Genomic DNA, 243,793 nt, shown 5'->3' with positions numbered 1-243,793 from the left:
AATAATAGGGTGCCTGGACTTTGCCTATCTCACCCCTTTGCCAATTCGAGGCAAATCTATTGACCCAAAGACCTGCAACAAAAGTATTCAAAATTCTCAAAAGCCAAGGAAGGGAAGATGGAGACGCTGCAGGAAAAGCTTTGTTTGCTGGCAGACAGCACCACCATGTGGTTGCCAATTGTATTCATGTAACAAGAGATGTTGGTACAAAAAAGTTCAAAGCCTATTTGCTAAAGGTGTATTTGGAATGCTGGTGCCTCATCATGTACAGGTTATTTAAAATTCAATTAACGAAAGTTTAGCTATAGCACTTATTAAATCGCCTTCCTGCCCCATCGCTCTGCAAACAACTCGCAGGTAAGTGGTCTGTCTTCCTCACTTTGCATTCCTGGATCCTGAGTCCTCCATGCCTGACACGACACAGGTCAGGAATAAATGACCATAGAACAAGTGAGTAAATACATGAGTCCACAGCTCCGGACACAAGGCAGGCCTGGAATAAATGACCATAGGATAAATAGACGAGACCACAGCTGTGTCTTCAAGGAGATCATGGTTACACTTCCATTTCACAGATGGATAAACTAAGTCCCCTAAAGCGAGTGTGATCTCATTACCGCCACACTGTTAATTAATGGCACAGCGAAGACAGAAACCCTTCTGGAATTTTCTTTTTACCACACGTCCTGTGGGACCAAGGAGGGACAAAGTGTGTGCGAGTCCTTTAATAGGGTTTGTGAAAGCGCGCTCACCACGTTCTGTGCTGGATTCTCTCCCAGGAGTCGGGTCCAGTTGCTGCCTGAGGCCCGTCCCTTGCTCTGCGGCCATGATCGTGCTGCTCTTGAGCGTGCTGGTGGTGCCCTCTGCTGGTGAGTAATGGTACTTTACACCGTATTTCAGCCTGGGATAGAGTTACATCACATGAGCACTGATAGCTATTGTCAAATTTCATCTGATTTGCTTATTAGTGCTTTTATCCCCCTCCCTAATGGGTGATGGAAATTAAACACCAGCAAGAAGCTGCAGGTTGGACTCAATGGATGCCTTTGAGCACCCTGCACCTGCACCATACATGTGAGTGTGGGTGAGAGGTGGTGTAAGAGAGTGGAGTGGGACAAAAAGCGAGGCAGCAGGGAGCAAGGGGGCCGCTCTTCACATGGGAGCAGGTCTCCGCTCCCCTTTCTCATGGGTGCTTCCTGCATTTTGCTGGTCTCCTTGGAGCACCTTGGCCCTCTTGGTACGCAGCAGCATCCAATGAAAAGGGCAGAGACCTCCATCCCCACATTCTAAAATGAGTCCTGCCCCACCCCCAAAACTAAACCCATGTACGTGAGCTCCTTGGCAGCAGCCAGAGGGAGTAATTTCAAGTTCACCTGGAGTCTTAGCTAGGAATCGGAGCCTTCTGCCCTGGCCCTATTTACTGTCTTCTGTGCATATTTATACAGCTGTCAGCTTCTGAACTTGAGCCTGTCCTACCTCTCACTGATTGGGCACCCAGTAACGACATACTCCTTGGTCAGGCAATTTGTCCTTCCTTTCTCATATTTAGGTAAACTCTGGACCAACACACTCACCCTCCCCTCTCTGATGTCCCCTTGCAAACAGCAATGATGAAAGTGAGGTAATGTGAACCCACAGATATTTGTTGATAATCTATCCTGCCTATGACCCAAGTTAATGGACAATTTAGAGGGCATGCATGTGACCCAGAGGCTTGCAAGTTAAAAATCACAGTGTAACATTTGACATGAGAGAGATTTCAATAGACTCCAAACCCCATCTCAGTCCTTCCCTCTAACACAGAGTGGCCCAGCCAGTGCTGCCACTGGGCCTATTGGCACTTTACTTCCTGCACACGTGTGTGTGTGTGTGTGTGTGTGCGTGTGTGTGTTTATTTTCTGATTAAAACATTCTTGTTGTGACTTGGGGCCCCATTTCCAGAGCAACTGGGGCTAGCATGTCAGAAACTCAGCCTCCACCAAGACTTCAAGTCATCCTGATAAGATTCCACTGCGATCTTGAAGTGCCTCACTTTGGGTGACCAAAGCATGAAATATTCTATAGACATTAGACTCCCATTTTTTCTTTTAAATGAGATTTTCCTTACTAAAACCCATTTTCCTAATTTTTTTAGCTTATGTTTTTCTGGACCTAAGATTTTCCTCTTTCAAAACAACAAATTTCTCTTTGATAAAACTGTTCCTTTGACACACAGACACACACACCCCACCAACTTTTACATGTGTCTTTTAACATTTTTTATTTTTCTAGAAAATTGAGACCACTAAACATTTTCTCCCTGTTTCTCTTGCTTTATTTCTTTTTCCTCTTTTAATATTTGGCTATCACATTGTGATAATAAAAATGATAACAATATATTCTATAATTATAAATCATTACAAACATTTTTGGTATGCCCAGAGAGATTTTATTTTCAAACATATACAACTGACATTTAAAAAATTATAGTCATAGAAATTGTAGGTGGAAGCATGTGGTGGATTGAACATCCTATACCTATAGCTCCAATTTGCAGGGGTGAGTGTGTGATCACCACAACGATAAGACTGTCTGCCCAACAGGTTCACCAATTCTGGGTCTAGACACTATTGGGAGGAAGGTTCATTTTTGAGGTTTCTGCCTCAAAGAAATAGGAGTGGTGAGGGAGTTTTGGTTTTGCAAGAAACAGATGCCAAGACCAGATTAAGTGTGCTAGGATTTCACAAAAGGAAACATCTCTGTGATGAGCTAGCAGCTAGGAAAGGCTGGAAGACCCCCCAGTAGTTCTGCAGATGGGCAGAGGGAAACTGGATATGTCCTAGACTACAGGTGGGTCCAAAGGAAGGTAGACAAGGCCCCATCCAGGAGGAGTTCGTCAGAGGACCCTGTGTCCCCTATGAACCCTGCCCTCTGTAGGGTACCCACCTGTACTGGCTCAGTGGTAGGGACCGCCATGGGGCTGGACAGGGGTGTGGCCCTGTGCAAACACTGCTGTGAACTTGAGGGCCTAGGCTGGGCCCTCCCTCAGTTACACCCCCTGCTCTGCAGCCCAGCTGCCTTTGCACGGCTGTCTCTGAGTCGGATTTCAGGACAATGCTCTGTACGTGTTGATAACAGGGAGGGTCTTTGTGCACGACAAGGTCTCTCCAGATGTTTCTCCACCTCTGAAGCAGGATGAGGAGCGGCCTCACATTTGCTCCCTCACAGCTGGGGTGGGGCTGCCGCGTTTCTTCTGCCCCTGTCTCAGAGCTGGCGAGTGGCGGGAGTCAGCGGGGCATGGTGGTCAAATTTGTCAGGAGAGAGGGATCCCTTGGACCTTTCACCTAAAGCCTGTGGTCCCCTTGGCCAGGAGCTCTGCAATGGAGCTTGTTCCACATCACACAGCCACGTGCTGGCCCACTGATGACTCCCCCTGTCCTCTGCATGTTCATTCCCCTCTGTGACTTCAAGAAAGGAGGTGGGCATTCCTGGTTTGTCTTGTGGGTGGAGTACATAATACTGTGAAATCTCATCCTAAATCACTAATAGAACTTATCATTCTACTATCTAAAGATGCTATGCTTTAAGTTTGCTTTAAGTTTCCTAGACCAGGATTCTGAGATTCTAGCAGGCCATCCATCCCTCACTGGCCCCCGGATGGTATGTTCAACTGCAGCATGTCCAGCCCTTCACTAAACAGACATTGGTTGAACTTGTGTTCTCTCGTATACACATAAAGTAAACATATATGTGTAATATTTATGATATACCTCATGGTACTTACCTTCAGTGAATCCCTGGTTTAGTGGGAGAAACAGGGATGTAAATATGTCATGCAACATGGGGTGACAAGTGCAGTGGAAGAAGGGTGTTGGTGACATTATACAAGCACAGGGTAGCCACCCTACCCAGCCCAAGTTAGGGGTCACTTAGGGGTTCTTGAACTTCACGTGGAAACATAGAATGTTGATAAGAGTCAGTAACGCAAGGGGAACAGGCACAGGGAGGGTACTCCATGCCCAGGACAGAGCACAAACAAAATGGGATGGATGGTGTAAAGTATTTTTTCAGCATCACAGGAGCATGAAGTTCAAGGTAGGGGATGATGTCGGCAGAGGCAGCAGGAGCCAGATCAAGGAGAGCTGTATGTGCCTTATGCGCCGGCTCAAAGAAGCTAGAGCTTCATGTGTGAACCTCAGTCTCATCATCTACAAAATGGCAGGGACAACAGGTGCTGCACAGGCCTGGGGGAGGGTTTGGCGGAGCCCTGGGGGAGGGTCAGCGGAGGCGATGTATGCAGCCCCAGCTCTGCTCCTGGAGCCCAACGGCTGCTGCTGCTTGTCCCCTTCCCATAGGAACGACAAATTTCCTGAGTCAGGAGCTCTGTTATTCTGGTAAATTTTATCTTTGCATTGACTTTCCAGCTCGCTCTCCCCACCACACCGCCAGACTTTGTGAGTGAACTAATTCAGGCCTTTGGGATTAATGTTTTAAAACCCAGGGTGAATCTCCTACTCGCTAATGAAAATGTGTGGGCGGTGCTATCCTGGAAGTAAGTGGGAGTGCCCTGGAGCAAGCAGGCCTGATTAGCACCTATCAGTAGTAAGATCCTCTCCCACTCTCCAGAGTAGGAAGTTAATTACCTTCCCTGCACAAAGACATTCAAGTGCAGTGATTCTCAAGAGCAGGCAGTGGTTTACATCACTGCTCAAGTGGGCAGCAGGTGCTCTTAGTGGCCGTGGTGCTGATGAGTTTCCCAGGCAATTATGCCGAATGTAAAATGTGCCAAGGCAATTACATGGGCTCTGTGACAGGGCGCAAATGGAACAGAATCCGCCCGTCAGGTCTGCGCCTTGCAGGCCCCACTCCCCTCAGACCTGCAGTTCTCAGGCAGAAGGAAATTCCCTCTCCATGGAAACCGTGGGCAAGAGAACCTGGCAGAGAAGACCCCTGGCTGGCGCTGAGCCCAGAGAACTGTGCTGCCACGACCCTGCACAGCCCTGCTGCTCTGACCGAGACAGAGCACTGCCCCTCAACCCTACTGTGTACACCCCAGGCACTGTCCTTTCCTTTCACCCCAAACCAAAGACAGCCTGTTTTGTTTAGTCTACATACTATTTCATTTAAAATATGGGAAGATTTTCCCCAAAATTTATATTTTGGTCAAATTCTGAAAAGTTTAAATTATGGGACACTTTCTCCAACTTTTGGGGCTGAGTTCTTCCCCTCACTGGGACCTGGGTCTCTCTAGTTTTACACTGTCCCCACCATTCTTCTTCTTCCCCAACCTGGGCTCAGCCTCTCATTTACATTTTCTATGTGTTTCTTGCAGAGATGTGGGTTTGGAGTCCTGAGTCTTAAGTCTGACCCCTATTTTCTCTGGACATGTAAAGTCAGCCCAGGCACTCTGGGCTCTGGGCGTCCTGTCTCAGCCATCGCAAGTCAGTCTTCATAGTTTCCTTGAATCCACTCAACAAGCATTGGTTGAGTTTCTAGATTTGCCAAGTGAGGGGCCAGGCCTTGGAACTACAATAATTCTTGTCCTCAAGAAGCTTAGTGTCTTATGAGAATCAGTGTGGAAGTGCTGCAGTAGAGGCGACCAGCCCAGGTTCCCCCCAAAGTCAGAGGAGGGAATGGGGAAAGATTCCACACGATGTTGTTCAAAGGAAGCCTTCGAAGGTGTTGGTAGGGCTCAGCCCGGCTGAGTCATGGTCTCAGTGTTCAGCAGAGGTCACAGCCTGTGCAAAGGCCCAGGACTCAAGGCACATGGAGAGACTGAGCGCCATGCAGGATGGTTGGAGTGCAGAGGGGACGTGGTTCCAGCTGTGCCAACCCACTGTGCCCCCCCCAAATACACTGCACAACCTCACACCACTATGTCTTTGCTCTCGCCTCTTCCCTCCTTTTCTGCCTGAAGAACTCTTGTTCCCCCGGGGACTCCAAAGCTCCTCTCAATACCCCCTTAGCCATGCTCTGCGCCTTATATATCGGCATCTGTAGTTATCACCAAAGGAATGGACGAGAATCCTCATCCTTTGATCTAGAAATGCCCAGTGCAACTTTTTAGTCCGCTCTCCATCCTGTTTGATAGTTGAGAACTCAGAGGTCTAGAGAGGCTGTACCTTCCCAAGGCCACAAAGCAGAGCAAGCTAGAAATGAGGACCAGGGCTTGGGCTGGGCAACTTCATCACCAGGAGGGCTGGGACACAGTGCACAGGAGGGACACCACCACTCCCCACAAACCACCTCCCCACACAGTCTGACCGTAAAGGCCTGGCTCTGCAGTTCTTAGGCACCCACAGGGTGTGTAGGTGGGAGCCTGCCCTTCCACCTGCTAAAGATACCTGTGTCCCCCTAGATAATTCCATGATGATAATGATAAGTTTGATGATGACAGTAAGATCCAAGCAATGCTATCCTTGTGTGAGTACAGAGGGGAAAGGGGCAGTGAGTAGATGGTGTTAATAATGATAACAGTAACAAACGACTTCTGTAGCATTGGAGCAACTACAGCATGCTGGCTGAGGTAATTTCTTTCTACCCTGTTTTCCCCAAAATAAGACATCCTCCGAAAATAAGACCTATTTACAGGAAAGATAAGACGTCCCCTGAAAATAAGACCTAGCACATCTTTGGGAGCACACCTTAAAATAAGACACTGTCTTATTTTCAGGGAAACAGGGTATCTTCACAACACTTCCCCTTGTGGATGCTATCAGGTCTTTCAGGCCTAAGTTTCTCTGATACGACTCCATTGTGCCAAATCTTTGTGACTCACTACAGACCTCCTGCTCCTTATTGAACATCAAGGCCACTGGGGAGGCAGCCAGCCAGGTGACCCAGTGACTGAGGCTGGAAACTGACACAGTATACCCACCTATCTGCTTGAAGATCTCCCAAATTCAAAACCTGCATGCTTTATGTTTCACTGTGGATAAGTGCAGATCAGAGAGCTACGTCTGAGATGCATGACCCACAATAGTTGTTGTCTAGAAGCAGCTGAGTGGGGAAGGGATGTCAGTCTCACAGCCGTGACATTGAATTTTTGCTCTTCTCACCCCTTCCCCATTTATTCTCTGTAGATGTAACATTTGCCTGGTTTAAACTGTCTTTTTGTGCTCTCAGTGCATTGATAGTATTTTGTAAAATACTTTCCTCAATTAATAGCCTGGCCTCTGTGGGGGCTGATGACCTTTTCCATAGACCTATTTAGCTATTATAACCTTTTTCACAACTTCCATCCCCAAGTTATCAATTGGAGGTTTCATTTGCAGCCTGAGCTCACACCTAACCAGTTCATGAGTATTTATCAGCAGGTGCAGCCTGTGACATGCTGGCGACATATCAGAGTTCACCACTTCTGCTGCTGCCATCTTTGGAAGGCTGCGATATCTTGATTTGCATTATTTTCATCAGTGTGCATATACTGATGTGTCATTAGCATTTTATGTCACTCTATCTCACCTCCACATGATTCAAATTCACATAAAACAAGACTGCATTGTCTCTTTAGTGACAATGATCAGAGGTGAGCACCTGCGGCATCCCTTGTGACTCTGCCTTGATTATGTGGATGACTTGAAGCCTCTGAGGTTGGCAGAGCCACAAGAAAGAGAGCCTGGATGAAAGAGGGCTGCCCACTGACCTGAAACACCCAATTATGTTTCTTCTTCCAGACCCTTCTGATACATTTTCAGCTATGGATTCATGAGAAGCAAGACTAAGCAACCTGGATTGCAACAAGAACAGTATTACCAGGCAGTGATTTAGTTCCCATAACAGCTGTTTGTGTACTGGCCATATGCCCAGACTAAGTGGATACTGAGATGCTAAAGACTGTTGTATAACAATCTAGATATTTCTCGGGTTTTACTTCAAAATGGAGACAAGGTCTTACTACATTGCCTAGGCTGGACTCAAGCTCCTGGGCTCAAATAGTCCTCCTGCCTCAGCTCAAGTGGGACTCAAGAAGACCACACCACCATGCTTAGCCACTAGTTCTCTGAACTATCCAAATACATGTTATTTTGGAGATCCAAATCTCTGGGTGCCAAGTCCATTCAAAAAGGAAACAATAGTCTCTTCAACAGATGGCACGGGGACAACTGGAATTCCACCTGCAAAAGAATAAAGGTGGACTCCTACTTCAGACTACATACAAAAACTGAACCCAAGTGGATTTATGACCTAAATATAAAAGAAAAGACCAGTGTCAGACGCCTGTAGTCCCAGCTACTGGGAAGGCTGAGGCAAGAGAATCCCTTAAGCCCAAGAGTTTGAGGTTGCTGTGAGCTCAAGTGTGATGCCACAACACTCTACTGAGGGTGACATAATGAGACTCTGTCTCAAAAAAAAAGAAAAGAAAGGAAAGAAAGATCCGTAAAACTCTTAGTAGAAAACCTAGAGACAAATCTTCATGACTTTGGATTTGGCAATGGATTCTTAGATGTGATACCAAAGGTACAAGCATAAAAGAAAAAAAATAAATAAATTGGATTTCATCAAAATTAAAAACTTTTGTGTATCAGAGGATATTATCAAAGTTTAAAGAAACCTATAGAATGGTGGGGGGGGGGAATTGTAAAGCATTTAATGTCCATAATACATAAAGAATTCCTACAATTCAACAACAAAAGACAAACCATCAAATTAAAATGTGGACAAAGAACTTGAATAAACATTTCTCTGAAGAAGATATAAAATGTAATCTGTAAGCATACAATAAAAGATGCTCAACATCATTAGTTATTAGGGAAATGCAAATCAAAGCCATAATGAGATACCACTTCACACCTAATTGTGTGGTTATAATAAAAAAAGAAAGAACATAACGAGGTGAAGATGTGGAGAAATTAGAACATTTGTACATTGCTGGTGGGAATGCAAAATGGTGCTGCCACTGTGGAAAATGGTGGTTCCTCAGAAAGGTACATAATGCAGAAATCCCTCTCCTAGGTATATGCCCAAAGGAACTGAAAGCAGGGACTTGAATAGTATATCATCACGGCATTATTCATTATTCATTATTTCCAGCCAAATGGTGGAAACAACCCAAATGTTAACTGATGGATGAATGGATAAATAAATTGTGGCACATTTATATAATAGAAAATCATTTGTCAGTGTCAGGGAATGAAGTTCCGATATGTGCTACAACATGTAGGAACACTGAAAACATTATGCCAAGAGAAATAAGCCAGACACCGAAAGACAAATATATGATTCTACTTACATGAAGCATCTAGAATGAGAAAATCCATAGAGATGGAAAGTAGATTTAGAGATTACCAGGGACAGGGGGGTTAGAAGAATGTGGAGGTACTGTTTTATGGTTTGAGTTTCTGTTTGGGGTGATTAAAGGTTTTGAAAATACATAGGGGTGAAGATTGCACAATATTGTGAATGTAATTAATGCCATTGAATTATACACTCAAAAGTGGCTAAAATTTTATAATATATATATATATTTACCACAACTTACAGAAACTAATGATGTAATATACCAAACCCATTGAATTATATACTTTAAATGGATGAATTGTACAGTTTACAAAATATATCTCACTAAAGCTGTTTTTTAAAAAATGAGTAACTTAAATGTTCCTTAATTTCCCTTCTCTTGCTAAATTCTATGATTTTTTTTAAGTCTGAAAATAGGTTATATCCAGTGCTAAAAATCTAGGAAATCTGGGGAATATTAATAATGGAAGCGAGAGAGAGAATAGTGGAGTCAACCTGCCAGGGATGGGAGCTTGAGGAATCTTGCAGGGATGGTGTATTAACAGTGCCAGTCCTGGTCCTAGTCCTGGCAAGAACAAGCAGCATTCTTGCTTCCCCCAACACCATTCCTCTCCACTAGGAAGGACTATCAGCCAGATTCACTGACCCCCTCAGGAAGCCTTTCTGGAAAGGCCAAGGGGTGTGAACTGTACCAGAAGAAAGGACAAGAGGCAGCTCTGAATGTCATAAGATAACAAGAGATAAGGCTCAGACGGACAGTCATTGCAGCAATCAGGACATCTCACCTCACCCCAGATTCTTTCTTTCCAAGCTGGTGGTTCTTACCTGGGGTGCCTTAGCACATGCATATACACACAGATCCTCACCAGCACTGCTGGGTGTGTGTATATGGGGGAGTTAGTTGTTGCTACTGGCATCTAGTGGGCAGAGGCCAGGGCTGCTGCAAATCCTACAGTGCACAGGACAATCCCCCACAAAAGAAAATTTCAAGCCCCATATATCAATAATGGGAGGTTGAGAGACCTGCCCTAAGCCAAGGCAGGCCAAGCCAGGCACCATCTGGGGCAAGCACTCTGAACATATTTAGTCTACCTCTTCTGTGAAGGCTGACCCATTGTGACCGTCAGATTGATGGGGTTCCAAATAGTGTCAAACTGACAAGCCTGACTACATAACTGTCACTTGATGAAGAAAGACAAAACTCTTCTGACAGTTTCCAACTCCCTATAAGCTTTATATCATTGGGAAAAGGGAAATGTGAGCACAGACAAGTCTATAAGCTCTCTGAGCATTTAGGGAGCACATCTGTGGCCAAACTGGAATTACAATTCCATCTAGTTGTCCCCACTGCCCCAGACCGCATCTGCAGGCCCCCCACCATGATGAAGTGCTGGTTGAAGGTAATGGCAGTATTGGGGTACTAGTAGAGTTCCACCCTCTGTCATCATTTCACCTCCAAGCAGTATTTCTCAAGGGGAGTTTTCTAGACCACCAGCTTCAACTTGAGCGAGAGCACAGGAATCAGAATGGTTTGCGGAGCCCACATCCCAGGTTATTTTGATATTGATAGTCTGGGGAAACCCTCATTCCAGATTACAAACACCTTGAGAGTTGGCATCCTTTCCATGTCTTTGCCCTTTCACTGGTGCTTCACCTCAAAAAACTATAAAACAAACGTGCAACCTAAATAATGCTTCAGATGCAAAGATAGCTCAAAGATAAGACCTCAAATCTCTCCATCCCCAGAAAGAATGCCATTGTTAAGGCCACCAATGTAAAACACCAGGGCTACTCCAGCCACCTTTTTCTTTCCTTCGGGAGGTGCCACATAGATCTGGCCCATAGCAGGTTCTAGAAAGATACTCATGGCATTGAATTGACCTGCATCCCCTCCTGGCTTTCATCCTGCAAGTGGGTAGTAGCAGTTTTTGTGCTGACCCTGCTCTTTCTTCCTTCCTTTTAGGGGGCCACGCTCTGGACACCCCACACTTTCCACAGGAGCTGCCTCCAGAACTCTCAAAAAATATCAGTAAGAATTCTTTGAACTTTTCTTAGGAGCTGGGAAGAAAGTTATGTAGGATATTGGCAGAGAAAACAATCCCATTCTGAGTATTCCCTAGAGCCACTCATTTCTGTGGCATTTGTAAGCAAAGAGATTCAAGTAGAACTCAAAAGTGTCTTCCCAAGTCTCCCCTGGTCTTACCCAGGTCAACTTAAAGAGGAAACCAGTAGAAGGCAGAAAATAGGCCGATCATGAGGGTTATGCCGTAACTGTATCTTAGCTTCAAATTGAGCTCTGAACTTCCCAGAAGGCAAGACAGAGAGGGAGACACGATGTGTTGCTTGCTCTGGTTGTAAGAAAGGAGGATCTATATTTGTGTTTTGGAGAAGAGAAAGTTTTCCTGGTAATGGATTGTTAAGATTGCTCAGGTGGGTCCTGGGCATGGCTGAAGAACGCAATGCACGGGGACTTAGTGATGTCAGCCCTACATCAGTGGTTCATTTCCAACCACTCAGAGAAGTGAGTTAAGTCAACCACATCATTAATACACAAACCCATATAAGCAGCAAAGTGACTCATCCCACACAGATCCAGATGACGGGTGCCTCTCTCCAAATGGCAGAACTCCCATAAAATGTGTAGTGCCCACCCGGAGGCCGCCTTAAAGTAGCCATTTGGACTTACAGGCCACCCTTGGCACTTAGAAGGATCTAAGGAAGGAAACACGGTGTGCCAGCAGCCCACGGCAGCCATTCCTCTTCAGCTGGAGTAGCTGTCAGAGCAGCCTACACAGCAGCCCCTGGTGACCCGAGTTACAGTTAAAGGGAGTGGCATTCATACAGGCAAGGCACAGCCTTGGCCCTGGCTTGGACGCTTCATTCTCCATAGGAAACAGCATCTCCAATAATGACTTCATAGATTCTATTTCTAGGACCCAGTAAGGACGCAAACATTTACAAAACTCATCTACTGAGCAAGGCCCAAAAGGATGACGTCCCACCAGGCATTTATAGTTCATCCATCATTCCCAGTCCAGAGACACATCACCATTCTAGGTGTAATTTTTATTAGCAAGCAATGTTGCCCAGTAACACAATTCACATTTCATCTTTAACAAGTTTCTATGGTAACCTGTGTTACTGGAAAGTTAGCCCAAGGTCAAGTTTGCCCTTAGAGAAGGAAGAAAGGTTTATGAACGCCTTACCTAGAGGGTGAGCAGGGAGGGAGGAAAGGGGAGAAACCAAGATTCTCTCATTCATTTTATCTTTCTTTTACTTAGATATCACATTCTTCAATGGGATATTTAAAAATGGGGAAAATGTAGCCGAAATTTTTGGTAAGTTAAATCTGAAATTGCTTTTATCCATCAAGTGTCATGGCATAGAGTATGTGTGAGAAAGCTCAGAGAATTACCCGGGCCTTGGTCTCCACCCTCACCAGCCAACTCCCAACTTTGACCCAGGTTCTGAGGGAACAAAGACACCTTCACTGCAGGGTGAGTCACTGAGTTGCCGGGTGCCTTCCGATTCCTTCCTTCACTAATCCTTATGATAAACTTGCTAGGAAGAGAATAGCACCCTCACTTTACAGGTAGGGAAACTCAGCCTAAGGGTACGGGTATCCTGAAAATTTTTTAATAAAAATACATCTTTATATAAACACACACAAAAACCCCTTAGAGTGGCTTTTTCAATCAGTAAAGAATCATGTTTTCATTTCTCTGATTAGGACTTGTGGGAAGGAAACATGGAAACAAACTTTCTTGCCAATTTTGTTTGCTGTAGACTTTGGGGAAAATTATTATCCCTGGTTGATACCTTGAACACGTCTCTGACCTTCAGTTTCTCTACTGTGAAATATAAAGTTTTTTTGTTTCCTATGAAATGGTGATGACAATATAGCCTCTGCCCTGCAGGGTTACTACGAGCTCTGTGGGATAAGGGACAAAGTGAATGCTTTGCAACACAATACACACTCTGTCAACCTTAACTCTTGTGCCATTAAAAGCACCTAGTTCAGCTTCTGGTTGCTCAACAGTTGTGGCCATCTGTACTCCTTTCCTTCCTTCCGACAATGGCTTATAGTTCTACAGTTCCAGCACTGTGTCATCTGAGATCCATTCAGAAAACTCATAGTGACTCAGATAATAGTGGTCTGATGTCATCAGCAGTGGTCCAGTAGCTCAATCTGGGTACCAGAGACCCAGAGGTTGACCTTGCTCCCCTGCTACTCCAGGCATAGTGCCTTTTCAACTTCAGGCTTGGAACCTCATAATTGCATGCGGCTGCTGCAGCTTCAGCCAGCTTATCCTTATCCACATTCAAGGAAGGAGAAAGGTGAAGCTCAAAGAGAGCTTACATGCCTTTATTCTTTATTAGAAAAGAAATGTTTCCCATAAGTCTCTGAAAGACTTACTCTGAAGATTTTTCAGCCAGATCTGGGTTACATGCTCAGCTGTAGACCAATCCCTATTTTGGAAGCATGGGATTACCATGAACAGCTGAGAATGGTCATGAAACAACCTCGGGGACTTAGGGAAAAGGTCCAACTTTTCAGTGTTGTTAATAAGAAAGAAGGGTTCAATGGCTATTAGTTGGACAAGCAACAGAAATAATGGTTTAGAACCTGCTTCCTTTCAATTGTCTAGAACAGTCCTGAGCACACAGCAAGTGCTTGCTGGGCCGATGAGGTGCCATCAGCCTGGAGCTCCCTTCTGGACTCCAGTTCCCAGTGCCCATAGTCCCCCTCCCCCGCAGACTGTCTGGGCGCCCACTTCACCTGGCTGCAGGCCGTCTTCACCAACTTCCCCGTGCTGCTCCACTTTGTGAGTGGTATGAAGTGCGTGGCTGGTATCTGCCCCCGGGACTTTGAAGACTATGGCTGTGCCTGCAGGTTTGAGATGGAAGGACTGCCTGTGGATGAACCTGACAGGTGAGTGAGAGCCAAAGTGAGCAAGACCAGAAGGGGAGCTCGGGGGAGGCCTGGTTTGCTACCTTGGGCTGAGCACAAGCACGGGAAGAGCCTGGACTTGGGACTAGGAGAGGTATTAGTTCCACTGTCTACCGCCTGGACTGGTCTCCTCATCTCTATGTGGCAATGTAATCTCTGGTCAGCTCTCTTTCTGGGGAGTTAAGATCTTGTGTTATGTCCAATACACAAATCTTCATTTGTGAAGGTTTAAAGGAGCTCTCCAGGTAACTCTTTTGGAGAATAAAATTTGAGAATTACTTTTTCAGTTGGCTCAGTCCTGGCTGCAAGGAGTAAAGCAGCTATAAAGGTTTATGTTTCATTTTCAACAAACATGCACCAAATACCAATAATATATTAACTGGTTAATATAAACAGAGTCCTATTCTTTCTTTAAAGAGGTAAATGTCTAGCAGGAAATGCAGAAAAACTGTAAGAGGCTATTACAGTCTGCTCCTTCCCTATGAATGGGAGAAGTGCAAATTAAGTAAGTGACCAACTTTGACCCATCGGAAGCATTAAGCAGAGCAAGGATATGACAAGCAAGAACTGGGCAACAGGAGGGACGTTTGGGACACTTACCAATTAGCGTTATCTCGTGCTGCCAAAGTGTCAAGGAATATTACGTATGACTCTGAAATCCTAATTCTCTGCCCCTTTTTCACTCTGTGATCTTCAGCAAGTCGCTTAACTTCTTTGTACTTCAGTTCCTTCCCTGTAGGATGGATGGAATGATAATCCCCTCATAGAATTATTATCTAGGATTAAAAGACTGAATTTGGATTCAAGTGATTGGGGCTCTGCCTGGCCTAGTAAGTACTTAAGAGCAATAGTGATTGGTAGGGAAAGTAACAGTAGTAATAGCAGCAGCCACACAGTAACAGCAGGGCTGTAACAGTAGTAGTAATAGTAACAATAGTAACTATTTTACTAGGAAAATAGCAGTAGTAATAATAGTACCTGTAGCCATAGTAACTTGTCGCAGCATTGGCAAGAGTAATCGTATGGAAGTGGGAGTTTGAACCCAGGTCTCCACCATACTGGTATTGCACCTGTTCCCAAGTCCATTGTGGTGGAGTGTGTGCTGCCATCTCCACGACTCACAGGAGGCAGGGAAGGAGCCCCTTTGTGATACTGGTGGACAGCTTCTATTTGCCCTGGCATTTCTCTCTAGGACGGATGTCTTGACTCACAGCCCCCAGGATGACGTCTGGGCCTCCCCCCAAGAACCTGTGCACATCTTTCTTGATGTGTCCACAGGGTCTGTCTATTGATCCACTCAACACCCTCTCAGGAGGGTCTTTCCTCTGTTACTCTCAGTGTGGACTACAGTACCTGGCACAGAGTCGGCACTAAACAAATTTAAAAATGATATATCTCTGATCGACAAGGAATAATGACTTTGGAATTAAACACATCTGTACCACCTCCCAACCTGCAAAGAAGGGTGTAAATGCTTCTGAACCAAGAGAACAGTTTTCTGTCCCAGGGGCCATGAGCAAACTGACTCTAGAGCTCGCTGAGGTTCAGAAAAGGAGAGGTGCTTTTGTATGGCACCTGGGGCTAGGGCATTTCTGAAACACATTTTCCTTTCAGGTCTTCCCTTTGTACTTCCTTTCATTGTTGAAATACCTTGTACATCGAGAAACCAAGGAAATGAAGCAGCAATTTATCACTGTCATCAACCCAAAAGGGGTAATCAGAGCACCAATTGGCAGAATGGGGGATCACACCGAATTTCAATTACTTTAAGTGTTCCAGTTGATGAGGTGATTTCCAAACTTCTGGAGGAAAGGTTACTTCTATCTTGAACTTGCACACCAGATCCCCAAAATAATTGCTACCATATGCTGAAAGTCTATGATGTTATAGGGTCTTTATTGATATTTACGTAAATCAAAAAAAATCTTATGAATGAGGTAGTGTGAAAAATTCAGTAGCTTGTCCCAGGTCATCAGCTGCCTCCACACTGTTTCTTCTTTTCATTGGTCTGTACTGACCTCCTGTGTACAAGAGCTACCTGACCTCCCAGGTTCAGTGTCAGCTTGCTCTGTGACCTACCTCGACCCAGGGCAAGTTACAGGGCCTGTGGGCCTCCAGGTGCAGGTACGTAAACACTCATAGTAACAACCACACTTGCTGCGTGGGTCCACGTGACACTAAACGGGTTAATACTCAAAAAGCACTTAGAACAGAGGCTGGGACATAGTAAGCACTCAGCAAATGCTAGCTGCTGTGACAAAAGTAATACTAATATTTATCTGTTTTTTTGTTGTTGTTGTTGAGACAATCTCACTCTGCTGCCCTTGGGAGAGTGCTGTGGTGTCATAGCTCACAGCAACCTCCGATTCTTGGGCTCAAGTTATTTTCTTGCCTCAGCCTCCCAAGTAGCTGGTGCTATAGGCACCTGCTACAATGCCTGGCTATTTTTAGAGACAAGGTGTTGCTCTTGCTCAGGATGGTCTCGAACCTCGGAGCTAAGGCAATCCACCCGCCTCGGCCTCCCAGAGTGCTGGGATTACAGGTATGAGCCACCGTGCCCAGCCTGCTAGTATTTGTCTTTATTTCTCCCAAGGAAGGGGAAATTGAGTTGTCCGATTTCTGCAGCTCCTTTGCTGGCCCATTTCAGGTTCCACTGTGCCCTGCAGTCCCCATTTTAGTATCCTGGGCTCCTGCTTTGTCCCCAGAGCATAGACTATGCAGACAGGTACCCCTAGCTTCTAGCCCAAATTACCTTGGGAAAGGCAGTATTTAAATCAAGTCTTGGGAGCCTGACTGCCAGACCTCGTACCCCAGCTCTGCCCCTGGGTAACTGCGAAGGCCTCAGACAAGCTGCTTGACTCTCTGGGCTTTAGCTTCCTGATCTCTAAAATTAGGATAACACCTCCTCACTCACAGGATTTTTGATGTGCATTAAGTGTGAATCCTTAGAACATTCCCTGGAGTGAAGCTCAAAAGTCTAAACTATTATAAGTGAACATCTTTAAGACTCAGTTTCCTTAATTGGAAATGGGGTCGAATCTCTCATAAGGTTGTTTTGAAAAGAAGTGAGTAACTTGTCCAAGACATATCGCTGGCAGTCGGTGGAGCCAGGGTTCTGATCCAGAGCAGGACATGCCCAGTCTTCACCGTCTCTTGCACACTGAATCCTAAGGCTGGGCTCCAGGGGACTTTCAGAGGTGACGCAGACCTGCCATCTGAAGCTTGTGAGGATGATGGGGGGGAGGGGGTCCCAACCCTTCCCTCTATCATTCCAGAGAGAGAGGCTTCCAGCTTGGAGTGTCATCTGAATGTAACCCACGTGCCTCCTCTCCAGGCCAGAGCCATATTTAATCTGCCACTCCCTTCCCTGGGTTGGTCATGAGATGTTTTGAATTCCCCATGAATCCAGCCAGAACCTTGGGGCCTCAGCACTCTCCTCAAGCTAGCAGAGCTCTCCATTTACAATGAAGGTTGGATAAAATATGTCCGTGACCCCTCTTCTCACCTTTGTCTAGCCCTGACTTCATCTGTGTGTGGGCAGCTGAGCACCCTATATTGCCCAACCGTTATGCTTTGTCTAGGCCTTGCCTGGGGCCTGGGGCAGAGTCGGTGTTCCACTGTGAATGGAGTTAGCCCTTCACTCCCACTAACTTGCTGTGTGACCTTGCAGCAGTCACTTCCCCTCTCTGGGCCCTGAAGTCCTTGTTTCCACAGTGGGGTGAGAAGCTGCATTTTCACCCCAAAGTGCTTCCCTTTGTGTTCTTCTTAATAATGTCTGGGGTAAACCAAGCAGCTCCCCGTGCAAAATTCTGGCCAGACTATTAAGGGACTGGGTCCAACCCATGTCGTTATATTTGATTAATTTCTTCTCCTGCAGAATATGTGGGTTTGTTGTTCCCCTTTGCCCATAAAGAGCAATCATGAACACCTGCCATGGATTCGAGAAGAGGTAGATTATTCTGTAACACAGAAGCCATCTGTCCCATCAGCTGCCTTATGAACCACGTGCAGGGGTTCACAGGCAGGATGGGGACAGGATGACGTTCACCACTCTCTTCTTAATGATCCGTATCTTCTTCCCACTGGCTGTATCATTGCTGGGGTCTGTGACCGTGGTCCTGATGACTCAGGGGTCAATTTCTTTATGAAGTATCGGCCATGAACATGTGCTTGGCCTTGTTGTCACTGGCCCGTCCAAGCAAGTGATACACTTGCTCTTCCAAGCATAAGCACATGGGGTGGGGTAGGGAAGTCGGCCATTGCATGAGGCCAGGAAGGGGCACAAGAGAGGATAATAAGAGAGGACCACAGCTGGTTAGGACAGTGGTGAGTCCCACAAAGGACAGTGACAGGGAGCAGAGACCAAGGAGAACCCAAAGATTTAGTGTCCCAAGCAGACCAGGACATGCCTAGTCCTCACTTTCTGCTGAGGCTTCTTCACACTGAATCCTAAGACTGAGCCCCATGGGGCTGAGTAGGGACAATGTAGACCTGTCATCTGAAGCTTGCAAGATAGCGGATGGCAAGGTGTGTGCGTGTGTGTGTGTGCGCGCGTGTGTGTGTGCATGGAGTATTTGAGACAGAACACCGCCAGGAACCATCCAGAGACACAGAGTGACCCTGGGCTGCCTGCCCTCCCCTCACCCTCCCCTCACCCTCCCACCTTGTCTCTGCCATAGCTGCTGCTTCCAGCACCGCAGGTGCTATGAGGAGGCCGCTGACAGGGACTGTCTGCAGGACCCTGCCAAGCTCAGCACAGGCGTCGACTGCGTCAACAAGAAGATCACATGCGGTGAGCATCTCCAGGCTTTCACTGGGTCTAGGTCAAGGCATGACAGGGCAGGAACCCAGACCTGGTCCATCCACATCCTCATTGCCATCAGCAACATCACTGTCCACACTTAGAGCCCTATGAGGGCTGGATCCAGGGTTCTGAACCTTGCATGGAGTATAGGTACCATAAATGTTTTTGAATTGAAATGATGGTTGATCAGCAGGTTATTTGACTTATAATTTTATATTCGTTACAACCCCAAGAGCTTAAGAAGACTCAGTAGTTTGCTGCTTATACCCTGTGTGATATTGGGGCAATTACTTAATATTTCTGAATCTTAAGATGGGGAGGAGAAACTACTTCAGAGATGTGCTGTGAAAATTGAATGAAATGATGCCTGTGGCATGGTTAGTGCAGTGGCCGACACATGTTAGGAACTCAGAAATAGAGGGCCATGGAGCTGGAAGCTGCAGAGGGGGGTTAAGCTTGTGGTGGTTGTCATCTACAGGAATTAGAGACACGTAGGTTCAAATCTCATTTCTGATCTAATTCCATGTGTGACTCCATGAGTTTTATTTCATGTCCTGGCAGATGTGGAATAAAGGCCTGGAGGGCAGAGGGAACACAGCATGTTGGGTATTATATTAGAACCGTCCTCTCCGTATGCCCACATGTGCCACAGTGACTCTGATCTTCCTAATAGCCCTAATAGATGGAGGCCATTTCTTGTCAAAATGTTCAGGCAATAAAAGGAGAGCACAGAGAAATTAAATAGCTCACCCGAAGTCATAGATTTGTGAAAGGGAGAGTCAGGATTTGAACCCAGGTCCAAGTGACTCTCGGTCCAGCTAACATGGACTAGCTAGAGGATAGAGCATAGAGAAGGACGGAGGGAAGACCTGATGGGAACCACTCGGAGAGTTACACGGTGAACATGGAAGACGCGATCCATTCATTTTTTCAGCAGATAAGGTTTGAGCACTTATACCAGTGCACAGCAGTGGTCTCAGTGCTGGGGAACCAGACCTTCTGGAATGACCTCACAATAGCAGACACTGAAATATCCAAAGCAAATTACATAGTATGTTAGACAGAGAAAGAGCTCTGGAAAAAAATAAATGAAGGAAAAGACACAGGGAGGGTTGGGGTGGGGGTTCCCGTTTAAACAGGATGTTCACAAAAAGCTTCCCTGAGACAATGAGAGTTGCACAAGGACTTAAAGAAGAGGCTTGAAGTGATCCTATGGATGGCTGGGAGAGGAGCCACATGGGGAGAGGAGCCGCATGGGGGCAGGAGCCGCACACGGGGAGAAGCCGCACGGGGGCAAGAGCCACACAGGGGCAGGAGCCGCACGGGGGCAAGAGACGCACAGGGAGAGGAGCCGCGGGGGGAGAGGAGCCGCACGGGGGCAAGAGCCACACAGGGGCAGGAGCTGCACGGGGGCAAGAGATGCATGGGGAGAGAAGCCGCACGGTGGCAGGAGACACACAGCGAGAGGAGCCGCAGGGGGCAAGAGATGCACAGGGAGAGGAGCCACACGGGGAGAGGAGCCGCATGGGGGCAGGAGACGCACAGAGAGAGGAGCCGCATGGAGAGAGGAGCTGCACGGGGGCAGGAGCCGCCAGGGGAGAGGGGAGAGGAGCCGCATGGGGCAGGAGCCGCACGGGGCCAGGAGCCACACAGGGAAGGGAGCCGCATGGGTGCAGGAGCTGCACAGGGGCAGGAGCCACATGGGGAAAGGAGCCGCATGGGGGCAGGAGCTGCACGGGGAGAGGAGCTGCATGGTGGCCGGAGCCACCTGGGGAGAGGAGCCGCACCGGGGGCAGGAACCACACGGGGAAGGGAGCCACACAAGGAGAGGAGCCACACGGGGGCAGGAGCCTCATGGGGAGAGGAGCCACACGGGGGCAGGAGCCTCATGGGGGGAGGAGCCACTTGCAGACAGAAGCTTAGACACAATAGGCCCTTTGGCACCTAGTGTGTTTGAGAAACAGTGGGGCAGTGAGAAAGGGGTGGGGAGGGTGTGGAAGAGGATGGGACCTGGGAAGGACAGAGGACCCGCCACATAATGTATCCTGGGCTGCAGTGAGACTTGTACTTTGAGATGGGAAGATAGCGGAGTGTTCTCAACAGAATAAACACACGATCTGACTTTGAAAAGTTGTTCTGCCTCCCCGAGGGACTGGGCAGCAGGGAGGAGCAGGGAGACTGGCTGGGAGACCGTAACCCAGCAGGAGACAAGGGGCTCGGCCCAGGATGGGGGGGTGGAGATGAGGACATGTGGGCAGGCTCTGTGTCACAAGTAGAGCCAACTGGATCACTTGGGGAACTGGGCGTGAGTGTGAGGGAAGAAGAGCAGACACAGCCCCAGTTTGGGTCTACACAACTGAAGAGATGGAGCTGGGCTGAATGAGGCCGAGAGGTTGCACTCGGAGCGTGCTTTTGACGGGCTCTCTGGCTTAGGACTTGTCTTACCTGTCGGGATTCCAAGTGAGATCTTTCCAGCCTCTCTGCTCTTGCTCTGTGCAGAGTCTAAGGACCCTTGTGAGCACCTGCTGTGCACCTGCGATAAGGCTGCCATCGAGTGCTTGGCTCAGGCCAGCATCAACTCTTCCCTGAACCTTCTGGACAGCTCCTTTTGCCTGACTCAGGCTCCAGGTAGGAAGACCCGGGCCAGTGTCAGCAGAAGGGTGAGACTTAGTGCTCGGGGTGATCTGGGCAGGAGCTGGTTTGGAATTTCTCCAGATGACAAATGCAGCATCTTCAAACATCCCCCCATCCCACTGCCCTAAACAGACTTCCCAATGCATTTTCTTTCAGAGGCAACCAGCAGGGAATTGCTGACGACACTTCTGCCGAGAGGTAAGGCCTCCTGGGAAAGCCGGTTCCTACTTGGACCACAGGGTTCAGATGGTGACAGGGGATGGAGGGTGCACCTCCTCCACCTGGCCTGCCTCACAGAAGCTGAAAGGACACATTCCTACCTCTCCTGGCTGAGAGTTGCAATTACTTCTGATCAACCCAATTCAAACACCCAACAGCAATTGGCCTCCCTGCAAACTCAGCCCCTTTCTACATGAGCAGGTGTCCATTTAACTAGTTAGAGTGCAGACTCCAAGTTTGTTCTCTCCTTTTTCACTCCACGGTCAGCCCTTGTATGCAGTGTGACAGGAGCAGGACCTTGTGCTCAGATGGACCAAGGCCCCTCCCTGCTGACTGAACCCCTGGCTGGCTCTTTCCCTCCCCCTGCCTTTCCTGCCCCTGTCCTCCAGAGCCTGCACCTAGCAGAGCAGCCTGAATCCATGTGGACACTCGGAAGGGAAGGCTGTTTTCCATGTGTCTCTTTTCAGGACAGGGTAGGCACTTAGTAACTGTTCACTTAACTAAGCGAGTGATGCTTCTTACTCTAAAACGTAGATCTTACAAAAAAAAAAAAAAAAAAGGGAGGCTTATGCCTGCCATTCCTTGTTCCCCAAAGTTTCCACGATCTCTCAGTCCCAAGACCTTTGGGCATCTGGGAATGAGGAAGCCAAGGTGAGCCTCAGCAGAGCATCTCTCTTGGGCTAGGGTCTCTCCCCCAGGAGTGATTGTTAAAGAGGAAGCTGGTGTGTTTGTACATGCATGTGTGTGTGCATAGGAGTGTGTGCATAATAGTGTGCATGGGTGTGTGTACACATGGTGTACCCCAAGTATCTTGTCAGTGTACTGCTCTTTTTTTGTTTGCCACCCAGCCTCCCTTTTTTTTTTTTGCAGTTTTTGGCTGGGGCTGGGTTAGAACCCACCCCTCTGGTATATGGGTCCGGCGCCCTACTCCTTTGAGCCACAGGCGCCACCCCACAGCCTCCCTTTTGAACAGAGGTCTTCTTAAATTGGGACATCTTTGGAGTGTACAACTCTTTCATTGGCATCCACCTGTGTCCAGTAGAGTCACTACCTCCCCAGAACCCAGCAGTGGCTGTGCTCTCCTCTGAGCTGGGAACTTGCAGGGAAGCCCATGTTCTTGGAGGCATAAGAGTGGTAAGGAGACCCTAAGAAAGGATGGACAGCTCTTGCTGGCAACTCTTTCCCAGTCTGCTTCTTCCCTTGGTCCAGCAGTCCCCAGCCTGTTTGTGTTTGAGACCCTGTACTGGTCTTGACACCGTGTGGCATCAGCCGTTGCCAGTGACGGCTCTGCTCTCTTTTTCCAGTGGTTCCTGGAGAGCCCACAGAAACCAGCCTGACAGCCTTCTCAGGAGAAGGTGAGCTGAAGAGAGCTGCTGTGCGATCCAAATGCCCACATCCTGACTGTGGCATTTGCCAACAAGCTGGCACGCAGCTTCCCTAAAGTGTGCCCTGCTGGCTCTGTTATAGAACTGCTTCAAGTATATTCCAGAGCCATCCTTAGTTCTTCACGACCCCCAAGTCTCTTCTCTAATTCCTCAGCTTTCTCTCCTACTCCTGTTCCCACCCTCTGGAATTTCCAGATAAAAAGCAGGATGCCTATCCATAAAAGTTGAATTTCAGATGAACAACAAATATTTTTTGGTACAAGTACATCCTAAATATTGCATGCAGGACCCTTAGATCACTCTGCAAACCACCTCCCCAGAAGTTTGATGCTTCCTTGCCTTGCTGCTGCTGCTGTTAGAAGCAGAGGCCCGAGGTACTGCTTGCTTCTGGCTGTCCTCCATGTGGCCAAGGGCATCTTATTCCCAACAGTTCCAGATGCCCAGGCCTTGGGTACCAGATCCAGAGAGAAGAGAAAAGGTCAACTTCTCCCAGCGAAAGCTCCACCATATTGCCTGCCCAAGCAGTGACCATTCCCAGCATGATTGAAAGTACCAACTTACATTCTATTTTGGGCAAATTGTTGGCTTGGGAATATACATTGGGCTTTGTGACCCCATTAGACAGTCACAAAATGAACCCAAATTGGTAAAGTCTCCAAAATTTGAGTTCTTAAGCTTTACCTGCCATCACTTGGCAGCATGAAGAAAGAATAATATTTATCCCTGGGAACAAGGCAAAGGGAATCAGGGTCCTCGAGGAGTCTAGAGTCTAACTGGAGAAAGAGGGGATGACCCCCCCACCCCCACAATGCACCAGTGCACATCCATGACTTGGGCAGTGCAAAGAAGTGAAAAAACCCATGAAAAGAGATGATTACATCTATCTTTTAGGGTGGCATAGGGATTAAATGAGAGAGAGATTGGGGAGATTCTGACCAGCATCTTCTCCCAAAACTTCTGATGTGACTATAAAAACAGCACACATCATCAAATCCTACGCTGGAAAATGGACAACTTGCTTAAAATATACAATCTCGTCTCATGCTTATACAAGCTTATGGAATAATAGCTATAACATTCATTTTAAGATAGTTGATTGAGACTTAGAGATAAGTTGTTCAAGACTCAGAGCTGAGCAGCAGGGCTGGGGCTGGAAGCCTCTGACACTTCCATTTTCACGTCTACTTTTTTTTTTTTTTGTGACAGAGTCTTACTCTGTCACCCTGGGTAGAATGCCATGGCATGAGAGCTTACAGCAACTTCAAGCTCTGGGGCTCAAGTGATCTTCCTGACTCAGCCTCTTGAGTAGCTAGGACTACAGAGCTGCACCACCATGCCCAGCTAGTTTTCCTATATTGATTGATTGATTGATTGTAGTTGAGACAGGTATTGCTCTTGCTCAGGCTGGCCTTGAACTCTTGAGCTCACGCAGTCCACCTGCTTCAGCCTCCCAGAGTGCTACCAAACTACCTCTTATGTTGCCTTCCCATAAGGACGTGATCCAACCGGGGAAAATAATGACCCTGCACTCCCAAAGATGGCATTTGCTGGTCTTTCTACCTAAATGCAAACCTGGCCCTAGTCTGGCCTCTTTTCAGCTGGGTTGGGACCTAGCCGAGCAGCCACATTCCTTGTTCAGGTTCCCTGGGTCTTCTCCCCTTCAAACCTATTTCCTCTGAGGGGCTTAGGCACCCAGCTGGAGGGATAATTGACGCTGAGTGGTGTCTTTTCACAGTGGCTGCAGAGACCAAAGCTGATGGACGGACCACTCCCTCCAGGACAAGTAAGCACAGGGACCTTCGAAAGAGGACAGCATGGATTCTAGTGGAGAAATGTCACCTAAATATTTGTGCTCAGTGCTGGTGACCACTTCTTGACAGGGCCTGGAGGAAATATACCCATTTAGGAAATAGGTCCGTGAAGAATAAATGTCCTAAGTGGTTTGCTGGACTGGTTGCTAGGTCTAGACTGCAGGCTGAGAGACCCCCTCCACTCCATTAGACAGCAGTGACTCATGGGGAGTTCCATCTCCCTAAAAATATCTAGGCCAGAATTTCAGCATGGGAATTAGCCTAACCCATTACTCTGCTTGTGGTGATTAATAGCCATGGATTCCTTATTAATAAGTATAAATAACTGACAATTTTTTACTAATTATTAAGAATTCATAAGTAAGTAAATGGATTATTTGGTTAAAGGGCAGCGACACCGCTGAGGGCCTCTGCTGTGTCACTTACTCCTGTGCGTTCTACGTATGTTCTCTGAGTTGTCTTTCCTGGTCCTAGGAGGCCTCTTATTGTCCCTATTTTACAAACAAAAAAGATGTTCCAAGACATACAGTTCTAAGTCTATAGGTCTTACTTTTGAAGAGAGCAATCTGTCTCGGTTAGAAAGGTCCAGATTCTCTTTTTGACAGAGGAGATGTAAAGTTCAAAGCCCAGTTTGGTGTCATATGACACCATCCTAGTCCTGACTCTTGAACACATTAAACTTAAAAGAGTTCCTTTCTTTTCAAGAATTTTTTTAGTTACCACCCCTAGCTCTTTGTGGTGTAGCCAAGAAATGAGACAACCACCCAGCCTGGTAGCTAAGAGTGGCACCTTCAGTCTGGCTGCCAGGGTTTGCCCCCTGCCACTTCCTAGCTCTGTGACCTTGAACCAGTGGCCTAACTTTTCCATGTGTCTCTTTTCTCATCTCTGAATGAGGATGAACTTAATGCTAACCGTGGGCCCTCGCTGCTGTATCTGGCGTGGAGAGGCACTTAATACCTGCTAAGCAACAACAGCAAGATTGTTTTACAGAAAAACCGAGGTGCAACACTTCTCCTGGAGTCACAGAGCAAACCAACCACATAACTCTGCTGCCTCTGCACTGCACACGCCTCTGTTCAAAATGTGATTTTAGCTTAGTTTTTTTTTTCCCTCTAGATTCTAGAGAGGCTGGCATTCCAAAAGTACAGGTGTTCCAACAAACTCACCTACTTCTAGCCTGACAAACTATTTCTGCAATTGCCAGCAAGCCTGTATTGGGGTTCCCCTCTGGCTCAGCAGTGACCCTAATCTCACCAGGGAGGACATCTCCCAGGGGCAGGCGGGCCAGGGCAGCAGGAAGAGTGTGTGCCCAGTGGGACATGAGGTGCTTCAGGAAACCAAGGTGGGACCTCTTGAGGTTGAAGCTCACCCTGCCTCTCTTCTTTTGGGGCAGAACTAGGCCAAGATCAGGAAGGGGTGGAAGCTGCCGAGACCACGTCCCCTCCAGGTAAGCACGCTTGGCTCCTCCTGCCTGCCTATGTCCATATTATCACTGTCCCCAGTATGTTTATGAAATCTCGAGGCTTTCTCGTGAGGCTTGGGACCAAACCCAAAGTAGAAGAAATCACTGATGCCAATTTAGCTTCACAACCCCCGTCAACAACAAAGTACATGAATGAAGTTAAAGACCACTTTCAGGAAGAAATGGAAACTTATCTGGTAAAGAGATGAGTTTAGAAAAATACAGAAAACTGTATTTAGTTTTCCTTTTTTGTTGAGACAGAGTCTCACTATGTTGCCCTCGGTAGAGTGCACTGGCATCACAGCTCACAGCAACCTCCGACTCCTGGCTTAGGTAATTCTCAGCCTGCCAAGTAGCTGGGACTACAGGCGTCCACCACAACACCTGGCTATTTTTTGGGTTGTAGTTGTCACTGTTATTTGGCAGGCCCGGACTGGATTCGAACCCTCCAGCTTCAGTGTATGTGGCTGGCGCCCTAGCCGCTTGAACCACAGGCGCCGAGCCTAGTTTTCCATTTAAATTACTTGTAATTCCACAATATATGAAATGGACATGCTGTCTGCTGGGCTAAGAAGGGACTACTTAATCCTGCAATATAAAGGAGAACAACTTTTAATATTTGAAGATATGTCTTCTAGCCTCACCAAGCACATTCATGAGCATAAATAAAACGAATGCGAGAACACCTGCTAGCCGTGATTTTGTAGCCGGAGCTATGTTGTTAGTACAAACTGCCACTATTCCCCCAACATTAAATACTTCTCTGGAGCGTAATGTTCAATGGTTATATAGTAATTCCTTAAATGGAAACGTAATTTATGGAAACAATTATTTCTAACACTTTGTCATTATAAATTATAGATATGTATTTCTTTATGCCCATCCACTTCTGATTAATTCCTCGGGATAAAAGCTTAGAAGGTGAATTACTAGATAAAGGGCATAATCCTTCTAGAGCTTTTGGTATGTTGCGAAATTGGCCTTGAGAAAAATAGAACCAATTTATATTCATACGTGGATTTTGGGCACTGTTATTAAAGAGCAAGTAAGCAAGCAAACAAAAAAAAAAACCTCTATCAATTTTAATAGGAAAATAGTATCTTTTTTTCCTCCCCTCTGATGAAAATTGAAAGTGGTGTTTTTAATACCTAAACAAGCCCAACTTCTCATTCTGGGACTTTTGTTTTTGTTTTTTTTTTATTAAATCATAACTGTATACATTGATATGATCATAGGGCATCATACACTCGCTTCATAGACCATTTGACACATTTTCATCACAATGGTTAACATAGCCTTCCTGGCATTATCTCAGTTACTGTGCCAAAACATTTACATTCTACATTTACCAAGTTTCGCAAATACCCCTGTAAGATGCACCACAGGTATGATCCCACGGATCCCAGTCCCTCTACCGACCATCCCCCTCCCTCCCCTCCCTTTCCCACTTCCCCCTATTGTTAGGTTGTAACTGGGTTATAGCTTTCATGTGAGAGCCCCAAATTAGTTTCATAGTAGGGCTGAGTACATTGGGTACTTTTTCTTCCATTCTTGAGATACTTTACTAAGAAGAATATGTTCCAGCTCCATCCATGTAAACATGAAAGAGGTAAAGTTTCCATCTGTCTTTAAGGCTGCATAGTATTCCATGGTATACATATACCGCAATTTATTAATCCATTCGTGGATCGATGGGCACTTGGGCTTTTTCCATGACTTAGCAATTATGAATTGGGCTGCAATAAACATTCTGGTATAAATATCTTTATTATGTTGTGATTTTTGGTCTTCTGGGTATATGCCCAGCAGAGGAATTATAGGATTGAATGGCAGATCTATTTTTAGATCTCTGAGTGTTCTCCATATATCTTTCCAAAAGGAATGTATTAATTTGCATTCCCACCAGCAGTGCAGAAGTGTTCCCTTTTCTCCACATCCACGCCAACAACTCTGGTCTTGAGATTTTGTGATATAGGCTAGTCTCACTGGAGTTAGATGATATCTCAAAGTAGTTTTGATTTGCATTTCTCTGATGATTAAAGATGATGAGCATTTTTTCATATGTCTGAAGGCCGTGCACCTGTCTTCTTCAGAGAAGTTTCTCTTCAAATCCCTTGCCCAGCCTGCGATGGGATCCCTTGTTTTTTTCTTGCTGATGCGTTTGAGTTCTCTGTGGATTCTGGTTATTAAGCCTTTGTCAGAGATATACCCTGCAAATATCTTCTCCCATTCTGAGGGCTGTTTGCTTGCTTTACTTACTGTGTTCTTGGCTGTGCAGAAACTTTTTAGTTTGATCAAGTCCCAGTAGTGTATTTTTGAAGCTGCTTCAATTGCCCGGGGATTCTCCTCATAAAATACTCGCCCAGACCAATTTCTTCAAGGGTTTTCCCTGCACTCTCCTCTAGTATTTTTATAGTTTCATGTCTTAAGTTTAAATCTTTAATCCAATGAGATTCTATCTTAGTTAATGGTGAAAGGTGTGGGTCCACTTTCAGTCTTCTACAGGTTGCCACCCAGTTCACCCAGCACCATTTGTTAAATAGGGAATCTTTTCCCCACTGAATGTTTTTAATTGGCTTGTCAAAAATCAAATAGCGGTAAGTAGCTGGATTCATCTCTTGGTTCTCTATTCTGTTCCAGATATCTACTTCTCTGTTTTTGTGCCAATACCATGCTGTTTTGATCACTATTGATTTGTAGTGAAGTCTGAGGTCTGGTAGTGTGATTCCTCCTGTTTTGTTTTTATTTCTGAGTAATGTCTTGGCTATTTGAGGTTTTTTCTGATTCCATATAAAACGAAGTATTGTTTTTTCAAGACCTTTAAAATATGACAGTGGAGCTTTAATAGGGAGTGCGTTGAAATTATATATTGCTTTAGGTAGTATGGACATTTTAATAATGTTGATTCTTCCCAGCCATGAGCATGGTATGTTTTTCCATTTGTTAACATTTTCAGCTATTTCTTTTCTTAGAGTTTCATAGTTCTCTTTATAGAGATCTTTCACGTCTTTTGTTAGGTAAATTCCCAAATATTTCATCTTCTTTGGCACTACTGTGAATGGGATAGAGTCCTTAACTGCTTTTTCAACTTGACTGTTGTTGGTGTATATAAAGGCTACTGATTTATGGATGTTGATTTTGTAACCTGAGATGCTGCTGTATTCTTTGATCACTTCTAGGAGTTTTGTAGTAGAGTCCCTAGTGTTTTCCAGATACACAATCATATCATCTGCGAAGAGCGAGAGTTTTATCTCTTCTGACCCTATATGGATACCCTTGATCGCCTTTTCTTCCCTAATTGCGGTGGCTAAAACTTCCATTACAATGTTGAAAAGCAATGGAGACAATGGGCAGCCTTGTCTGGTTCCTGATCTGAGTGGAAATGATTCCAATTTAACTCCATTCAATATGATATTGGCTGTGGGTTTGCTGTAGATGGCCTCTATCAGTTTAAGAAAAGTCCCTTCTAGACCAATTTTCTTGAGTGTTCTGATCATGAAGGGATGCTGGATATTATCAAAAGCTTTTTCTGCATCAATTGAGAGAATCATATGGTCTTTGTTTTTTAATTTGTTTATGTGCTGAATTACATTTATAGATTTACATATATTGAACCAGCCTTGAGACCCTGGGATAAAACCAACCTGGTCATGATGTATAATTTGTTTGATGTGTTGCTGGATTCTGTTTGTTAGGATCTTGTTGAATATTTTTGCATCTATATTCATTAGTGATATCGGTCTATAATTTTCTTTTCTTGTTGGAATGTCTTTTCCTGGTTTAGGGATCAGGGTGATGTTTGCTTCATAGAACGTGTTGGGTAGTCTTCCTTCTTTTTCTACCTTTTGGACTAGGTTGAGTAATATAGGTACTAATTCCTCTTTAAAGGTTTGGTAGAATTCTGACGTGAAACCATCTGGTCCCGGGCTTTTCTTTTTAGGGAGGTTTTGTATAGTTGATGCTATTTCTGAACTTGATATGGGTCTGTTCAACATTTCCACTTGATTCTGGCTAAGTCTTGGAAGGTGGCGTGCTTCCAAGTATCGGTCAATTTCCTTCAGATTTTCATATTTCTGAGAATAAAGTTTCTTGTAATATTCATTAAGGATTTTTTGGATTTCTGACGAGTCTGTTGTTATTTCATCTTTGTTGTTTCTGATTGATGATATTAGAGATTTTACTCTTTTTTTTCTGTTTAGGTTAGCCAGAGGTTTATCTATTTTATTGACCTTTTCTTTTTTTTTTTTTTTTGTGGTTTTTGGCTGAGGCTGGGTTTGAACCCACCACCTCCAGCATATGGGACTGGCACCCTATCCCTTTGAGCCACAGGCGCCACCCCATTTTATTGACCTTTTCAAAAAAACAGCTTTTTGATTTATTGATCTGCTGTATTATTCTTTTGTTTTCAATTTCATTTAATTCTGCTCTGATTTTGGTTATTTCTTTTCTTCTACTGGGTTTGGGGTTGGAATGTTCTTCCTTTTCCAGTTTCTTGAGATGTCCCATTAAGTTGTTAACTTCCTCTCTTTCTGTTCTCTTGAGGAAGGCTTGTAGTGCTATAAATTTCTCTCTTAGAACTGCCTTTGTGGTGTCCCAGAGGTTCTGATAGTTTGTGCCTTCATTGTCGTTTTGTTCCAAAAAATTGGCGATTTCTTTCTTAATCTCATCTCTGACCCAGCTATCATTCAGCATAAGGTTATTTAACTTCCATGTTTTTGTATGAGTATGCAGATTCCTATTGTTACTCAATTCAAGTTTTATTCCATGATGGTCCAAGAAGATGCAAGGAATAATTTCTATTCCTTTAAATTTATTGAGGTTAGACTTGTGACCTAAAATATGGTCAATTTTGGAGTAAGTTCCGTGGGCTGATGAGAAGTATGTGTATTCAGTTTTGTTGGGATGAAATGTTCTGTAGATGTCTGCTAAATCTAAATATTGGATGGTTAGGTTTAAATCTAAGATTTCTTTGCTCAGCTTCTTGCTGGAGGATCGATCCAACACTGCCAAAGGAGTGATGAAATCTCTGACAATTATGGAGCTGGAGGAAATCAAGTTGCTCACATCTGTTAGAGTTTCTCTTATAAATTGAGGTGCATTCTGGTTGGGTGCATAGATATTAATAATTGAGATCTCATCATATTGAGTATTACCCTTAACCAATATGAAGTGACCATTCTTGTCCTTCCTTACTTTTGATGGTTTAAAGCCTACTGTATCTGCAAATAAAATTGCAACACCTGCTTTTTTTCTGATTACCATTTCCCTGAAATATGGATGACCATCCTTTCACCCTGAGTCTGTATTTGTCTTTTAAGTTAAGATGTGACTCTTGTATGCAACAAATATCTGGCTTGAGTTTTTGTATCCAGTCAGCTAACCTATGCCTCTTTAGAGGACAGTTTAAGCCATTCACATTAATGGAGAGTATTGATAAGTCTGGTGGAATTTTGGGTATCGAGTTTTTCAAAGGTCCAGTGGACATTTTTAATCCTTTCACCAGTGTGGAAGTTGGAGTTTGATCCAAAGTTTCTGAGTGAGTTTACTTTTGTGGTATAGGATTGGGTTGGTCATTGTGGAGGATAGGTCTGAGAATATTCTGAAGAGCTGGTTTACTTATGGCAAATTTTTTTAACATATGAATGTCATTGAAGTATTTAATTTCTCCATCATAAATGAAACTCAATTTAGCTGGATACAAGATCCTGGGTTGAAAGTTTTTTTGCTTTAGGAGACTAAAAGTCGATGACCACCCTCTTCCTGCTTGAAAAGTTTCAGCAGAGAGATCTGCAGTTATTCTAATATTCTTTCCTTTGTATGTAATGGTTTTCTTTCACCGGGCTGCTTTGAGAATCTTCTCTTTCATGTTAACTTTAGTGAAGCTAATTATGATGTGCCTGGGGGATGACTTATTGGGGTTTAATCGTGCTGGGGTTCTGAAGCTGTCTGCTATCTGAATTTCAGATTTCTCTAGGCATGTCTGGAAAATTCTCTTTCATAATTTCATGCAGAAGGGCCTCTGTGCCCTTCAAGGTCACTTCGTCATTCTCCGAAATCCCAATTATTCGTATATTGCTTTTCTTCGAATTATCTGAGAGTTCTCTGAGTGAGTGATCCGTCTTTGCTCTCCATTTCTCTTCCTCTTTGAGAGATTGGGACCGTTCGAAGACTTTATCTTCAATGTCAGAAATCCTTTCTTCTGTTTGCTCCATTCTGTTGCTGAGGGAGTCTACTGTATTTTTCATATCTTTGAGGGCTGTAAATTCTTGCTTCAGTGTGTCTAAGTCTTTGGTGGTTTTGTCTTTAAATTCATTAAATTCTTGAGACAACTTTTGAATTTTTCCTCGAATTCCTAATTCCATTTTATTAATCTTGTCTGCAATGCAAATTCTGAATTCAATTTCTGACATCTCAGCCAGTTGTTGGGATCTTCAATCACATCTGCCGTATCTTTTCTTGGGGGGGTTGATCTATTCTGGTTATTCATGTTACCAGAGTTTTTCCACTGATTCTGCCCCATGGTTATTTTACTCCCTTTGATTTTTCCCCTGGGGCTTTATCAAGGGCCCGTACAGTGTTGTGGCCTGAGAAACTGGGGCCCTGTCTTGTGTGGTAGGGCTAAGTGGTTCTGTCTTGTTTTCAGCTGGTTTCTGTTCAGTCCTATTGTAACATTTACTCTGGCTTGAAGTCTCAGCTGTGTGGAAAAACCAGCAATTAAGTCACCCCACCCGCCCACCTCTGGCACCAGTTGGAAAAGCAAAATCAAACCTTCCTACAACCACATACCCAGGGCACCGCCTGAAAAGTCCTCAGTCTATTAGTTCAGTTCAAAAGGTCGAAATCGATTGTCTCTATCGGCACCTGTCTCAGGTGGGATAGTTCAAGAGGTCTCTGGGAACTGGATCACAGGGGTCTGGTGACTCCTCTGATATGGCTTACTCCAGTGCTGCACGGAGTCAGGAGGAGCCACCTAGCAAATAGGTCAGTCTGGGAAGGTTGACGTCTCCTTCCCCACTTTGCCCCTCGGTCGGACCCAGTCACTGGTATCTCTGCAGATGGCTAACCCAGTTGCCTGTAGTGAACAGATACTCCAGGGGTTTACATCTGCCTGAATTGCAAGGAAGTCTGCCAGGCCCCTGCAGTCTGCCACTATCTAGCAGGAGGAGATGGGGCCTGACATCTTTGAGTGTTTGATGCAGGTGGTGGGAGGGAGGTGTTCACTCAGGCTTAGCCCCGTCCCTGATTGATGTTGCTAACAGAACAGAACAGAACAGACAACTTTGCGGGGTTCTGTCTCTGTTTCTGCTAAAATTACCTACAGAAGATGGGCTGTTCTGAGTTCAAACGTCTTTACTGCTGGAGGTTTGTGTCCGATTACCTCTCTGAGTTGGCCCTGCCCTGGAAGCTTCCTGGGTTTTTGAGCAGTGTCAGGCAAATCCTTTGCTCACTGGTGGCCTCCTCTGGTTGCCCAGGGAGACAGGGGGTGTGGCTTCAGAATATCCAGAAGTGAGCTGTTTTGCTGTTAAAGAAAAAACAGCTGTTAATTTGCCTCCAGGAACTGCCGCTCTGGTGTGGGCACCCAGCCGACCCTTTTCTCCTCTGTCTCACGCCCCATAAACTGGCCGCAGTTTATGGTCTGTCCACACCCCTCGAGAGATCTCCCAAGAATCCGGACTCCTGGGGGGCAGGCCCCCAGACCCCCGAGTGAGAGTGGGGGGAAGCTAGAGTTTCATTCAGTTTTATGCCTGGCTGTATTGTTGCCCAGGGAGGGCTGCTGCACCGCACCACAGGGAAGTGCCGCCAAGACATGACTCTCCCTCAGCCGAGTGCCCTCTCCTCACTTGCGTGTCTCAGAGTCAGCACTGACCAGTTGCTGCTTGGGCACTGTTCACTCCCCTCAAGAAATCACCCAAGGATCCGAACTCCTGAGGGACAGTCCCCCAGACCCCGAGTGAGAGTGGGGGGAAGCTAGAGTTTCATTCAGTTTTATGCCTGGCCATATTGATGCACGGGGAGGGCTGCTGCACCGCACGTCAGGGAAGTGCCACCAAGGCATGACTCCCCCTTAGCCGGGTGCCCTCTTCACACTCGTGTGCCTCAGAGTCAGCGCTGACCAGTTGCAGCTCGGGGACTGTCCACTCCCCTTGAGAAATCACCCAAGAATCCGAACTCCTGGGGGATAGGCCTCCAGACCTCAGTGAGCGGGAGGGGAGTGTTGGGGATTCAGGGTTGCCGGCAAAGGATTTTTAAAGTTTTATTCAGTTTTATGCCTGGCAGGAGAACGCCACGGCACCCCAGTAGGGGAGGGAGGTAGGTCCAGTTTTTAGAAGGTCTCTCCCGTGGAGTGTAGTGGGAGGGCCTTTAATTTCTGCCCGTTTGTTTAATTGTGGGGCTCTTGAGCCGGTCTCATGGGGGAGGGAGGACTCCTGTCCACTTGGTGGTGGATTTTGTACCTTTTGTTTGCGTCCTTTTGATCACAGCTTGCCTCAGCAGTGTTGATGTGCATTCTTCAACCTTCTCTCTTGGTGCGTCTCAAATCCACCAGGATACTTACTAAATTCCTGTCCCTTAACACTCCTTCTGGACGGGAGCCTCTGTTGAAAGCTGGCTTCAGTCCGCCATCTTGTCTCTCCCCCCTCATTCTGGGACTTTTGGATCCAATCTAAATAGAATTCCCACATCTTGACTGAATTCACAGAGGTGTGTAATCAATGTCAGAGCTAAGGGTATGGTAACTCGGGCTGACTTGGTTCTGGGAGGCACCGTGACTTTCTCAGTGTGGGAGACAGGAAAGCCAAGCATCAGAGGAATTTATTCCCCCAATTAGGCAGCTGGTGCAGGAAGGGTGATTAACACCAATGTCCTCCTCTAAAGGGAGTGAGATTGGGGGGTGCACGGGGGTGTCTCAGATTTGATCAGCATCATGGTAACAGAAAGTTCTTCCTCAGAGACTCAGCAGGGTGGGGGGGTGGACACATGCGCTTTGGGAGTTGCTTCTGCTTGTATGGTTCTCCATCTGAGAGTCCCAACCCTAGAGCAGATGTATGAGAATTTCCCCATCACTGAGCAGTTCTAATGGCTACTACTGATTATTTCCTAACTGCTAGACATGTAGCAAGAAGGATTATTCATTTACCTAAAGAAGTATTATCAATATAATTTTATAAAGGGAGAAATTAAGATTGACGGAAGCTAAGAGATTTGCCCAAGGCATGTATCAGGTATGAGACTGAGCTAAAATGCCAGTTCACATCTTAATGCATTTCCAGCCATCAGGAACAGGATAGAAAGAAGCTGGTTAACTGGCTTCTGTTCATGGCATTGAAGAACTGGGCAGGATGCTAAATCTAGGAGACTGAGGCTACCAGAGGGTTTTAGTCCCAGAGGAACGGAAGCGTTGAAAAAGAGGAGGCAGAAGACCTGGGGCTCAAAGCAAAGGGATACTCAGCAGGTACCTGGATGCCAGGCCTTCCCCAGCACTCAGGATGGAGCCTGGCTCAGCAGGTGGCTGGGCTGAGCCTGCTGGTGTCCCCTCCCTGGACCAGACTGGGCTGGAAACTTGGCATGTGGGTTGGAAATTTCCCTGCCTCATGCTAAGAAGGCAGATGGGACGACACACCAGAGCAAAGGGAAATCCAGAGAGACGAGACAGGAAGACAGTAGAGGGAGGCAGGGCCAGGGCACAAGCAAGCCTCGCGGGCTGCAGGAAGGACCTCGCTCTGACCTCTGAACACAAGAAACTGTCAGCATTTGAGCAAGGAAACCGAGGGGTGTGAGGGGGAGTTTCGCTTGCCTCCGTGACCATCTGCTGCGAGTTAGCGTGACTTCTCCACCGTACTCTTTACCTCTGCGCTTGCCGTGAGCACCCTGATGGATCTTCCCTGGGCAGCTGCGGGATGGTAAGCATAGCACAAGCACAGGGGTGGCAGGCCGGGACAGTTCGCAGCCATGAGATGCCACCCAGTGGTCTAGCTCAGGCTCCTGCCCATGTTAGGATTATCATAGAAAATTTGGAAATTCTCACGTGGACTTCATGGGTCCCTGAGAATCTGCCTCGGTGTCTGCAAACCCAGTTGGAGGAGACTCTGGGGTGCTGTGGTGTTTTGAGGTATCTGTCTGCACACGGCCTTGACCATCTGCACATCTCTCCTTGAGCCACTTTTTCAATCTGAACCATGAAGTTTTGCATTTTCAGGATCTGCAGAGATTGTTGCCACAGCTAAAGGTGTAACCCTTGTCCCTGTTGGTGTTAAATCTTTGGGGCTGGTGGTGTCATCTGCTCAAAGTGGCCCTGAGGACACAGCTGGAAAAGGTAAGCGATGCAAGCAGCCAGAGAAGCGCCTGTCCCTCCTGCCCTGGGATCCTTTGGGTAGGTTGTTCACAAAGCATCTGAGGTCTTTCTTGTGACCTGCTCATGTGGTGTGACTGGAAGGTGTCAACCCCTTTACTGGCTGAGCACAGGGACCTGCCCAGAGCCAGAGAGCTGCTCTGATGCTAAGCCTGGGAGGGAAGCCAGGTCTTCCAGCGCTGGCCTTGGGCTCTCACCACTCATACCAGCCCAGAAGGAAGGAGTTGGGCATCACCACACCAGGGTCTATTGAAAAGACTGAAGCACTTGGGTTTTAATAATCCTCCCCTTTGTCCATCTCCGCTATGATGCGACCAGTGGCTCTGCACCTGTAGGAGCCACAGCCAGCTGGACGCAGAGGAGGACTTTGCTCATATCTGGGCATGTCCTCTATGGCACCCAATACAGAGCTATGAAGACAGCAATTTGAAAGCTGTAGGCAGAGGAGGAAGGCTAGAAGGTGGGAGAATGGAGAGGGACAGAGAGAGAGGGAGAGAGACAGGAAGGAGACAGAGAGCCAGAGGAGAGAGTGGGACCCAAGGGCTGGCCTGATGTGCAGAAAGTGGAGGAGGACCAGGACGCCCTGCCCCAGGATGGCAGGCTCTATTCAGGGGTGAGATGTGGCCCAAAGAGCATCTTTGATCCTAACAAGGGCTCATCCCTTAGGGAGATTTAGTAAGTCATCTGGTAGAGCATCAGAAGCCTGCTCTCTGAAAGACAATGCACCCCAGGCAGAGGGGTGAGCCAGAGCACAGCTTTTCCAGAATGGCCACCTAAGGTATAGAACGTGGGTTTCCCTGTATGACCTGGGTCCTCATGCAACTGGGAAGCTCGTGTGGCCTTCCCCTTGTGAAAGTCTCCTGACGGTCCTTGCTCTTAATCTTCCTAATCAGCCTGTGACAGATTCACCTTCCTGCGCCTGGGAAGTGGTGACAACATGCAGGTGATGCCTCAGCTTGGAGAGATGCTCTTTTGTCTGACATCCCGGTGCCCAGAGGAGTTTGAATCTTACGGCTGTTACTGTGGACAGGAAGGAAGAGGCCAGCCAAGGGATGCCCTGGACAGGTAGGTATGGGTGAGCAGAGGTGGTGGCCGGCGGTGGTGCTGATGCCGCCTGTACCAGCAAGGAATAGTGACCCTCCTCTCTGTCAGTAGCTGGGCAGGCGCATTACGTCATTCGCAGGGGAATCTTTGGCATTTACAGGCAGCTGAGGCTCAGGGGCTGACATGCCTGAGGTCATCCATCCAGGAATGACAGAGCCAGAAGGATGCAGAGCTTTTGATTTGGGGATCTAAAGCCCTTTCAGCATTTCCACAAGTACCACCTAGGAGGGCTGATCTGTAGTGACACTTCAGAGGACCCCAAGTCTGCCTATTTTACAATGACCAACATGCCTAATTGGAGTCTCTGCTTGGTTTGTCCTGCAGAAGGTCACTTTGAAATTAGCTGCTCAGCAACACTCGATGGCTAAATTTTATTTTTTTTTTTTTTTTTTTTTTTTTTCAATTGTGACTGTTAATTTTATTTTTTTTTTTTTTATTTTATTTTTTTTTTTTTTAATTTTTTTATTAAATCATAAGTGTATACAATGATATGATTATGGGGCATCATACACTCACTTCATAAACCATTTGACACATTTTTATCCCAGTGGTTAACATAGCCTTTCCGGCGTTGTCTCAGTTACTGTGCCAAAACATTTATATTCTACATTTACCAAGTTTCGCAAATACCCCTGTAATATGCACCACAGGTGTGATCCCACCGATTCCCCTCCCTCTACCCACCCCCCCCTTTCCCACTTCCCCCTATTGTTAAGTTGTAGTTGGGTTATAGCTTTCATGTGAGAGTCCCAAATTAGTTTCATAGTAGGGCTGTGTACATTGGATATTTTTTCTTCCATTCTTGGGATACTTTACTAAGAAGAATATGTTCCAGCTCCATCCATGTAAACATGAAAGAGGTAAAGTCTCCATCTTTCTTTAAGGCTGCATAGTATTCCATGGTATACATATACCACAATTTATTAATCCATTCGTGGATCGATGGGCACTTCGGCTTTTTCCATGACTTAGCAATTATGAATTGGGCTGCAATAAACATTCTGGTACAAATATCTTTGTTATGTTGTGATTTTTGGTCTTCTGGGTATATGCCCAGCAGAGGAATTACAGGATTGAATGGCAGATCTATTTTTAGATCTCTGAGTGTTCTCCATATATCTTTCCAAAAGGAATGTATTAATTTGCATTCCCACCAGCAGTGCAGAAGTGTTCCCTTTTCTCCGCATCCACGCCAACATCTCTGGTCTTGAGATTTTGTGATATAGGCTAGTCTCATTGGAGTTAGATGATATCTCAAAGTAGTTTTGATTTGCATTTCTCTGATGATTAAAGATGATGAGCATTTTTTCATATGTCTGAAGGCCGTGCGCCTGTCTTCTTCAGAGAAGTTTCTCTTCAAATCCCTTGCCCAGCCTGCGATGGGATCCCTTGTTTTTTTCTTGCTGATGCGTTTGAGTTCTCTGTGGATTCTGGTTATTAAACCTTTGTCAGAGTTATACCCTGCAAATATTTTCTCCCATTCTGAGGGCTGTCTGCTTGCTCTGCTTACTGTGTTCTTAGCTGTGCAGAAGCTTTTTAGTTTGATCAAGTCCCAGTAGTGTATTTTTGAAGCTGCTTCAATTGCCCGGGGGGTTCTCCTCATGAAATACTCACCCAGACCAATTTCTTCAAGGGTTTTCCCTGCATTCTCCTCTAGTATTTTTATAGTTTCATGTCTTAAGTTTAAATCTTTAATCCAATGAGAGTCTATCTTAGTTAATGGTGAAAGGTGTGGGTCCAATTTCAGTCTTCTGCAGGTTGCCAGCCAGTTCACCCAGCACCATTTGTTAAATAGGGAATCTTTTCCCCACTGAATGTTTTTAATTGGCTTGTCAAAAATCAAATAGCGGTAAGTAGCTGGATTCATCTCTTGGTTCTCTATTCTATTCCAGATATCTACTTCTCTGTTTTTGTGCCAATACCATGCTGTTTTGATCACTATCGATTTGTAGTAAAGTCTGAGGTCTGGTAGTGTGATTCCTCCTGTTTTGTTTTTATTTCTGAGTAATGTCTTGGCTATTCGAGGTTTTTTCTGATTCCATATAAAACGAAGTAATGTTTTTTCAAGATCTTTAAAATATGACAGTGGAGCTTTAATAGGGAGTGCATTGAAAGTATATATTGCTTTGGGTAGTATGGACATTTTGATAATGTTGATTCTTCCTAGCCATGAGCATGGTATGTTTTTCCATTTGTTAACATTTTCAGCTATTTCTTTTCTTAGAGTTTCATAGTTCTCTTTATAGAGATCTTTCACGTCTTTTGTTAGGTAAATTCCCAAATATTTCATCTTCTTTGGCACTACTGTGAATGGGATAGAGTCCTTAACTGCTTTTTCAATTTGACTGTTGTTGGTGTATATAAAGGCTACCGATTTATGAATGTTGATTTTGTAACCTGAGACGCTGCTGTATTCCTTGATCACTTCTAGGAGTTTTGTAGTAGAGTCCCTAGTGTTTTCCAGATACACAATCATATCATCTGCGAAGAGCGAGAGTTTGATCTCTTCTGACCCTATATGGATACCCTTGATCGCCTTTTCTTCCCTAATTGCGGTGGCTAAAACTTCCATTACAATGTTGAAAAGCAATGGAGACAATGGGCAGCCTTGTCTGGTTCCTGATCTGAGTGGAAATGATTCCAATTTAACTCCATTCAATATGATATTGGCTGTGGGTTTGCTGTAGATAGCCTCTATCAGTTTAAGAAAAGTCCCTTCTAGACCAATTTTCTTGAGTGTTCTGATCATGAAGGGATGCTGGATATTATCAAAAGCTTTTTCTGCATCAATTGAGAGAATCATATGGTCTTTGTTTTTTAATTTGTTTATGTGCTGAATTACATTTATAGATTTACGTATATTGAACCAGCCTTGAGACCCTGGGATAAAACCAACTTGGTCATGATGTATAATTTGTTTGATGTGTTGCTGGATTCTGTTTGTTAGGATCTTGTTGAATATTTTTGCATCTATATTCATTAGTGATATTGGTCTATAATTTTCTTTTCTTGTTGGGTCTTTTCCTGGTTTGGGGATCAGGGTGATATTTGCTTCATAGAACGTGTTGGGTAGTCTTCCTTCTTTTTCTACATTTTGGAACAGGTTGAGTAATATAGGTACTAATTCCTCTTTAAAGGTTTGGTAGAATTCTGACGTGAAACCATCTGGTCCCGGGCTTTTCTTTTTAGGGAGGTTTTGTATAGTTGATGCTATTTCTGAACTTGTTATGGGTCTGTTCAACATTTCCACTTGATTCTGGTTAAGTCTTGGAAGGTGGCGTGCTTCCAAGTATCGGTCTATTTCCTTCAGATTTTCATATTTCTGAGAATAAAGTTTCTTGTAATATTCATTAAGGATTTTTTGGATTTCTGATGAGTCTGTGGTTATTTTGTCTTTGTTGTTTCTGATTGATGATATTAGAGATTTTACTCTTTTTTTCCTGATTAGGTTGGCCAGAGGTTTATCTATTTTATTGACCTTTTCAAAAAACCAGCTTTTTGATTTATTGATCTGTTGTATTATTCTTTTGTTTTCAATTTCATTTAATTCTGCTCTAATTTTGGTTATTTCTTTTCTTCTACTGGGTTTGGGGTTGGAATGTTCTTCCTTTTCCAGTTGCGTGAGATGTCCCATTAAGTTGTTAACTTCCTCTCTTTCCGTTCTCTTGAGGAAGGCTTGCAGTGCTATAAATTTCCCTCTTAGAACTGCCTTTGCAGTGTCCCAGAGGTTCTGATAGCTTGTGTCTTCATTGTCATTTTGTTCCAAAAAATTGGTGATTTCTTTCTTAATCTCATCTCTGACCCAGCTATCATTCAGCATAAGGTTATTTAACTTCCATGTTTTTGTATGGGTATGCAGATTCCTGTTGTTACTCAATTCAAGTTTTATTCCATGATGGTCCGAGAAGATGCATGGAATAATTTCTATTCCTTTAAATTTACTGAGGTTAGACTTGTGACCTAAAATGTGATCAATTTTGGAGTAAGTTCCGTGGGCTGATGAGAAGTATGTGTATTCAGTTTTGTTGGGATGAAATGTTCTGTAGATGTCTGCTAAATCTAAATACTGGATGGTTAGGTTTAAATCTAAGATTTCTTTGCTCAGCTTCTTTCTGGAGGATCGATCCAACACTGCCAAGGGAGTGTTGAAATCTCCAACGATTATGGAGCTGGAGGAAATCAAGTTACTCATGTCTGTTAGAGTTTCTCTTATAAATTGAGGTGCATTTTGGTTGGGTGCATAGATATTAATAATTGAGATCTCGTCATATTGAGTATTACCCTTAACAAATATGAAGTGACCATTCTTGTCCTTCCTTACTTTTGATGGTTTAAAGCCTACTGTATCTGCAAATAAAATTGCAACACCTGCTTTTTTCTGATTACCATTTGCCTGAAATATGGATGACCATCCTTTCACCCTGAGTCTGTATTTGTCTTTTAAGTTGAGATGTGACTCTTGTATGCAACAAATATCTGGCTTAAGTTTTTGTATCCAGTCAGCTAACCTATGCCTCTTTAGAGGACAGTTTAAGCCATTCACATTGATGGAGAGTAAGGATAAGTCTGGTGGAATTTTGGGTATCGAGTTTTTCAAAGGTCCAGTGGACATTTTTAATCCTTTCGCCAGTGTGGAAGTTGGAGTTTGATCCGAAGTTTCTGAGTGAGTTTACTTTTGTGGTATAGGATTGGGTTGGTCATTGTGGAGGATAGGTCTGAGAACATCCTGAAGAGCTGGTTTACTTATGGCAAATTTTTTCAACATATGAATGTCATTGAAGTATTTAATTTCTCCATCATAGATGAAACTCAGTTTAGCTGGATACAAGATCCTGGGTTGAAAGTTTTTTTGCTTTAGGAGATTAAAAGTTGATGACCAGCCTCTTCTTGCTTGAAAAGTTTCAGCAGAGAGATCTGCAGTTATTCTAATATTCTTACCTTTGTACGTTATAGTTTTCTTTCGCCGGGCTGCTTTGAGAATCTTCTCTTTCATGTTAACTTTAGTGAAGCTAATTATGATATGTCTGGGAGATGGCTTTTTGGGGTTGAATCGTGCTGGGGTTCTGAAGCTGTCTGCTATCTGAATTTCAGATTCTCTAGGCATGTCTGGAAAATTTTCTTTCATAATTTCATGTAGAAGGGCCTCTGTGCCCTTGGCTGCCACATCATCAGCCTCCGAAATTCCTATAACCCTTATGTTATGTTTTTTCGAATTATCTGAGAGCTCTCTGAGTGAGTGATCCGTTTTTGCTCTCCATTTCTCTTCCTCTTTGAGAGATTGGGAGCGTTCGAAGACTTTATCTTCAATGTCAGAAATCCTTTCTTCTGCTTGCTCCATTCTGTTACTGAGGGATTCTACTGTATTTTTCATATCTTTGAGGGCTGTAAGTTCTTGTTTCAGTGTGTCTAAGTCTTTGGTGGTTTTGTCTTTAAATTCGTTAAATTCTTGAGACAACTTTTGAATTTCTCCTCGAATTCCTAATTCCATTTTATTAATCTTGTCTGCAAACCAAATTCTGAATTCGACTTCTGACATCTCAGCCAGTTGTTTATGAATGGGATCTTCAATCACATCTGCCGTATCTTTTCTTGGGGGGGTTGATCTATTCTGGTTATTCATGTTACCAGAGTTTTTCCGCTGATTCCGCCCCATGGTTTACTCCCTTTGGTTTTTCCCCTGGGGTTTTATCGAGGGCCCGTACAGTGTTGTGGCCTGAGAAACTGGGGCCCTGTCTGGTGTGGTGGAGCAAAGTGGTTCTGTCTTGTTTTCAGCTGGTTTCTGTTCGATCCTATTGCAACTTCTACTCTGGCTTGAAGTCTCAGCTGTGTGAAAAAATCAGCAATTAAGTCACCCCGCCTGCCCACCTCTGGCCCCAGTTGGAAAAGGAGAATCAAACCTTCCTACAATCGCACACCCAGGGCACCACCTGAAAAGTCCTCAGTCTATTAGCCCAGTTCAAAAGGTCCGAATCAACTGTCTCAATCGGCACTTGTCTCGGGTGGAAGGGTTCAAGAGGTCTCTGGGAACTGGATCACAGGGGCCTGGTGACTCCTCTGAGACAGCTCACCCCAGTGCAGCGTGGAGTCAGGAGGAGCCACCCCGCAAACAGAGCAGTCTGGGAAGGTTGACGTCTCCTTCCCCACTTTGCCCCTCCGTCGGACCCAGTCACTGGTATCTCTGCAGATGGCTAACCCAGTTGCCTGCAGTGAACAGACACTCCAGGGGTTTGCACCTGCCTGAATCGCGAGGAAGTCTGCCAGGCCCCCGCAGACTGCCGCTATCTAGCAGGAGGAGATGGGGCCTGACATCTTTGAGTGTTTGATGCAGGTGTTGGGAAGGAGGTGTTCACTCAGGCTTAGCCCCGTCCCTGATGGATGCTGCTAACAGAACAGAACAGAACAGACAACTTTGTGAGGTTCTGTCTCTGTTCCTGTCATCGCCTACAGGAGACGGGCTGTTTTGAGTTCAAACGTCTTTGCTGCTGGAGAATTGCGTCTGAACACCTCTCTGGGTCGGCCCCGCCCTGGAGGCTTCTGGGTTTGTGAGCCGTGACACCGGTGGCCTCCTCTGGTTGCCCAGGGAGACAGGGGGTGTGGCCTCAGAATATCCAGAAGTGAGCGTTCTGCCGTTAAAGAAAAAACGGCTGTTGATCTACCTCCAGGGAACTGCTGCTCTGGTGTGGGCACTCAGGCGACCCTTTTCTCCTCTGTCCCGCGCACCAGAGTCAGCACTGAGCGGCTGCAGTTTGTGCTGGGTCCACACCCCTTAAGAGATCCCCCAAGAATCAGAACTCTTGGGGGATGGGCCCCCAGACCCGGATTGGGAGTGGGGCGGGGGGAAGCTAGAGTTTCATTCAGTTTCACGCAATACTACGGTGAGGGCTCCTGCACTGCACCGCAGGGAAGTGCCGCCAAGGCTTGATTTCCCCTCAGCGGAGTGCCCTCTCCTTGCTCACGTGTCCCAGAGTCAGCGCTGACCTGACGCAGCTCAGGCACTGTGCACTCCCCTCGAGAAATCACCCAAGGAGCCGAACTCCGGAGGGATAGGCCCTCAGACCCCGAGTGAGAGTAGGGGCTCTCAGCTCTCAGCGGGGAGGCCAGAGTCTTATTCAGTCTTGTGCCCGGGGAGGGCTCCTGCACTGCACCGCAGGGAAGTGCCGCCAAGGCTTGATTTCCCCTCAGCGGAGTGCCCTCTCCTCGCTCACGTATCCCAGAGTCAGCGCTGACCTGACGCAGCTCAGGCACTGTGCACTCCCCTCGAGAAATCACCCAAGGAGCCGAACTCCTGGGGGATAGGCCCTCAGACCCCGAGTGAGAGTAGGGGTTCTCAGCTCTCAGCGGGGAGGCCAGAGTCTTATTCAGTCTTGGGCCCCGTATGCCCGGGGAGAGTTGGTGCACTGCACCGCAGGGAAGTGCCGCGAGGCGTGACTCCCCCTCAGCCCGGTGCCCTCTCCTTACTTGCGGGCCTCAGAGTCAATGCTACCAGTCGCAACTCGGGGACTGTCCACTCCCCTTGAGAAATCACCCAAGGATCCGAAGTCCTGGGGGACAGGCCTCCAGACCTCAGTGGGCGGGAGGGGAGCGCCGGGGATTCAGGGTTGCCGGCAAAGGATTCCCAAAGTTTTATTCAGCCCTATGTCCGGCAGGAGAACGCCACGGCACCCCAGTAGGGGAGGTAGGTCCAGTTTTTAGAAGGTCTTTCCCGTGGAGTGTAGTGGGAGGGCCTTTAATTTCTGCCCGCTTGTTAAATTGTGGGGCTCCAGAGCCGGTCTCATGGGGGAGGGGGACTCCCATCCGCTTGGTGGTGGATTTTGTACCTTTTGTTTGCGTCCTTGTGATCACAACTTGCCTCAGCGGTGTTGATGTGCGTTCTTCAGCCTTCTCTCTTGGTGAGGCTCAAGTCCACCAGGACACCTACTAAATTCCTGTCCCTTAACTCTCCTTCTGGACGGGAGCCTTTGTTGAAAGCTGGCTTCAGTCCGCCATCTTGTCTCCCTCCTGTGACTTCAAAACCCGCGTCCTCCTCTTCCTCCCTCCGGAGGCGACTGGATGGCTAAATTTTAGATCTACCACTCTTGAAAGAATTTTCCCCAACCTCATGCATTCATCCAGGTGTTCACTCATTTTCTATGTGCACTCAAACCACACTGCTTGAACTTTTGTTCTCTGCCAGTCACTAAACTGTATGCTGGAAAATACAGGAATGATTAAACTGAGCAAAGTAGAATAAAACAAACTGTTTATGCCCAATAGGAGCTCAAATAGTGAAAGAGATGGATTATTAAACACAATGCTACCCAAGGTAACAGAGGCAGGAGAGGGAACAGAATAAATGATGGGGCACTTCATCTGAGCTGATGAGGTTTACAGGGTGACCACACATGGGATGCAGTGGTCCAGGGCCAGTGGGGAGGTCTGCATGCAAAAGGCATTTGTCCTTGTTGGATAGTGTGATCACCAAAGCAAAACCAACAGTTTTAGATGAATTTAAAAAGAAAAAGACGAAGCTTATTGTAGCTCCGAGAAAGGCTGCCATCGGGTCAGGCACACAGAGCATGTCAGGTGCAGGGCAGATGATGCCTGGGGGAGGGGGCAAAATGCATTCCTCACCCACCTGCTTCTCCCTTCTGTCTCTGCCTCCCCGTCATTCTGGTCCCCTTAACTTGCCTCCGTGGGCTTTCCAGGAAGGTGACCTTCATTTTAACTCTCACCAGTTGACCCTTAAGAAGTTTTTACTCCAGCAAAGGTTATGTCACATTGTGACTCAGAAGCATGCTTGCATCTGAGGTTCAACCATATGCTCTCCACACTCTGAGACAGAGAACGATTTCCATAGCGTCAAGATTTCTGAGTCCATAACCCTCGATGAGACACAGCCAAAGATAAGAATCCAGCCAGCAGCTGTCTCTGTGTTCTGTTGAACTGTGCAGAAGGAAAGTAGAGATGATTTTCCAGGAGTTTCCTAGGAACCACCATATTTTACAAAAATACAAAAATGTTACCCGTCAGGAAAGTAAGGGACCACACAGCTTGCTTACTTGATATCCATGGGAAGAAACAGAACAATGAAAAGCCGTGGGAAAAAATCCTCGACTAAGGAAGAGTCAGTCAAACTGACATCATTTTCTACAAGGATGTATTTTTAAAACCGTGTGTATCATACAGTATGGAAAATTATTTTTAAGAGTATTTTGGCCCTTTGTTATTTCATTTCACTCATTGGCTTTAGATTTTAACCAGTATGTCAAGGATCCAGCTCTCCACGCCCCCCGCCCCCGCCACGCTGATGTGAGCACAGGAGGTGCTGTGTTTCTCAGGCTGCTGGGAAGTGTAAGGCCGGTTAGGAGATACTTGGCTGTGAACAAGTGCTATCAAAAAGCCGCAAATGTCTGTGACTGATCCCTACTTGGGCTGTGGTTCCAACGTGAAGTAAGAGCTACTAATGGGCAGGGAAGAGTTGAAAAGGGAGGACGTAGGGGGCAATTGATGCTCCCTATTCAAGTTGCCTAAGGATGTCCATCTGGCCGAGGGGACACTGATCCATCCTCACGTGTTCACTGAGATCCTGCTCTGTGCCGGACGCTTTTCTCGATGTGGTTCTTTAGCTCAGGATAGTCCCTTCACTTTCTTTTAAGGCTCAGGACAAAAGAGAGTTCCCTGTGGATGTGGGAATCACTGTTCCGTGTGAGAGCTTGGAAGGAGTGGGGTCATTGCCCATGTGGTACTTTGGTATAAATTTTTAAAAGGTACCCCTTATTAAGACTCTTCCTCTCCACCTGTTAGGAAATAATTGTAATAAATTTGTAAATCATCCATCTTTGCCATCAAGTCACAATAAAAATACAAAAACACTTTTTAATAATAGTAAGACGCATACAGTGTGTTTGGTGCAGCCTTAGATGTGGCGTCTTTGTGCAGCACACAACGCAAACAACCATAGCTGACAGCCCTCGACGTGTGAATGTGTCAGCCCTGTGTGCACTGGGCTTCTCTCACTACAGCAGGGAATGTGGAAGAAACCAGCCTTCAGGGAGTTCCTGGGCAGCTGGGAGCTCTGCACAGTCAAGGGTTCTCCTTGGTTCTAGGTGCTGTGTGTCTCATCATTGCTGCCTGGAGCAAATGCGAAGGCTGGGCTGCCTGCTGGAGCGGCTTCCTCACTCACCGGTGGTGTGTGTGGACCGCACACCCAAATGTGAGTGCTGTCGGTCAGGCCAGCATCCTTGCGGTGGCTCAGGCTTATCGATACTTTCCGGGCTCTTCGTCATCTATGATGTGATTTAATACTCTCCTTAATATGGAGGCATATGTAATTAAGCATCTTGAACAGCTGAGGAGATTCAAGTTCTAGAGGCTAGTTGCCTGCAGTTACAAAGCTAGTTAAGAGCAGGCTGGGAATAATGTAAGTAGCGTCCACTACATACTGTTCTCACCTCTCGGCGTGTGTGGACAGAGTTCATCCTCACAACTGTCCCATCAGGTAACACCATCAGTCTTCCCACCTTACAGAGGAGACAGCCCAGGCCCCAGATCACACAGCTAGAAATGAGTGGTAGAATGGAGGTTTGGAAGTAAAACCACATCGCCTCAGACTTTTTGCCATGCCAGTGGGTTTCAAAGCACTCTGATCTTTTTTTAAGAAGCAGAAGCCTTTTCCCAAGTGAGATCCCTTAACAAAGGGGAGTGGCTCTGGCTGAAGGGCAAGGTGGCCTGTAGCCACGGCTTCCCCCAACACCCACACCATGCCTAGTATCCCCCAGGGTGGAAGCCAGAGGCTCCTCTGTGGCCACTCAGGTCCTCAGGCCGCACCCGCCTGAAGACTGCCAGCCCTGACACGCGCCCTGACAGCCCCTGGAGCCCTGCTTTAGATACGGCTTTCCTCCGATTCTCTGGCGCCACTTCCTCCTTCACATCAGTGGGTGCATTGTCCTTTAAGCTCTGCAGTTTAAAAGGAAATGTTCTCTAGGGTTTCACAAGAGCTCTGCAAAGCTTTGTTCTCATCCTCATTTTTGCCCTGGGAAGCCCCCTGGCTGGGCCTCATCCTCCTCCTCCATATTATCTGGCCTTGTATGATCACGTGTGGCTGTCACACTCCAGAGGCCGTGTGCTCAAAGGTCACTCGCTTCCTTACATGTTCATTCATGTGGTCAGTTATCCCCTTGTCTAACCAACCTTCATCGGGACCCAGGGAAACAAGGAGCCTGCGTGAGTCTTGCCTCGCACTGCTCACAGCCTGGAGACAGGTGGGCGCTGACCATTCTAATCTCATGTAACACGTGCTTCAGGGAGCGTGGATTCCCCGGGAGGTGGGTAAAGGGTCTAGAGTCTGCAGTATGACAGTACGGACAGGAGGATTTCAGAGACATCAGAAGTATGAAGGGAGATTTGGCAAGTGGTTGACAGGTTCCCAGATGACCACATTGGGCGTGGATGTGCCAAGCAAAGAAACTAGAGAAAACGACGGGGTTTTGGAAATGTCTGGCAGCTTATTTTTATTTATTTATTTATTTTTATTATTAAATCATAGCTGTGTACATTAATGCGATCATGGAGCACCATACACTGGTTTTATAGACTGTTTGACACATTTTAATCACACTGGTTAACATAGCCTTCCTGGCATTTTCTTAGTTATTGTGTTAAGACATTTACATGTCTGGCAGTTTAGAGACAACACGTGGCTCTGTATTGCTAGAAGAAAAAGTAAACAGAAAGTGAAAGTGGGGGCCTGGTTGTGGTGCAGGGTGAGGTTGGGAGATGGACAGGTGCCAGAACATGACCCCAAGGGCCCTGTGCGCAAAGCTGAAGCACTTACATTTTGTCCTCCAGAGAATAAGGATCCGGGGAGGGTGTTAGAGCCCATGAGCGACAGGATCAGAGTCGAGGTCTCACCTGCTCAGCTGAAGGCTGGTTCTCCATGCCTCCAATGTCACTGAGCCTGGGAACACTGCATCTGTAGCTTGAACCCCATCATGAACAGGTTCCGATGCTCCGTGAGCTGTGAGCGCAGGGTCCTGTACCAGAGGCCGGTGTTGGTTAGTGAGACCTGAGGGCATCTCAGACGCTGGTCTGTGCTGTTCTGACCCCCAGCACAGGTGGAAGGAGAGAGCCGCCCCGGGGCTCAGGGGCTGCGGACGTCTCCTCGGGGCTCTCGCAGCTCTGTGTATTTCTCCCACCACTCCTCCTGCCTCCAACTGCTGAAATGCAGCCAACATGCCGGGGCTGACGGGAAGGCCAGTTTAGGAAGTTTGGAGGGGGGGTCTGTGTGGTGCCCCAATAGAAAAATCTGGCTGATGAACACTTCAAAGTAGGATGAAAAAAAAAAAAAACCCAAACAAAACAATAGACTTTGAGCATCATTGAAAACTACAGATAACAAGGGTAATATTTGCAGAAAGCTAATCTGTGTCTAGCACCTTCTGACACGTCATGCTATCTGAATCACACCAACCCACTGCATATAACTCATACACGTGCATTAAAAAAATAGGGTGTGTTTGCCAGACTTGGCAAATGAAAACACGTGATGCCCAGTTAAATCTGAATTTCAGATAAACAATGAATACTGTTTTTTTTTGAGACAGAGTCTCACTATGTGGCCCTCACTAGAGTGCTGTAGCATCACAGCTCACAGCAACCTCAAACTCCTGGGCTTAAGCAATTCTCAGCCTCCCAAGTAGCTGGGACTACAGGCACCCACCACAATGCCTGGCTATTTTTTTGTTGCAGTTGTCGTTGTTTGGCAGGCCCTGGTCAGGTTTGAACCCGGCAACCTCGGCGTATGTGGCTGGCACCCTCACCACTGTGCTATGGGTGCTGAGCCGACAATGAATACTTTAAAAGTATAAGTCTGCAGGCGGCACCTGTAGCTCAGTTGGTAGGGCGCCAGCCACGTGCACCGAGGCTTGAGCCCAAGAGTTGGAGGTTGCTGCAAGCTATGACACCATGACACTCTACCCAGGGCGACAGCTTGACACTCTGTCTCAAAAATAAATTAAAAAAAAAAAAGTATAAGTATGCCCTTAATGAGCACACTGTCAGCCATAGTATCAGAAATTCAAATTTAAGTGGCCATCCTGTATTTTATTCTGACAATCTTAAAAAGGAGTGCACAAGAATTTCTACTTGAAAAATGGGGAAATATTGGCCCAGAGAAGTGAGAAGTAACAGATCCAACACGTATTCTCTGAGCACCAACTTGGGAAATAGCTGTGTAGGACTGAGTGACGTGCTTGGCCCTGTGGGCTCTGCCATTAAGGTTTTCTGTGCAGAAAGGGGAAAAATAGAAACAGATGATGACAATATGATGTCAGTAACACGTAACCTGAGGTGACAGAAAGAGCTCTAAGGCGGGATTCGATAGGAGCCCCCAGGAAAGACACTTGCTTAGTCTGGGGGCTGGGGAAAGCTTTCTGGACTCCAAGCTGGTCTTGACAGACAAGTTGGCAGTAATCAGAGGGAGAAAGGTGACAACAGAAAATTGGTGACATTCCCTGCAGACGAATCATTACCGGCAGGGGGAGAGAGCTGGGGTGTTAGCAGCAATCAGAGTGTGTGGCAGATGCCAAGTGGGGGTGCGGGAGATGGGCTGGACGGGGCAGGTCTGAAGGGGTAGCCAGGGCTGTGGGGGCCATCCTATGCCTTCCTGTGAGGCCTGATGTCTGCTACCCTGCTCTTGCCCTTGAAGGTGGGGGGCAGAGCCTGTGCCAGAAGCTTCTCTGTGCCTGTGACCAGACAGCGGCCGAGTGCATGGCCTCTGCCTCCTTCAATCAAAGCCTCAAGTCCCCAGGTGGACAGGAGTGCCCTGGGGGGCCAGTGGCCTGTGAGGAGAGCCTGCATCTGGGGTCCTCGGCCCCTTCCCTGGGCTCCAGCTCGGAGGAGAACAGTGAGGAGGCCCCGCCCCCTGCAGAGGGCCACAGAAGAGCCAGGAGGTTCCTACGGAAGTCATTCGGTCCCCTGGGGATCAGACCCCTCCGTGGAAGACAGACTCACAAGGCCAATGGCAAGCACACCTAGCAGCCAGCCCCCGCTCCACCTTCGCCTCCTTGGCCGTCGGCCTCCTGTGCCGGCTGGAGCCCAGCAGAGGTGTGGAGGGAATCGAGGCAGTGAGGCCCTGGTCTACACACCTGTCACCTGTGGGTCAGCTCACCTGCCACCGTGCCTTGGGAGAAGGCACTCCATGGGCACGGCTGTACTTCCTGTAGCGCATCACGGAAGCTCAATAAATATCCCAATCAATGTGATTTCTTTTCTTTTTAGAAACTGATTAGTTTTAGATATTGCCACATGAGTAGATTATAAAGGCGAGATGACAGAGACAATGAACACAAAAAAAACTCACAAAAACTCAACTCCCTAATCAATAAAAGCTACTTTTGCTTTTATTGAAAAAAAAAAAAATAGAAGGGTATATGTTCAATCAGTCTTATTAGAAGAGGTCACCAATGACCCACCGATTATTTATGCCAATGAGTGACGGAGGTGAAAGCTCTGGTTTGTGCCCTAAAAATACTCATGGCATCCCAGTTGTTAAGAGGGCCGGTGGCCATATGCCACAGCCTCCACCACCAGGTGTCACCGATCACCCTGTCCTGGGTCCATGCCTGGATTTTTAAAAAATAGAGTTTTTCACAGTGGCTGGGAGGTCAGGCAAATGCACATGCGCACTCTGACTCAGGAAGTTCAATGTTTTGGTGACTGTAAAAATCTGAAATTCCATCTATCCACCCACCCACCTCTGTGATATACCAGGAAAAAAGCAACATGCTACCAGAACCCACCTAAGTATTTGGTTTTTTTCTTTTTTTTTTTTATTGTCATATATACATAGATCATGAATACATTTATGCCTTTGTGGGATTCAAGGTGTTGATTATTTATACAAATTGCATCCTACCAATTAAATAGCCTTCACCTCATTTACTTCATCACAGTGTTAAGACACTTGTGCCTAAATATTTGATAGGGATACAAACCCTTCGGTCCACATGAGGATTTTGGGTCTCAAGCCCCACATGTCCTGTGTCCTGTGGTGAGATTACGTCGAGTCTTACTGCTCCTCAGAGAGGGCGGAAAGCAGAGCGTCTAAAGAGTTTCGTGTTTGCTGATTTCCTCAGAGGAACGGAAAGATTCTGAAGTTGACAACACCTTAAGAAACCAAGAAGTCGGGGTACCAAGCAATAGCTGATATCCCCCCCCCCGCTTCTGGGGCAGTGTTCGTCAACCTTTTTATCTCATGGCACGCTTGTACGCAGAGTTAAATTTCCATGGCACACTGAAATTATGTTCATCATAAAAAAAGAGTGAAAAAAAGAATATACTTACTGTGCTTTGAGCTTCTTTTGAAAATAATTTAATTAGTGATCTTTACAGATTTTTCACAGCACACCTAAGATCCTCTCACATTGTGTCAGCGTGCCCCGGCGCACTGGTGAAATCAGTGTTCTCGGGAAACCATGCGGTGGTGAATACAGCACACTGCAATCTTTCCAACCGTGACCCAAACTAACAGCCTGAGCTCAGGTTCTCCCAGAAGTAAGCCGTTAGACAAGGAGGGCAAGGAGTTTATATAGGAGGAGAAGAAAATATCATCAGGAGAGTGAATTAATGAAACAGGGAAGGAAAGCAGCTAATGAATAATGCATCATCAAGCCAGTTACCACTGTGGGGGATGGAGAGAGAGACCCCCAATTTGCTGCAACTAATAAACTCCTTTCTGGATGACTTTTTCTTCCCTTCTTGTAATGCGGGGTAATTTACAGGAATGGAAGAGTTCGTGCCCCAAGCAGCCAGTGTGCTAGGCCAGCTACACTGTGGTGACCATCTGCCTTCTCCACATCTTCACCTGAGGCAGCTGAATGTGGCTGGATGAAAAATGCAACTGAGCTGACCCATTTCACTTTAAGTTCATGACCACGAATCCTCAAAGGGATACTCAACCTTTTCCTAATAAGTTGACTCCTCTGCTCTCCAGGACAATTGTTTGGTGCCTTCTCTGCTCTCCACAAACCTCCCACGCCTTTCCCTTTCACTTGATGACTGTCAAGAACTTGGAAGGGCTGGAGATTTTACTTTACAACCTAACAAGTTATTCTATATTGCACAGATGCTGGCGAAAGACATAAGTTACTTTGTCAGAGACATGGGACTGTATTACACACAGCCATGTCAGTAACCGGATGCCAGGGTAACCTGAGGCTATGCAGAAAGGGCTGGGGACACTTACACACATAGTGGCTTTTTCTTTCAGGGACACTCAATCTTCTGTATTCACCTGTAAGCCTGCCTGGACTTTATTCCAGAAGGAGACATTATCTTTCTTATACAGGGCAGTAGGTATGTCTATACTTGGTTCCCAAGGGAGACACTGTATCTTCCACATCCTTGAAAAGTTAGTCCAGAATAAAGGCAGGGAGCATCTCTGCTCGTAACACCTGCAGAAATGCAAAAGGCACCTGGAGAGCTGTGTAGTACAATGACCTCATCTGAGACTCTGCTGAGAAAATTAAAGCTTTCCAGTGGGAACGTTCTTTCTCATCTTCCTGCCATCAAAGCCACAAACTTGCCTTTGTGTTTCTTTTCCTTCTTGTTATGATAAAATAAGTGTTGCTTCTCCTCACAAGGCCAACTCCTCCACCTGTGCTCTGGCGAAATGCCCTCTTGCTTCTCCAGGGTTCGATTCTTGCAAGCATCTCCTCTTTGTTCTCTAGCAACTTCTCCCTCTTCTTCTGTGTGATTCTAATCATCATGGACACGTCTCCCCTCTCTTGACTCTATAATCTGTTCCAGATATGACCCCATTTCTTTATTCATTCTACCAAGACAACTTCAGAACTGGTTACACCCACTGCCATCCCGTCTGTCGAGGAAGCTGCTCCTGTCAAGGTTCCAAATGCCTTCCACGTTACTTGAACCATTGACCACATCTCTGCCCCATCTTCATCTTCCAGCACTTTCCACAGCTGCCCACTCCTTCCTTCAAGGACCTTCCCTCTCATCGGCAATGACGACACCATCGACTAGTCTCCTTTCCACCTTTTTGTTCATTCACCCTCACTCTTCTTGCTTATTCATTCGCACTCCTTTAGCCACCCTCTAACCGTTGGTGTATGTCAAGGCTCAGCACCAGGCATGGTGAAAGAAAAATTTTGCCCCAGACAGTTGTTAAAATAGACATTCAGTACTACTGCAGAAGGGCAGAGACCTCCATGCAACTTGAGCTCAGCTCTGCCAAAACATACGTGTACAATAGAGTATTTTTAAAATTATCATCCTGGTGGTGTATATCAGATCTCCAGAACTTATTTACCTTGCATAATTAAGACTTTGTATGCTTTAACCAACATCGCCTCATTCCTCCATCTCCTAAGCCTCTGGCAACTATCATCCTACTATCTGCTTCTGTGAGTCTGACTCTAGATTTCACTTATAAGCGAGATCATGCAGTATTTTTATGTGTCTGGTTTAATTCGCTCAGCATAAATATCATTAATATCTTCCAACTCCGTCTATGTCGTCTCAAATGGCGGGATTTTCTTCTTTTTATAGGTTGAATAATATTCCTGGGTGGCGTGTGTGCGTCCTGCTTTGTTTTTCCTTCCGAAGTCACCACTTTCTATCTGCCTTCTCCTCCCTAGGCCCGTCTGGCAGCTGCAGAGCAAAGGAAAGAGACAGTCCCATCCTGGTCCAGACGGGCCAGAGTGAGTTGAGTGGGGTTACACTTCTAAAGATTCTTCCAGTTCTCCATGTTATAACTCAGTAAAATACTCTTTATAGCACAACGAAATTGTAGACTGAACCTCAAAAGCTAGAGCTGGAAAGGAATTTAAAAACAATGCTTTCCCAGAGGCTACGGGTTCTGAGGGCAATTCCTCCCTCCATAGTATCCAGAGGTCCTCAAACTTTTTAAACAGGGGGCCAGTTCACTGTCCCTCAGACCGTTGGAGGGCCGGATTATAGTTTAAAAAAAAAATGAACAAATTCCTATGCACACTGCACATATCTTATTTTGAAGTAAAAAACCAAAACGGGAACAAATACAATCACACCACCTCGTGGAGTTTGAGGACCCCTGGATACTATAAACCAATCAGGGGTGGAGAGAGATAAAGATTTTCTTCCATTTTTAGTTTACATGTTGTCTAGTACATTTTCAGATAGCAAATCCTTTTCTAAGAAAAGTTTGAGGAGACTTTTAAGTAACTCTCCCTATTTCTTGGCATCTTTTTCTTGCTCGTCTCACAGCCCTCCTTCTTAAGTTCTACATTCCTAGGTGTCTGTCTGGGGCAAGTAGCCCTTTGCGAGTGACACGCTCATTCATTTCTAGTTTCTGTTATTGTCACTATGGTTTTGACTTCCAAGTGAATATCAGGTCTCTGGATTTGGGGGCTTAGACTTGTTAATCGTACATGGATGCCTCACAGGCACCTTAAGTTTAACACACCCAAAGTGGGACTCATGTTAGAGTCACTTCCTCAGGAAGCAGAAAGGCAGGCATTAGACGGTGCTGAGCTAAGAAGTCTTTTACTTTGTATGGTAAAGTCAAAGGCTCGTTGTAAGCAGTACTTCTTATTCTTCAGAAAGATCAATCTGGCAGCAAAATAAAAAATAAATTAGAGCACAGACTAGACGCAAGAGGCCAATGCAGCCTATTTCAATTAAGAGGTAACAGCAAAGCAATAAAAGGGCAAATAATCCCATTTGATTTAAAATGTACAAAAGCAAATTCTGTAACTAAAACATGTATCTCTGTAATATTCTGAAATTAAAAAATATATAAGAAAATACAACTTTTAAATAAAAAAATGCTAGAAGATATAGCTTTTAAATAAAAAAGCTAGAAAATAATATATATTAAATAAAAATGCTAGAAGATATAAATATAGCTTTTAAATAAAAAAATGCTAGAAAATATAGCTTTTAAATAAAAAATGCTATAAGATCAGAAGAGATATTTCTCTCAGGAAGATATGCAAATGGCCAGTAAGCCATGGAAAGATGTTCAACATCATTAGTTATTAGGGAAATGCAAATCAAAACAATCTTCACATGGCCTAGGACAGCTGCGGTGGGAACAGCAGACAGTGCTGGCGATGGCACAGGGCCTGGCTCCCTCACACACTGCTGGGAAATGGTGCAGTCACTTTGGGAAAGAGTTCAGCAGTTCCTTAAAAAGGGAAACCCATTTGGAAGGCTGTCTGCTGTCCTCGTTTTACGGATGAGGACTTTGTGGCTCACAGTTCAATCACTTGCCTGCAGCTGCTTTGCCAGGAAGTGGTGGGGCTGGATTTGACCAGAGCCCAAGCACCTTACGCTTCAGTAATAGAGGTGGTTCCCGAACCCCCAGGCTATGATGCCCAGCTCTGTAAGTGGCAGAATAAGCAAACCAGGGTGGCATAGGGTACTGGGAGCAGATTTTTTTTTTTTTTAAAGAGATACTTTGTGTAATTTATGGAGCCAAGAAGAAACATTAAAAATACTAAGACTGAGGTAGAGATGGCAACTGCACCTTCACAAGCACAGACCACGAGTTCACGTAACTATACCTTGCCATGGCTACGTCCAATACACATGGGAATGAATCCACTTGGCAACGTGGTTTTTACTAAAGCTCTTCATTTTTAACTTAAGCAAGTATCGAATAAATTAAATAAATATAATAACTATTACAGAATTGTACTTAGACACAAGTAATTCAATTTTTGTTTTATTGCTTACGTATGAATTGCACAGTGAATTTTTACATTTGAGGAAACTTAACTTCATTACATTTAATACATATTATCAGCATGAAGAAGACAAATAAGTTCCATTTTCAGACAGGAAGAAGAGAAACATCTTGGGTAGAGGGAAGTTAACTGCTGGTAAAGTGTAATGTTATTCTACAAGATAATGAGTTCAGAAGTATTAAGGAAGTAGAGGTGTGTGTGTGTGTGCACGCGCACATGTGTATTCAGGTAAACTTCATAATAATAAAACTCTATATACCAGTCACAGACAACACAAGCACAGAAGGGACATTTAAATGTTAACTCTTCAATGTCAAGAAAAGAATATGAGCAACTGTATACAGCAAAAAGAGAAATTTTAACAATTAAGAGTTTTCTATATCTACAAAAATATAGCAATACAGCAAACTTCAATAAATCCTAAACTTCCAGTATTTAAATTGGCTACAACACAATATGCATACGTAATTCCTAAAGAATCCCCGTTAGAAATGGACAGGTCAGCCAGAGAAGAGATCCAATTCTTGGGAATCCTTGTCAATAAGACCAGTTCAATAATCCAGGATATATAGAAGTCTACTGTGATTTAAAAATCAGAAGAAGAAAACCCCAAAACCCAAATCAATAATTTACAAAGACCATGAGAAAGTTGTGATTAACATTAATTGCAACGGTTTTCCTTTACATGCAATACATGCATTTTTAAATTACTAAGAAACATGAACTTTTGCAGAGCAAAGTTTGTTTCACATGAGTGCAAATGAATATATATCTTCTTTGCTTATACTATTAAATTATATATATTTCCATACAAAAGCACACAGTGTTAATCTATAAAATGACATCCAAGTGGATGATGATTGGTTTTGCATGTCCCCCTGCTTAGATTTTTAAAAACGCACAGTCAGAAATTAATAGCCTTCTTTAAAAATACATAAGAAAAAAAGGGAAATAAAAAAAACAAAAAACCCACCAAACTTGGCTTATTAACTAGTAAAGCATTTTACCCGATCAAAAGGCAAAGTTGTAGTGGCAGCTGCAATGTGGCCATTGAGATCTCCAGTGGTGACTCCACTGTCACTTGGAAAACAAGGTCTTGTCTATCTACATTTAATAAATAGCCTAGGATGTTTTATATCATTTTATAGGTTTAAATGACTAGATTCTGTTTCAAGAAGTAGCACTTTGGTTAAAATATTCAAAAATTTTCGAGTATACTTGTTCTGCTATCATTTATTTACTTGTTCTGTTATCATTTATTTACTTTCCTGTTTTTACTCAAGGTGCCCAAATAAACACAAATACTAAGTTAAAACATCCCATTCTTCATTGCAACTTTTCCAACAAAAACATAAGCCAAAAACTAGAGCTGCAGTTTCTAATATGTATATAGTTTTATGCAAAAAGAAAAACAAAAAAAACCCTGAATCTGAAAAGGTAGAACTACTTGTACAAACAGGTGATTTTATAAAAACGTCCTAAGAGAATTTTATGAGAGTTATAAAGAAAGTTATTCATCTTACCATGGAATGTAATTCACTAAAATGTACGCAAATTTATGGGCCTGTCAGTGTGTGCACAGAATGAACCTGTGAGTTTGGGAGGTGAAATCAAAAGCAGCTTAAATTATCAAACCTTAGCACACTTGACTGTGAAAACACAGATACTCTTTTCCAATGTAATATAACCAATTCAAAACACAGATGCATCAAAGTTATGGTTTAAATTCTATAATAAAAATCCGTTTGGAGAATTTGTTGATTAGGAGGATCTAAAACAATGCATAAAAGCGCAAATTAATGTGTTCTTAATGAAAATCAAAATGTACAGTTTCCTCACAGGTGAACTAGTAGCTGTTTTAAACATCTTTTTCTCCCCTATACTAAATATATATCTCATTTAATTACTGGAGCCACAGTAAAATACTATAATTTCAAAGCACAGCCTGTAAACTAACACATCTTATGATGTAAAAAATATTGCACAGTTCGGTACTCCAAGAGTAAGCTCTACGCCCCTTAAGCAGAATGATCAAACTCTTGGCAGGAAACACAGTATTACAAGAACTAGGTGTTTTAAAGTACGGCAATTTTTAGGGTCATATTGTAGGAATGCTGTTCAATAGATTTCTTATCACTGTGAACAATGAGGAATGCCTATGACATACGATTACGGTGAGTGAATAGAGGGATGCCCGTCAACAGTGACCTACAGCATGGAGACAAAGCCCTAGGGCTGCTTTGCAGGCCCAGGATTAGGAATATATTTGAAGGTATCAGCTTTTGTAGAAAACCAAAACCAAAAGCAATTCTATCTCTAAGCAATTGTGTACATGTTAAGAAATACGATAGACATTTCAAATATTTTTAATCCTCTGAAGGCTTCCTTTTTTAAAAAAAAATTACATGTTTGTGAAAAGTTTAAAATATACTGTTTAACAAGGGAATAATATGAGATCAATGTATGTTCAACTTTAAAAGCCAACAGGAACCTCAAGGCAAATTAACATGGCATAAATCTATCTTCAAAAGTACTCTCAATCATATATAGCTCCAAAACTTCTAATACGGTACGCCAAGAATTTGGTTCAGGTTCCATCATTATTGGCAAGAAGTATGTACCCTGAAAACTCAGCTTGGCCTTAATTTTAAGAGTTTAAAATCCGATGCCAAGGTCTTCATGAGCCACTCAATACACGCACAGATCTGGAAACTTCATCTCATAGACTGGGACAGACTGGTATTGGGCGTGCCCAGAAGTAATGGTCAGTGTTCCTGATGGACTAGGAGGAGGACTGTGAAAGAAGAACAAGGCATTGTCAACAGAACACTTAGAGATCTAAAAATAGATCTGCCATTCAATCCTATAATGCCTCTACTAGGTATATACCCAGAAGACCAAAAATCACGTGATAACAAAGATATTTGTACCAGAATGTTTACTGCAGCCCAATTCACAATTGTTAAGTCATGGAAAAAGCCCAAGTGCCCATCGATCCACGAATGGATTAATAAATTGTGGTATATGTACACCATGGAATATTATGCAGCCTTAAAGAAAGATGGAGACTTTACCTCTTTCATGTTTACATGGATGGAGCTGAAACATATTCTTCTTAGTAAAGTATCCCAAGAATGGAAGAAAAAGTATCCAATGTACTCAGCCCTACTATGAAACTAATTTATGACTTTCATATGAAAGCTATAACCCAGTTATAACCTAAGAATAGGGGGAAGGAGGAGAGGGAGGGGAGGGAGGGGGGAGGATAGGCAGAGGGAGGATGATTGGTGGGATTACACCTGCAGTGCATCTTACAAGGGTACATGTGAAACTTAGTAAATGTAGAATATAAATGTCTTAACACAATAACTAAGAAAATGCCAGGAAGGCTATATTAACCAGTGTGATGAAAATGTGTCAAAATGTTTATAAAACCAGTGTATGGTGCCCCATGATCGCATTAATGTACACAGCTATGATGTAATATTAATTAAAAAAAATAAAAAAAATTAAAGCTGTTTATTTGAAAGAAAATTATATCTACTGTCTTCAAACATCAATTGCAAAGATCAATGCTATGTAGTTTGTAGCCAGCTGCAAAGTTGAATGGGAAAACAGATCACAGTGGTATCAAGCTGTTTTTAATTCTAAACCAGACATTTTCTTTTTAAAAATATATATATGTGTGTGTGTATATATATATATTTATGATGGCATTACACTCTACACACTCTTAGAAGCCACTTTGTTTCATTACTAAAAAAATTATTTCATACATGTAGACATTATCTTTTTTATAACACACGGTATTCATTATGTAGATATATCGCACCTGGCATAACTCGGGGGACAAATGCAGGTTTATTTCCATTTTGTCTTATTACCAATAATGCTCATAGTCTACTCGCACACACCCATGATTTACCCTGACTGACTTGGTTCTGCTGTATAGTGTTACAAGTCAAATTTCTGGATCAAACTGTATTTAAAATTTTGACCTTCTTAGCACACAATGTCAGAATACCAACAATTTATATTTTTAACATTTCATTATACCTATTCTCTTCTACTGTTTATAAATACAAGATGTAGTTAATCTTTTTGTTTTTAATCTTTGACAATCTGAAAGTCCAAAGGGAATTCATTTTTAATTTTCATTTTGGGTTACTATTAATGAAAAATATCTTTGTAGTATCCATGTAATGTTTCTTTGAAAATTTAAATTGCCTTAATTGCCTCTAATCCTACTCAGAAGTTCTCTTATCAATTTGGGAAACTAATTTTTTTGTCATGTGATACAAATGCTTTTCTTCAATACATATTTAATTCTCAACTTTTTTTTTGTTTCCTTTTTTTCTCCCCCAAATGCTTAAAAACGTTACAAAAACTCAATTGTTTCCATATGAATTCTAGCTTTTGAGTTATAGTGAGAAAAACTTTCCCCCAAACCAATATTATAAAAAATACTCCTGGATGGCGCCTGTGACTCAAAGGAGTAGGGTGCCGGCTCCATATACCGGAGGTGGCAGGTTCAAACCCAGCCCCAGCCAAAAACTGTAAAAAAAAAAAAAAACAACAACAACAAAAAACCCTCCTGTATAACTTCCAGAGTTTCTATGTCTTTTTGTAAACAAAGAGTTAATTTATCCACCTCGGTAAAAGAAGTAAAGTAGGAATTCTTGCCCCACCCCCACCCCCAACTGATAACAGTTTTTAACATTTGCCCAAATAAGATAAACAGAATATTTGCTTTTTTCCTTAAAAATCTGAAATCTTATCTTTACTACAGACACTTTCTATACGTGAATTTCCCTCTGTTCTTTTTAGTCATAAGTTCACACAGATCTATCTATCAAGTGTTTCCTGCCAGCAGAGGCGCACGCCCCGTGCCTCTTGCACGGGGATTCCTCCACCACTGCCCTTCACTTCCCTTGTTCAAATATAAAAACAAATTCTTTGACTAAAATGATAGATTAATCTGCAGAGGACTAATGCCTTTATGATATTAACTCCTTATTCAAAAATATGTTTTATTTAGTTAATTTATGTTTAAACAAAATACACTTAAGAATATCCGATATTCTTAAGTATATTAAGAGGAGATTATAGTTACACATACTTCATGTAAGTCTTACAAAGTTCTCTGAGTTTATTAGTATTGTGTCATGGTTAAGTGTACTTTCTTTTTGATTAATTAATAAATGCATAAATGTTCACATCATATGCATATAACTATCTTCAATTATTAATCTATTCAGTTGGTTCCCTTATATTTTCCTGACATAACCATGAAGTTATGTTAGTGTGACCAAATGTAGCACTGTGATCCCTACCAAAAATCCTTTTAAAAAAGTTGTTTATGGATTCAAATTCTGACTTTGCCACTCACCAACTGTATGACCTTCAACAAGTTACTTTAGGTCTTTCTCTAAGCCTTGGCACCTTCACTTGGAAAATGAAAAAAAGTGGCATCTACCTACCTTTCAGGGCTCTCGGGAAGCTTAGCAAAAATTACAGCTATAAACCGTACAGCATAAGACCAAGTACACAGCAGACATTTAGTGTTACAACTAATAGACATCAAAGAGATAAATGCCCACACCCAGCAATTTTCTCTCAATCCTAGATCAGACACATACTGCATATTTTAGTCTGATTCTGTTCGGAAATTTTGTGAACGAGTGATTCTCAACTTAGAGAGGGTGTTAAGAATGGAAGGAAGCACCTCTAAAAAGGGGTGACACTGACATACATGTGCCTTGCATATAAAAAAAAAGGCTGAAATAAAACAGCAAGCAGACTAGAACATTTCCCTGTCTCCTCCGTTTATAAGATAAAGGGGTTGAGGCAAAACAGAATTAAGCAAGTTAAAAATATAAAGATACAGCTGTTGTAGAAAAAAATCCCAGAAATATAGTACATTTATGAATCCTCTACAGACTACCTCTCACTGGAGCCCATTTCTATAATGAAATCAACATAAGACCACATGGCTCTTTCTTTAAATAGAACCTAGAATTTGCCTATCCATCCTTGATGTGCTGCATTACCTAAAAACAGACACAGAATAATCAATACCGACAGCTGTTGGACACCTTGTTTTAAAGAGTAATAATTCATAATAGGACTGAAATGGATATGATGTAGGAAAGCTAAAGGAATCTTCAATAACTCAACTGAGCCATCGCATAGGTAGACTCGTTACTGTCCTGAAAAGAACTATGAGGCTGAACCATATTAAAATACAATTTTTATAAGGTCAAAACAGCTAAATCAATTTCCTGGTTATGAAGCATAACATTGTAATGTTATCCAGATGTCCTTATAGGATCATTAGAAAGAAATAAATGATCTAAAAAAGGAACGCAGAAAATAGCTAGAAGACCACTATATAAGACATACTGAGATACAGCATCGCACACACCATCTCGCACTTATTCTGGAAGAAAAGCACAATGACTTAAACCTGATTAGCCACAAATTTCCAGGAGTCTAATAGCTTCAATTTTGTTTCCGGTGCATTACTGCTGTTGTAGTAACAAAACAACTTACCGTATGGTCAGTTCCAATATTTGAGCAAGTCTATCGTGAAGCAAATTTGCCTGCAAAAAAGAAAAAATGTTAAGAAAGGATTATGTTCTAAATAGCTATATGAACTAATGCAAATGTAATTTAGAGGACAAAATGTAAGTGTAACTATTAAGCTGATGAACTATTAAGCACAGAATGCTTAATGACATTTTGGTTTAATCTGTCTCACCTATGGGAATTTAATGTAAGCCTTCTGTAATTTTCCTGTTCTAGATTCACTGCTAAAACCAAAGTGACAAACACATAAAATATCCACAGCAAAATCAACAAAAAACACTGCAAAAAAAAAAAAATTATCAATGCAAAATTAATGTTTACTTTGGAATCTGCCATTTCCATCAGCTTAGATCACATAAAGAAATTATTTAGGCTTCAAAGCTATCCCTTCAGAGTTTTTAGTCTCTAATAATTTCCTTCTGTTCTGTAGAGCTGTCTAGAACCAGGAAGTTACTAATCAATTACCAAGAAAGTGTTTACAAAACCACATTCCTCCTCATCCACCTTCACCACTAGTTGACTCACTTTTGATTCACACTGTGCTGCTATTTCTTCAAAAGGTGCTTTCTGAAATTTCTCTATAACAAGACGCCTCTTTTCCTTTTCTTGCTCTTCCATTCCACTCGTGTCTGTATAAATGTTTGAAAAGATTTATTAGCAGGAATACAGAATTTCATAGAACCCTGTTAATAACCATAACAGTTAATCATGTGTCAATGAAAACTAAGGGCAATTTATAAGGCTACGTTTAAAAGGAAAAAAAAAATCAAACGGCATAATGTCCTTGAAATGTCTCAAGGTTAAAAATCACACATACAAAAGATTAAAAATATAAGGCTTTAAAACTACACAGCACAAGACCCTTTTTAAGAGTACTTTTCTCTCTCTTACCAAAAAAAGACAGGAGAATGGTAACTTCCTATAGGTTGAACTACATGTAGGTCCTTCCTGAAGGATTCTTTCATGAATAACTATGCCCTTGCACATATGTGGTACTAAATAAAATATTTGCTAAACTGCATCTTGAGAATGAGTAGAATAATTAAAATACAGATGGGGTCATTTGGAACCATATTATCCTTTCCTATTTATTTATCATAATCTGAAAAGGGATTCTTTTTTTCTGTTTGTTTTAAGATGATGTTTCTTCCAGGCAAAGTTTGTGAGATAGTAAATTAATATATGTCTATCTTTCTGATACCACTGATATAACTATCTGTTTAAGAATATGGCTATAAAAAAAAAAAAAAAAAGAATATGGCTATTATGAAACAATACAATTTTAAAAGCCTAAGCAATGGAGGTAACTAAATGATATATTTATATAGAAACTAACAGGAGTTTGTTTTATTTTGTTTGTGTTTTTTTTAATTCTTTTATTAAATCACAACTATGTACATTAGTGCATTTATGGGATACAATATGCTGATTTGATATACAATGTGAAATGCTTACAGCTAATTGATTAACATAACCGTCTCCTTTCTTACTTGGGGCAAAAACATTCATACTCTGGGAGGAGGGAGGGTTTTGAGGGGATCCAACCTAGTGTGCATAACGCAACGATACATTTCTATACTTTTGTATAGAGGTGGCCATGCCACCTCTACTTACTCTGGTATCTAAAATAAAATACCAATAAAAATGAGTCATGGTAGGATTACACCTGCAGTGCATCTTACAAGGGTATATATGAAACTTAGTAAATGTAGAATGTAAATGTCTTAACACAGTAACTAAGAAAATGCCAGGAAGGCTATGTTAACCAGTATGATGAAAATGTGTCAAATGGTCTATAAAACCAGTGTATGGTGCCCCATGATCACATTAATGTACACAGCTATGATTTAATAATAAAAAATAAAAAAAATAAAAAGTAATGAGTCAGGAGTGCTAACAAGTGCAAAGTATCTCACCAATTGCTTTCTTCAATGCTTCAAACGTGATTTCTTCAGTGTTACTAACCTAGAGAAAAGTAATTTAAAGTACAAAAAAAAAAGGTTAAGGAAAGGTCATTATAAATAATACCTTCACCTACTTGTAAGTCAGTTATCTAAGAGCTTTTACAAATTTGTTTTCTGTTTTGCATTGGCTTGAGTTGTGATTAGACTTTACAATATCAAATAATCTCTACTTTTCCATTGATTCTAACAAGGCCTACTACAATGGTTTCCTAAAAGAAGTCTCTAGGTTGGCATTAAACTGGCAGAATTAGCATCCTTTAGGTAATAAAGCCATCCTTGAATTAGAGACCTCTCAGTCTCTAGTAATATGATGTGCAACAAGATCTGAGTCCCACTGACTACACTATGCACCATAAGTAAACAATATTTGGGACAGTCAAGCTGAGATTATATATAAATACATTTTTTTTTTTTTTAAACTTCAAGTTAATGTGATGGTACGACCAACCAGGTCAAAATATTTGATTTTGTTAGGTAGAGGTTGTGGTTATGTCCTGCACCCAAAAGGTGTGCCAAACACCCCTGCCGTGCCCATTAGGTGGGAGCACCCACCCATACATTTTTACCTGTGTGATAAATGAGAAGTATGTACTTATATCCTCCATAATTGTCGTACCAGATACAGTTTACAAATTTAAAAAAAATAAGATTTTAAGTAGTTTAGAAGAATCACCATTTTGGAAGGGTTCAATGAGTGTAGTTAATTAACATCTTAAAATAATCATACTCTATCAGGGGTCCTCAAACTTTTTAAACAGGGGGCCAATTCACTGTCCCTGAGACCATTGGAGGGCTGGACTATAGTTTAAAAAAAAAAACTATGAACAAATTTCTATGCACACTGCACATATCTTATTTTGAAGTAAAAAAACAAAACAAAACAAATACAATCACACCGCCTCATGTGGCCCGTGGGCCGTCGTTTGAGGACCCCTGCCTAGATCTTCTTAGGTCAACTATCAATTTTTAGTCTCTGAACATACCCCATAACTTAAGGCTCTCAAATCTCTCTCTTCCTTTAATAAGATATGTAAAAGATATGCAATCAACTGCTTTACGATTAAAAAAGTAAGTAATACTTTTTGTGGCATCAGCACATTTTCAGGACAAATAATATATCCAGTTACTATAGTATCTCTGAATAAAAATTAAGAATGAGTACTTGCCTGGAACTCTGGTCATCCCTAATTTTAGCTCCTGAGCTTCTTTTGCTAAGCCTAAGGCAGCAAGACTAACGAAAGCAAAAGGCTTCACGCTTTGCACCTTAGCTTCTCTGTAATACAAAGGCTTTAGCTGGAAGTCAAGCAGCAAGAGTTCCACTACCTCGGTTTTCCTACTGAGGGTTCATATTTCTAGTTGAAGTCAGATTAAACTTGGGAATCTTCGGTTGCTTTGTTCTAGATATGTGGAGCAGATATACAAGATTAGGCTCTGGCTGGTCAGTTATTTGAACCTAGAAGCAATGTAGTACTTCAATGAAAAAAAAGAACCTGCTGTTATTCTTAGAATTGGCTAAGAGTGGTAGACTTTTGAGAAACAACTACAGTGCAGTGTTGGAGAAAGAACACAGAAGGTAGAAAGCCAGTGGTCTTGTTACATGTAATTTTTACTTGTTACCTGTTCAACCCTGGGTAACTAAAAAGCTAAAGGACCTAACCCTACTTATTCTTCTCTGTTTGTTTGTTCTTTATTGTTTTGTTTTTAAAAATTGCTTTAATGCACAGACATTCTTGTTTCCAGCAATGTCATCTGTGTATAGCAAAACCGATTTCCTGATTTTAAAGGAAGGCTGAATTTGCCCAAAAAGCATTCAAATTTCATTATTTCTGATCATGAAGAATACACATGTATATTTAACTACATAGAGCAAGATAAACCCTGAAGACTACACTACACAGTAAGTCATCTGGTTAAAAAATGGAGATATGATAATTAGTTGATAAGCCATTCTACACTGTATACATATGTTAAAACACCATGTTGTATGTCATAAGCATATGCAATTTTTACTTGTCAATTAAAAAATGGAAACAGTACACTAAAATCATGATTTCTAAAGGTTTTCTTTTTTTAAAAAAAAAGATTGTATTTGTTCTTTTTTTAACTCAGAGAATCATGATACAGTATCCTAGCAACAAGAACCTCCAAGTCATTCTGCCCGTCTCTTCTTTTTTTTCATCTCCTTCTCTAATTCCCTGTAAGTCCTCTGCTGGTGCTAGCTATTCTCCTCAGGAATCGGGTACTCCCGCCCACCCTCCAGCCTGGCGCTGTGGTTTAGAGCCTGGTTACGTCGCTGGAGGACTCCCACACAATCTCCTAACTGGCCACCACCTCCAGTGTCTTCTTTGCACTTTAGCCTCATCACACCTCAGAGCTTCCCTTTATGAAAACATAACTCTGATGGTGACACTGCCTCAATTTCTATGTCTCCCTACTTCCTACCACTTTACATACAAAGCCCTCAGCCTGGTGATAAAACCTTCTAAAGTTTGGTTCCAATCTTTCCTACTCTTCCCTTTTGTGAAACTTTTTTTTTAAATACCCCTCGCTTTATACTAGCATTGAATGATTCACATTTTTATACAATATAGCTGCTAACTAGAAGTTTTGTACTTTATCTGGTGTTCTAACAAACTGCAGTCTGTTCCAGCTCTAGAGGAAAACCTGGTTATGTGGGAGTTATGGATAAATGGTGCAAACCACCCCGGAAGGGTTTCAACATTCCCTTTACTATTTGTGGTGTTTGCTTTATGCATGATTTATGACCCTCACCTAGACTACAGAACACATTTAGGCCTGCATCAAATCTGCTATTCACCTTTTCTGATCAGAGTAGCTGTTATGTCCACTGATACGTCAGTTAGTGACCAGCAGGTTGTGACTAGTACAGATGGGATGCTAACACATACACAGGTTTTTATAGTTGTATCTGATAGAAAGGTAGGAGTCCATATGTATAAAGCAAAGATCTTTTGCTTGTTCTAGAATAAACAATCCTTTGCAGACAACTAGTGACTTAATTTTGTACTAAGTTTAATAGGTACTCAAAATTTAATAGATGTAACGTCCTATCCATACCCCTAAATAATTAAGCACTTAACTATAGCTTTTAAAAAGGAGAATCATGTGGTGATCTCAGGTCTTACTCATACCTGTTATGCTCACTAAGAGATCAAAGATCATGTCTACAGTGCTTTACTCTATCAGTCAAGCGGAGGACCATCTCTGGAGGCAGCAATGTCACTATTCTATTTAGTCATTTACCTTCTTGAATACCTTGATTTAATTTAGGTATCTTTACATACAGGGTGTGTATATAACATGTGCGCCTATGCGTGTGTAGGTATGAAGCTGACCCTTGAACAACACAGACTGGAACTGCGTACAACTACACGCACATCTTCCTTCTCTGCCACCTGAGACAGCAAGACCAACCCTCTCTTTTGTCTCCTCCTCAGCCTTCTCAGCGAGAAGATGACAAGTAAGATGACTTTTACGATGATCTACTTCCACTTAATCAACAGTAAGGAGATTTTCCCTTTTGTGTGATTTTCTTAATAAAATTTTAAGTTAAAGAATATAGTTTATAATATACGGCATACAAAATATATGTTAATTGAGTATTTATGTTATAGGTAAGGCTTCTGGTAACAGTAGGCTATCAGTAAAGTTTGGGGGAGTCAAATTATATGCAGATTTTTGAATGTTTGAGGGGGTGGGTGGGTAGTGCTCCTAAGCTCTGTGTTGTTCAAGGATCAACCGAACACACACACATATGTCTTTTTATAAAGGATAATTTTTAGAAAAAGTTCACTAAGTGATTCTGGTGGGCTAAGGTTTGAATTTCAGAACTGACAGACCGCAGGTGGGCCAAGTACTTCCATAAATTACAATAACAATTTGAGTTTATCTAGGTTGAAATAAAAGTTTGTTATGGCTCCATCCAAACAGCCTTCCGACTTTCTCTCTCTCTGTTAAATTATACACTTTAAAAGCAAACGTATCGGAGAAAAATCTGCGATTATGTATATACAATTTAAAATAACTTTAATAACTTACAAAAATTTTTTTGAGCAATTTCTCTTAACTGATTCATTGTAAGAAAATGGTTTGATGTTTTTGTGATGTCATTAATTGGTGAATACCTAACTGATGTGACTTGCTCCCTTCATGCTATGCAATTAATTAATTAGTTTTAGCCTAGTAAGTAATGTTATTCTGGTACTTGAACAAACACTTCCAATATACAAAAACAGATTTAAATAAATGTGATACTAAACTGTACTTAACTTTCCAGATGTTCAGTGTGAGGCATATCTGACTTAGGACATACAAGGAAAAAAATAGGATCTTTAAAAAGTTAACAAATGTATTAATGGGCTTTTAATGTAAAATTTATGTTAAGAATCTTTCTCCTATAGTAAGTCTTTGCTCAATTGTTTTTTCAGTTCATTTTATCAAACACAGGCTGATTCTTTGTAAGTTTCAAGTGCTACATACATATATAACTTTAATAACATTAAATAACTTAAATATTTTGAGAAGAAATAAAAACAGCCAACAAAAGGAGAATTGAAAAAAATATCAGTCAATTGCATACGTTCTTGACAAAAGTATAAACCAAGGCTTTGGATGAATTTCTTCCTTTAAAAGGTAATAGCAAAGTCATAATTATTAAAACACAGAACTAGTAAGATACTCTCTCTCTCTCTTTTTTTTTTTTTTGCAGTTTTTGGCCAGGGCTGGGTTTGAACCTGCCACCTCTGGTATATGGGGCTGGCACCCTAGTCACTGAGCCACAGGTACCACCTAGATACTGTCTCTTTACTGGTAAGAAGTTTATAAATTAAAATAGATTTGAAGGAAGAGACGAATTAAAGAAAGATGATTTTTATTAAGCCTTATATTGGTTAAGACACTTTAAACCAGCCTTAATGCCCCATGTTTCCAAAGAGCACTAACTGCTTCTTCAACTACTTTTGATGTTCTACTGGTAATGAAAATGATTAATTCTACATAACAGGGGGTTAAATGGCATAGAAAATACAAGTTAAGTTGGCTGTACCCTGGCCACTAAATAGTTTTAATACTGATAGAGATTGGAGGTGGGGGGCTGAGAAAGCATAACCTGAGACTACTTCCTTTCCCTTTTCCATGTGCATATTCCTTAATTATTTACATTGTACCAGTGGGAAATAATAGAACACTTAACATGCTAACAGCGCTAAACCTCAAGTGGCTGACTTGATGTGCTATTATCTCATCATTTTTACTTGACTATCAACAAATTCTTTGGTGATTTGTGTGGAATAAGTCCTAGAGAATGCGAATGGCTTTTTCTTCCTACGACTCAGGAGGGCACACTCAAGTGCTCCACTGAAACAGGAGGACAGCACTCAACCCATGATGTTTCAGGTAAGCCACGGTCCTCACAGAGTACACAGTTCACTGATACAGCTTAAGTTACATCCAGTTCATTATATTTACTATTCAAAATGATACAAAATTTTTCTTTAATAGATGAAGTTTTTAAGCTTGCAAGCATCTGATTTCACACGAGGGTGTATAATTCCATTCTACCTGTAATTTATGTTTCATAAATTTTTAAAAATAAACAGAATCTAGAGGTCCTCTGAGACATGACAAGCCTTCTGTAATTATTTCTTACCAAAAAAAAAAAAATCTCAGTTATGTTTCCTAATTCCTTTATCATGACATATAATGTTAAGTTTTTATCTTTATAAACAGCTGAAATGAGTAAAACAAAGTATAAATAAATTCAAGGTTAAATCACATTAATTTCTACCAACAATTAACTTGGATTTGAGGAAATTTAAAGCTAAATTTTCTCTTGCTTGAAAAGTGTGGATGGCAAAAAATTCTTTTAAATGCTATCTCAAGATAGCACTCTACCATAAACTTTCAGCAACTTACCATGTCATCCGAAGGAACACTGTTGGACAGAATATCCACCTGAATGGACACGGTGTCCACGATACTTTTTCTTCTAGAAAGTCGATCTTCATCTGAAATAAAAATTGTTTCCCCCATTATTTATTAGAAGTGTTATGTTGCTTTTCATTTATAAACTCTACTTGTTTCGGATTTCAAAAAACTTCAGAAAACTGAAACAGTCTGCCTTTCTTGCTCTTTCTAAATACACGGATAAAGCAGTATCTGCTCAGACTCTGAAACTTTATGAAGCAGATTAAAAAATACAACTGACAGGGACAACTGAAATAAAGTCATCAGTTTCTTACTTTTCAAAAAGGGGCATTTAGAATATCAACATCAGGAACCATTATCTAATAATTTAATAAAAGATAAAAGTTACGTAACACAAAAGGAGGAAACACATAATCTAAGTTGAATATATTCAGCCTAACTGAAGACTTACAAAATTGCCCTTATATCACTACGATTTCCACAACCAGTGAAAGGTATTAATTAACTCTGGTTCTAGGATGGTGGGTTTGGGAGCCAACATCCAAGTGTCTAGCATGAATTGAATTTTTAGTTTGAAAGAGTTTTTCCTGCTTCAATGACTATCCCCTTTTCCACCATCTTCCCAGTCACTCATCTCCATCGGCACTTGCTCTTTTACTTTATAATTTGGTCGACTGTCCAGAAAAACTTTCTCTTCACCTCAATAATCTAACTAACCTACTTTTCTGCCTGTGGCTGCAAACTTTGCATAGTCTGAACCAGTGTCTCTCATTTTTCACTACTGACCAATCTTCTGACAACATTTTTCAAAAAACTTTACTGTCTTCCAAATCACTAAATTCAATCGTTATTCCTATCTCATTTTCTGCTTAACCACTTCATAGAAATTTGAATTTGTTGACTAAAATGTACTTTCATACGTTCTTTTCTGCTTCTACTTTTCTACTTTTGCATTTAATATTCAGCAAATCTACTAAGTGATTAGAGACGATGGTAGGTCTAAGGACGGTCTGCTGAACACACAGGCCACATCCTCATGAAGCTCACAGTCTACCAGGGAAGACAGAAAACAAAAGGAACTACACAAATAGCAGAGTATGACGGAAAGTACAGGCTGCTATGAGGACACTAACAGACGTGGCTGCATCAGAAAACAGGAAAATACTCTGTGTATTTCAATATGTAGAATTAGAGGCTTTTTCAGCCTTTGCAGAGCTGAGTGAGTTAAGGGTGGTGAGCTGTAAGACGCAGAAATGGGTCATTCTCAGGAAACTCCTAAAAGCTTCAAGTCCGCTGCCTGCCCATTTGGATGTCTGTGCCAGTTTTTGAAGGATAATAGTTTCTCCTCTTCTACTTTCAAAATTCTGTGGGAGGACTTTTCATTGTAAGTCTCTAAGGAGTCTTAAGGAGAGGATTCTGGAAAACACAGTTCTTGATTTTTCCTCTCTGATAGAGAAAGAATTCAGAAAGGGGGACACTGATGCCAAACTGGCTTCTATTTTACTCCCATTCCTGGTCCTCCAGTTCTTCAAGGATTGCTCAGGTACCACCACAGCTGCAGCCGGCACCTGCAGGTACTCCAGACTGACTAGGAGCAGTGTTCCAGCACCTCATTTTCTTTTCTGAGCTCAAGTTTAACATTTCTGATTTCCAATTAATCAACTTTATTTGACATGTTCTAAATTCACTTCCAACATCTCTCTGATAAACCATATTCACCTCCACACTGCCCTGTTTATTTTTGAGAGTGCCAAGATTCAAAACTTTCATCTTTTCTTATCTAATTAGGATAGCTTTCAAACTGGTCTTACTAATGTTTCTCCCTTCTATAATGGCAGTAGTTGTTTCTAAAATAAATCATTTTCAGCCCTAATTATAATTTTTAAGTAAAAGCAGCCCACTGATTAACACAGAACTTCCCAAAGTTTTTCACATCATCACACATATAAAATTATAACCATGGATAGCACACAACGGTAAATGGAAGATGACACCCCCACTGCCCGCTTCGATCACCCCAGAACAGTACTCAGACACACCTGGAATGTTCCCCAAACAGTGGGGAAGCTCGAGTCTAGAATCTTAGCAGAACGTTACCTGGCCAATACGCCCATCTTTCTAATCCCATTTTGGGCCCACTGTGATTTTATTTTACTGACAAGGTAAAAAACGAAGAACTAAAACAAATCATTAACAAACTAGTTCCTTTCTTACTGACTTAACTACACTCTGCTCCCAGGGAGCCTTTCACAATAGCAATTAATGTTGTTCAGTCAATATTGCAATTTCTGTTTTCTTTTCAAGCAGAAAAGAACGTATGAAATATTGACTGTGTTCAGTCAATATTCCCATTTCTATCTTCTCTGTGGTAAGGAGGGGCTCTGTAAGTAGTCCCAGCCAATAAAATATGATCAATGCTCCACAGAAGAGCAGCTCCCTCAACTTGGATTTCAGAATATGGCTGATGTGAAATTACACAAAGTTAAGTCTCAGTAATTAATAAATCTTTACTCTTTTAAACCACTAAAAATCTAGGATTGTTTGGTACGATAGCATAACCTACCTAGGTCTTCTTAACCTTGACACTATGGACGTTTTGGGCTGGACAATTCTTGCGGGAAGTCAACCCAGGCATTGGTGAATGTGCAGCCGCATTCCTAGCTTCCTCGCAGAAGGAAGGCCTGCTTCCTAGGCCAGCAGACCTAGCCCATCTCCCACGGTCCCACCTGTGACAGCTAACAATGCCTCCAGAGCTCACAAATGTTTGCTGGGAGGAGAAAAATCACCCTCAGCTGAGATCCGCTGACTGAGTCCATCCTTAATGATGACAGATCTTTTTCTCCAGTTTTCCCATATGCACCATCATGTTAAGTAAACTTCTTAAAACACTGACCACGTAACTCTTCAAGCAATCCTCCCCCCACAGCTTGTCAATTAAAAAAGCATTCTGAGCTGTTTAATCAGATCTTACCAATAGTAACTTCAGCTGCTCCTTAGTTCATCTAGTACCCAAGTCAAAGATGCCTCTCTTCTAATCTCTGAGCATGCTGTTGGACATCTGCCCTCTGGAAATGCTTCATCACCTGTCTTTTACCATCCTCCCTGCTATAGAGATTCTTAATTTTTCAAGGCCTAGTTGAACATGACATGGCTTCCTTAAGGTATTAAACGTTATTTCAATTATTTCTATTTGTCTCTATTTCTTCTGAGCTGTAGAAATTTACTATCATTTGTGAATGAACTTGGCTCATATCACCCCTCAATCATTTACTGGCCTCCTACTATAAATCATGCAAACTGATGTCTTATTTCCCCAACCATGTGCAAAATTCAGTGACAGACCCTGGGTTTGCATCACCCAGACAGCAGTCTCTTAGGTTCTACTGCATGAAGCTGGCGGGACAGAACCAACACATCCTCAACTCACATGTTTTGCTAGTTTTCAGGTTGGAAATATTTTATATCCCGTGGCTACTGATGAGTTAACATAGATCCTGTATTTTTTCTGTTTTTCCTTCATGGTCATCTGCTTTGATAGAAACTACCAAACATAAAGATACCAACTGCGGATAAGGTAGGATGCGGTCCTCCCTGCTGACCTGCTGTTAGCATCTGAGCAGGTTAACTTTCAACGTCTTACTCAAACTCAAAAAGAGAAAAAAGTTACAGCCTGCTTCTCACAAGGAATCTTAGAAAAGAATTTATGGATTAAATTTGAAGGCCAGTGGCTTATTAAAAAAAAAAAAAAGAGTCAAATTCAAGCCTAAAATAAAAATAAAAAGGGAAAAGAAGTATGAGGACAGGAACAAGATTGACTGAAATCACTGGTAACAAAAAGAAAATACAGTGGGCAAAGAGATTTAAGAAAAATAATTAAAAATTTAAAGGGAAGACATTCTCAGAGCTCTTTCTTCTTCTGACCTCCAAAATCACCAGCTTAAAAGGGACTGCAAACAAAGTCCAGGTACAACTATAGTCAGACATCTTGTACATCTACACCAAAGTAAGGTTTCTAAAGTAGAGCTTCTGAAAGATAACGTCCCTCTTCCCATGGCCCCAATTTAGTGCTATTCCTTGTCTGTTTTCCTCTGGGGGTTGCACCATTCTGGTGGTTCAAGAGAACTGCCACATCCCCATCTCAGATGTCTTGGAGGCACCACCATCGGGGACCCTTGCTTCTCTTCCTCAAGTTGGGCTGGGATAGTTCCAGACAACTAATCCTGCCCTTTCAATTTTCCCATCCCTTGTACCTCTCTGCTTTTTATGTCTGCTATTCTTGATGGCAATCATCATTCTTTTTTTTCTTTTAATTTTTATTAAATCATAGCTGTACATTAATGCAATCATGGAGTACAATGTGCTGGTTTTATATACAATTTGAAATATTTTCATCAAACTGGTTAACAGAGCCTTCCTGGCATTTTCTAAATTATTGTGTTAAGACATTTATATTCTACATTTAGTAAATTTTGGATTAATAAATTGTGGTATATGTACACCATGGAATATTATGCAGTCTTAAAGAAAGATGGAGACTTTACCTCTTTCACGTTTACATGGATGGAGCTGGAACATATTCTTCTTAGCAAAGTATCTCAGGAATGGAAGAAAAAGTATCCAATGTACTCAGCCCTACTATGAAACCAATTTATAGATTTCTTTTCATTTTTAACTATGTCAAAGACCTGAATTTTAGAAGCAACACTTCTAAAAGAAGGTCAAAGTGGGGACCCTCCCTGTCTTGTTCATTACTGCCTCTGTTTGCACAGAAGCTGGCACACAGAAGGCATTCATTAAAAACTTCAATAACTTTCTAAGTTTACTGAAGCCACTGGTATCTCTGAATGATACAGATGTAACCCCTCCTCGTGGAGTAGCACTTAGCACATGGCCAGAAATACTTCACTCAAATTCTAGATTAGAGATAAAAATAAAATGCAATAATTAGCTAAAATTTCCTGACCACTTTTTATCTTGTTAGGCACCAGTCATCCAAGAAACCTTAGACAGATCATTGTTCTTTCTGTAGATCTATTTTATCATTGTGTGTTTCGATCATTCATTGTCTTCCCCATTAATTTTAATCCTGAGGATAGGGACTGCATCTTACCATTTTCTGCTCCCAGAAGTCATTAATAGTGCCTGATACATAGCAGGCACTCAGTGAAGATATATGAAATAAATGAAAAAATTCGATCAAGATCATTTCAGATGCCTGAACAATCTTTGAGCCCCTCAAAAACAGCAAAATCTAGTAATTTATTAGGCATCTAATTGGAGAGGCAGTTAATTCTGGTTGTCATTTTATTGTTTTATCACTTTTTAGCCTCACTATCCCCATCTATGAACAAAGATAACACTACCTTCCTCACCAAACTATCATAAGGATGAAGCAAGAAAACAAACATCATGTGCTCATCATGACGCCCGGCACGCAGCGCACAGAAAGTGGAGACACTATTGTTGTGATGATGACGGTACTGCACGGTACACAACAAACTAAAGGTATTTTGCTTTTTTGATAATTGTTCTTAAATCCCTGTAATTTTAAAGACAAATATCTGATTCTTATATAGCAAAAGGAAATTTAATAACCAACTGATTGAACAGTGATTAAAATATCACACTATTTCTTCTGACCACTTCTGCATTAGGGCAGGAAACACATGCCACAGACTGGTTCTAAACCATAATCGTCTTTATAAATCAGAACAATCTTTTTCTAATTAGAGATTTCTAAGCAGGTATATAATTAGGCACATACTAAAATATTCAGGACTCTTTCAATCATTGATAGGGGCATTAGAGAGAGAATGCATCTTTTTTAGGGGGTGAGAGGAATTAAAAAGAGTACCAGAGCTTTGATCCAAAAATTGTTAAAAGCCAACAGGGTAAAAGGAAATACCAAAAGGGTAAAATAAACTATGGCTATAAGGAAGATAAGAGAAAATAATAACTACACTTGCAGCTAGTAACACATTCAGGCTACTGGCTCCATTTTGAGAAGGGCACATTATATTAAGCTATTTTTCTAGAGGACAGGCAAGGGAAAGGGCAGTCCAAACTTAGAGCTGTATTTACCTTTGCACTTGTGCCTGGGTTTATGAGGTTTTTTGCCAGAAGGAAAGAGAGCTAAATTCAAATTATAAAGGTTAAATATTTTAAATTACAAAGTTCTATCAATGTTTTAGTCTTAGCAGTTTTATTTCCTCAAGGAGTTCCAGAGGAATGGACTCTTTGATAGTATAAAAGTAAAAAGAAAATGCAAAAGCGTTCATTAACGTCCCAGACTATTATGAATAAGTGTACATGTATTTGATCCACATTATTAAAAATACAGCTATTACAAAGACTGTACTACTTTCAGTGACTAATCCAGAAAACTAAGTGAAATCAAATGGTTCTCGTGTACAACAGAGTATCCCCAAAGAAAGAACGAGTTCTCCTGCCAAATTTAATATATATACAACCATTAAATGAAAGCAAGTGTAAGTACACAAGTGAGTATAAGAAATTCTTTGATTTTAGTTTTTAAGGTAAAAATTGAATGTGTTACCAGGCAGTTTTACCTTCAAAGACAACAGATTTTAAGCAATAAAAAAAAAAAAGGAGGAAATATACAGCTCACAGACGAAAAAGTATCCCTAACTGAAAAGGTTTGCTGGTTTCTTTATACAGTGACCAGTTGGTACTGTTCCAAATAACAAAAGTTGCCTAATTTAGTAAGCTTGGTCATTACATGTCACTTAACAACTTTTAGCAACTTCCAAAACAAGTCAAATACAATACTGTTCAACGAGGAAAGATGTCAGATTGCTTCTTTGTTCAAAGTGTATTAAGTAAAATGACACATTAATGTAATAATATATTAAGTATAATAACAACAATAAATATTCAAGGACTTGATTTGCTTAAGGTAAAATCTATTATGTCTTCAGAAATTTACCAAAGGTTTTCAAGAGGAAAATTTAAAAACAGAAGTATAATGCTTTTAAACCTTTGACAAAGCCTGGCCCTATTAACTATACACACCAGAACTAATTTCCATTGGTAATTGTGTAATGAAAATATTACTAAAATATAAGCAATCACCAGAGTCAGGGTTCTAAGTACCCTCCTCTTACCTGTCACTTGTGGTACGTATGGTACTGACAATCTCTCAACACTATATCCACTTCCACCTAGTGACTCGGCAATCTTGTTGGTCAGAAAATACAAATTCTTTTCATGCTTCTCTAAAGATTTTGGAAGCCTGTCAAATTGATCAAAATAACAACCATTCAGTATTACTTAAATTACAAATAAGCTAATATGCAAAATGTTTTAAAGTAAAAGCCTCAACATTCTAAATATAAACACAAATTAAACTATAGTTAATAACAGAAAAATCAGTATATTATAAACACAAATTAAACTGTAGTTAATAACAGAAAAATCAGTATATTTTAGGTGATTAATTTGAGCTCTTAAAAACACAAGGTATTACATCTCACATTCTGCTGTGATTCTCCTCCCAGGTATGTTCCAATAGTAAATTCAGCCTTAAATTACTCTCTTGATATTTGCACAATAAATGATGAAAAGCACTAAATTTAGGTTTTTAGGCTAATTAAAAATCCACTGAGAGAAAAAAGAAAAATGCAGGTCATGGATTGTTAATGAAAACCACAATAGCCAGCTCTTTACTTGTCCTGACAAAAAAGGTTGACATTTTCTTAAATTGATGCTTTTAATATAAACTGCTTTGTGATTCTAACAGTTTGAATGAAATATTATTCATATATATTTTTTCTTTGAAAAATAACAAAGAAAGCAGGGTATAACATCGATTTTTTCTTAATACACGTTTGTCCTTCAATTTTATAAGTATTATTATGTTTTACTGAAAATCTTCCAACAGAATATTGTTTTCTCTTAAAGGAGTTCATTTATATCTGAGAACATAAAAAGTGCTGTATTTAAGAGACATATCCTATATTTAAAAAAAATAAATATTTTTGTCTTCTTAATTTTCTTTTTAAGATTTAATACTCCATGTATATATTAGTCAGCATTTGTAATGTGTGAGAACTTCTATAGTAAGGGAAAAAGTTAAAGGAATTAAATGACAAAAATATAAAACAATGATTAGTATAAAGCATCAGAAAATTATTACAACAACAGTTTGCTCCTTATAGTCATCATTGATTGCTTTCACAAGTTAGTGTCCCTTCCTTAACATGGAAAGAATTAACATACATGCGCTTCCCCATGATCGCATTAATGTACACAGCCATGATTTAATAAAAAAAATTAAAATTAAAAAAAAATAAAACATACATGCACTTATCTCTGAAAATGTGCTCCGGTAGAAAATAAGGGGCTTCCATAGTTCGAATTTCAATAACCTGAAAAATATCCAAAAACAAAAGAAAACAAAAATCAAAACCTCACCTCTCAGGACCTTCCTATGAAAATTTGGAAAAGTAAAAAAAAAGAAAACTCTTTAAACATTTATAATAAATACTATTACTTTATTTTTTAATTTAAGCTTACAGCCTAAATGCATTGTTTTACATTATTTTTAAAAGTTAACAGGTAAGTTATAAAAAATAAATTAAAAAATGATGATACATTATATTTGATTAAACCTATGAAGAAATAAGAATATACATTTTCTTAAATGTATATTTAACAATCCCTCCATAACCATCATTAAAAAATGATGATACATTATATTTGATTAAACCTATGAAGAAATAAGAATATACATTTTCTTAAATGTATATTTAACAATCCCTCCATATATTTAACCATCCTCCATCTTCCATGCTACCTTTTGCAGCCTGTGCACAAGGTCTTTTGTGAGCTAACTGTAAGCAACCCATGGAATTGTGAGCAATTTCAAGGGGGTATGCTGATTTTATAATATGTATGTCTTTAATGGTGGGCATCAAATAGTCAAATGTTTCTTAATGGATGAGTTTCTGTCTTAGATTGCACTAAAAACCCACATTTTAGTTAAGGACTAAAAGATATGTTTCTAATAGCTTTAAAAGTAGATTTTTCTGCCAGGTAAGTTAGGGACTCTGAAATGTTTATTAAATCATACAAGTAACTATTTAAGAGCTATTGCTGGAAAAAGCTAATTAGAGTTGCAAGAACAGAACAAAAACTGCATAATTTAAGAAAATTTAGATACTAACCTTTATAATGGCTCAGAGGAAAAACATTACAGGCTTAATCACATAAAGTACAGGGTGACCATAACGTTCATGTGTGCAATTTCAACTGCACACTATTTTAAATTGCACACAAACTTTATGGCCACCCTGTATTCTAGAAGAAAACCATATATTCTATTTAACCATTACATTAAAAAATGCTAATAAAATGACAAACATCTAAGAAAATGTAACATAAAAACACTAGGCATAATTTTAATTGTAGTTTCAATTCAGTAGCTATGTATTTTTATAGAATTATTAATTGTAATCATTGCTAGAAGAACATTAGTCATTTTTCTATAAAATTCAAGTTTAATAACTTTTCTAAACACATTACCTTGCTAACATGCTGGCAAAATGCAGGAACAGCTATCATCTGACTTACAAAGTTGAGGTATGCTGCAACCAGCGCCATGATTCCACAACGGTGGAACATCGGCAAATTGTCCTCATTGATAATCGCACTGTCCTATAATGTGAAAAAAACATACCCAATGGATATGATTACATGGGAAAACAACAGGCAGTCTGCAATGCTAACAAAAATGTCACCTCAAAATAAGTTATTTTGTAAAGGAATTCTGAAAGAAGAATAATGCCAATTTTATAAGGGAGTTAAATCTTTCAACTTAAATGTCTCTTCCTTAGGAAAGTGTTTCCTGTTCACATACATACATACGTATTTTGCCATCGGCAATATGTGTATTACATAACATACAACTCAAACAACCATATATGCATAATTACTATTTAATGACTATCTTTCCCACTAGACTGGAATTTTTAATACAGAGACTGTGTGTGTCTTTTTCCTCACAGTATCCCCATGACCTTGTAGGGCAGTTAGCACACAGTTAATGCTAATTCAGCACACAACAGAAAGAATAAATGAACATGACCATAGCCTCTCAGATTTACAACTAGACACCTTCCTTCCATTTATAATTCAGGTCCTTGGATAACGGTAGCAGCACTTTAATACCATGTCTGCTTCATATGAAATATTTCTTCGTGAAAGGTTATGAAAGCACACCTGTAAAGCAATGGCCAATCGAATGAGATCAATAACCACTTCTTCATTGGCCAGTTCAATAGTTATAAGAGCAAGGGAAGTATAAAGTAGCTCATAGTTTTTCTGAACATTGTCTTCCTCTTTACAGCCCAAATATATGTGCCGATATAGCTGTTGCCCATTCTAAAAAAAAAAAAAAAATCAAATGATCAAATTTCAATTATTTATATCCACAAATATGCTAATGTAAATATACAAACTAAATGAGAGTAACAGTTACAGTTTAACCAATGAAAGTGTTTTGAGTAATAATTTGAAAATACAAAAGCAAATTATGGATTGACCTGTGAATAAAATAGAAAAGATGACAGAATTCTAGGAGATATTTTTGCAAAAAAAGTTTGGTAATGATAAAGAGTATTCTGCTGAAGGGCAATGTACTCAGGCTTTCTTATCTTGGGAATGATCCTTGCTCTGCAGGTTAGGAGCTGTTCAGAAAAGGCTTTTATATTTTGGCATAAAATCTGTAAATGCTGCTCTAAAGCTTACACTGATACAGGATTTAGGGGAGAGGTTACAGAAACTTGCCAGGTACCGCACACAAGTTCCCCCTAAATCAGACTGACGTAAGTACATTAACGAAGGACAGTAAGCCTTTCCTACCTGAAGCATTCCTGGGTATAGAAGCAAGGGACAAGTGACAGCTAACAGAAATAAGAGGGTGTTTTCCATTTTCCTTTTACCATGGAGTCACCAACTCAACTTTGTGTATTAAGTCTCAACCCTGTCAGCTGCAATCACTGGACAATGGACCACCATGCTCTTTGACCTTCCCACTCCTCACTACTGTACACCTTCCCACAGTATGGTTTAATTGGTCAGAGGTGAAGCCCAAGCATCAGTGTTTTAAGTACAAGGCTCCCGATGGATTGTAAGGTGCAGCCAGGGTTCAGTGTAATAAGGGGCCCACTCATTCTCATGTCAAGGCTTTAGCGCAGTTAATGTAGCCTTATTTTTCAGCAGTTCTTCTGATGGATCACTTTCGGAGAAGAAACTGTGCAAGAACAGCACAGACTCTTCTGAAGCCAGCCTGTCTGTTATAAGCATGCTTTCTCTTTGTTCTTTGACACATATTAAGGCCTCATTGCAGTGGGGAGGCCACTGGCTCTCCAGCTGTGACAGTAACTGACTGGTCAAGTCTATTTAAATCTGTGGCACAAGGTTCGTTCACAAGCCTTTTTGGGCTACAGATATAAAGCTACACTCTCCTATCATATTCTTTTATTTCTGAAGCTGTTATTTTTGTTTCCTCTTTTCCAAACTCAGAGTTTCTCTTTCAAATGGCTTCTATACTTAGGTGGGAAAGAATGTTCTGATATAGTGGGAAATTCTAAGAATTCTCCAAATTCTAAGAATACTCTTGAATACTACAGTTCTAAACATCACTTAACATTGTACATATGGTAGTGTTTATAGACATAGGTGTTTCGGCTTCAGGTTACTTAATTCAAGTTTATTTTTAAAAATTACCTACCACATACCTAGTATATTACACAAAATTAAAATTCTGTTACATACGTACTATAACAATGTAGTATCAATAGGTACAGTGACTCGATGAATTTGTTTGAATCTTAAAAGTGAATAACCTATTATTGAGCCATTCTTCTCTTACAGTAAATGCCTTGAGAAAAGGGAATTATTTGATACAAGTACAAAAATGTTTATAGAAGCACTGTTCATAACACCCCACAACTGGAAATAACTCAAATATCTGCCAGCAAAAGAAAGGATAATCTGTGGTATATTCATAACATGGAATACTATTAAAGCTATACATAAATGAATTTTACCAAAATAGAGCTGAGTGGAAAAAACCCAAACATAAACCCTTTCACAAGAAAATACAAAAACCGGTAAAACTAAACAATATTATTTAAGGATGAATAGATGTATATTTATGTTGCAAAACTGTCATGAAAGGAAAGAAGTCCATTTCCATTAGTCAGAGTAGCGAGGGACTACAGGGGAGAGAGCGGAGTTACGGATAAGACAGGGCACATGGGACAACTCTGGTTACACTACTGTTCATTTCAAAATAATTAAAATAATAATGCCTATGTATGGTATATTTTATAATAAAAGTACTTTTTTCTACACAATTCCTTGATTTGATAAAACATTAACTAGAGCTCCTTTACATGGTGACAAACTATATAATGAGTTTCTGGGGGCAGCTGTTTTCTACAGAAGTATAAGCTTTATGAGGAAACTATGGTGAAGAGACACTTCCAATCTAAACTATAAGGTCTTTCAGCCCTGGGAATATTTCCAAATAGACTCAAAATCTAAGGTAACGTTACCTACAACATTCACATGAAGTGATGTTATGCTGGGTAGTGATCTGAAACACAGTTGCCTGAGTACACAATGCTGGCATAGAAAATGTACTATTCACGCTACACTGAAAGATTCTCTTGACTAAAGGGCAGTCTGCTGTCCTATAAGTATAGAATCTTATTTCTTTTCTTTAAATCCTTGTAGGAATTTCTGTATGGTGCTGATTAAGTCTGCATACTAAAACCAAACAACATTTTATTTTATTATTTATTTATTTATTTATTTTTTGTAGAGACAGAGTTTTACTTTATCGCCCTCAGTAGAGTGCCATGGCGTTACAGCTCACAGCAACCTCCAACTCCTGGGCTTAGGCTATTCTCTTGCCTCAGCCTCCTGAGTAGCTGGGACTACAGGCACCCGCCACAATGCCCGGCTATTTTTTTGTGGCAATTTGATCAGGGCCGGGTTTGAACCTGCCGCCCTCGGTATATGGGGCCGGCGCCCTACTCACTGAGCCACAGGCGCCGCTCACCAAACAACATTTTAATTGTAAAACAGATTGAAAGTAATGAGAAATGGTATCAAATTAAAAAAAAAATTGATAAAGAAAAAAATATAAACATATTGTTTCTAAAGAAAAAGATCCTAACAGAATGTTTACACTAAAGGTAGCAAATGCTCAGCCAGGAAATTAATTTATTAATTTATTTATTTCAGGTTAATTTGGGGGTACAAGAATTTGGTTACACTGTTTATTAGGTAAAGTCCCTGTTGTAGCTGTTCTTGCTCCCACGAGCTGTGCCATATACCCCCAAATTGTGCCCATTAATTGGCATTACATCAAGGGGTCGGGGAGGAAAGTTATTTTAAATTATAAAACAAAGCAACAACTAATTCAGATAACATTTTAAGGGTTCAAAATGTAATGTGGAATAATAATTATATCTTGCAGTTAAACCATGGCTTTTCAAATTGGTTGGCTAGCAAAAATTAACCACAGAGAAACATTATTTCCATCATTATTGTAACAGGCAACGAACTCCAGTCTTAATATTCAGAATTGATATTTGACATCACTGTATAAAGTCAAAAATAGTCATCAATTAAGTTTTCAAAATTCGTATTAGTCATAATTAAAAATTACTCAGTATAGAATTAACCTAAGTGTCCATTAATGAGAATGAATTTTTAAAATGTGGTATATACACAACGGAATACCATTCAGCCTCTAAAAAGAAGGAAATCTTGTCATTTATAACAAAATGCATGAGCCTGGAGGACACTATGCTAAGTGAAATAAATCAGGCACAGAAAGACAAATACTGCATAATCTCCCTTATATAGAGACTCTAAAAGCTGAGCTCAAAAGTAGAGAGTTAATTGGTGGTTTATGGGATAGAGGTGGGGATGAGGAATAGGAAGATGCTGATCAAAAGGTATAAAATTTCAAACAGAAAAAATAATTCTGAGATCCACTGTATATAGGGTAACTACAGTCAATAATAATGTACTGTATATTTCAAAATAACTAAATTTCAGTAATCTGTAATTAGTAAAATTGCAAACTAAGTTTCATCATACAAAATGGTAGGTAAGTAAAGTGATAATACATTAATAAGCTTGATTTAAACATTTCACATTGCATTCATGGATCAAAACATCCTACTGTACCCTAGAAATGTCTACAACTATAATTTTTCAATTAAAAATGTTAATTTGAAAATTTTATAGTTCCTCAGTTATGTGGAACTTCTTTCATAAACTGAGTGATATAAAGAAACATTCAAAAAACAGAGGGGGATTGGTGTGCTCTCACTTAAGAGGCACAATGTAAGGGTATATGGCACACCTCTTGGGTACCGGACACAACTACAAGAGGGACTCCACCTAACAAATGAAACATTGTAAACTAGTTGTTTGTACCCTCATATTAACCTGCAATTAAAAGGAGAAAAAAGAAGAGTTGAGAAGAGCTAATGTCTCTTCCCTATTAACCAGTTTTTTGATATACAGTTTAGTCAAACTTAAGAATTATTTAATTCAAAAAATTACATTTAGAAACAGTGATAATTTATAAAGTATTTTTCAAATAAAGTTTTTGAACTGTGAAGTTAACTTGAAACACAGCAATTAATAATAACTAGACACATGAAAGCTATAACCCAACTACAACTTAACAATAGGGGGAAGTGGGAAAGGGGGGGGTGGGTAGAGGGAGGGGAATCGGTGGGATCACACCTGTGGTGCATATTACAGGGGTATTTGCGAAACTTGGTAAATGTAGAATATAAATGTTTTGGCACAGTAACTGAGATAACGCCGGAAAGGCTATGTTAACCACTGGGATAAAAATGTGTCAAATGGTTTATGAAGTGAGTGTATGATGCCCCATAATCATATCATTGTATACACTTATGATTTAATAAAAAAATTAAAAAAAAAAAATAATAATAACTAGAGGGATAGCAACATTAGAGACTGACAGAGTAAAAGCATGGTCTAGTAAAGAGGTGAAAAAGAGCACAGATTATAAGTTTCTGTACCTATCTTCCTACAGGGAGCTATGATTCCTGTTTCCTGACCTCTAAAAACAGGGCTTCCTTAGCCACCAACATTGTGTGGTTGTAAAGGCAGTTGGCATGTGTTTCGTGGTTTTTCTATCTCTGAATGTTGAGCTTAGTGTCTGGCAAAATATTAGATGCCCAAGATTTGGATGAATAATAACTGCACAGGAAGTTCACTCAATATGCTAAATAACCATAGATATCCTTAATTTTCTAAATACAGCCACCTATAGAATTTAAGTCATCATCATGGAGATCCAGCTAGATACCATTTATTAAGGGCAGAGAGCTTTATATCTCAAACAGTGCAGATAACAATGACTACATAGTAAACACTCATTCTAGTTACTTATTCAAGGGTGATAGCTATTTTCAAAAACTTAAAGCTATCTATAAAAAAGCCACTAAAAATAGAATAAATACGTTGTGTTTGGGCAGGAAAAGAGTATAAGGGAAGAATTGTAAGGAGGCATTTTATTCAGAAGAAGAAATCTAGAACTATAAATCCAGTGTTTAAACCCAGGCTGCTGACATCATCAGGAATGTTATGGTAATGTGGGGGAGGCGGAGGATGGTGGCTTGAGGTCTTTGGACTTCAAAATTCTATGCCTTCATTGCCGGGTCCTAGTCCAATAACAACCCACCTAACAAGTCAGATGGCTATAACTTATATCATGCATTTACTTTTTAGAAGATGACCTTACCTTTTTCATGAAACTTGTGTCTTGTCTGCAAATTTTTTCTCTTTTTATCTTTAGGTCAGCTACATCTGGTATTATTCTAGAGACAATCAATATATCAGTTTTTACAAATAGCACATTTAGTTACATCATGTCTTAACATGGAAAATTATATTTATGGTTAGGAATTTGAACTATTTAACATTCAATTCAATGAACACCTCAAATAAGTCTGCATGCAATGATACCACTGGATTACCAAGTTTAATTAAAGGGAATTGCAGACAGTAATTTCAACTCCTAATGCCATTCCTAAATTTAAAGAAAAAAATAAAATAAAGTCCATGTAACTAATAATACTAGATGAAATCTCTGAAGAGTATATTAAATGACCTGCAAACATTTGCTTTCTTAAAATATATAAATAATTGAACGGTCTCAATACTAATTAAATAAAACTCTGGATTGATAAAACTTGAAAACACTAGATTTAAAAAAATCACAGTACTTAAGCACACTGTTATAAGTTTAAAAACATTCACACTAGTTGGAAAGGCATGCTACCTGATCCCGCGGAGCTTTGCCCTGTTGTCATGGCGATCCATGAGGTTATGCATTACTTCCAAGACCAGCTGTCTCAGTTCAGAGTCTTCCATGAGAGACGGTGATAGCAAAGGATCCAGAAAAGACCCTGGCAGGGCAGTAACAATCGTCTTTGCTTTGTATCCAGAGGTTACCTAATTACCAGGAGGGAAACAACAAACCAACCTTTGTCATGAGTCCTTCTTTGGCAAAATTCTCAAATTATTTTTTAAGAAACATAAACTTAAGGAAACAAAGTATGGACAGAAGCTGGAAGGAAAGACATAAAGGAAATAAGTGGGTGATGAAGGATTTTACTGAATTTACAAAACCTTCATTCACAGGGAAAATAAAAGAATAGCACACATTTGCCATGTGCTAGTCAACATTCTAAGCACTTCCCAGATATTTACTTTGTTCCCATCTCCCTGTGAGGTAGGCATTAGGATACCCCCATTTCATAAGAGAAAAGTGAAGCTCAGACAGGTTAAGAACACAAGGGATAAGCAGTTAGTAAAAAATAAATACAATGAAGTTAGGTGGCAAATAGTAGTAAGACCAGCAAATTTTTAATTTAAATCTGTAATTATTTTTCTACTTTAAGCAGTTGCTTAATAGGAATACATTTTCATTTTGGAAAGTTGTTCTTTGTGACTTGATTTGAAATTTATGATGCATCAGTATTTTCCAAATTAAAAATTGTAAGAGAATATAGTTAGATATTATTAAAGTTTTTAAGTATAGCATATAGGTATTCACTGACTTTACTATGCAGTATAATCAGGACGAGAGCCAAACTAATTTATTAAAGGAATTTAAATAAAGGCTCAGGACCAAATAAAATTTCAAGTTGGAAATGTCAACATATTTTCAGGATTATAAGCATATATGGAACATTTAACATTTATATTTGAGCTCTTATAGGATAAAAGTGATTTATAAGTCTGTGGGGAAATTGGTAGGATAAGTGTCTACCCATCTAAGAAATTAAAAATATATTCGTGCCTTAACTATATATAAACTTCCAATTAAAGTTCTACATGTAAAAAGTCAAATTTTTAAAAACTGATATAAGAAAATATAAACAAATGAGTTTATATTATCCGAGTAGATTGAAAAAGCACAAAACATACAGGAAAGGAATGATGGATCTAGCTACATGAGAATTTAAAATTTCTGTATGACAAGCACTATAACAGAATTAAAAATAAAACCACAGGTATTTCTGTACTTATTCTAGGTATCATGGAAAATAAACATTTCCAGAGGGACTTTACCTAACAAATGCAATCAGTGTAACCTGGTTCTCTGTACCCTCAATGAATCCCCAACAATTCAAAAAAAACTTAAAAAAAAATGTTCCAGAATAAATTTGAAGAATATTGATTTGAAAAGGATACGCATTCCCAACAACTAGCCCTGACTTTGTTCTTGGTATTGTGCTAACAGTAGTTGATTCAAAGAGAAACACAATTACTATCAATTGAAGGCCCTCCCATTTTGGCTATGCTTTTCCTTTTAAGATATTGATAGCCACTCCAAATTTAAAATGACAAATTTTCATTTTTATGGATTCTTCTCCCAACGAGAACCCATTATTTGATCAATATGTAAAATAAATAGTATAACATGCTGAAAGAACTTTGGATTTCAAATCCACATTCTATTCTTCAGCTCAGTGGCCTGGTGAACATCCTCTACTTTCACTCAAAGTCTCTGAGCTCAGGTATCTTCACCTATAAAATAGCAATAGTCTCTGCTTTCTGTATGTTTCATCATTATGAAGATCAACATGCTAGGAAAAGTAAAGAATAGTAAAAAATATAGAATAAAAAAAGAGCATAATAAAAAAACATAAATAGTATCTTACTAAATAAGAAAAAGAAGCAAATAATGTGAAGCCGATCCTTTAAGTTTTTCAATAATTTAATTAAATATGTTCACCTTAAATGCCTTACCATAAGTAAAGATCTCAGCAACATTATCTGAATCCTCCGGGTTCCCAAATCCCTAAATTATATAAAACGTGGGTATTATTATACATTATACTAACAAACATTTTGGTTTTGTTTTTCTTTTTAGAACAAAGTCTCACTCTGTTGCCCAGACTAGAGTGCAAAAGCATAATTACGGCATCACAGCTCACTATAATCTTGAATTCCTAGGCTCAGGCTTAAGCAATCCTCCTGTCTCGGCCTGACAAGCAGCTGAAACTACAGGTGCCTATCAGCATGCCTGGCTAATTTTTAAAATTTTTTGTAGAGATAGGGTCTATGTAAGTTACCTAGGCTGGTCTCAAACTCCTGGTCTCAAGTGATTCTCCTGCCTGGGACTCCCAAAGTGTTGGGATTCCAGGTGTGAGCCACCACAGCCAGTAATTAACACTTATATTACTAAATAGATCTTTTTTAATATAATAGTTTAAGTCATGGCTCACTTTATATGTTAAAGTAAATTTCTTATGAATTAAAATAGCTATATGTAAAAAAATGTCCAATTCAAACAAAACTGAATCAACTTATTGGCTCTCAAAGTAAACAGATGCACTAAACAATACAAATAAAAAGACTATAAATTGGAAAAAATTCTTACTACAAACATAGGTGATGAATGTACTATCTCTTTAGCACATATCAATAAACAGGAACAGATAATTTTAATAAGTACTAACAAAGGAAAAAAATGTTATTTAATAATTAGCCAAAAACTATAAATCAAGTATGATACTATCATTTTTTTATTAAATTAACAAACCTAAACATTCACGAAAAGTTCTAGCATGTTATAAAATCAAGTCAAATGTATGAGAAAAGGAACCACAGTACATGATCTTCAAAATCACTTCCAGTTTTAGAATTCTAGGAATAAGCCAACATTCATGATACAGTCACATTAATTTATAAAATTTATACAGGGAACTTCAAGCTTTACCCTAAATGTGGATGAATATGTGTAAAATCCAAGCTAAATAAACCTTCCACCTGGTCAATATAAGAGATAGAATATTTGAGAACTTATGACAGTCTGAAAAATTATTCCAAATACATACAAGTGTTGATTAAATTGCTTAGCAATCTAGTATCGAAAATACTAACTACTTTCCACAGGACTTTTATTACTAATGATTATAAAAAAACAAAACTAACATTTTCTAGATTGGTTTAAGATAAAATTTAACCCAGATTAAGTTCAAATTTACACTTTAAGAACATACCCTAGTTGACTGATATCCAAAGTATGGGTAGATGTTCCAAAAACAGGTACTTTCCCCATAATGAACATCATGATTTCTGATCTTTGATAATCTGGCAGGTTACTTCCAAAAAATCCTATAAAAAATATTAGATAAATTTTGCAAATTGAAAAAGTTTATTTTTTTCCATATAATACAAACATTTTTAACTAAAGTTTCTAGTATATGTGACTTACAATCTCTAAGCTACATGTAACACTAAAGATAATTTCACTTATCCAAATTCATTCAGTTATGTTTCAATATAAGGCATATATAATGGACTAATAGTTATATAAAACAGTGAATATCTGAAAGTCTTTTGCACATAATTAACAGAAAAACCAGCATTGATTTGAATTGACTGGAGTTTTTAAAAAGGATAATAAATTTTCAACAGTATTTCTGATCAAACTGTTGTTCATACAATGTGAACCTAAATTCATGCTCAGGTAGGGAAGTCGGTAATTAGGTGGTACTTTGATAAAGAAGTCAATAATTCAGTCATACTCTAGCTTGCTACCTTGGTTACTACCTAGGATTGCCCAAATATTTTATTATGTTGTTATAATGAGCCAGTGAGTTTAACCTAGAGTTCATTCAACACACATAATTAAACTGTTGTACAAAACAAATAACTTATTTACTCATCATTTTTATCATAAGTTTTGAGGCTACTTTAAATTTATCTGCTATAGTTTTTGATAGTTTACATCCTAGTCATAAACTATTTATAACCTTTATCATTTATTCTTTTTCACTTAAACTTTCTCATTTCTTTGAAAGATCAGAACTGATATCAAATCACGGCTGTTTTTGTTCACTTCTTAAAATTCAATGTAATCATTACAGAAACTTTCTGCATTTTTAGTATTTCTTTACGAATAAATAGGTTCTTCAATTTAACTCTTCAGGTTCTATTATTAAAGTAAATAATTCTCTACAAATTCAAACTGTTCCATTCAGCATTCTGATTGGACCTAGAGGTAAAAATCATTTCCCACCATCACACAGTTTAGCAACCAAAAATCTAATGACCTTAACATTACTCTACCTGCATGAAGCACATCATTCTAGTTAACACTTACAGAGCATCTATTTATGGAGTAAGAAACTATTCTGTATTTGGATCCTCATAATAACCTTATGAGTCTAGGTACTATTATGTGCCTCAGTCTCCTCTTGTGAAAATGAGAACAAGAGAGTAGTTAAGATGCTTTCAAACAATTACACTGCTAACATTAAGGTCTGAGCTAAGGGTTATATTCTTCCAAAGCCTGAGCTTTGGAGTCCTAAGACTATAATTTACTCTATATTACTCTATACTTATTCCATATTACTTTATACTTTCTCTATATAAGCTACCTTTAGCTTTCCAAGTACTCAATTAGGTATGTTCCGGATCACTGTATAAAACTGAACATTGACTTTCTGTTCCAAACATGTCAGAAGTTACATGAAGTAACATGCACTTCTGGTTTACCACAGCACCTAACACAAGACTAACCACCTGTAGTGTGGCTGTAAGTTTAAAGGCTAACAAGCACCATAATACTTCCCTGCATTTAGCAAGACCTGTATCATTAATTTATGATCATCTCTCATACTTTTCAAAAATGTGAAATAGTTTAGTCTACACCAGTGGTTCCCAAACTTTGCTGCATATTAGAATGAGGCAGGGAGCTTTGAAAATGCTGAAGCATGTGTTCAGTACCAAAGCAATTAAGTGATTATACTGTAGTGGGAGTCCAGGCATAAGATTTTTTTAAGATCCTGAGGTAATTGCAATGTGCAGTGAGGTTTCAAAACCAGCCAAAGCTCTTTATTTTTGTCTTCCAAGAATATGGTCAAGTGAGTCTGCCATATCTGATGTTAATTAGATATAAGATTATTGATGATCTGAAAATAATAATAGTAAAAAAGAAATGCAGCTCATTTATGTGTTATAATTGCTTTGATTTTTTTTTTTTTCAAGCTTAAAACTGGGTAGGAGTCTCCAAGATGATCAATTCTTCAAAGGCAACTCATTCTCTATACCAATCGTTTATATTTGAACTACTGAAGAAATGCTAATGAGAAAAAGAACACAGCAGGGAGCTATGTTCTTGATTATTTTAAAAGAAAGAGGGACTTGGCCAACAACTTCATAACATAACATGCAAAAGCTACAATTTCCCTGTTCCATGGCCTGTCAACAGGAATATCCACTTGATCTGTAACTATCAGAATACTGAGAAATTTAGAAGGAAAACATTAAGACTCTTACTCGTGGTACCACACTGCATTTCTTCCTCCAAATTTAATATCAGGTGTACCCAGATCAAGTAGAATGATTTTGATGTATTTCTTCTTTTTCTATTGTCTATAAGATTTGGCATGATCTGTTCTTTGAAATTATCTTTTACTTTTATTTATTAATATTGGTTGTCTATTTTTTGTTACTTAAAAAAAAAATAAGAAGTTAACTGATGACTCTATACTGAATCTCAGAGTCAAAACATTCTATAACAGACATACTCTTATTTGACAATGTGAATGTTACTTTCTTTGCATTATTATTATTATTATCGCTTAACATTTCAATGTGGCAATTGTCTGATTCCTTTTCTAGATGTATTTATGTTCGTTCGTTCTTCAGGAGGTTTCTGTTTCTAGTCCTTATCTTAAACATTGTTATTATTATTAAATTTCAAGTCTTTTTAATTTTGTGAAGGCAAAAAAAATGGAAACCTAATTAACACATGTACATGTAAAAATAAAAAAATAAAGTAAGGCTCTTTCAGAAATCCAAGCAATCACTGATCTTTGGAAAGAGTCTAGGACCTTACGTGAGAGCTTTTTAAACAACTGTTTTATACAACCATTTTGGAAAGTGAAATGTACTCACCTATTGTTTGGATGATAGCATTCTGCACAATCTTCTCGTCACTGTCTTTGGAACTTGTGCTTAAGTTGGCACTGCCTCCAGATCCACCCTGTAAATCATTTGCTTCAAATTCAACACTGAGGCGCAGATGCTTCAAAAGGGTATTGAAAACTTCCAGCACTGTGGGGCCTGTAAAGGATCATTTATGTGAGCAGACACACTTTGCTAGTATTGTGTACAAAATCAATTCTCTTACTTCTCAACAAAAATGTTCTGGTTGTTTTCCATACTGTCAACAATCCATAATAACTTATGAACTAACTCATTTTTAAAAATAAATGAGAAATATTTAAATAAGAAAGTGTTCTCATGCCAACAAACATTAGGGAGTATCTGTGAGCAACTCACTGTTTGAATCTCCAACTCAACCCTCACAAAATGTGTGTATATATGTCAAAAGTAATCACAAACCTTTTACCTATTTAATCTCATCTGTTCAAAGCAATTGTGTTCTGAGACAAAATTTAACTTGACTGTTGGGTAAGGATCCCTGAAATTCTGATGGTAGCACGGAAGACTTATTTTGCATATTTTGAGATTGAAAAAAGAAGAATTTGCCTCAATTATGAGGCACAAACTACCCAATTTATCAGATCTGGGTTAACTAAATTTCCTCTCTCCTTTTCCTTCTGTAAATTCTCTGCACATTTCTATCACTGCTTCTACCACACTACATTTTAATCAGCAGGTTTCATTTCTGCCTTTCACTCCTGATTACAAGCTGTCCAGGACAGGTAGCCATCTTTAAACTTTTTCTTGAATGAACACAAGCCAGCACGTAGTACGTAACACACAGCAGACATTAATAAGCTTGAGGCTTCAATGTAACAGGTTTCATTTAATATGTCAAATTAAATAACTTGTCAATTAAATGATCTGCTTTCTTCTCTTTGAGATAAGTTGTTGATACAATGCTTCTCATCTCATCTCAGATCAAATAAAGTTACAAGCAAGTTTCCAAGTTCAGCTTTGTAATCTGAACAGCACTGTTTGTGTGAAATGTTGTCTTACAAAAGGATTGGCCTGTCTCTGCTGGCTACTTAATCACAAGCATCCTCATTATGTTGTCCACCTGGTAGCAGTGGACATGTGGCTGTAATCAAATGACAAGTCTCGTGAAGTTGTAGTGCAGGGGTGTCCAACCTTTTGGATTCTCTGGGCCATATTAGAAGAAGAAAAGTTGTCTTGAGTTACACATTAAGTACACAAACTAACAAAAGCTAATGAGCAAAAAAAAGATCTGTGCATAATTTTTGTGCTATCTGACACCACAGATAAGCAAAAATGTCCCTGCATAATAATCTGAATTATGCAGCAGCCCTCTCAGAGAGTCTTTTAAAATCACTGAGTAGTTGGCAAGTTTGCGATCACTAGTAAAGAAAATGTAAATGTACACATCTAAGTAATAAAACATCTTTGGGTTTTTAAAATATTATAGAAGTAAAAGAAGAGTGGGCAACATAAAACTAGTGAGATATTTGACATTGTATTTGAGAAACTAATGCATCAATATCTAGTTTGATGGAAGTAGTTGCAATTCTCAGTGAGTTCTCAAGGTGCTCATCAGACGTTTTGGTTTCAACTTTACTCTTAATGTGCTTCATTCTTGAAAATAGTTGCTCACAAATGTAGGTGCTGCCAAAGAGCAATGATGTGAATAAGGCGTGAATGTAAAGTGAAGGATATTTGTTTCTGGGAAGAGAGGTCTTATAAAAGTCCACCTCAGAGACATAATCTAATCTTTTTTACGTTACATGTCAGATTGTAGCTCTATGTATTCCATGTGAAAGCTGGCAAGTAATATTATCTATGATGACTAAAAATGAAGTCAGAAATATACCAAAGTATTGATTATTTTCCTGGAAATTTTAAAATCTGTTTTCACATTCTTCTATCAAATAGAAAGGCAAGGTTACATATTTTTCGCTGTCCCCAGGACAGTGTTTAGTCAACATGTGAAAATGCATGCAACTGCCTTAATTGGAGCTTGCCATCATTTCAGTTTCATTTGAAACATTGTATTATTGATAATTTGGTTTTTGCCTTGAGCACGCATGTTTAGCTCATTTAAATGAGTGGTTAAATGCACTAAAAATGCTAAATCAGTTTTCATCATCAAGTTCTGGCACAAATTTGGGGTTTGATACCATAAATGACTTGATTACATGTTGCAAATCAAATCTTTTCAACATCTGGCCTCAACACCTAGACATCTTACTTCTGAAAAGTACATGACGTTGCCATAGTCAGTATCAATTCTTTTAAGGAATTCCTGGAATTGGCAATGATTCAATCCCTTAGCTCTTACGAAATTCATAGTCTCTAATAAAAATGGGAAGTTTAGCTGTATTTGTAGCCTCAGTGCTGTCATTCTTGGAAAGGTATAAAACATCTGCGTGATGTTATCCATTTTTAAAGCTTCTGTGCAATGATACTACATCAAACATGTATTTGGGCTGCATCATCTATTAATCTGACAAGTTCCTCTCTTTAACCTACCATTACTGGGGAACCATTAGTAACCATATCATATATGTTGACAGTGGACAAAGAAAATTGCTTTAACATATTTTTTTACTGCTTCACATGGATCTCTTGATTTACTTGTATCTTTTAATGGCACGAAAGAAGCCATTTCTTTAGTGATATTATATTCTTATCAATACTTCTAATAAAAATGGCAAGTTTAGCTGTATTTGTAGCCTCGTGCTGTCAATCTTGACAAGGCATAAAATTTTAAGTTGGTGACTTTACAAACTTCTTTTGGTAGATTTCCCAATGCATTCAATTTGCCTGGCTATAATCTGGTGAGACAAACTGATTTTAGAAATAGCCCCCTTTCCCTCAGGGCAAATAATATTTCCCATGCTTTCCACATCTTGCGTAACAAACCTACCATCAGTATATAGTTTTGATTTTCTTTCCTATTAAACATGCTATCACATAACTAGATTTTACAACAGAATCCATCTGAGTTTTAACTTTGTTTTTTAATTTGGGGATAATAGGAGGGTTCATACCATTAGGTTACATTATTTGCATTTGTAAGATCCATAGTCTGAATTGTAGCCGAGTCCTTCACCCAGGGAGTATATGCCATATACCCGTACATTATACTCGACAGGTGGGAATTTAGAGAGCCTCACTGCCGCACCCCCGGCATCAAGCCGTGGCGGGATGGCTCTGTCCGCGTTGTAAAAACTGTGGTAAGGCGGTGCGTGCTCCTCGGAGCGTTGCCCCCAGTCTCCCTGGCTTGCGACAGCAGCGCATAAGTTGCCTAGCATGCCTTTTAGTGAACGTAAAAACTCACGAGGTACGGCATAAAAGCCTAAGAAACTTTTACCCTGAAACCTGTCTGTTCAGTTGAATGACTGATTATTGCCTGATTGTTTTGAGAAACTAAAAATAAACACAGTGACTTACTGATCCACAATTAAACACAGCAAGTATGGCTGTGCCGGACTCAGTGGCTCCAAGAGAGCCTGTACAACAGCACATCCCCACCATAAATGTCAGTGAATTGAAATAGTACATCGAGAGAATGCAGGCACGGCAAACAGGATGTTCCAACATGACACCTCCTGCAGTAAAACTTTACTTAGAAAAACATCTGACTTCACTAATTAGTAAAACTTTACTTAGAAAAATGTCTTACTTCACTAATTTTCATATGTAACACAAATCAATAGAGTAGTTTAATGTTTAATAAACAATTAACTATGAATCAGAATATAGTTACTAATTAGAGTAAAAATATATAGAAGTAGTCAAACATTATACATAAAAGAATATGTTCAGCTGTTTTTAAAAGAGATCATAAGAAACTGAGACCAATTAAAGAACTAAGAGAAGTTACAAGCCTTAACATTCCAAGATAAGGGGAAGCAACCAGGTGTTACTAATGAAACCACTTCTTTAGAACAAAAACCTTGAAAATATACAGTGCATCAAAAGAATGTAAATACCATAAACAAGATGTTTCCAACCTGATATCCACCCACCCTTTCCCCCTATCTCTAACCTTGTCTTTCCTAACCTCACTTTCAATATAGTTTAGTTTTCATACAATATCCTTTTATTTCTCATGTTTCCTTCACACTTTAATCACTTATATGATTCATAATACACCTCTAATCATAACAACTATATATAATCATGAAAATAAAACTATGAAAGAAAGTAGTGTTGTATGTTAAAAAACACATTCAACTTTAAATAAAGGAAGCTGAAAAGTAACTACTACTTATCAGCTACCTCACAGCTGCCATTTGTTCCCCCTTGCGGGCAAAACACTGTGTAAGATAGATGGTTGAATGCCTACGTTTGTAAGACAAGATAAGAACTTGTGACCACCTGCAAGTCATAAAAATGTCTTTTGTGATTTGTAATGCTTTGTCAAAAATGTATAAAAGACACTCTTAAAATTCAGTAAAGTTGCAGCTACTTTCATCATCACCTGTGGTGTCTAGTAGTCTGTCAAACCATCCTGCGTCGACCTTCCAATCAACCTGTAACGTTCGCCCTGAAAAGCCCTCGGACTGAGACTCATTCGACCGGCTGCCGCGACAGCTGGCGCCCTCGAACAGGGACCTGAAGGACAGGTGATCTTTCTTTTTCTTTCTTTCTCTCTTTTCAGATTGAAGGCGACTCTCACCAGGGAGCTGCAGTCCCGCCGGTAAAGGCTGACCGGTTAAGTGTGAGTAATCAACAGGTACCATGAGGCACGCATTGATCAAAGAGGAACGTATATTCAGTGTCATGTTACAGCATTTGTTAGTTAAAAATGGGTTCAATGTGTCCCTCAAACGGTTGGAGGAGCTTATACATTTTCTTATTAAGCAAGGTGCGGAGGAGCCGTACCAAGACTTTATTTCAAGGCTGGAAGAAGCCATTAACAGAATGCTCCCCCCGTCTGAGGGCACATCACTGTTGCTCAAACAGTTAGAAACATGCATGGATGCCTCACCAGCTATAGCCCAGGGTATGGCTTATGCTGCAGCAATGCAAGGGCAGAAATTTAGCTCATATGTGAAAAACTCCTTCAATAAAGGAGACAAGGGGCCAACAGCTCCTACCAACACTTGCTACAATTGTGGCAAGCCAGGACGCATGCAGAAGGACTGTAAACAGTCCCATGCCAATAAGCCGAGGGGGGACCCACCCGGCTTATGCCCTCGCTGTAAGAAGGGCAGACATTGGAAAAATAAGTGTAAATCAAAATTTCATAAGGATAGAACCCCCTTGAATGACAAGGGAGACACTGATCCTGAGGATCAGGACGTACGGAGATCAAAAAACTAGTAAAAGGGGCATTCTCCCAGCCCAGGCCCCAAGGGAGAGCAGGCTGTAGCTTGTAAAACACAGCCCTTATCTACTTTGAATCCTCAAGCCCCTGAATTTACTATTCATGACCTTTCACGGGGCGCTCCTGGAAGTGCAGGTTTAAATTTAGCAAGTGAAAAGAATGTCTTATTATCCAAATGGGATGGTGTTACTTTAATCCCCACTGCAGTAAAAGGGCAGCTTTTGCTGGGGACAGTTGGAATTATAATTGGAAGAAGTTCAAATTATACTAAAAACTTTGAAGTTATTCCAGGAGTAGTTGACTCAGATTCAGAAAAGACAACGCAGAAGAAGACGCCAGCGGCTGCTGCAAGATCTCACCCGCCGCTTGGAGAAAATGAAAGTACACTCGCCGATAGCAAACAAAACCACCGGCACCCGGCACATTTCCACTGACTCCAAGACGGCTGAAAAGACCCAGCGGGGAAGGAAGCTGAGGGCCCCCCTGCCCTTCGTGGGGTGGGCCTGCCTCCCAAGTGTTACAGCCCCCAGACAGCAGCACTGACGAAATCCCAAGGGTAAAGTTTAAAACCTTTATTATTGGCTCTTTGCCACTAGTAATTTGTATAAATAAGAAAAATATTTTTACAAACTGAATCTTTGTCAACGGATAAAATTCTTGTCTTTTAAACCTTGTAATTATCAGTTTGGCTGAGTGAATAAGTAACTTCATGGTAAACTGAAATCCTGTTTAGTGGAAAGTGAGTTTTTGAGAGTAAGAGAAATTAAACAGAAAGGAGAATGGCATTGTATAAAGAAAGAATCTTGTGTGATAAATTTTGTCCTGAAACAGAATAGTTATGTAAGAAAGTAAAAGGCAGAACAAAAGTTCAAGAAAGTTTAGAATGTTTGTAGATGGTCTGTGCAAGTTAAATGAAACTTATAAAAGAGAATTTGTAAAAGAATTTACATGTGATCCAGTTAACTATGTATTTCCTTTAAAATCTTTTAACTTGTAAAAATAACCAATTGTATTGCTTCTTCTGGTATATTTCATGTAAATAATAGATTACTAAATGTTATGTTAATTGTAAAAAAACCTTCTTATATAATGTTACCTGTTAATCTACAAAATGATCCTTGGTATGATAACTCTACCTTACAAGTTTTACATACTGTTAATCAATTAATTCGACCTAAGAGGTTTATAGCTGCTTTAATTCTCGGTATTTTAGCTTTAATTTCTATAGTTACAACATTTACGGTAGCCACTACTGCTTTGGTTCAAGAAGTTCACACAGCTCACTTTGTTAATTCTCTCAGCAGCAACATCACTCTAGCCTTGATGACTCAGGCCAGCATAGATAATAAACTTGAAGCTAAACTTAACATCTTAGAAGAAGTAGTTTTAGCCCTAGGACAAGATATAAAGTTTATACAACATAAACTTCAAACTAGATGTCACTCTGCTTTTCCAGCTATCTGTGTCACTCCCCTACCTTATAACCTCTCCACCTCTTGGAACAAAACAAAGGCACATTTACAAGGTGTGTGGAAGGATAATGATATTACACATGACTTACATACCCTCCAAAAGGATATCACTGCCATCAGTGAAGCTCATCTACCTAGTACATCTCTCGATGCTCTGGCTCAATCACTCTCTGACAATCTTAAGTCTTTAAATCCTATATCTTGGATTCAGTACATTGTGTTTATTGTTATTATTGGATGCCTGATATTCTGTGTTGTTTTACTGTTACCTTGTCTTCTTCGTTGTGTCTTTTCCTCCTTAAAGGCTGTTCGCCAAGACCTCTTTGAACTACGTTTCATTAACAAAAAGGGGGGAAATGCCGCACCCCCGGCATCAAGCCGTGGCGGGATGGCTCTGTCCGCGTTGTAAAAACTGTGGTAAGGCGGTGCGTGCTCCTCGGAGCGTTGCCCCCAGTCTCCCTGGCTTGCGACAGCAGCGCATAAGTTGCCTAGCATGCCTTTTAGTGAACGTAAAAACTCACGAGGTACGGCATAAAAGCCTAAGAAACTTTTACCCTGAAACCTGTCTGTTCAGTTGAATGACTGATTATTGCCTGATTGTTTTGAGAAACTAAAAATAAACACAGTGACTTACTGATCCACAATTAAACACAGCAAGTATGGCTGTGCCGGACTCAGTGGCTCCAAGAGAGCCTGTACAACAGCACATCCCCACCATAAATGTCAGTGAATTGAAATAGTACATCGAGAGAATGCAGGCACGGCAAACAGGATGTTCCAACATGACACCTCCTGCAGTAAAACTTTACTTAGAAAAACATCTGACTTCACTAATTAGTAAAACTTTACTTAGAAAAATGTCTTACTTCACTAATTTTCATATGTAACACAAATCAATAGAGTAGTTTAATGTTTAATAAACAATTAACTATGAATCAGAATATAGTTACTAATTAGAGTAAAAATATATAGAAGTAGTCAAACATTATACATAAAAGAATATGTTCAGCTGTTTTTAAAAGAGATCATAAGAAACTGAGACCAATTAAAGAACTAAGAGAAGTTACAAGCCTTAACATTCCAAGATAAGGGGAAGCAACCAGGTGTTACTAATGAAACCACTTCTTTAGAACAAAAACCTTGAAAATATACAGTGCATCAAAAGAATGTAAATACCATAAACAAGATGTTTCCAACCTGATATCCACCCACCCTTTCCCCCTATCTCTAACCTTGTCTTTCCTAACCTCACTTTCAATATAGTTTAGTTTTCATACAATATCCTTTTATTTCTCATGTTTCCTTCACACTTTAATCACTTATATGATTCATAATACACCTCTAATCATAACAACTATATATAATCATGAAAATAAAACTATGAAAGAAAGTAGTGTTGTATGTTAAAAAACACATTCAACTTTAAATAAAGGAAGCTGAAAAGTAACTACTACTTATCAGCTACCTCACAGCTGCCATTTGTTCCCCCTTGCGGGCAAAACACTGTGTAAGATAGATGGTTGAATGCCTACGTTTGTAAGACAAGATAAGAACTTGTGACCACCTGCAAGTCATAAAAATGTCTTTTGTGATTTGTAATGCTTTGTCAAAAATGTATAAAAGACACTCTTAAAATTCAGTAAAGTTGCAGCTACTTTCATCATCACTTGTGGTGTCTAGTAGTCTGTCAAAATCATCCTGCGTCGACCTTCCAATCAACCTGTAACGTTCGCCCTGAAAAACCCTCAGACTGAGACTCATTCGACTGGCGGTCCGCGGCACCTCACCACTATTGACTTGTAACTTTTTAAAAAATCTTCTGTTGAACAGATCATTTTCATTTCTGCTATTCCTATTTCATCCTTAGAACACAATCTCTCAAACGCATTGGATTTGGCAGCATGTTTTGCATATAATGCTTTATTTTCAAATAAAATCTGCACAAATCCCCAAATAAAGCAGAGTCCTTACTATTTGCTCAATAGTAGTCATCTGTCTACTTTTCAATGAACAATCTTCCTTCACACAGAATGTTTCTTTTTTAGACTTCTGCTTTCTTTTGAGACAATGAAGCCATACTGGGATTTAAAAAAAAAAAAATACCTTTTTAAATAGTAAAACTATATTCACTTTTATTATGAAAATCAGTTGACAGAAAAACAGAAAGCAACCTTTGGGCCCTTCTGCACCTCAGCTGCCAATATAGTGGCAGGAGCCATAGGAGGCACTGCCCAGGTGTAGAAATGCCCTTAATACTCAAACAAGAATGCTCACCTGACTTCTAAATGGCATTAAATGCCTAATGGTGCAACGGTAGGTTGAAACACTATTGATAATTGCTACTTTGCCAAGCTACCACAAGCACATATAATGTCTGATGATGTCAATCAACTGTGCTTAGAAGATAACACACTGAAAGTTGCCATAAAACTGAAGCCACTCATATATGCAAACATGTGTATGTTTATTATACCTGACACTGCACCACAACATTGTCATCTATGAAGTTCATGCCTGAGAACTATGCAACTGAGTTCTACCAAAAAAAATTTTTACCCACAAAAAATCTCATAATGATTTAAGTAAGTTTGTGATTTTGCATTAGGCTGCCTTCAGATAGCTATCTTGGGTGCATAAGGCCCAAGGCCATGAGTTGGACACTCCTGCAATGTAGTGGATAATACCAGTGCTGGACCACCAGACAGGCACTACCAGCTATTTTTTTTTTAATTAAATCATAGCCGTGTACATTAATGTAATTATGGGGTACTATGCGCTGGTACCACCAGCTTTTTTTGATAATTATTCACTTTGGGACTGTGTTTCAGGACTTCATCTTTATCCAACCATTGTGCTGAAAACTTGGATTCAAAAAGAATTCATTTTCATTACACATAACAATAGAAATGGTTCACCTTTACATTGTGACAGCAAAGAAAAGCAAGCTTTGAGCTGTCCGACACTCATTCAATACATGTGGAACCCAACTTGTTTCAAATGGTCCAATATTGTGCGGAATAGTAATGCTGAACCCTGCTGCCAGCTCACAAATAGGTTGAGATGGATTCACTTCCACTACAGCTTTTTGCTCATCATTATCTGCCCTGCCTTCAGATAGCCCACATGGCTCATAATCAAGACTAAAATCACGAGACCAGAACTTCTCAAACCATCAATGGACTGTGCACTCAGTCATTAGCTCCTCCTTCCCAAACACTTTGCTCATATTTTGAGCTATCTGTGCTGCAGTGGTTCCAAAATGGAACTCATATTCAAAAGTAACATGAAGTTTTCACTTATCCATAGCTTTTAAAAAATGCTCTAATAAAAAAACTGGAAGATAATAAGCCAAAACAAGTTTTTGAAAGAATGAGGATGTACCTTCACAATGAAAAAAAAAAAAAAAAAGAAGAGTTAGAGTGAAATGTCAGAGATATCAACTATCAAGCTTAGTACTTAAGGAAATCGGACATTTCACACTTAATAACCTAATAGAATATAGTCATCCCTCAATATCTCTGGGTTTCATACCAGTGGATTCAATCAAATGCAGATCTAAAATATTTGTGGGGAAAAAAATACAAATTTTTAAAAACCACAGCATAAGCACTATTTACACAGCTTTTACATTGTATTGGGTATTATAAATAATCCAGAGAATTTAGGTATATGAGAGAATGTGCATAGGTTATAAGCAAATTACTGCAGTCTTTTATGTAAGGGACTTGAGTGTCCCTGGAGTTTGGTATCCACAGGGGTCATGGAACCACTCCCCTGCAGGTATCAAGGGATGACTATTTCATTAGCTCCAGTTTGATTTTGAAGCAAAGAAACCTCATCCAGATTCAACCCCTAAGATGTATATTTCCATTATGGACCATTTCTTTTTTCTAACCACATGTTAGATGAAACATCATGATCTGTAAACTGTCCCTTCTCCTTGTTATCCCTGCAATCAGTCAGCTGTCAAATTCTACTGACTTTACCTACTGCTGCTCTCCAAGTGCAAGTTCCTTCCCTCACGCCTAGAACAGTGACAGCAAATTGTGATTTCTCATGTGCCCTACATTTTGCTGCCAGATGAATTATCCTATAGCATTTCTCACATAAAGATTATTGAAAATTGCTAAACCAGGGTGGCACCTGTGGCTCAAAGGAGTAGGGCACCGGCCCCATATGCCAGAGGTGGCGGGTTCAAACCCAGCCCCAGCCAAAAAAAGAAAAAAAAAAAATCGCTCAGTCAACAGTAGGGCATGTCCACAATACAGCTGCATCTTAACTTTAAAGGCAAATTTAATTCTCCTAACTTCTCAACTGACACATTCTAACCGAAATGGGCCGTACAATACTTTGTTCACGCTGACCATTCTGGGCCCTGCTGTCCTTATACGTCATCAAAGCGTGCCTTGTATTAAGGCACTGGGTGGAGCTATCTAACCGAAAGTAAACTATCAGTTTCTTCTATCTATAATTCTTCCAATGTTTGATACATAATTGATACTCAAAAACCTTTATTAGAAGAAAGGACCAGAAGGAGGAATTGATTTGTAGGAAAATGCTTAACTATGCACTGAAGATGCCTGACAATAATCACATCAACACAAATATCAAGAGAAATTATAGCACAACTGAAACCACGTAGAAATACTCTGAAAGGAAGTCTTCATACACTGCTATGCTGAAAAAACACTTTGAAATAGATTAAAACATGACTTCTTTTTATTTTGTTCTTGTACTCACCTATGGAACCTTTGGCAGCAATGGCGACAGCCTCTAACAGAACCTGGATAATACCGGCTCGAACCCGAGGAGAATCTTTTTTACGAGCATCAAGGTGTCCTAAAATCTCCTGGATCACATGGTGAGAATACTGAGCCTAACGGAAACCAAACAGTACAAAGATGTATGGACAAGTGCACGCATCCTGGAAGAACTTAGGAGAATAAAAAAACCACATCATGCTTAACTGTCCAGTCACAGGGGACTGGGATTCAGGTCATGAGACAGTATGTAAGTCCTGAAAACCACTCCTTTGAAGAATAAATAAGGATACTAGGAACTATTTATAGAACTCCAAGCAGAAAAAAAGCAAACCACAAAATACTATCTTCAATAAAATTCAATCTAGTTTTTAAATGTATAATTAATTATATATATATATATCTAAGTATTAACACTGGTCACTTCTGAGAGAGGAATTTTTATTCACTTTATACATTTCTGTATAAAATGTCTAAAATTTCACAACTAACACCCATACACTCTTATAATTTGGTAACAAAATGTTGTAAAAAAAAAAAAACTGATTAAAATTATGACATCTGCAGTAATTCTTCCTTATCCAAAGTAGGTAAATACTATTTTTTATGGACAGCTAATAATGCTAAACAGGCTAAACTCTCATCTAATCAAGAACCACTATCAAAAGGAAAATTTTATCAACGTGTCCCTGACAAAACTTAAGATATCAGAAGATTTGGAATTTACAAAGGCAACTTATCGTATATACAAAATTTTCATCACAGTGAAAGATACTGTGACCTAAAAATAGACAAAAGAGAAAAGGATAGCCAGAAAATATCTAACTCCAGGGAACAAATTTTTTTGTTTTTATTTTAAACAAAGTAACAAGGTTTTATTTTTTAAAGACCTCCACCTGTACCCATGAATCATGAACGTCTACTGCTCTGCACCAGCTTGTGAAAGGAAAGCACAGTGGCCCAGGACCTCCACCTGTGTTGGCTCCAGCGGGGCCCCACCGTCCTGTTTTCAGGCCAGTTGTTCCCCTCCTTTGGAATGGGTGGTTTTATAATAAGAAGCTGTGTCCTGCACATAATGGCCCAAAAGCAAAACTTTTCCCTCCATCTCTATCAACCTCACAGGTTTCATCTCCAGGTTATTTCTAGCACTTCTGTCATAACATACCTACTTTTATAACAACCCAAGGTAAAAACTAAATTTACATTTTCATTTTTACTTTATGAATCCTATGTACTCAATTTTGATATGAGGACAATTAATGACAATTAAGGTTATGGGGAGGGGAAGCAGAAAGAGGGACGGAGGGAGGGGGGTGGGGCCTTGGTGTGTGTCACACCTTCTGGGGGCAAGACATGATTGCAAGAGAGACTTTACCTAACAATCGCAATCAGTGTAACCCGGCTTATTGTACCCTCAGTGAATCCCCAACAATAAAAAAAAAAAAAAAAAAAAAAAAAAAAGAAAAAAAAAATAGAAGAATATTAGACAGACAGACACACTGACCCTAAAGTTGAACTTCTTGCCTAGGAAGCATGGTTTTCCTATGTGAACTTTATGCAATTATTAGAGTATGCTTTATAAATAACGTAGCCATTTAATTTATGGTCTAAACCAGGACACTTAAGATAGTAAATGAGTAGTAGTTACATGTAAAGTATTGCTATCCTAAGCAAACCAGGGCACGTGTTCACTGTACCAATAAGGAACAATTCAAAAATAATATTATATATAAAATGAAAATATGAGGTCATATGAATAAAATTGCAAAGATGTTACTCTTTGTACTGCATGTGTAAGCCAGGTTGACTGAGGTTTTATTTACCTATCATAAAATTCACCCTTACACTAAAGTTTAAGAAGGAAACATTAATGGATGAAAAGCTTTAAAAAGCAACATAATATAGTGGTATGTAAGCCCTGGAATCAAATTACCCAAGTTCAAATTCCGGCTCTACCATTTCATAACTAAAATAGCTCACAGTCTACGACACAGTTACTTTCCCTCTCTGTACTAGTTTCCCTCATCTATAATACTTAGGCAATAAATAGTTATTTTTATAGGATTATTGTAGCAATTAAATGAGTTAATTTGCACAAAGCACCAAAATTGTAAAAGTTTTATGAAAAATGCTTGATAAATATGAGTTATCATATTAAAATGATACCTATAAATTAGGTAATATCATTACCTAAAAATGATACCTATACCAATTTTATAGTTAAGTGGCAATTAAAACAATCCAATCTCTTTTAAGTTTTAACTGTACCAGGACAATATTATTAAACAGAAATTCCTGTTCTGGTGTGTACTACCATTTAATTCTTAATTTATAGACTTCCTAAAATATATATTATAATTAAAGACATTTCTTAAGCATAAGCTGTGGACAGAAATAATTTTGTGACCATTTAATCAACAAGTATTTATTGATTCCTAAGTTTTTCTACTTTGTAATTAACTTCATTAATTTACTTTTTACAAAGAATAACTATCTGGTAACTAAATCTGAATGAAGGAGAAACAGGAGACTGGGAAAGACCAGCACAGCATTAGGTACGTCCATAGATTGCCAGATGCACTTCTCACTAAATTAAAATCAAATCTTAAAATATTGATCTTCCATATCCAAACCAGCTCGGTAACTATTATTTATTGAAGACCTACTTTATGCTAGGCATATAATATTAACCTTAAATTAATGGTTAAAATAGACAACAAGTTCTGGAATAAAATGATAAGAATCTGAAATCTGACTTGCTTTGTATCCATTATTTCCTTGAGTAAGTTACCTGACTTCTCATATGCTCAATTTCCTGACCTGGAAATATCTACTGCACAGGGTATGGAGGACTAAATAACAGAGAACATTTAAAGTTTTTAGCATAGTCATGGGTCACAACCAGTACCTGACAAATGGTAGCTTCTATTTTAATATATAAACCACTTACTGCATGCATTAAAATCTTCTCAGAGATGAAGAAACTGAAACTCAAACTGAACAATTTTCCCAAGTTCATTCAATCAGTAAATAGCAGATCCAGGATACATATCCTGGTATGACCTATACTGAAGTCTGTGCTACTAACAAATTGCATCTTCTCTAAAAGTAATGACATCTTTTTAGGGCATTAAAAATAGAAATGGTGTAAAAAAGATGTGACAGTCCTCTTGAATTAAGAACTGGGTCAGTTCACATTGCATGAGAAACCAAGGTGGACCTCTCCAGTAGTTAAGTGTTTCATCATACGGTTTTATAACAACTAAAGGACTTAATACTGCATAGTAAATATTTAGTAAGTATTTGCTGTAATTATCAGCTATATTCTGCCATAGTAAATGTGAATTCCAGTGCCAGTTCCTCAGTGAAATATAAATACACAACACACGCATTGAATAAATGTGTAATAAAGACTACCATAAAATTATTTAGTTCTTTTTATTAGTTATCTTTTAATCTTAGCAAATAAGAAAGTGGTAAATGAAAATGAATGAGACAAAATAGTTAAGAACATGTTTTATATCCTACAGTTTCTATATCTGTTTGATGATGTGTTTAACTACATTGAACCAAAGTTGTTTATATAAATATGATAGTTCACCAGATCTTACCTGAATGGAATACATTATAATTTTAAAGCAGTGAACTGCAAATTCATTGGGATCCCACAGTTTGTGATGATCTAAATGCCTGCAAATAACAATTAAAAATTACTTCAAGAATTCCCTACTTTTATCATACTTCCTTCTTCTAGAACCCTCAACAGTAGGAAAAACTTAACAGTCAGAATCTTATCTAAAAGAAAACCACGGCTTCAATTTCCAGAAATAAGAAACATATTTTTCCCAATTGCCAAACTCTATCACAAGACAACAATAAAACATCAGCCTACAGTCATCTCTTGGTATATTTGGGAGGTTGGTTCCACGAGCCCCAAACTCCCCTGCCCTGTCCCCAAGTATTCCAAAATCTGAACATACTTAAGTCCATTAATAAGCGAAGAGTTAAGGAAGTTAGCATACTAACTTCTGAGAACTACTGTCCTAAATTATATATACAATTTATTACTCATAGTATCTTTCCAAAGGAGATTAAGCGCTTTATATCAAGGGAACACTGAGGCACAAAGAAGAAAAAAAAGCCACACACTCAAATGACTGACGTGTTCGAGTTGAAACAAAACTTAACCTAAGCATCTTTTTTTTTCATATCCTGAGGACACCCAAGCATAAGTGCTTTTTAAACAAACTGATCGCAGAGAACCAGTAATGTTTTAAACAAAAAGTTATAATAAACTGAGTTTTATGTAAAAAATAAATAAATAAACAAACTGACCGCAACATATACTTAGTTTGAATAAAAATTATTTCAATTCCTGGGGCCTTGGTGTGTGTCACACTTTATGGGGGCAAGACATGATTGCAAGAGGGACTTTACCTAACAATTGCAATCAGTGTAACCTGGCTTATCGTACCCTCAATGAATCCCCAACAATAAAAAAAAAAAAGAAAAAAAAATTATTTCAATTCCACAATACATATACCATAGGAAGATCTAAGCACAGTAGGACCAAGGGGTCAAAAGAGGTCTTAAATTTCCCCTTATGGCTGGGTACAGCTGCTCATTCCTATAATCCCAGCTCACTGGGTGACCAGGTGGGAGGATGACTGAGCTCAGGAGTTTGGGACCAGCCTGAGCAAGACTGAGACACAATCTGTACTGAAAATAAATAGAAAAAAATTAGCCGGGGCATGGTAGTGTGTGCCTTTGCTACTCAGGAGACTGAGGCAGGAGGATCACTTGAGCCCCAGAGTTAAAGGTTGCTGTGAGCTATCATGACACCACTGCACTCTAGCTGGGGTGACAGAGAGAGACACACTATCCCAGGAAAAATAAAAAGTCTTATTCTTTTGGCTGCAACAACAATTTCTCTAAGACTTTTGAGGGAAAAAGAAAACTCTTATATAAAAATCATGAAGCTAGCATATAATGGTATATAAAATTTATAGTCATTTGTAAAATAAAATATTAGATTTCAAGGAAACTTCTAGTGTCTTACTTCAGACTAGTTCCTGACAACCAATGGTCAAATATATGAGTTTATTCTGCTCTACCAACTTTTGTGGAAAACTTCAGAAACATGAAGGGCTTTCACCTTTTATCACACCTTTGACAACTGACATCCATGTCTAGTGTTATTTCCAAATGTCAAAGTTTAATTTCAACAGGATTTTTAAACGTTGAGGAATAACCCAGAGCCAAAAATTTTCTAGTGAAATCTTAGAGGTGTGGAATCAGTCGATGTAAAGAACTTGTAGTGACAACTTGCCTTACAGAGTAACTATACTGCAAGGATTAGATAAGTAAATGAAATGCTGCATACAGTGTTGGATGATGTATGATAGGAACTCTGCTCTCAATCTTCCTTTATTCTTCTTTTCCCCTAACCAGTCAACTCCCTCAGAATTTTGCCCCAGTACTCAACAAACACTGACGTGATGTTTGCTCTAAAAAAAAAATCAGATTAAATTTTCTAGTTTTAAATATTTAAAAGGATTGTTGATAATGGAGTGCCTATAATCCTACTATGACACATCTCTAGCTATCTATGTACTGCATTTTTATTGCATTAAATTTTCCAAAAGCCAAAATTTTGACTGGAACATATTCCAGTGCAAAAAAAAAAATTACAACCACAGTTTGCAAAATGTAACATTGGCAAAATTTGTTATTTAATAACAGAAAAGAAAAGGTACTTTAAACATAGAAATATATTATTAAAATCACATTTACCTTCACATTAATAATTTTCTCCATTAATATTAACTTTATAGCATATGAAAAAGAATGTAATGTGAATAGCACTGATACACTATTACAATAATATATAAAATATTTTTATTATTATATTGTCCTGTATACAACGATATAGAAAGTAACTTTTTCGGGCGGCGCCTGTGGCTCAGTCGGTAAGGCGCCGGCCCCATATACCGAGGGTGATGGGTTCAAACCCGGCCCTGGCCAAACTGCAACCAAAAAATAGCCGGGCGTTGTGGCGGGCGCCTGTAGTCCCAGCTACTTGGGAGGCTGAGGCAAGAGAATCGCTTAAGCCCTGGAGTTGGAGGTGGCTGTGAGCTGTGTGAGGCCACGGCACTCTACCGAGGGCCATAAAGTGAGACTCTGTCTCTACAAAAAAAAAAAGAAAGTAACTTTTTCTTTTATTCAAAGTAAAGATGGTAACTATGTTGCATATTTTTTAGAAAGTCTGTACCTCATAGAAATCTTCTGGTTTTAGTAAGGATTAGCTTCAAAACAAAAGTATTTCATTTCTAGTTAATGAATGAATGAATGACTATATAAAGTGTCTCTTAAAATGGAAAAACTGCCCTGGAAATTTTATTTGTAAAGAACGCTTTAGTTCAACATTGAAGTAGGTTTTTATTTCAACTGTTACTTTATCTAGTAAAGAAAATAAATGATTCAACAAATTTTGAATGTCACATTTTTAATCAACAAAATCCATTTTTCAGTACCTAAGGATACTATACAAAAAAGTATTAATGTTTTTTCCAAAGAAAGGTAAATAGGAAAAAGTGTAGGTTTAAACTAAATTAAGAGAGAAGTAGGTGGAAAAGAATTTAAAAACCTCCTGAAGTAAATTGTTCAAAATTAAAAAGAGGTTGTAAAACTCCCTAAAATTAAAATGGATTGCTACTCTTCTAGAATGTTCACCATTCACTCTGCTCTTCAGAGACAAAAAACTTTACTTAACTCTTTAAGCATGCTACCAATTCCTTACAGTTCTTAAACTTTCTTGCCAAGAATCTTATTATAATAATCTCCTAACATACTGACTCCAATTCTTCCATCCTATATTGCTCTACCTGATTAACTTTATCAAAGGGTAATTCTTGGCCATTTCATACCTTCGAGCTAAGATGTACACTATTTGCCTACAGTCCTACACATAAACTTTTAAGATCTCTACAGCATAGCCTAAACTTTCATCCTCTTTTCTCATACTAATACTCTAACTGTATCCAGCCCTATAGCCAATGTTATTGTCTGTGCTCACTGTTAATTAAAAATGTGACATTCAAAATTTCTTTGAATCATTTATTTTCCTTACTAGATCAAGTAACAAATGAAATTTAAAATCTACTTCAATGTGGAACTAATGTATTATTATTTTATTTTTATTTTTTTGTAGAGACAGAGTCTCACTTTATTACCCTCGGTAGAGTGCCGTGGCCTCACACAGCTCACAGCAACCTCCAACTCCTGGGCCCAAGCAATTCTCCTGCCTCAGCCTCCCGAGTAGCTGGGACTACAGGCGCCTGCCACAATGCCCGGCTATTTTTTGGTTGCAGTTTGGCCGGGGCCGGGTTTGAACCCGTCACCCTCGGTATACGGGGCCGGTGCCTTACCGACTGAACCACAGGTGACTGCCCGGAACTAATGTATTATTTACAAATAAAATTTCCAAAGCAGTTTTTGATACCTACCTTCAAAAGATACCACCCCTAAGTTCTCAAATTAGACATGAATTCTTTGTTTTGAACTGCTAGAGCATGTTATGGCTTTTTGTCATAATCCATATTATAATTATCATGCATGTTAATCACCTACTAAGTCTGTTATTCGTGCACACATTCCCAAAGTGCCTGGTACCTTATCTGTAGAGGCCATCTGGTATTTAATTAACTAAACAGTAAATATATAGTTATGTAATATTTAATTAACATTTAATTAAATTAATGAAGGCACGATCAGGATCAGTTCATTAAGTTCTCTGTAGAAAAGAATACAGACCACTTCAAGTCACTCAACTCAAGTGCAGTTTATTTGGTAACTTCTTCCCTACTCACTAGCTCTCTCGATTTTTAACGTCTTCTAGAGTATCTCCCAGAGTGTTAAAATAAAAATCGAAACTCAGATGTTAAGTCAGCATGTCTGATATTATAAATAAATCTGCATTTAGTACACCTGACATAATTCTATTTTTAGTACAGTCTCAAAAGAGTCTCAATATTTTGAGGGAGGGCATTACAAATTCTTTTGAAAATTTAATGATTTTCTGATTTTTAATATAATTTTGTGTTTTATAGATTCTGTGACTAAAGCTCAATTTTGAACCCTAGGCCATGAATTCTAGATGTTACAGTTAGAATATTTTATATTTATAATCAGAATGATAAAAGAACAAAGTGAATGTTAACAAAAAAAGAAAAAGACTACCAAAAACGTCTACAAATTACACAGAATGACGTATTGCAGACAGACAATAATATATATGCAGATCTGTGAATGAGTTAGAAACACAAAGGCTGGACAAAGCTTGAGGAAGCAATGTCTCCCTCAGTGTTGTTCAACCTTTTTTTCATCTTCACAGCACACTTGAACCTATAGTTAAACTTACGCAGCACACTTCAATTATTTTGATCACAAAAGAGTAAAAATATATATACACACACACACTTACTGTGCTTTGACCTTCTTTTGAAAATAATTTAATCAATGATCTTTAAAAACTTTCACGGCACACTTAAGATCCTCTCGGGGCACACAGAGTGCCTTGGCAGCCAGCCGAAATCCACTGGTCTGTGCGGAGAAACTCAAAGCTCATAAATGTATTTGTCTGATGAAGCACATGTAAGTACCAATAAGATATATAATATTCTTGCTCTGATTAGTCACTAGGTAAAAGATTAAATTTACTCAGAGACATGACTGTGATCTAACACAGTCCAGTCATGGCAAAAAAGACAGCCAAGAAACAGAAGCCAGGGAATAGAACGAACTGATCACAGTAGTAAAAAGATGTACATGATACTTGGCTATCTGTTTAATATTTCACTGCATATATGCATTTCCAGTCTGTACGTAGATATTCAAGCTAACTGTTGCACAATAAGTGTTCATTATTAAGGACATTATTACACTTTGTTTTAATTTAAAGGAAAAAAATAAGTTTACCCAGTGCTTAAACATTTGATGTCTGATTCAACTGTGTACTTGTTTCACAATGCTACCCTGCTTCCACTAGTAACTCACTCATACAAGTGAAAAAGTGTTTGTCCTCGGTAAGTAAATTAGCACAGAACTTATATAGCAAAGTCACAAGTAACCAGGACAACACCAACAACTTACGCAAAAACTGGCCTAACAGCATTATTCATATTCCCAAAAGTAGCTCGACCCAGAAGTTCCCTGAAACAGTTCTCAGCCAGCACAGCAGGATTTTCTTCTTTGTCAGCTGCAGAAGGAGAAGAAGGAAGGCCTATGCGACTGAACAAGACAGGGAAGGAAAGAAAAGCCAACGTCAGAATTTTAATATTAGTTCTAAAGAATATGCCCTATTTCTCAGAAATGTTAAAACGACACTTTTTAATCCCCAAATAACTTTAAAGCTTAATTCTAACTTCATAAATTTAACACCACCAAAACTAATCATAAAATCTTTCAAACAGAGAGAACTAAATTCAGTTGTGCAAGTCGTTTCCGGCTAATAGAACATCTTTTACATGAGATACCAGCTTGCTATTTGTTCATTTTCATATAATTTCTCCACATTTACAGCAAAATCTTAGGAAGAATGCAGTGCCAAGAGACCTCTTTAGGTATGCCCAGTTTAACTACAAGAGGGCAAAAATAAAATAAGATAGAAAACTATGACCCAGCCTGTAAATACAAAATATATTTTAAAAGCTAATTCAAATGCTTACATATGTGGATGTCTTCCGTGCACAGTATTTGTTGGCTCACATCTTGAAATATTAGTTTAGGCTAATGTATTCACATTCAATAATAATAAAAATAGCATATCTATGGAACTGAGATTACACCATGAGAAAATACAATTTCTTAAGATTTGACAATAAATGATCTACCTCCTGTTTTCCTTATGCTGACCCTGGACTACAAGAGCCATAACTGTGAAAAATGGGTTTCTAGCTAGCTAAAATCCTTTAAAATAGTAAATATTTTAGATAGGGAAACTTCCACCTAAGCTACAGTGCCAAAAATAGAAAAAATATAAACAGTGCTAAAATATTTGAGTTTCACACTTTAGAAAAGGTTTCTGAAGCTGCAGTTACATCTAAGTAGTTAAGCATGAATCCTTTCTGTAATTATTGTAAATTTAAATGAACATGTAAGTGCTACCACAGAATTATAAACTACATCTCATTTCTAGATCACTTTTATTTTTACATTGTACATGTGACCACAAAAATTATAAATAAAATGTAAACTTTATAGCCAGAATCGAATCCCTTTTAAATTTAATTTAGATTTTCCTCTTCAAACTGCAAAGAAATACAGGAAGTCAGGACAATAAGCCAAATTGGAAAATACTACTTCTGAAGCTTAATCGCACATTATCTCTGTGTATGGCAACAGAGATGGGGGTGAGTAGAAGTACGCTCCTGGCACTTGAAAAAAGTAAAACAACCGTATTCTCAGCGTAACTGAGGGGGAGGGGAGAAGAAAATCAGCATATGTTCGAAAACAATATTGTACTCCAAATATCTTAGAAGAACAAATCAGAAATAAAGTATCTAATCTTTTTGTTGAAAAATAAAATACAATGGTTATTATAATTCCCTGTAAAAATCATGCTGCATCTCTAAAGAATAACAGAAATTGAGCTATAATTTATATTTCCCAAAGTTGCAAATAATATTAATTAAAATAGCAATTTGAATGTTTAATAGTAAACAGCAAGTGATGTGAAAAACTTATTCTAAAAGAAAATAAAGGCTTAAATGTATGAATAATAATCTGTGGTCTATTAATGTTTCACTACAGACTAACAATTTTTCTAGAAATATATATATTTTATAATCTCATTTAACTTTATACTACTATTTACACAGTATTAAAGACAAGGCTTTCTTGCCCTAGCAAGTACACATACATATATACAAAATTAACACAGCCTCAACCTTCCCATTTTATTCAATACCTGTCAATTTCTTCTGTTTTTTGCATGTTAAACAGGAGAGATGGAACAATTTTATCCATATGCTGAGGTTCCCAAATGGTAGCACGAAGTTCATCATTAACTGTTTTGCGAACCACGCCTTGAATACCCCTGATTCCAGCAATTCGGATTCTGCGTAAAAAGAAAATAAACTTTTAAAAAATTATATTTAAGGAGTCTGTTTGCCTAGCTAAGAGAATGGACGTCAAGTAAATACTGCTATCTTAACAATTACATATTTTAAAATAATACACTAGTCTAAGAAAATTTTATTTAAACAAGTCTGTCTGCCTAGCCAGGAGAACAGATGCCAACTAAATACTGTTATGTTAACAATGAAATGTCTTCTACTTTGGAGGCTGAGTCAAGAGAATCGCTTAAGCCCAAGAGTTAGAGGTTGCTGTGAGCTGTGACACCATGGCATTCTACCCAGGGGCACAGTGTGAGACTCTCAAAAAAAGAAAAAAATCGTAAAATAATGTAAAGACCCAGATTTAGGAAAAAATACTATAAGCTTTTTTATTTGTATAAGGCAAATTTCAAGTTTCTTTTCGTAAATATTAATGAAAATAGGTGAAAATATGTTTTTAAAAACTATTTTTTCAGTAGGGGGCAATAAATATCTAAAAATAAGATATTTTATGTTAACCAAATTTTGATTTCTTAAATGTATACTTTCATAAACATCATGGATATCAGAAATACTTTCCAAGTATTTAACCTTAACCATAATTTGAGAAATGTCTCTGAGTAGCTTATTAATCCTCAAAATGTATATTAAAAGAAAGCATACTACATTCAAAATGTTTTCTGGATTTTAAAAGAAAGCAAAAAGGTTAAAATCTTGGGAAAATTGCCACTTTATTTAACTAACCTTTATTACCTCTTTGCCCCATTAAAAACTTAGTATCAGTCTTCAAAGAGAGAGGAAAGTTTTTATAAAACATTTTCTAAATGTCCTTTATAGAAGAAAAAAAGATTACAGTGGTAAGTGGGACAAACAGAAAATTAATTATTATAAGGTAATCATAATACTTAATATTTCTTAATAAAGGAGTAATATCAGGATCCTAGAGGGCCAATAACTATACTGAGGAAAAATTATACCAGTATCATCACAGACAGAAACAAAACCTCGTATCTGGAAACAGCTATTACTCATCTCTCACCTTTCTTAGACAGAAACCAAATCTTATATCTGAAAACCATTATTAATCACTTCTCATCTTTCTTTCTCCAAGTTAAGATAAATTTTATATTTGTTTTCATTTTGTGTAAACCAACACTGTAGCTTGGATAATATATAACTAAAAGCTAGGTCTATTTTTGCATATTTATTTATTTTAAAAGAAAAGTAAAAATTATAAAACAAAAAAATCTTGATTATCAACTACCATAGTAACCCCCTAAATTCAGGTTTTTTTGTTTTTTAGGTGTATTATAGCAACACTCAAACTACTTCTCTATTTACTAAAGTCATTTTGACTTTAATTCTTAATTTTGAAGTTTCTTATTTCTATATTGCTATCAACCTACAGATTGAATTTGCACAGTATTTGATTTCAGATTTTTAGTAGGATAGCTCTAGAAGAAATGTTTAAAAATAGCCAAGACAGGGAGAGTGATGGGAGGATCATGGTGTATGGCATACCTCTTGTGGGGGGGAACACAATTGTAAGAGGGACTTTACCTAACAAATGCAGTCAGTGTAACCTAATTGTACCCAAACGATAAAAATAAATAAATAAATAAAAATACCCAAGACAGTTGTTATGACAACCTGATACTGACAATAAATAATGACAATACCTTCACTCATTCATCAAATTTATCTATTTATTCATTCAAAAAGTACTCGTTGAGAGCCCACTATGTGCCTAGCAGTCCTTCTCCAAAATCCTAGTGACACAGCAGTCCTGCAAGCAAAGCCCTCACCCTTCTGGAGGGAGAGACAGCCGTATAGTAAGAAAGTAAAGCATAAGTGCAGATAGGAAGGCAGGGGCCTTTAATAAACAAAAGGTAGCCAGAGGAGGTGACATCTGAACAAAGAGAGGCACAAGCAGTGTGGGCACCTGAGGAACCGCTGTAGGCAGAGAGAGCAGTGTGTCCAAAAGACCTGAAGGGATGTGCACCTGAAGTGTTCAAGAAACAGCAAGAAGACCCACGGAAATGGATTAAAGTGAAAGCAGGAAGAAATGGCAGAAAGGTAAGATCTGAGACCAGCAGGGGAAACTTGAAGGGACAGTAAGGTCCACTCCACTACAGGCTGAATTTTGGTGAGTGAGTTTAGAGGCCACTGTCATTTTTCTTAGTCTGTAACTTCTAACAGCAATGGAAAGTTATATTTCAGCCATACTCATATTTCCTTATCATTTTGTAATATGCAGACACAGTATTCATTTGTCATTACTACTATAAATCATAAAGTAAAATAATACATACTCTGTTTGTATTTCTGGATCACTATGACAGGAGTGACACATGGCACTGAATCGAGATACAAAAAAGTCATAACGTCTGTGATAGGATGGTGTGTCTTCTTCAATATTTGCAAATTTGACAAACTAAAAAACAAAGTTAACAATATAATCAATAATATATATGACCTTCTTGAAAGTATGGAATAAACACACTTCCAACAACTGTCACATTAACAAACATCCAAGAAATAACAGGGTATCAATTACCTGTAAATACAAAAGAAACTTTTTCATAATAAATTTTTAGAAAAGAAGAGGAAGAAAAAAGGAAAAGTATATCTATGCTTTCCCTAAGTCTTAATTCACAATAGTGATAGTGTATTTATACTGCAAAGATCACAAGCTTTGGAATAAGGCAAACCTAATATTGAATCACCATCACAATGGCATTATTTCACTGTGTTTTTGGACAAGTTATTTAGCTGTAATTCTTCATGTATAAAATGAGAATAATATTTCCTGTCTGAGGAGTTTTTGTGAAAATCATATGACATAAAAAAATGTAAAGTACTTAGCACGTAACAGTATTATTTCTTCAAAAAAACCTGAATCTATGTTGCATATATACATGTATTATTAACATTGATTACCATTATGTATTATTATTTTAACTATGACACATAATCATTTATTAATATTCATATTACCTAACATTTTTCTTTTTGAATCAGGTGTATTACAGGTGTATTACATTATGACCTAAAGCAGTGATTTTCAACCTGCATGCTGTGGTACACTGGTGTGCCATGAGAGGATCTTAGGTGTGCAGTAAAAATTTTTAAAGATAATTAATTAAATTATTTCCAAAAGAAGTTCGAAGCATAGTAAGTATATTCTTTTTTAAGTCTTTTTTGATCAACATAATTTAAGTGTACCATGGAAATTTAACTACAGGGGGTCAAGTGTGCCATGAGATAAAAACGGCTGAAAAACACTGATCTATAGTTTTCTCTATTTGAAACAGTTTATAACATAAAAGACCCAAAACAAAAGTATTCTAGTATAATTTCTGAAACAAAGAAAACCTAAAGAGTATCTATTAGTGTCATACTGAGTTGGTATCAGCAAAAAGAGGCAAATGTCAACAAATTAAAATGCACAAAGGCTATTAATAAATATAGGGCACTTAGCATCACTAATAAATTAAAGTGAGGCTACTGGGGATTATTAGGTGTATAATGCTGGTCAAGATAATAGAGCATTTCATCATTTCATCCAATACAATTCATTCAAACGGGTAACTGGGGAATTGATCTTTTGCCCAGATGACCTATTAAAGTAATTCTAATGGTATTTCTGGCTGCAAGAAACTTCTGGGAATGAACACTAAAATCTATGACCCCCAGCTATTAAACCATTTCCTCTAAATTTTCCTCACCTCACTGTACAGAAAACAGGAGAAGCCTAAGTAGCCACTTTGCCTGAAACTAAGCTCATTGCAGCACCAAATTCCATTGGGAAGTATCCAATATTTTTCCTCTTAAACAAATGGACAAAATCATATTAAGGGTTTTGGAATAAAGGCTTTATTTATACACTCTTACTTTTTAAAAAAATATGAGGTCTGACAACTAAGTTCAAGAACTCATACTAGAAAAACTGCTATATACCTCACTGCTGAATATGGTCACCTTTGAAGCATTCCCCTTGGGAAGCTGTGCACCAGCACCAATGCCAGTGCCCAGTCCACCTTTAAAGTAATTCTGGAACTCTTTTTCTGGAATAACTATTAAAGCCACTGTCCTACAAGGTCTGATAAGTAGGTTTGTGAACTTGTCATCATGCACTTACATTGGCAGCACTGTACAAACAACTTAGTAAGGTTTATAACATTGCTATGACCATAGTTCTGAGGATCATTCCAGAAAAAGAGTTCCAAAATTGCTTTGAAGGATGGACTAGGCGCTTGCATCAATGCACAGCTTTCCAAGGGGAGTCCCTCGAAGGCAAGTGCAGCTGATCTTCAGCAATGATGCATGGAGCACTTTCTCTAGGATGAGTTCGCAAATTTAATTGTCAGACATCATACGGTACTACCAATAGTAACAGTGCTATGCAGTGCTTCAAGAGGTTCATCTGTATTATGAACATGTAACATATTTATTATCATATGTATTATCACACACCAATCCTATAATATTGGCTTATTCTTATCCTCATTTCACAGATGAAAAATCAAGGCAAAGCAGGGTTAACTAACTTGCTGAAGATACACAGCTAGAAATGGGTGCAGGCATAATTCAGGGCAGTTGAACTCTGGAAACCATGCTGTCAGCACCTCCTATACATTCTCTCTCTATACCAGAAAATAATTATCCATAAACAGTATATGTGATATATGATTCTATTAGCTGTTAATAAAACTGAATGAGAACAACATACAACATTCAGATAGGGTTGGATACCTTAAAACTTCCTCAGAGACTGAAGGTGGAGCTGAAAGACCTAAGGTTATATAATGAAACTAAAGAGAAGAAATGTTATCACCGTATTTTACTTACTTTTTTAGGCATGAATGTTTTCACCAATCTTATGCTCAACAAACTGTGGTTCAGGATAGGAGAGAATGAATGTGGCAAGCTGAAGTCGTTCAGAAGTAGTCCCAGAAGGAATCGAACATATGAAGGCTTTACATTTATAAACAATTAGTTTTTGAAAAGGTGCCAAGACCATTTCATAGGGAAAGAAAACTCTTTTGAACAAATAGCAATGGATGGCTCAATACCTATATGCCAAATGTAGATGAAGTTAAACCCTTAACTTACATCACACGCAAAAATTAACTCAAAATAGATCACAGACCTAAACTATAAACCTCTTAGAAGAAACCAAAGGAGTAAATCTTTGTGGCCTTGGATTAGGCAATGGTTTCTTAGATATGAAACGAAAACCAGTAAAGAGCAACAAAAGAAAAAAAGACCAACTGTGCTTCATCAAAATTAAAAACTTAAGTGACTCAAAGCATACTTTCACAAAAGTAAAAAGATAAAACAACAGAACTGGAGAAAATATTTGTAAATCATATATCTGATAAAGAACTCATATCAAGAATATATAAAGACCTTTTATAAGTGAACAATAAAAAGACAGTCCAACGAAAAATTGAGTAAAGGTAGGAGACTGAGGTGGGAGCTCTGACACAAGACCCTGTCTCAAAGGAAAAAGGAAAAAAGGACTTGAACAGACATTCCTCCAAAGAAAATATACACAAAGCCAACGAGCACATGCAAAGAAGCTGTAATATCATTAATCATTAGGGAAATGAAAATCTACACCATAACGAGATACTACTTCAGACCCTCCAAGGTGGTGTAATCACAAAGACAGACAGTGACAAGTACTGACGGGGATGCAGAGACACTGGAACACTCACACGCCGCTGGTGGGAGTGCAAAATGAGGCTGCCGCTTTGGAAAACAGTTAAACATAGTTACCACTACATTGCTCAGTATATACCCAAGAGAATGAAGACCATTTAAGTCCACACAAAAATCTGTACATAAATGTTCACAGCAGTATTATTCATATTAGCCATATGACTCTATTGTCCACAAATGAGTAAATGGATAAATACAAACACAGTGTACCCATACAATGGAATATTCATCATAAAAAAGAATGGAATAATATCACAGATTTCGCAAAGAGCAACAGGAAAAACTAGAGACAAAGTGCTCTAATCAACTTCATCTATATTGGCTGTACAAAGGCCCTAATCAGGGAATTTGCCTTTACCAGGTAACCGCATTCTATGAAGAGATTAATTCTAGACATGCTAATTAAACTTAAAATTAGTAAGTGAATAGTTTTTACTTACAGAATTTGTTCCAAGAACTTGAAGCTTTGGTTCCCCTGATTCCAGAAGCTTTGCCACCATATGAAGAAAACTTTCTACAAATGGCTTGATGCTTTGAGAATGACAAGCCATAAGAAGTTGGTCCAATGCCTCCATAGCAATTAGAACATACCTAAGTATAAAAGAATAAGAAAGTCTTTGAATTCCATCCATGTAAACACAAAAGATGTAAAAGAGTTAAAACACATTCATTCTAGCAAAGTATCTCAATGGGAAAAAAAAAAGGATCCAATATGCTCAATGCTAATATAAAACCAAAAATAAACAATTACAAGCCCACATGAAAGAAAAAAACACAAGTACAATCCAGTGGTGGGTGGGGGGAGAAGAGATGGGAAAAGGGGGAAAGAGGGAGGTCAACTGGCAGAATCTCACCTAATGTGCACAATGTGAAGGTGTTCGACACACCCCCTGGGTGAAGGGCTCAACTAAAACTTGAACTTTACCTTAGAATTGAACCTAAACATTTAGACCCTCTTATTAATCTAAAATAAAAAAGAAAAAGAATGTCAAAGCATTTCTACTCATTTTAATCCTCCCAAGTGCTGTTCACTGAAATAAGTTTATTTAAAAGCACAGAGGAAAGGCAAATTTAGTAAGAGGACTGATGATCTTAGTGGATTACAAAATAATCCTTATGTTAACAAATGTATAAAAACTACACTGGAAAACTCCATTTTCTCCTTAAAACAACTCTCTCTGAGTAGATAAAACACTATCAGCAACAACACGTTACATGGAAATATCTCACAGACTTGACTTTACAATTCATCAGACTTTAAATCTTGTACTAAAACTTAAAATTCAGTCTTTAGATAACATTCCTTCGATAATCAATTAAAAAACTATCTGTGCCATGACTCACTACAATGTTCTAAGTGGTAGCAATGCGGAAGTAGAGTAAACCAATATATCACTTGGGGAATTGCATACTCTAAGAAACTAAGATCATAAAATGAAAAGTCATTTATGATCCAAATAGCAAAGTTATTGCATAGACCTTTATTTATACGTAGGAATAGCTAGCACAGGTCCAAATGAGCATGCTTACTTCTCTGAACCTTATTATCTAAGCCTAACATGGTTCTCTCTTATTGCTTTTCTAAAAGGTAAAACTGCAGCTATGTAAAAAAAGTCACTTGGTTAACAAGATCTGCTTGTTTTCAACTTAGAGACTAATTTTTAAAATACAGTATTGCACTGAGAACTAAAGGAGTCAGTTTTCCACTATTTTCCGTTAGAGAAGTCTCAGAAATTAATGGATGCTGTTTATTCATTAACAAAAGCTAAAGTATCTATGTGGGAATTCCACATTTCACTGTATAATATTATATGTTTTAACTCCCAAATACATATTATCTCTGCTTGACTAAATGGCAAAATAACTTACGGGATGATTTAGCCTAGAAAAAATTTCCCAACGATGCACCATTAGCAACAATTAATTTCCTTACCCAGAACGATGCCTGACAACATCCCTGCTCAACCTTTCTGCCAGGTAAGAACCAATCCGATCCAGTTTCTCTGGAGCAGATACTGCATAAAATGTCAGTTTCTCCATGTCAGCTTTCACAAGGCCATCCTAAAAAGAAAAATAGTAAGATAAAATTATTAAACCACCCCATTTAGGCAAAGCATTTGAATGTAGCTTCACAAATAATGAATTAGACGCTAACACCTTCCTCAATAGAGAAATACCTCAAAATTATCTGCAATATGTAGGAAATGGAATTTTTTTTTTTTTTTTTTTTCAGACAGAGTGTCACTTTGTCACCCTCAGTATAGTAGCATGGCATCATAGCAACCTCCAAATCTTGGGCTTAAACGATTCTCTTTCCTCAGCCTCCCAAGTAGCTGGGACTACAGGCACTCACCACAATGCCCAGCTGTTTTTAGAGATGTGGGGGAGGATCTCGCTCTGGCTCAGGCTGGTCTTGAAACTGTGAGCTCAGGCAATCCACCCACCTCGGCCTCCCAGAGTGCTAGGATTACAGGCGTGAGCCACCATGCCCAGCTAAATGTTGTATGTTTATAGTTATTTTACTCCTTTAAACACACAACAATAAATAAATGGCTTTTTTAAATGATTCAGAATTTGCTGACATCCTTATAATGTTTTGATATAATTGAAGAATGCGAAAGTATTCAGAACTGTATGAATCTAGGCTTACTCCATGTTAAAAAAGCAACAGGCCCAGGTCACAGGATTATAAACTGTCATTTGTCTCTGCCTTCTAAGGGATGATGTGCTAACAGGTCTAATGACTGTCCTTGCACGCGTGAAACTACAAGTCAACCATCACTCCAAATTTGGCCATACGCATACGTAGTCCAAGTAACTAAACGCTGCTTAGGAGCATTAGAAGAAGTAGAAAAGGAGAGAGGATAACTATGTTAAGATGGTAAATCAACAACTAACAATTTAATAGATATGGGTTTTCAACTTCAACTGACCCCTTAATGTTCCCTGGCTATTTTTCTGTTTCCCTAGTGAAGTCACTCCTCATGTTATACACCTATCTTCCCCAGACCTGCTACTTTGCCACCTCTCTTCCTTGTCAGGGAAGGTGAAGCTATCAAATTAGAATGTAATGACGAAAACATCCTGCACTCTCAGCACCCTCGGGGCAGGAGATCTCAATCAGGGATAACTCACCCCACAGGACAATGTCTGGGACTCTTGGGGTTGTCACAGCCAGGGTGGGACCTAGTGGGCAGTTTGGTGGGCTGCTGAACATCCCACAAGGCACAGACAGACCCCCATAGTGAAGAATTATCAGGACTAAAATGTCAATAGAACTTAAGTTGAGAAACCTTGCCCTGGCAAAGTTAACCCCAGTTTTCTAGGAAGAACGGGTTTGCCTCCGCCCCAGCTGTCTCCCACACACCGTCCCAAGGTCCGACCACTTCGGTTAGCCTCTCACGCCTGCTTCTTTGTATCAGTTCTTCCATGTCACCACTTAAATGTAATTATGTCTCATCTCTTTTTTATCCCTTATGAATTTTATTGAATAATTTACATAAATGTGTAATAAACTGCATCCATCCAAAAGTATGAACTTTGAAATGAAAGAGTTTTATCTAGCTGTGAAACCACCACTACAAACAAGACACAGGTTATCCAAAATGCTTGGGACAAGTAGTGTTTTTGATTTTAGATTTTGCTGAATTTTGGAATTTCTGCAAATACCTTATCAGTTGAAAGTCCCTAATCTAAAAATCTACAATCTGAAATGCTCCAATGAGCATTTCCTTTGAGTGCCACATCAGTGCTCCAAATATTTAGAATTTTGGAGCATTTCAGATTTTCAGATTAGGGGGGTTCAACCTGTACAGAAAAATTCCATCATTTGCAAAAGACTTCTCTTGTCCTCTGCTGTCCATCCCTCCTTCTTCAGGGAAGCACTGCTCTGCTTTTTATCACTATGAATTAGCATGCAGCCTGCATAAATAGAATCATGCAGTCTCTGCAGCCACTCCTGTGCATGACTTTTACACTCAGCTCACCTCTCGGACCAAGAGCCCTCCCCCAGGAGGATACATCCTACTCATCCTTTAGGTCTTACTACCTCCAAAGAACCTTCATTACGCCCTTCAAACCCCCGTCCCAAGACTGGGTGAGATGTTCCCACTATATTTGTTTTGGCTCACAGCACCTTCGGACACTGTATTTTATCATATTCTTTTCATATATCAAACAAGTAACAACCAACCATGTCCCAGGCACTGTGATAGACGGTAGTAAAGCAACAGTGATCAAAGAAATGTATTAACTCACTGAGTCCTTGCCAGAAGCTTATGAGAGAGGTGCTATTTAATGTTTCCATTGCAGGATGAGAAACAGAGGGACTTATCTAAGATCACATGGCCAGTATTTATAAGATACTATGTTGTTTTTGTTTGTTTGTTTGTTTCTCCCTCACTAAATTGCTCTTTGAAGGCAGAGACCATGACATACATATCTCTGTATTTGAGCACCTACTGTCTGAGCCACTTTGGATACATCACAGCATTTGTTTTAGTAAGTTAAAAATAAGAAATATGACAAATTGAGTAACAGCTGCTATGTAAATATAAGTTTCATGTAAATCTTTTCTTTCTTTAAATCTTATTTTACAGATTGCCCTTTTAATAAAACTTATCTAAATCCTTGGGGGGGAAAAAGATTCTTTCTGTAACCATTCTCTAATTTATCTGTTATCACTCCCATGATCAAGTAGTTAATCTCCCACTACCTTCAAGTTAAAGTGGGTAAAGTAGATGCCTGTCATTCACATTTTCCCATAATCTACCGTTAGTAACCAATATGTCTCAGATGCCTCAGTAAAATAATGATTGAACTATTTAGTCTACACACCTGAAATCTCAAATCAGACTTCATGGTCAGCACTATTGCCACCCATTATACTCTGCAATTAGGCCACATAAACCTTCATTTAAGTCTAAGGGATCAACTTGCTCTAGACTTCATTCCTGCCTTCCCGAGCCTTTTCTCTTTCCCTTCAGCTGCACTGAATGGACTAATTTTTTCTACCTCTCCACACCGTGTACCTCTTTCAAAGGTCAGCAAATCTCCTTTCCTCTAAGAATGCTTCCCAGAGACTGCCAACTCACAGCACCTCCCAGCTTTAGAGACCAGATTCACTTAGTATTTTACTTCCTGATTTATGCATTATAATTTAATATTTACTATATGTTTTTGCTTTATGTTAGTCAATGGATAGAAAGGTCCCTAAAGACAGGTATCATATTTAGGGTTTTTAAGATGTAAAAAATTATCCAGACATCTGGTAGCCAATAATATTTAACTAATTAACCTCCTCAATGTAGCTGAATGTTTAAACGGATTTGATTAAAAGTGAGCTATATCAACATTAAGCTAATATTAAGACAACCAAAAGATTTCTATTTTGGTTACATTTCAAAATAAAGCAAATTCTGATAGTCAAAGCCCATGCACCCGGTTGTGTTCATACCCACTTAACTCAAGACTAAAGAAGTCTTACAAACCGTAAGGCAATGTCACAAAATCACTTAGCTCAGGTGCTTTGAAACTAGTCATCTTCACAAATAAAATAATTTTTAATAAAAAAATTACATAGTATTTAAGTAAAACAAAACAAACTTCCAGGAGCAGTTTTCCTTTACCTCTCAATTCTAAAAACTATGTGGCCAACCTCCATCTAGTCTTTGGCTTTTCACTTACATCCAGGCCTCGCACAGCACTCCCAGCTTTGCCAATGGCAGCCTGTACTTCAGTTCTCTCCACCGCATTCTTTTCACACACTACTGTCATCATCAATTTACCCATCTAAATACTGGATGACAGCAGAAAACCATGTCTGTGTTCACAACTGCATCCTGAGGACTTAGTACAAATAATCTGGCACTGGTTTATAAATTGTTAATGAGTGTTACTTAGATTAAGCACTAAAAAAAGAACTTTAACTGTCCATCATTCCAGATTTGTGCCTACTCTGTAAAAGGATCTGGAAATTAGAAAAGCAAGCATGGGACATTTAAAAGTAAAAAAAGAGAAGTATAAAAATACTAGTGTATATGGTGAGATGTAAAGGTAAAAGTAGAGAAATGAAATTAGGGAAACCTTAGGGAGGTCAGCAGGGGGCAGAATGGGTCAGCAAAGAGAAGGATCAGTAGATGTAGATCAAATTACTTTTGGATCTTCCGGGAATATGTTGTCCACCAGGCGCTTATAGCGAGGACGCAAAGCAGAACAGCAGCAACAAACTCCTGTTTAAGAAAACAAACAAAAAGTATAGAGATTATCAATACTGTAAACTGACCTAGAAATTCAAGTTTCTGAAATAGGCTAATTCAAATAAAAATTTCAAACTGCTGCAAATAGAAAAACACAAGTTCAATATGTGATTCAGAAAAGACAGTTAAATTTCTTATCCCCTCTGCAAAGACATGAAACTTCTAAGAATTTTTGTGTAATACACAATGTCCCTCTCACCAAATTCATCCTATAAAGCAAAAACATAACCTGAAATCCTTTTACCTCCTTTCTGATCTCATCTCCCAAGACTCACCACACATCCCCACCTGCCTGTCCCAATCCACTCTACTACAGCCACAGTGGTCTCCCTGCTAATCCCAACAAGCTAGGGTCCTTCCTTTGGACTTCTGGTCTCTGTTCCCCGGGCCTGAACGTGGTCATGTATCTACTACACTAACTCTGTTCCTGTTTTAATTCTTCACGTGAACCTCTCCAACCACTCTTACCCTGCTCTACTTTCTTTTCCCGCATAGCACTTATTACCAAGCATATTAAATAATTTTCCTGTTGTATTTATTGGTCCTCATCTGTCTCTTCTCACCAGGACATAAGCTCAGATGGAGGTGAAAATCACTGTTTTGCTTACTGATAAATCCCAAGCAATTAGAATAGCTAAAAATACTTCAGATAAATATTAATTCTAACACTGAAATAAATCAAAATCAAACATGTATCGAGTTGTTATCACATAGGCACTGATCCGGGTACAGTATTGCAATGATGAAAGAAGTTTATAACCTGAAAAGAAGATTAAGGTGACTACTCTGCTAACATTAATGGAAGGCCAAATATAGTAAATTCAAATTGTTATCATGGCAAAGTTCAGCAGTGAGGCTGAAAAACAAGTTATAATGCTTTAAGCTTCCCACAGGAATGGGAAAGTTAATAAGATTCTAAATAAACTATTAAGTTTCACTCACACTGTCTGATAGTATACACTATACATTGCTTTTACTTTAAAACAGCCTGAAAAATAAATGTGAAATTAGAATGCAAACATGTATCCAGTTTTCCCTTTCAGGAAGCTTAGGACTACAGGAAGAGACAGAAAAGTAAGCAGCAAAATACCCAACAGCTTGCACCAGGTTAAAGAGTAAGACCTTTGGATTCTGAGGGGAATCTGAGGTCTCCTAGTATCCAGCTGGGTGGATAGGTTTCTCTGTCTTATTATTTTCCTCATCAGTAAAAATAAATATCATAATGCCTTTACCATAATTACTGTGAAAATCAAATAAAATTGTCTATCAAGTTCTTATTAAGTAAGCATTCAATAGAATGGTGGCTGTTACTAGAAACGCAGTAAGAGGAGCTACTAGGGTAAGCAGAATGTGAGCGAGGGTCCTTAAGACAATATTCCCAACAAGGCAAAAACTTGCTGTAAACTAATCATTTACAAATCACAATAAATTTCACACATGGTTCACAAAAAGTTTCAATGAAAGTATCAGTCACAGGAGGGAGCACTGCCATCTTCTGAACATGACATGCACAGCACTGTGTAAGGACTACACAGCATTATCCATTCACTCCTACAGCAACTCCCAGGCGGTCATTACCACTCTCCAGAAAGGTAGAGAGCCCGATTTCTGCTGAATGTCACACAGGTAGTAAGCAACTATAGAACTGCAATTACAATCCAGTTCTGTTGACTTCAGAGAGAACTGTCACACGAAATTCAAGTACACCAATTTCCAATCACCTTACACATTCTAGCCTTCTACAAATCATGACCAACAAACATGATCACAGAAATGTACACGTCCAAGATGAGGACTACAATGCCATTAGGGAAATAAAGGATAACAGAGTTTCTCAGGAAGGCCCAAAACAGAACAAATACACCTTCTTGACCATTTACTATAAATGGAAAGCTATAAAGAAGACATACAATTTCCTATTTACTCAGGTTTTTATTAAATTACCTCAAAGACAATATAAGGCTGAAATGACTAGAGATCATAATCACAAAAGGAATTACGTTATCATTACAGACTATTTTAAATGTATACATGAATATCACAACTGAAATAAAATAAAATCATTGCACCTACTCAAGTACAGAAATGTGGTTGACTCCCTTGTTGAAGTAAATTCGTAAGGCTTTTCAAGTTCAGCTGCAGGTACCTGAACATAGTCCTTCATGTTGTGTGACAGTATTTTCTAGCTGATCTTTCTGCCTCTAGATCCCTTTACCTACTGTTCAGAAGTACCCAGTTCACTTTACTTCTAATTAATTCCCAGAGGACACTAAAGTACGGTAACTTATCTAACTTGTCATTGACATCAAATATAAAGCTATCAAGAACTTGATAATATACATATCAAATTCTGCTAGCAAGGCCAATTAGCTTAAGTAAGATACTATTAAAGTACTTGTATTGCTAGTTTAATAAAAGTAGATTTTTATACAGTTGAAATAAGAAAGTAGACCTACTTATACCTTTTTTACTTAAAGTATTCCTTTAACCACTCCTCATCCTAGTTTCTAATCCCTTTCAATAAACTCACTTGGGCTCTAATACCATCCTATTTCTGACTTTTTCCAAACTTCTTCTTTTCCAAAAGAAAAGTGGGATGAGCATTATCACAGAAAACTTCCCAAAAACTGGAAAAATCTAAGTAATATATTTTTCCTTTAAAATTAACCCCACCACATAAAGGATAAAGTTATCCATTATTCTCCTCCTACGGGACACGGAATTTAGAACTTTACTTATGGTATGCTGGGGAGAATGTGAAACAGGAAGGTTCACGTGGGATATATAACCATGGAAAACAGAACGCAGGGATAGCTGGAGAAGAAAATTATGATCGAAAAAAGGTGCCAAGCTAAATATTCTAGTAGTGTTCAGACAGGCTCAGGGGAATCTGTTCTACAAGACCCTCTTGAAACTTAGTGACCACGAAAATCCTATCACCTACTTTCATGGTTAGGGGTACTAAATCAATAATATAAAAAGGGCCTGGAATAAGAATGCCTGCTCTATGTTATTCAACATAGTACTGGACGTTCTACCTGGAGCAATCAGACAAAAGAAAGAAATAAAGGGCATACAAATTGGAAAGGAAAAAGTCAAACTATCCTTGTTTTCAGATGACATGATACTATATAGAGAAACCATAAAAAAAAAAACTATTAGAATTCATAAATAAATTCAACAAAGTTGCAGGATACAAAATCAATTTACAAAACTCACAGCATTTCTATATGTCAACAGTAAACAATATGAAAAAGAAACCAAAATAGTAATTCCATTTACAATAACTACAAATAAAACAGACATCTTGGAATAAACTTAGCCAAAGAAGTGAAAGATCACTATAATGAAAACTATAAAACACTGATGAAAGAAACTGAAGAGAATACAAAACAATAGAAAGATATTCCATGCTCATGGAATGGAAGAAGCAATATTCTTAAAATGTTCACACTACTCAAAGCAATTTACAGATCAATGCAATCTCCATCAAAATACCAATGACATTCTTCACAGAAAATAGAAAAAATAATCCTAAAGTTTATATGGAACCACAAAAGACCCAGAATAGCCAAAGCTATCCTGAGCAAAAAGAACAGAACTAGAGGACTCACATTACCTAACTTTGAATTATACTACAGAGCTGCAGTAACTACCACATAGTACATGCATAAAAACAGACACACAGACCAAGGGAACAGAACAGAGAACCCAGAAATAAATCCATACATCTTTAGTGAATTTTTCTTTGTCAAGAAGTATGTACATTAGGGAAAGGAAAGTCTCTCAACAAATGGTACTAGGAAAACTGGAGCTCTACATGCAGAAGAAACACCATATATGAAAGCCAAGTCAAAACACAACACATACAAAGCCCTTCATAAGGGTGTTATTTGGCATACAGGATATTGTGCTAAGCTTACTCTACAAGGAATTTAAGATGTTAACTACACACTTGAAAAGACAAAGTTTAAAAAATTTTTAAAACAAGATTTGGACATCTGGGACATGAGCTATCTAATGTCAAGTGTATCACAGGACCGCAAGGGCAAGAGAGATTTAGAAAAGAAAGGAAACACTTCCAGCTCAAGAGAAGAGTTTTACTAAGGAGATGGGTCTTTAGCTGGAAAGCAAAGGGTTCCTCTGGAGGAGGAGCAGGAATAAGACGGTAACAGTGAAAGACAACCAAAACTGAACAGAAGAATGCAAGCATCACTTTGGAGGACGGCCTCTGGAAAAGCCAAAATGCACATTCTAGTCACCCAGAGCTTTGAGAGGAACATGGGGAACAAGAAAAGAGTTCGGTGACTATTTAAATATAGGGTAAAAGGAAAGGGAACAAAATAGTCTTATCTTCAGGAAAGTGCTCCTTTTAGAAGGATTTTAATCCATTAGAGGAGTATTTTATTACCTTCTCTCCTTTCATTCTCAATTTCACTACTCGTTTTTTATTCCCAGGCACATAAACCTTATGGGAAAGAGATGGAAGGATAAGCATTCAATAAATAGATTTAAAGCTCCAATTCTATTTTAAAACATAGTTTTTCCCCTGCATTACAGCACTGTTGTCTACAAGAGGCATGATACAGACAAAATTCTGATGTACATTTTCAAACTATTTTGGGATAACGCCTGTAAAAAAAAAAAAAACAGCACCTTTTTTCCCCCTGAGCAACTAGTGATTGGTCTATACTCTATACCTGACTTTTCCCCACTACTAAAATTCTTAACTTTTCCCCACTACTAAAATTCTTAATTTTAAAAAGTATTTGACATTCTTCCACTTCTAAGCAATTGATGTTGACTTATACCTACTTTAAACTTTCCTGTATACTGTCATGAAAAAAATATTAATTAGCAGTTACCCAAGGGCAAAAGCAATAAAATACCAAATAAACCTGGCTTTTAGAAAATACCATGCGGGGAGATTTCATCAAAAAAGATTCTAGAATCATCATTTGGGGAAAAGTTGAAATATTAAAATCAGAAAAAACAATTGTCTATTCATTTCATCTGATACTGGTTTAGTTTGCAAAACAAGTAAAAACTGATCCAGTAGGTGACAGAGAAACCAGAGCTGCAATGAGGAAAGAAAAACACCCATACCTCTGCGTCCCCACCACAGGACACTGCATGGCTCACCCGTTTCTAAGACAACATCTGGCCCCTGCATATTGCAGATCATCTTCAAATGGATTTGAGAATTTTCTCCCATCTCAGTCTCCCTGGGCAAGGAGACTACTCCTATCTCCCAATCTCTGGAGGTGAGTGATCAGAAGATACAGAACTGAAAACTGAAATAGTATGTGATTTCCTTTTTTTAATATATAAAATATTGATCAGTGTCCTCTACAATAATGTCAGTAGTACTGATGGAATTACAAAAAGGATCAAATCTTCAGTGGTTTAAAGTTTTTTTGTATAAAGTATGTAAGTAATGCCTTTCTTCTTCAACGCAAACCATGGTACTATTACATCAATAATTACTTTGCACAATTACTATGTTTTAGAGGAGGGAGGTAATTGTGTAGTGGTCTGAGATAAATGTTAGGGATCATAATTAAGGAGAAGGACAGGCAAAAGGCAAGTCAGACTGTGCAGAATTTATAATAGAACTGAAAGTTAATTTATAATAGCACTAAGCATTAGTGTACTTTAAGACTCCTGTTTTAGCAGTCTAACAAAAATAGCAGCTGCCCCCACCCCACCCCACCCCACCCCACAATCCCCTGTTCTTCATGAGATTCAATGTTCAGTTATGGAAACAGTTGGCAAAGTCATTATGGCATAGTTTCCATATCTAGAGTATATTTCAACTAATCACTGTCTTTGGAGCTTCCTATAGGCACTTACTTTCCACTTCTCAGAGCAAATCTTGGTAAATATACAAAATAACAAAGCTAGACAAAAAGCATAGGAGTATTTTACTGTAAAAAAGGTATTATTTAAAAATAAACAAAGCCGGGCGTTGTGGCGGGCGCTTGTAGTCCCAGCTGCTCGGGAGGCTGAGGCAAGAGAATCGCGTAAGCCCAAGAGCTGGAGGTTGCTGTGAGCCATGTGACGCCACGGCACTCTACCCGAGGGCGGTACAGTGAGACTCTGTCTCTATAAAAAAAAAAAAATAAATAAAATAAACAAAAACTGAGATCTGTGTTTTTGGTGACAGTTTTCTTTAATTTCAAAGAGGGCAAAAGAAACTGAATTTATAACTTTCCCTTTAGTTAGCTGGCTGTTGAGTTATACTGTAAAGGACTCTTAAAACAACTGGACAAATTTTCATGGAATACCATGGAACATTGTTAAATGTCTTTTTTAAAACTGTTTTTATATCAATGCTTGGATATATGGATATAATGACCCAGAAATTATCAATCATTTCAAAGTCATTTTGAAAGGGCAAAAATTTCTTGAGACAGCCAAAATCTGCTACAGTTCAAAAATACTATTACATTATAAATTGCACACATAAAACACAAAACTTGTCATCAAAAATAAAACGTGTTACTAGTGCTACTTGAAAGATGACACCCCAAATTGGGGGTCTATTAAATGCTTACAATTAGAGATCAAAACACAGAAAAAGCCAATATTATTACAATAAAAAATGGGATCATGAAGCCCCTGATGGGCCCCGGGGAGCAAGTGAAAGCAAGAACTCCCTTTGCAAATCACTTCCTTGGATGGATTCAAATGTACTTACATAATTTAACATCTTCAGAGTGATTGAGGGTGCTATTGTCAACTGAGCCAGGACCAGTGGCATAAACTTTGACCACTCCTGGTAAACCAGGACCTATAATTATCTTACTAATTCTCCTGAGTACTGGAACATGTGTAAAGGCATCAAATAAAGTAGTCACATTTTTAGTTACAGCTACAAAATGAGGAAAAGCAACAGCAATCCAATCAGGGCAGGTAAGGGCAAGGAAAAAGAGAAACACAGAAGATGGAGGAGAACAAGCAAACAAAAATCCCTAAGAGCTTACCTGGCTCTTTGAATTTCTCTCATATACAATACTATAAGCATAATGCTGTATATCAAATAATGCAGTAATTTTGTAGAAAGCTCATTAACTGAACATTAATAATTAAAACGCTTTAAAAATGTCTACTACATTCAAGGCACTAAGGTAGGCATTGTGAAAGGTGCAAATATTCATAAAATTAGGACCTGACATTAAGGTCTTTAGAATATATTCAGATTATAAGAAATCAATGTTAAAAAAATGAAATAAGTAATTCCTTTACCAAAAACAAAGATGCAAACAAAACCATAACAAGGGCAAATAAGTAAATTCGCCTTCAATCTTTAGATAGGATCCTCCTGCCTCAGCTTCCCAAGTAGCCAGGACTATGGGCAAGCATCATTACATGCAGCTAACTTTTACTTTTCAGAGATGAGGTCTCGCTATGTTCCCCAGGCTGAAATTGCCCTTTATAAAATTAATAAAAGGGCCACAAGGTGAGAATTATGGTAGGAGGTCCTGTACTCTGCTTTTCTGTAACTGCTGGTCAGGAGTCACATAGCTGATGGTCAGGAAGATTTTTAACTTTCTCAATACATAGATAGCATCACCCTTGTGAAACCTAAGGCTAGTTTGTGAGATTATCTTCCAGGCCTTGCATTCCAGTGGAATGGTTGTCCCACTCAGACCAATGGCCAGTATTAAGGGACTGACTCAACTGGTCTTCAGTCAGCACAAGAAGATAATTTCTACACTTCTATGAGTCTACCCTGAACCCAGCCAATCAGCAGACCCAACTGCCTGGCCCTTTACCTGTTAAAATACCTTTAAAAAACCCTTTCTTCAAATTCTCAGGGAAATAGATTTGAGAATTTTCTCCCATCTCAGTCTCCCTGCCTGGCACTGGCAAAATTAAACTTTCTCCACTGCAACTCCTGTTGTTTCAGTGTATTGGCTTCCTCCAAGCAGCAGCAGTGAAACTGGCCGGACTGGAACAAGGCTGGTCTCCAACTCCCAGCCTCAAGTGACCTCCCAAAGAGCTGAGATACAGGCATGGGCCATCCTGACCTGGGAGACTATCGTACCTAAGGTACACAATTGCTAAAAAGTTGTAATATAGGCTATGTCTGTAAGATCACCTGTCACAATAACTGGATCACATAAAGCACCAAATGAGTGAAAGAAAATAACTGGATCACATAAAGCATCAACTGAGTGAAAGAAATCACAATGCTACGGCACTCAGAAAAGACTTCACCACAGATGCTGACGGGATAAAGACCTATCATTGGCAAAAAGGCACTGGATTTGTGGCTGTGATCTCTAGAACTTCCCCACAACTTTCAACATACCTCACTAGGGAGATTTTCTAAGCAACTTATACAAATGAATTCTTGGCAGGCCCACACTAGAAATAAATGAGAACAAAGTATTAAATGGCCTTTAAAGTCCTAAGCCAAGTATTAAAAGTAGAATAAAGGAAAACAGAAATTATCATGCTCAGATTTTTTTCTAAAACACAACCAGACTCTTGAAATTGTCCTCTTTCCTAAAAGTGCTTGATATGCTTCTCTGTGTGTCAGACCACTTTATCTTTAAAACCATCTTATTTCTCTGGATTTAATGTATATGCAATGGCTAGTAAAAGGATTAGACCTTTGAAAGAACTACAATAGAACCTCTGGTAACAAACTGGTCAACATAAGGAACTAGGCCTCCTGTGCATGTCTGCTCTATGAAAATTAGGTCAACTGCAGGATGTGGTCAATGCAGGGAGGTGGTCAGCTACGGAGGTTCCACTGTAGTCTACTCTCCTGTCACTATCTTCCCTAAAGAAGACTCCTGCTATAGTCTAAGCGAGGAAGAATGACTTATTTTACTGGTGAGTCTAGAAAAAAGGACTGAATATGCCCTAAAACATAAGCTCCAAATCTGTACCTGTAACTCCTACCTACACAGTGCCCAGCATATGGTAAGAGATCAGCCTGTATCTGTTAGATGAATGAATGAATTCTCAATGATTTCTTTTATTTTTTTAAACTTTTTTGTTTTTTATTAAATCATAACTGTGTACATTGATGCATTTATGGGGTTCAGGGTACTGATTTGATAAACAATGTGAAATGCTTACATTCAACTGATTAACACATCCATCACAATTATACTCTTTTCTTAATAGTTTTGAAATGTACCACTGCATCATGCTCATTAGGTGAGGTCCCCCCAAATACCGCCTCTCCTCCCCCTCCCATTCCCTACCCTCTTTCTCCTCTTCCCTTCTACTTTCTGGATTATAGTTATGTTTAGATTTATATCCCGCAAGTCACTCTTCCTGCATCTGTGGTAAGCATAGATGGGCCTGAAAGCCTGTCTTTCTCTGGAGACACTATGGAGTTACAGAGAAGTTTAAGTCAGTGTGCTCTCCCTGAAAAAGGCTTGGCAAATGTGTTTGCTCTGCAAACCTAGGATGTCCCTTAGATACACCAACGGAAAGTTTAGGTTTAAAGGGAAAGTAATAGAAAGACTGCTGTTGGCAGGTCAAGATACATTCCCTAATCCAGCTATACTGATTGGGAAAAAATCTGATACCCAATCTCATTTATTCTTTTAAATGGTCTAGGCATCAAGGCAGGAAATTGCTTGGGGCCAGAAGTTCAAGACTAGCCTGGGCAACACAGGAAGATATCATCTCCACAAAAATTAAAAAAAAAAAAAAAAAAAAATTAGCTGGGTATGGAGGCGTGCGCCTAATAGTCCTAGCTACTTCGGAGGCTGAAGCAGGAGGATCACTTGACCCAAGGAGCTCGGGACTGCAGTGAACTATGCACCACTGCACTCCAGCTTAGATGACAAAGCAAGACCCTGTCTCAAAAACAAACATAAGGATTCAGCAACACCTACCATGCTCTATCGTTAACTATATGTAGGGAATATAAACACAAAGCACAGTTCTTGGCCTTTAGCAGTTCATCACCTGATGGGAGAAGATAACCCCATACAGAGAGATTATAACTGTGTTAACAACTATGACAGAACAGGTTGCTGTGGGCTGACAATGGGATACCTAACCTTTATGCAAGAAATACTGGCTAAACTAAATCTTGAAGAAAAAGTAGGAATTAGGCTGTCAACTAAAGAATGACAAGGCTTAAATTTCGAAAGGAGAGCTTTATGACTCATAAAGGGTTGCAGCCTGCAGGGTGGCCATCCCGACAGGCTGGGAAGCATAGCCTTGGGCAGGAACCAAGAACATGTACCTCAAAGAAAAGGCAATGGGAACAGGAATTTATGCTGAGCAGGGTGGCATAATATACAAACATATCTAATGAACTATATGAGGAGTCATGCATATTTATGAAAGTGGAAACCTGCATATGTTCTTCCGAGCTTCATGCTACTTCATGGGATCCATGTTCAAAAACATGGCTATGCTAGTATAATCCAAAGCTAGAGTTTTCAGCCTTCTGATGTCAAAAGCTGAAGCAGAGGACACCAATGCCCTCATTGTCGCTCTTCAGACCCCCTCCGTGGGGACACTGATGCCCTCACTGTCACACTCTTCAGACCCCCTCTGTGGGGACACCGATGCCCTCACTGTCACACTCTTCAGACCCCCTCCGTGGGGACACCGATGCCCTCACTGTCACACTCTTCAGACCCCTCCGTGGGGACACCGACGCTCTCACTGTCACACTCTTCAGACCCCTCCGTGGGGACACTGACACCCTCACTGTCACAATCTTCAGACCCCTCCTTGGGGACAACTACGCCCTCACTGTCACACTCTTCAGACCCCCTCCGTGGGGATACCGACGCCCTCACTGTCACACTCTTCAGATCCCCTCTGTGGGGACACCGACGCCCTCACTGTCACACTCTTCAGACCCCTCCGTGGGGACACCCCCATGGTGGGTGGCTCCTCATCAGGAAGCAATGCTGTTCAGTTCTAGCACATTAATCAGTTGAATGAAATCATGGATCCAGCAGGTCTTTTCAAAAGGTGGGTTCTGTTTAATCCTTAGGAAAGAAAGCCTAAGGGCACTTAATGAGGAAAGGGTTATAATGAGGCCTGTCTGACCTCCCATTCGTCATGGCCAAGAAGTCAAGTCCTAAAGTTTCTCTGGTGTCCCCTCTGGAGGTGGTCTATGCAGTCACTTGAGGGGCTTAGGAGTCTACATTTATTTTTCAAAGTAAAGAGGAGCCGATTATCAATTCCAAACAAAAAAGGAGGCACATATGTTAAGGCTTATAAGTTTAAACAAGAATGTAGTTTAATTTGCAAAATAAGCATAACACTCTGCAACATAAGAGAAATGTCTACACAAACTTGCAGGAAGCAGACTTGGAAACAACTGAACATAAAAGGGAAAAGGAAGTAGGCATCAAAAATAAGGGCGGGCTTATGCCTATAATCTCAGCACTTTTCAGAGGCAGAGGAGGATCACTTGAGCACAAGAGCTCAAGCCCAGCCTGAGCAACATAGTGAGACCTCATCTTTACAAAAAAGTTAGCAGGGCATGATGGTATGTGCCTGGAGTCCCAGTTACTCAGGAGGCTGAAGCAGGATTGCTTGAGGCCAGGAGTCTGAGGCTGTAGTAAGCTGTGATGATGTAACCACACTCCAGCCCAGGGCAAAGGAGCGAGACCCTGTCTCAAAATAAATACATGCATAATAAGGAAACAGAATAGTTTGGGCAACTGATTAGAATGGTGGTGACCAACAAGGTATAGTGGATACACTCTGGGGTAGAAGGGAGGTATCAAAAAGAGAGAATGAATTCTATTTTGCACCTGTAAAATTTGAGGTAAACATGAAAGTAGGATATCCTATACCAGACAACTGATCTAGACTAGAAATAAAAATGTAAGAACCCAAAGCATATAAGCGATAGCAAATTGCACTAAATAGCTGAAATCACCAAAGGAGAGCAGAAGTAGAGAATCCTACAGAAAAAAAAAATTAAGCGATCAACAGAAGAGGAAATGAAAGAGAAGACATCTGAACAAACAAGAAAAAGCTATAAAAGGTTAGTTTTAGAGAAAGCAAAAGAGAATTTTTAAAATACTGTATTTTTTTTAAAGATACCATTTACATGGATAAAGGATATAGGGACCTATATAGGGATATATAGGACTTTAGTGTTATATATCCTATATATCCTATAGGATATATAGGATATATAACACTACTCCTGGAATGAGGAAATAGCATAAAAATAAGCTAAGAGCATTTTAAAATAAAAGTAAACATAAAAACATATTAATTTAAAATTTCAAGATAAATTATTTTGACTAAAAATAAAACAGCGGCAATTTCAGAATACCCATACAGAAAATCACTGTTCTACAGACTGTACATCTGATGTAAATAATAAGAGACTGACCACATAGTTTACCACAAGATTATAACTTCTTATCACAAGGAACAGATAACATGAAATGTTGCTTGTAAAGATAAACTAGTTCATTTTTTATTTTACTATTTTAATCAGTTTTTTAGAAAGATAAAAATCTTCTACCTAAAATATAGACTTTAAAATATTTTGTAATGTCAAGTAGATGTTGATGGATAAAGTAACTGATTAAGATGAGATGACAGCAAGAGGAAAATTCTACTAAAATAAATAACTGAAAAAAAATTTATAATGTAGGCAGAAACCCCGCCCTTCACTTGGCACTTCATGTTGAACATATGATGAAAGCAGAGATTCCTCTAACAGGATCAAGAATTGGGCACTGGTCTTACTCTAATAATAGATACAGTAACAGAAGTTCTACATTTGAGAACTTCTTCCAAGATAGACATTCAAAGAACATTTTAACTATTTCATGACTAGTTAATCAATCAAAACACATTTACAAGATACCTACAATATGCAAGGTGCCAGATTTGGTTTTGGGACCCAGAAGAAAAAAACACCAGAAAGACAGATTAGCCATAGCTATGCTGTAATTGGCTTTATGTGAACAAATTTCAATAATGCTTATACTGTATTTTTTTTTTTTTACTATATTGTTTTAATAATCTCTCCCTTGAACTAACTACTTGATTTTTCCAGTTCTTTCCCAGAAATGATGGATGTTTTGCAAGACAAAGGAGCTGAGATTCTGAAGGCCTCTGGGCAGATTTCCTGACAGCAAGATTCCCCATGCCCCACAACCTGCCCCAATACACATAGTTCCTTCTTATTTACACCAGACCCGCCCCAAGGCATGCAGCCCCTCCTTTAAAATCCCTAAAAGAAGATTTAATCCTTTAAAAGATTTGAGGCAGCTTCCCTCATTCTCACAAGATGTCTATCCTACCAATGATTACCATTCTTCCTTGGCCATCCTCCTTATCTTAATAAACTGGATCTGTGTGCAACTAGTAACTAGACCTAGGTCAAAACCCCCTTGAGATTTTGATAACAGTACACTTCTCCTCAAAATTTTAGGTGATCTTATACATACTCATGGATGTTGCTCGGGGTTGAGGGTCCTGGTTCCCTGAATCCAGTGGCCCGGTTAGATTACTGGCTGAACTAGAAAGTTCAACCAACAAGGGCAAAGTGTATAGAAACTGAAAGCAAAACTGAAGCAGCATAGGCCATGCTAATAGAAGGCAAAAGTAACTTTGCAGGGCTTCAGTATAACAAAGAGAAATGTTATTTAAGAACACAAAGAGAAAGCTTAGAGCACTTCCAAAGAGGGTGTAAGTTTCTCTCAGGAGTAAGGGAAAGGAGCGCCGGCACACACAAGGGCAGTGTAGAGGTATAAATATCCTCTTTCTCTCCATCTGCAGTTGTTTTAAGTCTTTCATTGGTCTCTCTGGGCCTCAGCACCTCAGTCCTTTTCTCTTGGTCACTGATTGCCGAGGTTACCTCATGCGGCATCCTCGTCCTTTTTTGCTGAGTGGTGATCTAGCTCTGTGTTTTTCAATGTATTTTATCCCATGGCACACTTGAGCCAGTAGTTGAACTTCTGCGGCACACTTTAATTTTATGTTGATTAAAAAAAGAGCAAAAAAAAAAGAATATACTTACTGTGCTTTGAACATCTTTTGAAAACAATTTAATTAATGACCTTTAAAAATGTTCTCAGCACACCTAAGATCCTCTCAGCACACAGCAGCGTGCTGTGCACAGCAGCTGAAGACGGCTAATCTAACTGCTGCGTGTTTCCTTGTCCCCCCAGACTTCCCTATTCTGCAGGCCAGGCTTGCCTCCCATCCCCCCTGAAGCACCTCTGTCTCTTCTTAGACTTTAAGTTTGTACTTAACTTCGTAGGAAATGTAAACACCGCAAAATGTTTCAGTAGGGCAATTGTATGTACAATGTAATTATAAGATCAGTAATCCAGAACAATGTAATTATAACATCAGTCTACTGACAGTGACAAATGATTAAAAAAACTACTTGGTGAAAAAATTAAACACAATCATATCAACAGGTATTAAAGGAAAATGCAGAATCTACAATAAGATAAGTAATCTTTCTACTAAAAGCCAGTTTTAAATAACTTTACTTAAAAGCAGTTAGTTTAATGTAGCATAGAGTACATTTTTAAAAATATCAAAATTTCAGATATCTATTAAAATTGCATTAGTTTATATATTTTTAATGTTATTCATAATATAGAAAATTATTATGGAAATTATTTCTATGTTATAAAGGCTAATAATAGGCTAGTTATTATTAAAAGGCTAATAACCAGTTTATACTTTGGTAATAAATCTCTACAATGGTCCTTAGTTCTCATGAGAAACAATCTAATAAGCACTTAAGCACTCCTTTTATGACCTAAGAACAGCAACTCTAGGCAAGAGTTTTGATAACATATAAGGGACTTAGCAGGCAGGTCAAATGTCAAAATGCTTCTATTTTTTTTTTTCTTGTCAATTCATTAATTTCCTATTCTTTCCTCCCTTCTTTCCTTCTTCTTTCTCCTTTTTCCCCTTTTCCCTCCCTCCTTTCCTTCTTTCCTTCCTTTTCCCTTTCTTATTTTAGATTAATATAAGGATAAGTACAATTAGGTTACATTGTTTACCTTAGGTAAAGTCCAAGTTGCATTTGAGCTCTTCACCTAGGAGGTATACCATATACCCCTACGTTATACCTGCTAGGTAAGAGCTTACCAAGCCTTCTCCCTCTTCCCCCTCCTCCTTTTTGAATTTAATATGTATTTCTCTTGTGTTGGTATATGGTTGTTCATATACTTGTTTCAGATTAATATAAAGTAAATTAGAAGCTTGCTTTTCCATTCTTGTGATACTTTACTTAGGAGAATGTTCTCCACATCCCTCCAGGTAAATACAAAAGATGTGAAATCTCCATCTTTCTTTATGGCTGCATAGTATTCCATGGTGTACATATACCACAGTTATGTTAATTGCTGGGGGGTGGGGAATGACTGCTAAAGGGTTTTATTAGAAGTGATGAAATCTCTTAAAATCACAATAGATAGTTATGATAGCTTCACAACTATGTGAATATACTAAAAATCACTGAACTGTACAATTTCAAAGGGTGAATTTTATAATACATGGATTATATTTCAATAAAGCTATTTTAAAAAGTGGAAAAAAATGTCAAAATGCTAATCTTTGAATTTTAATTACTTAAAGAAGAAACTAAAAGCTATTTCATTCAGTACCACTGCCACTTCTTTGTAAGCCAAAGTATTGCTGCTTCCTAACAAAAACTAAAGGGACTGATGTGGTAAGAAGGAGTTCTTCCCACTACACACTGGAAAATAAGATGAAGTAGACGATTGTGACTCAATCACAATCGTTAAATAATGCTGGTTCCCATTTTTTTCCTCGTTTTTGTGCTTTGATACTTCCCTTTTGAATTAACTTAAAATAACTGTTGACAAGAAAGCCTACTAAAGTTCTTGATAGAACACTTTGTACTAAAATCACATGGATGTTTAAATTTCAAACAGACACACAATAACAACTTTTCATTCTTCCTGAGAAGCCATATGAATGTGGCATTTCCAATTTGTAAAAGTAAAAGAAAAGAATACATACACACATTCCCGACATTCACCTAGATGTCTTTGAAAAGGCTGTGAAGTATATATACTGGGCAAAAGGAATAAACACATTAGAAGAAATAAGTACAAAACGAGAATAAAAAGATACCTAATATAGCATCCACAATTAAACAAGTCATAAGATAGTTCCTTCAAAGAATACCCACAAAAACCCCAAAACACATATTTTAAAAAGTATACATAATGAATAGCTTATCTTTATTTATACACACACACATATATACACACAAATATATTTTAAAAAGTAATTCTTTGCCAAAATAAAGAACTACCCCAATCTATTTATGCTTCACTGATAGGCTAAATCCAGGCACAATCTCTGCCTTTTCATTCTTACTTCCCAATAAAACATAACGCTTCTCACAGCAAAATCTGTGAATACTCACAGCTCTCAAATCAAGCCCCCAAACTTTTTTATCCCAATGCTTTTGTTCATTCCACTCTGTGTAGAAAACCTTTGTCTTAATAAAAAGTGGTATAGAGAATATGCTTCAAGTAGTGAACACATATGCATTTCTACTGCAAAAAGCTTCTGGAAGTGAAACGTATTAAGAGTTATAAAATAGTGCAACAATTTCAAACACAACATATAGTTGGTAAAGAAAGAGAGAAAAAGGACTTCAAAATTTCCAACAAACTGTTGGAGCAGATGGACAGAGAGGCAAAACATGAAGCATAATTATCCACCTTGAAAACCAAGGCAACAGGTTAACATTCAGGAAAGTGGGAGAGTTCTGGGTTGACCGACTCAAGTACACTAATGTGTGGTAACAAAGTAGTCCATTTACTGTTCAGGAATAACTGGAGAATAAAAGAGAGAAATTAAAAGTAAAGCTGATTTGTAAAAGCAATGAACAACTATTGTGGGTTGAACTGTGTTCCCCTCCCCCCAAAATATGCTGAAGTCTACCCCCATGCAGGCTGAATATACCTCATCCGCAATGCTTGAAATCAGGAGTATTTCAGATTTTGGATTTTTTAGTTTTGGAATATTTGCAGAATACATACTAGCTAAGCATCCCTAATCAAAAAATCTGAAAAGCCAAACTGCTCCAGCGAGCACTTCCTTTGAGCACTTAAAAAGAAGCTCAAAATATTTTATTTCAGTGTGTTTGGATTTTCAGATTTGGGATACTCAACCTGCCATTGTGACTCTATGTGGAAATGGAGTCTGTGCAGACAGAATCAAGTTAGGATGAGGTCATACCGGATTACAAAGAGCCTAAATCCAGTGACTGGTATCCTTCCAAGGAAAATATATGGAGACACACAAGGAAGAAGGCCCAGTGAAAACAGAAAGAGGTTATGATTATGGTGCCACCACCAAGGAACTCCAAAGACTGCCGCAAATATCAAAAATTATAAAGGGGCAAGGAGAGATTCCTCCCTAGAATCTCAGGAGGAACATGATTCTACCCAAATCATGATTTCAAATTTCCAGGCTCCAAAACTATGAAAGAAAAATACTCTGTCTTAAGCCACCCAGTTTTTATGGTACCTTTTTATGGCAGTTTTTATCCTCAAAAACTGGTGTATGTAAGATTCTGTATAACAGGAAGACCAACAAATTCTATATTTAGTAGATATGTTCTGCTCCTGAAATCAATCAAATGCCAAAAAGACTTTAAATCAGCCTCGAGAGAAGTTAACTCATTCCTTGGTATTTTTAGTACCTGAAACCCAAACATCCCTTCCTCATCCACATAGTAGCATATAAATAACTAAGACAAGGAAATCAAGAATCTCTGCTCAATTCCAGTTTATTTCAAGTGCTACATATACTTTGCTTAAGTTTAGGTAAATGAATGGCTGGTCCTAGTACAAGAAAAAGTGGCTATCCTATCTGTTTACATTAAAGTTTTATAAAAAAGGACAACTTAAAAAATGGAAATGTTGTAACTAAAAAATCTGTTTCACTTTCATGTCTCCAATATACCTATGATGGGTTGAATTGTGTTTCCCCAAAATTCACTTGTTGAAGTCCTATCTCTCAGTGCCTCAGAAAGTGACCATATTTGGAGATGGGCTCTTTGTAGACATAATCACATTAGGATGAGGACATCAGAGAAGGCCCTAACCCAGTATCACCGGTATCATAAAAAGGGGGAAATTTAGAGACAGACACACATACAAGGAGAACCCCAGGCAGAGAGGCCTGGACAGACCCTCCCTCCACAGCGCTCATGCAAAGAACCAGCCCTGTCAACACCCTGAATCAGACTTCTACACAGAACTATGAAACAAAAAAAGGTCTGTTCTTTAAACCACCCAGTTTGTGGCACTTTGTTTAGTAGTTTGCCAGCAGCCCCTGGCAAACTACTGGAACATCAAATACAAGATCCAAGTCTTCCACAAAGGTATAAAATTTGATTTCATGAACATAATGAAAAATACAGTGGAGAACCAGAAGACCTAACCACACGGCTGAGAGGAGGCTTACGACCCATGAGCTTCCTGCTCCCACCTGCCCTCACCTGGCAGTCTGATTCCCACAGAACACATTCAGCAAATGCTTGAATGTCCACTATCTGCTAGATTTCATCTCATTCAATCTTCAGAATGACCCTATGAGGTAGACTATTAACATTTACACTTTACAAATAGGGAATTAGAAAGATAAAAGTAATTTGTCCAACATCATACAAGAACTATGGATCCAGTTAAGAGCCTGTACTCTCAACACTTTACATAACACACTGTCTTCCTGAGATAAATCTTTTTAAAAAACATAACCTGAACTGTATAATTTGTAGATTAAAGCAAAATGTCAAAATATTTTTAAGGTGCCAAAATATTATATAATTGTCACTGATTTCAAAAATGCAAAAATTAAGTCAGAGGAGTGACACCCTGCCTGAGAAGCCGTTAGATTACAAACTACCACTTCTAGAAAATATCATCTTTTAAAGGTACTCTGAGCTCAAAAATGCCCCTAAGAAAGAAAAAATAAGAAGCTTTAGTTACACTGTGAGAGTGCCTCCACAAGAAGTTATGGTAAACTCCCAGAACACCAGACCACCAGAGCTGCAAGGAACATGTAACCATCTATGCCACACGTACCCCTAAGGAAAAGGAGCGAACTTCTGTACCTCACAAACTCAGCCAAATGGCCACTGCTGTCTAGGGTGAAGGATGTCTTAAAGCTTTCCCACCCAGTGCACTGTGCACTGTAGAGCTTCAGCTTATGATAACGAAACACTCTAGCACAAGTGTCCCAAAACTAACAAGGACAATGATGGAAGTATTTCCATGTAACCTTTTACAAAATTCTAGCAGCTGACATGATTGCAAGAGGGACTTTACCTAACAATTGCAATCAGTGTTAACTGGCTTATTGTACCCTCAATGAATCCCCAACAATAAAAAAAAAAAAAGTCAAAAAAAAAAAAAAAATTCTAGCAGCAAAACCATCCTTACGCTCCAGTTTTGAAGCTAAGGCCCATTTTTATTTTATAAAGGTGGGAATCCTTTGCTTTACTACAACTTGAGCATGGAAAAGTTCAACCTTTTTTGGCACCAGGGACCGGTTTCATGGGAGGCAATTTTTCCATGACCTTGGGGGTGGGAGTGGATGATTTTAATATGAGTCTGCAAGCACTTGGCTTATTGTGGTCTCTGTGTAGTCAGACCTCTCCTCTAATGATAATCTGTATTTGCAGCCACTCCCCAGTGCTAGCATCACCACCTCAGCTCCACCTCAGATCATCAGGCATCGGATTCACATAAGGAGCACACGAGGTAGATTCCTCACAGGAGCAGTTTACAGTGGAGTTGGCAATCCTATGAGAATATAATGCAGCCACTGATCCAGGAGGAGGTAGAGCTCATTCATTTGCTTGCTGGCCCCACCACTCACACCCTGCTGTGCAGCCAGGTTCCTCATAGGCCACAGGCAGGTACCTGACCACAGCCTGGGGTCAGGGACTGCAGGGATAAAATATATACATATATATATATATATATATATATATATATATAACTTAAAAATCCAGAAATAAAAATATCTTCTTTATAATTAAAAGCCTAAAAGGAACTTGGATTTTGAAATCTTTAATTTTAGCAAGTCTCCTAGTATTTTCTGAAGTATGAGTCCTACTAACTGGAATTGGGGATGGGAGACCCAAGAATTCATATCTGTAAATAACTATCCAGGTAATTCCTAGGATTTCTGCTTAACATAAAAATCAAGTCTCTCCATCCACTTAAAACAGGTAAACTTTGTGGTATGCTAATTATATCTCAATAAAGCTAGTTTTAAAAAAAATAAGCAATTATTTACTTCTGTATATTTATTGTGAACTTAGAATGCATTAGTCATACTGAGGTCACAGTTTAAAACCCTACTGTTACCCTATGATCACAATGAAAACCCAAATATGAAAAAAAGATAGGGGTGGAGTTTTCAGCAGTTTTTAAGCTAAGCTCTTTTTTATAAACCCTGAAAAATAGTGTCTGCTTAAATAAACTAAGGCACTAGAGCTTAGGAAAATAAACCCTTACATTAAAAGACAGTAATGTTTCATCCCTATGAGCATAAACAATATCACAAGCAATGACTGAGATCATTCTTAGTTAACTATGTTGGATAGGGTTATTTTAATTAAAACTCCTCTAAATAGGGCAGTGCCTGTGGCTCAGTTGGTAAGGCGCCGGCCCCATATGCCGAGGGTGGCGGGTTCAAACCCGGCCCCGGCCGAACTGCAACCAAAAATTAGCCGGGCGTTGTGGCGGGCGCCTGTAGTCCCAGCTACTCGGGAGGCTGAGGCAAGAGAATCGCTTAAGCCCAGGAGTTGGAGGTTGCTGTGAGCTATGTGAGGCCACAGCACTCTACCAAGGGCCATAAAGTGAGACTCTGTCTCTACAAAAAAAAAAAAAAAAAAAAAAACTCCTCTAAATATTTTGCAAGTACATTATGAGTTATTTAAAGCAAAATGCAAAACAGCTTTAAAATTCCCCAACTACTTAAATTTTAACAAGTTTTATTTCCTCACTAGTCACACAGCAACAAAAGTGTTAAATCTGTGGGAGTGTTTGTAACTTCCAAAATTATTTTTAGAAGAAATACATTTAATGTATCAACAGCAATGATTCTTCTTATAGATTCCACAACACCCACAGCATCTATGCCATATGTTAAAAGCTTTCATGTGAATCAGATGGTTAAATTTTCTGATTAAACAGTAACTGAAAAGATAAGTAGCCCTCTAATTGTGTATTTAAATAGAATATATATTTTAAGTAATTTTTCTACCCAAAATTTGAAGATAGCAAAATGTAACAAAGGCTTGCTGAGTAGGCCTAGCTAAGTAAAAAGTTTAATAAAAAAATTAATTACTAATTCACACCTTCAAGGTTCAATGCTTTATATACTCTCCTCAAACTTCCAACTAAAGCAGAGAAACTCTAAAGATTCTGTATTCACCTCATGCAGAGTTTGGTAACACAAATTCAAAAGCCTAAGACTTTCTTAAATTTTCACGAATTCTTTTAATTTATCACAAACATACACTGTGATCACAGTATGTAGAAAGTACTGATTTTTATGTTAATCATATTCCTCTAAGAAGACAATCAAATCTTTTCTAGTCAATATTTTTAAATGCATCACAAACCAAAATCTGATGCTATCATAAAAGGTCAATGTGTTACTAAATGACTAAATTACTTCCAATTAAACTACTGATACACAGAAAAAAATTTTGATAGTACTATACACAAAGAAAGAACATAGAAATCTGTATACATTTATAGTATTCATTATATCTATAAAAATAGACTTAGTTAAATCTTAAAAAATTAAAATCATAAATAAAAATTATCTCATCTCTACGCAAATACTCAAGAGTTTAGCAAAGGTGAATTACCACCCTGAAGGCACATTTACCATATTTACCGTATTTACCATATTCTAAAATGGACTTACCTTCCATCTCAATTCTCCAAACTCTGCTCCTCCTCCAAAAAAGTCCCTGCATCAAACTAGAGCCATTCACTCAAATGACAAAGCCAGAAATAAGAGTGAATCCTGACAGCCTCCTTCTCCCTCTACCCTTTCATCCAATCAATCCTATCTACTGTACTTCTTTAGAAGTGTTCAGATTTGACCACTGAATAAAAGACAAAATTACTATATACAGATGAACTTGATGCTTTCCCCTTCCACCTATACGACTTACCTCCAACATTTTCCCAAACAAGCATTTTTGTCACGATCACTACCTCTGTAGTATCTCCTAAGGCGTTCAGGCTTATGAAGCTACCTTTCACTCATCTCCCCCTTGTCCTCCTCTTCCTAATTAGGGGTGCAGTCTCGCCCCTCAATTCCCAGAGCACTGTTATCATGGCACTGGCCCATCCCTTCTCTGTCATTACAGCTGTTTACACCCTTCCATAAACAAGAAAACAAGATAAACTTTTTGAAACCAGACTGCTTTATTCACCTCTGAATTCCCCATCTAGCCATGTTTTGTAAATACAGGCACTAAAATATTTGCTAAAAGAATGAATCCTAAGAGAAACTGATCAAGAAAACAAGAAAAGTCGAAAGATAACTTGTGATCCAAGAGCATGTTGACAATGCCTATGACTGGAAGGACTACAGTAAGAGATCAACTCTCCTATCCTAGAGATCGTGAGAGCAAAATAGGGGAGGCATTATCAGCTAAATGCCTGTGGGTTTTGCCCCCTAGGTTTCCGAGCTTTTGATTCTGAAGTACCTATGGTTCTTGTCAGAAGACATACTCTAATGTCTAAATCTATAAACTTCAAATTTTTAAAAAGTTGCTAGTATTATTTCCCTATTGAAATTCAAATGCAGAATCTCACAAATAAAAGATATAAAAATAGAGCCACTGTACCTGAAGCTGGTTAGGTAGAGAGGGCCACCTGCTCAGTCCCTTCTGCATCCTTCCCACAGTCCTTATTGTACTTCCATGGAAGACATTTTGAAAATGTTGGCTCTAAAAGAAGCTAAAACTCCCTCATGCTACCCTCCAAGATGGGATGAGGGCAACATAGAATCCTTGGGAACCAGCAAGAAGAATAATCCTTTGTCAGGGGAAGAAGCTTTTGTAAAGGTATTATAAATACAACTGATTGGGGGCAGATACCTCCTGTCCTTGGAAGATCAAACAAAGAAACAAGATAGAACCAAGAGGAAAGGTGTCATGACAAGTCACTTAAGTCTGTTTCTAATCTGGGTTATGAAATGAAAAAGAAACTGGACCTCTGAAATTCACATAATCCAGCCCAACTAAGAGAATAAGAGAAACCATGGAGGAGGACACCTGGAATCGTAGCTGCTACCCATTTGCCTGGAATGGCCTTCCCTCTGCAGGTGCCTTTCTGGACACAGCTGCAGCAGACAATGGGCTAAGGCAAGAAGCAAGTATTTTGTCCTGATAACATGCTGATTCTAACAACATGATCATAAAGCATTTCTACCTCTAAAGCACAATTACATTACTCTATTGCACCTAAATATTCCTAGGAGATATTATCTTACTCCGCTTAGGGGGTTAAATGGCTAGTAAAAATAAGTCAGACATAAGAAATGTGCCAGTTCCTTTAGCCTGACACAGTATCTACTGCAAAGTTTGTAAGATCCCAGGAATTGACAATGGCAGACTTGGACACTTGACATTTTATTTTTCCTGATTAGCAGGAGTGAAATCCACTTAAAGTTAACTGCAATCACAGCACAGAGAACTTAGTAGCAAGCTGCCAAGACAGTTGTTCAAAAAAGCCAATTAAAGGGCAGGGATGCGAAGAACACTTAGCCTTATCCAGAAAACTACTGCAGCAGAAATACCCTGGAGTTCAGGTAATAAAAAAGTACAGCTGAAAAACTTGATAACTAAAAATAAAAAGAGAGGACAGAACTCCTCTTGAAGACTGTAGCAAAAGATTTAATACCTTTTTTTCAAATGTAGCAAACTCTTGAGGTACAATGAAAAAACCTGACTAGTGATTCCTTCTTTAATAAAGAATCAAAATCATGCTATCTAATAACATCTAAAGGTAGAGAAAAATATGCAAAACAAAGAATACGATATACTATATAAAAAAGGGAAAAAAATAATATTAACTTCTGTTTGCTTTAGAATATACTTAAGAGCAGGCTCACTTCAAGAACTGAATAAACCTGGCAAATATACAGGAGCATGTTGACAGGTTTGACATATTAATCATCAAAGGAACTGCCAACATTGATTTTGTGATCATACTTCCCTAGAATTTTATTCAACTCTACATAGCATGATCAGTCAAAAGTCAAAAAAAAAAAAAAAACACCAAAAAACCCCTACAAGCTCCCAATAAATTGAACCCCCATATAATGACTCATCTCAACCTTTTAGGTTTTCATAATTGAAACCACTACTTGACAAGGAAAAAATTTATTTCTTATTCCTTTCAAAAAAAAAAAAAATACAAGTGATAAGAAAAAAGCCCTATTATTTTACTTCTAATTCCTATCACAATCCTAGCAACCTCACAGGCATAATTTTCGATTTGTATCACTTCTCCATTATTATATATTAAAATTTGTGGGATTTCACTATTTTATAAATATTACTATTATAGATATCTTGATACAGAAATTGTGATGCAATCTGTTTTTAATTATTTCTCAAGGATAGATTCCCAAAAGTGAAATTTCTGGATCGATGTGTGTAAGTATCATTAATGAATCGATGTAAACTTGTGCCTGTCCTAGTGCTTCTCGCCGCCTTCACACGTTATTGTCAAAAAGTCCTCTGGTAATCTGACAGACCAAAAATGTACTCTAACCACACAGGAGTGGTATGTTTTGCTTTCAGATTTTATAAATGCTGTAAATATTATCGTTTTCTTCTATTTGATATTAAGTTTGAATCCTTTTTCATATTGTTAGACATCATTTTTATAATGCTTCTCTCCCGTACCCTTCCATGCGCCATGAAGGCAGGATGAAGTTGCAAGTGTGCCCACCCAGGGTTCAGATGATCTGGATTTTAGTACCCAGCTAAATGGTTGGTTTCACTTCCCACTTAATGACTGGACTAAACATCCTTTTTTAGCTCCAAATCCTGCTCCATGTCATTTTTTCTTTTCAGGTGATCCAATAATTGTTAAAATAACTCACTTATAGAGAGTTCTAGAAACACCTTACTGAAAATTTATCTACTGATCTATAATAAGACTTATAGCCTAACAGAAGGTAAGAAAAAACATGTTAAAAATTAGGTGAAGAACAAAGTAGAAGACATACTTAGAATGGCATGACATATTTGGCAAATAATGATATTCTTCCTCAAACTGAATTACGTTTGCGTCAGAGAGTAACTGCCACTCTGGTGATCTACATTGTTTTTCAATCTCAGTGAAAATTTTGAAAATATATACAAAACTTTGGGTGAGAATCTGCTGTCTTTCTGGAGAAGAATAACCATAGCTTTTATTCTCAGCAGGGTTCATTTAGCAAAAATACTTCAGACTCCTTAACCTAGACAAACAGTTGATACATACGATCTTCTCTTCCCCCTTTCTTCCCTGAAATGGATGAGGGCCTGTACCTGATGCTGGGATTTTCTGTGGCCTCCTTTATTTCTCAGAATGTCTGAGATCCTTTTCCTTCAATGACACCAAGAAACACTTTCCACCACCACTACAGGACAAAGGGCTGTTCACTTTCTACAGAGGGGCATCTCTAGGAGGGAGAGTTCCCGACACGAAAGTGGAGCTTATAATGGAACTAATGTTCCTACAGAAACAGTCTAAGAGTCAGACGTACAAAGCAAATAATTGGTGATTCCTTGCTTAATAAAAATTAAATCATGCCATTTAATATAAAAAGTAGACTTTGGGTCATATGGAATGGGCAACTTTTTTTTGGCAGACTGAATTCTCCAGAAAGCTGACTTCCTCCTCCTGTCTGTCTAGCTACTTGGATGGTAGAGTTCTAGGAGGTGCTTACAATTGCCTGAAAATCCTGAGATGGAAAAGTGAGGTAGTAAAGGAGGGGAACCTACTCACACTGGCTCCCTCAAGGAAACTGAGAGGGTCAATCCCAGTCTAGGACCAGACAAGACACCACCCTGCCCCAGGAGATCTCTGTTGCCATGACCAGGCCTACAGATTGCTTGTGCTGTGAGTTAAGGAGGCAGTCTGTGGGAGCAGACTGAGAACCCTGCTTGGGACGTCAAGAGCAGGCTGTGGCCATAGCTTAATTTATAATGTTTAAATATTTAGAGTAGTGGTTCTCAACCGGGGACAATTTTGTCCCTCGGGGAGCATCTGACAATGTCAGAAGACATTTCTGGTTGCCACAACCTTGGGGGCAGGCGGATTACAACTGGCTTCTAGTGAGTAGAGCCCAAGAATACCGCTAAACATCCTACAAGGCACAGGACAACGGCCACCCCTATGGGTCCAAGACATCAACAGTGCAAAGAATTTAGACTAGGATTTGCAGGCCTACGTTTGTATTCTTATCTCAGACCTCAAAAATTAACCATAAAATGGTAAAGACAAGCCTGCAAAGAACCTAATCACAAATTATAAAACTTTTGTAACATTGTTTTTATGAAAAATAAATTAGTTCAGATTATACTATTCAAAGAATAACTTCTCCAACTCCAGTTAAAATTCAACTATCTAGATATGGGGGTTGGGAGGGGAGGTGATGAAAAGAGGTTGGTTAATTATACAAACATATAGTTAGATAGAAGGAATGAGTTCTAATCTTCAATAGCAGAATAAGGTGACTAAAGTTAAAAACAACACGCTATAATTTCAAAATAGCTAGGACAGAGGACATAAAATGTTCCTAACACACAGAAAAGATAAGTGCCCAAGGTAATATAATAAATACCCCAATACATATTCTATGCATGCAGCAAAATATCACTTGTACTCCATTAATATATACAAATATTATGTACAAGAAAATGTATTTTTTTAAAAGATTCCATTTTTTTCATTTATTCAACATTTCCCAAGGACCTATTTTGTAACGGGGTAAGCACAACAGGGCTAAGTAAAAGTGACAGTGTTAAAAGAAACTAATAAGATCTGATTCCACTCCTATCTGGCCCAGAGCAGTGTACTTTGAAAAAAGAATTAGGAATTTAAAGTCAGACCCATCTCGTTCCAATGCCAGCTCTACCACTTAGTGTCATCAGACATGTTACTTAATTTTCCTGAACCTCAATCTCTCCATCTCTAAAACAAATATGGCCTCTCTTAAAGTGAGAGAGTTGCAAATAAGATAATTCATGACACGCAATCAGCATTCAATAATTAATTCCTATTTCTAAGAGCAAACTATAAGTCTTCATGAAGTAACTGAATAAGTTGGAAAACACTAGTATGCTTGTAAAATAGTCACCATACCTGTGATTGTGACAGCTTGCTTCACTGCAAACCATATAAAATTCTTAAAATTCTGGCTCCCATCCTTCTCCTTTATCTTCCAACATCTATATAATCTTTCATGTACCTTTTGTCCCCATGAGTAAGGACAGAATGAAAGATGAGATTTGGACAGCAATCAAAGCAGTGTTGAGCCAAAGGTCACTGTGAGCAAAAAACCTCTTTAGCTACAACTCTGGAAGGATACACAGATGGTGGGGAGAGGGAGAAAGAGGGGGGGAGATGGAAGCTGGCAGGAAGCAGGAGGGCGCGTGGGGGGGGAAGACGAGGAAGAGAATAATGCAAATATGAATGAATGAACATGAATAAACACAAAAGGCTAGAAAGCCAGTAATAGCAACGTGTAGAGGTCACATTAGAGTAATGTGTCTCTAAAAGGAAAACATTGCAACCAGCACCCATTATCTGCTTTGCAATTCATTCTGTACTTCTCTAGCTAGAATGAATTGAAAAATAAGTTAAATATAATTAGCCTCATCAAAGAAAAAAAACGAACATGGAGTCTATCAAATCTGCCCAGAGCACAATGTCACTATCTAAATGAGAAAAGAAGGCATTAACCCCACACAACTACCAAAAAGTATAGATTAATAGCAAACAATGGTTGAGAGCTTTGCTTTTCCCTAGTAAATACCCACATATGTAATAATTTTCATACATAATACAAGTGTATATTTTACTGAATTTGCTTTGAGGCAAGTTGTCTGTGAAGGGAGGAGTCTCCTGCATATTAAGAGTTTACTAAAGTTTAAGTTTGTGCCTATATAACCAAGATTTACTGCTAAATGGTTGTGGAATACACAGCCTTCTTCCCACAGGTTCTTGCGTTAAGATGGAAACAAAGGCATATATGAAACTTTCTTTTAAGCTCATAGAATGATTTAAATTTTGACCAAGTTTATGACTGCCTTGATGTAACTCAAGGTTAAAAAAAAGAAAAGCTAAACTATTACCAACTTAATGCTAGAGAAAAATAAGTGTTATCTATGCTCTTTGTGGTTACTAATGATAGGGACCAGATCTGTGTTCAAGTCCTGACTTTACTTCATGCAAACTCAGAGGAGGCTCAGCCTCCTGACATGCAAAATAAAATGACTAAGAAGTTTAGTATTCCTTCTAACTTAAATTCTGATTCAGAGTTTGAAAATCTTTAAAATCAAAATGCTTCTTAATGGTCCTCTGAGAATAAAATGAAGGCCTTTAGAAAAATCACATGTCAAATTATAGGTTTGTAGGTCTGAAAATATCATTCAGTGACAAGGTCTTGAAATCTGTGCAGGCTGAATATAGAGTGATATGCACATAATTGTGGGCAACACTTTCTGTGTCCAGCACTTTCCTGACCAGGCATCCTTCCAGGTAGCTGTTTTCCCAAAAAGAGACTGGATTTCCAAAAAAGCCTCCAGTGAAATGGCTTTTAATATTCATGAGATACACAGGGTATCCCAAAAATATGCCATGGGCGTAGAAGGGAGAGATTATAGTTAAATGTACCTTCACTTACAAAATATTCTCTACGTGTCAGCCACCAATTTCTACATACACATGCACACGTGAAGTCTTCTCTCCCACTGATGGTGAACACGTTCCGGTTCTAATTTTGCCTGTGTATGGAGACTTTTGGGACACCCGGTACACCTGCTCAGCCAGCAGTGATATACCACACTCCACCTGTACACCTGCTCAGCCAGTAGTGATATACCACACTCCACTGGATTCTACTTACCAACAGTTGCAATGACTGAGTACCAATATTCCAAATAAGCAACAAAATAGCAATAATAGAGCAGCTGTAGGACTTAGGACAAGGTTTGCTTTCTGAACTTCAGGGTCTCAGAGACCATAATCAGCGTCTCCAATCCTTTGATTTTACAGTTAACTAAAACCCTAAGGATTAACTGGCTGAGCTTGTAACTAAGCCTTTCAACCATTTAACATTACTTAAAACAAAACAATCTCCCTTTATGTGCACATGATTTTCTTCCTAAAAGCATTCCTAAAGAAAGTGACAATTTTACCACCTCTATATTGAAATTTATTCTACAAACAGAATTTCTAAGAAGCACTTCAGTCCTCTGCACTACCTTGGCAATTTTGGCTGCAGTGACCATAAAAAGACAAAAAAGGTAAAGGGGAACACTTTTCACTTCACAATGGCACTCCCAATCATAGCACCCTTTTATCCAGTCATAAAAAATGTACCATGACAAGTATTAACAATGACAGATAACAGAAACATGTCACCTGTCTTTCAGTCAGGGAGTGAAATCTGCATTCTTAACTAAGCCAACTGTACCGTGGCTTGTCCTAAAATCATTCTGCAGAATAAATCAAGCTTCGAAAAGAAACCAATCTCCCCAAAAACGTATGTAACCCTATAATGTAACTTAAAATTTGTTTAATTTCATAGGATGCTAATTTTGGCATTTTACCCATAAATTCTACTTGAAGCCTCAAATGCCAATAATAGGTATTTACCTCCTTCCCTTTGCTTTCTCAGAATGCAAAAGATAAACACAGTGCTAATCTCAAACAATCACGAATAATAATGTGAACATGAATTTAGATAGAATAAACTGACAACAGAAGCATGAAGATGATGGTAAATGATATTCCTCTGGTGTAAAGGAATAAAACAGAAATAAACTGCTGACATATTTACTGGGTACAAAGTGCAAGAACATGCTTTAGGAACTCACCCCACTGTATAAAGAAAACAATATCTACAGCTCCCACACAGGTATGAGGAGTTAAATCTTTCCTTGAAAGAGTAAAGGTTTGCCACAGCATTACATAAACCTTTGTAATCTCAGGAAATAATTCCTCTTTTCCCACCACTAGACAAACATGCATTTGAGGCTGACCTGGAAACTCAAGTGTCCCATAAGGCTACAAAATATAAAAATAAGGACAATTGAAGGAGCTGGTTATGAATTCTAAGAAATATATTTGGAAGCGTTTAAAGATTCTGTGGTATGGTATGGTATGGAACACGTACTCAAAAAAGCCCTACTTGGAAAGAATCACATACATCACACACTTCCTCTCAGCCCAAGATCAGGAGCTTCCCCAGTTTGCACAAGTCCATGTGGGCCACTGGGTTTAAAGTCACACTGCAATTATCTGGGTCACTTTAAAATAGGCCATTAGTAGTACTGTAGTACTGCATTTGGTCTAAAAAGCCTCTAATACCCAGTGATTTTCAAATGTTGGGGTCTCTGGCTAAACCCTGGCACAATTACTAGACAAGCAGATTCTGTTGTCCACGCTCCGGAATTTTATTCAATCCCGCTAGGGAGGAACCCGAAACTGGCATTTTTAATCATCTGCCCAGGTAAATATAAAGCAGGTGGTCCAAAAGCCGCACTTTAGACATCTATGCATAGTGAAGTTCCCAAGAGAGCAGCTATTTCAACCACCCTAGAAGTGTTACAGATGAGAGTCAAAGCTTCTGGGGACTCTGCGGGGACCACGGGTACCGGCCAGCGCGTCCGGCCCAGCAATGCGAGGCCCAGGTGAGAAGACCGTGACAATGGGACCGCAGTTAATTTTCTGCACTTCCACAAAGTTCCACTAAGATGTGCGGTGAGTAATAAAGCTTGAACTTGGAAATCCCACAGGTCTAGGTTACTCCCACCCCTGCCACCTACTTTAGCAGTGTGTCTTAGCGGTTCCCTTAATGCTCGGGCCTCAGTTTTCCCATCTGTGCAGCGGGATCACGCTGCCCCGTTAAGACTAAAGCAAAACGAAAGTAATTGGGCTGCTCGCGGACATTTTCTGGCTCTGCTCACCCCAGCCTAGCTTCCCCCGCCACCCTGGCCAGACCACCCAGCCAGCGCGAGTGGAGCGGGCTGCCGCCCCCCAACGCCCCCCGCCCGGCCCGGCCCTCGGCCGGCCACTCACGGGTAGGCATGGTGACCCCGAGCCGCGCTCGCCGCGGAACAGAGGCTCAGCGGGGCCGCGCAGGACGCGCCGACGGCACCATGACGGCCGGCGTTGGGCTGCAGAGGCCGAACGAGGCGAAGGGCGGAGGGAGCGGACGTAGAACCCACGGCTCACGCAACGAAGCCAGCCCCAGCTGCCACCACCGGCCCCGCTGCGCGCCGGACGACGCGCTGGGCGGCCCACGCCCGTGACGTCAACACGCCGCCGCCGTCGCGGCCCCGCCCTCGCCGGGCTGCCAAACTCTGCCCCAGAGCCTTTACCGCCGGGCGGGGGCGACCCGCCAGGGGTCAGTCGCATAAGCTGGGAGTCGGGTCCTTTCTGTTTTAAAATCCCGGTGACATACGTGGCATGCGTTTTCCTTAATCCTTACTGGGCGCATCACTTTGTTTGTGGGGATGATGGGTTTGAGGGCACTGAGGACCTGCCATCGTTTTGTTTATAAGTTATTAACTTGCAGTGGTTCTGCCTTCTTCGGAAGCATAATTTACTGGAGACACACTGAGGTCATTTGAGGTGATGGTTGCACATTCTTTGAGAGGACAGAGAATGTAATTTCCTCTTGATCTTCTGGTGACTTTCAGAGTGATCTCGCCAGTCAGGAGTTAGTCTCCCTGGAGAGGGCAGCACTGGCCACGTGGCTGAGTTACTTTCTTGACACTCTGAGCATCATTCATAATTGAGGCATCTATTCGGCACCATGCTGAACAGACACTTGAAACTGAGCATTGAGCAACTCACGTACCACTGATGCTCAGCCGAGCTGAAGACAGCAGGTACAGAGAAGTAAAAGCCAGCCATAGAGGTTTAACACAGTGTTGCTCTAAGTGTTCCAGGATCTTGTGCTGGAATCACCTGAGGGATTCCTAGGTGGTGAGCTAAACCTACCAAATCCCATGCGTGCATGATTTAAATAAGTATTTAAATTTGAGAACCTTTTCCCTACACAGTAGTGCCAACATTCTGAGTAAGAAATGATATTGTGCAGTACTGAGAGGAAAAAATAAGGTAAAGATCAGAACCAGAAAGGGCTTAGGGAAATGAGTTTTGGGGTAGACATGGGATAAAGCAGTATTTGCATTAGCAAAGAACTGGGGAGCCCTTAAAGAGGCTGGGAAGAAGGTAGAAGGCAGTAAGAGTGAGTCATAAAAGCTGGTAAAGGGAGAGTGTGCCGTGGCTATAAAAGAGACTGTCCACTGCTAACAGTAAAGGCCAAACTGCAGTGTAATTGGCCTTCATTTACTTATGCTTTGTGCACTGTTGCACATTGTATCTCTATACAATTTTTTCAGCTCCCAGTTTTCTCCCCAGTGCTGTCACTGTGTCTTGATTTGCCTCTACCATAGTGCTTTCTCCAATGAATCCTAATTAAATTATAATGCGTGCTTGTATTCCACAAGAGACTATATGACAAAAATCATATTCTGTTCATATTTATATTTCTTTGCCTAGCATACAGTAAGGAGTTAGAGGGTATTTTAACTATCAAAGTATATTATTCAAGAGTATTAAAAAAAACAGAAATAGGGCGGCGCCTGTGGCTCAAGGAGTAGGGCGCCGGTCCCATATGCTGGAGGTGGTGGGTTCAAACCCAGCCCCAGCCAAAAAAAAAAACAGAAATAGAACTAGTTAATAAACAATTTTATGCGGAAGTTTGAAATTTTTTTCCTTTAAGAAACCATTCTATGCTGTTATTTTAATCAGGACTGTAGCATTAAATTATCAGGATCAGGGCTTTGCAGGAGAAACATCATGGTAGAGGAACCACAGAGGTAAAATTCCAACTGGGAGGCTTTGATAACGATACAGAAGAGTGTGTTAGGTGTTTACCCTTGGTGGTAGCTGTAGAAAAGGAAAGAGCTGAATCTTCCTGCAGAAAAAGAAGCCCGGGGATTTGTTGGCTGCTGACTTGAGAGCAACAGAGAGGCATCTGTTACTTATGTAACTCCAAGGTTGGAACAAGAAAAGCGGTGCTGCTGGAGAGCAGGAGATGAGTCGGAAAAGAATGCTGTTTTAGGGAGGGGGTGTGAAGAAAGAATGTGAGTTTCTCTTTGCTACATTGAGCTTGAGATGGTATCCAGTGGGAGACATCAGAACGAACAGATCTGAAGGCAGCCAGAGGGATCTCTGGGTGGGAGATTTGGGAATATTTGGCCCAGGGACAGAAGCTGAAGTCAGGTGTCAGAGAGCCCTCTGAGAGAAGATGTGGAGCCAGCAAAGGCACAGTCAGAGAGCAAGGAGATCCAGAGGGCACAGCGCCCCAGAAGCCAAGGAAGGATACTACTCCAAAAGACAGATATCTCTGCTTACATTAGTTAAAAGATTCAGATCCCAAAGTCCCTGAAATAGTCTGGCCCCTAATGAATTCTTTTTAATCCCTGTGATCTTTGGTTTTGTATCGTTGCCAAAAATAAGATCAGCAGCCAGGAGATTCTGAGGAAGGACAGCTGAAAGTCAGGAATAATGGTGTCATATGTTTAAATGTACATATAGTACCTAAGTGTTTTGTTTAGCCCATTTACACTCATTTACCTTGTTTATAAAACTTAGGTAACAATATTACCATACAGACCTCCTTTCCCTATCATATCATCACCAGATCAGAGTTCTGCCTGGTCATTCTTCCCCCTCACCTCCCACTTCTTAGAGCAAAAATTCTGCTCCTATCTTGCTCTAGATGCATTAGTCTCTCTTGAACCATTTTTTCTGTCCCCTCTTACAAACATGCTTTCTCTGTCCATCACCTCTGTGCCAATACTTCTCTTTTGAAGCCCCAACTTGGATTGTTAAGAACTAGGATTTAGCTGTCTCTGTCAGTCCCCACACTGCCCAGCCCCCATCATCCTTGCACACTGTGTGTGGTAGACATGGAGAAAAAGTACTAGATCCGTCTTCAAGAAAGTATGCACTGCTTTGGTGTTTGAGCTATCTTAGTGTTTGAGCTCATTCATTTGAGGTATTACTTTTGTCAGGGTACAGAGTACAGAGTGCCCTTTCCAACATGCAAAGCTTATGTTACTTCTTACCTGCTTAACACTTGTCAATGGCTCAGTGAAATCCTCAGTGTACAATACAAACCTGTTAGCTTGCATAAGAGGCCTATTGAGACCTGGTCTGGGTGGGGCATAAAGGCCCTACAAACAAAACCAAAAAAAATTATCTTGACATAGTGGCTCACACCTGTAGGCCTAGCTACTTGGGAAGTTGAGGCTTCGGTCCAGGAACTCAAGGCTGATGTTAGCTGTGATTATGCCACTGTACTCCTGCCTGGGTCACAGAGAATGACCCTGTATCCAAAAAAAAACAATCTGGTTTTAAGACCTGTCCAGTTCCCCCACACCACACCCCTGGTGGTGTTTTCCCTGGCCAATTTTCAGAGCCCAGTCTGCAATGACACTCTTCCATGTTTTTGCCCATGCTATTTGCCCTGCTAGAGTGGCCTTGTTTTAGCTAACTTCCACTTATCCTTCCAACCTCCTTGTCAGAGTTTAGTATATTTAAGTATGCCCTGTGACCCCGTAATTATCCTCCTGGGTATATACTTTAGAAAATTTCTCACAGAAGTCCTTAAGGAACATATGGATGGAGAGGTTCATAAAAGCATTGTTCACCGTAATAGGAAGTTAGAGGCAACCCAGGTGTTTATCACTTGTAACATGTTGTGGATTTATACATACTGTGGATGCATCTCAACAACAGGATCTTAAGCATTAATGTTTATAGCATAGTATAAATCTATAAAATATAGATTTTTACAATAGTAGATAAAGAGGGGCAGGGAAAAGGAGCACAAAGAGAGGAATGAAGAAAAAGTTAGCAAGGGCTTTGCACAGAGGGATGACCATGTACAATGAATTAGTGTGATTGTCATAGTCCTTGCACCTGACTTTTAAAAAAAATCTATTTTCAAGCATAATTAACTCCAAAAAGATCTTCTTAGACCTGTACGTTGGCTGTAAGGTACTTCTTTCAAGATCTCAGAGTTAATTTCAGGTACTTCTTTCAAGAACCCAGAGTTAATTTGCAAACCTCCACTATCATACCTCATGACAGGTAGTAGGGACTTCCAGAAATCACTGGAGCATATTCCAAGAAAGGCTTCAGAAGTCTTTCACGAGCAGGTGGGGTAAAGAACAGAGGTAATTTGGACATTAACATGTCCTCATTTGTACCTTCCAGCTGGTCAGGCCTAGAACATTTGTTACCTAATGATCTAGGCATTAATCATTAATAATAGTATCTCTGTGTTTAAACTCCTCCAGAAGCAGTATTGAGTTTGAATCAAGGAACACATTTAATAGCACTGAATTAGGAGAATACTTTTTTGTTTACTGATACATTTTCGCAGTACATGCCATTAAAATTAGAAGTTCTTTATCCCTTGGTGTTTTATTCCTTCTCATAAAATAATTAAAAGACCAAAATAATATTAGAAAGGTCTTTGTTGACATTCTATTAGAGCATTAGCTTTTAGCTAAAATTGCCCAGAATAGCTCTGCTTCTAGAGTAGTCCAGTATTTGTTCCAATTTCTAAATCCTGCACTAAGATAATTCATCTTTAAGTAGCATGCATTTTAGGACTTCAAAGGTAATTGCCAGAAAATTTATGGTTTATGGGAAATAACTATAAGGCTATTTAATTCTCTCAAAAGTTTATTCCCAAAGGTCATAATGATGTGACCTGATGCTCTCATTGCTCACAAATATATCAACAACATGTCGTTTTTGTTTTATTTCGCTCCATTTTTGTCCTTGCTTATTTGTGACCCACAGCTTTCCCATTTATATGAGGTATCAAACGCACAGGCTGTAGACTGAGAAAACTTGAGTTTAAATCCTGCCTTCCCCCCGACCTATTTTATTAATCAATCTTTGACCTCCTTAGATTTCACTTTCCCCAATTTCAAAATGAGGAAATACTCCCTCGTGTTGCAGTGTTCTACCAGTCTCCTCAAAACAGTGGTTCTCAACCTTGACTGAACTTTGGCATCACCAGGGAATCCTTAAAATATATCAGTGCCTGGATCCCACTCCCAAGAGTCTGATGTAGTTGGTCTACAGTGTAATCTGGGCATCAGAGTAGAAACATGAAAGTTGCCTGAGCAAAAGTGAAACCCTGTATCTAAAAAACAGCCAAGCCTTGTGGTGGGCACCTGTAATCCTCCTACCTGGGAGTCTGAGACAAGAGAATTTCTTGAGCCCAGGCGTTTGTGGTTGCTGTGAGCTGTGACAGCATGGCATTCTACCGAGAATGACCAAGTGAGACCCTGTCTCCAAATAAATAAATAATAAATAAATAAAAAGTCACCTCAGGTATTTCTAGGCTAGGATAGCTGCGATCGAGCTCCAAGGCCCTTGGGAAGAGTTGGAGTAGAGGAAGCCTTTGATTCAGAGCCTCACATATGGCATTAGACCATTTCTGTTGCCAGATAGGCTCTTGCATTTTGACATCCCTGGACTCTAAATTCCAGAGTAATTTTCTCACTCATGTGCTGCCCAAATGAATTGGAAACACTCATGACAACAATCAAAAGGATTAGGCTGGTTAAAAAAAATTAAGATGGAGACCAGGTCTGGAGAATTCCTGTGTAGACAAAACCAGTTAGGCCTCATAAGCAAAACTCAACTTGAGCTATTTCTCAGAAATGCCTATATTAAAGAAAAACAGAACTTAATCAATCAGAAATCACCAATGAACTTATATAACTAGGAACTTTACAATGGGATAAGCCAAATAAGGCAACTGTATAATTATAACCTATCAATTTTTTCTTTGCTTCACTTCCGTGTCCCTCCTATATGAGCCTCCCCCTTGTGTTCCCTTAGTGGAGCTCCTGAACTACTTCTGATTTGGAGCTGTCTTATTCATAAATTGTTGTTTGCTCCAATAATTACTTTACCATTTTGTTGTGCTTTATTTTACCCTTTTAACAGCCACAAATCCAGAAAGTCCTCACCAAACCTTTTCTGTGCCAACTAGGACAACCTGCAAGGCAGACAGTCCTGGTCATCCTATGAGTCAAGTGTCTCAGTCATTTCTGCTTTATAAAGAGAATTGCAAATGAATTTGGGGCAAATCTTGAGATAACAAGGTTGAGAGTTCTTGATTAAATCAGACAAAACAGCTGGAAACCCTTCCTTAGCAACACTATCATTTTAAACAATTAGAGGAAAGCAGTAGCTTTCATTGTTATTTGCTAAAATGCGAGGTAGCTTTAGCATTTAACATAGTGTGTAGTAGAGTCGCTAAAAGGAGAGGGGGAGAAAAGCTCTTTTAAATATAGTGGCACTCTAGGCAGTGGGGTTGTTTACAAGACTTTCATTACAGCCGACATAAAATGTTATTTATTGCTGTATCCCCTGTGCGTGCAATATATTAAGTACTTAGTATTTGAGGAAAAGAGGGAAGAAGGAAAGAAGAGGAAAAAGGAAAACGTAAACATAAACAGCATAAAGACAAGAAGCACAGGTTGGTAAATCAAAGCATAGAAAGAGGCTCTTTGTGATAGTTAAAAAACAAATGGAGTAGGGCGCTGGCCCCATATACCGGAGGAGGGGGGTTCAAAGCCGGCCCCGGCCAAAAACTGCAAAAAACCCAAAAAACAAACAACAACAACAAATGGCCCAATGTTTTCTTTCCCTAGCTGTGTCCATAATCTTGCAATTGATTTTGGCGCTCCTCCCCCAAAGAGGTAAATCTTTCTCCACTCCTGAATCTGGGCTGATTTTGCAACTTGCTTTGGCCAATGGGACAAAATAAGTGTAATGTGAGCAGAGACAGAGAAAGGGTAAAGAAGCTTAGTCTCCCTACCAGAGGGGAGAACTCCCAACCATCCCAACCATCCCAGAGGAGGCCTCTGTGAATCAGCCAGCTCCTGCTGACCAACCAGCGAAGCACAGAATCAAAAGTGAGTTAAAAAGCAGCCCAAATTGTCAACACACAAGAGCATGAGCTAAAGAAGTAGTTGTTATTTTAAGTTGCTAAGTTTGGGATTGGTTAGTTATGCACTCCCTAATCACTATTACTACCCTGTTTCCCCGAAAATAAGACTGTCTTATTTTAAGGTGTGCTCCCAAAGATGCGCTAGGTCTTATTTTCAGGGGATGTCTTATCTTTCCTGTGAGAAGGTCTTATTTTCGGAGGATGTCTTATTTTCGGGGAAACAGGGTAGTTATCATTGTAACCATGGCTAACTAATCACTGTGTATAAAAATAATCATGGAAGGTATAATTTGTCAAGATCGTTGGTGTGTGCCAAGTACCATGCTAGTTATCTTGCATGCATTTTCTGACCTAATATTCACAAAAACTCTGAATGAATAAGTATAGGTGTCCCTGTAGTTTTAATATGAGGAAGGTGAAGCTTAGAGAGATTAAATAGGTTCCCCAAAGTTGCATAGGTAAGTCATGACCTTAAAATGTGAACTCAGGTCCGTTTGTCCCAAACTCAAGTTCTTAATTACAAACAGTATATGGAGACAATTGAAGAGGAAATTAGAGGGAAAACAGAAGATGCATATTTAGACTATGTGGATTTAGAAGCAATTATTATCTTTTTTTCTAATTTGTCTTGCAGAAAGAATTGGGTTGGTGCCTGTGGCTCAAGGAGTAGGGCGCCGGTCCCATATGCTGGAGGTGGCAGGTTCAAACCTAGCCCCAGCCAAAAACCAAAAAAAAAAAAAAAAAAAGAATTATCAAGCCCTCCAAAGGAGGCACCGTGTTTTCCAACTGTTTCTAATTCTTTTTAAAATGCCCGTAGGTTTTATATTGATTCTCCTTTTATAGACTGGAAGCTGAATTCCAATTGCCATATAATTGTTTGTTTTTCTCTCACTTGGGAGAAAGATAGAAATAAGAAATTTTGACCATTGACATTATTTTTAAACTATAATTATTGTTTGAAAGAAGTTTTACTTCAACATTCATTTTAGAAAAATAAAAATATTGCGTGACATTCAGTACTTTCTAAATTTTCATGGGAAATCTATGTACATAAAAGATGGTCTTTAATATAGCTAGTAAGGGAAGGGGGTACCTACTTATTCTATTTGCCTGAATAAGGTAATAGAGTTATTACATATTATCACTGCTAATCAAATTTACCTTGAATCTTGGCCAGGTCAGAGGATAGGGGGAGTAGTTTGAAATAAATCCAGAATATTTTATGCCTCTAGAGCAGAAACCTAGTTGCAACTAAGTCCTATTTATATTCAAATCCCATTTATATCCAATGAAATGGGGAGGAGTGCTAGACTTGTTAGGAAATATGAAAAAAAAAATTCACAAACATATGGCTGAAACCAGTCTAGATAATGCTGGTTGTTGGGTAACATAGTTATTTATTAGAGAAGTCATAAGAATTATTACGAATAGCACTTTGAGTCTGTTTTTTTTGTGTCCTGAACTTTCAACTCCAGTATTTGTTTTAGAAGAACAAGAATTAGGCCTACCACAGCAAAGGAAATTCTCAATGTTTTTGGAAAATGCATGAATCCAATTGCCTTCCCACACTCAGCAATATGCACTAAAGTAATATTGGGGTGCTGGGAGCATTCAAGAGAGCAAATGTATCTCAGGATGGGGGTATCTAATGTGAGAGCGAGAGATGCTCAAAGCTCAGAGTTCAGCTATAAAATCAAAAGACCGGATTTCCTCCATTCCAACATGTATATTTGTTTTCATTTAAATGTCTCTGCAATAAGGATGCACCTGACATTTGATGTTGGCAGAAAGTTGCCAGCTATAGAAGGAAAGATAAAAATGTCTTCACACTAGTCCTGAGGTTGTCACTGTCTGCTTTAATCGTGCCTAGATCCAAGCCATTGTTCCAATAATTATTTTTATTAGTATGTGAACTAAAGGAAAATCCTAACCCCTCCTCACTCCCATATGCTCCCATCTAGGCCAGAGAGCACCAGAGAAACCTTAAAACTGAGTTTCCCAGCCATCACTGGTGGAAGGCCAGACACACCTCCCCTCCCTTGCTAAGGGATATCAGACTTTTTTCCTTAAAGGCTAAACAGAAACGAATCTTGTGATCTGCCGCTCCCTATTTGCAGTTGTAACTAACCAGCATTCTTTCCTAATAAGAGACCATCAACCATGCAGTGGTTTTAATCAGGCTATGGAGTATATGTAGAGAGGAATTTTACTCCTTGCTTGACCTTTTGCTATTAAAAGAAGCATAAAGCTTGATTGCAAATATGCATGTTTCTCCTTTCGTAACTATTCATGATTCCTTCTTATTAAACATGTGTATTTGGCAACCCTGCTTAGCATAAATTCCTGTTTTCTCCCTTGAAGCATGGATTTCTGGCTGTTGGTCAGGTCTCTGCTTCCCAGCCTGTTGGAATGGTCACCTACAGCCTGAAAGTCTTCATAAGAAATAAAACTCTTCCTTCCAAAGTTGTGAACCTCATAATTTTCTTCAGTTAACAAATAAGACCACATGTGGTTGAATTTTACTGTAAATTTGGATTCCCAATTATTGCTTAAAATGGTTCAAAAAGACCACACTCTGAGGCAACACAAAAACAAAAAGCTGTTGTGTGTGTAGGTAATGAGACTAAAAGTAGCAGAAATGGTTGCTTTCCTCTAAATCATAGATCTGTTTAGATTATGCCTAATACATGATAATCATAGATAATTTTCAAAGCTAGGAGAGTTGATGTGACTGAATCGTGCAACAAACTATCATTCATCAGCCAGAGTTCAACCTGTAAATGCTTCCAGCTGATTTTGAGAAAAATGATTGTAACAAAAAAACCAAATTGATTACACCTGTGCAGAGGCTTACACCTGTAATCCTAGCACTCTGGGAGACCAAGGTGGGTGGATCACCTGAGCTGAGGGGTTAGAGACCAGCCTGAGCAAGAGTGAGACCCCGTCTCTAAAAAATAGCCAGCATTGTGGCTGGTACCTGTAGTCCCAGCTAGTTGGAAGGCTGAGGCAAGAGGATCACTTGAGCCCAAGAATTTGAAGTTGTGGTGAGCTGTGATGTCATAGCACTCTACCAAGGGCGACAAAGTGAGACTCTGTCTCAAAAACAAAGAAACAGAACAACAAAACCCAAATTCATGATGTTACAAGCTTTAGCAGATAGAAAATGAGTTAAAACCTCGGTGTACTTCAATAAGACTCAAAATTTTTCCACAGGAATCAAGATCAAATTCAGGAAAGACAGCATGAATACACACACATGTGATTCAGAAGAATCATTGGGTGCTGAATGTGAAAAAGGCCTGAACTTAAATTTATATTTTGATATTAAAAAGAAAGTGTTCAGGTGGTGCCTGTGCCTCAAAGGAGTAAGGCGCTGGCCCCATATGCTGGAGGTGGCAAGTTCAAACCCAGCCCCGGCCAAAAACTGAAAAAAAAAAAAGTACTCTATATTAAAATGGATAGAGTGTGCAAAAAAAGTATATATATTTTAAGAAAGGAAAAACTTTTTCTTTTTTGAGACAGAGTCTCTCTTTGTCACCTTTGGTAGGGTGCCATAGCATCACAGCTCACAGCAACCTCAAACTCTTGGGCTTAAGCAATTCTCTTGCCTCAGCCTCCCAAGTAGCTGGGACTACAGGTACCTCCCACAACACCTGACTATTTTTTTGTTTTTGTTGTCACAGTTGTCATTGTTCTTTAGCTGGCCCTGGGCTGGGTTCAAACCTGCCAGTATGTGTGGCCGGTGCCATAACTACTGTGCTATAGCCACTGAGCCAGAAAGGAAAACCTATTAAATTTGTAATATTCAAGTCATCTTTGATTCTGTAGTTACAAGAGGTGCTCAATGTGACTTGTACTCATCTTTTGTTATAAGCACATATTATTACAATTTTAATACCATTTTTTCTTTCTTAAAATGTGTATACTATTTTTGGCACCCTCTGTATATGTTATGTTAAATGTAATAACATGTTATATTTTTTGATTACTTTTTAAAATACAGGGTACATTTATTTTCTAGTTTCTCCCAAAAGACTGTAATTGATAGTGTATCTTGCAAGCGATAGCATTTTACAGTTGAGAGATATAATGTATGAAATTATATGCATAGGAAATATTGAAGACAGAGTTTTCTTCAGCCAAATACAAAAAAAGTGAACTTACCTATTACCTAATTGATGAAATTAGCAGATCTTAGAACTACTCCATATTAAGTGCCCATCCAAACAAGGCAATCTGCTAGATTAAAAGAATTCTAAATCTTCTCTAAATATATCTTTGATTTGCAATGATCAGAAACCACTTTAACCTAGCTTAAAGCTAAGCACAGCAAACACTGGAATTTATTATAAGGATACGGAGACAAACGCAGGAATGTAGAAAGTGCAAAAGATCTGGGACTGTCAAATGGAAATCATCAGAACATCTAGAGTATTATATCATTCTCATGGTTCTCTCTTGCTTATCTGTCTACAAACTGATTATTTTTCTATGCAGTTTACACAACTAAAGATGTTTGTAGGGCGGCGCCTGTGGCTCAGTGAGTAGGGCGCCGGCCCCATATACCGAGGGTGGCGGGTTCAAACCCAGCCCTGGCCAAACTGCAACCAAAAAATACCCGGGCGTTGTGGCGGGCGCCTGTAGTCCCAGCTGCTCGGGAGGCTGAGGCAGGAGAATCGCGTAAGCCCAAGACTTAGAGGTTGCTGTGAGCCGTGTGATGCCACGGCACTCTACCAAGGGCGGTACAGTGAGACTCTGTCTCTACAAAAAAATAAAAAATAAATAAATAAATAAATAAAGATGTTTGTAGCATACCTTACAAATTTTATCTACTATATTGAAAACACCAGCATAGGTTGAACACTTCTCTGTGAATTCTTCTGAATTCCTGAGAGGAAAGTACAGCTTAAGTATCTGTCTTATTTCAGTCAACTATGGCTGCTAAACAGTACATTGGTTTTTTGCTGCAACAATCATACTACATAATAAACCACTCCAAAACTCAGAAGCTTAACAAAACAGCCATTTATTATTTCGTGTGAGTTTATGTAGCGACTAGATGGCTGCACTGATCTGGGCCAGGTTTGACTAAATTTGGGTAGAAACTACCATGCATCTGCATCCAGGGAAGGCTGCCTGGGCACTGGCTAGTTTAGAGATGGCCTTGTCAGGGACAACTTGGACTTGATCTACATGTTCTCTCATGTCCCACCAGGATAGCATTTTACAACAGGGGAATGTAATGCGAGCTTAGGCTTGCTCACATAACAGTGAAGGGTTCTGATGGAGAAAGTGCTAATGTGTAAGCACTTTGTCAAGGCTTGAATTGAAAAACCACAGACCAATGGCCAAAATCAATCATATAACAGAGCCCATCATAAGAGTGGTTGAAAACTACAAAGTTACAGGCTTAAGGTGGCAGATTCGAGGAGGCCATTGATTGAGGCCATCAAAGCAGTTAGCTTACCGCAGAAGGACAATACACAGGCAGCTGACAGGCCCCACACCTATGAGTCAGGGGAATGGTTAAGATGATTTGTGAGGGTGGCTGGTAAGTCTCAAAATGGGCTAATAATATCTCAAATATTCCTCATATCCAATCTATGAGATAGATATTATTTATCCAGGTGTTACCTAAGGGAAAATTTAGGTATCTGGAAGATAAAGAAAGGATCACGTATTAAAGCTTAGAACTAAGTAACACACACACGTACTTTATAGTATCCTCAATCCTTCCAGCTTGTGAATGGTTGGAACAAAAAGTAATAAAGAGGAATCTCTCAGAAAATGAAGGTGAACTTCAGGAGGACAAAGGTGGAAGCTTCCAAGTCTTAGAGCTTCCCTTTCCATGTGAACTTTTTCCATCCGAGTGTCAAGTGCAGAGGATTGGGTATTTGCTTTTCTAAGGAAGATGGAACTCTTATTGACTTGTGCAAGTCTCCAACAGGGAAAGAGATCCATCCTTAAGTTCAAACAATAGGGAGATCATTATTAACTGTGTAGCTTATAAATACATGAAGAGGAAGCAAGGTAGGGAGGAAAGAAGGTTACAGGAATGGAGGTTTAACATCAAAATCGGAGGAATCTAATTTCCCAAAGAAGGGATTAATTGGCTAGAGAAAATCCCAAAGATTCATAAAATATGACAAATGGAATTCTTCATTTTGCTAAAGTTAATCTTGAACTAATTGTCCAAAACCACAGTGAAATTTGTACACTTTTAAATGCTATCACCAAAGGCAAGCTTGGTAGGATGCACAAGTCTGAACATAAGGTGCCATTAGATGACTCAGATAAACAAACCCAGCATGAACAATGAGCTATGGGGAAAGAGAAGAGGGAAAAATGTCATCAATTTCTGTTGATATGACTGTTCACTCACCATGGAGGTAAATTAATACAATTTTATATAACTAAGCAGATGCAAGCTTTTAGACATTTATTGTCAGTTCTAAAATTGGCTAGTTTAACTGCAAATCTTTTCAGAGTAGTTTTTCTCCATGGCTGTTCATTATTCCAATATTCAACAAAATTGTTCTTGCCATAGTTTGACCTGCTTTACATGTTTTATAACTGCACTTACAAGAAAATAAAGCATATCTTCTAAATCTTGTTAAGACATATTATTTTTAATAAATTTAGTATAATCTTATGTAAACATGAGATGGCTGTTATAATGATTCAGGCTAGTAAAAGGCAGGTTTTGATTGCATTATCTAAAATCTAAAAATCTTTGCAGGTTCCCGTGATTCCAGCTAGAGAGTAAAGTACAATCTGTATAATGGAAAAGATTTTTTTTTTTTTTTTTTTTGTAGAGACAGAGTCTCACTGTACCGCCCTCGGGTAGAGTGCCGTGGTGTCACACGGCTCAAGCAACCTCTAACTCTTGGGCTTACGTGATTCTCTTGCCTCAGCCTCCTGAGCAGCTGGGACTACAGGCGCCCGCCGCAACGCCCGGCTATTTTTTTGTTGCAGTTTGGCCAGGGCTGGGTTTGAACCCGCCACCCTCGGTATATGGGGCCGGCGCCCTACTCACTGAGCCATAGGCACCACCCGGAAAAGATATGTTTTTAAACAACATGTATGCCAATGGTACGGCATCTGAAAAAATGCAGGAAAAAATCAAGAAGAAATTACCACTTACACCAAATTTATCACTCCTACTCATAAATATCATAAAATTTTGTCTCTTTCCTTCCAATGTAAATACTTTCTCTTCAGTATCAAGAGGAAGTCATGTCATAGACGTTAAGAAACTATAAATGTAGAAAAGGCAATAGAATTAATATCAAATATACTTTTATTATTTTTCAATTAATAGCTCCATCTCTAGACTGTAAGTTCCAGGTAGGCAGTCACCACATCTACATTTGCTCACGATACCAGCTCTGGTCACTGTGCTAGGTGCTATTAGATAGCACGGTAACCGTTCAATTAATATTCATTGAATGAATGATATGTATTAATTATAATTCTAAATTTTAGTTAACAGAAACCAAGTCAGATCAAATTATGCCAACAAAAGAATTCAGTAAAAGGTAAGTAGGTAACTCACCAAGTCGTCAGGAAATTCTGAGGTTTCTCGGTGGCTATCACCAAGTCACATGTAATTGACCCCGTGAAGCATCACTGGGCTGCTGCCTGCAACTTGGATACACTGCTGTCACGAGGACCACTCCTGACCTTGGGCCTTGCTACAGTTGCCCCTGGGAACTCAGGTACCTACTGTTGCTGTGGCTGCTTTCCATCTCAAGCAGAGATTCAGTGAGATCCTACGTTTTGTTCATTTCATCACTACCTTCCCCTCAAAAGTTTGGTGTGACTACACCTGCTAGGTAAGGTTGAGGTCAAGTATCTAGCTGCAAGGGGGGAACAGATCAATGGCATGTAAAGATTCTAGTGGGAAAAGGCTTTACTTTACCATGGGTCAGATGCTGGGCACCCCAAATCATGAAAAATGCCCCCCATTTGTCTACTTCACATCACCATGTCCACTTTGTTTCCCCACATTTTCACTGTCAGCAGAACAAAACCATGAAATAAACCAATCAAAAGGGAATCACCTAATATGATGCGCATATTCCTCATGAAATGGAAACTATTTTCATCTTCTCCCCTGAAGAAGTCAACACAGAACCATTGCAGTTGCTAAATCCAAGTCGGTCTATGGTGTCTGAGACTTTTCCATTCTTATTCACTTACAATCCCATCTCAATATTCTGTATTCTATGAAAATAAATACTGAAGGTGACTATCACTTGTACACCTTATAAAACATAGAACTGATAAGAAGAAAATTGGCCATTATGTTTGTCTACATGCAAGACAACAAAATACGAGTGCCAGTAGATGCTGAGCGCTAATGACCTCAACTGTTCATAAGGCCGCAGTGGGTATTGTGAATTTATGGGATTTCTACTACTCATTTCCTGTTGGATTTGACCTCATCCAGTGCTTCAGCTATTTGAGGTTTTCTATCTGGTTGAGTGACCCAAATTTTCACTCCTGAGGTGTACGAGTCCTCTGTGCTCTGCCTGGGTAGGGTTGCTATTGTTTTCCACCAACTTTGACCACTCACCAGATAAGGCAATAGTACTGAGAGGTATCACAGATCTCCTGGGTTTTAGCTATAGCCTCCCTTGTCCCATTGTGGGATAAGCAATCCAGCCTCTGTTAGCTTGTCGGAATTAATCACCCAACCAACACCTTAACCCTCATTTCCCCCTATTCCATTAGTGGAGAAGCCTGCATAGGCCGGTGGTGGCCCAGCTTTCCATTTACAGAAAATAGTGCTATGTGTCCTAGAGGAACCATTCTTTTCTTGGACACTAAATTTTCTAAGCCATTAAAGTCCAGAGTTGTGGAAATGTGATGCAATGTACTTTGGCTGTAGAAGAAACAGCCTATGTATTATTATCTGGCTCATAGCTGTATGGTAGGTTTTATCTGCGTGCTATAACTGTAAATCAGTTATAGCAAGGGAGTCCAACTGGCATCGTGACTGTGCTTTCTAAAAGCCTCCCACTGTCCATGAAGTCGTTGGTGATAAGGCATATGACAAGATTAAGGAAGCTGGTGAACTTAAATATCTTACTTTTCTTTTTTCACTGTAAAATGTGATTCTCGTTCAGAAGCAATGTTGAGTGTAAAACTTTGATGATGAATATGGCATTTAGAAAGTCCATGGACTTTCTGGTAAAATCTTTGTGCTCAGGGAGAACTTTTGTTTTAGACCCTAGAGTGGGGATGGAAAAGCAAATTTTGGGCATTTCAGATTCCACAGCGGAAGGTGGATTCTTCCTCATCTGTGAAGAGGTCAAATATCAGATGGGCAAAGACCAAAGATTGTCTTCTACACAATAAGGAATTTAAAAACTCAAAGCAGCTCACAAGTAAAGGAGGTTAGGACTGAAAGGTAATGTCTAGATAGCTTATGATCCACCCGTGTCCCACCCGTAACCTCAGCTCTACTCTCCTTTTGTCTCCAGCTCTCTCCCCCCATAGCTGTGAGACCTTGGACAAACAGCTGACCAATTTCCTCCACCATAAAATGTGGTTAGAGGCTCTATCTTAGAACTGTTGTGGTTATTAAATACTGAGGAATAGTTCCTGGCACTTAGTAAGTGTAGGGTCATCTCATGAAGTGGCTGGCCATGTTTTATTGTGCCCTTAGGAGAGGCTGCTGTTGTCCCTGTGTGGCCTGACAGAGTCACCTGCATCAGCCGCCCTTATTCCTCTGGATAATGGATCACAGAAGCCACAGGAGTCAGACAAAATCCCATACTTGGGTGAGCAAGCTGGAGACCCAAGAGAGCCAATGGTGTCAATTTCAGTCCAAGAGCAGGAGAAGACCGATGTCTCAGCTCAAGTAGTCAGACACCTAATCAGCCTTTCTATACTATTCGGGTCTTCAGTTGATTGGATGGAGCCTATGCACATTGGGGAGGGCAACCTAACTTACTCAGTCTCCTGATTCAAATATTATTCTCATCCCAAAACATCCTCACAAATATACTCAGAATAATGATTGCCCCAGTGGCTGGGCACCCTGTGACCCAGTCAAGTTGACACATTAAACTTAACCGTCACACGTGATTTATTGGGCTTTATCAGAGATTCATATGTCGAGAAGCTAACATGGAGTCCTGAGCCCCAGGAGATGTAAATATTTGCTCCCAACATACGGCCATTCCTAAAACTCTTCCAGACAGGAAAAGTTCTGGAAGGGAGGCAGGGTGTCAAAGCATCTGATTCTTAACACTTATGACTTCTATGTTGCCAGTGGGGGAGATGATGAATGATTGTCCAATATCTTTGGTAAGTCTGGGAATTTGTTATTGTTTTCCATATTTTTCCTGTTTTTCCTCTTTCTAGTCTAAGATGTTTGCTGGGCCTCATGACTGTAGCCAGCTCACCATGACGCCCTAAACAAAGGTCGTCTCTTGTTAGGAATTATTGTTATTATTATAGCATTATACAGAGGCTGTCCAGAAAGTATCCAGCCTTGTACTACAAAAAAAATAGTTTCAACAATGGCTGGATACTTTCTGGACAGCTCTCATACATATAGCTCATTATACTATTGTAACACTGTGCTTGCACCTGCTTGTAAGATCCTCTGGACAGGGCCGGGGTCGTGAAGGATCCTCTCCTTGGCCTCAGCCTGGTACAGAATAGAAATTCAGAAAAATACTAATGAAGAATGGTAGTATTAGAGGTCAGGATTCTTTCAGGAAAGGTGACATTTGAGTTAGGAACCATACTATGGAGTGAATCCTATGGAAATCAGGGGGAAAAACATTGTCAACACAGGGAATTGTAGGTTCGTAGACCCTGTGGGGAAAGCTGCTTGTGCTGTTATTTGAGTGACAGACAAGGCCCAGGGAGATCAGAGGAGAGAGAGCCAAGTAGAAAGTGGGAGATGAGATGAGAGATGGGCAGGGGCCAGTGTTTGGGAACCCGCTACTCTGACTGCCCTGGATATAAGGCCCTTTCCTCATATTAATAATATTAAGATGAGAAAATCTCTTGAAAATAAGGCAAATGTAGTTTAATAATACCTACTTTCAAAGAAAGTCAGGGAGACGTTTGGGCAGATGTTTGCAGTGGCTGAGGAATAAATCCATGAGGGGAGCAACTTCGGCTGTAGATAAAAGGGATGATTCTTAGCTTAAGAACCTAGAAGTTCTTAGGTACAGTGCCTCTATAGCACCATCCCCCTGGTGTAGTTGTTTTCCGTGTGAATAAAATATAATTCAGGATCCATGGCTTTTGGAAGGATTTTGGTTGCCAGCTGTTATGGGCTGAATTGGGTCCTCACAAAATTCATATGTTAAAGTCCTAACCCCCAGTACTTCAAAATATGACTGTGTTTGGAGCTAGGCCCTTTAAAGAAGTAATTAAATTAAAACGATGTCTTTGGGATGGGCCCTAATCTAATACGACTATTGTCCTTATAACTAAAGGATATTTCCACTTAGATATATAGAGAGGGAAAACCATGTGGAGACACAGTGAGAAGGATACTGGTAAAGGGGAGAGAAGCCTTAGAAGACACCAGCCCTATAAACATTCTGGTACAAATATCTTTGTTATGATGTGATTTTTGGTCTTCTGGGTATATGCCCAGTAGAGGAATTACAGGATTGAATGGCAGATCTATTTTTAGATCTCTAAGTGTTCTCCATATATCTTTCCAAAATGAATGTAATAATTTGCATTCCCACCAGCAGTGCAGAAGTGTTCCCTTTTCTCCACATTCGCACCAACATCTCCGGTCTTGGGATTTTGTGATATAGGCTAGTCTCACTGGAGTTAGATGGTATCTCAAAGTAGTTTTGATTTGCATTTCTCTGATGATTAAAGATGATGAGCATTTTTTCATATGTCTGTAGGCTGTGCGCCTGTCTTCTTCAGAGAAGTTTCTCTTCAAGTCCCTTGCCCAGCCTGCGATGGGATCCCTTGTTCTATTCTTGCTAATGCGTTTGAGTTCTCTGTGGATTCTGGTTATTAAACCTTTGTCAGAGACATAACCTGCAAATATCTTCTCCCATTCTGAGGGCTGTTTGCTTGCTTTACTTACTGTGTTCTTCGCTGTGCAGAAGCTTTTTAGTTTGATCAAGTCCCAGTAGTGTATTTTTGAAGCTGCCCAATTCATAATTGCTAAGTCATGGAAAAAGCCCAGTGCCCATCGATCCACGAATGGATTAATAAATTGTGGTATATGTACACCATGGAATATTATGCAGCCTTAAAGAAAGATGGAGACTTTACCTCTTTTATGTTTACATGGATGGAACTGGAAAATATTCTTCTTAGTAAAGTATCTCAAGAATGGAAAAAAAAAGTACCCAATGTACTCACCCCTACTATGAAACTAATTTGGGGCTCTCACATGAAAGCTATAATCTAGTTACAACCTAAGAATAGGGAGGAGGGGGAAAAGGAGGGGAGAGAGGGAGGATGTGGGTAGACGGAGGGGGACCGGTGGGATCACACCTGCGGTACATCTTACAAGGATATATGTGAAACTTAGTAAATGTAGAATGTAAGTGTCTTAGCCCAGTAACTGAAAAACGCCAGGAAGGCTATGTCAACCAGTGTGATGAAAATGTGTCAAACGGTTTATGAAGCTAGTGTGTGATGCCCCATGATCATATCAATGTACACAGCTATGATTTAATAAAAAAAAAAAAAGAAGACACCAGCCCTGCTGATACCTTGATCTTGGACTTCTAGCCTCCATAACTATGACATAATAAATTTCTGTTAAGTCATCTAAGCTGTGGTACTTGGTTATGGCAGCCTTTGCAAACTAATGCACCAGCAACTATGGCAGTCTACAGTATTTAAGGAATTTTCTGCCTCTGTGCTGATTATAGGGAGGCCGCTTCAACAAAGTGGTAAGAATTAGTCAAAGGGGAGACCCCACAGTAGCCCATCAACTGAAGTGGACTTGTGCCTGGTCCTTGATTTCTGGTTCCCAGCTTCTATTCATACTCCCTGGTGGGACTGGTCCTCAGGCAGCCCTGGGTACAATAAGGAACCTAAAGCTCCTGCCTTGGTGGCCTGGGCCACCCCATAATGTTGATTGCCCATGTGTGATGTACTAGACACTGGGTAAGTGGTCTCATTAAATCCCCACAACAGTCTTACAATAAAGATATCATTATTAACCCCATTTTATATCTGAGAAAAATGAAGCTTTGAAATGGTAAGTATCCTGCACAAGGCCACTTAGGTAACAAATATGAACTTGAAATTTGAACTCAGGTCTCTCTGACTGTAAGGACAGACCTGTTAATTCAGATTTGGATATGAACTCACACTTAACTCATACTAGAGTTAACTGTGTCACATTGGCATTGGTGATTTGGGGCCAGTTTCTCTTTCTTAGTTAATTTTCCTATCTTATGCCTGGATATACGATGCCAGTTGGGACAGCCTATCATCCTGAGTTTTCTCCAAGGTTGTCTGTGTTTGTTCAAGGACAGAAACACACTCAGTGGCCTCTTAAGGATCTTTGTGGTCCAAATCAATCAAACTCCTTTAGAGATTTAGTGAGCACCTAAGATAGGTGCTATAGGTTTAATGTGTACATCCTCCTTCCCTCAAATGCATCTGTTGGAATCCTAACTCCCAAAATGACGGTATAAAGAGGTATAACCTTTGGGACATGATATGGTTGGGATGTTTGATCCATCCAAACCTCATATTGAAATCTGATCCCGAGTGTTGAATGTGGGGCCTGGTGGGAGGTGTTTGGGTCATGGGGTTGGGTCCCTCATTAAAGGCGTGATACCCTCCCCTTTCATGATAATGAGAGGGTTCATTAGTTCATGCTACAGCGGGTTGTTGAAAGGAGGCTGGCACAACCTTCTTGACTTGCTCCCTCTCTTGCCATGTGACCCACCTGCTCTACCTTTACCTTTAGCCTTGATCGGAAGCTCCCTGAAGCCCTCACCAGAAGCAGATGCTGGTGTGACTTTTTGCACAGTCTGCAGAACTGTGAGCCAAATAATCCTCTCATCTTTATAATTTACCCAACCTCAGGTATTTTCTTTATAGCAACACAAAATGGATTGACACAGGAGGGGATTAGGTTATGAGGGTTAAGCCCTTATAAATGGAATTCATGCCTTTATAGAAGAGACCCCAGGGTGAGTGCAGCCCTCTGGGAGGCCAAGATAGTTGAATTTCTTGAGTTCAGGAGTTTAAGACCAGCCTGAGCAAGAGTCACACCCTGTCTCCGAGTAGTCCAAGGTACTTGGAAGGTGGCGGCAAGGGAGCCTTAGGCTTGAGACTAATAGTTTAGGGTTGCTGTGAGCTATGACGCTATGGCATTCAACCCAGAGTGACAGAGTGAGACACTGTCTCAAAAAAAAAGAAAAAAAGAAAAGAAAAAAGCAACAAAAAAATAAACCCAACCATCCCCCCTCCCCACCCAAAACAAGAGATCTCAGATCTTCATCTCTTCCGCCCTGTGAGGACACAGGGAGAGGAGGACCATCCATGTACCAGAAAGCAGGCCTTGACTAAACACGGAGTCTGCCAGGGTCCTGATCTTAGATTTCCAGCTTCTAGAACTCTGAAAAATAAATTTCTATTGTTCATAAGCCCCTAGTTTGCGGAATGTTGTAGCAGTGGCCTTCATGGGCTAAGTGTGCTAGGCGCATTTCAACACATGTGACCCACAGTGGTAGAGAGGAGCACGCAGCTCATGAGTGCAGAGGAGGGAGACCTGGCCCAGCCTGCTGGGGAGAAGGTTCTAGATATTCCAGGGCAAGAGATGAGCACATGCAAAGGCAAGGAAGCAGGAGACCTGTCTGAAGAGGCTGAGCTGGGCTGGCGTTCATGGCAAGGGGGAGAGAAAGGCAGGAGACAAGGCCAGGTTCAGGCTGTGCTGTGCTGGGTGGGTCATTTTGGGAGCCTGAATTTGACGCCCAAAACTGTGGAGAGCCAAGACAAGATTTTTACTAGTGAGGCATCATGTTCAGATTTGCATTTGAGCAGGGCAGCAAAAATGATGGTGTCCTGAGTGAGGAAGGCAGAAGCAGAGGAGGTGAGAGGAGGGGACAGAGGGAAAGGCCACAGGGGACATGGGCTCACCCTGCTGTGCAGAGGGCATGATGGCTGGCCCTCCTACCCCAAGGTAAGGGCTGAGGAGAGAGGTGGGTGCAGAGGGTAGAACTGGGCCTGCTTCTTGCTGAATGGACATCACATTGTGGGGCACGTGTGTCTGGAGCCAAGGGAAAGATTTCTGAAGCTGCAGGAGGTTGGGGACACTCAAGGGGTGAGAAGAGAAAAAAGGAAAGTGGAAAGGAAGGCAAAGATTATGGACAAATCGTTTTTGACTCCGGATGCACATTGACACCTGGGTGGTCTGTCTTTTCTGAAGAATGGGGTAGCTTTGATGTCATACCATGGTTGGGTTTTTGGATTCAATTGGCCTGGGCTGAGCACTTGGTGTTTGCTTTTTAAAAAGCTTCTCTGGAGAACTGAAAGTACAACCAGTATAATAAATAGTGAATTATGTTTCATTTGGGGGCCCTCCTACTTACTCTATTGAGCAGAAACCTGACTCCCTGACTCATAATAATTATATGTAATCATATTTCTTATAATAATCACACATGTCTCCAAATGACAAGCACCTGTTTACTCTTTACTCCCTCTGCTCTGCTGTGACCTCTGTGAGGGCTGTAAGAACAGCACAGACGCTTGCTGAGCAAATATCCCAATATCCGTCTTCTGGAGGACAGGTGAACATTTAGGGAAGGATGGCTCTGGGGAGAAGTAGAGTTCTCTGTCTCCACTCCCTGCCAAAGGCAAGTAACAGATTTAGAATATGGGGCTGGGCCATGAGGCTTTCACTGGTGCAAGTGCTTTACAAGGACTGTTGCATTGATTCTTCACAACACCCTGTAAGGCTGCTATGTTATTATTTCCATCTGACACATGTGCAGCTGAGACTTAAACAATGTTAAGTAGCTTTTTGTGGTATCCTAGGCCTACTAGGTGTCAGGTAGAAGCATTTCCACACATCCTTACATCCACATTTCCTTACATCCCCCTTACCCACAAAAAGCCATCTAGAGCTCTGCTTCGAGGCAGCACTTTCATTGTCACCTTACCATAGCACACCTGTTGCACAGTGACCTTTAGATTACCCTTCCTCTCTGCTGTCCTGTAAGTTCCATGAGGGCAGGGGACATGTTTGTATCTATCCCCAGGGATTTGTAACATACTGGCATGGGGTAAGCTTGAAATAAGTAATTGTTGAATGAACAAAGCTGCTCCCTTGACCCTGAATCATCTCAGTCTCACGATCTCTGTGTTTTATCCTCTCTGGCGTGATCTCTCGTTTCCTGCAGACATTCTCGTTTGGCTTGATTTAATTCTGACCATCCTCTCCTTCCTCCATCCTCTACCATCCTTCTCTTGCTTCTCTTTCTCCTGTACCTCTTTTTCTTCCTTGTCTTTCTCCTCCCCCTTTTCCTCCTTCTCCTCTTTCCTTGCCCAGAGCAAAATGCCTTGTTCCCAGTTGTGACCCTGGACAAGATGATGCTCAAAAGTGACATCAGTTCAGCACTTTCCAAGGAGCCAGGCACAGGGCTCAGTGTCTTGCCTACATGTTATCAATTTGAGGCTTCCCAGCAACCGTGGGGGTTTTGTTTTTGTTTTGGATGAGGTTGCTGAGATGGAAGGAATTTTTCCTGTCCTCACTTTCTTACCTTACTTTTCCAAATTGCTCAAGTATTTTTTACTCCCCCTCATTAGGTCATTTCCCCATGCTCTATGGATAGCAGAGATTTCAATGAGCCACACAGGAGGTGGTTGCCTGGAACAGTCTTTGCGGTCTGGTTTCACTCACTAGGTGTCCTTTTTACTGAGACAGGGTCTCACTCTGTTGCCCTTGGTAGAGTGTCGTGGCATCATATCTCACTGCAACCTCAAACTCCTGGGCTTAAGCAATCCTCTTGCCTCAGTCTCCCAAGCAGCTGGGACTATAGGAGCCTGCCACAATACCCAGCTAGGTTTTTTTCTATTTTTAAGAGAGACAGGGTCACATTCTTGCTCAGGTTGGTCTTGAACTCCCAAGCTCAAGCACTCCACCCACCTCAGCCTCCCAGAGTGCTGGGATTACAGGTGTAAGCCACTGTGCCCAGCCATGTCTCCTCTACAACAATCCTTTCTCTGTGAATGGCTGGTATTCCTGCCACGGGAGGCTTTTACAAATGGATGAGGGACAGGACAGAGAATTGATGCTGTGCGCCCAAGTTTCCTGAGCATCTCTGTTGAGGTCTAATCATATCAGAAAAGATCCAAATCAACAAAGGAAAGCAGCTTTAATTTTCCAAAGTTCAATTTGAATTGCAGCTAAAAGGCATTTTCTAAGCCTGAAAAAAGCATAAAGACCACATCTGAATTGCTTTTATCTTCAAACCTTCGAATCAGGAATCTGTCAGGGGAACGGGCAAGTTGAATAACAGGAGACAGTATGCATCTATAGAAACAGGATCCAATACTTGTTACATGAACAGGCTTATGCTCCAGAGAAATGGAACAATGGGTCCCTGCAGATAGCATATTTTTTGTGCTAAATCATTTGGTTTCAGTCTTTACCATATTCTCTGGATGCTTATGAAAGAGGGCCCTATGATCAACAAATACGGAACTTTTAATTATACCATGAAAATGGGGAAAGAGTAGGTACAGAAACCCCAAATAGGGTCCCCTAAAGGGCATATAAAACTGAAATGCCTAATGAACCAATGGCAGAGCTTGGAAATAATTTTGAGAAAATGGAACAGTCTCCCAAAACATAATTTCCTGTGTATTGGCTTTACACTGTAGGGAAATTATTTGCACCGTGTGTGTGTAAACAAACAGAAGCAAATGCTTTTTAGAAGCAGTTGCTAGATAAAAATACTCAATTTTGTTCGACTGACATGTATTACATCTAATTCGTTGTTTTCGTTTAAACCCCAATCTGTCCAAAAAAGAGATTTAAGCAGGAGATCCAAAAGGCAGAAGGAAACCTCACCTTATCACAGGTAGCCAAGCAGATATCACCCATTGCATATGTGTTTTCAAAATAAAGAACAACTAGTTGTCAAGTAAGAGGACTTGACAGCACCATTCATCCTGACTATCTGGTAATTGGGATGACTATTGTGTTAGCTAATTTTAGGAAAAACCTAAATTCCTTGTATCTTTATGACAAGAGGTAATGGGAGACTTGGAGCAAGAAACTAACAAAAATTAGGGACAGACACTGGGAGATAGGAGTGTTTTCTCTCCTGGTGTTACATTTCAAAGAGATACTCCCAGGCCATAAAGAAAGGCATTTGTGGGTCTGCATGCTGACAAAAGGCATATCTAGTCTTCAAAAGAACTTACAGACAATTCAAAAGAGAAGAAGAAAGGAAAATTACAAATTTACTGAAGTACATGCCACGAGAAGAAGGGAAGGGGAGAATGAAGCCTTTTATTTTAAATTTGCACTTGTCCTTACACTGTGCATAGCCTCTTATCTGGCTTAAGTTTCTTTTTTTATTTTTAGTTTTACTTTTAATTGACAGATAATTGAATATATTTATGATGTACAAGGTGATGTTCGATAATTGTATACACCGTGGAATGATAGTCAGGCTAATTAGCTCATCCATCACCTCAGATGTTTATCACATTTTGTGGTGAGAGCATCTAAAATCCTCTCTTTGCTATTTTGAAATACATGATATGTTGTTTTAGTAATATATGGTATATAGTTTGTTTGTTTGTTTTTGTAGAGACAGAGTCTCATTTTACCACCCTCGGTAGAGTGCCATGACGTCACAGGACTCACAGCAATCTCCAGCTCTTGGGCTTTCGTGATTCTCCTGCCTCAGCCTCCTGAGCAGCTGGGACTACAGGTGCCCGCCACAACGCCTGGCTATTTTTTGGTGGCAGTTCAGCCGGGGCTGGGTTTGAACCCGCCACCCTCGGGCCGGCGCCCTACTCACTGAGCCACAAGCGCCACCCTATGGTATATAGTTATAGTATTTACTATTAACTGTAGTCACAGTGCTGTGCAATGAAACACCAGAATTTATTCTTATTTAATCAAAACTTTGAACCGTTGACCAGCTTCTCTTCTTTCCTTGTTCACCCTCAACCCTGGCTTCTGATATCGAAATGATGAAAGGTAACAAGTGTTGGAAAAGGAAATATTATATACTATTGATGGTATTGTAAATTAGTGTAGTCATTTTGGAGAACACTATGGAAGTTCCTTTAAAAATTAAAAATAGAACCACTATGTGATCCAGCTATCCCACTTCTGGATGTACAGCCACAGGATGTAAAATGAGTTAGTCAAGGAGATATCTGCCTTCTCATGTTCATTGAAGCATTATTCATAACAGCCAAGATATGGAAACAACTTAGGTGTCCATCGATGGGGGGTGGACAGAAATTTGCTGGAATTGTATTCAGCCCTAAAGAAAAAGAAAAATCTGTCATTTGCAGCGACATAGGTGAGTCCGGAGTTGTATTTGGAAACTAGATACCATACTCCTCTAGCAGGTTTGAGGGGAAGAGCAATGTAAGTTAGGGACTTCCAAGAAAACTAAAGATTCAGACTTAGAAGCTGTTTAGTCATGAATAGGGCCCAAATCACAATGCAAGGCTTACATAGCAGAAACCACTGATGTCACGCCTGGACACTGGAGCCAGCCTCTGAGTGAGGAACCTCTGTTACTTCACTCTCAATCCTCTCTGGGGAAATGAATTTCTTGAGTTGGTGGCTGCCCCCTATTGTTCAGTTTTGAACAGACGTCTTGGATGCCTGGTTGGTGGAACCCAAGTCACGGGGCTGAGTCCTAGAAAGCTATAACCCAGTTACAACCTAAGAATATGGGGAAGGGGGAGAGGGAGGGGAGGGGAGGAGGAGGATGGGCGGAGGGAGGGTGATTGGGTGGGATTACACCTATGGTGCATCTTACAAGGGTACATGTGAAACTTAGTAAATGTAGAATGCCAGGAAGGCTATGTTAACCAGTGTGATGAAAATATGTCAAATGGTATATAAAACCAGTGTATGGTGCCCCATGATCACATTCATGTACACAGCTATGATTTAATAATAATAAAAAAAGAATGTCAAAAAGGGGGAAAAAAAAAGAAGTAGGTTGTGAAAGTGAGAGCTCACTGTTCTCTTGGTCTGATGGTGCTCACCCAGTCTCTGGGAATCTTCAGTCTCTGCCTTCTTTCATCACATCCAGTTTCATGATCAAGTCATATCAATTCTATCGAATATAAGAGTTCCTAGAAGTCATCCCTCCTTCTCACCTGAGCCTCAGACATCTTTATGCCTGCACAGATGAAACCAGTCTACCCAGTCCAATGATAGAATTTTGCTTTTAATTTTTTTAAATAATTGGCTAATCTATTCTATTGTTTTAACAAATAAAAGTAAAAAAGACTCTTTGCCACCTTGTGGGTTCATCCAGTTTGGAAAAACCCTTCTTTGATATAGTTCCTCATTGGTTGAAAAAAAAAAAAAAAGGCACTGATCACATGTCTTCTGAAATTCTCTCCTGCTGTATCAGTGAGAGGGTATTTTTCTTTGGAAATACCACAGGAGATTAGAAAGAACTCTGTTCCTGTATCCCCACAGTATGGAATAATCGTGAGTTCTCACATGCAGAAATTTAGTGTGTTCCTTGGGCACTTAATCCCTTTGTCACTGAGATGGGACCTGAGCACAGTTGGATCCTTTCCTGTGCCTGGCAACTTATTATAGAATTTCTGATTACCAGGACCTCCAAAAATAGAAACTAATTATTCCCTTCCCATGCCAGCTGCAACAAAATTGTGTCTGATTAAAACTTTATAGGACTCCTTATAGTAGAGATTTTTGTTAAATACATAAATTTCAGATGCTCTTGTTACACACAACAAAGGAACTACATGGAATGATAGATACATTAATCTGTCACACTGTCGTAACTACCTTACTCTCTATGTGTGTCCTATAACATCATGTGGTAAACCTCAAGCATATGAAATAAAATTTATTTAAAAAATACTTTAGAGGAGATAAAGGGAGTCTTTAGCAATTTTTTTTCTCCTAGACTTTTACAATATATTTCTTCTTCAATTTTTTGGTGCATATTAGATGATAGATTGGTCGGAGGAACTCCACAAAGAGCGAGCACAGGCTACTCCATCTTGGCTGTTGAGTGACCTCTGCTGAAACTACCCCCTTATGGTACCCAGCCAGAAGAAATGAGGAATTAGTAAACACGTTGTCTCCAGTGAACAGAATGGTCTCAGCAGGAAGCCAACTGGAACCCTACCTGGCAACAGTCACTAGCACAGCAAAGTAACACTCTGCCTCCCGTACCCTACCTAAAACCTTTACAAGATAAGCACTCTTACTCTTTGGGGCTGATGCATACTGAGCCTCACCTGCCTTCACCAAGGCACCAAATAAATTTGAGCTATTGCTCTACATCCAGCTTTATGACTTGTTTGAGTTGACTGCTACCTTACATTAGACATTTTTTTTTTGTATTCTTTAAAATGCAGCTTGCATATTTGATTAGTCTTGGTTAGAATAGTTAAACGATATTGAAATTTTTTATTGTCCTAGTGTACTGCAAGACGTTAAATAACAAAATGTCTTATACTGATTCCCTGTAAGTTTTTGACTTTGGTGGCAACATCTTTGTAGAAGTACAAAGGTCTAAGGTTATCCTTTTCATCAATTTTTTCACCTGTGTTTGATTAATGAGAAAGGAAACCACAGCAATGAGAGTAGAGCCCCACAGCATGTTTACCCTGAAGACTATCTCAATGGATACCTTTGAAGATGTATCTCTAGACCACGTACAAAGATGTTTTTAGACTGTCTATATATTTGGAGATCTGGGTGTGATATTTTTGAACTATAAACAACACAGATGAAATTTGACCATGATTTAACAACAAAAACCTCCAAGAATTTAGAACTGGAATAAAAAGAATTTACTGTCGCGCCTGTAATCCTGGCACTCTGGGAGGCCGAGGCGGGTGGATTGCCTGAGCTCACAGGTTCAAGATCAGCCTGAGCAAGGGTGAGACCTCATCTCTAAAAATATATAGCAGAGCGTTGTGGTGGGTGCCTGTAGTCCCAGGTACTTGGGAGGCTAACGCAAGAGAATCACTTGAGCCCAACACTTTGGTTGCTGTGAGCTGTGGTGCTATGGCACTCTACTGAGGGTGACAAAGTGAGACTCTGTCTCAAAAAAAAAAAAAAAAAAGAGAATTTGCTGAGTGCGTACCTGGGATTTCAGGGTTGGTTTTAAAAATGTTTCTCTTCTGTTTTCTAAAGGAAGTCTTGATAGTGGGGATGATGTTGGTGGGAGGAAGGTGTACCCATTGCCCAGAAGTGGTATCAATTGCTTATAGTACAAGTTAGAATCTTAAATAGTCCCAATAGTTAAGCAATTTTACATAAAAACACATTCAATATTTTTAACATATGCCAATTAATCAAATCGGCTTTTAGAAAACCATGTTACCTGAGTCTTGTGGAGGATTCTCTCTTATTCAGAGTAGTTAAATATTTTCGGAAAAATGTATTGTTCTTTTACATTTTCTCTTTGAAAATGAAAGAACCGAACACTGACTATGTTCTAGACACTGTTATAGGCACTGGAGAGGAAATGACAAAGAAAAATGGACATGATCTCTACCTTTAAGGAACTCATAGGCTAGGTGAGAAAAATAATACACACTTCAGCAAGTGAATATAATCATCTGAAATACTAAGTGCTATAGCAAGACAAGAAAAAATACCACATAATACCACACTTGTCTATCAAAGTGGGCATTCCACCAGCCACTTAGTGAAATAATGTATATAAAACATATATATGGGTAATCACACACAGCGAGTATGCCATAAATGTGCATGTGCACACCACGCACACTCACTCACTTTGTAATAATCAAATTATCTTAGTATAAGATTGAAGCAAAGAGTAGAAAAAGTGTAAAATTTGTGCAATTCACTTTTTTGAAATTTTTTTTTTTTTATTTGAGACTGAGTCTCACTTTATGGCCCTCAGTAGAGTGCCGTGGCATCACACTGCTCACAGCAGCCTCCAACTCCTGGGCTTAAGCGATTCTCTTGCCTCAGCCTCCCGAGCAGCTGGGACTACAGGCGCCCACCACAAGCAATTCACTTTTTTAAGCAAGGTACACATAGTTGTAATGTGTGATGAATCTGCTACAAAGGCATAAATGGAGGCCCCAGAAATGGCCCTCGGCCAGCTGCCTGAGAATGGTCTTCATTATATTCTTCACTTTTGAGGGACATGGAGACACCGGCCCCTTGATCATGAGCCTAAGGAAGCCACTGGTAGTCCCGGCATCTCACCTGGGAAAAGATAATGATCTTTTACTGCACATTTCCTAAGTGCCACCCACTAAGCTACATGCCTTCTTTCAGTTAATCCTTGCAAGAACCCCCCGAGATCGGAAATATTAACGTTCTCTTACAGATGAGAATGTTGGGGCTCAGAGGAGTGAGTCAAATGGCTTCGGGCCACACAGATAAGGTATGCCAGGTCTGAGACTAGCATCTGGGTATGTCTAATTCCAAAGCCAAGTGCTTTTGTCTAGGCCAAGAGCGTAGCACAGCCCGAAAGAACCCTGGGAGAAGGAGTCCTGGCGCTCTGACAAGATGAATGAGTGTTCTACAAATGGAGTAATTTTTTAGCCTATTATCTTGCTAATTCAAGCTTCTTAAGTCTAGAATATGATTTTCAAGTGGACTAGCAATATTTCAAAATGTACAATAGGCACTAGAATGATCTGAATCCCTCTACACTTTTCTATAGTGAAAATGCATCCCACAAGGGCCGTCCTAAGGCAGTCCTAGCAGAGAGGAGATTGGCTTTGGAATCTAATAATTCTGTTTTTTCCATCTTGTTTACTGTTTTCTTGCTGAGTGACAATTTAACATTCTTAAATGGAGGTTCTTTGCTTCTTTGTAAACTGGAGTTCTGAACGTCTGCCTCCCAAAGAGTTAGGAAGATTGAAGCTATCGTTGGAGTCATCAAGCATCTTCATTTCTGCATTTCACATGTGTCTATTCAGAACCCATTATGTGCCAGACATTATTCAAGGGGCTGAGGACACAACAGTGAAAACAAATTCTGTCCTCAGGGAGCTTCCTTCCTAGAGGGTAGATAGCTACAAAGCCAATGAGTGAAATCACAATCAGATGGTGGGAAGTGCTATGGAGAAACAGAAAAGTCCTGGGATCGGTGGTGATTTCAATTTTAGTTGGGGCGGTAAGGGAAAGCCTTCCTAACGAGGGAAGATTTAAATGAAGACTTGGGTGTGAGGGTGTGAGCCAGGTGAATACTTGCTGGAAAACTCCAGAGCAGAGGAAACAGCAATAGAAAATCCTCAGTGCAGGAGTGCCCATACGTAGTCTGGAATAGCAGGAGGCTGGGTGGCTGGATGGAGGGAGAAAGAGGAGGAATAGAGAGAGAAAAGGTCAGAGGATGGCCATGGGCCTGACTGCCACTGTGATAACCGAGGTTGATTATCTGAGTGAGACTAGAGGCTGGAGCAGGTGTTGGTCAGACAAGTGACATGATCTGACTTGCTTGATTGTAGTATCAGGTATCTAGCAGATGCCTGATGAACAGTCATGATTTCATATTAAAATCTTTTCTTAAAGAATGTGTTGCTCAGTCAACCACTGTTTTGAATCAGAGTCAAGGGTGGGTGGTTGGAGAAGGGGTGAGCTGCAGAGTGAGTGTAGAGGTCAGAGCAGAGGTCACACACAACGCAGAGACAGGACTCAGACAGCTGGTAGAGGCTGAAGCCCAGGCATGGTGTTCTGCACAATCTGGGAAGCTCTAACCTAGTACCATAGACTGGGTGGTTTATAAACAGCAGTGATTTATCTCAGACAGTTCTGGAGGCTAGATGTCCCCCAGCAGCGTGCCAGCATAGTCCGGTTCTCTGACTGTCATCTTTGTAAACTACCAATTTTTGTTGTATCCTCATATGGCATAAAGAGGGCAAAAGAGCTCTCTGGTGTCCCTCTTATTAAGGCACAATTCCTCCACCCTAATGTTGTAATTATCTCTCAAAGGTGCCACTTTTTAGTACCATCACACTGGAGGTTAGGATTTCAACATACACATTTTGGAGAGACACAAGCATCCAGTCCCTTGCATATGGTCACAGCCATGAGGATCGTGGACTGGAAAGAGAAGTTGGTGAGGCAGGGAGAGAGATCATCACTGAGGATCTGGGGAGGGCTCTTCTGTGTTTGCCCCTGGTCTGACTCCCAGAACCCTGGGAATGAACGGTTACTAATCCTATGGTGCATGCATTTCTCACGCCGACTTTGAGAGAGCCCATGTGAAGGGTCTGTTGGTCTCCTCTTTGCACATGTATGTATTTTTTTTAAACAGAGAATACCTTCATTTCTGTTTTGCAGTTTTAACCTTTTAAAAATTTAAACAAAAAAGGAACACATATATACTCATTATAAAAAAAAAAGAAAATGAAATCATCTATAACCATTGTTAAAATGTATGTAGTCTTCCAGAATTTTCTTTATGTATGTGTGCAAATGGGTGTGTATACACATGCACGCACATTTTCCTCCATGGTAATAAAATGTGGCTATGTATATTTTTAAAAATCTCACACATCTGTGAACAGATTTCTAAGAAAAAATAATGATATACCATAATTTGTGTTCAGAAATAGAGTTGTGGGTCAAAAGTAGTCACACTTTTAAGTTATTAATTAATTATTGATTTCCAAATTGCCTTTCAGAAAGCTTGTGGTAATTTATGCTTCCATCAACATTGTATGACAACCCAATTTTCCTACATCATTACCAACACTATATTTTTAATTTTCTTTTTGATTAGCCAAAAATATTTAGTTATCATTTTGATTGGCATTTATTGCTTCCTTGTGAGACTGAACATTAATTTTTAAAAAGCTGTTTACAGGTCACATGAATGGTCTGTTTATATTCTTTACTTATAATCTCTTTTAGAGAGTTTGTCTTTTTTCACATAGATCTGTAAAATGATTTTGTTTTTTGAGACAGGATCTCACTCTGTCTAGACTGGAGTACAGGGTTTAATTATAGCTCATTATAACCTCAAACTTCTGAGCTTAAGTGATTTTCCTGCCTCAGCTTCCCAAGTTGCTAGGACTATAGGTGTGTGCTATCATGCCCATCTAGTTTTCTTTTCTTTTCTTTCTTTTTTTTTTTTTCCTGATAGAGACAGGGTCATACTAGGTTGCTCAGGTTGGTCTCAAATTCCTGGCCTCAAGTGATCCTCCTGCCTTGGCCTCCCAAACTGCTGGGATTACGGGTGTGAGGCACCACACTCAGCTGACCCTTTCCTTAAATACATTAATAATATTTCTAGCATGTTTGAGTCTTGAGCATATGTCTAACAGCCAGAGAAAAAGGTGAAATCAGAGGCCCTAGAAAATAAAACACACAGTAGGGCGCACACACTAATGAGTTGCTGATACATAGCATGAAACTGTGAGCTCAGCAACTCCAGACTTGTTTTCCCCATGGCCATCTGTGTGGAGTTCCACTGTTTCCTTCACAGTCCTTTTTGGCTGGCTCTCATGTCTCTCTGACCCATTTGGTCTTTGGTCTGCTGACGAAACATTGCCTTGAACAAAGTGAAGTACAGCTGGTTCAATAACTCTACCCTTACAAGGAAAGAGAAATGGGAACTGCTTGTCTTTTTTTGATTCTTTATATTGCTTTAAAAAGGCACAGAAATTTGGGCATGTAATTTGGCTGCCAAAGGAGATAAACCACATTAACATCCACCAAAACAATGCCAACTTCTCTCTACTGAGGGATCTGAGCTGTTTATAAAGGTTGCCATCCTAGTTGCCTTTCTCCTGTATTATCATTTGAAGGCAATAGTGGGGTAAACTTAGGAAGAACTAAATCATTTTAGTAGGGCTCACCAACTACTATGGGGAGTCCAGCAGCGATTTCACTGTCCTAACCCATTCTAAGAGTCTCCAGTAGGTGTCCCATCATCATCTCTAATCATCATTGCATTAGTCCAGTGGTTCTCAACCTTCAGTCCAAAGGGGTCATGACCCACAGGTTGAGAACCGCTGCATTAATCACCTCTCTTTCCTCTGCTCCTAGCAATAGGCAGCGGCTGTATCCAAGGCTTTTGCAACCACCGCTGAACCCAGGGGAAGGGTGACATCCACTGACCATTTGTGGTGAACCTTTTGGCTGGGATGAAGCTGCATCTTTGTGTTACAACCATCTGCCTCTTATGGGTCTTGCAGTTAGGTTGGGATGACAAAACTTAGGCAGTAAAAAGATGATATGGTCCAAAGAAAGGTAGGCCTGCAAGGATACATCTGAGTTTGTTAATTTGGTAAATCTTGGTTGTGACAGAGGAGAAGAAGGTGAGACAAGTCCCAGGGAAAAGCTAAGAAAAGGGAAAATAACACCAAAAATACCTCCCCCTAAATAAAACAAAATCCCCCCAAGTCCCCACAAGCAATAAAAACAAACCAAATTCCCCCAAATTCCCCCATCCCTCAGCATGGATGTAATTATGTTTATTTCAAATTATATTTATGTACATGAATTAAGAAATTAGAAAATAGAAGTAATTAGATGGATTTCAACTGATTTTTAGCAATATTCACACTTTTTGTGGCAAGAGAAGACTGCAGAATCATGATAAAGTATGATTCCATTTTGATAACAACAAACATAGATCTCTGATTGTGTGTAGATATGTTGGGGGTATACAAAAAAGAAGGAGAAATGGGTGGAAAGATCCAAATCTGTCCTGGTTTTCTAGGGCTGCCACAATGAAGTGCTGCAAACTTCAAATTTCAGTGGCTTAAGCACTGGAAATTTCTCACAAGTGTGAAGGCTGGATCCCAGATCAGGGGTGTAACATGGTCAAATTCTCGGTAAGGGCGAGGGTCTGGTTCCAGGCTTGCAGGCAGCTGTCTGTCCTTCATGCTGTATTATTCTCACATAGAGCAGCGGTTCTCAACCTGTGGATCGTGACCCCTTTGTGGGTTGAACGACCCTATGACAGGGGTTGCCTAAATACATCCTGCATATCAGATATTTACATTACCATTCATTACAGTAGCAAAATTATGGTTAGGAAGTAGCAACGAAAATAATTTTATGGTCAGGGGTGACCACAACATGAGGAACTGTATTAAAGGGTCGCGGCCTTAGGAAGGTTGAGAACCATTGCACATAGAGTGAGCATGAGCAGGAAACTGAGAGAGAACAAGCACAAGTGAGCTCTGGGCTCCTTAAGGGCCCTAACCTCATTGGGAGGGCCCCACCCTCATGACCTCATCTAAACCCAATTACCTCCCTACACCCCACCTCTAAATACCATCATATTGGAGTTACGGTTTCAGCATATGAATCTGGGGGCAAAGGACACAAACCTTCAGTCTCTGCAGTGGCTTAACCAATAGAAAATTATTTTTCCACAGTTCTGGAGTCTGGAAATCCAAGATCAGGTGCAGAAGAGCTGGTGTCTTCTGAAGTCTCCCTCCTTAACTTGTGATGGCTGCCTTCTCCCTGTGTCTTTACATATTCCTCTCTCTGTATCTGAGTCCTAATCTGTCCTAATCACCTCTTCCGGTAAGAATACTGATTGTATTGAATTAGGGACCAGCCCAGTGACCTCTTTTTAATCTAATCGTCTCCTTAATGGCCCTATCTCCAAATCCAATCACATTCTAAAGCCCTAGAAGTTAGAACTCTGGACATATGAATTTTGTGTGGACGCAGTTCAGACCCTAACAACAACCATCTGTTAATATTGGAAATTTCAGAGGGTGGGAAGGGAAAGAATATAGAAGAAGCTGGTTAGCTTTATCTTATGTTCTTTATTACTTCTCATGTTTCAAGAAACATGTATTACTTTTATAGCTTAAAAAATTAAAAAAAATAGTTTAATACATAAATATAGCTTATTGGCTTATAAAATGGAAAAAGTCACAGTTTGATCCAGAGGTTCATGATGTCTTTAGGGCAGATCTCTGGACTCTGCCGTTCACACTGTTACTTTCACTTCTCCTTGTCAGCTTGCACTGTTAACCATTTAGTTTATCGGAGCAGTAGTAGCTGCAACAGTTCTAGAACACACAGCTGTCCAGAGCAAGGTAGGTGTCTTTCTTTGGGCTCCCATGGAAAAGAGACACTCCTTTTATTTGAATTCCAACAGATGTCTCCTCCTGCCTTGCTGGTTTAAATTGAGTCACTTCTTCTGAAAACCAGTGTGAGTGGCCAAGGGGTCACGTGCTGACTGTTTAGGTCAGTTGAGTCCCACCCCTACCCCTGGAGGCAGGGTCACTTCTGTCCAAACTGATCTGCTGAAAAATTGGGGGAAGCGTAGTTCTTCAAAGGAAAATCTTTGTCTTTTTGTGGGGGAGATGGTTTGGGTGCTGGGGAAGCAACCAGTCAAAACAGCTCCCAGCCTTCTGATGGGCTTCCCCGTCTCAGCTCCTGTCTTAATCTTTTAGGTCTGGCAACACTTCAATACGGGTCTCATCCATTTCTGACCTCTGAGTTCTTAAATTCACTCTTAATAATCTTCCACTAGCTCCTTTAGGGCCTTCTTTATAGCTTGCTCTCTCACTTAGTTACTCTGTACTAACATTGTCTGTTTTGAAGTTGGCTCCTTGAAGACAATTGTGCTCTCTTTAGTACTACAATATCTCCAGCACCCAGCAATACTCGGCCTTTAGTAGGTGCTCAATTATTATTTTTGTATTGCATTATATTTAATTTTGACATATTTACACATTTATTCCTCTGCTCTGACACGAATCCCTGCCTTCCTAATTATAATTAAGAAATATTCTCTTAGGTTGAGTGTGTCACTGTCTCCTCTTTGGCATATTCTGGTGCCTCAGACTGCACTGATCGCTATTTTTCTTGATTGCCAAACTTAAGATGAAAGAGCATGGATTTTCTAAGATTCCTAAAGGAAAAGTATCTTCTGCATGGGATATGAACGTTAGGTGGTGCTGTAAGCAAGGCATAATGGCATAATGTTCTTCCACTTAGGAATGTGTGGGGAAAGTAACTTTTTTATGTTCATAATAAGAATCTACTTCCTCTCACCTGAAGTGTTGCTGTGATTGTTGACCCGGACTTGGGGGAATCTGTAAATTCCAGTGTTAGAAGTGAGAAATATTTAAATATGTGTGGCTCACTGACTGGGAAAACAGGCATTTCTGAGGATCATTTTCACACTGGAATAAGCCTAATTGTCTTCAGTAACAAAGCTGTCTTTTCTGTCTCCAGTAGAGGCAGAAAAGCAGCAGGTCGCCCTCACAGAGTACAGGAATAACTCTGTTTGCCATCTTCAACAAATTCCTCCCTGACCTGCAGGTTTCAGCCATCGCTTATGAGTCTGCAGGGAAATTGGAGCTTCAATCTCTAACAGAAGCTCTGCAGAAGAGGCTGTTTGGGAATAGGGCTTTGCTCCATTTTTAGTCTCCCTCCACTTGGTGATAACCCTGTACATCCTTTGGAATATCTGAGTGACCTGCTTGTGACAGCTGTCCTCCACTGATCCCTTGGAATGAGTCACTTGAGGTGGCTGGAGGGACAGCTGCAAGAGTCCTCGCTGCTCCACGTGCACCTATCTTGAGCTGCTTCCTCGATTAAGGAGGATAACAGTTCTTTAGCCAAAAACATGGGAGTCCTAGCTCTATGGAGTCTGCTCAAAAGTTGCTTTTCCATTGAAACCCTTCCTGAAATTTCTTTTACAACAGGAAACTGCCTTTAATGAATATTTGTGGGTTCTTGACATTGTGTTAGGCTCTTTCAAATGCATTACATTACTTAATCTTTCTTGCAATGTGGTAAAGTCATTATTACCACTCCTATTTTCACAGGGGAAGCTGAAATGAAGAGAGATTTTAAGGTAACTTTCCTTAGGACCCACAGGGAGAAAATGGTAGCTGGGATTAGGGCCCTGCAGTCTAACATCTTAATCTTTCTATTATATGTGTCAAATTAGCTGTACTCCTCTGTTCCCACCGATCTTGACATTCACTCCTATGATGGGGCTTGTTACATAGCTTCCGCTGTGGCCTCCGTGCTTTGGTACCATCAGTAGCTGAGTGCACACCTTCAGTTTGCCCTTGACCCATTGAATGACAGCTCTCTCCAAGTCAGAAGCCTTTGAAACCAACTCTATCCCTATAGTTCTTCAGGGCTATATGCAGATACATAATTGGACTCCCATCATCCTCTTTTTTCTTCTCTAACCCATCTTCCCTCTCCGAAAGTATCATATGAGCGACCACATTTACATTTGCCAGTGAATCAACTGGAAATCCTTTAGCTCAAAATATGTTTTAGCAGAAAGAAATTCTCAAATTCCTTTAGTTGTGAAGAATGATAAAAGTTGGAAAGATGTAATCTTGAGAACACTGCGTGGTACTGTCCCTCTGCACCTATGGCATCAATGAGCAGGCATCTGGTCCCTCTCGTTCTGCACCACACTACGGCCTGAAACCCACCTCTACCATCCCTCCCTGTGAATTCACCTGTGAGTGCAGAAATTTCTGCTGGGACAGAGGTGACTCACTGACAAATGGACATCTCCTCTTTGCCTTAAAATGACATCCCTATGGCCCTTCCCAGGGGTATCGAAGGTCTACCTATCAGTGGCTCTCAGTATTTACCCTCCCTGCTCTAAAAATATCTGCCAATCTTATGCTGATAGTTTTCTTATTTCATGGAGATTGGGGCACATTTATCATTTTTTTTCTCCTTACAGACGTCTCTGTTTTCTTTTTTCCCTGTGGATTTTTGTTAAAGAGTTCTCAAGCCCCCTCTCATTTCCAGCTCCCTCCTTTGTCGCCTGTTCCTTTTCTGGTGGTATCTCCAGTTGGTCAGTTTTTAAATTCTGTACATGTGAGCCTTGGCCAATGTGGAATGTAAATGTCTTGGCAAAGTAACTAAGAAAATGCCAGGAGGGCTATGTCAACTAGTGAGATGAAAATGTGTCAAATATTCTATGAACCAAGTGTATGGTGCCCCATGATCATATTGAGGTACACAGCTATAATTTAATAAAAAAATAAATAAATAAATTCGGTTCTCCACAACACATCCTTGGACCTCAGTGTTCAACTATGACAAACATACGGAGCACGTAAAGGGACTGCAGAAGAGGGAGTGTCAGTGCTGCCTAGAGAAGCAGATAAAGCCTCCACAGCGGCGACGGGTGGGACTGGTCCTGGAAGGAGAAGACTGACTTCTTCTTTTCCGTGACTCTTTCTCTTCTAAAATCCTTGCTGTGCCTTTTTAGTTTTACAGATGAGAAAACTGAGCCCCAGAGAGGTTTAAAACCTGACCTGAGGCTGTGAAGTTAAGAGGCAGCAAATCTACTGATCATGCACACAGTGGGTTCTTTCTGCCATTCACTCCTCCGTCCACCCATCATTCATTCATTCATTCATTCATTCATCACATATTTGTTGTTACTGTGCTAAGTATGAAAGATTAAGTCCTGAGGGTTTGCATTTTACAATATAAGGAGGAGAGGACAGACAGCCAACACCGACCCCAAAGCACCTAGTGTGATAGAGGACGCTTCTGGGACACTGACACTGTGTGTGCACACCTGCTGTCTGGGGCCTGGGGTGTCAAGGCGGTTGGGACAGGACAGACAAATGTGCACCAATAATTATAATTTTATAAGTTTCTTTCCTGTCATGATTCCTTTTATTGAGCTGCTTTCCCTTTCTTTCCTATCCCTTGCACTCCAGAGATTAAAGGCAGCAGTGACTTGTAAAGCTGCAGATGGACATTTTTTCCTGGTCATATGCTGTGAAGGATGAAGGAGAGAGGGGCCAGTGTGGCTCTGAAGTAGTCAGGGGATTGTTCAACCTCAAGTGCTCTCAGAGAAGAACCTGGAAGCCACGGACTAGGGCAACTTCCCCAGTGTGGGCTCTCTCCCATCTTATCCCACCTTTCCCCCACTTTCACTTTATAATGAAGGAGAAAAAATTCTGAGAATTATTGTTTCTGCCAGCAGGTTCTCCTTCAGATTTCAATCTGCCTTGCCAAGAACATGCTCCCCTAAAGGATCATATTAGAGAGTGGGGAAAGTCAGGGGAAAGAGCATCGCTGGAGCAGAAAAGAAATTTGTGGGGGAAAGCGCAGTATAGGAAGACAGTGGTGGGCAAGATGGCCGGAAGTGCTGGGGCTGTAAAACCGGGAAGTCCTCTGGGGCCTCGGAGGCAATGAGGCATCATCGGCTGTTATATTAATAACTTGGTGGTGTTCTGTAGGCAGATAATCCTGGAGTCACTGTGGAGGGCGGGTTGGGAGAGGACAAGAAGAAAGGAAATGAGAAGGCTGGAGTGGTGGGGATACACATTAAAGATCTGTAAGAAGTGTGGTTGGCAGATTGGCAGAGTTGATCACTGACTAAATGGATAGGTCAGATATGCTGAGGACGTCCTATTTTTTTTTTTTTTTTTTTTTTGCAGTTTTGGCCGGGGCTGGGTTTGAACCTGCCACCTCCCATATGGGGCCAGTGCCCTACTCCTTTGAGCCGCAGGCACCACCCAGGATGTCCTATGTTTTACACCCTGCTTGGTGTGCTCTCCTCATGTTAACTTGTAATCCTCACAACAACCCCGTAAGGTAGCTATTGTTATAAGGGCCCTGCGGTCTAACATCTTAGACCACTCACAGATATGGAGAAAGAGTTCTGGAGATGTTAACAAATTACCAGACGGAAGAGTTGGAGAATCCCAGATTTCAAGTTCAAGACACAAGATCAACTGATAAATGCAATTCTAGGATATTGATACCCACAGCTGAAATCCTACACTTTAGATCATAGCTGCTAATTAAAATACAACCAGCATTAATATGCAAAGGTCCTCTACTTTCCTCTTGAAACTCAGATGTAAGTCACCTGCCAAAGGTTATCTCAAAGGTTAACTGTGGTCAGTTCTCTGCTTTCTCCAATTTTTTTTTTTTTTTGCTGATTTCTAGAGACATTCTGCTTGTTCATTTCTGCCTCTAGGCCATTTCTTCCTCCAGTTTTTGTCCTGAATGGCTCTTGGTCTCTCAATTAGGGTTTAACTTCCTATCCTTGCTCTTCACTGACTCAGATTTCCACAAATGTACACTCTAGTCTGTGAGGTCATTCGTGTGACCAGAGGATGGAGATTGTTCCAGTTATTTTGTTGCATTAACAAACCTCCTGGAACTTAGTGACATTCAATAACAGTCATTTTATGATGCTCACTTTTTTCTTTTTCAAGGATTCAATCAAATGCCCTGCGGTCATGGCATCTCTACTCTAATACCTGAAGCCTCAAATGAGGGTGACTCAATCCAGCAGGAGACTGGATCATCTGGAGGTGTCTTCACTCACATGTGTGACTCAAAGGCTTGTGCCCAGCTGGGACTGTCAACTGGACACCTACACATGGCCTCTCAGAGTGGTTTGTTCCCATGAGGGACTGTCTCCAGGAAAAGCATTCAAGAGGGATAGTCAGAAGCCAGGAGGCATTTCAGTATGCAGCCTCAAAAGTCCCAAAGCCTCACTCCTGCTAAACTGTAATGATTGGAGTGAAAACATAGACTCCTACCTCTCAATGAAAGAAGTGTCAAAGAATTTGTGACAATTTTAAAAAAAGGCACCCAGAGAAAGGGCTATAATACAATGATGCAAACAATACAACATTTTATTTTATATACCTTTGTTCTTAAAAGCCTTTTAACTTCTCATTTCCTGGCATTTCTCTCTAGATATCTTTCTCCACAGGCTTCTGCCTCATTGCTATTCCCATTACACATAAATTTCTATCCATATTTATTCATGCACCTGTGAGTTCATTCTTGCATTTTAGAATGCAATGAATGCAAAACTCTTGGATTCAGCAAATTATTATTGAGTACCTAATATATGCTAGGCACAGTTTTAAGTTCTTGGGATGTATCAGTGAACAAAACATACTAAAATTATTTTCTCTTTGGAGCTTACATTCTGGTGAGAGGGAAATAAAATAAACAATAAGTACATTTTACAAAATGCATGGCCATAGTGCTATAGAAAAAATTAATTGGAGGGTATGGCAAGGGGATAGGAAATTTGAAGCAGATGAGCATCATCTTAAACAGAGTGGACAGGGTGAGCCTGATGAAGAAGGGGGCACTGGAGGAAAGACATGTAGGAAGTGAGGGGCGAAACATGCACTTGTCTGGGGAAGAATAATCCAGGTAGAGGGAATAGCTGGTACAAAGGCTCAAGGTGGGAGTAGAGCTGGCATATTTAAAGAACAGCAAAGAGGCTGTGAGCTTAGAGGTGTTCAATGTCCTCCTGTCAAAGTCTGAGAGACATTGACAATTCCTGTCTATCTTCCCATGGGGTATGATTGGTCTTGATGCTACAGGGCGCCTAGCCCATTTTTCATGCATGCTCACAATGTTATTATGACCCTCCCTGGCCCAGCTGACCATGAACACATTGGACTAATTATGTAGTCAAAGAGATTCTGGTCAGAACTTCAATCTCTTTGTTTGGACGTCTTCAGACAAAACATGAAGAGCTTCTTTTTTTTTTTTTTTTTTTAAGAGACAGAGTCTCACTTTATGGCCCTCGGTAGAGTGCCGTGGCCTCACACAGCTCACAGCAACCTCCAACTCCTGGGCTTAAGCGATTCTCTTGCCTCAGCCTCCCGAGTAGCTGGGACTACAGGCGCCCGCCACAACGCCCGGCTATTTTTTTTTTTTTTGGTTGCAGTTTGGCCGGGGCCGGGTTTGAACCCACCACCCTCGGTATATGGGGCTGGCGCCCTATGGACTGAGCCACAGGTGCCGCCCGAAGAGCTTCTTTTTAATAAAACTATGACCTCAAGAAGAGGCAGAGGGCAGTTGTTAAGGTTGTTGACCTGGACATATTGCAGCATGAGGCTCATTCAGGAATTTCTGAGTTGCAGGGAGGTTGGGCTAGTTCTCGATTGCATTATTGGGGATGGGCCTTCTGGACATGGGACTGTGGGGTCTGAGACACTGACTAGGGTTGAAGTCTTGAATGAAGAGCTGCAATCTTCTTCGAAAAGGTAAGTGCTGAGGAAGATAAAGTAAGCAAATCCTAAGGGCAAAAGCTACACTTTCCCAACCAACCCAAGAGCCATGAAGCTGAGCTTTTATTCTTTTATGACCCCCACTCACAGTAGAAAAAAACTCTTAAATAACATAAGGCTTTTGTGGCAAAATCCAATGATACAACCAGCAGAAACAAGGGAAACAGCTCTTGGTACTGGGGGTGATAAAGCAGCTGCCACATGCTGCTATTGTAAGTGATCATCCTTTACAAGGAAAATGTGTTTGCAATTATATTTTCAAGTAATAGAAAATAATTTATCCAGAAAGCATTCATTACAAAACATGCAGACAGGTTAATGTAAGTTTTTGTTTTTTTTTTGTTTGTTTGTTTTCATTTTTTTTTTGGCCAGGGCTGGGTTTGAACCCGCCACCTCTGGCATATGGGGCTGGCGCCCTACTCCTTTGAGCCACAGGTGCCACCCGGTTAATGTAAGTTTTGCAAAAAGGGTCCTTAAATTGGGGTATTTGTGTGTGTGTGTGTGTGACGTCTTCATGCTTCAAACTCTGGTGGCTGTGGTATTAACAACTCCCTCTAACAGAGGTTACGTAAAAGGAAAACATGTAATCCAAAAATGACTGCTAAGTCAGGATCTGAAAGACCGTTTTCTTATGAACTTGTGATACCCCGTTTCCCGGAAAATAAGACCTACTTACAGGAAAGATAAGATGTCCCCTGAAAATAAGACCTAGTGCATCTTTAGGAGCACACCTTAAAAATAAGACACTGTCTTATTTTTGGGGAAACAGGGTAGTTTTCTATTTTCTCTGGCCTAATAAAAAAGACATGAAACCTTTTTTTACATAACAGCTTTGTAGAGATATAATTCACATGCCATACAATTTACTCATTCGAGTAAATGATTTTTAGTACAATATATATGCAAAGAGTTATGCAACCGTAACCACAATGAATTTTAGAACATTTTTCAATCTTGTACCTATTAACAATTACTCCTTATTTCCTCCAAGCCCTAAGAAACAATTTGTCTACATTCCGTCCCTGTGGATTTGGTTATTTTTGACAGTTCTTATAAATGTAATCACACAATATGTGGACCTCTGCAAGCGTCTCCTTTCACAGCATATGTTTTTAAGGTCTCATTCCTGCTGAATGCACGTAACAGGTATCAGTGCTTTATTGCTTGTTGTGGCATGGGGATATTCCAGTGCATGGACGTACCACGTTTTGTCCACTCATTCATCAGTTGACAGACATTTGGATTATCCCCAGTTATTAGCTATTATGAATAAAGCTGCTATGACTATTGATTTGCATGTTCTTATGTAAGCAAGTGTTTTCATTTTCCTTGGGGAGTAGAATTGATGAGCCATATAGTAACACTATGTATAACCTTTTTTTTTTTTTTGGAAACAGAGTCTCACTCTTGTTGCCCTGGATAGAGTGCTGTGGTGTCACAGCTCACAGCAACCTCAAACTCTTGATCTCAAGCAATCCTCTTGCCTGTACGAATTCTTCTTGTATTCTGGATCCTTTTCATTAAATATAAGACTACAAAATATTTTCTCCCTTTCTGTGAGCTGTCTTTTCACTTTCTTGATGGTGTCCTCTAAAGTACAAAAACATTTTTACTTCTGATGAAATCTAGTGTATTCATTTTTTCATTTGTTGCATATGCACTTAGTGTCATAGCTGAGAAACAATTGTCAAATCTAAGTTTCTGAAGACTTACTCTATGTTGTCTCTGGTAAGTTTTATCGTTCCACCTCTTACATTTATATATTTAATCCATTGAGTTTATTTTTATATATGATATGACGTAGGGGTCTAATGTCCCTCTTTAAAATGTGATACTTAGTTGAGCCAGCACCATGTATTGAAAATACTATTCTTTCTTCCCTTGAATTACCTGGGCATCCTTGTCAAAAATCAGTTGGCTGTAATTATAAGGGTTTATCTACACTTGTGATTAGTTTTATAAATAGGTGAGTCTAAGCCTGCCTCCTCAAAGATACATTACATGCTACTATCTTCTAGAAACAAAGAAAGAATTTTATAATCAAGAGTTAAGAATATGTTAGTACAATATGTTTCTTTTTTTGCACTATGTACTTTTTTTTTTTTTTTTTTTTGTAGAGACAGAGTCTCACTCTATTGCCTCAGTAGAGTGCCGTGGCATCACACAGCTCACAGCAACCTTCAGTTCCTGGGCTTAGGCAATTCTCTTGCATCAGCCTCCAAAGTAGCTGGGACTACAGGTGTCCACCACAACGCCTTGCTATTTTTTTGTTGCAGTTTGACCGGGGCCCGGTTTGAACCTGCCACCCTCAGTATTTAGGGACAGCACCGTACCTACTGAGCCATAGGTGCCACCCGCATTATGTACTCTTTAATTTTATTCTATTATAGTCTATGTTTCCCACATTGTCTAAATTACTGTAACTTAGTAATAAGTTTTGAAATTGGGGAGTCTGAGTCCTCCAACTTTCTTCTTCTTTTTATATTTGCCTTATTTTATGATGATTCATGTTTACTTGGTTGGCGATGAAGAATAGATTTTAGGCCTAAATTATCTCTTCTTTGGGGAAAGGGAGGTAGAGACACAGTCACAATGCAAAACAATAGCTAATAGAGCCAAGGTGTTTTCATTTTACTTTGAAAATAAAATATTAACAGATAAGTAAAAAGATTTAAAAGAGCTTAAATGTTGGGGGGTATGAGATGGACAGTTACAGGCAACCGATTGAGGGTGGCAAAGTAATAAGAAAAATTGATTGTGCTAAAAGACCCTGTAAGTACAAAATATATTATGAGTTGGTCTTTGTCTTAGTACTTAGTGTGCTTGAATTGAACTGATTTTTATGTTTAAGGCATTATATGCAAATGGGCTCCATTAAAATGCACATTAACTCACTGAATGAAATGGGGAAGATTATTTATGAAGACTGAGATAACCATGAAGCCAGGATGGCAGATGGATCATTGGGTGGACCCCTACACCACTGGCAGAGACAGGGTAGATATCAGACTGTGTCCTAGAAGATGGTTGATGATAGTGATGAGTATATAAGTATTACAAAATGAGGTTATAAGAAGACAGTGTGAGCCTCCAGTAGGAAGGTATATAAAATGGGAGTTCTATGCCTGACATAGACTAGGTCTACTTTAATCCATTTTTAATGGAAAGATCTGAAAGTAGTTCTGGGGAATACAGTCTAGTATGGTGCCTTGGAACTTTGAGGTCTAGGAGGATGTTCAGAGGTCCAGTCCAACTTTCTGTTGTATTCCGTCCCCTTCCTCTTGAATCTTAGAGATGAGAAGGATGAAGCACAGCTCCACCTGGGGAGTTCATTTGCTCATTAGGAGTGAGACTTCCCATGGTTGTCTCCTTCTTATAGGGTTTTGTCCTTACCATTTTCTTCTTAACCTTAATTCTGTCCACCTCAGTCTCATGATGTACCTTATCTGCTTCTCCATTGGTTGTTCCCGTGATGCTCCTAGACCCTGTGTTTTGTTAGCATATATTATCCCCCACTTCCTCCAAGATAGTTCATTTCTACTTAAAAATGCACCTCCTGAATTTGCTTTCTGTTTTTCTCTCAAATGAATTCACCTCAAATGAATTTAAGATGAAGATATCATTTGTACACTTAAAGCAGAACTATTGGTTTGGAAAGCGAGATCTACCAGGATTTCAAGGAATCTGCTTTCTTTCCCCCCTTATTCCTTCTTCCATTGGAACTCAACACAAATGGCATAATTTCAATTTTCTTTATTTTTTATTATTTTTATTTTTATTTTTTTATTGTTGGGGATTCATCGAGGGTACAATAAGCCAGGTTACACTGCATTTGTTAGGTAAAGTCCCTCTTGCAATCATGTCTTGCCCCCAAAAGGTATGGCACACACCAAGATCCCACCCCCTCCCTCCTTCCCTCTCTCTGCTCTTCCTTTTCCCACCCCTCCCTCCTTCTTTCTCTCTCTGCTCGCCCCTTCCCCCACTCACACCGTGACCTTGTCATTAATTGTCCTCATATAAAAATTCAGTACATAGGATTCATGCTTCTCCAATCTTGTGATGCTTTACTTAGAATAATGTCTTCCACTTCCATCCAAGTTAATACGAAGGATGTAAATTCTCCACTTTCTTTAATGGCTGAATAGTATTCCATGGTTTGCATATACCACAGCTTACTAATGCATTCCTGAGTTGGTGGGCATTTAGGCTGTTTCCACATTTTGGCGATTGTAAATTGAGCTGCAGTAAACAGTCTAGTACAAGTGTCCTTATGATAAAAGGATTTTTTTCCTTCTGGGTAGATGCTCAGTAATGGGATTGCAGGATCAAATGGGAGGTCTAGCTTGAGTGCTTTGAGGTTTCTCCATACTTCCTTCCAGAAAGGTTGTACTAGTTTGCAGTCCCACCAGCAATGTAAAAGTGTTCCCTTCTCTCCACATCCACGCCAGCATCTGCAGTTTTGAGATTTTGTGATGTGGGCCATTCTCCCTGGGGTTAGATGGTATCTCAGGGTAGTTTTGATCTGCATTTCTCTAATAGATAGGGATGATGAACATTTTTCATATGTTTGTTAGCCATTCATCTGTCTTCTTTAGAGAAGGTTCTATTCATGTCTCTTGCCCATTGATATATGGGATTTCTGGCTTTTTTTCCTGTGGATTAATTTGAGTTCTCTATAGATCCTAGTTATCAAGCTTTTGTTTGATTCAAAATATGCAAATAATCTTTCCCATTGTGTAGGTTGTCTATTTGCTTTGGTTGTTGTCTTCTTAGCTGTACAGAAGCTTTTCAGTTTAATGAAGTCCCATTTGTTTATTTTTGTTGTTTTTGCAATTGCCATGGCAGTTTTTTCATGAAGTCTTTCTCCAGGCCAATATCTTCCAGTGTTTTTCCTATGCTTTCTTTGAGAATTTTTATTGTTTCATGCCTTAAATTTAAGTCCTTATCCACTTTGAATCAATTTTTGTGAGTGGGGAAAGGTGTGTGTTCAGTTTTAGTCTTTTACATGTGGATATCCAGTTGTCCCAACACCATTTATTGAATAGGGAGTCTTTTCCCCAAGGTATGTTCTTGTTTGGTTTATCAAAGATTAGGTGGTTGTACAATGTTAGTTTCATTTCCTGGTTTTCTATTCGATTCCAAGTGTCCATGTCTCTATTTTTGTGCCAGTACCATGCTGTCTTGACTACTATGGCTTTGTAGTACGGCCTAAAATCTGGAATGGTGATGCCCCTGGCTTTATTTTTATTACTAAGAACTGCCTTAGCTATATGGGTTTTTTTCTGGTTGCACACAAAATGCGGAATCATTTTCTCCAAATCTTGAAAGTACAATGTAGGTATTTTAATAGGAATGGCATTGAATAGGTAGATTGCTTTGGGAAGTATAGACATTTTAACAATGTTGATTCTTCCCATCCATGAGCATGCTATGTTCTTCCATTTGTTAATATCCCCTGCTATTTCCTTTCTGAGGATTTCATAATTTTCTTTATAGAGGTCCTTCACCTCCTTTGTTAGGTATATTCCTAGGTATTTCATTTTCTTTGAAACTGTGGTGAAGGGAGTTGTGTCCTTAATTAGCTTCTCATCTTGACTGTTATTGGTGTATACAAAGGCTACTGACTTGTGGACATTGATTTTATATCCTGAAAAATTATTGTATTTTTTGATGGCTTCTAGGAGTCTTGTGGTTGAGTCTTCAGGATTCTCTAAGTATAAGATCATATCATCAGCAAAGAGGGAGACTTTGACCTCCTCTGCTCCCATTTGGATTCCCTTTATTTTTTTGTCTTGCCTAATTGTATTGGCTAGAACTTCCAGCACTATGTTGAATAGTAATGGTGACAGAGGACAACCTTGTCTGGTTCCAGTTCTAAGAGGAAAAGCTTTCAGTTTTACTCCATTCAGTAAAATATTAGCTGTGGGTTTGTCATAGATAGCTTCAATCAGTTTTAGAAATGTGCCACCTATGCCTATACTCTTCAGTGTTCTAATTAGAAAAGGATGCTGCATTTTATCGAATGCTTTTTCTGCATCTATTGAGAGAATCATATGATCTTTATTTTTGCCTCTGTTAATATGGTGGATAATGTTTATGGACTTGTGTATGTTAAACCAGCCTTGCATCTCTGGAATGAAACCTATTTGATCATGATGTATGATTTTTTTGATGATAAGCTGTAATCTATTGGCTAGGATTTTGTTGAGAATTTTTGCATCTATATTCATGAGTGAGATTGGTCTGAAATTCTCCTTTTTGTTTGGGTCTTTTCCTGGTTTTGGTATCAGGGTGATGTTTGCTTCATAGAACTTGTTGGGGAAGATTCCTTCTTCCTCAATTTTTTGGAATAATTTCTGCAGTACAGGAATAAGCTCTTCCTTGAAGGTTTCATAGAATTCTGGTGTGAAGCCATCCGGACAGGGCATTTTTGGGTTGGAAGCTTTTTTATTATTTCTTTAATCTCAGTGCTTGAAGTTGGTCTGTTCAGGAGCTCTATTTCTTACTGGCTAAGTCTAGGGAGAGGTTGTGATTCCAAATATTGATCCATTTCCTTCACGTTGTCAAATTTCTGGGCATAGAGTTTCTGGTAGTATTCAGAGATGATCTCTTGTATCTCTGTTGTATCAGTTGTTATTTCCCCTTTATCATTTCTGATTGAGGTTACTGGAGATTTTACTTTTCTATTTCTAGTTAGTCTGGCCAATGGTTTATCTATTTTATTTATTTTTTCAAAAAACCAACTCCTTGTTTCATTAATTTTCTGAATGATTCTTTTGTTTTCAATTTCATTTTCTGATTTGATTTTGGATATTTCTTTTCTTCTACTGGGTTTAGGCTTAGATTGTTCTTCTTTTTCCAGTTCCATAAGATGGCTTGTGAGTTTGTTGAAGCGCACTCTTTCTGTTTTTTGAATGTAGGCATCTAAAGTGATAAATTTTCCTCTCAAAACTGCTTTTGCAGTATCCCACAGGTTTTGGTAGCTTATGTATTCATTGTTGTTATGCTCAAGGAAGTTAATGATTTCCTGTTTTATTTCTTCCTGCACCCATCTGTTATTCAACAGAAGGTTGTTTAATTTCTATGCATTTGTGTGGGGTCAAATGTTTTTGTTAGAGTTGAGTTCCACCTTTAGTACCTTATGGTCTGAGAAGATATAAGGTAAAATTACAATTCTTTTGATTCTGTTGATATTTGTTTTGTGTCCCAGGATATGATCAATTTTGGAGAATGTTCCATGGGGTGATGAGAAGAATGTATATTCTTTATCTTTGGGATGGAGTGTTCTATATGTGTATATCAAGCACAGTTGTTCTAGGGTCTCATTTCAATCTCTTATATCTTTGTTTAGAGGATCTGTCTAGCTCTATAAGAGGAGTGCTAAAGTCCCCTGTTATTATGGTATTATCAGATATCCTATTGCTCAGACTGAGTAAGGTCTGTTTCAAGAATCTGGGAGCATTTAAATTGGGTGCATAAATATTTAGAATTGAAACATCTTCTTGTTGTATTTTTCCCTTGACCAATATAAGGTGACCATCTTTGTCTTATTTGACTTTAGTTGCTTTAAATCCACATGTATCTGAAAATAAGATTGTAGCTCCTCTTTTCTTTCATTTGTCTGAAAAATTGTCTTCCAACCCTTGACTCAGAGTTTTAATTTGTCTTTTGAAGCCAGGTGTGTTTCTTGCAGACAGCAAATGGATGGCTTGTGTTTTTTAATCCAGTCAGCCAATCTATGTCTCTTCCGTAGGGAATTCAAGCCATTAACATTTATTGAGATAACTGATAAGTGTGGTAGTATTCTATTCGTCTTATTTTGTGAGAGTTCATTGCTTAGTTTTATCTTTTGCATCAGTGTGGAAGTTAGGTTCTGTCCTTTAATTTCTGAGTTCTTACTTTGCTGCCGATCCATTGTGATGGTTAGTGTGTAGAACAGGTTGAAGTATTTCCTGTAGAGCTGGTCTTGTTGTGGCGAATTTCCTCAATGTTTGTATATCCGTAAATGATTTGATTTCTCCATCAATTTTAAAGCTTAGCTTAGCAGTGTATAGAATTCTGGACTGGAAATTGTTCTGTCTAAGTAGATTAAAGGTAGATGACTATTGTCTACTTGCTTGGAAAGTTTCATTAAAGAAGTTTGTGGTCACTCTGATGGATTTGCCCCTGTAGGTCAACTGGCGCTTACTCCTGGAAGCTTGTAGAATCTTTTCTTTTGTCTTGACTTTGGACAGGTTCATCACAATGTGTCTTGGAGAAGCTCGGTTAGAGTTGAGGTGACCTGGGGTGTGATATCCCTCTGAAAGCAGTGTGTCAGAATCTTTGGTGATATTTGGGAAATTTTCATTTATAATATTCTCTAGTATGGCTTCCATTCCTCTGGGGCATTCTTCTTCCCCTTCTGGGATTCCTATAACTCGTATGTTGGAATGCTTCATAAATCCCATAATTCTGACAGTGAACGTTCTGCTTTCTCTCTCTTCTTTTCTGCCTCTTGAACTTTCTGAGTTATCTCAAGAACTTTGTCTTCTATTGCTAAAATTCTTTCTTCTGCATGGTCTAACCTGTTGCTGATACTTTCCATTGCATCTTTAAGTTCCCTAATTGACTGCTTCAGTTACTTCAGCTCCGCTATATCCTTTTTATATTCTTCAATCATTCGTCTCTTACTTGATTCTGTTTTTGGATTTCCTTTTGGTTATTTTCTACTTTATTAGCAGTTTCCTTCATTGTTTCCATCATTTCCTTCATTGTTTTCATCATGTGTATTCTACATTTCCTTTCTGTCATTACTAACATTTCTTTATAGGTGGAATCCTTTGCAGTAGCTACCTCATGGTCCCCTGGAGGGGTTTCTCTGGACTGGTTCTTCATGTTGCCTGGAGTTTTCTGCTGATTCTTCCTCATGAGTGATTTCTTTTATCTGTTTCCTTGCCCTAATTTTCCTTTCACTTTCTCTTGCTCTTTAAGTTCCCGTTTCTGTGGATTAAGGTTTTGATGAGTCCTTTTGGTACAGGACCAGAAGGATGAGAAGGTCGAAGAGCAAGAAGGGATAAAAGAAAGGAAAAGAAAGAAATAAAGAAAGAAAAGAAAATAGAGAAAGTAGAGGGGTGGGTAAAAGGGAATATTGACAAAAAGAATAGAGGCACAGAAAGAGGGAGACAGAGCAATATAGGTGTACAGTAGGGTACTTTGACACAACCTTAAAAAAACCCCACCTTCTGGGGGTGCCCAGTTGCGTGGTTCCCTTGAGCTCAGCAGCTCTTTGCTAACCTGATCGGACACAGTACCCCACCTCCACCAAGTAGAGAGGAAAGACAAAAATGCTATAAATCAAACCAAAACAAGCAAGCAGAAAACTTTACAGGATAAAATTGTGTGAAAAACTGAACAATAGGGGTAAAAACACTAACAAAAATGAAGTTCTAATTATTGAAAAAGGCAGCAATGGGAAATTGTATTTAAACTAAAGGAATGGACAAAGAAAAGAAACAAAAAAAAAAAAAGAAAAGAAAAGAAAAAATCTGTATGGAAAAGGTTGAAATTAAAACATAAAACTACAACCACAACAAAATAAACAAAACAAACAAACAAAAAACCCAAAAACAAAGTTGTATATATATCTTGTTGAATGTTATCTGGGCAAGAGGTGGTCTTCTGGGGTATGAAATGTTAATCACAATGCTGATACGACTGTAGGCCTCCACTGATTTCTCAAACCCCACAGGGTGGAGACCCTAAATCTCTCTTCAGCCCTCTTAAACTTCTAAACTTGGCTAAGAAGAAGCTTTCCCAGGAAAGTGCTTGTTGCTGGGATCACTGCTGAAGCAGCTATCCACTTACCCAGTGTGCCAAAACCCATCTCACTCTGCCCCTGAGGGTTAAGGCTGTAAGGCAGCTCAGTCCCCACCTTTAGGCTGCTCAGTCACTAGGTTACTAGCTCCCGCCCAATCCTTGTGCTGCAACCCTGAGGGCAGAGCTTGCTGGGGCAGTTCTCTCATAATGGCTCCCTGCGGCCCACAGCAGAATACTATTAGCTCAGCGGCTTAGTCTGGGGCCCTAGACAACACCCAAATTCTCTGCACTCCTGCTTAAGCTCTCCCCAAGGCAGTTCACCTGAGTGCCAAGTCCAAAAACACCAAAACAGTTCACAGGTAAGGCCTTTCCAGTTTGCAGTCTCACTGCTGCTGTACTTAAAGCTGCCGGTGGGATTAGACTGATCGAACACACGCAACCACTTGCCAGTTTTCCAGTGTGTCTGTTCTCTTCTTGGGGTCCTGAAGTCTCTCGCTGACTCCCTGTATCCTCAAAGGGAAGATTATAGGCAGATCCCACTAGCCAGAGATGCCTGGATTCTTATCTCCCCAGACTCCTGGTGCCCAGATGCAAGGAAGCTGTTACTCAGCCTCCATCTTGCTCTCACTCTCTATAATTTCAATTTTCTTACTAAATTTGCGCTATACTACTAAGGTAATTGAAAGGTTATTAGGTTGTTTTCAGGTTATGTTAATACCTAGGTTTGGTGACTAATGTATAATATAATATGAACATATTTAATGCTTTATAAATATATATTCCCAAATAACAATACAAGTCTGGATTTAAGGTCAGACAGAGCTTTCTTTTATTCTACTCATATTTTTATGTGCAACTACTATGTGCCTATTTCTAAGCAAAGAGTCCAATTTGCTTATCCTCAAGAAGTCACAGTGGCATGGGGATACGGACAGGCTATCAGCCACATTGTGTCTGCCATTCATTCTTTCTGAAAATCTGAAAATCACTCCTTTTTCAGTCTATGTAATTCTGCTGAGGCTGCCAATTTGGGAGTTCCAACTCCTCTGTTGCAGGAGCGCTTGGCCTGTGACTAAGGCTCAGTAATCAAATGTTCAGATTCCCCTGGGACACAGGGATTCATCCAGGAGGACCAATTAGAGGTTTTATCGGTGACCAAAAGGAACTCTGTGATTGAGCATGGGTCTATCCTTCTGAAATTAAAAGCTAGAAGATGCTGTAAGCCTAGACCTGATGGCCTTTTTTTTTTTCTGCCAGAAAGAGAAAGCCTCCAAAGCTCTTAGAGGAAACATAGCTAGGGATGGAGAGGGAGAGAGACAGAGAGGAAGAAGGGAGGAAGGGAAATAAGAAGGGACAGAGAGTGCTAAGGGGCAGGGGGGGCAGAGAAAAAGACAGAGGGAAATCATATAATTGGAGTACCCACATTTAGCTTTGCTTGAATTCTGATTTCACAGACTGTTCACAACGAGAGCTAATACATTCAGTTTATCCTTAAGCTAACTCACACCTATCACAGACCCCGGGATATACTATACTATACATAATAACAGTCTAAGAGGATAAAACTGTCATGGAAGAATGCACACAGGGCAAGGGAGAGGGAGTCACCTTTGCCTAGACAAGACCAAGAGATAATAACAGCTGCAGCGTTTTATTACTTCAAAAATGATTGTGTGTTCATTACCTCACTTGATCCCTGTGCCAAACTGTAAGAAAATAATTTGAATTATAAGGAAATAATTTGCAGTATGCTTATTGTCAAAATATTAATATTAGAATTTTCCACAGGGTAGAAAAAGGAAGGCAGAAGGTGAAAGAAGTTTGGAAACCCCAAACTTTTGCACAAAATGACAACTATTATGGGTTTTAATATCAATATCAAGCAAGCATTATAAAGGTATTTCTTGAGCTGTAATGCCTTTTCCATAAAGTATTCTGTTGCTTTATATTCCCATATAACATCTAAATCTTGGTAAAAAGAAATTTTGTGATTTTCGGGGGGGGGTATTGAAAAACCCCACAAATATAGCTAGACAGTGAAATGATAACATAAAAGAAGTAGACTTAGCTCAAAAATCTGTGAAGCTTTGTGTGAAACTAATGCAATGAACCAAATGACCTTCCTCATTTTCTTTCATTCTTCCCAAGATGCTAACATTTTAGATCTATGTGTAAATGTTACATGGGCTGCGTCATTAGATAGATATTTGCTCCTGGATGATTAAAAGGTACAATTTTTTTCTCCCAAATTTAATTTGATTCTATTGCAACTATGGCCAATGAGGAATAGTTTTTGGAGACAGGTATTGCCAAGGGTTCTTAATGAATGTGACATCTTGTTATACGGAAAAAGATTGCTAACAGTCTTAAAAGTATAGACTCAGAGGGAAAATGTTAAGGGCTATTTCTCAGACTAAAGTGTTTATTAGTAAAACGCACAGACTTTAATTGCTTAGAAAGCTGCATACTCCATTCTCTGGTTATCTCTCATAGCTTACCAAGTTTAGCTTTCTCATACATGTATATTCAGACGTAGAAGTACAAATATTTTTTATCTGCCATCCTCAATGCCTAGGATGGTACGTCCATCTTGACTTTAAGTGGCCTGGTGTTCTATACAAAGATATAATGGGGTGATAAGTCCATCTTTTTTTCTGTGTTCTTGTGGACTAGTGATTAAAGCCACAACAAAGGCAACAATCAACCCTAGTTTTTCCTTCTTCCTTAACGTGTCTGAGACTATGCCATGTATTCAGCCAGAACTGTTTCATTTTCTTCTAGAGCACACAGGAAGATCACATTTTCAAATTTCTCTTGCAGCCCGAGGCTATGTGACTGAGTTCTGAACGTGAGAGTGTGTGCAAAAGTGACATAAGCCATTCTTAACCTCCCTTTCCAGGGAATTCTCCATGGTCTCTCTTTCTCTTCCATGGAATCCTAAAGATCAATTATTGAATATAGATGTGCTATGGGTTGATGAAGCCTTAATACATGAATGCCTTCGTGGAAGAGTTCCCAATCTACTGTGTCGAACTCTGAGATGAGTAAGCAACGGTTACTATTGTACTAATCTACTGAATTGTACTCTTTGTGTTTGTTACAGTGTTTAAGCAATCCTAACATATTTAGTATCACCATCTCCTCATGTTTGTATTATTTGTATATGTAATACAATTAATAAGTCATCAGGGACTGGGCTGAATGATAGTCTTCCAATTTTTAAACACATGAAAAAGCTGATGAAACCGGAAAGCTATTGGAGTCACTGGGTCAGAAATGGTGCACTGGCATGTCCCCTTACTGAGAGAGGACCAGCCTCTGAGTTTATTCTTCTGCAGGATTCTGGGACACAAACACAGAACCAGCAGTGACCTACAGAAATGATAAAGGAAGGTGGTGGTGGGTCATCAATGGCTGAAGAAACCACAGCAGAAGTTACTTTTGCTGAATATTTAGTTTTTCTTTGTAACAAATGTTTTGCTAACTGAAAGAAGTGCACCTTCTTTTGTCTAAGTGACAGATGGTTAGGATTGCTAGATTTTCTTTTAGCAAACCCCATAGAGAAGATGCAAATCCTCATGGTCTGGAGATGGGGAAGAAGCTAAATATAAAGATATTGTCATAAGCATGAGCATACACAAATAGGTACATCCTCCTACCTCTACCCTTCTCTAATCCTTCACCTTGTGATCCCAGAATAGCCAAGTTCTTGGAGCTCCCCAAGAACAGTCTCAGCGGCAAGCCTGGAGATCTTGGCTTGCGATTCTCCCTGGCTTCAGCATCCTCCGTCCTGACCCACTGGTGAGTCCTCTTTGCCTTTCAGCATTCAGCTTGAGTATTATCTTCTTCAGGGAGTTTTTTTCTGATCCCTGAACTAACAAAATCCCTCCTCTCTGTGCTTCCATGGCAGCTCTATTTAACCCTTATCATAAAATTCATCAACTTGCGTGGTAAAAACTGATCAGATCTGTGTATTTCCAGTAAGCTAGAAAACCCTGGAGTAGAGGCTTTCTGTTTTGTTCACCTCTGCATCCTTAGGAAGGGCAAACACAAGGCATATGGAAGGGGCTAGATAAGTTCTTATTGAATTTAGTTGAACTGAGTAGGTAACAAAAGTCTCTGAAACAGTGTAGGAACAGACCCAGGTTAAATGTCCTCTATGCTTTAGGGACAGGGCAACAGGCAGGATGGGGAGATAGGAAAACAATGTAAGGTGTAGTTTGTTTCTGTTATTTAATGTAAAGAGGGTCTTAGCATGATCTTAAACTATAGTCACCTGGGATGTGAATACATCTGGGTATGTCTAAGGCCATGTGAACATGGCCACAGGCACTCACTTGTCATGGTGGACTAGGATCTCTTGGAGAAGACATCATTCTGAGCAAAGACAGACTTGGGGCAAAAAATTTTGTCTGGAAAACAATAGTTTGCTTAGGAATTCAGGGTCATTCTGAACAGTGCCTTGGGTCTGCCACTCAACCTGTTGGTGGCCTAATCACCGCACTCTTGCCTGTCCCAGAGAGAGAGGAATGATAGAGCTGTTTCAGCAACAGTATCATGAGATGGTGATGGGCTGGCTGGGGTGACAGAGAGTTATGCAGAGGGATTGGGGAGCTGGCTGAACTAGCCTCTGTCTCAAATAAAGAAGTAGTTGCAGATGTCACTCTTTGATGGGTGTTAACTGAACCACAGTGACAAAAGGTACCTTCATGATGGTTTCATGGCCGGCAACAAAAGAACACATCAAAGCTGGGGAGGAGGAGGAGAGGGACACGGTGCACCCCAGTGGTAGCCTAGAAAATTTATTTGCAAACCTTGTGACATCCTCAGTCACCCCCCACCCCACCAATACTGTGTGGGGAGGAATTTGAATCATTTGAATCAGTGGAAAGTCTCATAGTAGTTTGTGAAGAGGAAGCGGAAATATACTATTTTATTAATGTTGAGAAAACTCTGCTTTTAACCACTATGCTGATATGGGCTGGGGGTGTCTTCGTTACATTTTAAGTAAGTGGAATGTATTTTAAATTGGTAAGTTTCAGTTTGGCCAAGGTCAAATAGGGACATTACAAGCACTGGCAATGACTATAAATGATTCATGAAGCCTGGGAGAGGTGATCAAAGTATGTGAAAGGAGAATTGAAAGTCCATTCTCATGAAAGCAGAGAAATGACACTGAGGTGTGAAATGGATCCGTCAGTGTGCCATACTGTGAAGCAAACGAACAAACGGAGTATTTCACCGGAAATCAATTCTTAAGCATCCAGAAGAGCACTGAGTTTGGGGTGAAAACAGCAGGACTTTGTGAAGAATCAATAGCATCAAAGTAGCCTGTTTTCCTTCTGTGACAGAGAGATAGAAAAATTGAAACACAGTGTTTTTGACTTTGCTAAGGCATTTGATTTTTTCTCCATGAGAATTTCTCTTCAATAAGGAGGACAATTCAACAGATATTTTGGAATTCCTAGGGCATATGCTATGTGACAGATATATTGTGATAACCATTATCCATCTGTGTGAGATAGAGACATTTGTGGGGGCAGAAAAACATGTAAGCAGGTGCGTAAAAATCAGGGCGAACAGGCTCTAACCTAATAAGGTACAAAGTATTGGTGCTGTGGTGGTACAAATCTAGAACTCCCCGAAGAGGCCTCAAATAAGGAAAACTGGAACAATAGCCAGGAATCTGATCCGAGAGCACAAGACAGGAACTAGGGAGTGAGGAGAAAAGCATTCCTCTCTGCAACTTAGTATACACTCATGTGAATATGCAAACTCGTCCAGAAATAACCTAGTGAGCTTTATCTTTCTCCTTCAGGTCCTAATCAGCTGATAACTGTATTTAGAGACGTGGGCATAGCTCTAAGTCCAATATCATAGGTGGGAATGGCTAGTTAAAAAAACAAAACAAAACGAAACAAAGCAAAGGAACACACACATCAGAATGCAGTATTTTTCTAGACCTGTTTTATCATTTGATTGCCATTGTAATCTTACAAGTCCACAGTAATACATCAGTCAACTCTGCAGATGGTAGCTGCCAATACAAGTCTTTCTCTGTTGTCTGACTGACTACCCCTTCCTTGCTTGCTAGTAAATAAAAGAAAATGATATCACATTTTTCAGCATATCGAAGACTTACTGGTCAGGGTGTACTTTGTATGGGCGCTGTCCAGGTTGTAGAAATGACACAAAAATATTGGTAAATACGCTGGTTTAGGATGCTAGTGTCAGGGGACATAGTGCACATGTCATCCTTCAGATGACATCAGAACTGCGGCATCTGCATCTCCTTTCATGCTCCCTTTTAGGGAGTAAATGGTGACATGTCCTGGGTCATGACAAAGTGGGTGACGTGTCGTGGGTCATGACAAAGTGGGTCATATCTTTGCTTCACATGTAATATTTTTGCTGTAACAAGTCTTTAGTTTAAAACTACATAGCTCCTTTAGTTGAAGATTTAGGTGGTTGAGTTTTTGTTTCTTGATTCACTCATAAGAGGAAAAGCAAAGTCACATGGTTTAAAAGGATAGTAAATAGGTTTAAATCAAGATTTGGACCTAATCTCTTGGCAGGACTATCCTGGAGGGAGTCAACATCATATGCTAAGGTCAGAATGCAAGACATCTGGAGAATTTGCAGTAAACTTCATGCAATAAAATTGCCTCTTCAATGCACCCTGAATAATCATGTACAGCTGGAAACAGGATACAGTAGCAATTGTGGAAAGGAGGCTAGAGAAGTGGTAAATAGCTAGACTATGGAAGGTCTCATGTACGACATGGTGGATCTTTCAAATTTCTCACTTCTACTGAAACCTCCTGGTCTTTTTCATTGTATTTTTATTATTCATTCTTTCTTAAACCGTTTGTTGATATAAAACATGCATATAGAAAAGTACAACATTTGAAAAATTTTCACGAATGGAATAGACCCATATAAACAGCAGCTACCCTGTTTCCCTGAAAATAAGACAGTGTCTTATATTAAGGTGTGCTCCCAAAGACGCGCTAGGTCTTATTTTCAGGGGACGTCTTACGGTTCCTGTAAGTAGGTCTTATTTTCGGAGGATGTCTTATTTTGGGGGAAACAGGGTAGATGAAGAAACAGATCATAACCAGCTCCCCAAAGCTCCGACGGGTACCCTGTTAATTATAACTCTCCCCAAAGAATCACTACCATCCTGGCTTTTAACACCATGGATGAATTTTTCCTGCTTATAAGCTGTGTGTAAATGCGATGGTACAATATGTGCTCTTTTGTGCCTGGTTTCTTTGGCTTAACATTATGTTTGTGAGATTTATTCACACTGTCGCGTGTATTTATAGTTAACGTATTCTCATTGCAGTATAATATTCTATTACATAGATATACTTCATTTTATTTGTCTCTTTAACTATGGATGAATAGTTCTCTCATGTTTGGTTTCTGGCTATTATAAGCAGTGCTGCCACAGCATATGTTTTGTTGATAAATGCAACATTTCTGTCGTATGTACACTTTGAACAGAATTACTTTGTTACTGGATATGCATATTTAACATCAATAGACACTGCTCTATTTTCCAAAATAGGTGTGCAATTTATAGTCCCAAGAGCAGTGTAGGAAAGAAAAATTTATTCTTTAGTTAGTCACACACTTGTTGCAAGGGTGCTGTTTGTGGTGGTCCTCTGAGCGCTGTGGGTGTAGAGAGAAAAAGCAAACGTCAAGTCTGCCCTTAAAAGAAGCATAATGTTTAGTCAGAGGCACAGATATACATGCAGTTAATGACCAGGCTGGGGGGGAGGGAATTAAGAAGTTTAAAAAGACATACAACGCAGCGGAGAGAGCAAGTGAAGAAACTAGGGAGCTACTGCAGAAAAGATGAAAAGAGTAGCTAACTTTCAAAAAGTGCCTTGCCGTTTACACAGCACTTTTCAGAGGCGGCATTTTATTTAGTATTTGCAACTTTCAACACAAATATCCCTCTGATGCTTTTGAAAATGAAAAAAGCAGACTCAGAGAGAGCCCTGGCTTCCTGGGTCTGAGCTGGTAGGTGGTAGAATCTGTACGGGCTATCCGATGCGCCCAAGGCCTCTCTTACAGTCTTGCCCTGTGCTTTTGTTGTCTCAAGAAAGCAGTTTTAAAAATAATCTGGAAGTGTAATTAAGGCAGTTATATTGTTAGAGGTGGAAGGAGCCTAAAAGATCAAATCACAAAAGTTCTCTTTCACACAGTAGGTTGGTTATCCCTTAGTATTCTACTTTCTTAGATTCTCTGTTTTCTTATTTGTAAGAGGGGAACAGAATGACTGTGCAGAAAAAAAAATGAGCTAATATTTGGTAAAACATGTGGTCTATGACAGGGAATAACTGGCTTCTCCAGCCAAATTTATAGAATTGGACCAAAGATAGAGTATAGATGATGGGAAAAGATCTGAGTGTCTTTGTGGACTCGGAGCTATATATGTTTTCTCTCAATGTATCATGTAGCTTGGGGAAAACATGCTTTATAATTCTAGCCTCATAAAAAGCAAGAATGTTGATAAAAGAACCCTTAGATAAGTTCCCCTTCACATCTATCTTTCTTCTGTTTCTAAAGCACAGTATCAATATTGGTACAATATTTAAGTCTTATGGTCCATTCAACATATCTGACATTTCACAGTTAGTTAAGTATCACAGGATGTTGAGTGGATTGGCAGCTAAGACCCACACAGGAGAACAAAGAGAAATAGGAACAGAGACCAGCTCTAAGGAGCCAATACAAGTTAGGATTGATATCTCTTCTGGGCTTGGTAAGAGGTAGCTCTCCTGGATCTGTTATGCTAGTCACTGCCCTTGCAACACCTGTCAACTTCCCGTCCTGTAAATAAAGACGGAATGAGAGGAAGCAGTCTTCAGCATGTTTAATAGAATGATGTTGGAGGTCTACTGAGTATTCCCTCCATTCCAACAGGGGGAGAAGGGATTGGAATACTTCCAATCCACTGCCTTGCCCCAGTCCAGGGTCCGGGGCTCCAGAGAATCCTTGTAGAAACAAAATCCCTGGCAAGAAAGGAAGAGGGTGCCCTGGTTGTATGTCTGCTTAGGTACTGGCCCTATTGACTGGCTTGTGTCTACCTGGGAAGGTAGAAGGTTATAGCAGCCTTATCCTTCCATTGTTTGGCCTCCAAAGATGTGTGAATTTCTGTTGCATCCTAATGGGGCTGGAGCCATTGCATCTCAGGATGGAGCAGCCAAGCAAGAGGAAACCAGCAGCACGAGGCTTAAAGACACACTGTTGGTTGTGCAAGTCGAGGATAGGGGAAGCAGCAGCGCACAGAGGAAGCTCCTTCATGTCTCTACTCAAACAAGTAGAGACAGTTGTATAAACCAACTACAGGGGGTAGACAGAGGCTTTGGATGGAGCCAGGGATTCCCCAAATTTATCCAGAATGTTGCAGTGAATAAGATGCTTTGAACAATAGCAGTAACACATTAGACAGGTGCCCAAAATAATGTGTACATTTTCTCCGATTTTCACAAGAGCTCTCTGTGCTGTTCTGCTCATTGATTTTCTAGATGAGGAAACTGAGCTGAGAAGTATTGAGAGATCTGAAAATATCACAAAGATAATAAAAGGGCAGAGCTAAAAGTTCAACGTCAGTCAAGGTTGTCTGACTTCAAAGCCTATGTTCTTTCTTATAATTCTCTCACCAACCAAGTGAAATAGGCAGTATTTTATCTTCCATTTTACTGAAAAAGGAATGGAGGCTAAGAACTAGAAAGATGAGAACAAGAACCCAAACCTGAGAACCTAGTAGGCCGAAGTCTCAGAATGCTTGGTCTGTCCTGCCTGCCCAAGTTATGCCAAGACCAAGTGTATTCCTCTTAATTAATATTGAACTGGGTGCCAAGTAAATGCTCAATGAGTATTGACTCCCTGACTCACTGCACTATCAAGGGAGAATGAAAATCCTTTTATTTTCTGTAGGCTCATGGAAAATAACAGATGAGGATTTTTCTGGTTTAGTGTTTGAGCTGGGAGGTGACAGAATGATCTCTAGTGTCCCTTCTCCAGCCCCCGACTGGATGATTCAGAACCATTTCAGGGAAATATTGTCCCATTTTAGCCACACTCTTTAATTAGTAATTCTGCAAGCCTTCTGCATTACTCCTCCCTCCCCCAGATTACTGTTCTGTACTGGGGAACTTCAGAACACACAAATCTTCCAGAAACTTTATTGATTTTCTTTAATTGAATTTTTAAAGATTTTTTTGGTTCACACACATAAAAACAAGCAATGGAGTACAATTTGTCTTCTGTTTTTAATCTTCACCAAGCATTGAAAAGGAAAGACAAATATTTTATGAAAGTAATAAGCTTTCCTGGGGCTCTTGCTAAGGGATTTATTTTTCTATCATTCCAGGGGAAAAAGCATAGCTCCGCCTAATATAACTGTCCATTTGACTGCTTCTTCCAAAGCCAGACTGGTGAACCTTTATTTCACCTCCTCTGAGAACTTCAGAGACCTATATGATATTCATCTTGGTGCCTCCTACACGCTGGGGCATCCTTATTTTCCAGGCACAGAGGTAGCAGATGCTGCCCATTGCTAGTTTCTACATTTCACACCGATAGAAACCATCATCTGATGCTTTGATTCAGAGTGACTGTCCATTTGCAGGACCAGGGCAAGATGCTCTCCATCAGAACCCATGTGCCACTTGGAGGAAAGAGACATTGAAAAACTCTTTTGGAACTTTCAGTGAGGGACTGACAGGGTCCGTTTTTCTTTCTTTTTTTCTTTTTTTTTTTTAGGTGTTTTATTCAACACATCAAGGCTTGGTTGCCCATCTGTGTTTTTCTAAAGGAAAGCTGGGTTCTTTGTGCCTGGGCAGCTCAACCCTTGAGTGTCTTACAGTTTCTTTTTCTTTTTTTTTTTTTTATTAAATCATAGCTGTGTACATTAATGCGATCATGGGGCACCATACACTGGTTTCATAGACCGTTTGATACATTTTCATCACACTGGTTAACATAGCTGTCCTGGCATTTTCTTAGTTATTGTGCTAAGACATTTATATTCCACATTTACTAAATTTCACATATATCCTTGTAAGATGGTTCAAGACTTTATTGCCCAACCTGTTTTCTGCCAGATCTTTATTAGTTTCTTTTAGCTGCCATGACAATTTCCCATAGACCATGTGGTTTGAAACAACTAAAATCTGTTCTCTGAGAGTGCTGGAAATGGGAAGGCCAAGGGGAAGGTGTTAGCTGACCACCCTCCCTGGGAAGGCTCTAGAAAAGGACCAGAGTTGCTTCTTTTGGCTTCTAGAGGCTACAGGTGCTCCTTGGGTCTTGATGGGATAACTGTGTTCTCTTGAGTCTGTCTTCACACACCTGTCTCCTCTTCTCATGGTGTCCTCTCTCCTAGATCTTAAAGGAACACATGACTTTGAATTTATGGCCAATCAGCTAATCCAGAATGATTTCATCTCAAGACCATTATCACATCTGTAGTGGCTCTTTTTCCAAATGACTTCACACTTACAGGTTCTGGGCCATGGACATATCTTTTGGGGGGCAAGCATTGGACCCATCACATACTCTTTGATCAAAGTCTCCAGGCACCCAGGCTCAGTATGGCATACTAGCCAGGGAAGAGGCTTTGATTCTTCTCAGGATGTCACCTAGTGTCTGCTCCTGGGTCCCTATCTTGAAAGTGACCCACTCTTTGGAGATAAAGCCTCAGCGAAGGATTTGGTCTGAAAATCCCTTTACATAGGTTTTTCTCTTCAGTGATTTGAGGTTATCATGTCTCTTAGGTGACTATTGAGGTCGACTAGAATGGATTAGACTTACAAAGTTTCCATATTGGGGTACTATAAGAGAGAACTTATTAAGACTACCATTAATTGTTTCTTAAAATCCAGCTTAATTAATTGTATTACAAAGTGTATTCTTTAAACACAGTATTCTGTCTGGCAGATTGCTGCTCACCAGCTGTTCCCACCAAGAGGATCTGCCTCAGCTTTGCAGCCCAGGCTCCCTTCTTCTCAGGTGGCCCAGCTAGCGGCTGAGCAGGGCAGTGGTAGTTGGGCTTCTCCAAAGGGTGATCTCTGTTCTCAAAGTCCCCTGTGAATTGACGGAAACTTTAACAGGTCCGCCTCACAAATTTTAGTTCACCCTGCCCAATTCTGCCCTCCTTCCCCCTTCAATCTTTTACAGGTGTGCCTCCACAAACGTCTTTCACTTCTAATTCTGTTTTAGTCTTGCTTCTTGGGGTGTCCAACAAACACACTCCTAAGTTAGCAGCTCCATTGTTAACTTTCTGATCTGTGGCCATGGGCTTAAGAATATTGATTGGTTCACAAACTACTATTCTTTGAATACATTAAATGTGGTATTTCTTTTTTTTTTTTTTGTAGAGACAGAGTCTCACTTTACTGCCCTCAGTAGAGTGCCGTGGCGTCACACGGCTCACAGCAACCTCCAGCTCTTGGGCTTACGTGATACTCTTGCCTCAGCCTCCCAAGCAGCTGGGACTACAGGTGCCCACCACAATGCCCGGCTATTTTTTTTGTTGCAGTTTGGCCGGGGCTGGGCTTGAACCCACCACCCTCGGCATATGGGGCCGGCACCCTACTCACTGAGCCACAGGCGCTGCCCCTAAATGTGGTATTTCAATAGTACTTAAAATAGACTATGTTTATGTCACTATTTTGTTGCTAAGATATTGTTAAACTGTATTGCTGAAGGAAAGCGTGGAAGATTATTTCACCAAGAATACGACAAATCACAGGAAGCATAGTCATGAAAATTCAATTAGAGAGAGTTAACAGAACAATATTTGGGACTAGAATTTAGAAAAGAAAAACTAAATAAAGGATGACTAATAGAAGTTATACAACCCTAAGTATTTGGCAAGATCATGTCTACAAGGAACCAAGAAATGAATAATTCTGCATTCTGATCCTGGTACAGTGGACTGGACTGTTGCTGCGTTCCTCCCAAGGAGAAGGGGAAGGTTCACAGAGAAGAAAAGTCTTTCTGAGAATGTGACCTCATTTGTCACAGCCCCCGGGAAGCTTGTGCAGGGCAACCACACGCTTGAAATGAAGCTTCACATAGCCCTTTCTTCCAACCCTAGGAGGTGTGTGTCCACTGAGTACTGCAGGGGTGGCAGGAGGCAAGAAGTTATCAACATCCAGGTTTATACCAGGGAAGAAGTCTTTCAACTTAGCAGCAGGTCACTAAATGGTGCTGAGTAGAATTCAGCACAAGGACCTGTGTGGCCTAAAGCATACCCAGGTACAGTGCTGTTATTCAGGATATTTTGGGTACTGACACCACCTTGACCTGACCGCCATTCACTGTCTCTGAGAAGCAAACATACAGGAAGGGGTATTTATGGTAATAATAACCCACCTGCCCTCTTTCCCACTCTTCTTTGCTCTCTCCTTTTCTTCTGTCTGAATTGATTGGGGCTTCTGTAACAAAATGCTATAAACTGGGTGGCTTATTCGCAAACCTATTTAGGTATTGGGATACCGGGTCTATCCCTATATTTCTGTCCCTATACCTAAACATTACATAGCAATTAAAATCACATTAGAAATAAAACCTTACGCAATGTGAATGCTTGCCTTTTTGTACATGGTGTTCCTTATACCTAGAAAGATCTCCCCCCCCAAATTGTATAATATCTATATCATGTCTTCAGTTTTGCTAAAAAGTAACGTATATACACATCGGCATACAAAAAGGCTAGCACACCCATCAGTGAGCTGAGTCTGGTTATTTCTGGGTGGTGGTACATATATTGTCATTTTCTTCCTTTAAAAAAATATAAAATATTTTTATAAAAGAAAGGAGTATTACTTCTATTATCAGAAAAGGGGAGTTTTTCCTCCTAATTTACCCAAGTAATGTACCTGCTGAGCCAAGAAACTATTAAATCCCTCCAGAATGGAATTACCCTTTGGGCCTTGTGTTCTGGGGACTCATAAAATCCGGCCAAAGAGTGCAAGGCTTTTGCTTTCTCTTAAAATGATAGATTTTAAAATACCATACAGATGTTAGACTCCACATGGGATAAATGCCAACCCTTCAATTAAGGAGAAAATTGGCCAGGTTGTTATTTTTATGTGCACAGGCTATGCCAGATGTTGGGATCTGGTAAAGACAGAAATAGCAGGAGAAGGCACCAGACCTGCCCAGGAAGGCACCACGGCAGAGTCCTGCAAAGCACTGGGTGCCCAGGGACATTCTGAGACAAGGGTAAAGGATACAGGAGAAGCTTAGGAAGTGAGAAGAGGGAAGGAGACTAGGGAGGATCTCAAGAGAAAGCAAGTGATAGAACCTGGGTGAAGGGGATGAAGGCGAGAAAAGGAAAGAAGGAAGGGAACAGGAAGAGACTAGCAGCCTGGGTATTTGAAAAGCCAGCTACTCTGAGTTCACATCTTGTTCTGCCATGTATTGCTTTTATTTAAGTACTTAACCTCTCTGACCCTCATTTTCTAAATTACTTTTTAAAATCCAAAGAATGCATAAACATAGTTTTGTTTTTATTTATTTATTTTTTTTTATTTGCAGTTTTTGGCTGGGGCCGGGTTTGAACCCATCATCTCTGGTATATGGGGCTGGCGCCCTACTCCTTGAGCACAGGTGCCGCCCTAGTGTATATTTTATGATATGAATTATACAGTTAAATTCTGTCAAAATACTGTTAAATAGAATTTTTTATTTTTTGCTTATTTTTTTTATTGTTAAATCATAGCTGTGTACATTAGTGCAATTGCCTGTACCCACATGAAGACTATAACCCAACTATAGCACAAGACTATGGGGAAAGGGCCAAGGAAGGGGAAGGGAGGGGGGAGGTTTTGGTGGAGGGAAGGTAATGGGTGGGGCCACATCTATGGTGCATCTTAGAATGGGTACAGGCGATTGCACTAATGTAAACATAGTTTTAAAAGTCTCACAGTTCCCCCCCCCCCCCCCCCCGTAGTGAACAGCAGGTGCTCTTGGCTTTTCTCCCCCTGGTGCCTGCCCCTGGGGGAAACCACTTTCAATGCTTTTGCTGCTGCTTCAAGGCATTTTGTACCATATTGCTAAAAGAGAGGCCTTGTTGAAAGTTTTTTTTCCGTTGTTGTTCGGTATTGTTTTATTTGTATTTTTCAACTCTCATACAAAATAGATTATACATAACACAGTTGAATTGTATTACAGCTCTAGTAACAAAGTAGACATTAGCCAAAAGGTTGGATGGTGCTAAACCTCACTACTGGTCACAAAATGAGAATTTATATCATCTCTTCATTTGACTTAGTTTCAAGTAAAAGATGTGCCTTATTATTTCCCCATTCCTATCCAATCCTCCTTCTGAAGGATGTGGAGAGAAGGAAATGGAGAATCCTCAAAGAACTACAATGTTGAAAGTTTTTGACCGTGTTGCTTGGCACAGTCTCTACTGGTTTCTTACTATGAGAGGTGAGAATTTCCTTCCCTTCCTGTCCAGCTTATTATCCTTTATCCTACCCCCAAAGAAAGATAGAATTGCTCCATCTGTACTAGCCAAATCTTCATTTCTGCTTAAAGTTCTCTTTGATAGTTTTATGTGTGAAAGTCTAATAATTCAGACCTAACTGCTCCCCTCTTTCAGCAGCTCCAACATAGCAGGTGATCCAGCAGGTTCTTTTTTCCTGGGAACCATCAGCACATCCTCCTCTTGGTTTTACCCACAGGGGAAAGCTTTCTCCCCACTAGAGATCGGTCCACAAATCATGGACCTGTCATTCCCCCAAACACTGTAATTGAGTACTGGGAGTATGGGATCTGGCCCGTGGGCCTGTCTTCAGCACTACTGAGTTCAAACTCTGACTCTGACAGGCTGGTCCTGGGCTGTCTACAGAACACTCAAGCAGGCTGTCATTCTACTGTGGCCTGGCCTGCTTGCGCTGCTCTGTGGGAGAAGCCAGGCCAGCAGCGCTGGGGGAAGCCTGGTGGGCTGGTCCTGCAGTGGCCCACAGTGGTGGTGTCAAACTTGAATTCAGGGTGAAGGAGATTTCTGGGGGTCCCCTCTGCCCCCTGGACCTGGCAGTGGGGCAGAAGCATCCTCGGGGTCAGACTTTGAGCCCTGGGCAAAGGGCTGCCCAGCTGCCTCCTGGGTGCGGATGCCTGGGGGTTGGGAGCCCCTGGAGCTGAAGCAGTTCCTCTGTGTGATCTCCCAGTAGCTCCCCCACCTCTCTGGAGGCCCATGTAGGTAGGCAGAGCCCCTGTAGCCAAAAGTGCAAGCTCCAACGTGGGAGGGCAGAGCCCCAAGGTCTCTTGTTCACCCCTTCCCTGTGTCAGGGTCTAGGGACCATCAGGCTTCCGGGAGCCCTGCACAGGCAGTCTGCTTTCTACCCTCACCTTCTACCTTCCTGCCATTTTTTGTTACATTTCAAGTGTCATTTCTCTGATAATGTATTTGAAATATGGGTACTCGTTAAATACCCTGATTGCTCTCTGATTGCTCTCTGAAGAGACACACCAGCTGCCTCTCTCCAGCCATCTTGCCCCCTTGTCCTCCAGCTCTCGTTTTTTTCCTCCGGAGATGCCAGGATGAAAACAAAACCCTTTTTGTGTGTTAATTATTCAAGTATTTAAGACACATTTTATGTCCTTCTAAATCAGGGGTTCTCAACCTTCCTAATGCCACAACGTATTTTTGTTGTTAAAAAGGAGTTGTGACCCACAGGTTGAGAACCCCTGTTCTAGATGCTCTGTGTTATTTTTTTACTTTTTTTTTGTAGAGACAGAGTCTCATTTTATCACCCTCAGTAGAGTGTTATGGCGACACAGCTCACAGCAACCTCCAGCTCTTGGGCTTACGCGATTCTCTTGCCTCAGCCTCCCAAGCAGCTGGGACTACAGGTGCCCGCCACAGCACCCGGCTATTTTTTTTGTTGTTGCAGTTTGGCTGGGGCTGGGTTTGCACCCGCTACCCTCGGTATATGGGGCTGATGCCCTACTCACTGGTTCTGATCTTTTGAAGGTGGGATGCAACATCTTGCAAAACCCTGGAGTGTCCTAGTTACGCAGTGTGCATTTGATGTCTGCATAGGTAGACCGATTCCTGCACTAGTCTCTACTCACTACAAATTATGAAGGGTAGTAGTTTATTATTGTTAGTTAGCATTTATTGAACACCCTAATTGTTGCCAGGCAATTTACTAATTTTTTTACATGCCTATCAGCATACTTGGTCACAACTCCGCAATGCAGATGTTATTATGATTCCTATTTTAGAGATTAGGATTAGGAGGTTTCCGGAGGCAAAGAATCTTACTCTGTTACAAAGCTGATAAATGATAAGTGTCAGGATTCACTCATGTTTGTTGAAGTTTAGAGTCTGAACTTCATTATGAACTTCAAAGTGTCTTGTAATGTCATTTAACTCTTCAGGTACAATGTCAAGTGGATATCCTACCTCAGTTCACACGCGAGTGCCCTCAGGGTCAGAGAAGCTCGCAGGGCTGTCCCAAGTCATGTGTCTCACTCAGGTGGGAGCCAGGAACCTGTGACTGCTCCGTCTTTTCATGCTATTCTGAAGAGAGAGTTATTTAAGCAGTGATATAGATAGCCAAGATTCTGGAACATATTCTTCTTAGTAAAGTATCTCAAGAATGGAAGAAAAAGTATCCAATGTACTCAGCCCTACTATGAAACTAATTTATGGCTTTCGTATGAAAGCTATAACCCAGTTATAACCTGAGAATATGGGGAAGGGAAAAAGGGAGGGGAGGGAGGGGGGAGAATGGGCAGAGGGAGGGGGATTGGTGGGATTACACCTGTGGTGCATCTTACAAGGGTACATGTGAAATTTAGTAAATGTAGAATATAAATGTCTTAACGCAATAACTAAGAAAATGCCATGAAGGCTATGTTAACCAGTGTGATGAAAATGTATCAAACAGTCTAAGAAACTAGTGTATGGTGCCCTATGACCACATTAATGTACACAGGTATGATTTAATAAAAAAAAAATAAAATGTGTCATACTGTTTATAAAACCAGTGCATGGTGCCCCATGATCACATTAATGTACACAGCTATGATTTAATAATTAAAAAAAAGATTCTTCTGATAAAGAGACAGAATTCCAATTTGCTGTCTCCCTCCCTAACTTCTCTTTCATCATTGCACTCAGATCAACATCTGCTGAACAAGCTAAAAAGAAATCCAGAGTGGGTATGGCTGCTTAATGTCCTTTGACAATGTCCACACATACCTGTAGCGATGTTCGGATTGATGTTTGTTTGAAGTAAGCAAGTCCAAAGCCAGGAACAAAAGGTGACCTTCCATTCAGAGTCATGGTGGGGCATACGGGGTTTCTCCCTGACATTAGATGAGATGAGATGTAACAGAAATCACTTGGAATTATTAGGCAGGAGAGCTAATCCCTAAATGTTCATCATGTGGCTTTGTGGCCTTGAGAAAGTCACCAACCCTCTTTGGGTTTCAGTTTCTTTTTCTATAAAATAGAGGAGAGAGAAATTAAGCCCTGGGGCTGTGTAACTGCCTGCTTTATATGCGATGCACGTTCTGCTAAACTCTTTCTATTTGATCGTGATGATAACCTGATAGAAGGACTGTATTATTAACTCAGTTTGTAGGGTCTGATAATCGCTCCACGCCTTAGCTTCCTCAGCTAGAAAATAGGGACAATAAAAGTGGCTCACAAGGTTATTGTTCTAATTAAAGGTGAAAACGGGCATACAGTTCTTAAGCATAGTACCTGGCAGGTATTACCATAACTAATCAGAAGCGCTGATGCATATAGTTCAAGGGCTCCAGAGCAGTGGTTTATTGGTTACTACCATTTTTGTTTGGAGGGGAATGTTATAATCTGATAACAGATGTCCAGAGGAAAGCAGAGACCTGAAAATTAAGCTTACATCACCTTTTGAAGGTTTATGGATTCCTGTACATGTACAGCCATCCAAGGGTTAACAAAGGCAAGGTTAATATTTCCTGAGAAGGATAGATTCTCCTAGACGGGAGATTTTAGAATTGAAGATTCTCTAAATGTTTTTTCTTTTCCTTCCTTTAAGCAAATGGCTTAAAACAAGAACAAAAACCAGAAAATAAAACAAACAACCTTCTGCAATAACTACTTTTTCCATCAGTGAACAACACACATTTCATCCCCTGGGGACCTGCAGTCTCCTTTGCAGCCTGGAGCGTGGTGGAATTCTCCAGCCATTGTGCACTTATATGTTCAGCAGCTATTTCTGCATTTTCCGCCTCAGCTCCTTCAGCATAATTATTCCCATGTATTATTTCTACCCCATAAAAATGCCTGCAGCCTGTCAGTGTGGAGCAGCCAGGCCTGTGCTCTGCTGCCAGGGTTTGCTGCCAGAGTCTCCATCCCCGCCCCGTTCCTGTTTGTGGGAAAACTGGGAGTTACATGTGTCAACCTGCAAACCTGCTCTCAGGGGGTGGGATGGAGGGTGAGAAGGAAATCCCCACCATTTCTTCGCCAAGGAAAGGAACAGGATATAACTGTGCTCCGTAACAGCGATGGCAATGGTGATGATGATGGCTGAATGAATGAATTCCATGTAATAGGCAAAAAGAAATCTCTCCCACTATTCTTCGGTGAGTCTTTTATGCAGCCATTATACATTGAACATACATTTCATAGCCATGCAATGGAGGCTTAACCTTGAACAATGCATACAAGGTCACGGCTGACGTGAAGTTTACAACTTAGTGTCTATTAAATATTTAATATTGTGGAGTGAATAGACCCAGTTTTCTTTAGCAAAGTACAAAGCAGAAACAAAATCTTCTAATGGTGATTATCAACTCATTCATTTATCATTCCTTCTGTCACAAACAGTTATCGATAACCTGTTCATCTTTATTCTTTGTACCTGTGCTAGGTACAGGTGCTCCTGGGTCTAAGGTAGTGTTTCTCTCTCAACACTATTGACATTCAGGCTGAATAAGTATTTGCTGTGAGGAGCTAGTCCATGAATTGGAGGATATTTGACAAGCATCCCCTTGTCTCTAACCATCGAATGCCAGAAGCAGCCCCTGGTTGTGTCAACAAAAAATATCCCTGGGTACCACTGAATGTCCCCTGGGGGGAGCAGAAATTGCCCCCACATAAGGATCTTGGCTCTCCTGGAAAAGACGTTCCTCTGACATCAATATTAGATGAAGATTGTTATAATGATACTAAAAACTATGGCAACAATCACAATGAATGAAGCACCTCCTTCAGTCGGGTTTTGGACGGGTATATAATCTTATTCAATACTCACAATAACCCTGCACTGTAAGATTAATATTTATGGGTCTCTGAAGGTATATGATGAATAACTCTAGTCATGATTATTTCTACATGTGTTAGTTATAAACTTCTAAAAGCAAGAATTAATGTTTAAAATATTTAAAGAAGAGAGAAAACCTACATTTTAAGAGACAATAGAGGCCCAAAATGGGAAGAGTGCATTTTCAAGGAAGTGTTAGATTATTTGATATGGTAGGAGTCAGACAGCAAACAATTCTCATATAATTATAGACCTAAATTTTTCCTTTCTTGGCGCTTTAGTTTATATTGGCTGGACTTTTCACTTGACTCATTGTGCATTCCTCTAAATTTTTTTCTGAACACATATTTTTTCTTATGCTTATATTTCCATTGAACAAAATCTTACATTGTAGCTTTCCTGTCATTAATAAAATGAACATAGCAGGTAGTTTTTTTGGTTTCAGAACAATAACTAATAATTTAGTTTCAGAGTACAAAATCACCTTAGTGTGCTTCAAATCCAAACTACCTGGTTGATGGATGAAGATTCCAAAGCTAAGCAAGGGCAACGGAATTTCTTTAGGTCAGGGGTTCACGAACTATGCCCTGTGAACCAAATTTGGCTTGTCACTGGCTTGTGCAGATCATATTTTATTGGAACACAAACACACTTATTTATGTATTATTCTTGGCTGATTTTAAGCTACTACAACAGAGTAGATTAGTTGTAACATAGGCTGTATGTCCCTCAAGCCTAAAGTATTTACTCTAATCATTTATGAAAAATGTGTGCCAACCCCTACTTTAGATCATAGCACAAACTAGGGCCAGCGGAAGACGTTGAGTTGATGTGTTCTATCTCTCACTGGATAACAGCATAGTGGAGTGGAAAATCCCTGGACTCTGGACTCAGCCCAGTCTTGGAATCCCATCTCTGTCATTCCCAAACTGTGTGGCCTTGAGCATCTTACTCATTCCCTTTGAATCTCATTTTCTTGTTGAGTAAAATTGGGATAAATGTATCTGTGGGGTTTTTTTTATGTGTTTTATAAAAATTTGATAAAGTCTCTAATGTATACTCAAATAGATATTAAAAGACAATACCTTTTCTACTTAACTGTGACTTTTACTCATTTTTCAATACATACTTACGAAAGATAATTGAGGGTATTTTGATAGGAACTGAGGTAGGGGCTGGGGGAATGAGAAAGGTTATGGCAGACAAAGCCTCTGAACTCAGTAAATTTCAGCCGCGTAGAGAGTAGGTGTGAAGGGGCACCTGAGTCAGACATTATTCAAACATGGTTTAATGAAGGAGACCTCAGGGAAGTGATGTGATTAACCAGGCATAAGGAGCCGTGGGGGGTGGGGGAGGGAATGTTCCAGGTGAAAAGAAGAAAGAACAAGAGTAAAAGATTTAATGTAAGTCAGGGGACACTGGAAGAGATAAAAAAAAAAAAAAAGTAACATTGAAGTTGAATTTTGCAAGGGCATGGAAAAAAATATGTCTGGAAAGGTAGGCATGATTCAGATCCTAAAAAGCCAACATAACAGGCACTGTTAGTTGCCTACACAATAGCCACGTCTTCTTCCTTAGTAACAGAGCGAAGATTTTGTATATTTGGCAAAATGCTCATCTTAGGGTACACATCACTGATAGCAGTTATGGGTGTGAGCTGAGCTCATGACTGGGATCTGGCCCATGAGATATAAAGGAAAGAATTTTGAGGTCTTTAAGAAAAAAAAGTTTCCCATATAAAAATATTAATAGTAAGGAGAAAATCCTCCCCTCCCTTTCTTCTCTTTCTGTGCAGTCAAATGACATGATGCTTGGAGCTGCTATAGTGTTTTATCCTGGTAAATGAAAGCCAGCAACTGGAGCTGGGGGTGACAGCTGTAGGAAGAGAGTTCCAAGAATGATCTGTGAGATAATCACAACCCAGAGTTGTTCCCTGTTGTCATCTAGGACTCATGTCTAGGAGCGACACTGGGTCTACTCACCAAAGAGCTTCCTATTGCAGAAAGCAGGGCAAGATCCTAAAGGATTAAACGACATCTAAAGGGAAAAGCAAACCTGTCATAACAAAAGCACTGGTCCTCAGCGTCCACTCTATTGCAAACGATTGAGTTCCAAATAGATGGGATGATTAAATAGACTAGATGATGATTAATGGAGCAAACAACTGAGTTCCAAAAAACTCTTTGTGAGAAGGAGCTGACCTTTGGGGGAGGCCTTAGTTTACTTATCTGTGAAATGAATAACAGAACCATCTGAAGGGCTTATTTTAAATAGTATATAGATCTAGATTTTGAGCACAAGCACAGGGCCTAGTACATAGTAAGTGCTCACATTGCTAGGTGAAGACTATTATCGTTTTATCATTAGCTGTAAAGGCAAGTTTTTGAATGCCTTTGACATTCTTAGCGAGCACCCCATGCTGGCATGAATCAGAATTTGCAGGGGCACTGCCTAGGGGATTGTATGAGATAGTCTTCAAAGCAGCTTTCCTTCTGATCAAATTGCACGTTGTGATCCACATGCTGAGAAATCAATTTACTAGGAAGAGGCAAAAAAGAGAATGGGTCAAAATAGGCAATATTAGAACACATCACATGTGGTAACGGTAGAAATTATTTCGTAAAGGTTCTGTTGTACTTTTACATGTTTATACGTATGTGTGTGTGTGGTTAGGTTGTCATTGCAAAGTGTATTGCTGACTGTAGATTGCATTAAAATTTTCCTCTGCTTTTTTTTTTTAAAGAATGCTCCCCTGAAGCTCCTGCAGCGGCTCTCAGATGATGTGGCTCTTTTCAGCATCCTGCCTTCACGTTATACAACAGTGCTGCTGTCTTGCTGACTCATGGGCAGCAGGCAGGCAGCTGCTCAGCTGACTGGGATTTTCTCTTCACCATTGCTCTGTGTTTTCTTTATCAATCCTGTTTTATTAAAAAAAAAAAAAAGAATAAAGAAAGTGAACATCTTCTGTAAAAGGGACTCATTGTCCAGTAAACTGAAACGGATGCTAATGTGGCACCTTGAGAAGTCTCAGGTGGGCTTCACAGTCCTGCCCACGGGACAGGGGAGTCATAATCTAGAGCGACTGTGCCCTATAAGCAGAGTCCTTTGCAGGTTTCGTAGTTACATGGTGGATTTCTCTGCTGGCATAACGAGACCCTATAATTTCCTCTTCTAATTGAAATCTCTCATATTGATACTGGGCACTGTGAACCGGGATTGGAACGGCAGCTTTTTAGTGGGAAAAATACCCAACAACTTTTATTTAACCTTTTCTTTCTTTCTGGTCACTTAAGGAGAGAAAAAAAAAAAAGCCAAAGAAAAATATGTAAAATGCACATTTATAGATACACAGAGGTATTTATGCAGCACCTGCTCTATTTTGGGCAGTGTCTATTGCTGACGATAGCTGATGGGCTCAGTGCTATAACTGGCACTGGGAGAGGGAGACAGGATTAGAATCAGAGACTGTGCTTCAGAGCCCTCACTCGGCTCACTGCCGTGTGGCTTATGTTCAGCTTTGGTCAGTACTAAAAGCTGTGTTGTCGGGGTAGCTTCCCTGTGTAGGCAGGGATATTACTTCTCAATCCGAAAGCCATCCTGAAAGATAGTTAAACTTGTTAAGTGGCAGCTTAGGGCCATGTGGTTTATCAGAACCAGAATCCAGAGTTGAGTTCTCTAAAGCCCACAGTCTTTCTGTTGTATTTTCTTTTAAAATGGAGATTGAAATAAAAATGCTTGGGTGGCGCCTGTAGCTCAGTCAGTAGGGCGCCGGCCCCATATACCGAGGGTGGCGGGTTCAAACCCGGCCCCGGCCAAACTGCAACCAAAAAATAGCCGGGCGTTGTGGCGGGCTCCTGTAGTCCCAGCTACTCGGGAGGCTGAGGCAGGAGAATTGCTTAAGCCCAGGAGTTGGAAGTTGCTGTGAGCTGTGTGAGGCCACGGCACTCTACCGAGGGCCATAGAGTGAGACTCTGTCTCTACCAAAAATAAATAAATAAATAAATAAATAAATAAATAAATAAATAAATAAAAATAAAAATGCTTACCAACTCCCAAGGTTGTTTTAAGGTTGAAACCAGCTAAAACAAATGAATGCTGTTAGTTGCTGTGATTACGATATTACACATATGATTATGACCATAATTATTTTGGGAAACACAACAAAAACCTGTATGTGCTTCTGTTACAGCAACTATTATTACCTGACTACTTTGATTAGAGTTTATTCATATGCTGATTTCCTTCATTAGACTGCGTGACTCTTGAGAGGCCGGATCTTGACTTACTTGGTCACATGTTGCTGGTAGCCTATACGTTACCTGTTCAACATTGGGTTCAGACAAAGACATTATGTTTCATTTCCTGCCTGCCGCTATATAAAATATTTCTATATTTAGATCCATGTCTGTGTGTTCAAATTTTGTTTTTTAATCGCTAAAGTTAAAAAGAGTTTGGGAAAATGTGCACTAACATGTATTAATAGGAATTCTGGTGAATAATAATTTTTCTTTTCCTTAGATTTTCTAATCTTAAGAATTCTCTTTTTCTTTTTTTATATCTTATAATTTTTTAAATAAACATATAGTAGAACCTCTGTAGTTAACCACCTCTCTACACTGATCACCTCCTTGAGTTGACCTAATTTTCACAGGCTGGACATAGACCACATGTACGTGTCAGTACAGGAGGCCTATTGACCACCTCCATATGCTGACCAGTTTGTTATAGTCCCTTGGGGTGTATGGGGGGGTCAATTTACAGAGGTTCTACTATATTTTATTTGTCTAATTAAGATTTCTGGTTGTTTTAAATATTTCACTGGAAAGAGTAACATATTTATTCACTGGAAACTAGATACATTAACACCATTAACTTATCAGATAAGCTTTGAAGTCCTGAGAGTTGTTTGATTTTTTACACAGAATCTCACTCTGTTGCATAGGCTAGAGTGCTTTGGCATCAGACTAGCTCATAACAACCTCAAACCCCTCAGTTCAAGGGATCCTCCTGCCTCGGCCTCCTGAGTAGAGTAGCTGGGAATACAGGCACCCGCCACAACAGCTGCTTAATTTTCTATTTTTGGTAGAGATGGGGTCTTGCTGTTGCTCAGGCTGGCTTTGAAACTCCCGAGCTCAAGGGATCCTCCTGCCTTGGCCTCCCAGAGTACTAGGGATAACAGGCATGAGCCCACTGTGCTGGACCCAAGGTCCTGAGATTTGAAAGGGGTAGAATGGAAGGAAAACAAAACAAAAAAAAAGGTTTATAATTTGCTGTCTGGGTTGGGATAAGGAAAGGGTGTTTCCTAGGCTGCAAAGATTCTTTATGAATCATAAAGTTTCATTTGTAAGGGGCAGTTGAAGTTAATACTTTCATGGCACCAGCTCATAGAAATTCTTCCCGTAGTTTCTGACAGATGGTTGTATGTCTTCTGCTTTGGTCTGTCTAGGGACAAGAACAAGAAGATTGTGCAGGAGATCCTATTTCCATTATTCCTGAGGATGAAACATGAAAATTCTCCATAAATAAACACCCATTTCTTGGGAATCTCTGCAAAAGAGAATATTAAAAATGTTATTTCTACTTCCTTGAGTCTTACCTATGTCCGCTGAACACATCCTGTCTTTTCAGAGGTACCAGCTTGTGGCTTCCTTACCATCCTGCTGGCTGACTTCTGGACAGAGACTTCATGGGGATGTTGAAGGCAAGGTTTTGGGGGCTCACAGAGCCAAGTTCTAATCTGTACTGCATCCCCTATGGGTTATGCTAAAGCTATGGCAAAAAATATAATAGTAATAAATAATAATGGTGATGATAATGATGGCAGTTTACATTTTGAGTACTTACTATGAAACAGTCACAGAGCAGTGGGTTTTGAAAAATATTTTATTTTTAATCTACAAATATTAAATAATAAGGTATTCATGCCCCCGTGTTCATTGTAGCACATTTCACAATAGCCAAGATATGGAAGCAACCTCAGTATCCGTCAGTGGACCCATGGATAAGAAAATGTGGTATATACACATAATGAAATACTATGTGGCCTCACAAAAGAAGGCTATCCTGTCACTATGACCACATGGGTGGACATTGTACTAAGTAAAATAAGCAATGGCTTTATATGCAAGATTTCATTTCATGCTCAAACTCTAAAAATATGGGGACAGTAGTAACCCATATGGAGCTGTGATGTGGTTTAAGTAACATGAAGTGCTTAGAATAGAGCCTGTAATGTAATGAGTACTTCATAAAGATATAATAATAATGATAACTGTGGCACTCACAGAAGGCAGTGGGGTGACAGCTCTCCTGTCTGTACCAGTGGCAGGAGTTTATTGGTGGGTGTGAGAGTAAAAGTTCACCGACACATGGTGTGGCACAGGGCTATAGAGTGGAGTGGCAATTCCAGATCAGCTTTTATTGGTGTAGTCATTTTGTCCAGAGCCAGGGATCTGAAATGGAGTATTTTAAATTGAACTTTTCAAAATAATCTTCTGGTTTCTGGTGTATGTGTGGAAGGGTCCTCAAAAGGCCTTGAGCCGGCATCATGAAGGGAGACCGATCACTGGAATAAAATTACAGGTTTTCAAATCCTGTTTGCCAAGTATCCTATCAGTTCTTTTATCTGGGCCAATTTCCTAAGCCTCTATGCCTTAACTTTCTCCTTTATAAAATGGTGATAATAATCCCACCTACCTCATTGAGTTGTTTTGAAGATTTGATGATTAATACTCATAAATAACTCTTAATACTAAGTATAAAATGTCTAGGACCCAGCCTGAAAAATATGGGCTATTTCTGTTTTTATGTAGACTAAGAAAAAGACAAGATTGCAATTATTTTTCGTAGATAGATCTTTGAAGGAAGAGTTTTAATAAGCCTCCGTATAAAACATACACACTCACACACACCTCCAGATCTAAGCTATAGAAAACAGTGACTTCCTTTGAAGGAAGGGTCCATGTCCAAACTTGGTCTTACTCCACTGTAGGACTCTGTTACAAAATCACCTCTCACTTCTGGAAATCAAAGTGTGATAATATTGAAATGCCTGCACAAGAAAGAACATTAAGTGAGGATGAGGGGCAGAGCCCCAGCTAACATCCACTGGCTGGCGCCTACGCAGAAGGCAACCCTTTCATACGTCTTATTAAGAGAAGTTTTACAAAGAGCCTTAATTAAACTGGTGGGAACATTAACTTGCCTGGTAATACTGTAGTCTCTTTCTGTACGCGCGTGCACGCACATGGGGATGTGTGTGTATATATATGTGCGATACATTTTTCTCAAATTTATTTTTCACAAAATCCTCACTATATTGTTCAAGATAATTTATGGTGGAGGTATAGGACATTTCTCAGTAATACACAAGCAAAACCAAACTCAAATCATGTAAATTGCTTCATTCGTGGGGATAAAACTAAATTGCTTGGCAAAGAAGGGAGTCAGAGAGAACAGAAAAGATCCAGAGGGAACAGTGGAGGAAAGATGAGTGTATTTTTCTTATTATTTCCGCATTTGTCAAAATGGAATGTATCCTCCCCCTCCTATTTTATTTCTCAGCTTTATACACAAGGCAATAAATGATGTTATAAATAAGTCTATTTTTGTTACGAGTATGAGACTGCTCAGGAAATGGAATAGGAAATCACTTTCCAGTCTAGCCTCAAAATCAATTTTTTTCCAAATTATTTTTCTTACAACACTTCTATTTGTCTCTTGGAATTTTCTTTCACTCACCACCACCCTTGCCTCTTTTAAGATGTTCAACTTTGTTTTTTTACATTTGTGGGCTGTATCCTAAGATCAAGCCCTTAATTATGCCATTTTTGTCCTCTAGACAGTACGATCCCTGAAGGCAGGGCCACTTCTTATACTCCTCTTCCCCCAGTAGACACGCAGGAAAATAATAAGCTACTCACACTTTGGAAAGGACACAGTTGTACCTCATGAGTACCTCGTATGTGCCTGATGGTGACCCAAGTGCTTCATATCATTTGATCTTCACCCATAGCAATTGTCCCAGTTGTCATGCTAGGGTCCCCTTAATCCTCCTGTCCTCCAACCCAACTGTCCCTGGGCCATGGCTGATTGGTTTAGGAAAAGCAAGTGTCTTGATCAGTTTGGATGGTGATAACACAAGGCCAAAGATTAGCTGCCTTATTTTTCAGAGTTTTGGAGGCTGAAAGTCCAAGGTCAAGATATTGGCAGATTTGACATCTGGTGAGGGTCCCCTTCCCCAGACATAGACAACTGTCTTTTCTCTGTGCCTCACATGGTGAGTAGCCATGGTGCTACTTTGATAAGGGCACTAATCTCACTGTTGAGAGCTTAACCTCATAACACAATCACCCCCCAAAGGTCCCATCTCCAAATACCCGACACATGGGATTAGGTTTAAACAAAGGAATTGGGGGCAGAGGGCACAACCATTCAGTCTATCACAGACAGTAGCCAAGCTGAGCCAATCATATGCTTCCTTAGAGGGAAGTGAACCCAGAGCGGAGTCTACATCTTATGGTATTGCTCCAGGAAGACTCTACAAGCTTCACCAGCTGAGGCTCCTTCTCCAGCCTCGGGTCCTGTGAGTTGCTTTAGTTTCCCAATAACTTCAACCAAATTTTTAGGGAGCATTTGACATAAACTATTGGGTGACATGTCACCAATCCTCTGGCTAATGAGTGGAGGAATAGGTCCCATGGACCCCCAAGTCCTCAGTCTTCACTACCACACATAAGATACCTATTTCAGTCCCACAGAGGGGGCCAGTCCTCCCAGAGAAGCCAGTAAGCTCAATGTCAAAAGCAGTAGGCGATGAGATTGTCCTTCAGCAAACTTCTAGCTTCTCACAGAGTCAGATTCAGAAAGGATTTTTTGACTCTCCACGATGTTCCAGACCCCTTAAAACAAATTCCTATGAACAAATCCAGAATTAATTCCTACAAAACCTCTCTCTTCTGTGCAGATGAATGCAATACCCATGCTCTTCCAAGGGAAGCTGAACCATTGTCCTTCCCCTCCCCTGATATCTTGCTGGCCAATCAAGGCAGACTTGGGCCAGTGATGCAACTTTGAATGGAAAAGCCAACTGGGTCAATGTGGCTTCTGCCACCAGGAATTTGAAACCAGCAGTTAGAAATTGAAGCTGAAATGTGTGGGTCAGAGGGAGGATGAGGTCATGACAGTGCTGTGTAGGCCGAGGTTATAAATGAGGAGAAACCCATGAAGCCCTTGTTAGAGAGAAGAACTTGGGGTCCTCCATGAAAAGAAGCAGAAGCAGAGAGGAGAGAGGCAGAGAGACACGTGTGGACATGGTCTGTCACATAGACACAAGCCTGTCTACTGTACCTGGTGACCAGCTCCGCAAGGGCATTGAGAACTAGAGCAGAAGCCAAAGCCTGGCATTGAGCAGGTCCTGAAGACTCTGTGCTGCTTGGCGTCACTCCAGCTGTTTTGCAGGAAGGTTTGAAACCCTATGAGGAAGATGAGGGGGCAGGTGATGGTGGGGGCGTCATGGAGGCAATTTATCAACTAGGCTGAAAGTTTTTCAATTTTTAATAGCCCCTATGTGTGTACTGGCAGAATATCAGGCCCATAGGCATCCTCCCTTCCCACGAATTCACAGCATGGCCCTCGAGAGAGAGAGTTAAAAGAAGTAGCTTAATGGAAAAGCAGTAGCTAATCCCGAGAGCTGTCTCCATTCCTGATGACTTTTTACTTCAAAGCTCCAGTTTTATTCCATGAAAATTCTTTTTTTTTTTTTTTTTGTAGAGGCAGAGTCTCACTTTACTGCCCTCGGTAGAGTGCCGTGGCATCACACGGCTCACAGCAATCTCCAGCTCTTGGGCTTACGTGATTCTCTTGCCTCAGCCTCCGGAGCAGCT

At 40.0% G+C, this 243,793-nt stretch overlaps 2 protein-coding genes across 5 annotated transcripts; one reads left to right on the top strand and one right to left on the bottom strand.

Annotated features, from left to right (window-relative positions):
- The first annotated feature begins 826 nt into the window (after positions 1–826).
- Positions 827–51,950, top strand: OC90 (otoconin 90). The gene is made up of 15 exons (XM_053558694.1): positions 827–869; positions 3,118–3,252; positions 11,183–11,248; positions 12,501–12,557; positions 13,978–14,152; positions 18,850–18,962; positions 21,474–21,602; positions 21,765–21,806; positions 23,132–23,182; positions 24,948–24,995; positions 26,417–26,470; positions 36,681–36,797; positions 37,727–37,898; positions 48,023–48,129; positions 51,622–51,950. The coding sequence occupies exons 1-15, from the start codon at positions 827–829 to the stop codon at positions 51,948–51,950; spliced, it is 1,638 nt and encodes a 545-aa protein (XP_053414669.1).
- Positions 51,951–57,623: 5,673 nt separating this feature from the next.
- EFR3A (EFR3 homolog A) lies at positions 57,624–160,867 on the bottom strand. Of its 4 annotated transcripts, none has more exons than XM_053559047.1 (23): positions 160,656–160,867; positions 129,233–129,309; positions 125,013–125,140; positions 123,520–123,670; positions 119,665–119,786; positions 117,205–117,354; positions 115,389–115,526; positions 109,850–109,928; positions 106,219–106,354; positions 94,663–94,830; positions 91,758–91,872; positions 90,502–90,553; positions 88,526–88,698; positions 87,986–88,061; positions 82,399–82,560; positions 81,703–81,834; positions 80,479–80,546; positions 79,284–79,411; positions 72,148–72,239; positions 66,166–66,214; positions 64,775–64,878; positions 64,214–64,263; positions 57,624–60,455 (listed from the first exon to the last, which is right to left on the bottom strand). In XM_053559047.1, the coding sequence occupies exons 1-23, from the start codon at positions 160,663–160,665 to the stop codon at positions 60,350–60,352; spliced, it is 2,466 nt and encodes an 821-aa protein (XP_053415022.1). In that variant the 5' UTR covers positions 160,666–160,867; the 3' UTR covers positions 57,624–60,349. The 4 variants fall into 4 exon arrangements, with proteins under 4 accessions (XP_053415022.1, XP_053415023.1, XP_053415025.1 ...); XM_053559048.1 differs by lacking the exon at positions 160,656–160,867 and adding an exon at positions 142,755–142,772; XM_053559050.1 differs by lacking the exon at positions 160,656–160,867 and adding an exon at positions 135,835–135,849.
- Positions 160,868–243,793: the final 82,926 nt, after the last annotated feature.

The sequence above is a fragment of the Nycticebus coucang genome, chromosome 13 (assembly GCF_027406575.1).
Source record: "Nycticebus coucang isolate mNycCou1 chromosome 13, mNycCou1.pri, whole genome shotgun sequence".
Classification (NCBI taxonomy): domain Eukaryota; kingdom Metazoa; phylum Chordata; class Mammalia; order Primates; family Lorisidae; genus Nycticebus; species Nycticebus coucang.
The sequence above is the reverse complement of the archived record's forward strand: the minus strand, read 5'-3'. Positions and strand labels throughout refer to the sequence as shown.

Coding starts and splice junctions, on each gene's coding strand:
- EFR3A (XM_053559047.1), bottom strand. Junction 88,699..90,501: donor TGCTGAGATCTTTACTTATG/GTAAGGCATTTA, acceptor CCTGGTAATTAG/GTAACCTCTGGATACAAAGC. Junction 66,215..72,147: donor GTGTTCCTTCGGATGACATG/GTAAGTTGCTGA, acceptor ACTTTTCTCTAG/GTTAGTAACACTGAAGAAAT.
- OC90 (XM_053558694.1), top strand. CDS start 827: ATGATCGTGCTGCTCTTGAGCGTGCTGGTGGTGCCCTCTGCTG. Junction 21,603..21,764: donor TTGCCTGACTCAGGCTCCAG/GTAGGAAGACCC, acceptor ATTTTCTTTCAG/AGGCAACCAGCAGGGAATTG. Junction 37,899..48,022: donor CCAAGGGATGCCCTGGACAG/GTAGGTATGGGT, acceptor CCTTGGTTCTAG/GTGCTGTGTGTCTCATCATT.